This window comes from Mauremys reevesii, linkage group 9, assembly GCF_016161935.1.
Source record: "Mauremys reevesii isolate NIE-2019 linkage group 9, ASM1616193v1, whole genome shotgun sequence".
In the NCBI taxonomy this organism is placed as follows: Eukaryota; Metazoa; Chordata; order Testudines; family Geoemydidae; genus Mauremys; species Mauremys reevesii.
Window position 1 is genome coordinate 25,964,235 of NC_052631.1, and position 278,337 is coordinate 26,242,571.

The 278,337-nt window shown below is 42.9% G+C and overlaps 3 protein-coding genes across 17 annotated transcripts; all 3 read right to left on the bottom strand.

The window, feature by feature from the left end:
* Positions 1–8,028: 8,028 nt before the first annotated feature.
* Positions 8,029–13,221, bottom strand: LOC120372149 (succinate receptor 1-like). Its single transcript, XM_039488960.1, has 2 exons — positions 13,039–13,221; positions 8,029–10,194 (listed from the first exon to the last, which is right to left on the bottom strand). Exons 1-2 carry the CDS (start codon positions 13,039–13,041, stop codon positions 9,256–9,258), a joined length of 942 nt encoding a protein of 313 aa, XP_039344894.1. The 5' UTR covers positions 13,042–13,221; the 3' UTR covers positions 8,029–9,255.
* A 30,229-nt stretch (positions 13,222–43,450) lies between these two features.
* On the bottom strand, positions 43,451–48,569 carry SUCNR1 (succinate receptor 1). The gene is made up of 2 exons (XM_039488958.1): positions 48,479–48,569; positions 43,451–45,630 (listed from the first exon to the last, which is right to left on the bottom strand). Exons 1-2 carry the CDS (start codon positions 48,479–48,481, stop codon positions 44,644–44,646), a joined length of 990 nt encoding a protein of 329 aa, XP_039344892.1. The 5' UTR covers positions 48,482–48,569; the 3' UTR covers positions 43,451–44,643.
* Positions 48,570–98,942: 50,373 nt separating this feature from the next.
* Positions 98,943–223,714, bottom strand: LOC120372577 (arylacetamide deacetylase-like). 15 transcript variants are annotated; one of them, XM_039489792.1, is made up of 9 exons: positions 223,265–223,714; positions 220,059–220,212; positions 195,218–195,273; positions 114,883–114,957; positions 109,853–109,956; positions 109,265–109,487; positions 107,068–107,137; positions 102,294–102,465; positions 98,943–101,015 (listed from the first exon to the last, which is right to left on the bottom strand). In XM_039489792.1, exons 4-9 carry the CDS (start codon positions 114,947–114,949, stop codon positions 100,407–100,409), a joined length of 1,245 nt encoding a protein of 414 aa, XP_039345726.1. In that variant the 5' UTR covers positions 114,950–114,957; positions 195,218–195,273; positions 220,059–220,212; positions 223,265–223,714; the 3' UTR covers positions 98,943–100,406. The 15 variants fall into 15 exon arrangements, with proteins under 15 accessions (XP_039345726.1, XP_039345729.1, XP_039345732.1 ...); XM_039489795.1 differs by lacking the exon at positions 114,883–114,957 and adding an exon at positions 186,896–187,115 and having other exon boundaries at positions 109,853–110,058; positions 223,265–223,713; XM_039489798.1 differs by lacking the exon at positions 114,883–114,957 and having other exon boundaries at positions 223,265–223,713.
* Positions 223,715–278,337: the final 54,623 nt, after the last annotated feature.

Sequence of the window (278,337 nt, forward strand, 5' to 3'; positions counted from 1 at the left end):
TCTACGAGGCACTGCATGCCATTTTCGGTGGGTCTGCCACCACTGCCCCACCAGTGACCGTGGACTCTGAGGATGGGATAGTGTCGACGGGCAGTTCCTCGGCGATGTTCGCGGATGGGGAAGATGAGGAAGGGTTTGTGGAGGACGAGGCAGGCGACAGCGCTTACAATACTGCTTTCCCTGACAGCCAGGATCTCTTCATCAGCCTCACAGAGATCCCCTACCAACCCTCCCCGGCCGTTAACCCGTACTCTGAATCAGGGGAAGGATCAGTCGGTAAGTGCTATAAACATGTAAATATTTATTTTTTAAAAAACAGGAATAAAAACTATATGAAAAGAAGGTCAATACATATAGGGATAGAACAGAAATCCTCTTGGGACAGTTCCATGAAGCTCTCATACAGGTACTCGAAAAGCCTCCGCAGGAGGTTCCTGGGGAGAGGTGCCTTATTGGGTGCTCTGTGGAAGCACACTCTTCCGTGCCAGGCCATCCTGAGGTACAGTGGGAGCATTGCCTCGACCAGCATGGCAGCATAGGGCCCTGGTCTGTGCAGGGATTCACGCAGCATGCGCTCTCTGTCTCTCCTAGTGACCCGCCTCAGGGTGATCTCGCTCGGCGACTGCTGCATCTAATTAGGGGAATTACTGTAATGTTACTATTGTGAATGCTTGACTTTTCCTTTGCATAACAATGACCATCATTTAACAGCCACGTGGTGGAGGCTGCAGAGGGAAAGCATACAGGGATCTTTCCCGGGGACAGCCGCGAGGGGCTGGAACAGGGTCAGACTTTATGCTTTCCAGATTGCCTGCAGCAGGAGGGCACTGCTATCCATTAACTGTTAAGCAGCCTAAAGTTTACAGCTTACCAGGCCTGGCTGCTACACGGAGTCTGCTGTCCTGACCCGCTTGTCTGATCTCCAGTGCAAGACCCCAGGCAATGAAAGCGAATGCCGAAAATTCGAACTTGTCCTGAGAGCACATGAGATAGGTGCACTGTATGGTCTTGTTCACAGAAACTGAGTAGACTGTGTTCAGTGTTCGCAAACATGTATCTTTGCAAGGAAATCACTTCCTTTTTCCCATCACACAGCTGCGGCTCTTTCCCGAACTGCCCCGGCATCCCCCTCACAGAGGCTGGCGCAGATTAGGCGGCGAAAGAAAAAGACTCGGGACGAGATGTTCACTGAACTGATGGCCTGCTCCAGAGCCGAGGCGGCCCAGCAGAGCCAGTGGAGGGAGACCCTCTCTCAGCAGCAGCGCTCACACAGCGAACGGGAGGACAGGTGGCGGCAGGAAGACCAGCAGGCGACTCAAACGCTGCTTGGACTAATGAGGGAGCAAACGGACACGCTCCGGCGCCTTGTGGATGTTCTGCAGGACCGCAGGCAGGAGCAGAGAGCCCCCCTGAACTGTATCTGCAACCGCCCTCCCCCGCCACAAAGTCCTGTCCCCCCCCTCACCCAAAATCACAAGAAGGAGGGGCGCTAGGGGCCGTGAAAACTGTCACTCCACCCCAGCAGAGCGCTCATGTACCAAACAGCTCTCATTCCCTAAAGTATGAGAATTGCTTCCCTTCCTGGCTCACCCAATCCAAAATCCCAGTTTCATCCCCCAACTGTGTAGTTGAGTATTAAAAATAGTTTGCTGTTCATTACTGTTTCTGTCATGTTTCTTTGCAGAAGATTTTTTGTGAAGGGGAGATAGGGGTTTGTTAATTGCATAGGACGGCCACCATTACCAGGGTACAGACATGGGGGCAGGATCAACAGCAGGTCACACACAGAGTGCAGTCACTAGGCACCCGGGTCACTCTGGGAGGTGTCTGCTGCCCCAGGTCAGTCTGGGAGTGTCTGCTGCCCCAGGGTCTGAGCGCCTGGCATCCACAAATGGCAAGGCAGGCTGCCCTTACCATGCCCTGAGCCCAGCCAGAGCCATCATCCCCCTACACCTACTCACCCTTCCCACACACCCCTCACCCCTTCCTGCAAACCCACCCCTTCCTGCACACCCTCCTGTAACCGTCCTCCCCCCAGAGACCGCTGTAGGAGCAGGTGCCTGTCAGTCCTCGAGTGTAGAAAAGGTCTGTACATCACTGCACACCGTACCCACCACAGTCTGCGTCCCTGTTTGAACCCTTTAACGCGAATTCGTTAGTAAAGAAAACTTTGTGAATTAAAAATGTTCCAATAACTTTATTTTTAAACGTCTGTTGGAAGGGGGGAAACCTGGTGAACGGGATATGTAACCGCTGAAAAAAGTCAATAGTATCTGAAACAGGGGCAGGTTCAGCTTCTCTGTAAAGAGACTGGACAGTCATAGGTTACCCTGCTCTCTGAGGAACCTAGCTTTCAAAGCCTCCCGGATGCACAGCGCTTCCCGCTGGGCTCTTCTAATCGCACGGGTGTCTGGCTGAGCGTAATCAGCAGCCAGGTGATTTGCCTCAACCTCCCATCCCGCCATAAAGGTCTCCCCCTTGCTCTCACAGAGATTGTGGACAGTATCAGAGGGGTAGCCGTGTTAGTCTGGTTCTGTAGAAGCAGCAAAGAATCCTGTGGCACCTTATAGACTAACAAATGTTTTGCAGCATGAGCTTTCGTGGGTGAATACCCACTTCTTCGGATGCAAGCAGTGGAAATTTCCAGGGGCAGGTGTGTATATATAAGCAAGCAAGAAGCAAGCTAGAGATAACGAGGTTAGATCAATCAGGGAGGATGGGGCCCTGTTCCAGCAGCTGAGGTGTGAAAACCAAGGGAGGAGAAACTGGTTCTGTAATTGGCAAGCCATTCACAGTCTTTGTTTAGTCCTAAACTGATGGTGTTAAATTTGCAGATGAACTGGAGCTCAGCAGTTTCTCTTTGGAGTCTGGTCCTAAAGTTTTTTTGCTGTAGGATGGCCACCTTAAAATCTGCTATTGTGTGGCCAGGGAGGTTGAAGTGTTCTCCTACAGGTTTTTGTATATTGCCATTCCTAATGTCTGATTTGTGTCCATTTATCCTTTTCCTTAGAGACTGTCCAGTTTGGCCAATGTACATAGCAGAGGGGCATTGCTGGCATATGATGGCATATATTACATTGGTGGACGTGCAGGTGAATGAACCGGTGATGGTGTGGCTGATCTGGTTAGGTCCTGTGATGGTGTTGCTGGTGTAGATATGTGGGCAGAGTTGGCATCGAGGTTTGTTGCATGGGTTGGTTCCTGAGCTAGAGTTACTATGGTGCAGTGTGCAGTTGCTGGTGAGAATATGCTTCAGGTTGGCAGGTTGTCTGTGGGCGAGGACTGGCCTGCCACCCAAGGCCTGTGAAAGTGTGGGATCATTGTCCAGGATGGGTTGTAGATCCCTGATGATGGTTGGAGGGGTTTGAGCTGGGGACTGTATGTGATGGCCAGTGGAGTCCTGTTGGTTTCTTTCTTGGGCTTGTCTTGCAGTAGGAGGCTTCTGGGTACACATCTGGCTCTGTTGATCTGTTTCCTTATTTCCTCGTGTGGGTACTGTAGTCTTGAGAATGCTTGGTGGAGATTTTCTAGGTGTTGGTCTCTGTCTGCGGGGTTAGAGCAGATACGGTTGTACCTCAGTGCTTGGCTGTAGACAATGGATCTTGTGGTGTGCCCGGGATGGAAGCTGGAGGCATGAAGGTAGGCATAGCGGTCGGTAGGTTTTCGGTATAGGGTGGTGTTAATGTGACCACCACTTATTTGCACCGTGGTGTCTAGGAAGTGGACCTCTCGTGTAGATAGGTCCAGGCTGAGGTTGATGGAGGGGTGGAAGCTGTTGAAATCATGGTGGAATTTTTCCAGAGTCTCCTTCCCATGGGTCCAGATGATGAAGATGTCATCAATGTAGCGTAGGTAGAGAAGGGGCATGAGTGGACGGGAGCTGAGGAAGCGTTGTTCCAGGTCAGCCATAAAAATATTGGCATATTGTGGGGCCATGCGGGTGCCCATAGTGGTGCCACTGATCTGGAGATCTATATTGTCATTAAATTTGAAATAGTTGTGTGTGAGGATAAAGGCACAGAGCTCAGCAACCAGTTGTGCTGTGGCATCATCAGGGATACTGTTCCTGACAGAGATTGTGGAGCACACAGCAAGCTGCAATAACAATGGGGATATTGGTTTCGCTGAGATCCGAGCGAGTGAGTAAGCTCCTCCATCTCCCCTTGAGACGTCCGAAAGCACACTCCACCACCATTCTGCACTTGCTCAGCCAGTAGTTGAAGAGCTCCTTGTCACTGTCCAGGGCGCCTGTATAGGGCTTCATGAGCCAGGGCATTAGTGGGTAGGCTGGGTCCCCGAGGATCACTGTAGGCATCTCCACATCCCCAACACTTATTTTGTGGTCCGGGAAGAAACTACCTTCCTGCAGGCGTCTAAACAGACAAGAGTTCCTGAAAACACGCGCATCATGAACCTTGCCCGGCCACCCGACGTAGATGTTGGTAAAACGTCCCCTATGGTCCACCAGTGCTTGCAGCACCATTGAAAAGTAGCCCTTTCGGTTAATATACTGGCTGGCCTGGTGGGCCGGTCCCAGGATAGGGATGTGAGTGCCATCTATAGCCCCACCGCGGTTTGGGAATCCCATCGCGGCGAAGCCATCTATGACGACCTGGACATTTCCCAGGGTCACTACCTTCGAGAGCAGTAGGTCAACGATTGCGTGGGCTACTTGCATCACAGCAACCCCCATGGTAGATTTGCCCACGCCAAAGTGGTTCGCTACTGACCAGTAGCTGTCTGGCGTGGCAAGTTTCCAGAGGGCTATGGCCACTCGCTTCTGCACAGTCAGGGCTGCTCACATCCAGGTGTCCTGGCGCTTCAGGGCAGGGGACAGCAAGTCACACAGTTCAAGGAAAGTGCCCTTACGCATCCTGAAGTTTCGCAGCCACTATGATTCATCCCAGACCTGCAGCACTATGCGGTCCCACCAGTCCGTGCTTGTTTCCCGGGCCCAGAATCGCCGTCCCATAGCATGAACTTGACCCATTGCCACCATGATCTCCGCAGCGCGGGATCCCGTGCTTTGTGAGAGGTCTGTGCCACTCTGACACTTCATGTCCTCACCGTGCTGCCGGAGCCTCCTCGCCCGATTTCTCAGCAGCTGACTGTGGAAGAGGTGGATGATAAGGTGCGAGGAGTTGACAACGGCCATAAGTGCAGCGATGATCGCAGCAGGCTCCATGCTCGCAGTGCTGTGGCGTCCGCGCTGTCACTGACCAGAAAAGTGCGCAAACAGATTTCCCGCCGGCGCTTTCAGGGAGGGAGTGCGGGAGTGACGGTTGAATGACGACAGTTACCCAAAACCACCCTCGACACATTTTTCCCCCAGCAGGCATTGGGGGCTCTACCCAGCATTCCAATGGGAAGCGGGGACTGCGGGAACTGTGGGATAGCTGCCCAGAATGCACCGCTTCCAATGTCGACGCTTGCCCCGTTAGTGTGGACTCACAAAGTCGAATTAGTGTCCTTAGTGTGGATACACAAATTTGACTTCATAAGGTTGAATCCACAAATTCGACCTAAGTTAAATCGAACTACTCTTGTAGTGTAGACATACCCTAAGATGCCACAAGTACTCCTGTTATTTTGGCGGATACAGACTAACACGGCTGCTACTCTGAAACAAGAGTGTCCATGCAAGGGTTTGCACTGGTTTAACTAAACCAAGGCAAGTTTATGTGTGGACAAACCTTTAGAACCTAGTCCTGTGGGTTACTTATTGCCTCAGTAACAGCTAAGTGCATTCAACTCCCACGGAAAGAGATGATTTTTGGGAAATTTGGAGGAATAGCGTTGAGAGCACTCAGCCGCTTGCAGGAGAACATCTCAGAACAAACCATCTTTTGCAAGACATATGAAAGTGCAGATTAAATTAAAGTCTCATGAGAAGTTGTACACGTGGTGTGCTTAGATTTTCTTGCTGGACTAGTCAGGAGGAGAAGTATAAAAACCTTTATTTAAACTAAGTGTCTTTCCTAACTGAAGCTAATACCTTTGTTATATTAAAACACAGGGCCGCCCAGAGGGGGGCGGTGGGCAAGTGGGGCAATTTGCCCCAGGCCCTGGGCTCTGCAGGGGCCCCCCATGAGCGTTTTTGGGGGCCCTGGAGCGGGGTCCTTCACTCTCTCTGGGGGCCCCGGAAAACTCTCATGGTGCCCGGGGCCCCAGAGCTTTCTTCTGCTCTGGGTCTTTGGCGGCGGGGGAGGGTGGGGGTCCTTCCAGCCTGGGGCAGAAGGACCCCCCGCCGCCGAATTACTGCTGAAGCGGGACCTGCCAATGAAGTGCCAGGTCTTCGGCGGTAATTCAGCGGTGGGGGGGGCCCTGCTGTGGGTCTTTGGGGCACTTCGGCGGTGGGTCCCGGAGTGGAAGGACCCCCCGCCGCCGAATTACCACCGAAGCAGGGGTCCCTTACCGCCGAACACCCCAGGCCTTCTGAATCCTCTGGGTGGCCCTAATATCTGAGTGTTTTCCTTCTGTGAAAGCCCCTTTTTAAAAGGATAAATACTTATTTTAAAATGTAACATTTAACCATTGTATTGGCTATTTTGCATATAAACCCTTGTCCTTTGGTCTGAACATGTTTTATGTCAAGTTCCAGACTCAAGTGAATAATGGCTGCTTAGTTTTAAGTACTGTGGTCTTTAAAAAACACAGGAAACATTGATAACGCAAGCAGGCTTATCTGTATCAAGGCTAGCAGGCAGTGCTGCCATAGTTCGTATGATGGATCTTTTTCCTCACTGACAAAGTGATATGCGATTTATGCAGATTTGTTACAAACCCAATGGGTGTCAACATTGAAGTTTTATGCACAAAACAAACCTAGTGTAGAAATGGAGGTTTGATGCACATTATGCTTTTCCAGTCAAAACCTGTTTGGATTAAAGTGCAAATATTGTAAGATAATGCAGTGAACAATTAGTATTCAGTTTACAGGGGCTATACTAAAAATATGTATTTTGCTTTTGTTTTAATGAACTCTTTCAAATATGGCAAACACACCTGTCACCTATAAAAACATTCATACCTAGAATGGGAAGGAAGGATCGGTGATACACTCTAGAAAACTTACTGTGGGGGGAAAAGCTCCTGCCCTGGCTGGAGCTGGACTAAATTTCATCTTTAATATCTATGCTCCTTGTTATTGGTCTCATTCTGATGTAGAAGCCAATTTTCTTTTGATGATATTGAAAATGCTACTACATTAGCAGATTGCAGAATGCAGATTACTATCTCACTTGCAAGGGAGTATCAACTTCAGCTAGAGTTTGATATGAATGAGGTCTGTGCAAAATTCAAGTTATTTTTGCACAGTGTGCTTTGCAGATAACAATTGTGAAAGAATTTCCTTCTTACCAGCCTTTCCTCTTCTCTTTGCCTACTACTACTGCAGATTCACAAAGTGTTTTTTTGTGGCATCTAGTAAAATGGGTTATCTATAAACAGGAATGATTATCTACCTCACAGGCCTGTTGCAAGGCTAAAATCATGCTTCTAAATGAGTTGAAATTGTTAGATGAAGTTTACTTTGTAACTTTTCTGCAAAAGAAACTAGTTGTTCAAGAACACCATTTAAATGAAAGGTTTCAGAGTAGCAGCCGTGTTAGTCTGTATCCGCAAAAAGAACAGGAGTACTTGTGGCTCCTTAAAGACTAACAAATTTATTTTAGCATGAGCTTTCGTGAGCTGTAGCTCACTTCTTCGGATGCATAGAATGGAACACACAGACAGGAGATATTTATACATACAGAGAACATGAAAAGGTGGAAGTATGCATAATGAATGTGAATGAATAAAGCATGGAGTTTTTGTCCAGCGATCTCTACTACCACCCTTTCCCCCCAAAATTATACTCTATGGCAGGTGCTGGTGGAGAATGGGTGAAAATAGTTTCATGGTCCCGCTGAACTTCAAACCAAATAGCTCAGTTCAATGTACAGGGTAGATGGTTGAACAATTTGTTGCTCTCATACTTAACAGGGCATTGAGAGTGAGATCCTGTGCTGGTATAAATTAGCATTTAGACCCGTTGAAACTCTGGTCTGAAATGTGTCAAACAGGTGACAAAGGTAGAAATCTTAGCTAATATTGTTCAAATGTACTTTATATTCAATACATTTCAATTTTCATGCTGAGTTATTCAGTTTACAGGATTGTACTGTGTACTGAGAAATGCAGAAGTCATGAAGCTGTGGGAACGTGCATATTAAAAGCAAAACACTGAACAGGTTTTTTTAACTTTATCTACTGAATGTTTTATTATCAGGCTATTATGAAACAAATTTAAAAAATACAAGAACTATATCAGATGGCAAAATTTCCATCCTAAATCAGGCCATTTAGTTCCCATCATGAACCATCTTTTTACGTACAGTACTTCATGATCCTGTGGAGAGCACTGAAGTGAAGTCTGGCTTGAGATTTGAACTTCTCTAGCCCAAGTCAGGTATCAGATAATCCATGGGCTCCTAAAGCAAGGTTCACCATTTTTCAGTTATTCAACAAATACCAACACACACAAATGATAATTTATTATAAAACTATTGAGCCCATCCTGGGATGCACCAACTCCTTCCTCCCCACCACCAGTTCAACCAAGAATTGAACGTGGCTCAGTCACTTACTGTAAAGGTGAATGGTCTCCAGCCACACAGAAACAGTGTGAAACAAGAACAAAGAAAGGGCCATGGGGTGAATGTTGAGTGTGGGGTCTAGTGCTACCAACTTGTCTTTAATGTCCTGGGACCGACACATCTACACCACCTCCGCATATAATCTCTGCCCTCTGACAGACACCATCAGGACATTAGATTTCCATTAAGTTAAAACTAAGGTGACCAGATGTCCCATTTTTAAAGGGACAGTCCCGTTTTTGGGGACTTTTTCTTATATAGGCACCTATTACCTCCCACATCCTGTTCCATTTTTTCACTGTTGCTATCTGGTAACCCTAGTTAAAACAGACAAGTGCATAAATATTACATTCTTCTATCATATAGAAATACTTAGTCCAGTCCTGTGACTCTTATAACCAGCTATTGAAGCCAGTGAGAGTTTTGCCTGAATAAAGATAGTAAGATCAGGTCTATTATGCAGTTGCTTAGTAATGGCTTCATTGTGTATGTGCAAACCAAGCCTAAATGAAGCTAGCTACATAAGGCTTGATATACAGCAGTAAAAGTTGTCCCATCAACCAGGGTCCTTTATTCCTCAGTGTGTTCCCTGTCAGAGGGCTTTCTCGACACCTCATTTTCACCTTTTTAAGAGTTGTCTTACTTTAGTCATCAGCATCTCCCTGAAGCGATCACCCATTAGGAAATAAAAGACAGGGTTAATTACGCTATTTAAAAATGCAATAGGCTTTGTGATAATATAAATGGCATTTATGATGCTCTGTGTGCACAGGGAAAGCTTCCAGGATTTCATTCGGGAGGCAATCCTCACACTGCGCATTATGTGAAATGGAGTAAAGAACAGTGAAAAGAAAACCAGTGCAATGATGACAAAAGAAAGAGGTTTCTCAAGGTTCTGCGCAGCTGGGAGCCGCTCACTACGTTTCTTAAGAAAGATAACCATCTTCACGTAAAAGAAGCACATAACACAAAGAGGGATTACAAACCCCAGAAGAGTCAGGCATATGCTATAGATCAGGCTTTTTGCTGGATCTCCAGAACTTGCATAATCTATACATTGGTTATCACTGATATCACTGGTATTTCTAGCTCCTATGAAGATGATTATTGGCACCAGTTCAAGTATAACAAGGATCCATATGGCAACAGAGAAAACAACAGCTATCTTCCTCTTCTGTAGAAAATGGTCTCTGAAAGGATATTGCATGAGCATATAACGATCAATGCTGATAAAGGTAAGGAAAAGGATGCTTGTGTATAGGTTCACATGCAGCATGAACCTGTTGCTTTGGCACAACATGTGCCCATATGTCCACTTTTCTTTGGAGTAGCTTGTCACCAACATTGGAAGTGTGCACAGAAATACAAAGTCTGATAGTGATAAGTTAAACAAGTAAATATTGCCACTTTTCCAAACTTTCAGGCAGAATACGTATCCAAAGACAACGATGCTGTTTCCAATGATGCCAAGAACGAACTCAATGGTATAGATGGTAGAAAGGTAATATTTTTGCAGGGTGTTATCCATCTCCTTGCAGTCGACTGTCTTATTCATATCCTGGGAAGTTAAAAAAGTAAAATCAATAGTAAGAATAAAATGACAATTACAGCGCTATTCTGTTTTTTGGTATCACAACTCAGATATTTCCAGCTCTGCAAAAAATGTGTCTTATAAAGACTTAAACTTTCTGTTTCAAGGTCTTGGTATCAAAGCGATGTAAAAACACAATGATAAAAACATTCGGCTGAAATCCAGTAAGAATTCTGCCTCAGTAAGAAATTGAATGAGGACTTTGGGATTTTGCGTGGCAACATTTATTTTCCTGAGAGTCTCCCATAAGACAGAGCACAAAGGTGATTTTGATTCTTAGCGTTCATTATGCTATGAATGTAAACTGAAAGCATTGTGTTATACTTACCCAGCACTGGGCTGGAGGGAGTGTGATCGGAGGGGAAGAGAAAAAATACAAACAAGCAAAATCTGTCTCATAAGAGCATTTTTTGGAAATCCTCTGCTTTTGTGCCTGTGGAGCTTTACTCCCACATCTCACTCACTGCTTACTAAGGCAGAAATCCCATCATTTCCAATGGGACCTTTGCCCAAGTAAGGAATGAAGTAGTAGCACAGGATTGAGCCATTGATATGACTATGCTCTGAAGAAGTTTCTATTAGTCATGGTGGTTAAAAAAAGAGGGAAACAAACTTGTTTGTTAACCAATAGGAATATTTGCTATTTATATATTCCCAGTAATAAACTAATAATAATCTTTTTATCAGAATTACATGGAAACAGTCTTATAGAGGAGATAATGTAGCTACAGCATGCACTGCAGTTTACATCTGTGTCTCAAATATTCTGAGAAAATATTGAAGAAATGGAGATCTCAAGTACTTGCAGTTTAATAGACCATAATATTATTTGTCTATTTTTCCCAAAACAAGCCAAATTAAATCCAAAGTTCACAAATGTTGGCAGACTCAGAGGCAGCTCCAAATCCCACTGAAGTCAAGGAAAAGACATTAGCTAATTTCAAATTCAGAATAAAATTAGTGAAATTTCAGTGGTGTAATCTGTAAACTTTCATCAATTCACAATTTTTGTAGCAAATATTTTACAAGTAAACCCCAGAGATCTATTCAGCTCTCTGTATGGTGTATTATTATAATTATAATTAATTATTTTGTATGACAGAGTGCCCATGGTCCCATTTTGTCGAGTGCGGTGAAGCTGAGAGACAGTCCCTGTCCTGGAGAACTTTCAGCGAAGTATGTTTTCTGTATTTTAGCTAACATGTAACTATTCAATTGCTGCGTGCTAAGGGAAATGCTTTATTAAGGGAATATAAGCACACAATTTTGCTTGTTCACTCACTTTGCAAAGCTGTAAAAATACATTGTTCAGCATCCCTTTTCAGTGTAGGCCTATCTATAAATAATGACATTTACTATTTTAATTCCTTGATAATATAAATAACTCTAATAAGGCAAATTACCCAGGATAATTGAGAATAACATCTACAGTTTATTGCACCTTCTCTTTGATTATTTAAATCAACTGTTTTATTATTCTCCTTTTTGATTTCAGAATAAAATATATCATGATGGGCTAAAGAGCCTTTGTTAAAATTCCAGAGAGGACTGGGATACTTTGTCTCTGAAGCAGTTCACCCACCTCTCCCCAACAATATGCAAATTATCCCTTGGGCTCAAAAACATTGCTTTGCCTTTAAATGCAGTAGATTGCACCCGGTATCAACAAATCTGGGGGAAGGATGCTTTTATTTTTCTCAAATGACACAGGTTGATTATTGTGCTGTATCTTCGATGTACTCAATATATTTTTCAGAAACAAGTATAAACATTTCTACTAGAGTGTACTTAGTGACAGTTTGTTTGCCAAGCAGTTTTGCTTTCTTCATAGGTTACAGTTATGAGAAATTCTTTCTATTTATATGGGGAAGTACATTAATAGATTCTCTAGTTCTTTACCCTTCCCTCCCTGCACGTCAACAAACACACACACCTGGTTTGTGGGGCTTATTACAGGCTAAGGAGGGAATTTTTGTAGGAGCCCATTATTAAAATATTGGCAGCACATCACTGACAACATATGGTGGGAAAATGAAACACAAGAAAAATAGAAATTAGATTACAATTTAAGTTCAATGAAGTCTTAATTAATGCTTCCGAAAAAGGGAAATTACATTGTCTCAAAATCTGCTATACATAAGCTCCTTAAGATAGTTACATGCTCCTTCTCTGACATTCCTATTATAAATGTTTTGTATATTTATTGTTTGTATTGTCTAAAATATATAAAATCCGTCACTGAATTATATACTCTATTGATACTCTATTGTGGCAAGAAACACTTCTTTTAAAGCTATGGGATAAAATAGTCATATGAAACAAAAATGTATACACAGATATCGTGTACTAATAGATTCTTGTAAAAATATTGATAGAATCCCCAAGAGTTTTTGACTTTGATCAAAGCAACCCCAGGTACTGCCTTTAGCTAGCCCTTGCAATTCAAACAATTAGGAACAAACTCAAACCTTTTGTTTAAAAATAAAAATGTTTAAGCAACCAGATCACTGCACACTACATAAACATTCACATTTTGAATGGAAAAAAACCTTTAAAATATTGAAAGCCCCATTGTCCCATGTACATCCTGTAAATAGACTTATTGATCACCTTCAAAGCAATAGTCAGGGTACATGTAACACAAAGGCAGAATGAAGTACACTCTTCATTTAGTTGTTTTTATATGGTTAGCCACATCTTTAAATTTTGTTAACAAAGGGACATATTTTAACATTTTGTCGTAAGCTTTAAAGAGTTTAACACTGTAACAGTTTAATATGAAAGTCTAACTCACTAAAGATTACAACTTACCATTTTGTGGAATGAGTACTATCTTAGTAGACACTCCTTTAACCATGACCAGATGAAAGCTTCTGGCTTACTGGAGTGCAATTGAACACTGTTGTCTCAGCTTATTTTGCATATCACGCAAAGGTGGTTAATTATTCAAGAGTACAGGGAAAGTTGTCGGAGCTTGCTGTGTGGGAAGGTTCACTGAAATGGAAAGTATTGCAAAACTTATTCTGAGTCAACTAGAAAACTAATGAAATAATTCTTCTTTGCAGAGAGCTATTCAAATCTGACTATATATGTGCTACAGTAAGTAGCCAGAAATGTTCAGTTGTGCATATTTATTTGTAAATGGCTGGAGAATGCTGAAAGATTTTGAATTCAGTAAACAGATGTTTAAAACTACTATTTCCTAATACTAATGAAATATTCATAACAGGAGGATATGTACAGCCTTGTGGCTGAATTGCAGGACTAGGAATCAGGAGCTCTGGGTTATAATGACATTTCTTTCCTTCATTCACTAACCTTGGGTAAATCAAACAACTTCCGTGCCTCAGTTTCCCATCAAAATAAGCAGAACGACTCTTTCCTACCTCCTCAAGGTGTTATGAGAATTAATTCCCTAATGTTTGTAATGTAAACAGGGTATCTGCACATGCTGATTTACATGACAAAATGTTTTGCATGAAAAAAAACTCAGATATGTATCTTCAAGTTTGATTTTCATATGCATATTGGATTGCTGCACTCCATTCATTTTATTTTCACACAAATTCAGTTTGCAAGCAAAAGTTTGAACGTTTTTGCATGTGCAAAAATGTGGTCATTATAGCTTGCACAAAAATTAAGGCAGATTAAAGTATACCAATAGTTTTACAGGTCAGCTTGGCACCACTCAAACTTTTGGCCCTGTGTCGTGAACAGGAATATCCAAACTTGGTTAGGGAAAGATCAACTTTCACTGAAAACTAAAAGCAAACTATTTTTAAACATACCCCCAAAAAATTTTGACTTAATTTTTCAAAATGAAAGAGCAATTGAGTACTTTGTGGGGGGGCCACTGACAACATCAAAATTTCTGAAGCAAGGCATTTTCTAGCCTGCCAAACCTATTGTGAGATCCATGAAGTAACTTAGGATACACCTATCCTACAAAAAAAGACCCAGATGGCAGTGAGTCTCAGAGCCTGGGGCAACTGACCGGCTCTAAAACCCAGCAAGGGGGTGGGTTCCAGAACTCAGGCTCCAGCTCAAGTGGGAACATGACACTTCATTTTATAGCCCCACAACCCGAGCCCGAGTCAGATGACATGGGCCAGCCGTAAGTGTTTTATTGCAGTGGAGGCATACCCTGGATCTCCCACATAGTTGCCCTAACCACTGGACTAAAGAGTCGTTCTCATATTTATCCACAGTGGAACAATCACTGGGCCAGAGCCAGCGATTGAAAGTGACTCTGTAGTCTAGCAGTTAGGGCACCCACTTGGGAGGTGGAAGACCCAGGGCCCTGCTCCAGTCACTCATTATTTACCCACAGTGGAATGGCTTCAACTGGAAGGACTGAGGAAGCCTCACATAGGAATATATGAGACCTCAGTGGTTAGAGCAACCTCCTGAGACGTGGGAGACCCCACCCCTATTCAAATCCTCTCCCTCCCTCTGGCAGAGGTGTGGGAATTGAACCTGGGGCTTTAACATCCTAGGTGAGTACACCAGGCTAAGAGTCATAAGATGGGCAGCACCACCTCCTCCTCCGGCCATTTTGTGTGGAGTGAAGCAGGTGCCTAAATCAATTCCCACAAGAGGCAACTAAGGTGCTTTAGCTCCCTGACTCCAGGTGGTGAGTTCCATTTGTGAATGACCAGGTGAAATAGGTACCCACGTCCAGGTTACCTTTGTGAGCGGGGTTGGGCTTATTACAAATTCCTCTCATCAGCATCTTGTTCTAATTAGCTTAGGCAGCTCCACGCCTAATATGCTGGCTTTTATGGATCACGTTCTAACACACTTATCTCTCCCTATTCATTGTATAGGGAGTCTAGGCACTTAACTTGGGCCTTGTGGATCTTACTGTTGTTCCTGTGAGTTTCTAGCTGCCTAAAAGTTAGGTGCAGTGGTGCTCAGCATTGCAATGCCTCAGGCCTTTCATGGATCCCACCCACAGTAACCATCTTAGCAAGTCAGATCCGCAGTCCATCTAACCCAGCATCCTGTCTCTGACCATGGCCAGTATCAGATACTTTAGAAAAGCAAGAAAAAAAAAAGGCTTTAACCCACTTTATTTTGGTTTACATTGCATCAGTAAATTTACAGCTGCAAGGTAAATCAACAGAACATGTTTTCAGCTGACAAGTGTGTCTAGAAAAGGGTTTGGATTGGTTTAATTAAATTGAATTTTAAACGGGTTTTCTGCACTGCGTGTGGAGAAGTTGGCTATGCTGTGAAGCACGAGAGCTTATATATATTCCAGAACGTAACAAATGTTTGTTTTGATTACATACCTATATACATGTAAAGTTTGTGCGAGAGAGAGAGAGAGAGAGATGTTAAGAAGCCAAAATTTCTGTTGTATAACAGGTTGATGCTCAGTGTGGTATATGGAAAGGTTTAGACAGAAGGCCCAATCCTATAGACCTCTCTCACCAAACAAGTACCATTCATTTCAGATTATATTGTATATGAAGGGTTCAGGCCCAGGCTCACATTTATTTATTTTTAAACAGGATTTTTTTGTGAAGAAGCTCATTAGGTCTCAATTTCATGTAAACAAAGAAGAATTACTTTTTTTTGCCCAGATAATGGCAGCCTCCTGAGAATTACTGACTGGCCTTAAAACAATAATACTCCACAGTGGCCCAAAATTTATGAATTGAGATGGGGAGGGCAGTATGAGATCAAGAAAATAATTCTGATTGTCCCTCAGGGAATACTGTAGCACTTTCAGAGTATTTGTGCAATAAATTCCTACAGGTCAGTAAAATAGGTACATTTACAGAGCACTAATTGCTTGTAACTAAGGCTAAACTTTAAATAATCAAAATCTGATTCCAACATAAACAGGATATTCATTGCAATATTTCTTAGACTGATGGTATCTAATATTTGGGTAGCATTATTAGTGAACATGACACTGCACTACATGTACTGTGTCAAAAAAAATAATAGGTCCATGATGCAAGGAGCATGCATTCTAAAGCCAGAGAGAGAGTCATGTGTGATATCCTCACCAGTGGCCTGGGCACATTCTCTCTTCCTTCTCTGCAGACAAAAATCAACTGAGTTTCTGACAGCCTCACTGGCACTAAAGAAAATGCACCACACCTCTCTTCTTTACAGTTTGTCCCTGTAACTTCAAATGAGTCCCTGAAAGTACTAGGGAAAGTCCTTCCTCGTGTGAAGATGCTCACCTATAGAGCCCCATGGACTTCAGTTCAAGCATACATCCTATTCATGTAAGACTGTTAGGCTCTGGTGTCATTAGCAGGACAATGATTCCAGCTCTAACTCCCTTTGTCTCCCAACAAAGAAAAGGCTACTGCTCAATTGTCTGATGAAAACTGGAAAGAAAGCAAGCTTAAACCAGGAAAGATTAAAAGGGATGTTGTTAGGAAGAGGAAAGTATTATGAAGAAATGGGAATGCTACAACCACATCCACCATCAGGGCTCTTGCCTGAGGTGGCAAGACTGCAGTCTTGTGGTCTTAGATTCTTTACTATTCCTGGAGATAGACACACACACACACACATACACAGCCAGAAGACTAGGCCCTTTTGTCTTCATCGTTGACTGTGCAAGTGTTCCATGCTATATCACCAAATCCTGGAGTTCCTACTAGGTACAACTACCATTGCACTGCTGTAAGTATTTCTGTATTCCTTCTACTGATTTCTAGGTTTCTTGAAAAGTACGGACTTCAGGATCCAACCAGGAATTTTAAACTGTGAGCAGAGGTTGTGGAGTCTGTGCCCCAAAAACTAGCAGGCTAGTGCCTGAAGATGACAACTTTTGGAGGGGAACCCCTCCACAATGACGTATGAAAAAGTGACTTACAGTTCTCTTCCCATCCTCCTCAAACACACAATCCTGCATGATAAGATGATATTGCAGTAAGACAAATAAACAAATAATGGACAATCTATTACTTATTTTTGGACTGGGTTGGTTAGAAGGGCAGTGATTCAACACTGAAGTTATGAAAAGGAAGAAAACAGATTTTGAAAAAGGTGCAAGGAGGAGCAGGGAAAAAATGAAAAAAAGATAAGAAAATAAAAAGCACCACAGGATCACCAAAGTTTCCACTTAAAAAAAGAAAAGTGATCTGGGCGTATCAAACAGAAGCTGCAGTAGTTCCTTTCTATGTCATGCACTCATCTCATCCTGGAAACAGGGCATGTCATGGCTTTTTATCTTCAGTATCTACAGTATCTTCTTTGTGGTTAGTGCCAATGAAGCAAACAAAAGAGCAGTTTTGCTCATGGTGCATTTAGCGACAATACTAAGAGTTATGAAGTTGCCATGATGGTGATTAAGAAGATTAAACAAAATGAAAGTCACGAACAGCAGATGTACATGAGAAGATGACCACTTAGATAACACACTGTATGGTTTCTTCTTTTCATCCAGATGCAGTATTAGAGATTGGGAGCAGGAGGAAGTAGTTTTAACCATGGTTAATTAACAAAGACATAAATCCATAAGAGAGACCGAGGGTGAAATTTTTCAAAAGTTTATCTCCTAGTAAAATCAATGGGAGTTTTACTGCCAGAGTTACACCAACAATGAGTGCTTTGGAAACCCCATAATAAATCACTGAGAGAAAACTGGACAGAAGAATGATCCCCAGAGAAAGTGTTCATACATGAACAATGCTAACAGAGAGAGTAGTAGTGGGAGGACACCAAGTGTTCAGGAGACCCCAGACACTTGCATCATCACCAAACAACTTGCACTTGGTGAATTCAAACTCATAAGAACATAAGAATGAACCTACTGGGTCAGACCAAAGGTCCTTCTAGCCCAGTATCCTGTCTTCCAACAGTGGCCAGTGCCTGGTGCCCCAGAGGGAATGGTAATCATCAAGCGATCCATCTCCTGTCGCTCATTTCCAGCTTCTAGCAAACAGAGGCTAGGGACACCCTTCCTGCCAATCCTGGCTAATAGCCATTGATGGACCTACCCTCCATAAATATAGCTAGTTCTTTTTAGAACCCTGTTATGGACTTGGCGTTGGTCTTGTTCCTTAGAGCACAAGTTGACTGTGTGTTGTGTGAAGAAATACTCATTTTTATCTTCACTATCTACAACCTTCCTTGTGGTTAGTGCCAATGAAGCAAACAAAAGAGCAGTCATGTTCACGGCACATTTAGTGACAGTACTCACTCAATTTCAGTTCAATGGAAGAATTCTTGCACTTTGTATGAGGCATTTTTTAATAAACTTTTCTAAATTTGTTTCTTGAGGTGATGTGCTTTTCACCCAAAGCTGTAATCTACTCAAAGTGAAAGTCAAGGATACCAGGATTGGGCTCGAAGTCTTTGTCTCTGCTTTATCTCTGTATTTTTTCCCTGGTTATGAAGACAGCCCTGTTTACTGAGCTGACTTTGGAGAGAAGTTGTGGTTTTAATACCTTGCCTGCTTGTGGATGTTACTGTGCATTTGTTGGACAGGTTAGCAGCCACAATCAAGAAAGATCTGTTAGATACCTTACGGTATCAGAAGATTACCAGCCATATCCTTCCTTCACATATACACATGCAATACTAAAGGTATTTGGTAATTAAGGGAAAGATGTGGTCTTACACATTTCATATACCATATCTTTCTATCCTGTTTTTAATATTAGAGATATCAGGTACGGGCTTAAATGTGAGAGACTTGAGCAAACACCCAGTGTAAAGAAAATTAAGGGTCACACCTGGAGATGCATGTGACTGTTGGTCCATAATTACTTATTTTTGGAGGCTCACCTTGAAAACTATAGCCAGGCTGTGATGGGTGAGTGAAGTATAAAGTAGATATTGAGAAAAATAAAATAATATCTGCAAGGAAAGGAGGGTGGAAGTCACAGATACAGGAGAAACACCACTCCACGCTTCAGGAGGCACGGACGTAGCGCCAACTATTTTATTCAACATTTTTCAGCTGTGTCACGATCCCCTCAGAAAATTCACTCTAAGGGTGTTTTCTGATGAAGGTAGCAATCTGTTCAAAATGTATCTATGGCTAAGTCTAGATAGAGAGCCCAAAATGTGATCCTTATGTAGCTATTACCTAGGCAGACCTCCCACTGACATGAGTGAGAGGTCTAGATGAGTAAGAGCAGCAATACTGGGAGCCAGGTCAGCTGTAGACAGCCTCAATGTCAAAAGGAATAGTATGTAAATAAATGGCCACTGTAGTTGCCTAACAAATAAGAATCAAGAACAATTTTGAATAGGAAAATAGTGGCTCAAGACCAGAGGAAGTCACATAATAAAATACAATCAATACAAATTGAGAGATGGCAATAACCAGATTAAATATACCCCCAAATCATAGAATCATAGAATCTCAGGGTTGGAAGGGACCTCAGGAGGTCATCTAGTCCATTCATTGGGTTGAGATAACGTAACGTTCCTTCTAAAAATATATGAACACTTTTGTGTTTAATGGTTCAAAGCCATCTTCCACTGATGGTCTGTTTCTCTTATGAGGAAAAAATGGAGCCAGTTACAAATAGAAATGACTGTTTGTGAGACAAATTACTCTTGTAACACAAGCAATCCTTTTTTAGGATGTAATTATGGTAATGAAAGGTAGCCTCTGGTGGCCTTGAATCACTTTATTTTTCTGTTTCAGAGAGAGACAGGTCGTAGATATCTCTGATTTGACCCTGATTGGTCAAAATTTCCTCTCTGGGCGGTCCTTTTGGGAATGTAACCCTTCCTGATTAGTAGAGGGTGGTGGGAGGAGTTCTTAGAGGGGTCATATGAGAACACCTTTCTTCCGGTGGCCACCTTGAGCCCAGAAGTAATACCCCCATAGGGTGGGACTTCCAGTGACAGGTGGGAGGGACTAAAGGGGTCAAGGGTGGGGTTAGGGTTTGATTGATGGTAGGGCCCTTATACTACTGTCAGGTGCCAGAGATGTGGCTGGGGCCAGGAGCAGAGCTGCAGCTGGGGGCCAGGGCCAGGGACAAAGTGGGGCTGGGTGACAATCCCTCGCCACCCCCCAAGGAGGGTGGCCCAGGTCCCACTGTGCCCCCCCAAATGATTCTTCATGCCCCTCAGGGGGGCATGCCCCACAGTTTGATGACAACTGGTCTAAGGTTCCTGAGCTCCCATGTACAGCACTCATTCCACATTTTCCTCAATTTAAGTCTTTTCAATGAAAAATGCTTCTTAATAAGTATGTTCAGATTTTGTTATGAATATTGCATATTGTTTAGCTATGGACATTGCATATGTAGGCTGCTCTTTTGCTGAAATGTAGGTGGTTTTAATCATTTAGGTGCCTTATGCTGCGAGTTCCTTAGAGCACAGACTGTTTTTAATGAGGCCTTGGAAAACACCCAGTGCACAGCAAGCAAACTGTAAGCAAGACCATTCCTAGGATTTATGGGGCCCTATGCAGTATAATTAATGCTGGTGCATTCAGCTATGTGAATACTGGTGCCCCTATACGGCTCCTATACTGGTGCCCTTATGCCGGCGCAACTGGTGCCTCTATACCGGAACATTTGGCTTTGTGAATACAGCTCCTGCTACCACCTTAAAAAAATCCTCAAAATCTGTCTCATTCCAGTTCTTTCCACTCAGGAAAAAAACCAAAAACAAATAAAGCCTTTCTTTCCTTTCCTTCAATTCCACCATTCTTGGGCCTATATTTAACAAGGTCACGATCAAGAGAGTTGCTTGTCAACAGTTACTCCACCTTTCCCCTATACTTAGGGCAGGAAACAATAATACATGTTTGTAGGAGCAGGGCCTTACTATGCTGTGTGTAAGGGCATGATCCTGCAACTTTTATTCATAAAAATTGTCCCACTGATGTAAGGGCTATGGGACCATGACCTAAGAGCAGATTCGCATAATGGCAGGTGCTCTACGCTATACGTACCATATCTGTTGGCAGTTAGGGACTGCTAAATAGAAAGAGATTTAAAGTCAGTGGAAATTAACAAGTCCTACAAATACTGTTTCCAACACTATTTATTCAACATTCACTGTGTCAAGATATAACGTGCTTCTTAGCTCCCAGCATGTATGGGTTTACAGGGAGAGTCCTGATTCTCTTTCTATCACATGGGGGATCTGGATGCTGCTGCTGTAAACAGGGCCAGCTCTACAGTTTTCGCCGCCCCAAGCAGCACACCGAATTGCCGCTGGGGGCGGCGGAGGCAGTCCGTGTGCCCTTAGAGCAGCAGGTGCGTTTCCGCGGTGGTGGCAATTTGGTGGCAGCTTCTATGTTTAGCTGAAGCCACCGCGGACAGCTAAACATAGAAGCTGCTGCCGAATTGCCGCCACCGCGGAAACGCGCCTGCCGCCCTAAGGGCACACGGACTGGGGGGCAAAACAACAGGGACTGCCGCCACTTGCAGAACACCGCCCCAAACTGCTGCAGTGGAGGCTACTTAGGGTGAAGGCTGTGTCCTCTCCCCTCCCAGCATGCTGACAGCTTGAAAGGCCTCTGCTATTTGTTACCAAAGGCCATATCCTCAAAAGTATTTAGGTATCTGACTCCCAGTGAAATCAACGGATGTTAAGTGCCTAAATACCATTGAGGATCTGAGCCCAAATGTTCTGGGCTGTGTTCTTGTTTTTGAATCTTCTTTGTGTTAAAGCCAAACCTGAGGAAAGGCACTTCTGAACTGTATTTTGGGGCTTCATTTTACCTTCCCCAGTTGGCGTATCTGTCCCTGGCTTTCATGCATCAACAATGCATTCAGTGCTGTACAACATAAAGTTTAAGTCAGCCCCTACATTTAGCAGCTTATAATCTAAACAAGAGGCACCAGTAGTGTAAACAAGATCCCTGGCACGAACACATGATATAGTACAAAACTTAACATATGAACCATGGTAGGAATCACCAAGGGAAAACTGAGCTATTACGTACATTTGCATCAGTTTCGTCACAGCAAATTTATGGCTGTTTGGGGATTTTAGTAGCTCACTTTACTATTTGTCAACTTTGTTTGGAAATATTTTTATTACAAATGCAAAGTACGCCAGGGAGAAAGAGAAAACACAGAGGGAAGAAAAGTTATTGACATCTGCATGTTCGGCAAGCTAATTATTCCTACAGTGCAGCTGCTTTCTTGAATTTAACCCAGGATTTGCATGCCTCATCTTTAAAACATGAGTTTAAAGAGAATGAAGTCATATAATGAAATTGCTGTTATGTAGATAGCTGTAAAATATTTAGCATGAATAAAGCTAAAACAAGCAAAATCAACAGAATTAAATGACACATTAACTTCCAACACTTCTGAAGTTTTCAAAACAAGCAGTACACAAATGTATTCAGTGGTACCTCACCTTGCTGAATTATGCAAACGAAGTCTCTAAAAACTTATCAGTTATAAGGAAATTAAAGAGGAAAAAAATCAGGATACAAACAACTGTTGAAACTGCTTATTGGTCTGTTCTGATGATTTATATAGAACAGCTGTCTTTATTTATTTTTATTTTTTTTAAACCAGAGCATATAGAAGCTAATCTCATATTTCTCCTAGCATGGTAAGGACAGGAAGGAATGGAAAACAGAACCAGGGCAGCGTAAGTGGTTTCAGCTTTCTCAAGGTTTGTTGTCTTTGCTGTATGATTTGCAGTACTTGTCCGACAAAAGAATAGCTGTATATGAATACATATGAAGAGAAATTGGAAACCAGCAAAGATTGAGACCATGCTGAAAATAAGTGTGAAAGCTATGTCTGTCTCTTGAACTATTATATAGCCTTTGAAACATTTTTGCCAGAGGAGTTTTTAACTCAAGGCCATGACCAAGAAAAATACAGGTATGACTAATAGCAGAAAGATCCAGAACTTTGTATAATGACAGCATGCAACTTCTTCAAAACGCTCTGCTGATTTCACTGGGTAACTAAGAAGAATATAATGGCCTCTCTCACACAACTAGGAAACAGAATCAATGTACACACATTGTAGTATGGAAATAGTATCTGGCCAACTTAAATATAGACAATCTCTCCAAAGTACCGGATGTCATGACTTGTGCAATATAAAAGCAGCAATGGAACCGTGATAACAAAGCAAATGTGTCAAAAGCAAATTGACTATGAAAATTTCATTGTAAATGAATTAATGACTGAAGTCACAGGATTTACAAGTCAGCTTAGCGAATATCTGGTGCCATGCAATAGAGTTTAATCCTCATGTACAAAAGTCTGTTTTGATTGAGTTGTCGTTATTCAATATGAGAACTAGTTTTGATTCACAGAGGTTAGACAATAAAAAGGCTTAAGATATATTTTCCTTAAATGACTAGATCTAGCAGCAATATAAAAAAAGACAGCATATTATACATAACCATCATTTTACACAGCTACTTTGATTAATTTCAACTTCATAAAGGAGAGCAAGTAAATGAACTAATCTGAAATCTACACAACTTTGGTACAACTGAATTGTAAAATTCAGCATAAAATGTATTCATGGATCCTGCAAGAAATTGACCCTATCATAGTGATGGGTGCAAATTAAACATTTTGCAGCCTGTGTGCACATTAACACTTCCTACACAGTCCATTTCCAGTTGACAGCCAGAATTATACTGGACTGATAATGTTATATGACTTACCTGTTCATAATGGGATCTGTGAAGCTATTTACCCCTCACTCCTTTGTCACCTTGTGTGTTTGTTTTAAAAGAGAGGTGTTTTACTAACAAAGCAACATGGCCCATTTGGTGGCAGGACTTGTACTGGCAGTCTGAGTCTGGAGTACCTCCCCCATAAATGGCAGTCAAAAAGCTTCTTGCTCCAAAGCTGCTCCAAGACCTGGTATTATCACTTATGTCGAACAGCTTGTTGGGATTACAAGATGTTGGCAGAGTTAAAATGTTTTGACTAGGCTCTCCACATTCACATTTGGAGTCATTTCTCAGATTCCACTTGGTCACATTGTCACCAATCTTTCCCATCCCAGCTCTGACTCAAATTAGACTATACCAGTGTTTTCATTTGAGGTCAGTGGCCAAGAGGTGTTGTTCTGAAGGAACCACTCTCTAAGATTATTGGCATTTCCCACTATTTTGTTGCTTTGGAGCCTTTTCATAGTGATATTTTGAAGGAAGGGATTTTCAGAGGAAAAGCTATTTCTGGACTTTGGCTTCCTGGGTAGTGGAATGTGATCTACTGGATCATTCACCTGTTCCCCCACCTCCTTTTTACTGAACACATCCCACCTCACTGAGGGTCAGTTTCAAAGTCCCTGAGATGATCCTACAGGATTGACTGAGTTCAGTATCAGTCTGCGTACATGGCTCAAGCGTGACCCTACTGAGGTACAGTACACTACAGTTGAGAAACAAAGGGCAAGACAGGTTGCTTGAAGTGTTTTGGGCTCAGCTTCCCATTTTGTATTGGCCAGTTTCTAGACTACACCATTCCTGGAGTTCACTTTCTTTTTCAGCTTCTTGACAGAAGTCTGTATGGTTGCCCAGACCACTTCCTGGGGCACCCTCCAGAGTTAAATAGTGAGCATGGCCAATCAGAAGGCCACATGGTGCTGACACTCAGATTGCTGGGGGCAATACTTCCTGTGTTGCCTAATCTCCACAGTGCTCCTTGGATATAGCACTGCATGGCCTGCCAGTGATGATGTGGGAATGTCCATTGTCCCAGGCTCTGTGGCCCTAATTACTAAAGTCTCACCTATACTCTTCTATTTACTGTTATTAACATGATAAATGGTATTAACCTATTTCCTAGAAACCTGTTGTGATAGTAGCTCTTCTGCTGCATAGTGTGGAGGGGAGCAAACACTCTAACCATAGTTGCATGTGACCAGATGGCACAGAGGGCAGGAAACAGACTTCACATACATTGGCAGGCTCTAGCACTACTCCTGTCTGGTTATCCACATCCTTGACTTTCACCACCATTCATAAGTTTCATGCAGCCATAGATGTTGCTTTTGATGTTTTCAGCAATATACAGTCCAGATTTTTAAAAGCGTAATTAATGGAACAGAACTTAACAAGGGGGAAAGAACATTCATGTCCTTTTCCCCTACACATACAGCAGCTGGGGCTTTCCCAGGTCAATATATGTGAAGCTGTGGTTCTCCTTACTGTTCTCCAAGGTGACGTAGTTGGGGAAGGGAGGTGGCCCCTGGTGCCACGTGGAATGTTGAGGGGAGATGGAGGGAGGTGCTGTAATGGAGTTCTCCATGGGCTGCAAAGTGAGGTGGGCCACTGATCGTTTCACCTGTCCATAAGGCCCACAAGAACCTGCAGAATCTGTATTTGCTGCTGGAGAAGGCCCATTATGTACTGGTGCATCTCCCTCTCCTTTTCCTGCTGGAACTCCTGGGCCTTTCCCCTGTCTGCTCTTTCCCTCTCCAGGCTGTCTGCAATGCTCACCCTTTGCTCAAAGTCTGATGCAGTACTGGCTTGCAGGATCTCATTGAACTTGTGTCTCAGATGCACAGGATCAGTGCTACGTGCCCAGCTTTGGAACAGTCTGTAGGAGGAACTCCTTAAGAGACCCCCTATGAGACTCACTCTTCCTGAAGGGTAAGCCATGTGGCTTCACCACCTCCTTAGACTAGACCTTTGGGCCTTCAGCACTCCTGCTTCACACTGTGTGCGCCATTCAGCGAGTCCAACTGAAGTTGACTCCTGTTGGAAACTTGTACACTCCTCAGAGATTAATGCACTTCACCAAGCATTTGCAGTGACATCATTGGCAAAACAGTTGGGTTTGTTCGTTCACAGGAACACAGCATAGGAAGTCCTTTTGGGTAGCTTAGAAAACTGAAGTTTAAAACATAGCCCAAGTCCATTCTGGTTAGCCCAGAGCCCAGCCAAGCTGAGGTGAACTTTTTAGTTCAAACTCCATCTTTCCCTCCATCGTCAGATTCCAGGTGAGAGCCCTGACACCTTCCAGCAGTCAACTCTTATTCCCCCACTTCATACCTCTCCAGTCCCTTGTTCCTGAGCTGGGGATGTTGTTCAGCTTCCCTAAGGAGAGGCGGGGATGCCCATATCCCTCTAGGTCACTGGTTGCTAGGTGTCAGGGTCCAAGCAATTGGATTTGCAAATGCTTCGTTGATATAGGAACCGTGACAAAGTTCCTTCTCTGCCTTGGTGGGTCCTGTGCTTATAGGTGGATTTGCTCACCTCAGAGATTCACGGCAGCCCTCAGTTTGGCCACTTTTGCTAGTGGCTCAAACCTGCCATTCATTCAGCTAACCTCATCACTGGCTTGCATGGGGGAAACGGAGAACAATCCCCACAGTCTTTGTGTCCCACCTAGTGGGTCGGGGACAGGCCAGATCCCTTTCCAATTTAGACCTTCCCTTCTGGTGTTTCTCACAGACCAGATCAACTCCTCCTGTGTCTGATCAGGAGTTGGGGGGATGGGGGAAACCCAGGCCCACCCTCTACACTGGGTTCCAGCCCAGGGCCCTGTGATAGCAGCTGACTACAATGTTCCCTGTATCAGCTGAATGACAGCTACAACTCCCTGGGCTACTTCCCCATGGCCTTCCCCAGCACCTTCTTTATCCTCAGTGCAGGATCTTCCTCCTGAAGCCTGATCACGCTTGAAGTCTTCACTCCTCCAGCAGCTCACCATTCTCGCTCCTTGCTCCTTGTACACCCCCCCTACTAACTGATGGGAGGTCCTTTTTAAACCAGGTGTCCTGATTAGTCTGCCTGCCATAATTGATTCTAGAAAATTCTTAATTGGCTCCAGGTGTCTTGATTAGCTGGCCTGTCTTAATTGGTTCCAGCAGGTTCCTGATTGCTCTAGGGCAGCCCTGCTGTGGTCACTCAGGAAACAGAAAATTGTTCATCCAGTGGCCAGTACATTTGCCTTCTACCCGACTCCTGTACCCCACTGGTCTGGGTCTGTCACAGAACCTAGCCCCAGACAGCTAGGCTGCCCTGAGAGCAAACAGTCTATTTCCACCCCATCCCGCCCCCTGGATAACAATACAGTATATAGGGGAAACTGAGGCACAAACAGGACTCAGAAATGTTACCAAAATATTCCCACTTCATCACATGTCATCCCAAGTCCTCTTCTTTCTCCTCCTTATCTGTCTCAGGTGTTCTGCAGGTGTGGAGTGGGAACCCTTCAAGGCCGCAGCGGCATCAGCTACAGATAATGCACAGAGGTACCATTGTCAGTATAGTCACAACAGAAAGTGAAAGTTAAGATTTAGAACTCCCTTCCCTTGCTCCCCTAAAGTGTTAAACAAGACATGCTTATTGACACTTCTGCTTCAGAGTGTTTGTGCACGGCACCACCCAGAGCACCAGCCCTGGCGATTCTGACCCTCCAGGAAATGACAAGGGAATGGCTCCGTTGCATGAACCTATAACTTCAGGGCAATGGCAATGAAAACTAGCACCTTTTTCCAGAGGCGGTGGTCATTCTAGACGATATCTCACTCCTAAGGGTAACAGAAGCAGAGAGAGCATCCCTACTGCTGGCATCCCGAAGCCCTCTAGGCCCATCTACCACTAGCCTGTTCACTGCAATGATGCCTGACGAAGGGAAAGTGTCCTACCATGGAGGAAGAAATAAGGCGGCCATCCCTAGAAACCTTTGGGAGAGGATTGCCAAGTAATGAAAGTTTCATCGAGATCTCTCACGAGGATGCCACGGAGATCCCTGTGCACATAAACAAAATGCTCCACATGGCCTCCCTTACCTAATTCTACAGAGGAATGAAAAGCAGATAACTCCACCTCTCTTTGTTGTACTGCTATCTCATTTAGTACAAGTAAAATAACAGGACACGGTCAATGGTTGTGTCCTGTTAAGTTGGGGGTGCCATCAGTACATACATAATTGAATCGGGAAATACAATTACATACTTACCCAAGTTTCCTTCCTCTGCATTGGGCTCACCTGTGCTCAATTGCCCGGACTGACTGGATTGTGGTGGAGTCTCAAAAAGGTCCTGGCTCATGGCATAGCTGGACCTCCATCCTCCTCCTGTTTCTCCTCCAACTCCTCCTCCTTCTGGCTCAGGCTTCTCAGAGGAATCCAGGGTGGTTTGCGGGCAGGGGTGCAGTCTCTGGCAAATAGTGCATGCAGCTTTTTGTAAAAGCAGCAGGTCTGTGACTCAGCACTAGATTGACTGTTCACCTCCCTGGCCTTCTGATGGCTTCCACAGTTCCTGCACTTTCATGCAGCACTGCTGCTGGTCCCTGCCATACCCCTTCTCCTTACCCCTACCCCCAGTGCAATCTACTTGTAGATGTCCATGTTTCTACGGCTGGTCCATAGCTGTACCTGCTCAGCGTCTTCCCCCACAGGCCCAGGAGATCCAATATCTCCTGTCTACTCCAAGCCATGTTTGGAACATGGAGCCAGCTCTATCAGCTGAGCAGCTGCACACAAGAATGGAGAGCTGCTAGCTGTGCTCTCCAAGCTGGACAATCAGAAAAAGGGATTTCAAACATTTGCAGGGCTTTAAAGGGAGAGAGGGCCTTCCGTTCTCCATAACCCCTGAGCAATGGAGTTTGCAATTGTGACCAGACTGGTCTGTGTCAGGCATTGTCAGATAGCTGCTGGAGGACTGTTAGGGTCAACGTAAGTAACAGTGTCTACACTCGACCATGGCTCAATGCCGCTTGGGGATGTACTGTTACTGCATCACTGTAACAGGACACTTGCATTAGTGGAAGACAAATTTAAGCATAAACACATATGCAACTACGTTGATGCAAGGTGGCTTATGTAAATCTAGCTTTGTGGTGCACACCAGGCCTTAGATTGGTTTGTGGCATGAGATTATTTTTAGCAATATAATCTTTCATAGTGTACTAGTTCTTTTCTTAAAATCTTTTCCATATGCCACTGTGGTCAAGGAAGCGAAAGGCATAGCAATGACATTCTGCAGTCATTTTTGCATATTATTCTGTGTTTTTAGAAAATATGATTAAATCCTACTCAGAATACCGTGTTCTGTTATTTAATTAATGGTACCTTGGATTTGAGAATCCACAAAATAAGAATGGAGCTATGTATATTTATTGTTGCAGAATAAATCTTATGCCACATAAACCTGCTTGGCATTTTTGGTAAATTTCCATTTACTAGCAAGAGGCGCAAACATCAGATAAGGCAGAAAATGCAAAGGGATGGAAGTGCCAGGGGCAGCTCCAGGCACCAGCGCACAAAGCGCGTGCCCGGGGCGACAAGCCGCGGAGGGGCAGCGTCCCGGTCGCTGTGAGGGCAGCAGTCAGGCTGCCTTCGGTGGCATGCCTGCGAGAAGTCTGCCAGTCCTGCAGCTTCAGCAGCAATTCGGTGGCAGATATGCCAAAGGCATGGGACCAGTGGCCCTCCCGCAGGCATGCTGCCGAATCCGCGTTACCAGCGGACCTCCCGCAGGTGCGCTGCCGAAAGCCGTTTGACTGCCGTGCTTGGGGCAGCAAAATACATAGAGCCGCCCCTGGGAAGTGCAAATGATCATTATAAGCTCTCACTTATTCTCTCCAAGTACTAGCTCACCCTAGCCTTCAGTCTTTGAAATGATCTAGAAAGAGAAGATTGGCAATATCTTGAAACCTCCTGGTTTTACCTTTGCATTTAGTACATCTTAGAGAGGGAATAACAAGCACTTACGAAGAAACCTTAGCGTCACTGTGCCTTTTTTACCTTTGAAAGAGTATTTTTTTAAATGTACCTTCCTTTGATTTGATGATATACAGTTGTTATAATGTCACGTGGAAGCTATCTTCTGAACTTGCTAGAATTCAGCACCTTACAAAACTGGGACAGAATTTCTTGTGCTAATCCTCTGGTTTGCTTTGTGAGTTGCCATTTTGGGGGAATTTCCACCCCCTACGTTCCACAGCATAGCAGCTGGTTTCTCATTATGTGGTGAATAAATAAAATCACATTTCATTAAAAGGAAAGCCCCTGTCTCTAGAGCTATTATTTCATTAATTGCACCCAAAATTTAGTGCAGATTTTCAAAAGCAGTTAGTGATTTGGGGGTCTCAATATGGTACACCTTAAAGTGGACTGTTATTCAGAAAGTACATCTAAGAAAGGACTTAGTCTAAGACTTGGCATTACTCAGATGATGAAAATATACAGCTTGCTAAAGGAGAAATATTTTTTTCTTACTTAGTGAAGATTTGTCATGGTAAGAGATGATTCAGAAATGGACAGCTGCAGCAATATTAAAGATAGATAGATATACACAAACATATACACAGCACAGTTTGGAGGCAAGAATTTTTTATTTCATACTCATGCTATAGAAGGAGAAAGAGAGAACACCTGTTTGTTGTGAGAAAGAAAGAAAGAAAGAATTCTTGCCTCGAAACTGTATTTTGCCAGTAAACTTGTTTAATTACCTAGATTTCAACAAATATTTGTGATATTACTACACTCTTGTTTCATTTGCTTTGGCTACAAAACTGTATTCCAAACAAACATGCTGCAGTGCTGCTTTTTAGCCACATGAGAGCATAAAGATCACATTTCTTGGATGTGAGTTTTATAAGATTAACTGCAACCACTAGGACCAAGTACCGCCTGCAGCCTGTCTCCGAGATAATGTCCTTTTTCAAACCACTGCAAAGCTCTGAACCCTGCTGATCACTGAAAGGGTTCTTGCTATGTTACTCTGGGTGTTTTCATATATTCAGGTTTCAGAGTAGCCGTGTTAGTCTGTATCCACAAAAAGAACAGGAGTCCTTGTGGCACCTTAGAGACTAACAGATTTATTTGAGCATAAGCTTTCATGGGCTACAGCCAACTTCTTCGGAAGCATGGAATGGAACATATAGTGAGGAGATCTATATACACATACAGAGAGCATGAAAAGGTGGGAGTCATCTTACCAACTCTGAGAGGCCAATTAAGTAAGAAAAAAAAACTTTTGAAGTGATAATCAAGATAGCCCAGTACAGACAGTTTGATAAGAAGTGTGAGAAACTCCCTCTGTAAGTATTCTCACACTTCTTGTCAAACTGTCAATAATATTCAGTAATATTCCTTTTTTGTTTTCGCTGAACATTCATATGTGCAATTGACTTTGTTCACAAAGTTGTATAAATGTAAGCAAAATGCAAAAATCTCAAACATTAATGGAAATATGTATTTGTGTGAAGATTGATGCTGTCTAAAATCCATAGAAAAAGCAGCTAAGAAATCAGAAAGCCTGACATACTGGAATCCTTGACTTAACTATAGAAAGAGGGTGGGGTTCTTTGCTTATTTTTTAGGCAAAAAGGCAAGAATGAAACAGATCTGTGATGAAGTGGTAATTGCCTTCAGCTACAAAAATGGTTGACTCTTCTTCACCACCATGGAAAAAGTTAATGACTTCCTGAAAGCAAATCCTGAGCTAGAGGAACCCGCAGTCTCATAGTCCCTGTCAAGATGACAGAAAACAGCAAGGCCAGGCTTTTTGATCCCATTGCATTTTAATGCGTTGTCTCAAAAATTGCATGAGATGTGGCCCAATACTTCAATTTTTTGCTACCCATTTTGTTCTGAGCTTTATCCTCTCAGCTGAACATCAAATCATCGCAGTCAATCCAATCTGCCTAAGCCATATAAGTTTAAAATCATGTCAGAATACCTTGACAGTCTGGATGACAGACCACAGTTCAGGAGAGTTAGAGATATTATGTATTGTGCATACATACAAGTTAGCAAATTCTAACATTTATTCTGACTCTTTGCACCTGACCATCAGGTCAGCGATAGCCTGCAGTCTCCCATTAAAGCCGCAGAAAACTCCTTGCTAGCCTGTAAAACACAAACTTTTCCACTAATTAGGGGCTGGAGACCAGGGCAACCCCCACTCTTATACTATTGGCCCAGAAGCTTTATCATATATTGTCCTTCACCCCTAGCCTATAAGAGCGTCTCTTTCTATTCACCACTGCCCTAAAAGCTAGATACTCCACTAGAAGATCACCTTCACTAGATCACATGCTCTATTCAAAAGCCAGAGATCAGATGTTTCATTGTCTGCCCTGTATATACTGATCAGATGTACTTTGAGACCGTACATTTGCTTATTGAGATAATAGAATACCTTATGGCTAGAAAGGTAGATGATAGCATCCTCTAATGCAGGGGTGGGCAAACTTTTTGGCCCAAGATCCATATCTGGGTGGGGAAATTGTAGGAAGGGCCATGAATGTAGGGCTGGGGCAGAGGGTTGGGGTATGGGAGGGGGTGCGGTGTGCAGGAAGGGGCTCAGGGCAAGGGGCTGGGGTGCAGGAGGGGATGCAGTGTGTGGGAGTGGGCTCAGAGCAGGGGATTCAGGTGCAGGAGGGGTGTGGCAGGGAGCTCAGGGAATGGGGTTGGGGTACAGGGTGCAGGAGGGGTTCAGGGTGCAGGCTTTGGCTTGGCGTCGCTTGCCTTGAGTGGCTCTGGGGTGGCAACGGCACTTGGCGGGGCTAAGGCAGGCTCCCTGCCTGCCCTGGCCCCACGCCACTCCCGGAAGTGGCCAGCATGTCCAGCAGTCGCTCCTGGGGGTGGAATGGGGCAGGCGGCTCCGCTGCACTCCGGCCTTGCCTGTAGGTACCACCCTCAAAGCTCCCATTGGCCGCAGTTCCCCATTCCAGGCCAATGGGAGCCTTGTGGGGCAATGCCTGCAGGCAAAGGGCAGCACGCAGAGTCCGCTACCCGCACTTCCTCCCTGGGGCCTCAGGGATGTGGTACCGGCCGCTTCCGGGAGCAGCACGGGGCCAGGGCAGACAGGGAGGCAGCCTTAACCCCGCTGTGCCACAGGGTTGACAATCCAGCAGGCCGGATTGAAAGCCCTGATGGGCCGGATCCAGCCTGCGGGCTGTAGTTTGCCCTCCCCTGCTCTAATGCCTAGAGCACTGGTGAGTGTACCTTTGTAAATATAAAACATGGTTTTAAAGCAAGAGTTTTTTAATGATTTATTTGCCCTGAGGACTTGGGATGCATTCGCGGCCAGTACAGCTACTGGAAAAGTCTGTTAACGTGTCTGGAGATGGAGCGGAATCCTCCAGGGACATCTCCATGAAGCTCTCCTGGAGGTACTCCAAAAGCCTTTGCAGAAGGTTTCTGGGGAGAGCAGCCTTATTCCATCCTCCATGGTAGGACACTTGACCACGCCATGCTAGTAGCATGTAATCTGGTATCATTGCATCACAAAGCCTGGCAACAAATGGTCCCGGAGTTTTCTGGCATTCAAGCAACAGCCGTTCCTTATCTCACTGTGTTATCCTCAGGAGAGTGATATAGTTCATGGTAACCTGATTGAAATACAGGATTTTAATTAAGGGGACATTCATAGGTGGCCATTCCTACTGGGCTGTTTGCCTGTGGCTGAAAAGAAATCCTCCCCGCAGTTAGCCAAGTGGTGGGGGTGAGGGGGCATTGGCGCTGAGCTGTTCGCTTTTAGCTAGCAGGGAATCTTCCCTGATACCAGCCATGCGATGGGGGGAGGGGTAAAGCGATCATCCCAGAGAATTGGATGAGGGGGTGGGGTTAGTTTGGTTTCTGCTGCTGCACGTTAACACAAAAACCGCAGCACTCAACGGGCTTTGCTTGGTATGGGAAAGGAGGGCGCTGCTTTTATGAAGGTTGCAGAAACCAAAACATAATGGCTTACCATGGCCACATGCAAGCCGAATTCTGTTGCCTGGCCCTGCGTCTGTGATCTCTAACACCAAAGCCACAGGCACTCTGTATTAACATGCAAAATGCGACATTGTACCAAAATCACACCGGCTATGTAATGTGAATAGTGTTGTTCACCGTGAAAGAGTATACCCATTGTTCTGTAAAATGCAACTTTTTAAATACTTCTCTCCCTTTTTTCCCTCCCACAGCTCCAAATTTTTCAAGCCTCCCTCCTCCGTCCCAAAGGCTATCTCAGATAAGGTGGTGAAAAAAACGCACATGAGATGAAATGTTCTCTGAGATCATGCAGTCAACCCGCAATGAAAGAGCTCATCTGAATGAGTGGAAGGACACAGTATCACAGTACAGGAAAGTGGCCAGTGAACATGAGGACAGGAGGGACGCTTAAGATGAGAGGTGGTAGCAGGAAGATCAGAGGAGGCAGGATGCAACACTGGGGCTACTGCAGGATCAAACGGATGTGCTCCGGCATCTGGTGAATCTTCAGGAATGGCAGCAGGATCACAGAGTGCCACTGCAGCCCCTGTTTAACTGCCCTCCCCAAGTTCCATAGCCTCCTCACCCAGAAGCCCAAGAATGCCGGGAGGGGGGAGGCTCCATGCACCCTGCCACTCCATCGCAGTGGACAGCCCAAGCAACAGACGGCGGTCATTCAACAAGTTTTGTAGTGGCCTTTTCCTTTCCTCCTCCCCTCCTCCCACATCCCACCCGGGCTACCTTGTCAGTTCTCTCCCTATTTTTATAATCAATTAATAAAGAATACATGGTTTTTAAATGATAGTGACTTTATTTCCTTTGCAAGCAAGCTGTGATCGAAGGGTGAGTGACTTACAGGGAATGAGTCTATCAAGGGAGCAGGTTTTCATCAAGGAGAAACAAACAGAACTGTCACACTGTAGCCTGGCCAGTCATGAAACTGGTTTTCAAAGCTTCTCTGATTGCACAGGGCACCCAGCTGTGCTCTTCTAATCACCCTGGTGTCTGGCTGTGTGTAATCAGTGGCCAGGCAATTTGCCTCAACCTCCCACCCCACCATAAACGTCTCCCCCTTACTCTCACAGAGATTGTGGAGCGCACAGCAAGCAGTAATAACAATGGGAATATTGGTTTGGCTGAGGTCTGAGTGAGTCAGTAAAGTGCGCCAGCAATCCTTTAAATGTCCAAATGCACATTCTACCACCATTGTACACTAGCCCAGCCTATAGTTGAACAGCTCCTGACTACTGTCCAGGCTGCCTGTGTATGGCTTCATGAGCCATGGCATTAAGGGGTAGGCTGGGTCCCCAAGGATAACTATAGGCATGTCAACATCCCCAACAGTTATTTTCTGGTCTGGGAAGTAAATCCCTTGCTGCAGCCGTTTAAACAGAGTAGTGTTTCTGAAGACGCAAGTGTCATGAACCCTTCTCAACCATCCCACACTGATGTTGGTGAAACGTCCCTTGTGATCCACCAGTGCTTGCAGCACCATTGAAAAGTACCCCTTGTGGTTTATGTACTGGCTGCCCTGGTGGTCCGGTGCCAAGATAGGGATATGGGTTCCATCTATCGCCGCACCACAGTTAGGGAATCCCATTGCAGCAAAGCCATCCACTATGACCTGCACATTTCCCAGAGTCACTACCTTTGGTGGCAGCAGCTGAGTGATTGCTTTGTCTACTTGCATCACAGCAGCCCCCAGAGTAGACTTACCCACTCCAAATTGATTCCCGACTGAACGGTAGCTGTCTGGTGTTGCAAGCTTCCACCAGACTATCACCACTCGCTTCTCAACTGTGAGGGCTGCTCTTGTCTTGGTATTCTGGCACTTCAGGGCAGGGGAAAGCAAGTCACAAAGTTCCATGAAAGTGCCCTTATGCATGCGAAAGTTTCACAGCCACTGGGAATCGTCCCACACCTGCAACACTATGGGGTCCCACCAGTCTGCGCTTGTTTCCCAGGCCCAGAATCGGCATTCCACGGCATGAACCTGCCCCATTAACACCATGATCTCCAAAGTGCCCGGGCCCGCGGTTTGAGAGAATTCTGTGTCCACGTCCTCATCACTCTCATCGCCCCGCTGCCATCGCCTCCTCCTTGCCTGGTTTTCCAGGTTCTGGTTCAGCATAAATTGCATGATAATGCACGAGGTGTTTACAATGTTCATGACCGCTGTGTTGAGCTGAACGGGCTCCATAGTTGCCGTGGTTTGGCGTCTGCACTGAAAAAAGGCGCAAAACAATTGTCTGTCGGTGCTCTGAGGGAGGGAAGGGTGACTGACGACCTGACTTACAGGGAATTAAAATCCAAAAAGGCGGAGTCTTTGCATCAAGGAGAAACACAAACAACTGTCTCACAGAATGGGCCCCTCAAGAATTGAACTGAAAAGTCTGGGTTTAGCAGGCTGTTGATTTTACAGAGGGAGGGGGGAGCAAATGAATACAAAACAAATCTGGTCCATTTCTTGTTTTGATCAACTCCATCTATCTTTTACATCTTAGGCTGGCAGCAGACGGTGCAGTATGACTGCTAGCCATCGTCATCCCCTGGCTGCTCACCAGAAGATGCTGCATTATGACTGCTAGCCCTCATCATCTCCTGGGTGCTCAACAGAAAATGGGAAATGGCCTGGCTGAGTCACTCCCATCTCTGTATGATGATGATGATGGCTTTCAGTCCTAATGCACCATCTGCTGCCAAAAGGCAATGAGCTGCTGCTGTATAGCAATGCAGTCCCATGTCTGCCAGCACCCAGGAGCTGTACGGTGACGGTGAGCTGAGCGGGCTCCATGCTTGCCATAGTATGGCATCTGCACAGGTAACCCAGGAAAAAAGGTGCAAAACGGTTGTCTGCCGTTGCTTTCACAGTGAGAGGGAGGGAGGGAGAAGGGGATCTGATGACATGTACCAGAACCACCCGCGACAATGTTTTTTGCCCCATCAGGCATTGGGATCTCAACCCAGAATTCCAATGGGCAGGGGAGACTGTAGGAACTATGAGCTTGCTATGGGATAGCTACCCACAGTGCAACACTCTGGAAGTCAACGCTAGCCTGGGTACACCGCCGAATTAATGTGCTTAGTGTGGCTGCATTCACTCGACTTTATACAATCTGTTGCCAAAAATCGAATTCTGTTAAATAGGAGTAATCCCGTAGTGTAGACATACCCTAAACCTGCTGTGGGGAAGGCAAAAAACCCCATCTTGCTTTGGCTAATCTGATAGCAAGGGAAAAATTCCTTCCCAGACTTCCTAGAAAGGAGAGACTAGCAGAACATCTACAGTAGAGCATGACAAAAACCTGCTATTTAACTATCTCCATGGGTGGGAGTGTTGCTACTGCTTTGCTGGGCCAGGTAAAAGAGATTTATTCTGCACTGGCATGGACATAAATAGTTCCCCCTTTTTTTCTGGTCACCGGGAGTTGGGGGGAGGAGGGTCAGCATCCCCAGGCTGACCAGGTATGAAGCTGCCACAGCAAGTCATTTTTCTGGCTCTTAACAGGGTACACACATATTTTCCAACAAGCCAGAGAACATGCCCCACCCCCATGCCCCACTTAATGTGTAGTGAGGTCATTCTCCTACCCTTTGTTTGTCTATTTAAATTGAAAGCTCTTAGGGGCAGGGATTATTTCTTACCAGGTGTTTGTAGAGTGCCTAGACTAATAGGGGTCATTAAGTACTATTGGAAACATTAATAAGCAGGTACAGATTCTGTCATCCTGTGAAAGTTCGTATGTACAACAGAGAAGACTTACATTCCTTGCACATGGCTAGCACTGTCATGCCATTTCATGTGGAAAAGTGAAGGTAAGCAGTCAGCGTTAGGATTGATATAGGAATCAACTATTTCCAGGATGTTACTTAGGTTTAGTTTTTAAACTACTGGTAAAAACAGTCCAACACCTTGGCTTCCACAACAACGTAGTGGCAAAGTAACCAGTTATTTATATTTGTTTCATTCTTTTGGATTTAGAGGAGATTGAATCAGCATGACTCTGGTTGCAGAACCCCTGAAACCTGAGTCAGGATTACATTTTAAATAACCCCAAAAATAACATTTTTGATTATGGCATGCACAATCCTCAAGTGAAAATTGTTTAGTTATGGGGTAGAAATAAAATCTTACCTTTGAATTGTATTATGGCCCTGCATCAACAGGTGCAAGGCAACATTACATGAGCTGTATAGATAGTTCAGAGTACATTTACTGCTGTTGAACATTGTATTCCTTAATACTGTGTAAACACCTGAAGTCCACATCCTGCTTTAAAAACCATCTGAATACATCAGATTATAGTATATACCAGCACCTTTCCTAGGGTTTGGTTTTTATTGGTAATTCATACTAGCAACAATAACAAAAATCTTAAATGTTACCTAAGCCTTCTGGCAAAGCTTGGCCATTCCTAGGATTTCTCTGCAGGACTCCTCAGATTCAGCCTCCAATTCCCCATCTCCGAAGAAACAGTCCACTCTTAATTATAGATTTTCTTAGCTCCAGTCAAGTTAAATACCAATATGAGTTAATAGTAATTATTCTATATCTTTATGCAGCGGTTGAGCAAATAAGATTAGGGAGGCTCAGTGGAGGAGCTCTGCAAACTCCTATCAATTACCTCTCTAATACAATAGGAGTCCTTGTGGCACCTTAGAAACTAACAAATTTATTTGGGCATAAACTTTCGTGGGCCAGAACCCACTCCATTGGATGCATGAGGTGAAAAATACATAAGCAGGTATAAATACATGAAAGGATGGGGGTTGCTTTACCAAATGTGAGGCCAGTCTTTATTCAGGCCTAATCTGCTGGTATCCAGTTTGCAAATTAATTCCAGTTCTGCCGCTTCATGTTGGAGTCTGTCTATGAAGTTTTTTTGTTGAAGAATTGCCACTTTTAGGTCTGTTATTGAGTGACCAGAGGGATTGAAGTGTTATCCTACTGGTTTTTGAATGTTATGATTCCCAATGTCAGATTTGTGTCCATTAATTTGCAAACTGGAAACCATCAGATTAGGTCTGAATAAGGACTGGGAGTGGTTGGGTCATTACAAAACCTAAACTTAATTTCCCCATTACTAATTCTCTCTACTATTACTCTCTACTATTACAGGCTACTTCCCTCAGATCCCACTGAGGAATACACTAAGAAACTGCACCATATACTCAGGACACTCCCTACACTAACACCAGAACAAATCAACATACCCTTAGAACCCCGACCAGGGTTATTCTATCTACTACCCAAGATCCACAAACCCAGAAATCCTGGACGCCCCATCATCTCGGGCATTGGAACTCTCACTGAAGGACTGTCTGGATATGTGGACTTTCTGCTCAGAGCCTATGTTACCAGCACTCCCAGCTATCTCCGTGACACCACTGATTTCCTGAGGAAACTACAATGCATTGGTGACCTTCCAGAAAACACCATCCTAGCCACCATGGATGTAGAGGCTCTCTACACAAACATCCCACACACTGATGGAATACAAGCTGTCAGGAACAGTATCCCTGATGATGCCACAGCACAACTGGTTGCTGAGCTCTGTGCCTTTATCCTCACACACAACTATTTCAAATTTAATGACAATATATATCTCCAGATCAGTGGCACCGCTATGGGCACCCGCATGGCCCCACAATATGCCAATATTTTTATGGCCGACCTGGAACAACGCTTCCTCAGCTCCCGTCCACTCATGCCCCTTCTCTACCTACGCTACATTGATGACATCTTCATCATCTGGACCCATGGGAAGGAGACTCTGGAAAAATTCCACCATGATTTCAACAGCTTCCACCCCTCAATCAACCTCAGCCTGGACCTATCTACATGGGAGGTCCACTTCCTAGACACCACGGTGCAAATAAGTGGTGGTCACATTAACACCACCCTATACCGAAAACCTACCGACCGCTATGCCTACCTTCATGCCTCCAGCTTCCATCCCGGGCACACCACAAGATCCATTGTCTACAGCCAAGCACTGAGGTACAACCGTATCTGCTCTAACCCCACAGACAGAGACCAACACCTAGAAAATCTCCACCAAGCATTCTCAAGACTATAGTACCCGCACGAGGAAATAAGGAAACAGATCAACAGAGCCAGATGTGTACCCAGAATCCTCCTACTACAAGACAAACCCAAGAAAGAAACCAACAGGACTCCACTGGCCATCACATACAGTCCCCAGCTCAAACCCCTCCAACGCATTATCAGGGATCTACAACCCATCCTGGACAATGATCCCACACTTTCACAGGCCTTGGGTGGCAGGCCAGTCCTCGCCCACAGACAACCTGCCAACCTGAAGCATATTCTCACCAGCAACTGCACACCGCACCATAGTAATTCTAGCTCAGGAACCAACAACTCTGCCCACATATCTACACCAGCAACACCATCACAGGACCTAACTAGATCAGCCTCACCATCACCAGTTCATTCACCTGCACGTCCACCAATGTAATATATGCCATCATATGCCAGCAATGCCCCTCTGCTATGTACATCGGCCAAACTGGACAGTCTCTAAGGAAAAGGATAAATGGACACAAATCAGATATTAGGAATGGCAATATACAAAAACCTGTAGGAGAACACTTCAACCTCCCTGGCCACACAATAGCAGATTTTAAGGTGGCCATCCTACAGCAAAAAAACTTTAGGATCAGACTTCAAAGAGAAACTGCTGAGCTCCAGTTCATCTGCAAATTTAACACCATCAGCTCAGGACTAAACAAAGACTGTGAATGGCTTGCCAATTACAGAACCAGTTTCTCCTCCCTTGGTTTTCATACCTCAGCTGCTGGAACAGGGCCTCATCCTCCCTGATTGATCTAACCTCGTTATCTCTAGCTTGCTTCTTGCTTGCTTATATATACACCTGCCCCTGGAAATTTCCACTGCTTGCATCCGAAGAAGTGGGTATTCACCCACGAAAGCTCATGCTGCAAAACATCTGTTAGTCTATAAGGTGCCACAGGATTCTTTGCTGCTTCTACAGAACCAGACTAACACGGCTACCCCTCTGATACTATTACTCACACATTCTTGTCAACTGTCTGTAATGGGCCTCTCTCTTACCTCTTCAAAAGTTATTTTTCCTCCCTTTGTATCCTGCTGTTAATTGATTTAATCTCATTAGACTGGCCTCACACTTGATAAAGCAACCAAGAGGCTGTGTGGGCACTCCTCATTTAATTTAAACCAGAGCTAATTCTCTTTAGGAATCTCTTCAAGATGAACTGAAATAAGAGTAAAAAAGAACAGAAGTACTTGTGGCACCTGAGAGACTAACAAATTAATTTGAGCATAAGCTTTTCCACTTCATCGGATGCATGCTTATGCTCAAATAAATTTGTTAGTCTCTAAGATGCCACAACTACTCCTGTTGTTTTTGCGGATACAGACTAACACGGCTGCTACTCTGAAACAAGAGTTTCCATGCAAGGGTTTGCACTGGTTTAACTAAACCAAGGCAAGTTTATGTGTGGACAAACCTTTAGGACCTAGTCCTGTGGGTTGGGTTACTTATTGCCTCAGTAACAGCTAAGTGCATTCATCTCCCACGGAAAGAGATGATTTTTGGGAAAGTTGGAGGAATAGCGTTGTGAGCACTCAGCCGCTTGCAGGAGAACATCTCAGAACAAACCATCTTTTGCAAGACATGTGAAAGCCCAGATTAAATTAAAGTCTCATAAGTTGTACATGTGGTGTGCTTAGATTTTATTGCTGGACTAGTCAGGAGGAGAAGTGTAAAAACCTTTATTTAAACTAAGTGTCTTTCCTAACTGATGCTAATACCTTTGTTATATTAAAACAAGTGACATCTAGGCCTGAACCTAACATCTGAGTGGTTTCCTTCTGTGAAAGCCCCTTTTAAAATGGATAAATACCTATTTTAAAATGTAACATTTAACCATTGTATTGGCTATTTTGCATATAAACCCTTGTCCTTTGGTCTGAACATGTTTTATGTCAAGTTCCAGACTCAAGTGAATAATGGCTGCTTAGTTTTAAGTACTGTGGTCTTTAAAAACACAGGAAACATTGATACCACAAGCAGGCTTATCTGTATCAAGGCTAGCAGGCAGTGCTGCCATAGTTCGTATGATGGATCTTTTTCCTCACTGACAAAGTGATATGCGATTTATGCAGATTTGTTACAAATCCAATGGGTGTCAACATTGAAGTTTCATGCATAAAACAAACCTAGTGTAGAAATGGAGGTTTGATGCACATTATGCATTTCCAATCAAAACCTGTTTGGATTAGGGTGCAAATATTGTAGGATAATGCAATGAACACTTAGTATTCAGTTTACAGGGGCTATGATAAAAATATGTATTTTGCTTTTGTTTTAATGAACTCTTTCAAATATGGCAAACACACCTGTCACCTATAAAAACATTCATACCTAGAATGGGAAGGAAGGATCGGTCATACACCCTAGAAAACTTACTGTAGGGGGAAAAGCTCTGCCCTGGCTGGAGCTGGACTAAATTTCATCTTTAATATTTATGCTCCTTGTTATTGGTCTCATTCTGATGTAGAAGCCAATTTTCTTTTGATGATATTGAACAAGCTACTACATTAGCAGATTGCAGAATGCAGATTACTATCTCATTTGCAAGGGAGTATCAACTTCAGCTAGAGTTTGATATGAATGTGGTCTGTGCAAAATTCAAGTTATTTTTGCACAGTGTGCTTTGCAGATAACAATTGTGAAAGAATTTCCTTCTTACCAGCCTTTCCTCTTCTCTTTGCCTGTCTACCACAGATTATCAAAGTGTGTTTTTGTGGCATCTAGTATCTATAAACAGGAATGATTATCTACCTCACAGGCCTGTTGCAAGGCTAAAATCATGCTTCTAAATGAGTTGAAATTGTTAGATGAAGTTTACTTTGTAACTTTTCTGCAAAAGAAACTAGTTGTTCAAGAACACCATTTAAATGAATGTTAATGAATAAAGCATGGAGTTTTTGTCCAGAGATCTCTACTACCACCCTTTCCCCCCAAAATTATACTCTATGGCAGGTGCTGGTGTAGGATGGGAGAAAATATTTTCATGGTCCCGTTGAACTTCAAACCAAATAGCTCAGTTCAATGTACAGGGTAGATGGCTGGACAATTTGCTGCTCTCATACTTAATAGGGCAGTGAGGGTGAGATCCTGTGCAGGTGTAAATTAGCATTTAGACCCATTGAAAATCTGGTCTGAAATATTCAAATGTGTCAAATAGGTGACAAAGGCAGAGATCTCATCTAATATTGTTCAAATGTACTTCATATTCAATACATTTCAATTTTCATGATGAGTTATTCAGTTTACAGGATTGTACTGTGTAGTGAGAAATGCAGAAGTCATGAAGCTGTGGGCAGGGACAGCTCCAGCCCCCAGCACGCCAAGCGCGTGCTTGGGGCGGCAGGCATGCCTGCGGGAGGTCCGCCGAAGTTGCAGGACCAGTGGACCCACCGCAGGCAAGCTGCAGAAGGCAGCCTGCCTGCCGTGCATGGGGCAGCAAAATGCCTAGTGCCGCCCCTGGCTGTGGGAATGTGCATATTAAAAGCAAAACACTGAACAGGTTTTTGAACTTTTTGTACTGAATGTTTTATCATCAGGCAGTTATGAAACAAATTTAAAAAAATACATGAACTATATCAGATGACAAAATAAAACAAACTTTGGGCCATATCTTGACATGCTTACTTATTGGAGTGTCACCCGAGGAATAATACAATAAGGATTTAACTCGTCTTGCATAACAACTATTAGAGCCCCAGTGCTTTATGGGTCCACAACTATCAACAGCTAGATGCCGTATCCTAAATCAGGCCATTTGGTTCTCAACATGACCCATCTTTTTACGTACAGTACTTCATCATCCTGTGGAGAGCATTGAAGTGAAGTCTGGCTTGAGATTTGGACTTCTCTAGCCCAAGTCAGGTATCAGATAATCCCTGGGCTCCTAAAGCAAGGTTCACCATTTTTCAGTTATTCAACAAATACCAACACACACAAATGATAATTTATTATAAAAACTATTGAGCCCATCCTGGGATGCACCAACTCCCTCCTTCCCACCACCAGTTCAACCAAGAATTGAAAGTGGCTCAGCCACTTACTGTAAAAGGTGAATGGTCTCCAGCCACACAGAAACAGTGTGAAACAAGAACAAAGAAAGGGCCATGGGATGAATGCTGAGTGGGGGGTCTAGTGCTGCTACACATGTCACAGGTGCCTAAGGTCAGCCCTCTGTCAGTATGTGGAATGTGTCTGCCAGGCCAGCTGAAAAGACAGTCTCTGTCCTCACCCACCTTGTCTTTAATGTCCTGGGACCGACACATCTACAACACCTCTGCATATAATCTTTGCCCTCTGAGAGACACCATCAGGACATTAGATTTCCATTAAGTTAAAACTAAGGTGACCAGATGTCCCATTTTTAAAGGGATGATCCCGTTTTTGGGGACTTTTTCTTATATAGGCACCTATTACCTCCCACCCCCTGTCCCATTTTTTCACTGTTGCTATCTGGTAACCCTTGTTAAAACAGACAAGTGCATAAATATTATATTCTTCTATCATATAGCAATACTTAGTCCAGTCCTGTGACTCTTATAACCAGCTATTGAAGCCAGTGAGAGTTTTGCCTGAATAAAGATAGTAAGATCAGGTCTATTATGCAGTTGCTTAGTAATGGCTTCATTGTGTATGTACTAACCAAGCATAAATGAAGCTAGCTACATAAGCCTTGATATACAGTAGTAAAAGCTGTCCCATCAACCAGAGTCCTTTATTCCTCAGTGTGTTCCTGTGTCAGAGTGCTTTGTCGACACCTCATTTGCTGTGGGTGTAAACCTTTTTAAGAGTTGTCTTACTTTAGTCATCAGCATCTCCCTGAAGTGATCACCCATTAGGAAATAAAAGACGGGGTTAATTACGCTATTTAAAAATGCAATAGGCCTTGTGATAATATAAATGGTGTTGATGATGTTCTGTGTGCACATGGATAGCTTCCAGGATTCCATTTGGGAGGCAATTCTCACATTGCGCATTATGTGATATGGAGTAAAGAATAGTGAAAAGATAACCAGTGCTATGATGACTAAAGAAAGAGGTTTCTCAAGGTGCTGCGCAGCTCTGAGCTGCTCACTACGTTTCTTAAGAAAAATAACCATCTTCACGTAAAAGAAGCACATAACACAAAGAGGGATTACAAACCCCAGAAGAGTCAGGCAAATGCTATAGATCAGGTTTTTTGCTGGATCTCCAGAACTTGCATAATCTATACATTGGTTATCACTGGCAGTATTTCTAGATCCTATGAAGGTGATTATTGGCACCAGTTCAAGTATAACAAGGATCCATATGGCAACAGAGAAAACAACAGCTATCTTCGTCTTCTGTAGAAAATGGTCTCTGAAAGGATATTGCATGAGCATATAACGATCAATGCTGATAAAGGTAAGGAAAAGGATGCTTGTGTATAGGTTCACATGCAGCATGAACCTGTTGCTTTGGCACAACATGTTCCCATATGTCCACTTTCCTTTGGAGTAGCTTGTCACCAACATTGGAAGTGTGCACAGAAATACAAAGTCTGATAGTGATAAGTTAAACAAGTAAATATTGCCACTTTTCCAAACTTTCAGGCAGAATAAGTATCCAAAGACAACAATGCTGTTTCCAATGATGCCAAAAATGAACTCAATGGTATACATGGTAGAAAGGTAATATTTTTGCAGGGTGTTATCCATCTGCAGGCAGTCGACTGTCTTATTCACATCCTGGGAAGTTAAAAAAGTAAAATCAATAGTAAGAATACAATGACAATTACAGCGCTATTCTATTTTTTGTTATCACAACTCAGATATTTCCAGCTCTGCAAAAAATGTGTCTTATAAAGACTTAAACTATTTGTATCAAGGTCTTGGTATCAAAGCAATGTAAAAACACAATGATAAAAACATTCGGCTGAAATCCAGTAAGAATTCTGCCTCAGTAAGAAATTGAATGAGGACTTTGGGATTTTGTGTGACAACATTTATTTTCCTGAAAGTCTCCCATAAAGCAGAGCACAAAGGTGATTTTGATTCTTAGCATCCATTATGCTATGAATGTAAACTGAAAGCATTGTGTTATACTTACCCAGCACTGGGCTGGAGGGAGTGTGATCGGAGGGGAAGAGAAAAAATACAAACAAGCAAAATCTGTCTCATAAGAGCATTTTTTTGAAATCCTCTGCTTTTGTGCCTGTGGAGCTTTACTCCCACATCTTACTCACTGCTTACTAAGGCAGAAATCCCATCATTTCCAATGGGACCTTTGCCCAAGTAAGGAATGAAGTAGTAGCACAGGATTGAGCCATTCGTATGACTATGCTCTGAAGAAGTTTCTATTAGTCATGGTGGTTAAAAAAAAAGGGAAACAAACTTGTTTGTTAACCAATAGGAATATTTGCTATTTATGTATTCCCAGTAATAAACTAATAATAATCTTTTTATCAGAATTACATGGAAACAGTCTTATAGAGGAGATAATGTAGCTACAGCATGCTCTACAGTTTACATCTGTGTCTCAGAAATTCTGAGGCAATATTGAAGAAATGAAGATCTCAGTACTTGCAGTTTAATAGACCATAATATTATTTGTCTATTTTTCCCAAAACAAGCCAATGCTCAACAAATTAAATCCAAAGTTCACATATGTTGGCAGACTCAGAGCCAGCTCCAAATCCCACTGACGTCAATGAAAAGACATTAGCTAATTTCAAATTCAGAATAAAATTAGTGAAATTTCAGTGGTGTAATCTGTAAACTTTCATGAATTCACAATTTTTGTAGCAAACATTTTACAAGTAAACCCCAGAGATCTATTCAGCTCTCTGTATGGTGTATTATTATAATTGTAATTAATTATTTGTATGACAGAGTGCCGAGGGTCCCATTTTGTCGAGTGCGGTGAAGCTGAGAGACAGTCCCTGTCCTGGAGAACTTTCAGCGAAGTATGTTTTCTGTATTTTAGCTAACATGTAACTATTCAATTGCTGCATGCTAAGGGAAATGCTTTATTAAGGGAATATAAGCACACAATTTCGCTTATTCACTCACTTTGCAAAGCTGTAAAAATACATTGTTCAGCATCCCTTTTCAGTGTAGGCCTATCTATAAATAATGACATTTACTATTTTAATTCCTTGATAATATAAATAACTCTAATAAGGCAAATTACCTAGGATAATTGAGAATAACATCTACAGTTTATTGCACCTTCTCTTTGGTTATTTAAATCAACTGTTTTATTATTCTCCTTTTTGATTTCAGAATAAAATATATCATGATGGGCTAAAGAGCCTTTGTTAAAATTCCAGAGAGGACTGGGATACTTTGTCTCTGAAGCAGTTCACCCACCTCTCCCCAACAATATGCAAATTATCCCTTGGGCTCAAAAACATTGCTTTGCCTTTAAATGCAGTAGATTGCACCCGATATCAACAAATCTGGGGGAAGGATGCTTTTATTTTCCCCAAATGACACAGGCTGATTTTTGTGCTGTATCTTCACTGTACTCAATATATTTTTCAGAAACAAGTATAAACATTTCTACTAGAATGTACTTAGTGACAGTTTGCCAAACAGTTTTGCTTTCTTCATAGGTTACAGTTATGAGAAATTCTGTCTATTTATATGGGGAAGTACATTAATAGATTCTCTAGTTCTTTACCCTTCCCTCCCTGCATGTCAACAAACACACACACCTGGTTTGTGGGGCTTATTACAGGCTAAGGAGGGAATTTTTGTAGGAGCCCATTATTAAAATATTGGCAGCACATCACTGACAACATATGGTGGGAAAATGAAACATAAGAAAAATAGAAATTAGATTACAATTTAAGCTCAATTAACACTTCCTAAAAAGGGAAATTACATTGTCTCAAAATCTGCTATACATAAGCTCCTTAAGATAGTTACATGCTCTTTCTCTGACATTCCTATTTTAAATGTTTTGTATATTTATTGTTTGTATTGTCTAAAATACATAAAATCCATCACTGAATTATATGGGTAGCTGATAGCAAGATACTCTATTGTGGCAAGAAACACTTCATTTAAAGCTATGGGATAAAATAGTTATATGAAACAAAAATGTGTACACAGATATCGTGTACTAATAGATTCTTGTAAAAATATTGATAGAATCCCCAAGAGTTTTTGACTTTGATCAAAGCAACCCCAGATACTGCTTTTAGCTAGCCCTTGCAATTCAAACAATTAGGAACAAACTCAAACCTTTTGTTTAAAAATAAAAACGTTTAAGCAACCAAATCATTGCACACTACATAAGCATTCACATTTTGAATGAAAAAAAATGTTAAAATATTGAAAGCCCCATTGTTCCATGCACATCCTGTAAATAGACTTATTGATCACCTTCAGAACAATATTCAGGGTACAGGTAACACAAAGGCAGAATGAAATACACTCTTCATTTAGTTGTTTTTATATGGTTAGCCACATCTTTAAATTTTGTTAACAAAGGGACATATTTTAACATTTTGTCGTAAGCTTTAAAGAGTTTAACACTGTAACAGTTTAATATGAAAGTCTAACTCACTCACTAAAGATTACAACTCACCATTTTGTGGAATGAGTACTATCTTAGTAGACACTCCTTTAACCATGACCAGATGAAAGCTTCTGGCTTACTAGAGTGCAACTGCACACAGTTGTCTCAGCTTATTTTGCATATCATGCAAAGGTGGTTAATTATTCAAGAGTACAGGGAAAATTGTCGGAGCTTGCTGTGTGGGAAGTTTCACTGAAGTGGAAAGTATTGCAAAACTTATTCTGAGTCAACTAGAAAACTAATGAAATAATAATTCTTTGCAGAGAGCTATTCAAATCTGACTATATGTGCTACACTAAGTAGCCAAAAATGTTCTGTTGTGCATATTTATTTGTAAATGGCTGGAGAATGCTGAAAGATTTTGAATTCAGTAAACAGATGTTTAAAACTACTATTTCCTAATACTAATGAAATATTCGTAACAGGAGGATATGTACAGCCTTGTGGCTGAATCGCAGGACAAGGAATCAGGAGATCTGGGTTATAATGACATTTCTTTCATTCGTTCACTGACCTTGGGTAAATCAAACAACTTCCGTGCCTCAGTTTCCCATCAAAATAAGCAGAACGACTCTTTCCTACCTCCTCAAGGTGTTATGAGAATTAATTCACTGTTTGTAATGTGCTTTGAGATCCTCAGATGGAAGGAAAGTTTAAACCATTGTATGTTTTACAGCCAGATTAATTTCAGTTTTCTAAGGACCAAGGAAACATTCAGCATGTTGACAATTAATAATAAATGCAACACAAAGACTAATATAAATCTATCATTAGTGATTTTTTTTTAATTGGAGATATACCAATCTCCTAGAACTGGAGAAAGGACCTCAAAAGGTCATTGAGTCCAGCTCCCTGCCTTCACTAGCAGGACTAATTTTTGGCCCAGCTCTCTAAGTGGCCTCCTCAAGGATTAAACTCACAACCCTGGGTTTAGCAAGCCAATGCTCAAACCACTGAGCTACCCCTCCCCATGATCAACTTGCCCCCCATATTAAATGTTTGTCTTTGTTATTACAATTTACACTATTAGAGCAGAAAACTTTCAATACTTCCAAAGCTTTTTATTTTGCACTTCAGTGCTGTAGAAGAGGGTTGGGTGTATTTCTGAATCAGGGACAAATACTCTGCTGCTGTAGACTGGCACAGCATCACTGAAGCTAATAAACCTGAGCTAATTTACACCAGTGAACAATTTACCCCTCAGTTTCAAAATATGCAGGCTCATTTTTCACTCCAGGATATCTGCACATGCTGAATTAAATGACAAATTGTTTTGCATGAAAAAACAACAACAGATATTTAGCTTCAAGCTTGATTTTCATATGCATATTGAATTGCTGCACTCCGTTCATTTTATTTTCACACAAATTCAGTTTGCAAGCAAAAGTTTGAATGTTTTTGCATGTGCAAAAAATTTGGTCATGATAGGCAGATTAAAGTATACCGATAGTTTTACAGGTCAGCTTGGCACCACTCAAACTTTTGGCCCTCTATAGTGAATCAGGAATATCCAAACTTGGTTAGGTAAAGATCAGCTTTCACTGAAAACTAACAGCAAACTATTTTTAAACATACCCCCCAAAAAGTTTGACTTAATAATTTTTCAAAATGTAAAAGCAATTGAACACTTTGTGGGAGGGCCACAGGGAACACCAAAATTCCTGAAGAAAGGCATTTCTGGCCCTGCCAAACCCATTGTGAGATCCACGAAGTAACTTAGGATACACCTATCCTACAAAAAAAGACCCAGATGGCAGTGAGTCTCAGAGCCTGGGGCAACTGACAGGCTCTAAAACCCAGCAAGGGGGTGGGTTGCAGAACCCAGGCTCCAGCCCAAGTGGGAACATGACACTTCATTTTATAGCCCCACAACCCAAGCTCGAGTCAGATGACATGGGCCAGCTGTAAGTGTTTTATTGCGGTGTAGGCATATCCTAGATCTCCCACATAGGACCACTGGACTAGAGTCGTTCTCATATTTATCCACAGTGGAACAATCACTGGGCCAGAGCCAGCGATTGAAAGTGACTCTGTAGTCTAGCAGTTAGGGCACCCACTTGGGAGGTGGAAGACCCAGGGTCCTGACCCCCTGCTCCAGTCACTCATTATTTACACACAGTGGAATGGCTTCAACTGGAAGGAGTGAGGAAGCCTCACATAGGAATATATGAGACCTCAGTGGTTAGAGCAACCTCCTGAGAGTGGGAGACCCCACCCCTATTCAAATCCTCTCCCATCCCCCCCAGCAGAGATGTGGGAATTGAAGCTGGGTCTTTACATCCTAAGTGAGTGCACCAGGCTAAGAGTCATAAGATGGGCAGCACCACCTCTTCCTCCGGCCATTTTGTGTAGAGTGAAGCAGGTGCCTAAATCAATTCCCACAAGTGGCAACTAAGGTGCTTTAGCTCCCTGACTCCAGGTGGTGAGTTCCATTTGTGAATTACCAGGTGAAATAGGTACCCAAGTCCAGGTTACCTCTGTGAGCGGGGTTGGGCTTAGCACAAATTCCTCTCATCAGCATCTTGTTCTAATTAGCTTCGGCAGCTCCACGCCTAATATGCTGGTTTTTCTGGATCACGTTCTAAGGCACTTATCTCTCCCTATTCACTGTATAGGGAGTCTAGGCACTTAACTTGGGCCTTGTGGATCTTACTGTTGTTCCTGTGAGTTTCTAGCTGCGTAAAAGTTAGGTGCAGTGGTGCTCAGCATTGCAATGCCTCAGGCCTTTCATGGATCCCACCCACAGTAACCATCTTAGCAAGTCAGATCAGCAGTCCATCTAACCCAGCATCCTGTCTCTGACCATGGCCAGTATCAGATACTTTAGAAAAGCAAGGGAAAAAAAGGCTTTAACCCACTTTATTTTGGTTTACATTGCATCAGTAAATTTACAGCTGCAAGGTAAATCAACAGAACATGTTTTCAGCTGACAAGTGTGTCTAGAAAAGGGTTTGGATTGGTTTAATTAAATTGATTTTTAAACTGGTTTTCTGCACTGCGTGTGGAGAAGTTGGCTATGCTGTGAAGCATGAGAGCTTATATATATATTCCAGAAAGTAACACATGTTTGTTTTGATTACATACCTATATACATGTAAAGTTTGTGCGAGAGAGAGAGAGACGTTAAAAAGCCAAAATTTCTGTTGTATAACAGGTTGATGCTCAGTGTGGTATATGGAAAGGTATTATAGTGTACATGACACTGCACTACATGTACTGTGTCAAAACAAATAATAGGTCTATGATGCAAGGAGCATGCATTCTAAAGCCAGAGAGAGTCGTGTGTGATATCCTCACCAGTGGCCTGGGCACATTCTCTCTTCCTTCTCTGCAGACAAAAATCAACTGAGTTTCTGACAGCCTCACTGGCACTAAAGAAAATGCACCACACCTCTCTTCTTTACAGTTTGTCCCTGTAACTTCAAATGAGTCCCTGAAAGTACTAGGGAAAGTCCTTCCTCGTGTGAAAATGCTCACCTATAGAGCCCCATGGACTTCAGTTCAAGCATACATCCTATTCATGTAAGACTGTTAGGCTCTGGTGTCATTAGCAGGAAAATGGTTCCAGCTCTAAATCTCTTTGTCTCCCAACAAAGAAAAGGCTACTGCTCAATTGTCTGATGAAAACTGGAAAGAAAGCAAGCTTAAACCAGGAAAGATTAAAAGGGATGTTGTTAGGAAGAGGAAAGCATTATGAAGAAATAATAATAATACACACACACACACACACACGCAGAGCCAGAAGACTAGGCCCTTTTGTTTTCAACATTGACTGTCCAAGTATTCCATGCTATATCACCAAATCCTGGAGTTCCTACTAGGTACAACTACCATTGCACTGCTGTAAGTATTTCTGTATTCCTTCTACTGATTTCTAGGTTTCTTGAAAAGTACGGACTTCAGGATCCAACCAGGAATTTTAAACTGTGAGCAGAGGTTGTGGAGTCTGTGCCCCAAAAACTAGCAGGCTAGTGCCTGAAGATGACAACTTTTGTAGGGGAACCCCTCCACAATGACATATAAAAAAGTGACTTACAGTTCTCTTCCCATCCCCCTCAAACACACAATCCTGCATGATAAGATGACATTGCAGTAAGACAAATAAACAAATAATGGACAATCTATTACTTATTTTTGGACTGGGTTGGTTAGAAGGGCAGTGATTCAACACTGAAGTTATGAAAAGGAAGAAAACAGATTTTGAAAAAGGTGCGAGGAGGAGCAGGGAAAAAATGAAAAAAAGATAAGAAAATAAAAAGCACCACAGGATCACCAAAGTTTCCACTTAAAAAAAGAAAAGTGATCTGGGCATATCAAACAGAAGCTGCAGTAGTTCCTTTCTACATCATGCACTCATCTCATCCTGGAAACAGGGCATGTCATGGCTTTTTATCTTCAGTATCTACAGTATCTTCCTTGTGGTTAGTGCCAATGAAGCAAACAAAAGAGCAGTTATGCTCATGTTGCATTTAGCAACAATACTAAGGCCTGGTCTACACTAGGACTTTAATTCGAATTTAGCAGCGTTAATTCGAACTAACCGCTCAACCGTCCACACCAGGAAGCCATTTAATTCGAACTAGAGGGCTTTTTAGTTCGAATTTGGTACTCCACCCCGGCAGGTGGAGTAACGCTAAATTCGACATGGCTAGCTCGAATTAGGCTAGGTGTGGATGCAAATCAAACTTAGTAGCTCCGGGAGCTATCCCACAGTGCACCACTCTGTTGACGCTCCGGACAGCAGTCCGAGCTTGGATTCTCTGACCAGCCACACAGGAAATGACCCGGGAAAATTTGAATTCATTTTCCTGTCTGGGCACTTTGAATCTGACGTCCTGGCTGGACATCGGGGCGAGCTCCGCAGCACCTGCAACGATGCAGAGCTCTCCAGCAGAGGAGTTCATGTGATCTGTGAATAGAAAGAGGGACCCAGCATAGACTGACTGGGAACTCTTCGATCTGATCGGTGTGTGGGGCGAGGAGTCTGTGCTTTTGGAGCTGCGCTCCAAAACAGGGAATGCGAAGACCTACAAGAAGGTCTCCAAAGCCATGAGAGACAGAGGATACAGGCGGGATGCAACGCAGCGCCGTGTGAAAATCAAGGACCCCAGACAAGGCTACCAAAAAATCAAAGCGGCAAACGGATGCTACGGAGCCTGCCACCACTGCCCCACCAGTGACCGTGGACTCTGATGATGGGGCAGTGTCGACGGACAGTTCCTCGATGATGTTCACGGACGGGGAAGATGAGGAAGGGTTTGTGGAGGACGAGGCAGGCGACAGCGCTTACAACGCTGGTTTCCCAGAGAGCCAGGATCTCTTCGTCACCGTCACGGAGATCCCCTACCAACCCTCCCCGGCCATGAACCCGGATCCTGAATCAGGGGAAGGAGCAGTCGGTAAGTGCTTTAACCATGTTAACTTTTATTATTAATGTAACAGGAATCTTAAGTGTGTGAAAAGGAGGTCTCTCTATATATGGGGATAGAACAGAAATCCTCCAGGGAGATCTCCACGAAGCTGTCCTGGGGTTACTCGAAAAGCATCAGCAGGAGGTTCCTGGGGAGAGCTGCCTTATTGGGTGCTCCGTGGTAGCACACTTTTCCGCGTGAGGCTTTCATTAATTACTCATGGAGCACTGCCTCCCCGAGCACGGCTGCATCGGGCCCTGGTTCGTGGTAGCTTTCACGCAGCATGCGCTCTCTATCTCCTTCAGTGACCGTCCTCAGGGTGATCTCGCTCGGAGACTCCTGCATCTATTTAGGGTAATTACTGTAATTTTACGCCTGGTCCAAAGTATGTTTAAAAAATCTCCAGACAGACGGCATAGCAGAGACTCAGCACGCAGCTGCGTGACGAGCGTAACGGAAAGCCAAAGAATATCATGGACGCTCATGGAGGGAGGGGGGAATGAGGACACAAGGTATCCCACAGTTCCTGCTGTCTCTGCTAAGCATTTGCATTCTTGGCTGAGCTCCAAATGCTTCTAGGGTCTAACACAGTGTCCGCGGTGGCTCAGGGCATAGCTCGGCAATTTACGCAACCCCCCCCACACCCAGAAGTGAAAGGGGAAACGGTCCTGTGTTGATTCTGTTAGATGTCACCATATCCGTAATGAATGCTGCAGATACATGCGATGCTGCAGCACTGAACAACGACATCCTCACTCCCCCCCCCCCCGCCATGGGTGGCTGACGGTGCAGTATGACTGATATCCATCGTCATCATCAGCCCATTGGCACATGGGGCAGTGCAAAAGGACTGGTAACCATGCGTACTAGCATCGGTCAGGTCGATCAAGGGCGCCTGGCCCTAATTTTTCATGGTAGATGGTGCAGTATGGCTGGTAACCGTCCTCATCATAGCAACAGGGGGCTGAGCTTAATCAGCCCCCACCCTTCATGTGTAAAGAAAAGATTCAATTGCCCCTGGACTAGCAGCAGGATGATGGTCTCCTTAATCCACAGTAATTAATGTCCTGCCTGGACTATCATTGCAGCTGGAGGCTTCCTTCCACTCATTTCTCACAAACAAGTCCCTGTGTCTTATTCCTGCACTCTTTATGACTTAATCACACAAGTGGTGGGACAATGGTATGGTAGCCCAGGAAGGCTGCGGGAAGGCCGGAATGAGCAGGTGGGGTTGTTTCAGGATCACCCACTGTGAATAGCATTCAGCTCAAAATTTATTTATTATCAGACACAGAGCAGCTGTGCTCTCTGGTTCTATGATACAGAGGTTCTCTAGTACACTTTCCCATATTCTAGGCAGGACTGATTCTATTTTTAGATACCAAAAAGGAGGGATTGACTCAGGGAGTCATTCCCAATTTTGGCTTTTGCGCCCCTGGCTGATCGGCCAGGGGCACTTATGACAGCACCACATGGTGCAGTGCAAAAGGACAGGTAACCATGAGCATCTTATTACCGTCTTCTTACCAATTCATGGTATGGTAGACGGTGCAGTATGCCTGGTAACCATCCCTGCTGTCATGCAAAAGCAAAAGCATGCTGCTGTGTAGCGCTGCTGGCCCGCCTCTGTCAGTGGCATCTAGTACACATACGGTGACATACACAAAAGGCAAAACAGGGTCCATGGTTGCCACGCTATGGCGTGTGCAAGGGCAATTCCGGGAAAAGGGGCTCGATAAGATTGTCTGCCGTTGCTTTCCCGGAGGAAGAATTGAATCGCGACATTTACCCAGAATTCATCGCGAAATGATTTGTGCCCCACCAGGCACAGGGGTCTCAACACAGAATTCACAGAGACAGCCTAGACTCAGTTATTTGTTCGCAAAAATGTATCTTTGCAAGGAATTCACTCTTTGTTTCCCATCTCACAGCTTCGACTGTCTCCAGACCTGCCACAGCATCCACCTCGCAGAGGCTGGCAAAGATTAGGTGGAGAAAGAAAAAGACAAGGGACAAGATAGTCGATGAACGTATGGGCTGCTACCTAGCCAAGGCGGACCAGCAGAGCCAGTGGAGGGAGACCGTCTCTCAGTACCAGCGCTCACACAGCGAACGGGAGGAGAGGTGACGTGAGGAACACAAGCAGGCGACTCAAACGCTGCTTGGACTAGTGAGGGAGCAAACGGACACGCTCCGGCGCCTTGTGGATCTTCAACCGCCCTCCCCCACCACAAAGTCACATACCCCCCTCACCCAAAAGAACCAGGAGGAGGGGCGTCCGGGGCCGTAAATACTGTCAGTGCACCCCAGCAGAGTGCTCAAGTACCCAAAAGCTCCCATACCCTACATTTTCAGAAGTCCTTCCCTTCCTGACTCACACAAGTCCCAATCCCAGTCCCATCACCTAACTGTCTACTTAAGTAATAAAAATACTTTGCTGTTAATTAATGTTTCTGATTTTTTTTTCACAGAAGACTGTGTTTCAATGGGGGGCGGGGGAAAGGGGGTTGTTAATTGCATAGGACAGGCACCTTTCACACGGTACAGACACGGGGGAAGGATCAGCAGTGGGTCACACACACAGTGCAGTCTGTAGGCACCATGGTCGGTATGGGAGGTGGTTTCCAGGTTCTGAGTGGGCGGTGGGGATGTGACTTTGTAGCGGGGGAGGGCGGTTACAGATCTTAGACAGCGGTCCTTGTCCTGGACCGCAGAGTCACGCAGCAGAGGAATCTGTATCCGTCCTCCTCCGCCACAAGGTCACATATCCCCCCGCACACAGAATTAGAAAAAGAGGGATGGCAGGCTCCGTTGAAAGAAGCATTCCGGCACTGCGGACCGCTCTAGGAGCAGGAGCCTGTCATTCCTTGAGTTTATAGGCGGTCTTTACATCAGCGCACACCCTACCCAACACAGTCTGCGTCCCAGTGTCAAGCCTTTAACGAAAAGTCATGAATAAAGAAACCTCTCTTAAGTAACAGTATGACATGTATTTTATTTTTACACGTGTGTTGGAAATGGGGGAAACGGGGTGAACGGGGTATATAACCGAAGAGGAGAGTCAACAGTAACTGGGTAAAGAAACAGGGGCACGTTCAGCTTCTCTGTAAAAAAACTGACCAGCCACAGGTCACGCTGTTCGCTGATCGCTGGGATTAGAAGAGTTCCTTGTCGCTGTCCCAGGCGCCTGTATAGGGCTTCATGAGCAAGTGCATTAGCGGGCAGGCTGGGTCACCTAGGATGACTATAGGCGTCTGCACATCCCCAACACTTATTTCGTGGTCCGGGAAGAAACTATCTTCCTGCAGGCGTATGCGCAGCCCACAGTTCCTGAGAACACACGCATGACGAACCTTGCCCGGCCACCCGACATTCATGTTGGTAAAACGTCCCCTATGGTCCCCCAGTGCTTGCAGCACCATTGAAAAGTAGCCCAATTGCTCAGCAGCTGACTGTGGAAGAGGTGGACGATAAAGTGCGAGGAGGAGAAAACGGCGATGATAGCAGCGGGCTCCATGCTTGCAGTGATGTGGCGTCCATGCTATCACTGACCAGAACAGTGCACGAAGAGATTGCCCGCAGGCGCTTTAAGGGAGGGAGGGAGGGATGGTGTGATTGACGGTTCAATGACGACAGTTACCCAAAACCACCCTCGACACATTTCTCCCCCCAGCAGGCATTGGGGGCTCTACCCAGCATTCCAATGGGCAGCGGGGACTGCGGGAACTGTGGGATAGCTTCCCACAGTGCACCGCTTCCAAAGTCGATGCTGGCCCCGTTAATGTGGACTCAGAAATTTGAATTACTGTATTTAGTGTGGATACACAAATTCGACTTCATAAGGTCGAATCCACAAATTCGACTTAAGTAGATTCGAAATAGTCTTGTAGTGTAGACAAGGCCTAAGAGTTATGAAGTTGCCATGATGGTGATTAAGAAGATTAAACAAAATGAAAGTCACGAATAGCAGATGTACATGAGAAGATGACCACTTAGATAACACACTGTATGGTTTCTTCTTTTCATCCAGATGCAGTATTAGAGATTGGGAGGAGGAGGAGGAGGAAGTGTTAATTAACCATGGTTAAAACTAAAGACAGAAATCCATAAGAGAGACCGAGGGTGAAATTTTTCAAAAGTTTATCTCCTAGTAAAATCAATGGGAGTTTTACTGCCAGAGTTACACCAACAATGAGTGCTTTGGAAACCCCATAATACATCACTGAGAGAAAACTGGACAGAAGAATGATTCCCAGAGAAAGTGTTCATACATGAACAATGCTAACAGAGAGAGTAGTAGTGGGAGGACACCAAGTGTTCAGGAGACCCCAGACACTTGCATCATCACCAAACAACTTGCACTTGGTGAATCCAAACTCATAAGAACATAAGAATGACCCTACTGGGTCAGACCAAAGGTCCATCTAGCCCAGTATCCTGTCTTCCGACAGTGGCCAATGCCTGGTGCCCCAGAGGGAATGGTAATCATCAAGTGATCCATCTCCTGTTGCTCATTTCCAGCTTCTAGCAAACAGAGGCTAGGGACACCCTTCCTGCCCATCCTGGCTAATAACCATTGATGGACCTATCCTCCATAAATATATCTAGTTCTTTTTAGAACCCTGTTATAGACTTGGCCTTGGCCTTGTTCCTTAGAGCACAGGTTGACTGTGTGTTGTGTGAAGAAATACTCATTTTTATCTTCACTATCTACAACCTTCTTTGTGGTTAGTGCCAATGAAGCAAACAAAAGATGTGTTAGTGGCACATTTAGTGACAGTACTCACTCGATTTCAGTTCAATGGAAGAATTCTTGCTCTTTGTATGAGGCATTTTTGATAAACTTTTCTAAATTTGTTTCTTGAGGTGATGTGCTTTTCACCCAAACCTGTAACCTACAAAAGTGAAAGTCAAGGATACCAGGATTGGGCTCGAAGTCTTTGTCTCTGCTTTATCTCTGTATATTTTCCCTGGTTATGAAGCCAGCCCTGTTTACTGAGAGAAGTTGTGGTTTTAATACATTGCCTGCTAGTGAATAAATGTGGATATTACTGTGCATTTGTTGGACAGGATGGCAGCCACAATCAAGAAAGATCTGTTAGCTACCGTATGGTATCAGAAGATTACCAGCCATATCCTTCCTTCACATATACACATGCAATACCAAAAGTATTTGGTAATTAAGAGAAGGATGTGGTCCTACACATTTCATATGCCATATCTCTAATATTAAAAACAGGATAGAAAGATATCAGGTACGGACTTAAATGAGAGAGACTTGAGCAAACACCCAGTGTAAAGAAAATTAAGGGTCACAGCTGGAGGTGCATGTGACCGTTGGTCCATAATTACTCATTTTTGGAGGCTCACCTTGAAAACTATAGCCAGGCTGTGATGGGTGAGTGAAGTATAAAGTAGATATTGAGAAAAATAAAATAATATCTGCAAGGAAAGGAGGGTGGAAGTGCACAGAAGAAACACCACCCCACGCTTCAGGAGGCACTGATGTAGCGCCAACTATTTTATTCAACATTTTTCAGCTGTGTCATGATCCCCTCAGAAAATTCACTCTAAGGGTGTTTTCTGATGAAGGTAGCAGTCTGTTCAAAATGTATCTATGGCTAAGTCTAGATAGAGAGCCCAAAATGTGATCCTTATGTAGCTATTACCTAGGCAGACCTCCCACTGACATGAGTGAGAGGTCTGCATGAGTAAGAGCAGCAATACGGGAGCCAAGTCAGCTGTAGACAGCCTCAATGTCAAAAGGAATAGTATGTAAATGAATGGCCACTGCAGTTGCCTAACAAATAAGAATCAAGAACAATTTTGAATAGGAAAATAGTGGCTCAAAGCCAGAGGAAGTCACATAATAAAATACAGTCAATACATACAAATTGAGAGATGGCAATAAATAGATTAAATATACCCCCAAAGCATTGAGTTAAGGTAATATTCCTTCTAAAAATATCTGAACACTTTTGTATTTAATGGCTCAAAGCCATCTTCCACTGATGGTCTGTTTCTCTTATGAGGAAAAAATTGAGCCAGTTACAAATAGAAATGACTGTCTGTGAGACAAATTAATCTTGTAACACAAGCAATCCTTTATTAGGATGTAGTTATGGTAATGAAAGGTAGCCTCTGGTGGCCTTAAATCATTTTATTTTTCTGTTCAGAGAGAGACAGGTCGTAGATATCTGTGATTTAGTAGTGACATAATGATGGGTTGTTCATCAGTCTTTGCAGATGAACAGAAATATAAAGGTTCCTACCCTGAGGCGTTTGCAATCTGAAGCTGACTTAAACTATAATGAAAAAGTGATGGACCATGGGGGGAGGGCAGCTGCGGAATACAAGGAAAATAACAAAAAAACAAGGGAAAAGAGAAAACTGCTCTTTCAGGACAACCTTATTTGTAAAGAACGAAGATCTGATGATACCTAGGCATCAGTTTCTCACTGCTCTTCTTTAGTTTAAGGCAGTGGCACGCAAACTTTTCCTATCACCCTCCCCCGCCAGTAATGGAATCTGTCCATGCCCCACATCAATTACCGCACATCTGGCTCAGCAGAGTAGCTTGGGCTGTAGGCAGAGCTGGGGGACAAACCTGTGGATGGGGGGAGGAGCTGGGGTGAGTGGCGGAGCTGGCCTGGAGGTGGAGACAGAATGAGAGCAGAGCTGGCCTGGGCACAGGGGCTGTGAGCCAGGGTCAGGGGCCAGAGACGTTGCTGGGGCCAGGAGCAGAGCCGCAGCTGGAGTCCAGGGCAAGGACCGGAGTGGAGCTGGGGACAGAGCAGAGCTGGGTGGCAATCCCTCACCATCCCCCACGGAGGATGGTCTCACCATGCCCCCCAAATGTTTCTCCATGCCCCCCAGGGGGGTGTGCCCCACAGTTTGGTGACAACTGGTCCTGAGCTCCCATATACAGCACTCATTCCACATTTTCCTCCATTTAAGTCTTTTCAGTGAAAATGCTTGTTAATAAATAGGTTCAGATTTTGTTATGAATATTGCATATTGTTTAGCTATGAACATTGCATATGTAGGATGCTCTTTTGCTGAAATGTAGGTGGTTTTAATCATTTAGGTGCCTTATGCTGCGAGTTCCTTAGAGCACAGACTGTTTTAATGAGGCCTTGGAAAACACCCAGTGCACAGCAAGCAAACTGTAAGCAGGACCATTCCTAGGATTTATGGGGCCCTATGCAGTATAACTAACGCTGGTGCATTCAGCTATGTGAATACTGGTGCCCCTATACGGCTCCTATACTGGTGCCCTTATGCCGGTGCAACTGGTGCCCCTATACCGGAACATTTGGCTTTGTGAATACAGCTCCTGCTACCACCTTAAAAAATCCTCAAAATCTGTCTCATTCCAGTTCTTTCCACTCAGGAAAAAACCCAAAACAATAAAGCCTTTCTTTCCTTTCCTTCAATTCCACCATTCTTGGGCCTATATTTAACAAGGTCACCATCAAGAGAGTTGCTTGTCAACAGTTACTCCACCTTTCCCCTATACTTAGGGCAGGAAACAATAATACATGTTTGTAGGAGCAGGGCCTTATTATGCTGTGCGTAAGGGCATGATCCTGCAACTTTTATTCATAAAATTTTTCCCACTGATGTAAGGGCTATGGGACCATGACCTAAGAGCAGATTTGCATAATGGAAGGTGCTCTACGCTATACGTACCGTATCTGTTGGCAGTTAGGGATTGCTAAAAAGAAAGAGATTTAAAGTCAGTGGAAATTAACAAGTCCTACAAATACTGTTTCCAACACTATTTATTCAGTATTCACTGTGTCAAGATATAATGTGCTTCTTAGCTCCCAGCATGTATGGGTTTACAGGGAGAGTCCTGATTCTCTTTCTATCACATGGGGGATCTGGATGCTGCTGCTGTAAAAAGCAGACAGGAAACTGCTGCAGTGGAGGCTACTTAGGGTGAAGACTGTGTCCTCTCCCCTCCCAGCATGCTGACAGCTGGAAACGCCTCTGCTATTTGTTACCAAAGCCCATAACTTCAAAAGTATTTAGGCATCTGACTCCCGGTGAAATCAACGGAAGTTAAGTGTCTAAATACCATTGAGGATCTGAGCCCAAATATTCTGGACTGCGTTCTTGTTTTTGAATCTTCTTTGTGTTAAAGCCAAACCTGAGGAAAGGCACTTCTGAACTGTATTTTGGGGCTTCATTTTACCTTCCCCAGCTGACGTATCTGTCCCTGGCTTACATGCATCAACAATGAATTCAATACTGTACAAGATAAAGTTTAAGTCAGCCCCTACATTTAGCAGCTTATAATCTAAACAAGAGGCACCAGTAGTGTAAACAAGATCCCTGGCACGAACACATGATATGGTACAAAACTTAACATATGAACCATGGTAGGAATCACCAAGGGAAAACTGAGCTATTTTGTACATTTGCATCAGTTTCATCACAGCAAATTTATGTCTGTTTGGGGATTTTAGTAGCTCACTTTACTATTTGTCAACTTTGTTTGGAAATATTTTTATTACAAATGCAAAGTACGCCAGGGAGAAAGAGAAAACACACAGGGAAGAAAAGTTATTGACATCTGCATGTTCGGCAAACTAATTATTCCTGCAGTGCAGCTGCATTCTTGAATTTAACCCAGGATTTGCATGCCTCATCTTTAAAACATGAGTTTAAAGAGAATGAAGTCATATAGTGAAATTGCTGTTTTGTAGGTAGCTGTAAAATATTTAGCATGAATAAAGCTAAAACAAGCAAAATCAACAGAATTAAATGACACATTAGCTTCCAACACTTCTGAAGTTTTCAAAACAAGCAATACACAAATGTATTCAGTGGTACCTCACCTTGCTGAATTATGCAAACGAAGTCTTTAAAAACTTATCGGCTATAAGGAAATTAAAGAGGAAAAAAATCAGGATACAAACAACGGTTGAAACTGCTTATTGGTCTGTTCTGATGATTTATATGGAACAGCTGTCTTTATTTATTTATTTATTTATTTTTTAAACCAGAGCGTATAGATGCTAATCTCATATTTCTCCTAGCATGGTAAGGACAGGAAGGAATGGAAAACAGAGCCAGGGCAGCATAAGTGGTTTCAGCTATCTCAAGGTTTGTTTCCTTTGCTGTATGATTTGCAGTACTTGTCCGACAAAAGAATAGCTGAATATGAATATGTTGCAACCCTATGCTCAAACATGGCGTCTGTATGGCCAATTGTCGGTCAAAGGGTCACAACAAAGGGTGTGCAACACTGTGGTGCCGTGTGCTACCCTAAGGTGCGGTGTGCAGCATTATAGTGCTGTGTGCCTATTCTCAAAGCTTCTGTCTGGTCAATTGTAGGTCACATTGGTACCATGTGCTACAATACCAGCGTGTCGTGTGTATAAACTTAGTGTGCCGGGTGCAGTACCTGTTGACGTAGAGGGCACCAGCTCGGAACCCGGTTGGTGTAGGAGCTGGGGATCAATCAGATGCTGACACGAGTAAGGGTTTTCGAATAAAACTATGTCCCGCGCCAAAAACTGCAGGAGTATCCGCGTGTTAGCTGAAAGGCCTGATCACCCTTTCAGCCAGGGTCTCCTCCGGATTTTGCCAGCTCGTGTCGTGTTGTTTTTGGATTAACCCCACCCCCCAATTCGTCATGCACTTGGTGTCTGTCCTGCTGGTCAGCTGCGCCTGGAGGGTGGTATGTGCGTTTTAATTTCTGTAAACATTCTGTTGGTTTAGCTTCTCTCCCTTTTTCCCTTTCCTTATTTGATGCAGAGTTGTGTACACAGTATATGAGAGCCATATTGCTGTATTAATTGCTATTGTAGTTAGTTGGTGTATTTTACAATATTCGGTTAATATGTGTACAGTTTACTCAGTTTGCGTGTCCATTCCGGATTTTAGTTAGCAGTTAATCACAGATTGTTTAGTTTCTTGTTGTTGGATGTAAAGAGACTGTTTCAAGTTGTGTATATTGCTGCTCTGGTGATATTTTTTGATTGGTGATTTGTTTTTCTCTTCATTCGAGTTGTTTGTGTATTCCTGTTCTGATAATATTGTTGGTTGGTAAAATCGCTCCTCCCCAGCCTAAGTTGCAATTTACTCGTTAGTAAACGGCCACATGGTTTGAAATTTCAATTTGTCATGTCTTGATTTTCCTCTCTCACTCAAATATTTCACTCGAACCTGCATTGGTCTCGGTCAGCATACATATAAAGTGAAATTGGAAACCAGCAAAGATTGAGACCATGCTGAAAATAAGTGTGAAAGCTATGTCTGTCTCTTGAACTATTATATAGCCTTTGAAACATTTTTGCCAAAGAAGTTTTTAACTCAAGGCCATGACCAAGAAAAATACAGGTATGACTAATAGCAGGATGATCCAGAACTTTGTATAATGACAGCATGCAATTTCTTCAAAATGCTCTGTTGATTTCACTGGGTAACTAAGAAGAATATAATGGCCCATCTTACACAACTAGGAAACAGAATCAATGTACACACATTGTAGTATGGAAATAGTATCTGGCCAACTTAAATATAGACAATCTCTCCAAAGTACCGGATGTCATGACTTGTGCAATATAAAAGCAGCAATGGAACCGTGATAACAAAGCAAATGTGTCAAAAGCAAATTGACTATGAAAATATCAGTTGACCGCCATTATTTCATTGTAAATGAATTAATGACTGAAGTCACAGGATTTACAAGTCAGCTTAGCGAATATCTGGTGCCATGCAACAGAGTTTAATCCTCATGTACAAAAGTCTGTTTTGATTGTTGTTATTCAATATGAGAACTAGTTTTGATTCAAAGAGGTTAGACAATGAAAAGGCTTAAAATATATTTTCCTTAAATGACTAGATCTAGTAGCAACATAAAAAAGACAGCAAGTAAATGAACTAATCTCAAATCTACATGTCTTTGGTACAACTGAATTGTAAAATTCAGCATAAAATGTCTTCATGGACCCTGCAAGACATTGAGCCAATCGTGGTGATGGGTGCAAATTAAGCATTTTTGCAGCATGTGTGCACATTAACACCTCCTACACAGTCCATTTCCAGTTGACAGCCAGAATTATACTGGACAGATAATGTTATATGTCTTACCTGTTCATAATGGGATCTGTGAAGCTATTTACCCCTCACTCCTTTGTCACTTTGTGTGTTTGTTTTAAAAGAGAGGTGTTTTACTAACAAAGCAACATGGCCCATTTGGTGGCAGGACTTGTACTGGCAGTCTGAGTCTGGAGTACCTCCCCCATAAATGGCAGTCAAAAAGCTTCTCACTCCAAAGCTGCTCCAAGACCTGGTATTATCACTTATGTCGAACAGCTTGTTGGGATTACAAGATGTTGGCAGAGTTAAAATGTTTTGACTAGGCTCTCCACATTCACATTTGGAGTCATTTCTCAGATTCCACTTGGTCACATTGTCACCAGTCTTTCCCATCCCAGCTCTGACTCAAATTAGACTATACCAGTGTTTTCATTTGAGGTCAGTGCCCGAGAGGTGTTGTTCTGAAGGAACCACTCTCTAAGATTATTGGCATTTCCCACTATTTTGTTGCTTTGGAGCCTTTTCATAGTGATATTTTGGGGGAAAGGATTTTCAGATGAAAAGCTATTTCTGGCCTTTGGCTTCTTGGGTTGTGGAATGTGATCTACTGGATCATTCACCTGTTCCCCCACCTCCTTTTTACTGAACACATCCCACCGCACTGAGGGTCAGTTTCAAAGTCCCTGAGATGATCCTTTGGGACTGACTGAGTTCAGTATCAGTCTGCGTGCATGGCTCGAGCGTGACCCTACTGAGGTACAGTACACTACAGTTGAGAAACAAAGGGCGAGACAGGTTGCTTGAAGTGTTTTGGGGTCAGCTCCCCATTTTGTATTGGCCAGTTTCTAGAGTACACCATTCCTGGAGTTCACTTTCTTTTTCAGCTTCTTGACATGATCTTTAAATGTCAGTGTTTGGTCTAATGTGACCCAAGGTATGTAGAGAGCTGGGATGGATAGGCAAGTGTCAGAGTCAGGCTGAGGTCAGAGCTAGAGATCAGAAATAGTTACTAGGATGGAATCAGGAGGTAAGAATCAGGCTGGATCAGAAAGAGAGAGGAGGTCTAAAGTCACAACAGGACAGAAGTCTGTATGGTTGCCTAGACCACTTCCTGGGGCACTCTCCAGAGTTAAATAGTGAGCATGGCCAATCAGAAGGCCACATGGTGCTGTCACTCGGATCGCTGGGGGGCAATACTTCCTGTGTTGCCTAATCTCCACAGTGCTCCTTGGATATAGCACTGCATGGCCTGCCAGTGATGATGTGGGAATGTCCATTTTGATGTTTGCAGCAATATACAGTCCAGATTTTTAAAAACGTAATTAATGGAGCAGAACTTAACAAGGGGGAAAAGAACATTCATGTCCTTTCCCCCTACAAATATATCTGCTGGGGCTTTCCCAGGTCAGTATATGTGAATCATAGAATTGCAGGTTTGGAAGGGACCTCAGGAGGTCATCTAGGCCAACCCCCTGCTCAAAGCAGGACCAAACCCAACTAAATCATCCCAGCCAGGGCTTTGTCAAGCCTGACCTTAAAAACCTCTAAGGAAGGAGATTCCACCACCTCCCTAGGTAACCCATTCCAGTTCTTCACCACCCTACTAGTGAAAAAGTTTTTCCTAATGTCCAACCTAAACCTCCCCCTCTGCAACTTGAGACCATTACTCCTTGTTCTGTCATCTTCTACCACTGAGAACAGTCTAGATCCATCCTCTTTGGAACCCCCTTTCAGGTAGTTGAAAGCAGCTATCAAATCCCCCCTCATTCTTCTCTTCTGCAGACTAAACAATCCCAGTTCCCTCAGCCTCTCCTCATAAGTCATGTGCTCCAGCCCCCTAATCATTTTTGTTGCCCTCTGCTGGACTCTCTCCAATTTATCCACATCCTTCTTGTAGTGTGGGGCCCAAAACTGGACACAGTACTCCAAATGAGGCCTCACCAGTGCTGAATAGAGGGGAATGATCACATCCCTCGATCTGCTGGAAATGCCCCAACTTATACAACCCAAAATGCCATTAGCCTTCTTGGCAACAAGGGCACACTGTTGACTCATATTCAGCTTTTCGTCCACCGTAACCCCTAAGTCCTTTTCTGCAGAACTGCTGCCCAGCCATTCGGTCCCTAGTCTGTAGCAGTGCATGGGATTCTTCCATCCTAAGTGCAGGACTCTGCACTTGTCCTTGTTGAAGCTGTGGTTCTCCTTACTGTTCTCCAAGAGGAAGAAATAGGGTAAGGGAGGTGGCCCCCTGGTGCCACATGGAATGTTGAGGGGAGTTGGAGGGAGGTGCTGTAATGGAGTTCTCCATGGGCTGCAAAGTAAGGTGGGCCACTGATCATTTCACCTGTCCATAAGGCCCACAAGAACCTGCAGAATCTGTATTTGCTGCGGGAGAAGCCCCATTATGCACTGGTGTATCTCCCTCTCCTTTTCCTGCTGGAACTCGTGGGCCTTTCCCCTGTCTGCTCTTTTCTTCTTCAGGCTGTCTGCAATGCTCACCCTCCAGGCCCTTTGCTCGAAGTCTGATGCAGTACTGGCTTGCAGGATGTCATTGAACTTGTGTCTCAGATGCACAGGATCGGTGCTACGTGCCCAGCTTTGGAACAGTCAGTAGGAGGAACCCCTTCAGAAACCTCCTATGAGTCTCACTCTTCCTGAAGGGTAAGCCATGTGGCTTCACCACCTCCTTAGACTAGACCTTTGGGCCTTCAGCACTCCTGCTTCACACTGTGAGCACCATTCAGCGAGTCCAACTGAGGTTGACTCCTGTTGGAAACTTGTACACTCCTCAGGGATTAATGCACTTCACCAAGCATTTGCAGTGACATCATTGGCAAAACAGTTGGGTTTGTTCGTTCACAGGAACACAGCATAGGAAGTCCTTTTGGGTAGCCTAGAAAACTGAAGTTTAAAACATAGCCCAAGTCCATTCTGGTTAGCCCAGAGCCCAGCCAAGCTAAGGTGAACTTTTTAGTTCAAACTCCATCTTTCCCTCCATCGTCAGATTCCAGGTGAGAGCCCTGACACCTTCCAGCAGTCAACTCTTATTCCCCCACTTCATACCTCTCCAGTCCCTTGTTCCTGAGCTGGGGTTGTTGTGCAGTTTCCTTAAGGAGAGGCGGGGATGTCCATATCCCTCTAGGTCACTGGTTGCTAGGTGTCAGGGTCCAAGCAATTGGATTTGCAAATGCTTCGTTGATATAGGAACCGTGACAAAGTTCCTTCTCTGCCTTGGTGGGTCCTGTGCTTATAGGTGGATTTGCTCACCTCAGAGATTCACGGCAGCCCTCAGTTTGGCCATTTTTGCTAGTGGCTCAAACCTGCCGTCCACTCAGCTAACCTCATCACTGGCCAGCATGGGGGAAATGGAGAACAATCCCCACAGTCTCTGTGTCCCACCTAGTGGGTCGGGGCCAGATCCCTTTCCAATTTAGACCTTCCCTGCTGATGTTTCTCACAGACCAGATCAACTCCTCCTGTGTCTGATCAGGAGTTGGGGGGATGGGGGAAACCCAGGCCCACCCTCTACACTGGGTTCCAGCCCAGGGCCCTGTGATAGCAGCTGACTACAATGTTCCCTGTATCAGCTGAGTGACAGCTACAACTCCCTGGGCTACTTCCCCATGGCCTCCCCTCAGCACCTTCTTTATCCTCACTACAGGATCTTCCTCCTGAAGCCTGACCACGCTTGAACTCTTCATTCCTCCAGCAGCACATCTTCTCGCTCCTTGCTCCTTGCACACACATCCTACTAACTGATGGGAGGTCCTTTTTAAACCAGGTGTCCTGATTAGTCTGCCTGCCATAAATGATTCTAGAAAATTCTTAATTGGCTCCAGGTGTCTTGATTAGCTGGCCTGTCTTAATTGGTTCCAGCAGGTTCCTGATTGCTCTAGGGCAGCCCTGCTCTGGTCACTCAGGGAACAGAAAATTGTTCATCCAGTGGCCAGTATATTTGCCTTCTACCAGACTCCTGTACCCCACTGGTCTGGGTCTGGGTCTGGGTCTGTCACAGAACCTAGCCCCAGACAGCTAGGCTGCCCCCACATCTACATCTCCTAGCCTGCCTTGAGAGCAAACAGTCCATTTCCACCCCATCCCGCCCCCTGGATAACAATACAGTATATAGGGGAAACTGAGGCACAAACAGGACTCAGAAATGTTACCAAAATATTCCCACTTCATCACATGTCATCCCAAGTCCTCTTCTTTCTCCTCCTTATCTGTCTCAGGTGTTCTGCAGTGTGGAGTGGGAACCCTTCAAGGCTGCAGCCGCAGCAGCTACAGATAAAACACAGAGGTACCATTGTCAGTATAGTCACAACAGAAAGTGAAAGTTAAGATTTAGAACTCCCTTCCCTTGCTCCCCTAAAGTGTTAAACAAGACATGCTTATTGACACTTCTGCACAGCACCACCCAGAGCACCAGCCCTGACGATTATTACCCTCCAGGAAATGACAAGAGAATTGCTCAGTTGCATGAACCTATGAGTTCAAGGCAAGGGCAATGGCAATGAAACCTAGCACTTTTTTCCAGAGGCAGTGGTGATTTTAGCCGATATCTCACTCCTAAGGGTAACAGAAGCAGAGAGAGCACGGCTACTGCTGGCAATGCCGCTTGGGGATGTACCGTTACTGCATCACTGTAACAGAACACTTGCATTAGTGGAAGACAAATTTAAGCATAAACACATATGCATCTATGTTGACGCAAGGTGGTTTATGTAAATCTAGCTTTGTGGTGCAGATCAGGCCTTAGATTGGTTTGTGGCATGAGATTATTTTTATCAATATAATCTTTCATAGTGTACTAGTTCTTTTCTTAAAATCTTTTCCATATGCCACTGTGGTCAAAGAATGAAAGGCATAGCAATGACGTTCTGCAGTCATTTTTGAATATTATTCTGTGTTTTTAGAAAGTATGATTAAATCCTACTCAGAATACCATGTTCTGTTATTTAATTCACTGTAACTTGGATTTGAGAATCCACAGAATAAGAATGGAGTTATGTATATTTATTGTTGCAGAACAAATCTTATGCCACATAAACCTGCTTGGCATTTTTGGTAAATTTCCATTTACTAGCAAGAGGCACAAACATCAGATAAGGCAGAAAATGCAAAAGGATAGAAGTGCCAGGGGCAGCTCCAGGCACCAGCACACAAAGCGTGTGCCTGGGGCGACAAGCTGCGGGGGGCGGCCTCCCGGTCGCTGTGAGGGCAGCAGTCAGGCTGCCTTCGGTGGCATGCCTGCGGGATGTCCACCAGTCCCGCGGCTTCGGTGACAATTCAGCGGCAGGTACGCTGAAGGCATGGGACCGGTGGACCTCCTGCAGGCATGCCGCCCAATCCGTGTTACCAGCAGACCTCCCGCAGGCGCGCTGCCGAAAGCTGTTTGATTGCCGTGCTTGGGGCAGCAAAATACATAGAGCCGCCCCTGGGAAGTGCAAATGATCATTATAAGCTCTCACTTATTCTCTCCAAGTACTAGCTCACCCTAGCCTTCAGTCTTTGAAATGATCTAGAAAGAGAAGATTGGCAATATCTTGAATCCTCCTGTTTTTACCTTTGCATTTAGTACATCTTAGAGAGGGAATAACAAGCACTTACGCAGAAACCTTAGCATCACTGTGCCTTTTTAACCTTTGAAAGAGTATTTTTAAAAATATATCTTCCTTTGATTTGATGATATACAGTTGTTATAATGTCATGTGGAAGCTATCTCTCTGAACTTGCTAGAAGCCTGTCCACGTAAATTATATTCAGTGTTCATTTGCCTTGATTCTGTGGCCATTAAATTTGCCAGAGAGTCTTCATCACTGTAATGTCTGAGCACCTCCCAAGTGTTAATAAAATTAACCTGACAATATCCCTGTGCAATGAAGCAGCACTATTATCACCATTTTGCACCTGGGGAATTAAAGCACAAAGATACATCATGCCTTGCCCACGTTCACACATTAATCTTTAGCAAATCTTGCCAATAGCAAAATATGAGCTAAAATTAGTTATGGTACTATGCCTACCCAGGAGCCACATGCCGTTTTCTGTGGTTTTATAGCCACATCATTTTAGTTTTAAAAACATGTTTTCCTGACATGTTGTGTGTGAGAGAGCAACACAAACTAGAGGGGAAGCTGAGAAATTACCTATACACCCAGGGTTTTCAAATAGAAAGTGAACAAACAGAAAGATGTTTTCCCAGTTCTCTCTTATAGTCTGCTGTGCCAAAGCACTACAGAATTGAAGTGCAGCTTGACACAAAAGCCATACGCTCAGAGCCTGATCTGACAATATAACCTTTCTTACTTGATGTTGCCGTTACTGGTTATCTATTCTAGATGAAGCTTTTGGGGGTGCAGTTGTGTGAAGTAGCAGAGAAGTTTTGGGAATCCACAGAATAAGTGAAATACAGTGTGGCCTAAGAACAACCTAACACTGTATTACCATCCATGAAACTGACAGTAAAACGCAGAGTAAGCTAAACCCTTCCTCTATTTTATACACAGCGGAGAGTCTAACACTTTGAAAGGACAGAGTTGTAAAGAAAATACATACAAGATACTAGCAGCATACAGAAGATCCTTGTGTCACAGTGACAACAATCTACTTAGGGCTTGTCTACACTACCGTGTGGGGTCGATCTAGGATACACAACTTCAGCTACATGAATAGCATAGTGGAAGTCGACGTACTTGGATCTACTTACCTCGGTGTCTTCACTGCAGTAAGTCGACAGCTGATGCTCTTCTGTCGACTCGGCTTGTGCTCCTCATTCTGGTGGAGTACTGGAGTTGATGGGAGAGCGCTCAGCAATTGATTTATCGCACCTATACTAGACATGATAAATTGACTCCCACTGGATCGATCATAGACTGCCGATCCGGCGAGTAGTGTAGACAAGCCCTTAGAGTCCTGACTGAAGAGTTAGTTTAGAAGTAGGAAAATCCAGCATTCACACTTGGCTCTAAATGGAGGATAAGCCTGTTCAGACTAGCAGTCAAAGATCAGGCTAACATTACTTACAAAATTTCCTAGTGTCACGTTACCTTTTCCACATATCAGCTTAACTAAAATCAGACTTTTCTTTGCACAGCTTTGATAGCTGTGTACAGCAATTCTCACCAGAGTAGTTGGAGGGCTCCACTCTGGAGACCAAATCCTGCTAACCTGGAGACCACTCAAGCTAAACTACCACTGAAACAAATGTGTTTTGACTGAGACACACATTAATACACAGCTGTTAATTTTACAGGATTTCTTCCTATTTCTTCTTCTAAGGCTTCAAGCTATTATAGTAGTTTGCATCTAGATATACAGTTGAAAGTGGACTAATCTGTCATTAAATACACTTTAGACAATTTCTATTAGACTTTAGTCTATTATTTGAATAATACATTTCAATTAGATTTCTTGTGACTTATGAACTGCTTGAGTCATTCAGTCTCAACTATAGTGAAATGTGTTGCTATTTCCAAAGACCTTTTCTAAATGACAGTACCATATCCAGCTCTTTGGGTTTATCCCAATGGGGACAAACAAAGAGCATGTAAAGCTCATTACATCTGAAAGTAAAACCAAGGGGAAGAACCTTGCTGTCTTCTTAAGTGACATGTGGAAGTGAAGTAGTTATTGCACATGAATGGCCAAGTAACGCACACTGCTTCTGTAGCCTCACTTCAGTGTGTAGTAGGGTTTGGAAATAGTGTATGTACAAACCCTGTTATCACAGAACATTACAGCCAGCTCTTTTTTCTAGCTTAGTTGCAAAGAAAGGACTGAGTGAAATGTTTATTTTTGGCTTATTTATGTTAGTCCATAAAATGTGCCTTGTTCTTCTTCCTGTTTACCTTCAGTCTCTAGGTCAAAGTCATCCCTTCCCAAGTATGCTCACATGCTCATTTGTCAGCTGCCTGTGAGCAGAGTTCCCCCACCCCCGAGTAGCACTAATTCTACTGTCTACCTTCTTGTCATCATCATTTTTAACATGCACAATCTCAAGCTGTCTCCTCCAGAAAACGTCTTTAGAGATATACAAGTGTCTTTACTAAATTTATAGCACTGCTGTATGACAGAACTGCAGAACTGTTTATCTGTGACAGGTTATAAAAATCCCTCAGAGAATGGCAAAGAAAAGGATGGCATGAACGACAGAGTATGATTTATCACAATACCATGACATAGTTTGCATTTTACATTTCCTTCCATTCAAGGATCAGGGCACTTTACAAACACACCACTCCACGAGATACTTAGTAAAGAGGGAGTGCTGTCCAGTATTTTAGCTACTTGACAATGCTTCTTTTTTACTAAGTAAAACATTTCTTATGTTGTAAATGACATATACGTATTTAATGGTCGACAAAACAAATTTTCTATTTGTATCTCTTATAAACTAGAAGCAGCAAAGAGTCCTGTGGCACCTTATAGACTAACAGACGTTTTGCAGCATGAGCTTTCGTGGGTGAACACCCACTTCTTCGGATGCAAGCAGTGGAAATTTCCAGGGGCAGGTGTGTATATATAAGCAAGCAAGAAGCAAGCTAGAGATAACGAGGTTAGATCAATCAGGGAGGATGGGGCCCTGTTCCAGCAGCTGAGGTGTGAAAACCAAGGGAGGAGAAACTGGTTCTGTAATTGGCAAGCCATTCACAGTCTTTGTTTAGTCCTAAACTGATGGTGTTAAATTTGCAGATGAACTGGAGCTCAGCAGTTTCTCTCTGGAGTCTGGTCCTAAAGTTTTTTTGCTGTAAGATGGCCACCTTAAAATCTGCTCTTGTGTGGCCAGGGAGGTTGAAGTGTTCTCCTACAGGTTTTTGTATATTGCCATTCCTAATGTCTGATTTGTGTCCATTTATCCTTTTCCTTAGAGACTGTCCAGTTTGGCCGATGTACATAGCAGAGGGGCATTGCTGGCATATGATGGCATATATTACATTGGTGGACGTGCAGGTGAATGAACCGGTGATGGTGTGGCTGATCTGGTTAGGTCCTGTGATGGTGTTGCTGGTGTAGATATGTGGGCAGAGTTGGCATCGAGGTTTGTTGCATGGGTTAATTCTTGTAATATATGTAATATATGCCATCATATGCCATGGGGATTGGATGTGATGGGGGATTGATGATAAGATGCACTATGGAGGCCTTTGTTTCTGCATCCCCTGTTCAAACCTGCCCCAAGTTGGTCGTGACTGATAGTTGGCCTTTGTGAAAAGACCTACCTGACGGTGTGTAAACAGCTCCTTGCGGACTGCTGTCTGTGTCACAAAAATTGGCAGCACTGCAGCCAGCATCAAGAACTGAATGTATTTGGAAAAGATACTTTGCAACTCAGAATTTTATTGAGGCACATTGGTGGGGAAATTTCCCCATGCTGCACCTTTTCTGAAGACAAATGAAGGATTTTGGTTTTCAGGACTGCTCATTTGCCATCTTATATCAGCAATAAATCCCTTACAAATAATTTTTTTTAAATCTCCCCCTTGCCCCTGACTGTTGTGTATTTTGTACTCTTACCACCCAGAGCAGATGCTGAGCCATCATAAACAGAGGCAAGGAACAGCAATGTAAGGGTACACAATTTTCATTTAGAAAAAAAACCTGTCTTTTCTCACCCTCCACCCCATACATCCTTGTTATCATCCAAGTGCCATTTTCAGCACTTAGCATCAAATTCATGCTCTCAGAGAATATTTCAGAAGGACAGCTGTACTTATTTTCTAATTTCTCCACTCTGACTGGTCTGCTTGTATCAGAGGGGTAGCTGTGTTAGTCTGGATCTGTAAAAGCAACAAAGAATCCTGTGGCACCTTATAGACTAACAGACGTTTTGCAGCATGAGCTTTCGTGGGTGAATACCCACTTCTTCAGATGCAAGTGGTGGAAATTTCCAGGGGCAGATTTATATATGCAAGCAAGAAGCAAGCTAGAGATAACGAGGTTAGTTCAATCAGGGAGGATGAGGCCCTGTTCTAGCAGTTGAGGTGTGAAAACCAAGGGAGGAGAAACTGGTTCTGTAATTGGCAAGCCATTCACAGTCTTTGTTTAATCCTGAGCTGATGGTGTCAAATTTGCAGATGAACTGGAGCTCAGCAGTTTCTCTTTGAAGTCTGGTCCTGAAGTTTTTTTGCTGCAGGATGGCCACCTTAAGATCTGCTATTGTGTGGCCAGGGAGGTTGAAGTGTTCTCCTACAGGTTTTTGCATATTGCCATTCCTAATATCTGATTTGTGTCCATTTATCCTTTTCCTTAGAGACTGTCCAGTTTGGCCGATGTACATAGCAGAGGGGCATTGCTGGCATATGATGGCATATATTACATTGGTGGACGTGCAGGTGAATGAACCGGTGATGGTGTGGCTGATCTGGTTAGGTCCTGTGATGGTGTCGCTGGTGTAGATATGTGGGCAGAGTTGGCATCGAGGTTTGTTGCATGGGTTGGTTCCTGAGCTAGAGTTACTATGGTGCGGTGTGCAGTTACTGGTGAGAATATGCTTCAGGTTGGCAGGTTGTCTGTGGGCGAGGACTGGCCTGCCACCCAAGGCCTGTGAAAGTGTGGGATCATTCTCCAGGATGGGTTGTAGATCCCTGATGATGCGCTGGAGGGTTTTAGCTGGGGACTGTATGTGATGGCCAGTGGAGTCCTGTTGGTTTCTTTCTTGGGTTTGTCTTGCAGTAGGAGGCTTCTGGGTACACGTCTGGCTCTGTTGATCTGTCTCCTTATTTCCTCGTCGGGTACTGTAGTTTTGAGAATGCTTGGTGGAGATTTTGTAGGTGTTGGTCTCTGTCTGTGGGGTTAGAGCAGATGCGGTTGTACCTCAGTGCTTGGCTGTAGACAATGGATCTTGTGGTGTGCCCGGGATGGAAGCTGGAGGCATGAAGGTAGGCATAGCGGTCGGTAGGTTTTCGTAGAGGGGGGTGTTAATGTGTCCATCAATTATTTGCACCGTAGTGTCTAGGAAGTGGACCTCCCGTGTAGATTGGTCCAGGCTGAGGTTGATGGTGGGGTGGAAGCTGTTGAAATCGTGGTGGAATTTTTCCAGAGTCTCTTTCCCATGGGTCCAGATGATGAAGATGTCATCAATGTAGCGTAGGTAGAGAAGAGGCGTGAGTGGATGGGAGCTGAGGAAGCGTTGTTCCAGGTCAGCCATAAAAATATTGGCATATTGTGGGGCCATGCGGGTGCCCATAGCGGTGCCACTGATCTGGAGATATATATTGTCATCAAATTTGAAATAGTTGTGTCTGAGGATAAAGGCACAGAGCTCAGCAACCAGTTGTGCTGTGGCATCATCAGGGATACTGTTCCTGACAGCTTGTATTCCGTCAGCGTGTGGGATGTTGGTGTAGAGAGCCTCTACATCCATGGTGGCCAGGATGGTGTTTTCTGGAAGGTCACCCATGCATTGTAGTTTTCTCAGGAAATCAGTGGTGTCACGGAGATAGCTGGGAGTGCTGGTGGCATAGGGTCTGAGTAGAAAGTCCACATATCCAGACAGTCCTTCAGTGAGAGTTCCAATGCCCGAGATGATGGGGCGTCCAGGATTTCCAGGTTTGTGGATTTTGGGCAGTAGATAGAATAGCCCTGGTCGGGGCTCTAAGGGTATGTTGATTTGTTCCGGTGTTAGTGTAGGGAGTGTCCTGAGTAGATGGTTCAGTTCCTTAGTGTATTCCTCAGTGGGATCTGAGGGCAGTGGCCTGTAGAATTTGGTGTTGGAGAGTTGTCTGGCGGCCTCCTTTTGGTAGTCAGACCTGTTCATGATGACAACAGCACCTCCTTTATCAGCCTCTTTGATTATAATACGGAATACAAGCTGGCTAGTTTAAGGTTTGTCCCTGAGACAAATGGGAAAAATCCACCAACTTTTGGTTAGTATGTACTAATTAGGTCTAGGAAATCTGGGAAATTTTCAAAGCTAAATATGGGGGCAGGGGTAGTTTTTTTTAAATTCAGCCTTCTCTGTGCTCCAACCTGTCTTGAGGCCCTGCCTCCAGCTGTGTGCGCAGCGCTTTGGATTTTCTGAAAGTAGAGACTTTGGTAAGATTTTCAGAGGCCATGGTATCTAATTGCTGCTGTGCCTGTTTTTTGCTAGAGAGACTCAGGTACCACAGGGATGGGCACAGAGTCAAACCCTATGTAGATTAGGTTCTCTACATTGTTTTGGGGCCCCAGCAGGCAGCAGAAAGCCACTATGAGTTTGTATGACCTATGGACCCCCAGGACCCACACAAGATATCACAAAAGGCAAGATGCTTGTGTGTACGCCTATTTGTATTAACCGTAGGAGAAATGTGTCAGGAAAGGAATGTGCATCAGAGAAAGGGCCACCGCAGCATTTGTGATGCCTTTCTTATTTTTTAAAAAAGCATTGCCACGTCAGAACCAACCTTTGCTAGCTGACCCTCAGCATACTGGCCAGAGGACACACCAGTCACCCCAGCATCGCAAGTTACACTCTGTGATCTGCTAATGGGAGATGGGGATGAGGCAGGGAAGGGAATGCTGTACAGTTTGTGAAATGGACAGATACTGAGGGTATGCTTCCCTTACTGTAGGCTCACAGAGACAAAAGGAAAATAACAAAGGGCGAAAGCTATAGAGAACCATCCTTTTGATGATCACAAGAAACAACTTTTTTTCCCTTAAAGATAGTTGATTTGTATATTAGTTACTCATCTTCCTTTGTTCTGACTCATCCAGTCTTATGGTTATTTGGCCACAATTTCATAACTTACAGGATACTGTGAAGAGCTTCTGGGATAATGAGAGTGACTTTAAGTGTTTGAAAGCAGCGTCCAGATTTAGTAATTGTAGGCTGGTTAGATGTTTCATTGTTGTGGTTTGACGAGCTCCCATATATCTAGCCTGGGCACTTCTCAGCAGACCAAGCCTGGTCAGTCCCCAAAAGAACACAGCGTTTGGGGGACATATGATAGTTGGGAATAGAGACTTCATTCTGATCAAATTTAACCATGGCTCTACACTTGGGTCACTCCATTGGCTTCAGCTGAGTTATTCCTGATTTATGCTGGTGAATAAATACCAGCCCCCGGGTTTTTAATTTCAGGCCTTTAATGAAAAGTTGCCACATTTCTGTCCTTTTTGTACACTTGCTCCCTTCTATCTGAAGTATCAGAGAGGTAGCCGTGTTAGTCTGGTTCTGTAAAAGCAGCAAAGAATCCTGTGGCACCTTATAGACTAACAGACGTTTTGCAGCATGAGCTTTCGTGGGTGAATGCCCACTTCGTCGGATGCAAGAGTGGAAATTTCCAGGGGCAGGTAAATATAAGCAAGCAAGAAGCAAGCTAGAGATAACGAGGTTAGATCAATCAGGGAGGATGAGGCCCTGTTCTAGCAGTTGAGGTGTGAAAACCAAGGGATGAGAAACTGGTTCTGTAGTTGGCAAGCCATTCACAGTATTCGTTTAATCCTAAACTGATGGTGTCAAATTTGCAAATGAACTGAAGCTCAGCAGTTTCTCTTAGAAGTCTGGTCCTAAAGTTTTTTTGCTGGAGGATGACCACCTTAAGATCTGCTATTGTGTGGCCAGGGAGGTTGAAGTGTTCTCCTACAGGTTTTTGTATATTGCCATTCCTAATATCTGATTTGTGTCCATTTATCCAACCAATCTATCCAACCACACACTCAGCCCAGAAGAACAGTCTGTCCTATCTCGGGGACTCTCCTTCTGCCCTGCCACCCCCACCAACATGATACAGTTCTGAGGCGATCTGGAAACCTACTTTCGCCGTCTCCGACTCAAAGAATACTTTCAGGACAACACTGAACAGCGCACTGATACACAGTTAGCCTCCCACCAACAGCACAAGAATAAGAACTCCACATGGACTCCTCCTGAGGGTCGAAATGACAGCCTGGACCTATACGTTGATTGCTTCCGCTGACGTGCACAGGCAGAAATTGTGGAAAAACAACATTGCTTGCCTCACAACCTAAGTCGTGCAGAACGCAATGCCATCCACAGCCTCAGAAACCATCCTGACATTATAATCAAAGAGGCTGATAAAGGAGGTGCTGTTGTCATCATGAACAGGTCTGACTACCAGAAGGAGGCCGCCAGACAACTCTCCAATACCAAATTTTACAGGCTATTTCCCTCAGATCCCACTGAGGAATACACTAAGTAACTGCACCATCTACTCAGGACACTCCCTACACTAACACCAGAACAAATCAACATACCCTTAGAGCCCCGACCAGGGTTATTCTATCTACTACCCAAGATCCACAAACCCGGAAATCCTGGACGCCCCATCATCTCGGGCATTGGAACTCTCACTGAAGGACTGTCTGGATATGTGGACTCTCTGCTCAGACCCTACGCCACCAGCACTCCCAGCTATCTCCATGACACTACTGATTTCCTGAGGAAACTACAATGCATTGGTGACCTTCCAGAAAACACCATCCTAGCCACCATGGATGTAGAGGCTCTCTACACAAACATCCCACACACTGATGGAATACAAGCTGTCAGGAACAGTATCCCTGATGATGCCACAGCACAACTGGTTGCTGAGCTCTGTGCCTTTATCCTCACACACAACTATTTCAAATTTGATGACAATATATATCTCCAGATCAGTGGCACCACTATGGGCACCCGCATGGCCCCACAATATGCCAATATTTTTATGGCCGACCTGGAACAACGCTTCCTCAGCTCCCGTCCACTCACACCCCTTCTCTACCTACGCTACATTGATGACATCTTCATCATCTGGACCCATGGGAAGGAGACTCTGGAAAAATTCCACCACGATTTCAACAGCTTCCACCCCTCCATCAACCTCAGCCTGGACCAGTTTATTTTTGATAATTCCTCTAGCTATGCTGATATGATCTACAATAAATTATGTCTATTTCTAGTGCTAGAGAAAGCTTTTCTTAGTATATAGATTCCAAACAAAGAACACACTATATCATCATCAACTTCACTGCTTGGAATGTGAAAAAAATTCTTAAACTCTAATAAAACTTTGTTGATCTAAGCAGATTATCAGTAGCTATCTGTGCAGAGTGATAAAATTTAGATGAAATGTCCCCATTCATCCCCAGCATATCCTCCATTTACACTGGGCATTCCATTCAATTACACAGAAAGATCATGCATTATGCCTCTCTTGTGTAATTTTACAGGGCATCTGTAAGTTCCAAACACTTTGATGAACAATGGGGAACTTGTCTGGTACATCATGGGGTTTGCAGACTGAAAAGAGGGACAGAGGCATACAAGCACCAGGAGCAATCAGCATGAAAGCACAAAGAACATAGATTCACGAAGATTAAATGTAACCACTTTGTTGCTGCCCAGAAAGATCCAGATGATCAGAATGGCAGTTTCATGTAACGTAGCTAAAACATATTCACAACAGCCTAACTCTTGGAGAAATTATTTCATACCTCTCATCTTGTTGCAGGCTTTGCAATGTATATAGTATGTACAAACAAGCTGTCCTTCAAAACTAGGCAAATCTTATGTCATCTCACAACAAGTAATGAAATACTTATTACCGTCTAGGTTATATTCTCCGCAGGACAAGACCTGCCTTGATATTTGTGTTTTGCAAAGCATCAATTACATGGAGGGCCTTTAAATAATAGACAGAATCTCTTCCATTTTATGTATACAATATCCATATATATTTTTATATTTCTGGAGGGAAGCCAAAGCTCTTTACAAACTTAAACGGATACATCAAGTATATAACTTTTTCCACTACTGCCACATGTGGGATGGAACACTGCAACCCTTTAATAGTGAATAGAAATACGACAAAATCAGGAGGTGACGAATACTGCCCAACATGGAAATTGCAAGTGGAGGTTATATTGTGCATAGTGCACCTTTCCAGAGGGCTGATGCATGCAGCTCTGCCACTGCAAGTTTGCACAATACCTGCCTCCATTATGCATGATATGAGCCATTGCTGATTAGCTCTTTCCCTTCATGAGCTACAAATTCTCTCTCAAGTTTGCTTTTAAAATCTCAACATTTAAAACCAAACAACAAGAAATCAATCTCCCAGAGGGCAAATACCTATTGTTCAGGCAGGGTTACAGCGAACAATTCATTATCAGTTGTCTAACATTCTCTCTAATGCGTGAGTAAAAAAATAGCTAGAGTGGGGCTTGAAGAGAAAGGGTGAGAGATCACTATAGCTCATTATAGTCCCAACTGTGCAACCGCATGTGTGGCCTTTGAGACAGTTTATCTTTTGATAAATATGGCGCAAGTCATCCCCTGTGAGGGGGGTTTCATATGTCAGCACAACACTGGAAACCTATTCTCATATCATAATTGAGCTGGACTCCAACCAAACGTTAGCCCGGCAAATGTTACAATGGTAAATCCTGTAAATAGGACACTTGACTGGGAGGCAGAAGACCTGGATCTTCTATTCCTGGCTTTACTGTTGACCTTGGGCAAGTTACCTATGCTATCAGTTCCTCAGTTTTCCTTTCTTAGAATGAGGCTAACACATGTACTAACCTCTGTAAAATGCTTTCAGGTCACCTCCTGAAAACTCCTATATAAAGACTAAGAAATGCTGGTAAGTAGTACACAGACTTCATATTGTAACATGAATAAGCCTATGAACATTCCCCTATGTTTAAATGGCCTTAAGAAGTGATTTTTTTCATAATCTTTTTCATGTCCATGTGAAAAAGGGAGCCTCAAGCATGGCCAAAGGGTTTAGGAACAGGACACCGTACAGAGCCTTTCATCTCTAGGCCACGCACTCAAATTCAGTTCAAGTTGCTAGTGACCAAAAGTGATCTCAGCCCTCTTCCACACCATAACGTACTATTACTGCCATTCCTGGCAGACTCAACAGAGATGTAAGGGACTGAGTAGGCTTAATGTCTGAACTAGGGTACGTCTTCACTACCCGCCGTATTGGCGGGTAGCAATCGATTTCTTGGGGATCAATATATCGCGTCTCATCTAGACGCGATATATCGATCCCCGAATGAGCTCCTGTCGACTTCGGAACTCCACCAACCCGAACGGCGATAGCGGAGTCGACATGGGGAGCCGCGGACATCGATCCTGCGCAGTGAGGACGGTAGGTAATTCGATTTAAGATACTTCGACTTCAGCTACGTTATTCACGTAGCTGAAGTTGCGTATCTTAGATCAATTTCCCCCCGTAGTGTAGACCGGCCCCTACTCTCACTCTTGGAGGTGGTCTCTGTCGGTCAGGGCTAAGGCACATTTGGAAACAGAGAGGAACACGTGAATGGTTATCATCATACTGAACCTGTTCCAAGGGCAAATAAAACATTTCAGGCTGAAGTGCTGTCAATCTCTCCTAAGAACTAAATTCGATTTAAAACATAATTAGCTCAAATTGTAATATTTGCCTAGACTGAGTGGTCAGGCAGATAAGTGAATTTTGGAGAAGACAAAGAGGAAGTGACTAAATCAAAGGAACTTGTTACGCCTTAGAGGCCTTTTGCTAAAAGAACAGTGAGAAATCCTAGTCACTAATCGAGGCCTGTGACTATGATACATCACCAGCTGCAGCACAGAAAATGCAATACCTTGTGATGCTGATGTAAATAAATTCAGTATTGTCATAGTGATATCAAGCAAGTACCAGAATGACAAGAACCAAAAAGACTGAAAATTTTCCACCCCTTCAAAACATTTATGCTTAGTGCTCACAAAAAGTGCTGGATTGAAAGCCCTGAGACCCCCTTTATCTGCAAAACAGGTGTAGCCCAGAAGTGCAAGGGACATTTCCCCTACACTTCTTCTGAGAAGGGGAATCTATATCCTGGGGACGAAGAATACAGTAAACAACCTTCCATGTCCTTTCAGGATTTATCCTCTCTAGACAGAGACCTCACACATTTTTTAAAAGGGTAGCAAACACCTACACAATAGTAATGAATTTTGGTCACTAGTGACCCTGGACTGACTTTAAAGTAGTAGAGAGGAGAGGCTTTATTTCCTATTATCCATCACCTAAGCCATCATATCTCCCATGGGAAACCTCTTGATCGCCAAGATATACATATATGTTTAAGCTCAACCCTGAATGCCAGATATGTTGCAATTTGGACCCCTGCATCCCATGCATAAAAGGGATGAGACCTCTATGTCAGGACTGTAATGGGCAGTACACAAGATGTGAAAGTGGGTGTACTAGTGGCACAGCCAGTGGCTATGTTAATAAAAAATCACCAGAATCAAAACACGCATAGCAATGGAACAGAAGGCCATATCAACCTCTCCCACCCATGTACAGCATTAGCTAGACGGAATTTGCCTACACAGATTTTCCTGAGCCTTCCATCCTGTGATATCTCCTTCCCTCAGATCCCTCCCAGTTCCTTACAAAGAAGACATTTTTGCCAGGCTTTGCTCACTTGTTCAAGATTGAGACATTGGTACAATGTTGCTAAAACATTTGTTAAAAGACTCACTTGTAATTTATCATTTTCAGGATCATTTTTCTCCCCCTTACAACAACAGCTTAGAAGTTTGAAATTTAGGTCTGCTTTCTCCTGCACTGTGTGAGCATAATGATCTGTTACTTAGGGTTTTCTATTGAGCACCTGACCATGAGCACTGATCTGCAGGTATCAGATCCTATTGCCAATCACCTCAGCTCCAGCCCCTTTTCAGTGTACGTGGAATAAAGAGCACTGAACATTTGAAAATAATTATATGGACTTTGCATATTATAAAGAGAAAGTAAGTCCAACTGGGGCCTTTCAGCAACATCTCTGTAAATGTGATATAATTTAACATGTAATTTTTCTTGATATTAGAGCATTAAGACGAACATTTAACAGTAATTGAGTCATACAATGTAACTAATATGAAACATGTTTTTAAAATGTTTGGAATCTAGCAGAGTCTCCTTTTTCATTTATAAGGTGTGTCTCTATGGCAGGAATTAGACTGCCTACTCCGGGTTCTAAACTGACCTGGATGTCTCACTCGATATCAGAGAAGGATTCTACTCTGCAGGACTCATATTCCTCCTGAGGGTCATGGCTAGGCCCTACAAAATTCACGGCCATGGACTGTGAAATCTGGTCTCCCCCCATGAAATCTGGTCTTTTGTGTGCTTTCACCTTGTACTACACAGATTTCACAGGGAAGACCAGTGTTTCTCATATTAGGGGTTCTGGCCTAACAGGGAGTTGCAGAGGGTCACAAGGTTATTTTGGAGTGGGGGGGATGCAGTATTGCCACCCTTATTTCTGTGCTGCCTTCAGTGCTGGGGGGCTGGAGAGCAGCAGCTGTTGGCCAGGCACCCAGCTCTGAAGGCAGCGCCCTGCCAGCAGCAGCGCAGAAGGGTACCAATATCATACCATGACACCCTTACTTCTGCGCTGCTGCCTTCAGAGCTGGGCAGCCAGAGAGTGGTGGCTGCTTACCAAGGGCCCAGCTCTACACGCAGCAACGCAGAAGTAATGGTGGCAATACTATACTATGCCATCCTTACTTCTGCACTGCTGCTGGCAGTGGCTCTGCCTTCAGAGCTGGGCTCCCGGCCAGCAGCCCCCGCTTTCCAGCTGCCCAGCTCTTAAGGCAGTGCCACCAGCAGCAGCAGCACAGAAGTAAGGGTCGCAGTATTGTAACCCCCACTACAGTAACCTTGCACCACCCACCCACACCCACACACTCCTTTTTGGATCAGGACTTCTACAATTACACCACCATGAAATTTCAGATTTAAATAGCTGATATCATGAAATTTATTATTTTTAAAATCCTATGACCATGAAATTTACCAAAATGGACTGTGAATTTGGTAGAGCCCTACTCAGGGCACAAGGTTACAAGAGTTGTTAGTGTTCCAGCATCCACTAGGTGGCAGAAACAACATGTAATTCCAGCTACAAAATGAATACAGGTAGCCCTAGAAATGAACACTTCTTTCATCATCAAATCCCATTGACATATAAGGCTTTGAGAGCCCTCTGTAAAGAAAAACACTGCATAATATCAATTAAAATGATATCCAAATGAGGATAGCAGTGAGACATTAATTTTCAGCCAAACTGGGTGTGAGACACTACACAGAATCTGTTGAAACTTATTTTGACTACTACTTACAATTTTCTTACATAAATTGCAGACAATAAAACTCCCATATTATGACACATTTTGCAAATTAAGCCAAAAAGCCAGGAAGATACTATATAATGTGTGCAAAGGTCCAACTTTTTATCAGCTTTAGATAAGGCAGTCTCCACACACAGTCCATCTCCTATTTAAAATAAAACTAAAAATACCATGGTGCGGACTGGCTCATTTGCCTAATGACAATGCTGTGCTTTCTCCTACCGCACCAATGACTTACATTCGTCTTTGGTCTTGGGCTCTTGGTATGTATCTGGGTCATAGCTGGGAGTTCTCTTAATGTAGTGCCTTATGTCATTCAACAGCAAGTCCTCTAAATAAAGAATGATAGTGACTGGTCCCAAGGAGCAGCAGTACGTCTTAATGGAAAGGATGGTGAATGAAGCATGGGGCCTTGAAAGTAGAAGAAACATAAAGCAGGAACACTTGGAGTGGCTGTTAAAAGAAAGATAAAAAACGTATACATAATTACATGCCCACACAAGCCATGTCTAAATATCACCACCGCAGGAATGAGAGAAATAAAACTTATTTTATTACTCCCAATTTGTGGATTGTGACTATTGCTCTCAGTTAGCATGAACAGGTTCAAAAGTGGCTTTTTAATTTTGCTTTCAAGTCACATCTCCTTTTAAGTGATTTTCATTTAAGTTATTGGCAGATAAGATAAAATATACTTTTATACCCCACAGAGCTAACCTTTCTCTGGAGAGACAAGCCACATTACCTCAGCTAATATTTAAAAGCAATATGCTTTTGAAAAGTTACCTACACATCTGTTAAATAGTTTCTTAATTCGTTTAGAAAGATGAATGGATGTATGTAAACTATACAAAAGTATTCACATATAATCATGATTTGATAGCATTTCTTTTGTAAGGTTAAGTCTGGCTTTTTGATTACTGCTATTGCAGACAAACTATAAAGGATACTCCCATTATACTACCTAGTCACTCACATACTAAACAGCTGCTAAATATTTTGCTGCTTCAGGCAACCAAGTAGAGTGAGGCCTGAATAAACCAGTGGGTTTCTTCCATGTAGTAATAATGTTCAGACACTCTTTTCTTAACCCATATACTAGATAATTTTTTTAACATTAGCTTCAATAAAATGTTTATATCTTCAAGACAAAGAAATGACAACATAACAACATCCGTTTCAGAAATGAACCTGTTTGAAAATGCACATACGTCTATTAAAATGTGACTTTGCATATGCATGTGCACATCATTGGCATGTACACATCAGGCAAAGTTTTGGTGTTGCTGGGTAGGTTTGTTTATTTCTTAATTAGGGTAAAGACAAGGTGAAGAAAAATGACAGGAAAGGGGGACTGAGTAAGAGCAAGGGAAAAGGTAAAAATGGAAGGGGAAAGGGGGAAATTGTACCTCATCAGCTGTCTAGCCATGATCAGCAGGTAGTGTTTATAGGCACAAATAAGCCTTAAGGAGCTTAAGGGCATGACAGAAAAGATTTTTTCAGGGAGTCTTCACCATGCATACAAGGTGGTTCAGGAGAAAGTGCCGAGCCATTTGAGGGAGAAGCTTACTGGTAGATAACAACAGCTAGGAACGGTGACTGAGTGAAGGTGTGGGTTGCCATTGTGATAAATTAGTACAGCCACTATGTAGGTCAGGGCTAAGTATTGCTTAGTCATCACTCTCTCAGAAAGCTGAAAGTAATTGTTCTATTTTGATTTTGTATCTTCAAGCTGGCTGTTGGTATGTAAAGTCATTTTGTCCATTTCCTTTAACAAAGGTCAGTTCTCCTTTATGCTTTGAATGGAACTAAAATGAAGCAGATTTAAAAAAGAAAAGAAAAGAGGAATTTTACTTATTTGCAGCTTTTCTGTGCCAAAATGTCTTTGTTTGTTCACCAGCATCTTTGGCTGATATCTGAATAGCTAACAGAGTTTGTCAATTAATTGGAGACACAAAAACAGCAGGATGGGACAAAACGCTGGGCTGGATGTATTATGCCTGCTATGAGGTCCACACCAGGGACATATTTGTCTATTGCATTTTTTGTTTTATTTTTATTTTATTTTTATTCACAGCTAAGGTTAGGGGCCTTCTTATCGTTATTGTTTTACTTTCAATGGTTATAAGCCAGAGGAGTTTCTCCTTCCATTTTTATCGTCGTCAGTTTTTGAGCCTCCAGTCCAGACTTTCCTCCTATGAACTGCATAAGAGCCCACTACACATGAGAACATGCAACAGCGTGGTGGTGCTCTGATGCAAAGAGGCCACAGTCTGACCAATCACCCCTTACTCTTGTGTCAAAGTGGCACCTGTCAACAAAAGTATAATATGATGACAAAAGGTTTATTGACTGAAGCTGCCCTCCTTGGGCCCACTTAGCCAAAATGGCTCCTTAAACCATTTGTTCTTAACAGAATCAAACAGAGACATTTCTATTGGTCACGTCTCAGAAGCTGATTTTGTATTCTTCCTTCATGAAAAAATGAAAGGCATCCCTTCTGCAAAGCTCACCCAGGATTCCTTTCCCTCAGGGTGGATTCTGAGGGTCTCCTTCATGCTCCTTATGACAAATGCCTGACTCTCACTTTACTCCTTCAGCAAAAATAGCCCACTGTCCCATCCCTGAAACATTCCATTTGGCTGGTTCCCAACCGAAGGGAGTCAGCCAGCCATCAAAACAGCTCCCCAACTGGTTCCCAGCCAGCCATCCAAACAGCTCCCCAACCACATTAAGTCCTAAATGTCAGTCCTTTCCTGGAGGAAAGTAATGGCCCTTTCCAAGAACCATGATGATGGAACCATTACCTGGAACCACTACCTCCAAATCAGTAAGAGAGAGACACATTTGACACTCATGGTGTTTCCTGACAGGCTGAAACCACTCAGCAGATCTTGTCTCACTGAGTTAAAGTTTAAATTTGTGGGGGGACAGTTTTTAAGCCGCCCCTGGGGTTTTATCATTATGGTAACCAAATGCCTTCAGACTGCTTCAGAAAGAGTTGCTTTGATGTGATGCTCAAGTCAGTGAGGAACAAAACCTCCATTACAGTGTGCTGGCCCAGCCCCAGGCACTGCATTACTGCAAGACAAATTCATATGAGCAGCTTTAGTGGTACAAGATCAGTAGCAATGTCAGGAGGAGGATGCAGACCAACATGTTCAGAGTGAATCTATGATCCAAAATGATATTTTCCCCAAAGCAGTCAGAAAAATGTTTATCTAGTCTGAAACTTTTCCCCCTCTGGGACTCATTTGTATTTCAGCATTTATAAATCACCAACCAGTTTTCAAAGAACTTGTTTCAGAGACCTGCGAGGATATCGTATTTCTTTCTTTTGAAAGGCAGAGCCCTATTTACAAAGATAATAGGCTGATGAGCTTGAGGTTTATGGATTTTCCATTACCAGAAGTATTTCGAAGTCAGTGATTCTGGTGGCTGTAAAATAATTTCTGACTCGAGATAGGCAAATACTGCAAAACAAAACAGTACAGCCCCCACCCCCAACCCCTACCCTGCAAATATTTGAGTTTTTAAATGAATTCCCTTCATGTTTGTTTCCCTTTGCATTCACTTTCCACAGATATTCTAGCAGACAAATTATTTGAAAAATGTTTCCCAACTCAGTGTGTTTTCAGCAAATATTGGAGAATATCTGTGGAAAACAAATATTGAACCAATAAATGCTGGTATTGGCACCAGAAAACAGATTATAAAAATGTCAAATTGGAACAAAATAACATTCTGACATTCTCCCAAACGCCAACCACAACTCAGACTCATGAGACCAAAATAAGGTAACAACTTAATTGTGCAGAACTTCATAACACCAGAACACCTTTACCTTGTGTGCTGTAATCAGCAATGAAATAGTTCATTTGGACATTTGGATAGCCAGCATTAGGCTTCAGCATAAACACTCATCCAGCATAAAAAGGGGCAGAACTCACACTACTTTAGGGGCTTAATTGCCTTAACCCCCCTGAAATTAAACTAAAGCAAAGTAAAGCCACTTTGTTTGTGAATAAAAATTAGGATTTAATGAGCTTTAACTTCACACTTTTACTTCATTGGTCTTAACTTTTCTGAGTCTTCCACTGTATATATGCCCTAGATCTATTGTTTTCAACTGTTGGCCAACATTGCCACATTGATTCATATACTGGTTGCTTTTTGATTTTGATTTATTTTTGTATCCAAAATAACTAAAAACTTTTTTTGTTAAAAAGGAAATCTCAGACTCCAGAGTGCAAAATTCAGCCACCAAAGAAAGGTACCAGCTGGTTGAATGCACAGAAGCCGGTTCAGTTTTACCTACGTCTAAGGAGTTTTCTAATCCAGTCAGGGAATAGTAATATACCATATTGCCCAATCAAAAATGACCATAGCTTAAATTTCAGCTATAATCAACCTTTTTCCAAACCAAAAATTTTTTGCACAATTCCATGACACTCTAGAATATTGTGAGTTACTTTTAGTTTGTATCAAAATTTAAAAATCTTTCTAAAATCCTTAAGCAAGTCACTTCCCTTCTCCATGCTTTTTTTGCCTCCCACCATTTATCTGTCTTGTCTATTTAAATAGTGAGCTCTTTGAGGTAGAGACTGTCTGTTACTATCTGTTTGTGCAGCATCTAGCACAATAAGGCCCTAACCTCAGTAGGAGCTTCCAGGCCATCCCATTATACAAATAAAACAATAGCTGCTACTGTACAGTGTTAGCAAATTTAGTAACAGTACCTGTAATTCTTTCATTGCCTTCTTTTGTGATCTTCATGGGCAGAAAATACAAATACAATGTGGTCCATACACACTATTAAATGAAAAAAAAATATTCCCCATCTCCCACAGTGTCCTTACCCTGTGGAATTCAGAGTTGCAGGACACTGCTGAGAGAAATGGAAGAACAGCATCGGCTAGTTCAGTGGCTGGGGCTCTCAACCTTTCCAGACTACTGTATTCCTTTCAGGAGTCTGCTTTGTCTTCTGTACCCTCAAGTTACACCTCACTTAAAAAATGCTTGCCTATAAAATCAGACACAGAAATACAAAAGTGACACAGCACGCTATGACTGACCAATTGCTGACTTGCTCATTCTTACCATATCATTATAAATCAATTGGAACAGAAATATTGTACTTACACTTCAGTGTATTGAGCAATATCAAGTCATTGTCTGTATGAAATTTTAGTTTGTACTGACTTTGCTAATGCTTTTTATGTAGCCTGTTGTAAAACTAGACAAATATCTAGATGAATTGATGTAACCCCTGGATGACCCCTGCATACTCCCAAATGTATGAGTACTCCTGGTTGAGAACCACTGGTCTAGTTGATAGGGCAGTAGTTTAAACTCAGGAGACATGGATCTAGTTCCACTCTGCAACTGATTTGCTGTGTGTGATGTGGGGCAACTCAGTTCGCCTCGTTTCCTTTCCCACCCTTTTGTCTGTCTTGTGCAGTTAGGGTTCGAGCCTGTAAGGACATTTCAGCTAGGAACCTAGCAGCTTACAGGATCGAGCCCTTGGACTGTAAGTTCCCTGGGACAGTTACTGCTTCTTACAAGTTTGTAAGCGTTAGTGTTTGTACAGCACAGCAGCAATTGGGGCCTGCCGGTGCTATCATAATACAAATAATGCTGAGGATAACCACCTCCAAAGCTTATCTGCACATTTCCAAAATTCTCTAGAATTGGTTTGAAAACTGGAGTTCTCGTGAACACCGGGCTGCCTTGGAAGATTTCTAAGCATTCATCATTTCTGACTGATCAGAAATGCCACGAGAAAGGAACAGCTGCTACTTCACTTCTTACTGCAGCACATACCAACATGTGTGCACAGACGCACAAAAACAAGTTAACTAAACACCTAAAAATGACTAGGCTGAATTCAAATCCTGTGTGAAGCTGTCCGTGCTACAGCACCAAGCACAATGGGATGTTTGTCTGCGGCTAAGGCTTCTACGCCCTAATACAAATAATACATAACAGCTGAACGGATGTTTCCCAAACCATAATTATTGTTAGGCAAATTCTTTAGCAAATCTGTGTAAAAAAAAAAAAAAGAAATAATGTCTGTAATGACGCTAACTTCTGTAGATTTGAGTGTCACAAAGGATATTGGTCCTTATATGAGGTTTCGCCAGATGCACACAGCCTTTCTCTGAAATGTCACATGAAAGCCACTGCTACAAGCAGATATACTAAGCCTGATGGGCCGACAGTCTGGTCTTATATGACTATTCCTATGTGTAAAGCATTCTGAGACATTTTGCTCTCATTACTAGTGCACTATGCATGTTTACCCACAACAACTTTGTGATTTGTAGTTTTGGTGTTATATACATGGAAATTTCCCCAAACTGTTTATGGCTACAGTGGCCTATTTTACCATGAATTTCTATAGCATTTTTGTTATTAAGGTTGGTGCAAGTCCTGGCCCCAGTTTTAGACTAATATATAATCTTCAATTTTCTCCAGGCCACCAATGTATTAATTTCCTCTCCTTTTCAGGAAAACATTTCATGTTATAATACTCATGTATTCTAGCAGACAAACAAATTTAATGTATCACAGCAATACTGTTCATTTGTCATATACTTTTGTGGTATACTGTCCTCTACTGGCTGTTCTTTCAGCACTAGGTTTATGTCTAAAGTTATTGAAAATACATCTTGAATGGTTAGTTCTCACTTTGAATGACATCTTGGTTGTCTTTATAATAAACCCCAATCCTGCAAACTCTTAGTACTGGCATAATGTTTACAGCTGCAAGTAGTCCCACAGAACTCAATGTGCAGTAAACACACCATCTGGTAGTAAGCGTTAGCATGCAGAAAGTCTCAAAGCTGTAAGGTTCTCCTTTTCCAAACACTGTATATACCCAACTTTCAGAACACTTGATGAAAGCGCACATGTTGAAATTTATGCATACTTCTTATATACTTAGGTAAACGCTGCAGGGACCGTCTTGCCACTCTATGTCTGTTCAGTGCCTAGAACAATGGTCCTGATAGGACCTTTAGTTACTACAAGAATAAATAACATCAGTAAATCAGAGATTTGCTGATTTACACCACCTGAGAATCCTACCTAAGGTTGAGTAAGAAAGACTGAGCTAAACACAGACATGCAAATAACATGTGGCAGGGAACAAAGTCGTCATACCAAAGCAAACTGGAGAGATGATGCTCATCACCACCGTGTGATTACTACGCTGGTACTCAAAAGATTAGGCAATAAACGGTAATTTCTAACTGGATATTAACAGCTGCATTAACAGTTCCAAGAATAAACACACACAGAAATTTCCCATGGACATTTTTTAATCCATATACAAACTTGTATGGACTATGGCCACTCTATTTTTTCATGTCAATGAGGCCTCACGCCTTTCTCCATTATTAAATGCAGTAACTGTGTGGCTTTTGAGTTAAAAGTTCTAATTTCCTGAGCCAGTCAAGCTCCAGTGCTTATGCTTAAATTTGATGTACACTAATGAACATTTTTCTGAAGCCTTAATGTTACACATAGTTCATTTGACTGGCCGTCTCTCTGAACACGTAAAAAATTGCTTCCACAGATGCATACTCTGTCAATGGGTTTTAGTGCTATATTTACTGTATGTACAGTGCTTAGGCAGTACATTAAGTAGTATAACAGCAGTTTTATAATTAAAGAAAAAGAATTTGAGGGGATATTTTATTTCCCCCCTCCACCCCTTCCCATTTGCAAGTACAAACTAGTTTGCTTTCCTCCACATACAACCATCATTGTATAAATAATGCTTTGATGAAAGGATTGGACATTAAATATAGCACTGCGCTCAGTAACTTCCACTTGAAGCAAGGTCAGTTCTGAGCTGATGGTTGTACAGTATCATTAAAACACGTCTGACGGTAAGAAAATCTGCCTTCTGTTTTTAAAACTCCTTCTTCAAAGGAAGCACAAGATGCCCTGTAATATGGAGGATTGGAAGGTCACAGAACATTCCTTTTGACTCCCTGCCAACTGCTAATTAGAATTTCACTTTTTCTTTATGTAAATTTAATAGCAGTTTTTCCCAGTCAGAAAAATGAGACCTTTGTTGGAGATGGCACATCTCCAACAGTTAAGTCAGAAGTTAGCATTGTCTCTGCTAGCTTGACTGTGTCAGATGTGTTCATTTATGATACATCTGGAACAATTCCCTTAGCCAGCTAAGCTACTAGGCCACAGTAGAGGCTTCCTTTTTTGTATAGGGTTTTCAAAAGCATCCAAATGCCTTAGCAGTACAAATCTCCTTGACTTTTAGTAGCTGGGAAGGTCCCAGGTTCAAATCCTGTTAACTGAGGCATGTCCTAATGTAGACAAGCACGTAGAGTTAAGGTTCATGGTCCACATTAGTACTAGCATTTTCTAATTTTTGAGTGATTGACTGTGCAACCTGAATGTTCTTCCATGGGGGATTTTTAAGTGTAACATAAGAATTCCTGGGGTGTGAGCTTCTGATTTAGCACCTACTGGGGCCTGGGATGCATCAATGCATTAGCTAGTGAGCTACAAATCCTTTCACCTCTATGCCAGTTTGAATCCAGCTCACTCGAGTGAAGATTGTTCCCATCTAAAGGATGCTTGGGAGCTCTTATGTGAGATGAGTTTGGTGGGTCTCAGTGTGAGCTCCTACATCACAATTGGCCCCAATTGCCTGACAGTTGCTTAGAGAGGCCAAGAATTGCCTGGATTAAGCAGACTGAACTGTGTGGGCGGGAAGCTTGCCCTGCAGATACATGGCAGGATCCAGGCACCAGCCCTGATGCTGCACAGTTTTGCATGGGATGAAGTTTATGGCTATATGCAAATTGTGACTATGCAAATCAGCTCATTCTGTAATTTACATAATACCACACTTGGAGCTGCCTCAGGCTTGACAGCTCTGCCCACTCCCTCCAAGCCTCCCTCCTGTTCTGCCCTGCCTCGTTCCTAAACCCCTTGCAGCCACACCATCACTCTGCCCAGGGGCGGCTCTAGCCACCAGCGCGCCAAGCAGGCGCTTGGGGCGGCCGTTTCCCGGGGGGCGGCATTTGGCTCCGGTGGAGCTCCCGCCGGCATGCCTGCGGCAGGTCCACCGGAGCCCGGGACGAGCGGACCTGCCGCAGGCATGACTGCGGCGGGTCCCGTCTTCCCGCGGCTCCGGTTGAGCTCCCGCAGGCATGAAAGCGGCAGGTCCGCGGGTACCGGGCTCCGGTGGACCTGCCGCAGGCATGCCGGCAGGAGCTCAACCGGAGCCGCGGGAAGAGGGGACCCGCCGCGGGACCCGGGGAAGGGCGGCGCAGCGCTCCGCGCTGCTTGGGGCAGCCCGATTTCTAGAGCCGCCCCTGACTCTGCCTGCCCTGCACTCATGGTTCTGTGGGGGGGTGTCAGCTGTGGCCCCAGCAAGCAGTCTGCACAGCAGGGGAATAGACCGGCCTCTAGTGGCAGGTGGCCACACTTGCAGCATCTGCTTCCTGCTCTGGCCATCAGCTCATCAGCTGACTCACAGGGAGTGCCGGAGCGGTGTCAGCAGGAACAACCTCAGGCTTTTCCTCCCTCCTGCCTACACACAGGATGCAAGCGTTCCCCTCAGGGCTGGCTTCCACCCTACAGGATGTGACTGGCTGTCACTACTCATGCACCCTGGGACAGTACAGCAGGCAAATCTCATTTTTAGCCCCATTAGGTGGGGTGTTAGTTTCAGTGCTTGTGCCCTCCTCATTGCAGCGGCTACTGTGCATTGAGACCCTTCCAGAACATGACTGACAGTGATGATTGCTAGAAGAGTTTCCACAAACGTGTCAGGCTAGAGATGTGACTGTTTCACTGCTCAAGCTTACCAAGTATCTCCAATCTGGAAACCTCCTTTAGGATTCTAGTCAAGAAAATATTTATAAACTTACAATTTGACTAAACTTTTAATACATATATAGCTTAGTGCTGGTGGTTATACTAATTGTACTTATTCATTTTCATCAGCTGGTGGTTGGGGTTCTGTAGTTTCTGCATCAGAGTGTTGCTCTTTTAAGACTTCTGAAAGCATGCTCCACACCTCGTCCCTCTCCAATTTTGAAAGGCATTTCAGATTCTTAAACTTGGGTTGAGTGCTGTAGCTATCTTTAGAGATGTCACATCGGTACCTTCTTTGCATTTTGTTAAATCTGCAGTGAAAGTGTTCTTAAAATGAACAACATGCTGGGGTATCATCCAAGACAGCTATAACATGAAATATATGGCAGAATGCAGGTAAAACACAGAGCAGGAGGCATACAATTCTCCCCCAAGGAGTTCAGTCACAAATTTAATTAAGGCATTATTTTTTTTAAACGAGTGGCATCAGCATGGAAGCATGTCCTCTGGAATGGTGGCCAAAGCATGAAGGGCCATACAAATGTTTAATATATCCGGCATGTAAATACTTTGCAGTGCTGGCTACAAAAGTGTCATGTGAATGTCTGGTCTCACTTTCTGGTGACATTGTAAATAAGAAGCAGACAGCAATATCTCCCATAAATGTAAACAAAATACTTTGTCTTAGCAATTGGCTGAACAAGAAATAGGACTGAGTGGACTTGTAGGCTCTAAAGTTTTTTGTTGTTTTGTTTTTGAGTGCAGTTATGTAAAAAAAGAAATCTACATTGTAAGTTGCACTTTCACAATAAAGAGATTGCACTAAGATACTTGTATGAGGTGAATTGAAAAATACAATTTCTGTTGTCATTTTTACAGGGCAAATATTTATAATAAAAATAATATAAAGTGAACACTGTATATGTTGTATTCTGTGTTGTAATTGAAGTCAATATACTTGAAAATGTAGAAAAACATCCAAAATATTTAATAAATTTCAATTGGTATTCTATTGTTTAACAGTTGGATTAAAACTGTGATTAATCATGATTAATTTTTTAGTCACAATTCATTTTTTTTAGTTAATTGCGTGAGTTAACTGCGATCGACAGCCCTAATATATACACACGTACTTATAGTCTTTCCCTTACCTTGTAGCTACAGCAAAACAAACAAACATACTAACGGGGGAGAGTCAAACCTGGCCATCTTCAAGACACACTATTGTTCATAAAAGGGATCACCACACCTCCTACAGCAAGGGGTCACTTACAATTAAAGGGGACAAATAAAGTGCCTTAATATGCAAAATCTTTTCTTTTTATAGGGCAGGGAACATCATAATAGCTGCCTTGCTTAGCAGGGAAACTGCCAGGTTCACAATTCTCTCTTCAGCATGGTCCAAATAAACAGAGCTAGTTTTCCTTTGTAATGGTGGGTTCTCTTTTAGCAGGGTCTAAAAACAGTATAGTTCTGAGCCTCCTTTTTGGTAGGAAAAATAAGCATAAAAAGCACCCTTCTGAGCAGGGTGGAATAAAAAAATCCAGATCTTCCTTTACAGAAGGATGGGGGAGACAAAAGGAGAGACGAGTGACAACCCAAGAGTCTTATACTTTTGGCTACAGAACACAAGAGTCCTACATCCTCTCTCCTCAGGGCTGAATGAACTTCAGCACCTGAGCAAACAAGCCCACATACCCACAACCTCGTCCCTCTTTACAGATGATTCAGTACAAAGCTATACCAAGGCCCTTTTCCCAGGAAGGAGCAGAGCAGGATCTCCTTTCATGCCCTCCTACCCACTTCCTCTTCTCCCAGACAACATCCTCACTGCCCTACCACCTCTCTCAGGCCCTCTGGCCACAAATCTGATCTAACCACCTACTGAAGCCATCCTTCAATAGCTCTGCCCTTACCACTTCCCTATGCTCCTCCCTCACGCCTCTATCGCCCCTTCCCACCCCATGTTACCAACCCATTGCCCACCTATACAACGCTTCCTGCTACCTTCCATGCACTTTTAGTAGCTAAGAAAAGCCGCACAAACCCATTTACGTTGTAGTTAGATTATGCAACTCCTAACCAAACATAGTATGTCAATTAAAAAAAAAACCACTAAAAACTATGGAAGTCACCTTCTAAGGTTAACTATACAATCCTGACCAATTCAGTGACACAAATCCATAGATTAGAAATGTCGGTAAGGCCAACCCTCTGTCTAATTCCAGTCTTTCCCTCTTTGTTGCTTTCACACTGAAGGGCTAACACTAGATACCTTTACACAGTGAAGGGACAAATGAGTTCTAATAGCAATGCCCTGAATTAGTATTGTGTTGGAAAGTTTGTTTTTTCTCTCCAAATCCAACAAAATATTTAAGGCTTAAAATTAATTAACGTGTGTTTTCCAGCTGAAGCCACATTCTATATTTTCCAGACTCTGAAGAATCAAAAAGCAAAGACAATGCAGTCTTTTTCTATCTAGGTCAGAGTTGATCACATGTGCAAAACCAGCTGTGCTTTAAGACATTAGCACCTTGTAAGTCAGTATGTACCCAAATCTCAGTCCCTGCGGGGGGGGAACAACCACTCTTCTGTTTGTTATTTGATTTCTTCTAACAGACTGAATGAGGAGTGACCTTTTCTAAACATTTTCCATCAGAATAATGTCATTGTATCAGCAGTGCCTTGGTGCTTGTGTGGGTGAAAACAATTAAAAACAATAAGTAACAATGGCAATAAAATTCAGTGTCTGACTGCTGATCTCCATGTTTGTGGTTAGTTGTGCACCTCCTCCCTTTTTCCTGAGCTAATATCCATAAAAATCTATATCTATAGCCTCACTCTGAAACCAGCTTTTTCTCTTGCTGAAACTAGAGGAAAGGCCAATTTCTGTTGTGTACCATTTTGAGCAAGGATAATAAATAGGGATAAAATATGACCTATTCAGAGCATGCCTTAGTATTTTTAGATGTGCCTATGACAATATTCTACCCCAAAACCAAAGTATAGGCAACTCCACTACACATGATTATATCACAATAAAAAAGGTCAGCCTGAAGATGTAGGTGAGCATTAGCAAGATAATTCTTTGGAAAAACAGCCAAACTTAACAGACTAATTTCCAATGACAGAGAGCAAGAGAGAATTCTTCAGTTCCATCCAGCCTTCTGCTGTTGGAGAAGAGGAATCCTGCTTCTTGTGCTTGCGGCTATGTCTGGTTGTCAACATTGTACAAAGCTTTGTAAGGAACATTTTTCCAAATATATGGAGGGTTCCAGCTCTGAACCTATATAATTCATATGTAATTCCAGGCTCCCAGCACTTATTTTGTTGATAAAAATAAATCTTTTCAACCCCTTTCCTTTCAGAAGTGACAAGAGTCCTCAAGAGTCATGGTGGTTAAGAGGTGCTGAGCACCCACAACTCCACTGAAATCAATGCTGTAGGTCCATCATCTAATAGGATTTGGCCCAAACTGATTATATTGATTATTTTTATATATGCAAAGTGAGCTTCTTTATCATCTCCTGTAAATGCAAAGTCTGAAAGACGTACAGTACATTGCGGTAGAATCAAAGGCAAGTTTAATTTTGACAATAATAATGAAAAATTAAGGAAAAATATGATAATCATTGCGCACACATTCTGTTTTTATACATAGCTGTAAAAATGTTGACTTCTTGAAGATTGTGTGTTTTTCTTAGGGAGAAGGTACTAGCACATCAAAATCAATAAATATTCAAATAGATGCCACGTGTACAAACAAACAACAAACAAAAACTCAGGGCTGTGACTTTTCATGATTCCAAAACCTTTAGGACACATTTTTAATGTACAAAACATTTACATTTGTGTTAAAGCATATTCATGAATATAGACTGACTTAGATTTGTGTCTTGTTTGAGTCCATATCATGTCTAAGCCTAGATTTTAAAATGTGTTGTATGCAAGTGTTATACTAATGGAATAAATACAGCTAACTTAAAATCATAAGGCTTACCATATGAGTAGTAAGAGAAACACAAGCCACAAAATGGTGTTATTGCAAGGTTGTAATCTTCAGCGTTTTATTTGTTTTGATGTTACAGTATCCAATGTTGTTAAATTACACTTTGTTTTTTGCAGTAAACAAAAAAGTTAACGAATGTGATTAGACAAAGTCTAATAATGGCACCAAATCCTAATTACATATTTATAAGAGCTGTCATATTCACAGCCATTCAAATTCAGTTATGTTTTCAACTGCTTCCTTGCATTCTGCCAAGAAGAGAAACATACCCACACAAGTGCCAGCCACAAAGGCTTCTCAGGCTTACACAAAATTGTCCTTACCTCCAGGGCTGACGAGAGGGGGAGGAAGCCGGTACAAATTACCAGGGCCCGGCGGTCTGGAAGGGGGCCCGGGGCCCGGCTTCCCCAGCCCTGTTTAGCCAGTCCACCCTTACTGGGGGGGCCTGAAAAAAATTTTCACCGGGGCCCGAACCCACTCTCAGTGGCCCTGCTTACCTCAGCCATGGAATTTGGTCCCTGACCTTCCCTTAGGGTGACCAGACATCCCGATAAAATCGGGACCGTCCTGATATTTAGGTGTTTGTCCTACGTCCCGACTGATCTTTGGTCAGGACGCGATATTTCGTTCCGCCGGCAGCACTCACCCTTTTTATTTATTTGTTTGTTTATTTTTTGCAGCTCCACCGGCAGCACTCGACTTTTTCCTTTCTTTCTTTCTTTTTTTTTGCTGCTCCGCCGGCAGCACTCGGCTTTTCCCCCTCCCCCTTGCTACTCTGCCGGCGGGCCCCCCCCATGTGTCCTGATCCCCCACACACGTGTCCTGATATTTTCTCCCTCTCATCTGGTCACCCTACCTGCCCTTCATCTCCACCCTCCCTTGTACTCCAGACTCCTTTCTCACTGATGACTATGGGAACTGACCACCACTGATGATATTAAATGGGCTACCTCAAACATTTTATGGTTAAGTGATCCCACTGATATCCATTCAAGGGTGGGGAGAAGGACACTAAGATGGATCAGCACACATACAGGCTTATGAGGCATGGATTGTAATAGAGAAGTCCTGAAAGATAAAGACTCTTTGGGAAGTGTGATTTGCTGTGATAGGTCAGCAGCAGGACCCACAGAATAAACAGAGGAAGGAAGTGGGCAGAGTGGGTAGGGGTAATGAGGTGTAAAAGGATCTGCTGCAGGGGAAGTTGTATTCTTGTGTAGAGAAATTCAAGGCTAGTAACTGATGGTAGTAAGGGCGATTGTACTTGGATTTTGTATCCCAGTGATGAAAGAGCACTTAGATTAGAGACAGCCTAAGTCACCTGCCAGAGTAGGCAAGAAGCCAACCTGAACCCAAACATTGTAGAGAAATGTATAGTTTCAGTATGGCATTTCACTTCCACAATTTTCAGCAGGGATCCTTTTCTCTCCAAATATAGTGTTTCACCCAGACCCAGTGAATAAGAGCCAAATACATTAAATATCCCTTTTCACTTTATAAGTTTACATTTAACCACTCAATATATTTATTTGCTACTCTATGTCCTAGAGCTAAATCAGTTGGACTTGTAATAAACATTAGAACCCCATGAATTGCATCCTCAATGTGGTCATGTATTACTTCAATTCCTACTTCCCTAAGTCGTGAGACATACATGATTCCATCATCCCTCAAGACATCATGTTGACACGTGAGGACATATGTCACAGGTAAGCCAAGTAACTTGGTATCATCAACCAAGAGTGGTGCTGCTCTTGGATCCAGAAATCCTGGATATTTTTTTCCAAGCATGGAACTTCCATAAATGGGGCTGGCATAAACATGATCCTTTTTAAACTTTTCAGGCAGTAAATTGCTCCAGTTTACAAACCTAAACAAATGGCTTGATTCTGCAGGGACATGTCTATTGGAAGCCAGAGCTTCTTGAAGAGAGACGTCAGTAGTAAAGTATTCACTCCAGAATCTGACCATCAATGACTTGGGCAGAATTGGCTTGTTCTCATTATCTTTATAGGAGGGCAAATCCAGATCAAGGGTCTGAAGAGCAGGATAAAGTAAAGCTTGGATCTTAAGTTTAACTTTAACTTCAAGGTCATCTAGCAGCTGTAAAAATTAAAATGTTTACACAATCAATTAAAGGTTTCAGTTCCCTGACAATGACTGAAGATCCTACAAGAAATGGAATGTGTTTATTTTACAGCATAAGCAAAATAAAACAAAATAAAACAGATTAATAAAAAATATAAATTCATAGGAAGGTCACCCAAGACTACATTGTTGTACAAAAGCTCTGAGCATATCTTGAATGATACTAACGGTTTTCCCATGTAAAGCGCTAATTAAAGAAATAGTTCCATATTATTTCTTGTGCTGAATGAAAATAATACGTCTGAAAATGTTCTTCTTTAAAGGGCATTAATTAGAAGTCACTGGTGCATTTCTAACTAGTAAAAAATGCTATTTTGTAATATCCATGATTTATGAAGCACAGACTTTTGAGACTTCATTAACTATTTTGCACCACATCAGCTTTATCCACTCTGTCTTACTAAATCTGAGGAGAGATTTAGGGCTCTAATAATTGAGCTTTCATGCATCCTTAACACGTGGAGAACAAAATGAGAGTATATTAAATGAATTCAACACCATGGTTGCTTAAATGTCATCCTAGCCTTCTCCTGGCTGTACTGATCACCATGAACTTGGAACATTTCCAAAGCAGCAACTTTACAAAATACAAATAATTTCTTCTAGGGCAGTAACATCTTCACTTCAGTACAGAATACCTTAACTGAACACAACAACCCGCTTACAAGGCTGTACTACACTGAACAGTTGCTAACATTTAAGCACCTTTTGCAGTAGCATTTAATCAAAATGGACCAAATTCTGCAATTATTTTTAAAAATTCCCCATTACACGGGGTTTCACCTGAATAATGGCTTCATGATTTGACAGTAATTATTATAGTATTAAGTAGAGCTTTTTTCTGCAGGGGTATCCAGATTTGGGAGGTGGATCCCCACCGCATGTTGTGACATCAGGTGCGGCATTTATCAATAACTGCTACAGTGTTATTAAGTGGCAGCATTAGTAAGAGCAACTAAAGTAAATAGTGCCGAGGCAGTTTGTTCAATCTGAGATACAAAAAACACATTCACCAACCTGAGAACTGATATTTGTTATCTACCCACTTATGTCTGATTCAGCTCTCACTGACACCAGCATAAATAGAGATGAAAAATGACTGGGAGGCAGATTTTTTTTTCAATGAACTGAGATATTTAAGATATTTAAATTTAAAAGATATTTTGCTAAATCACCCTGGTAAGAAAAATGAGCAGAACAAATCTCTAGACCTGTAAAATATAAACAACATACCTGCTGTGCCACTGCTGCAGCTAAGTTACCTCCTGCACTATCTCCTGAAATACAGATCCGATTTGGGTCCACCCCATATTGCGCAAGAACACTGTTTTGTAGGAAGAACTTCACTACAGTGTACACATCTTCAAACTGAACTGGAAAATGATACATCGGAGCTAATCTGTACCTTTGGGGAAGAAAAACAAATGTGTTAGTTGGAGCTGCCTGGCAAAGCAAATACATTTTAAAGATGCTAATTTTAATGAAAATTCACACATTATTCCAGTAGCAAAATTTTACCATTTCCACTCCCCTCCTCCCCCGAACCTGACAGTAAAAGGGTTGAAATTTTTTTCATGGGGTCATTTGTCAATTTTCATCAGAGGTAGTTAAAATGGCAATATTTTGCCAGTGGGCCTTTTCTCTCCTTCCGTTCCACTGAAGATATAAACAAATCATGGTCCTGGTAATTATTGCCCTAACATATTCAAAATTAGCAGAGAACTTCCATTGTTCTGCAATTACCCGCTGACTACAATACATACACTGATTTGTTTCACTTCTATCATGCTCTCTCTGTTCCAGCGGTTGTGATAAGCAGTACTACTACATGTGACTGGTTTGGTGTTATTGTGATTAAAGAAATTCCCCCCGCATATTTTGAGAACATCTGAATGCTATGTAAATGTATTCATTGCATTGTCACTGTTCTACAGATCTGTGTAATAAAAATAATTGCATATCAGCATATATCACTGTTATAATAATTGTGCTGCTAGAGAAAACATGGAGAAAAATCCCATCACCTCTGGATGGTTACTGATTTAAAAAAAGTTCATGAATGATGAAGCCACTACTGGGAGCTGAAGCACAACTCTGTCCCAAGTAGACAACTAGCCAAACGCATAAAATACTATGAAACACTCTACTCGTCCATCACTGAAGACACCAGTACAGGCTAGGTCCTGGACAGGGTGCATTATATTCTAGTGGTTGGGTGGGGAGATTGTATTTATTTCCAGACTGGGGCCCAGAGGGCAAAAAATAAATCAGTAAAAAAATTATTTCAGTCACTAAAGTTGACAAATGGGGCTCTGAACATACACTCAGGGAATAGATTGTGGAGTAAGAAGGCACCATTTTCCATAGTCACTGTTTAAAGTGTTTTACATTTTTAAAGAAGTTTTAGAAACTGGGCGGGTGGGGGGAGCGCAGAGATGAATGATGCTTGTGCCATGGTGAGTCCCTGAGACAGCCTATTGATCAGATGGCTCAAAAAAGCCCTGGTGGAATGGGCTGTGTACTGAGTCTTAGTCCAGATCTAAAAAAAGGCAGTCAACACAAACAATTTTGTGAGTGCCTGCAGCATATGTGCAGTGGAAACAGTAACGTAATCGCCTCAAGCTGCCAGGCTGTGGCCCTTGGGGTGACAGATCACTGGCGGAAACATTTCTTCCTATTGCTTCCTCTAATCCTGCTCACCTGCATGCAGAAGTGTGCAAAAAGCAAAGAGCCTCCTTGCATCCTTTCCCTGGAGTGCATCCAGGAACACAGGGTAAAATGTTGTCCTATCAGAGCAGTACTGTTGCTCTCCCTACTCCTGCTCTCTTTCAAATTTAATGTCCCAGCCCTTCATTTCTTATCTAGCATATATTAAAATAAAAATAGGGTATTTGCGGAGGAAAACTTAATCCCTTGGTTGATGAACAGCCATATCACCATGGCTGACAGTTAGGGTTGGTGCATGGGAAACCTTGATTCACAGTATAAGGCAATTAAAATGAGTTTTAACAATCTAATGGAGTGCCTGTTAATTTAATGTTAGTTTTACAAGACAATGTAATTACTACAGTGGAGTCTGGTGTGCCAAGCCAATTTCCTATTGCAAAGAGGCAGTTACGGAAACAATGGCAATCCTAGAAGTAGTCTTCAATTGATTATATTACTGTGTTCCTAATACCCACTACTGCAGTTTTTTTCTATAATTAGGCCACCCATGGTCATCAGTGGTTTGCTCCGCATTGCAAATGACTCTTTGATAGTGACATTTGAATGGTGAACTGAAAATAAAATCCATGTTTGACATTTAATAATGAACTTCCTATGGGCAATGCTTTTTAAAAAGATACACAGGCCTTGGGTTCTGTGGATGCATTTGTATTGTATAGCTACATAACTATCTTGAGTAATTATACATGACAGCCTAAGTCCAAAGCAGATTGTGAAGAGTTACAAATGGATCCCACAAAACTGGGTGACTGGGAAACAAAATGGCAGATGAAATTAAATGTTGATAAATGCAAAGTAAGGCACATTGGAAAATATAATCCCCACTATACATATAATATGATGGAGTCTTAATTAGCTGTTACCACTCAGGAAAGATCTTGGAGTCATTGTGGAAAATTCTCTGAAAACATCTGTTCAATGTGCAGAGGCAGTCAAAAAAGTGAACAGAATGTTTGGAACCATTAGGACAGGGATTGATAATAAGACAGAAAATATCATAAGGCTATTATACAAAGCCATGATACACCCACACATTGACTACTGAATGCAGTACTGGTAACTCCAGCTCAACAAAGATATATTAGAATTGGAAAGAGTACAGAGAAGGGCAACAAAAATGATTAGGGGTATGGAACAGCTTCCATATGAGGAGAGTTTTAAAAGGCTGTGACTTTTCAGCTTGGACAAAGAGGACTAAGTAGGGATATGACTGAGGTTTATAAAGTCATGAATGGTGTGGAGAAAGTGAAAGTGTTATTTACCCCTTCACATCACACAAGAACCAGGAGTCATTCAATGAAATTAATAGGCACCAGGTTTAAAACAAAAGGAAGTACTACTTCACACAACTGACAGTCAACCTGTGGAACTCATTGCCAGGGGATGTTGTGAAGGTCAGAAGTATAACTGGGTTCAAAAAATAATTAGATGAGTTCATGGAGGATAGGTCCATCGATGGCTATCAGCCAAAATGGTCAGGGATGGAAACCCAAGCTCTGGGTGTCTCTAAGCTTCGGACTGTCAGATGCTGGGACTGGACAACAGTGATCACGTGATAATGCTGTTCTGTTCATTCCCTCTGAAGCGTCTGGCACTGGCCACTGTCTGAAGACAGGATAATGAGCTAGATGGATTATTGAACTAATCTGGTATGTCCATTCTTATGCTTTACTTACACCATTAAATATAACGGATGTGCACTGCCAGAGAGCAGGGCTGGGGTACCGCCGGGGTCAGAGCTATTACAGAGGCACAGATAGCACTGGCCACTTGCAGATTTCTAAAGATTCACATGAATACATGGAGGTTTAATCAAGTTTGGGGTGGCCACTGCAGTCTTTTCTTGGGGAGGGAAATACCATGTTCCACTCCCTTACACCAGTCTGGCCAGTGTGGTGGGGAGAGACTCAGTAAAGAGAACATGGAAACTTCCTTCCTCTGCAATCCTTCCCATGGACTTTTCTGCAGGAAGGAGTGATCTGCTGTAGGCTTTTCTACTATGCCCAACACCCTAGTAATGGAGAGCCTGTGATAAATCTCTTGCTTCAAGGATGTACAATTCAACTATAAAAACCTATTTCTGGCGTGAACTTGATTAAAATGAAGAGTCGTAATTTTCTAAATAAAATCAAACTTTATATTTCAAAGTTACAAAAATGTAAAAGCTGAGATATGGGAAAAGGAGAAACAGGGCAGCTTCAAATGCCTTTTAAAAGGTGCAAAAAATGGCTTCCAAACTTAAGCTGATTTTTATCCATATTGTATATGTCTGTCGAACATGGACCCATTCTTTTTAATAGACAAAGACACAACTAAATAAAACACTGAGCTAATTGAAACTCAGCTTATCTCATCACCACCCTAGGATGGCCAGGTGCCCAGTTTTCAGCCAGAACGTCCAGTTGAAAAGGGAACCTGACAGTATCCGGTTAGTTTCACTGACCAGACACCCAAAGTCCAGTTACTGTGAGAGAGGGAAGTGGGGAGGCACTGGGTCATCACCCGCGCCAGCCCCTACTCAGCCAGGGCAGCTCTCAGCCCCGGCTCCGCAGGGGAGTCTCTCCTGACTCAGGTGGGGAGGGAAGGGTGTGTGTAGGAGGGGGAAAGCAGCGAGCGACGAGGGGGAAGGGGAAAGAGGAGTGGATGGGGGCGGGGCCTGGGGTGGAAGAGGCGGGGCCGGGTCAGTTCCAGCCCTCCTGCTTGAGTGTCCAGTTTTTAAATATTACGAGGTGGCAACCCTCCCTCCCTCCTGCACATACCAATAGAATTTAATTTCATTTTGTAATGGCATTATAAAGGTGTGGATTCCATGCAAGTCTTTCCAGCTATTTGAATGAGCTGCTTTGGATCAGGCCCTCTGGAAGGAGAAGGGAAAGCAGTCAGGAAGGATGCTGCTCTTTTCCTCCCTAACCTATTCCATGGAAAGGGATCTGCGGGTCTTGGCTCTTGTCTGATCACTTTTCTGCAGGGAAGTATGGGGCCCACTGTAAGTGAAAAATCTGACATAAAGGGGAGTGCTAACAATTAGAAAATGCCTATAACGATGGGCTGGGCACATCTGGAGAAGTAGGCAGAGCAGAAGGTTAGCTACCCACTCCCCTCACAAAAGAATACCCAGCACCACCACTGGGACAGTGTTCACTATTAAAATCTTTGAAGTTTTTGTTTGCAAGTAATTATTGTTAACCACATAAAACACGTACCCCAACACAAATATATAGCAAACAAAGGATCATTTATCCCAACACCTAGTTCAGTCTAGAAACAGAATCTCTCTTACTCGACTGATACGACAACAGCATTTAGCTTGTTTGCAGTCCATCTTGACAGGAGGTCATAGGGTTCCATGGCTGAAATGAAATAAGTCACTTAAAGCATATTTGATTGCACTTATAAACAAATACGTAAACAGCTCCACATTTCTCTTGGCAGAAGTCCTCTGGTCCCTTTCCAAAATCTCCACAGTTCAGTGCCTTCACAGCAATGCAATTCAACTGTTGTACATACAACTTTATCGAGAAGCACAAAGTAAACAAATGATTCAACTGGTGCTTGAACACTATCCAAGAAGACATCCATGAATGAGCTGTACATTATTTAAACTCATGAAAGCTTGGATTTCATGACAGACGAAAAAGGAATGAAAACCACAACGAGGAGGAGAAAATTTATCTCTCGGTTACATGTGTGCAACCATGCTGAAATTAAAGGGGTTGCGTGTGTGTGAGAGAAGAGAAATTTGTCTCAGTCTCCGGCAGACTAGCAACCACCTTCCCTAGTATATAGGGAGCAATGCAATGTGAGCTATTTAGTGATCATTAGGAATTTAAGCCATAGATGCTTTTGTTTGGCTGCTCATCCTAAAATGGTAATTTATAATCATTTATTACAGTCATTAAAGTACATTAAGAAGAAGCAGAGAATGTTTGTGATGAGGGAAAACATGACTGGGGGTGAGTGTGAGGGACAAGAGAAATCATTCCAGTTAAATAACACTAGCAAAAGCATAGCACAAAAAACCAAAACATTTTAAAATGCCTTGTTGGAAGTAATGTGGAAGAAGACTAAACAAAAACAAGCAGGGAGATGGTCTCTAATAGCAAACTGAAACAAAAGAGATTTGCTTTTCCTTCTTCCAGGAGAATGCACAGCATCAGAAATGACAACCTGATAGGAAAAGCTTTCTCCAAATGGAAGAGACCCTTTTAAATTACACATGTGGTTTGGATTTATTTATACAACATAGCACCCTAGGGGAACCACGTCATACATGGAGAAATATAAGTAATGCAGTGGTACCTGAAGAAGCAAGTTCAGTTACAACTTCTTTTCTTTCTTTTTTTTTTGTAACACATTTTCCCTGCCAGTGAAAACACAAGGCAGACAGGGCTCTTGCTCTAATTTCTGAAAATGATTTCCTAATTCAGGCTTTTCCTACAGGCACAGTACTAAAATCACCCTCAGTGGTGAAAGAAATGTAACATATAAGTTAATGCATAATTCTGCCTTCTCAAGAGGAAAAAAGGGGACCCTCCACTATATACACTACACCTTGACTTGTTTGGAATGCTTCCGACTTCTGGCATTCTGAATACGTACCTTCTAACAGAAGATATAGAGTAACCATAAGAAGGGCCTAACAACCTCTGCATTGCACCATTTAATTTCTTCCCATTTTCTCTCTATGGTCATTCTTAAAAGGCATGGGGAATCTAAGGATCTGGGCCAATCAAAATACACTTTAGGTGGCAAAAGATACCAGGCTGCCCTCTAGATTGTCAGAGAGAGACTGGTGGTTGCCTTCCCTCTCCTCCTGTGGAGGCAGCAGACTCGTGTGGAGAAGCATCTGGTAGCCAGAGCTCCTCTCTACCTCCCATTCATTTCCCCTGGGTTGTCTCTGCACTTTCCCCTGTGAGATGCTGATGACTCCAGGACACTTCTCTCCCCTGCACTCAGCCCATTCTCATAAACACCCAACCATCACTCACACTTAACCCAAGAGAAACTCAGTTCCCCTCTTGTGATGGACACTTCTCCCTCCCCATGAGGCTCCACCATGAGCACTGTCCTATCTGTGGGTCAGCCTTTCACAGGGATTTCCTCTTCTGGAAGGCACCTGACTTCCCCATTTAGATGCTCTTCTCCCTTATGAGGGGCCTGGCCATTCCCGTTCTTGCTCCTTTCTCCTGTTTTTGTTAGTGTAACAAATCCATGTACTGCAGATAACATTTACGTGATCACATGCACAGGAACGTCGAACTAGAACATTTATTCTTCTCCTCAAAAGACACTGACCTGTGTCACCTGAGCTACAACAGAGCTTTCACAACTGTGATTAGTAGCAGGTCCCTTATCGTTTTTGTGGGCCAGTGACTAGAAATCAATATTGTATACAAAAAAACTAACACCTTACAACAGTAGGTGAGACCTTGTGTACAAGACGTTAGTTAGTGAAAAGAAGAGGCCCTTGTATTTACCTGAGCCTCCTACACACCAGCCTCCACCATGAATGTAAATCATTGCCCTTTTCAGCCCACTGGATTGCTTCCTGGGTATGTACAAACGGGCTGGAACATTGTTAAATTTTGTGTCAGTGACGGTCACATTTTCATCTGATATTGGTGCAGTGTACTCAATACTTGTGATCATCATCAGAACTTCCATGTAGTGCATCAGACCCAGCCACTCAGCAAACTCAGCCTAAGGTCAAAGGAAATGAACACAAAGTAAGTTTTAACATCGGTACATCAATTATAGACTGAATCCTACCTGTACAGTACATACTATGTACAATAAGGGCTGTCCTTTGCTTTATTTAAGTTTTGCCATTAATCCTCTCCCACTGAGCTCATTCTGTAAACTAGTGATTGCCAACTTTTCTGGGCAACTGTATCAGTTTGCCATACTAGGAGCCAAGGTGTACCATCCACTGCCCACTATTTCCCCCATCTCTTTTGTGCGTTCTCATCTGTAATGGAACTTAGGCTCTTCCAAAACCCAGCCTCATAACTGAATCGAAGGTGGGCAGAGGGAGAACTCCAGCACCCAGCGCACAAGCATATTACCATTAAGATAGAGAGCAGGAGCTGGACTTCTAGGGTGAAGGTGGTGTGGCTGGAATGCTGATGTGCTCCCGGCAGCCTGGTCTGCAGGAACAGCCTGTTTGGTGCTGTTGCAGACCCGAAACAAAGCAACAATTTGAGTTGACCTAGGAACTGGACTGATGTCTGGTATTCATTTGTGCCCTTTTGAGTCCCCCAGGATCAGAAACCTACTCCCAAAACATGGAAGAACAAGTACTGTTAGGCACTGGCTGGAAATCACTGTCCTAAGAATTAGATAATTAAAACAAAACAAACAAACAAAAAACAAACACACATCCACCTACCAAAGCTGCCTCTCTATTTTGAAATATTGATTTTAATGGTTTGTCTTTTCATGGTGTCTTGTAATAGCAAAAATGATGTACAATAAACTGACCCCAGATCTTTCATCTGAATCTTAATTAACGTGGGACGTTCTACACCATCAGTTATTAAGGCGAACTCTTTACTGATTTCATTGTAGTTCTGCTTAAAAACTGATGGTCCTGCATATTTATTTTATTTTGTCTACATGTATTACATGTTTTATACCTTCATTTCTGTAGAAATACATGGAAACAAACACAAACATACCACATGAATCAATCAATACAAAGACAAACAAATTACAAGTGAGATAGGCCTTATATGCCAACAGGATAAGAGGGAAGATGTGGCCAGTAGAACTCTTTGATCCTTCCTGAGGTAGCAGCAGGAAATTTATAGGGAGACTTTTGGTGGCTCTCCTCTCCACACCAAAAAGAAACAGGAATTTCAAATGAAGCCACATCTTCTCTGACAGGAGAAGAAATTCCCTCTGGGTTGGAGAGACAATGAGGATAGTTCACTCAATCTCTTCATCAAAAGTATCCCTTCCTTATTAATACATACAGTATTCTGCAGCAATAGTCATAAGGGATCTGCTGCCTTTGGATCTTACCTGTGTGGGAACACTACATGCTCTGTAGATTCATATTAGGGGAGGGGAAACTCTACCACTGTTATTAGGGATGCAGATGAACAAAAACAGAAGATCCAGTAGATAACCTTTCACTACCAGCATTCCACAGTGCCTGAAACATATAAGCCCACAGTCTTTCTCCCTCCAAACATCCTGTAAATAGATTTTAACGAGCTCCTGGAAGCTTATCTGTTAGGACAGTTTCAATCCCCAGGAGTGTTTAAAATGAAATTCCCCACTATAAATCTCTCTGACATACTTAACTGCCCAGAACCAGCACTGTCTGTTTTATTACATACAAACACAAAAACTTTATAGACAATGACACAGCAAAAGAGTAACTTAACAATATAAACCAAACAGAACTGGCATTGGACATAAAAATATCCAGAGCTTCCAGATATCTCAGAGCAGGCAACATACAGTATGCTATTATGGTCTTGTTTTTTTGTGGGGGGGGAGGGTTGGGATTCTGTTGTTGTTTTAATGGTACAGCTGACAGCGGCCAGCAATTGACTTCATCTTCCGCTTGCTTAAAGTCAAACTGCTAAATAATGGAATCTGTGCCACGGGAGCCCTCAGGAGTAATGGGAGTACTAACTACTCTTGCTGCAGGGGGCTGCCCCTGAGGTTCCATTGCAGGAGCAAGTAGAAGACCGGGATATATTGCAGTACTAAACTAGTTGATCTCAATAGTCTTAAAATCTACTACGCTTTTTGGTTAAATGGTTAACAACAAATCAATAAGTATCAGATGTTTGAAATAGTCTCTGTTCCCGACAACTGGAGGAAATTAAGAATGAAGAACTTCATGATGGTGATATGCCTCTGGTTTGGTGGGTACCAACATGTGCCCAATGGGAGGGCATATTGTTTGTGACTGGGAAAAGCAGGGAGGCAGGATGCTCCAGTGCTTAGGGCACTACCCTAGGACTCAGGAGTCCCAAGTTTCACTTCTTGCTCCACCAGTCTTCTTGTGATGCTTAGCATCTCTGTGCCTCAGTTCCCAGTGTGTGAAAAGAGGAATAAAGAAGTTCCCTACCTCCCCAGGGTATTGTGAGGATAAATACATTAGACTGTGAGGAGTTCAGATATTAAAGTATTGGGAGCCATGTAATTATGCTCCCCTTGTTACCAGACACCACTGAAGCTTCTCTGTATAGATGTTCTCCTACACAGGTGGAGGTAGGGAGAGCGGCAACATGCTAGAAGAGACACTTGGGGTCTTGTAGGAATGTCTTGTTAAAATTCTGCCACCAGTTCAAGGGAAAGTCGGGCTAATTTCACTGCTTCTGCTGTAGTTCACCCCCTCTCTGGGGGGTCCCACAAACTGTCTGTAGCACAATCACTTCCTGTGAGTTTGGGTGGCTTTCCAGTTGGAACACATCTACTGAGAATATACAGAGCTATTCCTCATGGCCTTGGAAACGCAGATACAACGGACTAAAGTTTACTCCTAGCTAGGAAAACAAGGATTTCATTGCATGAAAAATTGGGAGGTTTCTTTTGTTTTTGTTTTGGTGCAGAACAAAACTGTCTGTGTGAGACACGTACATTCAAGTCCTTGCTCCAAATGAGGCAGAACAGGGACTTGACCCTGTCTCTTCCACATTTCATGTGAACACCCTTACCACTGGGTTATTGGGTATCTAAGGATCACTTGCTCTCCTTCCTGTTTTGATCAGAAATTACATCCTGGATCTGAGCAACCTTCCCAAGTTTTTTTTTCTTTTTTTTGCGGGGGGTGGAGTTCAAAATCTTTCCATTTCCACAAAAAGTTTTGGTTTTCACAAATTGGCATTTGTCGATAAAATGTTTGATCTGAAAACACTCGCTTCATTTTGGTGCAAGGATAGTTAAACCCAGTAGGTGAACTATATGCTCCAGCCTTTTCAGCATACACCACCTTTCTCATTGCTTTGAAGATCTGTGGGTATCTAGTTATGAGACTGGTGTATGTCCTCTCTCAATCTTTGACAAATTATTTCTACCACATTCAGCTAAATGGCTTCAAAAGCCAGGAGGATTTTGGAAACCGAACCTTTGAGGGAGAACAACCCTCAGAAAAGTGTACACAGTGCTACGCATGCCCTTGCTGTTCTTTAGATGTTATATAGAATCTTCTGAAAGAGGTGATTGAATCCAGCTATGAAATGCAAATTTAGGTCACAGCATTCTTGCTGCTAGTTTGAAGAGTTAAAGTATGTGTATAGTAATGTTTCTAGAACATTTGAAAAGTCTTTAGAAGTTGATTTTAGGAATATATATATATTGTTAGTACTGCAAAGAATTACATGATTCTTCACTGTTTCCCTATGTAACTCCTGTAAGGTAACCAACAACATATTTCAGTTTCTCATAGTGTTCTGCCCACACCAATATTAAGCATAACTACTTTTTAAAACCTGCCTTTTAGAACTCTAAATAGCCCAGTTCAGCATGTAGGCTTATCTACTTTTGTATTCATTTATAATTTCAGTTGCATGCTAGCCAGCTGATCTTAGGCAAGCACTAAAATAGCGGAGTAATGATATATACATAACAAACAACATTGATAATAAATAAATAAATAATAATAATTGGAGATATACCAATCTCCTAGAACTGGAAGGGACCTCGAAAGGTCATCGAGTCCAGCCCCCTGCCTTCACTAGCAGGACCAATTTTTGCCCCCGATCCCTAAGTGGCCCCCGGTAGGGTAGGGTAGGGTGGCTCGGTGGTTTGAGCATTGGCCTGCTAAACCCAGGGTTGTGCATTCAATCCTTCATATTTTATGAAATACCTTTACTTAGCTTATTTAAGTTGTTCTGAGGAGGCAAAAACTGGTTTCCATGTCAGAGGGTCAATGTATTTGAATATGGCAGAATGGCCTTATTACAGTGGAAGGCATATTATAAATGAATCCACTGGTCTGCACATGGAGAGATCAAACAATCTCATTAGCTTTTCAGTCTAGAGTTTTGCAGGGCCTGTGACCATTAGCTGTTCCAAGCAGTAGCTGGAAAAACATTAACATTTTCCAAATAATCCCTGATTATTTCAGAGATTGTCACCATTTAGGGGCAGTTGTCTGTGTGATGATTTAATATATGATACTCAAAATCAAAATAGCAGAAGAGTTAGGAACCCAGGAATTGCCATATTGGATCAGATTCAAGGTCCATCTAGTCCAATATCCTGTCTCTGACCATAGCCAGCACTCAGATGCTTCAGAAGTTGCAAGAAAACCTCACATTAGGTAGAGGTGGGATAATGAGAGACCACATTGCGGTCCTCTTAATCCTTTACAGTTAGAAAAGGACTTAAACCCTGAAGCATAAAGTTTTATACCTCTTCCAAAATTTAGGCTACTATTTACTACTATAGCACTGGATATGCTTGTTATTGGTATACACATCCTACCTTTATTTGAATCTTCCTAAGGTTTTGCCCTCAGTGACATCTGCTGGCGATAAGTTCGACAGTCTAATTTCATGTAGTGTGAAAAGATTGGTTTTGAACTCTTTAGCTTCCTTGAATTTCACCTTATTTTAATGTTGCGAGAGAGGGAGAACAAAAGCTACCAATGCATCTTCTCAAGACCATTAGAGACTTTTATTAGGTCCGTTCTTGTTTGTTCGTTTCATTTCTAAGTTAAACGATCCCAATCTTTTCCATTTCCATAGGAGAGTTTTTCCCATGCCCATAATCATTTTTGTTGCCCTTTTCTGAATCCCCTCTATTCTGCAATCTCCTTTTTGAGATGGGTGACCAGTACTGCATGCCATATTCTGGATGAAGCCACACTGTTGATGTATAGATTTACTTTTCTAGAACTGTTTACTTATGTAGATATTGGGTAAAAACTCTGGCATAACTCCATTGACCCCTACTGAATGTCACCCACTGTCTCCTTTGAAATCATATACAGAGGTTTGGGCCAACTTTTTTCTTCTTTTTGTTTTGCAGATTGCTAAGAACCGTTGTTATTGCTATCAGTATATAGGCTGCCTGCAAAATGATGCACCTCTGTGGATTATAATTCTTTGCTCCTGAGGGAAGGCTATGTTACCTTCCACTTCTCCTTTCCATCTGCAGCAACAGTCTTCCACAGCTCTAGTTACACTCACATTGTGCATGGAGCTGACTGTAAAAGCAAAAGGGAAAAGGACAGGAGTTTGGGTCAAATTCTGTTGCAACCAACTGATCTTTTTTAAAGCTTTGAATAATGAAGCTACTCTTTCCTGTTTTGTTTGCCTGAACTGAGCATTAAAAACAATTTTCATCTGTACATAAACCAAATAATGAAGAGATTATATGCCAGGGCATGTATGTCACGAGGCTGTCTCGTGACAGCCAAGCTCTGTTTCAGCATCCTACTTCTGCCTCACCAGTCATGAGTTACACACATGAATTTTTCTCCCCAGTCCTGCAGAGAACCACTGCCTGAACTCTACCTGTGGTGCTGATTCAATGTTGCCTATAGTGTAATTCTCTCTGTGCCTGATTTAAGTAGTCTGCTAACCACAGGACAGGAATAATAAGAGCTGAAACATCTCTAATGTAACATTAGTGCCCCTGTGTGCCCTTTCCCCATTATTTTTTTACTTTTCCAATTCTGTCTGGGATAATGAATGCACCAACTACTTAGTATTCTATTCCTTTCCTCAGAAGGGTATGATAATTTCCTTTCCATTTTTATAAGCCAGTTCAGTAGATTTTGATAGAAATACCTAGACACCGGGGTTATTCCTTATTCTGCTGAAAAGTGCCAGCAGAACTGCCATCCCAGGTGGACAGAGGGATTGAAATTTACCCAGCTCGTCGAAATCTTGGGATTGATAAGGGTGTAACAGCGCTGCTGTAACCGTTGGGGAAAGGCCATGGTCATGCTGTTTTCCTTTCTCTGCCATATGACCTGAATATCAATGTAAACATTCGGAATTTTCTGTAGTAGCTCAGTTATGTCACACATCTTTTGAAAAAACAAACAGGTTTCTCCAGCTGAAGTGGTAAGTGGTAAGCACAGGCTAGTTCACATTCTTTGCTCACCACCAGTCTAACATCTCAGTTCAGAAGCCAGGGATTTCACAAATAATAATTGTCAAAGTATTTATGTCAGTCACAGCAGTAGCATTCCTATTTACTCTTCATTGTGTTTGCCACACACATCCTACAGCTAATCTCTGCAAAATCAAACATTCAGGTAAAGTCGATGTGAAGTTTCCTCAGTGCTGTTTCTGAATATATCAGTGTAAACAGAGAGGATATAAGCTTCAAAAGAAATCTGTCTTGTGTTTTCTCTGGCTTGTTTCTTCTTCCACTTGCTTTTCTCCCCTACCCCCGTTCCAGTGGAACTCTGGGTTTTAAAAAATATTGAAACCTAGTTCTTATGTTGCTTTAAAATGTTTAGCAAGAACATGATGAGATTATGATACATGAGCAATGGAATAACAGAGCAATGCCACAGTGGCCGGCAAGCAAATCAAGGCTTCAGCTTCTGAAATTAAAATCAGACTCTTAGAATTAGACACTATTTAACTGTTATCATACAAGGCTTATCACAAGTGATTATGGTGGGGGGCTGAGGGAGAAACATTGGGCCAGATTCTGATGTCACTTATGTGGAGTGATTATTATGCTGTCTCCATATCATGTGCCTGCTCCCTGAAATTGTAGCACATTTTGGCAATGCGTTATTGGTATTTTCTTTTAGCTGAAGGACCAAATATTGTCTGGACCATAAAGTGAGTATTATTATATAATAATAATTATATTATATTTATATACAATATAAATGGGCATTACAGTGTAGTTTTAATTGCCACTGAGACAGCTAGCAATAACTTTGTTGTAATCGTGGTCTGGCACATGCCAGTAGCAGAATTTGCAGTTTATTGTGAAAGTTTAATATATGATCTGGAAAGCAGAACTCATGCTAAGAATTATATATTGGTCCCCTTCCTCCATCTCATTTTCATTGACCCAGGGGTGGTAGCCATGGAGCTGTGTGAACAGAAGTGCAGTTTGCCGGTACTTTTCTTTATTCTCTTTCACTTTGTTCTCTCCTTCCCCTTATTGGATTTATATTTTAATAACTGACTTTCCTTTTGTATAAGGTAGCACCCCTCTACTTTATCATTTAGTCTATGTAATCTGGATCAGATTTCCCATATTATGAGAAACACCCACAAAAAAGGGCTGGAGAAGAGACGAGACTCCAAGAGTTTCCTACTGCAAATGTTATTTGCATCATCATCATCATCATCTTAGGTGGGTAGGTGGGCTACAATTTTGGAGACCATGAACCCTCCTGGCCCTCTGCATCTCCTGAAAAAGGAATTGCCTCCCATGAGCTGTTCCACAGGAATTCTAGTGCTTCATAGACCTTGGCCCCAAAGGAAGTTTGGTATCAACAACATCAGCATAGTCCTAGTATTAGTAAAACTAGACACCAATTACTGATACCTGAGCAACCTGCGAGTAGGTAACAGGCCACATTCAGAAATGACATACGGAAGTTGGGGGTAAGCAGTAAAATAGTGTCATTTATACTACTAAAATGAGTAACTTACATGCAAAGGGGACTGAAGAGGAGTGTCACAGAAAAAGCATCCCTGTCCCGATGTTGTTATACCTTCAGGTAGTTACTTTTCCTGCTACACAGCAACTTCCACATCCTCAATATGTAAGTTACTCATTTTACACATGTACAAAATGCCAGATGTTTGCAAGTGACACGTTTGCCATTTACACATTTTACAATCAATTTACACCACACATGCAACTTTTGCACCACTACTTAACACACTGCTGAATTTAGCCCAGCAAGCCAGAGTTTGATCTCAATTACACCAACATAAATCCATGCAGCTTCACTGATGTTTGTGGAGCTATTTTAGATTCACATTTTAATGTTACTAAATAGACCCAAGGATCTGCCATCATGTATTTTGATTTAATAGTAAGATATAGTTTTCAATAATTGGATGGGTTTAATCCAAATCATTTAACAAAGCTCAAGAGAATGTATTGAAGAAAGCAAGACTGTGTTGGCAGATGGATTGAATAAGATCACATAACAGGTCTTTTCTGTCTTTAATTTCTAGCAGTCTGGAATAGCCAGCTTCACAGTGCAGTTGCCATGTGCTTCTCCAAAGGCAGGACAGCTCTCATTCTCGTGTCTTTGCACCACCCATGAATGTGGTTTTCCTCATGCGAAAGTTCTGCAGCCTCTGCTTGTCATCCCAGACATGCACCGCAATGTGATCCCACCACTCAGTGCTTGTTTCCTGAGCCCATAAACAGTGTTCCACTGTGGTCAGCGCCTCCGTGAATGCCACAAGCAATCTAGTGTCGTAGCTACTATGTGTGGCAAGATCAATATCGCACTCCTCTTGCCTTTGTAGTTTAAGGAATAACTCCACTGCCACTCGTGACATGTTGGTCAGAGAGAGGAGCAGTTTAGGATCACAGAGCACACAGGAAGGGGACTTTCAAATTTGAGGCTAATGGCCCCGCACACAATTCAAATGGCCCTGCACACTTCCATCAACACAACTCCAACCGTCAACTTTCCACGGAGACAGCATGGAGCAAACAGGAAGGGGACTTTCAAATTTGCAAAGGAATGTCGGGGTGGGGATGATGGTTGGTCACTTGAGGGCAGGGCAGTAGAGTTCAAACCGATGGCCAGAGAGGCGATAACAGGCATTGTGGGACACCTCCCGGAGGCCAATCGCAGCGCTTCTAATCACCATGGTATCTACACTGGCACCACAGTGCTGTAGCCCCAGCGCAGAAAGCTGTACATCTTTCGTCGGAGTGGTATTTTTAGAGTGCTACAACTGTGCAGTTTCTGAGCACTATATGGCTTGGCAGTGTGTACACCTTGGGAGTTACAGCACAGAAAGCTGCTTTACTGTGCAGAAACTTGCCAGTGTAGACAAGGCCTTAGTAACTACAGCAGCTATTTAGCTAGTCAACCACAAACTCTTGCAAAATTATGATGTAACTTCTTCTGTTACCTTTTTCCTATTTTGTATACTTTATGCCTGTAAATTAGTAACAGAGTAGATCACATTATTATATTTGTTACAGTATCACAAGGTATAATCCTGAAAAATGACAATTAAGATTTAAAAAACTGTATCAAAAGATTAAAGCTATCAAAGTATTCTTAATAGACCTCTTCAGTTTTGAGGACGCTGCATTTCAGTTTGTGGCCTAGGCAACCATAGAAGGACTGCAAGCAGTCTAGACCATGCGTCAATTTTAAATAGAAATGTGATCTATACCTATATAAAAACAAATCTTTAATGATAATGTCTAATGAGGTATTTATTTTGCATGAAAGAAACTGAGACATTCAAATGGCATGTTTGAGAAGCCAATGTGAGGTGTAAATCTTTGAGCTGAATCACCAGAAGTTTTATAAGCCCTAATCAACCATATGTCTGGCACATATGCAGACTAGGATCATTTCATAGGCAGGACTCCCTCACCTTGCCACTGCAGTTCAGGGACTGTAGTGGTGCAGAATTGTGTACAGCTGATTTTTATGATTTCTTTCATGGTTCTTTCCTTTTAGGGATTGACCAAGCACAACACCTAGCACAACACTTCCTGGTCCATAATTAGCAGTCCTAGCACTACAGTAACACAAATAAAAATGGGTCAAATGACTTTCTATTGGTTTGGGATGAGCTACTAAACAAGGACAACACCATCAAGGAGTGTGATGAGACTTTACATAAAGATTCTATTCGAAGTTCAAAAGTGGTGATGGAAAGAGTATGGAGTCATACAAATTTGGCCAAAGGATCACACTGCAAATGGGCCCACGGAAAGTAACTTGTAGGAGAGAATTATTGACTGCAGCTAAGCAAGCAGGTATTCAGCATATGGTTCAACATGTCTTACAAAAACTGCTATGGCATGAGATGTTTTGCACGAAGACACTGGATTTTTCCAGGCAAAGTTGCAAGAAGCCATAAAGAAGAGTCGGAGACACCCTGTTTTCTCACTGGATGATGAGAAAGGACACCTCAGATTCTGGCTGGACATTTCAAATCTTTATCAGAACTATGGGTCAGTTTCTTTGCCAAAAAGAGAACCCAGGCTATGCCATCCAGAAGAAAAATGTACAAAATACTGTGTTGTTCAATACATCGTGCCCTGAAGCCAAAACATCTGGACGAGAGAGTTTGAACAGATGTTATTGCCTGGCCAGTGAGAGTGACCCTTCTGTTAACAACTAGTCTTGTTATGGTCTAGAAGACATGCTAAATCAAAAGTAACTGAGCATTGAAGCAGGGGAAACTCATTACACTAATTAAATCCAGTACTATTTAGAAGAGAAAGTAGCAAGAGCTACTGCAAGCAACCTTGAGTCTTTCATAGCTCTGTGGGATTTTGAGGTTGATTTTGGTCAAAAGAACTAACAGCTTCTTAGACAAAGAGGGGAGGGAGCTTTAAATTGGCTTGCAAGCTAGATATTTATCACTATTTGAAACTTTGGGGTAAAGTGGTATAAGAGCGTATGAAATACGTTCTAGATAATTTTGATGCTATTCTACTTTATTACCTCCATATTTTGTTTTTGTTTTTGTTTAATGTGTGATAGTCTTGTATATGTACAAGAGACAAAGCTTGGCTGCAAGTATCCCCTTGGCAAGGTAATTTTGAACTGAATTAACATTCTTTGATAAGTAAGTAGCTTGTTTAAAGTTCTAGATTCTATGGTAGAACTGTTTGGTTGAACTGACATGAGCTATGCCACCATTCCATTGCCAAATAAACTTGATTGGAATTAAGAAAGGATCCATAGTTCCATGTTAGTATCAACAAATCACCTGCCCAGACTAGTACTGAAGTAACACAAAAGTTTGCCTTTGTAAGAAGATTGTGGTAAGAGGCTGAATGAATTAAACTGATTTATTATCTCTGAAAAGATGCAACATCCCATGTTGAGTTCAGTTTTTGACACTAAACTATTATCTAACCATTCTTATTTAGCTGTAGGTAATTTCTTATTTGCTTTAAAAGCTATTCTGTCTAATCAAATAGAAATAATAATGATCCTGCCTATACTTTACTTTAGCTAAAAAGAGCCAAAGAATAATGAGAAACCTTGTAGAGGTAACTGGTTAATTAAAATTATTTAACCAATGTGTGTTTTCTCTCACACTCCCTGTACTTCCTGTTTCTGTTCCCCAGACTATCCATTTAACTCCATATTATTTAACATTTGTATTCCAGTCATATCCCAATGCCCCATCAGCACTAGGGCCATATAGTGCTAGGTGTTGTACATACATAGTAGGAAATGGTCCCTGTCCCAACAAGCTTGGAATGTAAATGGACAGTAATTGACAAATTCCTGGTCTATCAGACAACCTGCTCTGCCACAGCTAAACCTAGGTGCCTAAGTTCATGCACCCAAGTTTGAAAGTCTGCCCTAAATTCAAGAAGGCACAATAAGCTTTAGCATCTATAAGATTTTTGATTGTTAAAAAAGCATCATGCATTGTCTGCTAAATCCTTTACATTGAGTTTACCTTTAAACCTAATAGGTTTATTTAAACTGGTTCTGCATTAGATACCTAAGCAACCTCTTGTTTCTGAAAATGTGTTTAATACTTTAATGAATTTACAACCAAACATAATTACTAACTTCCATTTAATTCCTAGAAATAATCGTATAACTCAACATAAGCCCTGAAAGGGTGTTAAATTACTACAAGCTAGTTTTATTAAAGATGATTAGGTGCTTTTGAAAATTCAGCTAGGCGGCTGAACACCTAACTCTAGGAGTTAGATGCTTTTGAAAGTCTCCCTGGGTGCATATATGCATCTTTCGGTGCCTGAAGGCCTTTACAAATCAGGCCCTGCATCTAAATGCACATATAGTGAAATTGTCCAAAGAATGCTAAAACACATTCTGTGGAAAATGTCAACACAGTTAACAGTGGGAAACCCACAGCAAAACCCTGCACAGTGATTTGCCAAAGGCATGTGAATGGGAACATAAAGATATATTTGATTAAGTCGAATGGTAGAAGTATGTATACAAAGTTCATTTATTAGTGTTTGAATAACGGTGGCATCATAGCAAAATTTTCGGAAGCATTCTCAATCCCTCGCTAACTTCATGGGAGAAATGTTCAGTCTGAAAATTTAAAGCTGACTTCTCTCTGCTGCTCCAAATGTGAAAGAAACATTCTCCTGGCATGCATGTCATGTTAATGGGAAGAACTTGTGTGTCACAATGGAAAAATATCTCCCCCACCTTTAAACATTCAGCAGCACTTTTAGCTTAAAATGTACATGCTTCCCTTCTTACCTCTGACACTTGTCCATTTAGTGGAGGTGGTGAGAGGGAAGTGAATATAAGCATTCACAGATCAATAGATTTGGAACGCCAAAAGGGACTATGATGATCATCTAGTCTGATCTCCTGCACAACGCAGGCCAGAGAACCTCACCCACTAAGTTCTGCATCAGGCCCATAACTTCTGAGCTATAGCATGTCATTTTAGTCAGATAGCCAATACTGATTTAAAGACTTTGTGATGGTCCCTACGTAAGTTGTTCCAATGGTTAAGAATTCTTCAAAATTGTGCTGTTTTACTAGTCTGAATTTCTCTAGCTTCAGCTTCCAACCAGAGACCTAGAGGTGCCCACTTCGGGGTTTTTTGTTTTTTTCTTCAGCTTGTCAAATACTTTATTATAGTAACAATAATGTTGAGCACTTCTATAGCATTTTCCATCAAAGAGCTTGGCAGATGAATCACCACATCACCCCCTCAAGATAGGCAAGTACCATACTAAACTGAGGAAGAAATGATCATGAAAGTCAATCTGGAGTGTAGTAATACCCACGCTCCCAATCTGGTGCTCAGAACATCCTCCCCAAAACACAAAACAACTTAAGATCTGAAAATCTGTTTCAGAAACAAAGATCTAAATACTTCATATCCAAACTACCCAAACAATAGGAGGTAGCTGAGAATAAGAGAATGCATCTGTGACTGCTGTTGCAAGTGGTTGTGGGTATATGCAGAACAATTTATATTTTTTATCTTGTGTATTTCTACGTAAGCTGAATGTATATTGGGGCTGTCAAGTGATTAAAAAAATTAATTGTGATTAATCATGCAATTAAAATTAATCACACAGTTAAACAATAATAGAATACCATTTATTTAAATATTTTTGGATGTTTTCTACATTTTCAAATATATTGATTTCAATTACAATGCAGAATACAAAGTGTACAGTGCTCACTTTATATTTACTTTTTATTACAAGTATTTGCTCTGTAAACAAAATCAATAGTATATTCCAATTTACCTAATACAAGTACTGTAGTGCAATCTCTTCATTATGAAAATTGAACTTATAAATGTAGAATTATGTACAAAAAATAACTGCATTCAAAAATAAAACAATGTAAAACTTGAGAACTCAGTCTTACTTCAGCCAATCGCTCAGACAAACAAGTTTGGGTTACAATTTGCAGGAGATATTGCTGCCTGCTTCTTGCTTACAATGTCACCTGAAAGTGAGAACAGGCATTTGCATGGAACTGTTGTAGCTGGCGTTGCAAGATATTTACGTGCCAGATGTGCTAAAGATTCATATGTCCCTTCATGCTTCAACCACCATTCCAGAGGACACGCTTTCATGCTGATGATGGGTTCTGCTTGATAACGATCTAAAGCAGAGTGGACCGACACATGTTCATTATCATCTGAGTCAGATGCCACTAACAGAAGGTTGATTTTCTTTTTTGGTGGTTCGGGTTCTGTAGTAGTTTCCGCATCCGAGCGTTGCTCTTTTAAGACATCTGAAAGCATGCTCCGCACCTCGTTCCTCTCAAATTTTGGAAGGCATGTCAGATTCTTAAACCTTGGGTCAAGTGCTGTATCTATCCTTAGAAATCTCACATTGGTACCTTCTTTGTGTTTTGTCAAATCTGCAGTGAAAGTGTTCTTAAAATGAACATGTCCTGGATCATCATTTGAGACTGCTATAACATGAAATAGATGTTAGAATGTGGGTAAAACACAGAGCAGGAGACAATTCTCCCCCAAGGAGTTCAGTCACAAATTTAATTAACACTATTTTTTAAATGAGTGTCATGAGCATGGAAGCATGTCCTCTGGAATAGTGGCCAAAGCATGAAGGGGCATATGAATGTTTAGCATATCTGGCACATAAATGTCTTTCAATGCCGGCTACAAAAAAGCCATGCAAATGCCTGTTCTCACTTTCTGGGGACACTGTAAATAAGAAGCAGTCAGCAGTATCTCCTGTAAATATAAACAAATTTGTTTGTCTTAGCAATTGGCTGAACAAGTAGGACTGAGTGGACTTGTAGGTTCTAAAGTTTTACATTGTTTTGTTTTTGAGTTCAGTTATGTAACAAAAAAAATCTACACATTAAAGTTACACTTTCACAATAAAGAGATTGCACTACAGTACTTGTATTGAAAAATAGTATTTATTTTGCTTATCATTTTTACAGTGCAAATATTTGTAATAAAAATAATATAATATAAGATGAGTACTTTGTATTCTGTCTTGTAATAGAAATCAATATATTTGAAAATGTAGAAAAACATCCAAAAGCATTTAATAACTGTCAATTGGCATTCTATTGTTTAACAGCGTGATTAATCATGATACATTTTTTTAATCACAGTTAATCGCGTGAGTTAACGGCGATTAATCGACAGCCCTAATGTATATATACATAGAATACAAGGCTGGCTCCAGGCACCAGCCAAGGAAGCAGGTGCTTGGGGCGGCCAATGGAAAGGGGCGGCATGTCTAGGTCTTCGGCGGCAAGTCCCTCAGTCCCTCTTGGAGCGAAGGACCCACCGCGGAATTGCCGCCAAAGAATGAAGCGGCACGGCAGAGCTGCTGCCAAACTGCTGCCGATCGCGGCTTTATCTTTTTTTTTTTCTTCTTTCCCTTAGCCACTTGAGGCGGCAAAAAAGCTGGAGCCGGCCCTGATAGAATCTCACCCACCCGTATATTGTATAGTCATACACATTAAACAGTTTATATCAACACTCCACCCTTTTATTACTCTCCCTAAAAGTAAATACAGTTGGCCAAATTGATCACTGGTGCAACTCTATTAATGTACTAAAAATCTGGCCTATCATATGTTCTTGAGAATTTTTCTTAGGTTCAGGGCTGTGAACTTTCTGTTCCTTGTTGATGTTTTTTAAATCCCAAGAAGTGTTCAGTCTTTTTACAGAATTTTAATTGTCAATCCACTTCTTCAGGTTTCAAGGGATATCAGTTAAAAATGTCACTTCTATCCCTACTACTATTGTAACACCAGAGATTTCTATAACTGGCAGATAAGAAAACATTTCCTCCATTTTTGCAGTTTCTTTACTTTGTGCATTTGAAAGCACTTTGTGTATAGTAACTTTCACAATCTGCCATGAATAGTAAATTGATTTTCCTTTTTTGGTGTGGGAACAGCAATAGGGAAGGGAAAAATATTTTTAAAAGTAGGGAACTCTGATTATAAAGCCCCTAAAATTGCCATGTGCACTGCCTAAAAGAGCTGTTAATTGTTCTGGTTCTCTCTCACTGAAAAAGATTTCAAGTTCAAGGTGTCCCTTTAAGATGAAATCCACGTAGCTGAATAAGCAGTGAATTTACCAAAACGACTGAAGAGAACTCAGCATAGGGGACATTCTAATCCAGAGTCCTGAAGGCAAGAAAAATGTTTGACAAAATGTAGATTACTCAGGCAACAAAGGCTTATACACATTGACTTAACTCTTGTACACAATTACTTAATTACACGGAGAGAAAACACACACAGAGCCCTGTGTAGCCATACACCACACCCAATCTTTCCAGTGTGTTCCCAGAGATCAGACCCCAGCTCTGCTATCAAATGGCTTGGAGATGGAAGACTATTCTTGGTATTAACATATAAATGAGCAAACTAAGGTCCACCATCTTGTAATCCTCACCACACAGTTGGAAACCTGTGACCAAAGAGAGCCCCACTGAAATCAGTGGGACTCTGGACAGACATGTGCCTGCTAGTTTGGATCCAATCACAAGATGGAGGTGTAAACCTCCCACTTTACTTCAGAATTCTTGTATCCATTGCAGCATGCTTTTCATGCTCAAAGTAGGGGAGAGCAGAACTCAGCGGTGTTGGTTTTAAAACTCAACAGCATGCCATATCAACATTTCCAGGTAAAAGTAAGCTGAGTATATATTGCATCCACACTCAGGAATAGACTTCAGTGGAGCAATGCTAATTTACATCCTCTGAGGATCTGGCCCTTGAAATCTGAAACCAGGAAAATCTTTGCACAATGTGGGCTTGGAAAGCATAGGCTACACTCCCCATGATATTTGTAAGGAAGAGAGAAAACACTTAAGTTGGCTGTTTCACAGCTTCATTCACTCTTTTATCTTGGTATTTGATGCAATTTGTGTTTGTTTGTTTGTTTGTTTTTAAATCAAAACAAGAGATTGGAAGGCTCAAAACACATGTAGACTTTTAAATTAGATCACCTCTTCACATTCAGACCCATGATTAAGTGACCATAAATCAGTGCCATCTGGTCACATGGCAGTTCAGCAGCACATGTTAAGTGAGCTTGGTGGGGATCTGTGGTATTAACCCTAAAGGAAAAACAGGAATACATAAAAAAGACTTTTCTATGGATTGCCTCTTTATTCAGAATGGCTAGAATATGGCATTCCTTCTAGTACAAAGCATCCGTTCCTACTGTTAGTAATCTCTAGAGAACCAAAACACAACAGTGCTAAAGACTGCTTTTGACACCAAGCATAGAATATTGTTCATCAGAGCAAGTGGTTACTCTCGAGTTCATAGTAGATGGGAGGCCTAATCACAAAAAACACCATCACAAGTGGAACCCTTGCTGAGAGTCTGATCAATAAAGCCAAGGATTGAGTATAATAACTTACCATCTTGCTTCCAGTGTTCCCCATCCAGAACAGGTTTAAGACATTTTGGACCAGTTTCAGATCTAATTTATACTGGTGTAAATCCAGAGAAACTATCAGAGGGCTTGGCTACACTTGCAAGTTGCAGCGCTGGTAGAGGCTTTTCAGCGCTGCAATTAGTAACCGTCCACACCTGCAAGGCACATCCAGCGCTGCAACTCCCTGGCTGCAGCGCTGGCTGAACACCTGGTCAGGTTGGGGTGTAGCGATTTCAGCGCTGGTGATCCAGCGCTGCTCATCAAGTGTGGACACACACCAGCGCTTTTATTGGCCTCCAGGGAATAAGGAGATATCCCAGAAAGCTTTTAACTAAATTACTCTCTTCGTTTTGTTATGCAGCCTCTTTTTGTTTTGTTGTGAACTCCGATCGATCGGAGCTCCGTTGAACTGCTTATCTAAAAAAACAAACACTGATCACAGCAAACAGGAGCTATCTGTACCTGGCTGTGAACGATCAAATGAGAGGCAGGGAGTGAATGTTTGCTTGACAGAGAAACAGCGTTGGATGCAGGCTGTTTGCAATTAAGACTAAGGGTTCACGAACATTTTGTGATTTTTCAATCCAGGAAGCTAACACACAGTGTTGGCTCCAAAAATCCACTCTCTCTCTCTTCCCTGCTCCCTGTCACAGTACACCACAAACATTTTGTGATTTTTCAATCCAGGAAGCTAACACACAGTGTTGGCTCCAAAAATCCACTCTCTCTATCTTCCCCGCTCCCTGTCACAGTACACCACCCTCCACCCCCCTCTTCTGAAAAGCACGTTGTTGCCACTTGAATGCTGGGATAGCTGCCCATAATGCAGCACTCCCAACAGCGCTGCAAATGCTGCCACACACCAGCGCTGGTAGCTGTGAGTGTGGCCACACACCAGCACTGCTCCTACACAGCTGGATGACCAGCGCTGCAAACTACCAGCGCTGCAAACTGTAAGTGTAGCCATACCCAGAGTCAAAGGCGACCCTCCAGCTTTGCACTCCTGTTTGTGAGATCATAATCTGGCCAACTGATGTGAGGAAATTTGCACTATTGGTGCCAGAACTGTACCAGTTCTATGGAGAAAGGACATCAGTCTCAAGTGCAATTAATGTAACATCCTTCAGAAGTACCAATTCCACTTTAAAAATAAAAAGAAGACACTGCTGTAGTTGTAACAATGCATATTGTCTCCGATTCCTAAGGGCTTGACCCTGTTAGGAGAGTTCAATGGAAGCAGGATCATGCACTGGATGCAGACAACTCCCACGAAGATTAATAAGAGTTACGCATGTGCATGGATTTCTTGCATACTAGACCCAGTAATGCTGTCTAACGCCGTACTTGCCCCAAAAATGAGAATGTATTACCAGAGTTTGTACAGACAATGCTGCCAACACTACAGCTGCAGGGGGTCCTTGGTGTCCCACTTAGACAGGTTCAAGTACTAGTGTGACGTTTGATAGCTGTGTTATAGCAATGCACACTGTGTTGTATGCACCATTTCACTGTGACAAAACTCTGTCATAATAATAACTTGAGCCTATTTTAAAGAGCTCTCCCGTTTATCATTTCCCAGGCTGGGATATATTGCAGGCTTCTCCTCTTCTAGTTTAACATTAAACCTTTACCAACAACTCCTTCAATTCCCCCCCAAGCCACATACACATCTGTACTAGACACATTACTTATGGCCCATCACCACAAGCTATAGAAGTTTGGGATAGGTTAGGGGTGAATGATGTAACTCAAGGAATTTTGCCCATGCAATCCAATGAATTTGCAAGCGGACCATGACTTGCTTCAGCTGCAACATATGTGTAACTATGCACTAACATCTTGAATTATATACATTTCCTTTGTCCCCGCTGAGGTCTCATGTGTTATAAACTTTTAAAACAGTTCCCGTTTCTCACCCTATTTTTCCCATCACATCTGACAGAAATGACTAGACAAAGAATAATTAGGCTATGTATTGTGTCAGAGATGGTAGAGAAATCAATTAGTTTATGAGAGAAAATGTTTCCATTTGAAAAAGCCATGGTATGTTTTTCTGTTACAACATTATAAACATCTCTACATTTTAAGTACTGTTCAAACTAACTGTTTAATCCACAGTGCCCCTGAGAGGCAGATAGGATGCCTATTGTACAGATGGGGGAACTGAAGCATAGAGAGATTAACCCATGATTTGCCCAAGGCTACCTAGTGAGTCAGCAGCAGAGCCAGGATTAAAACTCGGGCTCTCCAGACTCTCAGAACTCTAGACCATGCTGCTTTCTTCATTTTATTATGCATTATTCATTCACATTCAGGGCCCATGCAGAGTTGTTGAAATCATCCATGTCACATTGTGTAATCATCATCTTTACAAAGTGCTCTGTGCAGAGTTTTAGAGCACACCCATAGAACATTCTACTGGAAAGAATTTCTTTTTAAATATTGAGTGAATACATTACTTATAAAAGCAAAGAGCCAAACATACTTGCAAACACTATTTGAACTTCACCATAAAGCTCAGTTAATGCCCATCTGCCCTGACTTTCACTACCTGACATTCTGCTATTGGGCATCTTGAACTCAGACAATCAAGCATGTCAGTGTCTCCCCCTGGAAACAAACTCAGGGTATGGTTACACTTGAGAGTTGCAGCGCTGGTGGAGGCTTTCCAGCGCTGCAATTAGTAACTGTCCACACCTGCAGGGCACATCCAGTGCTGCAACTCCCTGGCTGCAGCGCTGGCTGTACACCTGTGTCTGCTTGGGGTATAACGAGTGCAGCGCTGATGATGCAGCGCTGCTCGTAAAGTGTGGCCACACACCAGCGCTGTTATTGGCCTCCAGGGTATTAGGAGATATCCCAGAATGCTTTTAACTAAATTACTCTCTTTGTTTTGTTATGCTGTCTCTCTTTGTTTTGTTGTGAACTCGGGGCTCCGGGAGTTGCTTATCTAAAAAACAAACACAACTCTTGTTTGCTGTGATCAATCTGTAACTGACTGTGAACAATCAAATGAGATAACCCACTACCTTGCTGTGAATGAGGCAGGCAGGGGGATGAGTGTTTGCTTGAGGATAGAAACAGCGGGGGCAGGGCGGAGAAAGGGAATCCGATGGAGCAGCTGCTATCTGGTCTGCAGGCTGTTTGCAGTTAAGAGTAAGGGGTCAGGAAAAATTTCTGATTTTGCAAGGCAGGGAGCTGATACACAGTGTCGGCTCCAAAAATCCACTCTCTCTCTCTCCCCCGGTCCCTGTCACACTCCACTCCACCCCACCCCCCTCTTTTGAAAAGCACGTTGCTGCCACTTGAATGCTGGGATAGCTGCCCATAATGCATCACTCCCAACAGCGCTGCAAATGTGGCCACACTGCAGTGCTGGTAGCTGTGAGTGTGGCCACACACCAGCGCTTTTCCTACACAGCTGTACGACCAGCGCTGTAACTCCCAGTGCTGCAACTCTCAAGTGTAGCCAAACCCTCATACTGTAATGTGTTTCTGCCCACAAACTTTGTCACACATACACACAGTGATGAGCTGCCAAAATATTAACAACAGGTTCCCTCCTCGTCACCCCACAAGGGGGTTGTGGCCGCCCCCCCCAAGCCTCCTACCCAATCCAACCCCCTGCATTCTTTGATGCCCCCCTGAAACCCCTGCCCCATCCACCCCCCTTCCCTGACCCCTGACTACCTCCTGCTGCCCCATCCAACCCCTCCTCTCATTCCTGATTGCCCCCCGAGACCCCTGCCCCATCCAACCACCCCTTCTCCCTGTCCCTGACTGCCCCCTGCCACCCCATCCAACCCCTGCTCCTTCCTGACCGCCTCCCCAGGACCCTTGCCCCCATTCAATTCCCCTGTTCCCTGCCCTCTGACCGCCCCACCCCTATCCATCCCCCCCATGACCCCCCCAAACTCCCCTGCCCTCTTCCAACATCCCCTCCCTGCTCTCTTACAGCGCTGCCTGGAGCCACTCCGCCGGGACCAGCACCAGCACCGTGGGGCTCGAACCGGGCTGGGCCGGAGCTGCGGTGCCAGGACCAGCACTGGCGCCACGGGGCCCAAGCCGGGCCGGAGCCGCAACCACAGGGGCCAGGACCAGCACTGGCGCCACGGGGCCAGAGCCGCAACCGCGGGGCCGGGCCCAGCACCGGCGCCCGGGACCGGCCGGGCCAGAGCCAGCACTGGTGCCAGCACCGTGGGGGCCGGGCTGGAGCCGCAACCGCGGGGGCCGGGCTGGAGCTGTGGAGCCGAAGCTGGGGGTGCTCGGTGGGGGCCAGGACCGGGCTGGGGCTGGGGGTGCTCGGCCAGGGGGTGCCAGGCTGGAGGGAGCCGTGCTCCGGGACCAGGAGCTGTGCTGGAGGGAGCTGCTGAGCTAGCCGCACCTCCCCTCCCCCGCGCCCTAGCTTACCTGCCTGCTGCTTGTTTCAGGCTTCCCGTGAACATCTGATTCGTGGGAAGCAGGGGAGGGGGAGGTGAAGGGGGGCGGAGCAGGAGAGGAGTGGGAAGTGAGCTTGGGCCGGAGCTTTTTGTTAAATAAAGCCCTTATAGAACCGGTTGTCCTGGAACAACCGGTTCTAAAAGGGCTGCTAAATTTAACAACCGGTTCATGCAAACCCGCTCAAGCTCACCACTGCATACACACACACACCCTGGACACAACTGTCTCCCCTGTGATATTACTAATCTTACCCATTTGGGTAAGGACCAGCTCCCTCAGACACAGAATCAGAGGGTTGAAAGGGACCTCAGAAGGTCATCTAGTCCAACCCCCTACTCAAAGGAGGACCAATCCCCAGACAGATTTTTACCCCAGTTCCCTAAATGGTCTCCTCAAGGCTTGAACTCATAACCCTGGGTTTAGCAGGCCAATGTTCAAACCACTGAGCTAGCCCTCCCCGCACATCCTATGCATCTTACTTCATGTAACAGACAGTACAGTATGTCCATTCTGTGTCTTAAAGGACACAATTAGACCCTTAGTCATAGCTTTTCACAATGGGCCCTGTTAAGTAGCCTCTCAGTTTTTTATCTCCTTGGACACAAAGAATACCTTTAATAGTATGTCTGGGGACTGAATGTTAGTTTTCCTCTCTCTTTCTTAGCCCTCACCAATCAGACCTCCAAACTCATCTGGCACATGACAAACAAACCCAGGGTATTCAGACATCCCAATATTTGGGGTTTTGTCTTATATAGGCAACTATAGCCCATCCCATCCCCTGTGGGGGAAAAGTGTCCCAATTTTACACACTTGCTATCTTGTCACCCCAAACAAAACCCATAATGAAATTATACCATAGCAACTACTTTAAAAGTTGTAGTAATGCAGCCCTCCTAGTCAGTCCCTCTAGCATGGGGGATAACTTGAAATCTGCTCACACTGGTGATTTTACTCCCCGGCGGAGGGGTGGGAGGCTCTCTAATGAAGGTTTTCAGGCTTGCAAAGTCAGTAAGGCAAACGAGTTATCCTGCAAACGGGTGAGATTTGGAACAGATCAGACAAGCTAGTGCAGGATGAATGAGATACAGAGACCAAATCAAAACAAAAGCCCATCAAAGAGCAGGATCCAGTTTATTTATAAATTAGCTAAATGACTGTTTCCCCCCTCCTAGATCCCACAACTCGCTTCCCAACTGACACCGGTAAGAGATCGCCCACCACCCCAAAAAACTTACTCTCCCAGGCCAAAGTGCTCAGAATTGGACAATGATTTTGGGTGACCAAATCCAGACACGATGCAGGGCTTAGTTTTCAGAGATAAGCACGGTCAACTCCTACCGAAGTCAGTGAAAGATGCGCGGCGCTTTTGGCAAATCATACCCAAGCTTCTCAAGCTGGGCACCAAAGGGGTAAGACAACGAGCTCCACCCCACACACACACACAAATAAGAGAGCAAGTCTGAAACTTGAGCCCTGATATTTACAGCCTCAGCCAGGCAACCTTTCAGTTTCACCCTTTCAAGCTATGTTCGTAACCTCCCACTCTCGGTGTTTACCTAGTACTGTGTGTATTCCTAACAGAGCGAAGCAAAAAGCCATCTACAGAGCAACACATAGGCTTACACCTCCCCTTTCCCCCGGCAACAACCGCAAACCTTCATAGCTAGCTAACAAAAGATCAAAATTGCTGCAGCCTCTGCTGATTCGCAAATGCAGGCTGCGTTTTAGGCAAGGGGGAGGGGGGCTTGAGTAGATCAGAAGTTATCACACAGGATTACAATTAGATCTTGCATCAGTAACCAGGGAAAGTGATTAGAAAGTCTCAGAGCTTTATACGTGATTGATTACATTAGCACTTCTATAATTAGCTGGTTTTTATTCAAAACCTCAGCCATGCGCGCATGGACTATGTAAATCCCCAATGATGTACCATATTTAAATACACCTCTCACTTTCCTTCCTCCGACGTCTGGCACAGTATTTCTAGTTAGGCTCAAGAGGGAAGAAAAAACCAAACATCAACAATTTAGCTATACAGGATTGTAGAGTAAATTGCAAATCAACTACAAGTTTGCACCTCCTCATCTGCTTTGAAATTAATATATTTCTATTATTGTATATACTTATGTTCATAGATTTCATTTTTCTCTAATAGTTTATTTCGTGTCAGGGTTACAGTTCCTTGCTTGGTTTCAGGTATTCTTAGATATAATTTTGGATATTACTTAACCAGACACTGGTATTATTCTTTGATCTGTATTTTTCTTTTCTCCACATTAATACATTACTTGAACTCAATTTCATACATAAGTACCTGGAGTAAATAAAATTCTAAACTTACCACATGTGATACAGTTCTAAAGCCAGCATTTATGAGCATCAGTTTCCAGCGTTCCTCAATATTCTCTGGAATGGGTGTGTAAACATAATATGCTACCAGAACAGACGCCAAAAGAAGGCACAGGGATTTAGTTCCCATGTTCTGCTAGCCACTTCTTTCAAGACTGATCAGATTAAACGTTCTCACTGACTCTTAACAGTTGCAAATCAGCACACGCTGATAGGGCAAAGTTAATCCGTCGTTATGTTTGGATCACGCCCAGGAGGTGAGTTCTCATCCGATCACCCTGAACAGAGGTCACACAGAGGGGAAACGTGTGTTTAAGTGGAAAGCATTCAGCTACAATATTTAAATGCAAAGATTAAACATCAAAGTAAATACATGGATATCATGCAGGGGCTCTTTTAGCAAGAACCACAGCTCTGAAAGACTGGAGAGGAAAATGCAGTTACAAAAATAAGTACAGAGTGCAGCATATGAATTAAGAGCTGCAGCAAAAGTGATGGATCATAGACTAAAAAAGCCAGTGAAAGGTCCACCTGTCTGATAAGTTTGTTCTTCATCACTATGCAGGGAGCTTGAATTAATTGCAAACACTTGTCCCACTGATAGAAACATAGAATTTATCGTAATAGATCAGACCATACATCCTTCTAGTCTAGTATCGCCTTTCTGACAGTGGTCAATACCTTAGACTTCACGTTTCAGAGTGGTAGTCGTCAGGGGCGGCTCTAGGAATTGCGCCACCCCAAGCAGGGCGGCACTCCGCGGGGGGCGCTCTGGCAGTCGCCGGTCCCGCAGCTCCTGTGGACCTCCTGCAGACGTGCCTGCGGAGGGTCCGCCTGCGGATACTCCACCGGAGCCGCGGGACCAGCGGACCCTCCGCAGGCACGTCTGCAGGAGTCCACAGGAGCTGCCTGCCGCCCTCCCGCGGGACGCCGCCCAAAAACAACAAGGAGTCTTTGTGGCACCTTAGAGACTAACAAATTTATTTAGGCATAAGCTTTCGTGGGCTAGAACCCACTTCATCAGATGCATGGAGTGGAAAATACAGTAGCAGGTATAAATACACAGTACATGAAAGGATGGGAGTTGCATTACCAAATGGGAGGTCAGTCTAATGAGACAATTCAATTAACAGTAGGATACCAAGGGAGGAAAAAGATCACTTTTGTAGTGGTAATGAGAGTTGTCCATTTCAAACAGTTGAGAAGAAGGTGTGAGTAACAGTAGGGGAAAATTAGTATGGGGGAAATTAGGCTTAGGTTTTGCATGGCTACAGATATTACTTATAAAAATTATATTACTTATAAAAATATTCAGCTATTATAAATATCCATGATATTCAACTTAATAGATTCTTGTTGCAATGAACTCATGTGGACACTATTGGGAAATATAAACTTTTGTCTGCTCATGATCAAAAGAGCTTCTGAAATGAAAATGTGTGTTCCAAATGAAACCCCTTCTGTGAAATTCACCTCTGTGCAGAGGAACAGCATAGGATTCTACATACCACTTAGCACCTTTGAAATCAGAGCTCAGATCTAGATCAGGAGTGGAGTATAGGATTGACAACCAGGTTTACTAGCAGGAAGCTAAAGAAGCTTGCATACCAGCTGCGTCATCTCTCCACAGGGGAAGAAAATCTGTAGAGCTACAGTGACAGATCCACAGTTGGATTCACCACTCAGCATCCTGCCATAGAATCATAGAAGATTAGGGTTGGAAGAGACCTCAGGAGGTCATCTAGTCCAACCCCCTGCTCAAAGCAGGACCAACACCAACTAAATCATCCCAGCCAGGGCTTTGTCAAGCCAGGCCTTAAAAACCTCAAAGGATGGAGATTCCATCACCTCCCTAGGTAACCCATTCCAGTGCTTCACCACCCTCCTAGTGAAATAGTGTTTCCTAATATCTAACCTAGACCTCCCACACTGCAACTTGAGACCATTGCTCCTTGTTCTGTCATCTGCCACCACTGAGAACAGCCGAGCTCCATCCCTTTTGAAAACCCCCTTCAGGTAGTTGAATGCTGCTATCAAATCCTCCCTCTCTCTTCTCTTCTGCAGACTACACAAGCCCAGTTCCCTCAGCCTCTCCTCGTAAGTCAAGTGCCCCAGCCCCCTGATCATTTTCATTGCCCTCGCTGGACTCTTTCCACTTTGCCCACATCCTTTCTGTAGTGGGGGCTCCAAAACTGGATGCAATACTCCAGATGTGGCCTCACCAGTGCCGAATAGCGGGGAATAATCACTTCCCTCAATCTGCTGGCAATGTTCCTACTAATGCAGCCCAATATGCCATGAGCCTTCCTAGCAAAAAGGGCACACTGCTGACTCATCCCCAGGTGCTTTTTTGCAGAACTGCTGCTTAACCAGTCGTTGAGTAGGGGAAAATTATCGGGGAAAGAAGAGCAGGAGTTGTCCTTTACACAAATGGGATGTCGCTCTTAAGATAGCTCTAAACAGCTTTTACTTCTTTTCTAGTCCTGGGCAAAATAAATTACAGAATGTCATACATTGGTTTTAAGCTAAACTAACTCTTAAATCTCAAAGCAGTGTGTGTTCATGTGGGAACTTGGCAGATAAGTATGTGAGAGCTGAAGTGTTTAGACTTCAAGGTCGAGGCTAGTTTTTATCTGCTGGTAGGCAGTAAATAGGATGATAAGTCAAACAGGTGTTGATGATATATTTACCCTATGGGGTTACAGCTGCTGTAATTTGTGTTTTTATTAACAACTGCTTGCTTGCCTTGCTTTCAAGAGTAAAAAGATGTATGTGAGAGAAATAAATGACTTTGACTGCAAATCAACTGAACTGAAGAGCTTTTTCATATTATATATATGCGATGCATGTTCAGGTCATATAGTTAGATTTTTTTTAATTTTTTTTTTTGTCTGAGCCAGTTGAGTGAGACCTTGTACATTCTGTAAATATTAATGTGAGTATCCTAGATATCTATATCAGTATAGTCCAAGGGTTGTGTTTGAATCTGTTGATAGATACCACCTCATTATATGCAGCTAATTATATTGAGTATAGATTACTCCGGCTCAGTGGGTGGATATTTATTTTTCCATTTCTTCACAGAACCATTTTGCCATGGTCAGTTCCCTAGTTAACCACCTACCATATTTCTGTTAAGACGGAATGATCAACTAAGGGGGACGCAGTTTTGTGACTCCCATGTGGGCCTCGGTATTAAAGCATCTCTCCCCAAATTTCTGGATCTCTTCACAACTACATAAACATAAGACGGAAACATATTGCAATAAGCCTGCTGACTCATTACTCAGCACCGTTTAACTCCCTCCTCATTCGATTTCAACATCCACCTCCATAAACCCAGAGTACAAGAAAGTGAAGTATAGCCTAGTTCAGGCACAGGAAAAATACGGCTGTGTAAGGGCAGAGGAAGCAGGCTAGAGGAAGCAGCCTGGTAGCTGACTGTTGACAGAAGGGCTGATTGTAGGTAGCTAGGAAGGCCAAGAGCTGGACAGAGACACACCTTGTTGCTCTCAGGGGGCTGGCAATAGCTGCAGCAGGAGCATGCAGGCAGCAGACTGCACGCAAGCAGGACAGTATGTAGAGATTACCAGAAGACACAATGATCCTTATACCCCTCTACTGGAATGCCCATAGACCAGGGATTGGCAACCTTTCAGAAGTGCTGTGCCGAATCTTCATTTATTCACTCTAATTTAAGGTTTCGCGTGCCAGTCATACATTTTAACGTTTTTAGAAGGTCTTTTCTAGAAGTCTATAATATATAACTAAACTATTGTTGCATGTAAAGTAAATAAGGCTTTTTAAATGTTTAAGTAGCTTCATTTAAAATTAAATTAAAATGCAGAGCCCCCCAGACCGGTGGCAAGGACCCAAGCAGTGTGAGTGCCACTGAAAATCAGCTTGCATGCCGCCTTCGGCACCCATGCCATAGTCTGCCTACCCCTGCCATAGAGGCTGGTTAGGATCTGTTATTGTGATCTTCATTCTACTGTAACAAAGTCACTGCACTTAGGGCATGCAGTTTGTAGATTTTAATTCTGGCAGTACTAGTAAAGAAATCCTCTTATTTGAGGCATAGGGATGTTTATGCACATCCAGCTTTGTATGGCTGCATGTGTGAAGTTTAATGCAAATTATTTAAGGAGATATTTGCATACTCTCAAATATATTATTGTGCCATCCTCCACGGGGGCCGGATCCTCCCTTTTAAGGAGCTGCCTTCCTAGAGTACGTCCATACTACCCGCCCGGATCGGCGGGTAGCAATCAACTTCTCGGAGTTCGATATATCGCGTCTCATCTAGACGCGATATATCGAACTCCGAACGCGCTCCCGTCGACTCCGGAACTCCTCTACCGCCGTCGATGGGGGAGCCGCGGACGTCGATCCCGCGCCATGAGGATGGGTAAGTAGTTTGAACTAAGGTAGTTCGACTTCAGCTACACTATTCGCGTAGCTGAAGTTGCGTACCTTAGTTAGACCCTCCCCCTCCCCCAGTGTAGACCAGGCCCTAGGTGCAACAGGCCTTACAGGTGAATCTGACAGGTGGGGTTGATTGTGCCCAGATGAGGGCCTTCACCATTCCAGACCAAGGTGGGAACCTGCCCCACCAATTTTACTATGCTCATGTGTATCCATCATTCTATTTGTTCAAGTTATTCTGAATTTCATTCTCTGCTTCCTTTGTATTAACAGTTCTCCTGCAGTGTTATGACATCAACTGCTTTCTTCATCTTACAGCAGTGTCACTCTTACAGGTCACTAATGCATGAACTTAACAAAATTGTTTGTCACATTGACTCCAGCAGCACTCCATTAGTCACCTTGCTTACTCCATGCCAAATTGCTTCCATTAAACAATACCTTCGCTCCTTAATATATTGCTTCTGCTCCACTAGTTCCTCATTACATAAGTAGAGATCTTGCAGATTGGTCTTTTATACATCTAGTGGTGTACACTGGTCATGTATACATAAGACCTATTGAAATGTTGTGAATCTATACAGTAGTATCTGAAATAGTGTAGGCCTTCCCAATATACTATGGATAAAAATTGTGGTATCTCAGGTATCACTATGAGTGAACTATTAGCCCAAGTATACTATATTCCCATCTTCTCTCATGAACCCCTTTAATTTCCTCTGAACAGTCTCTGACGACTAGACACACTAGTCCTTGTGTGTCCATATGTACTATTCCTAATAAAATCAAAATTAGCAAGAAAATATCTAATTTTCTTAGCATCTCAGAATTACACTGTAGTTCAGGTTTTTTCCCTCTGAAAGCAGAGTTATGCCATAAATTTGAGTTGGGGCCAAATCTAAGCTGGATGTAACCAGGTCCAATTAAGTTAATGAGTGGAACCTGCTTACTGCAGGCCTGCTTTGGAATCTAGCTTTTAAAGGGGCCTTAAAATCTTCTGTCTTGAGGTAGTATTAGCTTTTCTACACAGCCAGAGCCAAACTCTCCTCAAATGTTTCAAATAGCACCTATCACCGTCAGTTAGTTTGCAGAATCATCCACCATATTAATGAACTATAAAAAGCTCCCCTAGATGAACTACATAATTTGCCAGTTTACTTTAGGGCTTGTTTGGAATGTTTAGTAGACTGTATCTAATGACTGTTTGATCAAGTGGAAAAGTCAACTGTGGCTGACTGTTTACTAACTGTATTTGGTGTTGAATACCCAGAATGTCCAGAATTGTCAATAAAGTACTAACAGATGAGTTCAAATTAAATTTCAATTTGACAACAGAGCACAATAGTACTCAGATTTACCTACCTGCTATGAAACAAATCTAGAGACATCTTAATTTAAAAGCAGTCTTTGTTTTATTGCATCAATCATCTGGTGTCCATTTGGCACAAGTGACAGGCCACATGGATTCGTTGCTGGGAAAGAAGTTTGCTGACTTCATACAATCCATCTAAATTGAGTTTCCTTAGCAAAGCCATAGATAGCCTGTAAATGGTACATTTATCAAAAGGCTGCCCTCATCCTATTAAATTCTTTTAGGAACAGATTGCACTGGATTTTTTCTGAGTTATTGTGAGCCCAAAATAATAGCGGTGATGAGGATATTGAGCATACAAAAAACATATGCCACCAAGCTGGCCACTGAAATGCAAAAATGTAACTTGACATGAAGCATATCCAAAGATTTGTTGATTTTGCTCTTTCATAAGAGAAGTCCCTCGGTTAGTTACATATTATTATTAAGTGTTATAAACAGAAGATGAATTTAACCTGCCAGTTCCACACTGTTGTGGGTCTTCTGGGAGATCAAATATACTGGGAATCAGGGTGTTCAGTAAAGAGAGGAAGGGAGGAATCGGAGAAATACTTTGAGTCAAGGAATTAGGAAATAACAGTAATGGAAGCAGGTAGCAGAGCCTCAAGCACTGTGAATTTTATATTAACTGAACCTTAACCTGCCTCGCTATGATAAACAAGAACAAAATCTTAAGTGATGCAACAACAATCTTACAAGAGCCCCTTACTGCATCACAAGATAAATCAAGCATATTATTAGTTAGGTAATAGAACAGGAAGGTAGCATTAAAACTAGATAATAGAACTGTGAGCCTGAGACTATTCTGGCATGGTCTTGGGCAAATCACTTGACCTTTTTGTATGTCTGATTCCTCTCCCCCACACCAGTACCAGGATTATAATGCTTACTTACCTGTTATTCAATATTGTTAGTAGAGATCTGGAAGAAAATATAAAATTACTGGTAAAATTTGAAGATACAAAAAAAAACAGTGGAGTAGTAAAAGAAAGTCAGGACAGGTCAGTTATACAGAGTGAAATGAATCACTTGATAACATGGGCTTATTTAAGCATCATGAATTTTAATCCAGCCAAATGCAAGAAAGAACAAATACATGTTTGAACAACAATACATGTAAGAACGAGTGTAAAGAGTAACAAGATGAGACATAGTATCCTGCAATGCAGCTATTGAAAAGAATTTAGGCATCATGGTTGATCAGCACTTGATCATGAGTTCCTAGTGTGGTGCTCTTCCTAAAAGGGTGAACACAATCCTTGGATACATAAACAGGGGAATATCAAGTAGATGTAGGGAAAGTTGTGTCACTTCTGTTTATGGCATTAGTGAGACCATTATGGGAATACTGTGTCCAGTTCTGGTGCCAAAACCTGAAAGTCCCATATAAGAACCAGATATTATTATTATAAAGGATGTTGAAAAATTGGAAATGGTTCAGAAAAGAGCTACAAGAATGATTTGAGGTCTGACAAACATGCATAAGAAGCTCAGTCTAATTAGTTTATCCAAGAGAAGTTTAAAAGGTGATCATGGTCTGCGTATGTAAGGGTGAGGTTACTGATAGTAGACAGCACTTTCATATACAATATACCCTTACTATAATGCCCTTCATAATACCTTTGGATATAATGAACCTGGTCCCTGGATCCCACCTCTCAAGCCCCCCGCTTCCCTCATGGCAGGTCTCTTTTGCTATAACAAACCCCTGGCTTGGATGCTGAGGGGTTTGTTGTAGCAGGGGTGTACTGTATAGCAGAAAAAGGGATAACAAGGTGGAATGGTTGGAAGTTGAAACTAGACAAATTCAGACATTTTTAATTAATAGTAATTAAATCAGCATTGTTCCAATGGTAATTAACCATTTGGGCAACTTGCCTAGAAATGAAGTGGATTCTCCATAACTTACTAAGTCAAGACTGAATATCTTTCTAAAAATGATATCACAATAGTTCAAACATGAGTTCAGAGCTTTCTGCAGAAACTGGATGAGGTGCTTTGGCCTGTGGTATGCAGGTCGTCAGATTGGATGAACGTAATGGTTCCTTCTGGGTGTTAACAAAAAGAAAATAAAAATAAAAAAATCTATGAATCTGCCTACACCAGAAGGGTAATGGTAAATTAGTTGAAAATTAGCTGTAAAGTGTTATAAACGTTGAGTGTTTCATTACTGCATAAGGATAATACATATAACAGATTACATTCAAATGGCATTTAATTATTGATTACAAAGTGGAATGGGAATTACTTCACAGCAGCAGATTTAATATTTGCAGATGTTTTTCTGGCAGCAGCAAAAGTCCTCAAGCAATTTGTCTTTAGAATGATACAAAGGACTATGGATTTATAAGGAGAAAGAGGTAACTAGCTGTGTACCAATATCTTCATCACTTTTACAAAATTTATCAGTTTTGTAAAAGTATGCCTTGTGGGGTATCATTTGAAAACTCATAATTCACTGATCATTATTGTCCTGGTAAAGTATGTGTGGCAACATTGTATGTAAAGTTATGACCAGTGCTCAATTTGTAATGAAAAGGTGCTGGGACTCAAGCAATTGCTTTAGCTTCATAACGGACGCATCAAGCCCAGAGGTGCAGGGCTATGAACTGCCAAGTCCAGAGGTGCCAGAGCACAGAGCACTGGTTATAACATTTTATCGTATGACATTGATGAGATGTGCTTTAAGTTTAGAAAAGCATCCCAGATCAGTTCCTCAGAGACAAAAGATTAGCTAGCACCTTGGTGTGGTGTCAACATAATCAAGTGGATTATTACTGAGTTAAGTGGCCACACTTTGGCAGGAAGAAGGCTGTAAATAGGAAAATTAGATATGGGCAAAGAAACAGCTGGGGGTTCCTGTCCCAAACAGATTTGCTGTCACCTGAACCCCAGCTGGAGATAATTCTGAAAGAGGAGGAAACTACATATTTTTAAAATGAGGAATAGAGGCCCCAAATCACCTTTCTCTTCCCTTTCTCTCTGTGCACAGCATCAGCAATGTTTGAAAGACAAAGGAAGCACCACTGAACTGGGGGAGTGGTCCTGACTGAAGGAATTTAGCAGTAAAAGCATGTGATGAGAAAAGCATTTGCTTTGAATTCACTTAGCTTGTTAAGTTAGGTATTGGTTTGTGTTTTACCTATAATTTCTTTGTAACCAATTCTGACTTTTATGCCTCATTTCTTGTAATCACTTAACATCTATCTTTCTGTAGTTACTAAACTTATTTTATTATTTATCTAAGCCACTGTGTTTGGATTGAAGTGTTTGGGAAGCTCCAAGATTTGTGCATAGCTTGTATTGTCTAGAAAGAAAGATGCACATTTCTGGGGACAAGTCTGAGAGCGGGAATCTGCTGGTGTCACTCTGCAATATAATACAGGAGTGGCTGGCTAGCAGCACTCATTTAGCTGGGAGTTATTTCGCATGCTAGAGGTGGTGTGTTAACAGCAAAGCAGGTTGGTGGATTGAGAGGACACAGATGTTCACTATCCAGATTGTACCCTGGGGAACATCACACTAGCACCTTGTGAAATTCTCTGAGTCACTAGACAAGATATCATTAGGGAGGCACCAGTTAAGTGCAAAACTCAGCTCAGCCATAGCAGGGATTAAAATTCCTTTGTTATGAATAAAATGTAGTATATCCTTCCCAAAATCAGAGTACTTACTCTGAGTATAGGATGTACTTTGGGGGAATTAAAACTAGTTAAAGGATTTACTTGTAAACATTAAAAATAATTTTAAAGCAAGTCCTTTAAAAAAATTTAGCACCTTGAGCCAGATCTTTTTTTGTCCATTACTAATGGAATAATGGAGACTCTTCAAACTCCCATATACTTAAAGCCCACTGAAATCTTGTGTAGGCTTTAAAAAAAATTGGTCCCTTCGACAGTTATTCTTCCTAACTAAAGGTTTCTGCTTCAGCAGAGACTGAAGAATGTCCTATTTCAAAGAATTCCATGAAGAATTGCCTTCTTTCAAAATGTCTGCCATCTCCTAATGTTCTCAATGGGTCTGAGGTCACAGGCTGCCCTTAGTAAAGATGTCAATTGCTATTATTAACCTGCTTGTCAGTGTTTCTCTCCTTGTGACAGTGAGGGGTCAATCCCAGAGGGCAGCTTGGCTTTACTTCATGGAAGATTTTTATAAGGGCATCTTCACTGAAGGCAGCCTGTGAAATCCCAACATGCTGAAGTATGGAAATATACAAGTAGGGGACCCCAAAAACCTTAGCTCTGCTCTGTAGTGAAACCATGCAGGGTAAAATAACCCAAACGTGTCTTTAAAAAAAATCGGCTTAATCTAACCTGGAACCACTAACCCTAAACGGCTTTATCATAATCATATACTTATTGTATGATGTCACTGCAGGCAGGGGCGGCTCTATGTATTTTGCTGCCCCAAGCACGGCACTCAGGCAGCCTTTGGTGGCAAACCTGCGGGAGGACCGCTGGTAACGTGGATTCGGCGGCATGCCCGCGGGAGGTCTGCCAGTCCCACGCCTTTGGCGTACCCACCACTGAATTGCCGCCGAAGCTGCAGGACCGGCGGACTTCCCACAGGCGCACTGCCGAAGGCTGCCTGACTACTGCCCTCACGGCAACCGACAGGCCGCCCACCATGGCTTGCTGCCCCAGGCACGCTCTTGGTGCGCTGGTGCCTGGAGCCGCCCCTGACTGCAGGAGAGTTAAGGTTGTTTGCGTGCCCAAACCATATATTTCCATGCTTGAACATATTTGGATTTTTTAAATTTACCCATAACTCAGAATTTCCTGGGTTAGTCAGGGTTGGTTTAGGGATCATTAGAACATTCCTATAGTTTACTTTACTGTACCCTAAATTACAGATATGTGCTCTGAGTCTTACACTCTGTTTTAACACAGAGTGTGTTTGGGATCATAAGCTAGGGTCCTTGTTTTTACACAGGGCTGGATCATCCCCTCAGCTGGTAAAACCCTTGGGAGAAGAGTGATTCCCCACATCATCCCATTGGGAATGGGGATCTAGTCCCTCACAGAATGGGCTGCAGAACCTGTCAGCGTCAAGGTAACTGCACCTATGTCTCTCCCTCCGTGGTCCCTTGACAGCACCCACTTAAAGGCTTCTGGCTCCCATTTATTACCTCTCCTGGGAAGAGACCTTCAGTTCATTCCCTTCTGAGCAGGGGTTTTAAGGCAGCACAGCTCTCTGCCTCCCACCGATATCCTCAGCAAGCCAAGCTACCTATAAAAGGCCAGCCCTGGTGCTTTGCTTTCTCTCTGAGAGCTATGAGCAGTGTATCGCCAGCAGTTACAAGTTATCCAACAGCTCCTTCTAAGCAAGCACAGTTATTCTTCAGGTAGAAGACTTAGAGAACACATATTAAACACAATAAAAAACCTCCACGCATGCTAGAAAGCTTACCGGAGTTCACCCCCAACTCCAGCCTAGGGCTCTGGTAGGCGTCAGTCCTTCAAACCCCGCAACAGGGTTTTCCCTGCAGTTACAAGTGCACGTCACTCTTTAGAACAGGAACCAGAACAAAGGCCCTACAACCACTTAAGTGTGCACTATTTATCCAAAAGTCATTTCTTTATTTGTTGGTCTCTGGAGAACCCAGTTTGAACCACAGTCTGCAAGCTCTCCAGGAAGGGTACCTCTCCTGAGGTGTTACAACTTGAGTGATTCCATCTTAATCATCCCCCACTCCTGTTTTCCTTCCCACAGAAGATGCCGTAACCATCCCTCCATGGAGTTCAGAGTCCTTGGCCCACAATGTACATACACCATTCATACACTTAACACAATATGGTCTCCAGTCACAAGGATATTGCCCTATTTGTCACAGGACTTATCTCCCAAATCTGGCAGGGAGAACAACAAAAGAGGAGGCAGAGGTGCCATCTGGCTGACTGTCATGCAACACCTGCGGGCTGGGCAGATTCACTACAGGGCAATCCCAGTTGGATGGCAGGCAGGTATGTCAAATGTTGTATCTTCCGCAACAAGTCAATAGTCTGATTTGGAAGCCTGTAAATATCAACATTAGTTGCTCTAGTTTTCCAGTTTCCAATGGAGTTTCCAACATACATGTTTATGATTCCCACACCTCTTTTGCCTCTGAGAAAATGCTGAGGGGCAGCTGGTTGGTCTGTGAACTGTTAGTCTTCTTGGAGAAAGGTTTGTTTCTAGCACTTGCCCTCCTCCCTTTAGAATACTGAGGCACATGCAATATGGAGCACATCTACTACATGTTACACTTAAGCCCACTGCTCCTAACTAATTGCAGCTACAGTTCTATTTTATTTTTTCCTATTGCTATTTTACTCCATCCCTAAACTGCACTGAGTGAATTCATTTGCCCTCTCATTATCTTTAAAATAACCTGCACCTTCTATTTGTTATTTCATCACAGATTCTGCCTAAATGAACCTAAGTTTTTGCATAGGTAGGTTGAGAAAATCAGAGAACCAAGTTGTATTACCACATTTTGCTATTTGGGAGCAAAGGGGTACAATGAGTTTGAAGAGGTATTAAGTATGTAAATCCTTCATACACGAAGCTCCATCTTTATAAAAAGACCTTTTATCTTTAGTGAGTGAAGGCAGCAAGCATACAGCTTTATTGTATTGACTGTCTGCAGCAGGCTGGTAGCAGACAGGCAAATAGAAAAATATCATGCCATTGAGTCAGTGGGAACAGGGTTCCCAGGGGCGCAACAAATCTGAGATCCTCATTGCCAGCATGCACCATTATAAATCAGATGCAGAGAGAAGAGCTAGAACAACAAGCTGTCTACTTAATGCTCCAACCTTCTGCTCAGCCGACCTTTAAAGTGTTTGCTAATGTACCTTCAAATCAAAAGTCCTACTGTTACATCACCAAGCCACCTACAGGACCATGTAAACACACGTCAAAGCATACATTTCCTCAGTTCTTTCTGATTTGCCATGAACTGTACCAAGCTGTGAAAAGCTCACGTACACCACCTACTGTAGGGTGACTCAACTAACTTTACATTTGCTGGAAATAGCCAGTTTTGCTGCATCAGTCTTATTTCCTGTAAAAGGATTAAAATGGAAAACTAGCAATGGAAAGCTTTGTGTTTCTTACCAGTAAGATTTATGGTATTTTTAATTAGCAAAATTTAGGTTAGTTTAACATGATTTCCAAAATAGTATCACATTTCCCCTCTTCAATCTATTTTATAGGAACCTGGTTCTCATTAAAGTGAGACCAATACTATAGGCACCTCCAGTGGGGATGAACAGAAAAGGCATGTTCTCTTCACCTTAGCTTTTACTGGCCTGCTTATTTCTCCCTCATTATGGCTTCTGGTCGCATGCATTTTCACAGCTGTTCCCACCACTTCAGCTGTTTGTCTGTGGCTCAACCTCTGATCATATCATAAGCTAGAGCTAGCTATAGCACAGGAAGATGCTTTATAGGCAGAGGCAATGTGTGTGGGGGCAGGCAGGGTCACATCCCCTCACCCCCAATATCTGCAAGCACTGAGCTGCCCTTGCAGGGTTTGCTCTGCTCAGCCTACCAGCAGGGGTGGGGGTTCTGTCCTTCTGCTGAGCCTCCCACTCCCAGCACATTTGAAGCTTGCTCAGCCAATCTACCTTGGCAGCTGAGCGCTGGACCAGGAGTGGAGGGCTTGGGACGGAGCCACTTCTCATGCCAGGTGAGAGTGGCCATTCTGAGTCACTGCCTCTGTGGGGAGGTGGTGGCAGCCCACCCCCTCCACTCCCTGCCTGGGCCCAGCTGCTGGGGAAGGGGGCCCAATGAGCCAGAAATGTGCAGGGGGGGGGTTTCAGGCTTGCTGTTGTGCTGAGAGTCTCCCCAGGCCATCCCAAGCCCGGCCCAGAGGCACACGCTCACAACTCCTGTGGCCACCCGCCCCACCTGAGGCAGGGGCACCAGAGCAGGGGGGGCAAGGTGGCGACGCAGAGGGGTCCCACAGTTTGGGTACCTGTGGCCCTCCCCCAGTTGCAGGGTGCTTCTGCCGCTTCTGCCCCCAGGAGCTGGCAGGATTGGCTGCCCTGGCTCAGGGAGATGGGGCTGGAAGGTTCCTCCCAGAGGCAACACATGGGACAGTCACATGCCCCTCCCCCCCAACTTTACATTGTGCCCTCCCAGTATCATCAGGTATAAGTTTTGTTTCCCACACAGCTTTGCCAATGCACCTCAATTCCAATTTAAATCTATTCTTGCTATTTAATTTCAGAGTCTCTCCTGAGCAGAGATTGTCAATTGTGCTGAAATATACCAAACTGATATTGCTTTAGTGAAGATGGACTAGAATAAAACTACCAGCTCATTTTTTCTTGTGCCCTAAGCAGAATTTGGTTCCCAAAATGAAGGATTGAGAGCTAAAATCTGTTTTTTTTAAAGCTTCCAATATGATAGGATTTCTCCTGGCCCTGAGTGTCATAATACCTCAGTTCCTTGGAGATGTGCTGAGAGGGAAAAATATTAATTCCAGTGACAGATAATTGTTATACAAGAGCCAGAAAGACAAAGAAATGTATGAGTTAGATGTTAAAAGTTCAAATGACATTGTTGCCATCAGCCTCCTACAGTAGCTTCTTATCTGGGACTGTCCTACTGGGACCTTTCACTCAGGAGAAAAAAAGTCAAAGGAAAACCATATGGAGAGAACCCCAAACATAAGAAGACCAGGATCTCTCAGGACAACAAAGGCCTGGGATCCCAAGAGATGGTGGGAGTGGCAGCTGTGGTGGTGAAGCTCACTTCAGTGGTCAGTTATTTTCCCTAAAGTCTTTAAGGACCCCAAAATGAAGTAATGGGTGGAACAGCCCACTCCATCATTATTTTGTTCACCAATTTTAGTTCTTTGATTTCTGATACCACACTTGTCTTACCAGGCATGATCTTCACACAGTGTGAATTATATCAGTAGGCCTATTTTTGTGTGGACTAATTCATTTTTTCCCGTCTTCCCTTTGTACCTTTTCCCATCAAGATGTATTCTTATAAATTTTGACCTAAGCTGTCACTTTTTACCTTTGCACTCCTAATTAGGGTAAATTTGTAGGCCCAATTATTACACCACCACCTTCGTGGAATTGCAGGAAGTCTTGTCCCTTAAAAAGATACACTGACTCCTTTTGAAGTATACTTGTGCCCTCTGTGTCCAGTCAACTCAAATGACTGGTGGTTGCATGAAGGGGAGCAGCATGGTCCCTCCACTCACTACCCTATTTTGAGGCATTAGAGCAGTGCATAATGTGAATAGCTCTGGTTTGTAGTAATGTCTCTGCTGTAAATAAAATTAAATTTGCACTAAAAAGGACACTTGATTTTGGTATGAGCCCGTTTCTTTACGGTCTTCTTATATTAAGTGAATTTATCATTGTCCTTGTAAGATGTGCTAGATTGACAGCTGTGGAGAATAAGATTCTCTGTCTACAGAACGGGCCACGGTAGCCACCACGTGAGCTTCTCCACATTTCCCTGCCAATGTACTTGTGCTGTTATGGGTGGACCAACTTTAGATACGACAGGCATTTCAGTTTCCATGCTGATTCGACCATTAATCTCTCTGACCCCAGGGCAGATTCTGTTCCCATTGAAGTCAATAGGACTTTTTCCACTGACTCCTGTGGAAGGAGTCAGTGGAAAGGAATCAGGGGCAAGCCAAAGAGTGTCAGTTAATACCAGGTTCGAAAGGTGATTTTTTTTGTGATAGCAGCACTGGCAAACACCACATTTGACATAGGTTGTGAAACAGCAAAATAGCTAGTGTAAGGGCAACATGTTCATTAGTGTTCAAGGAACAGAAAGGGAATAAGCTAGTAATTAACATGCTTAGAACTGCAAAAGTACCTGGCAAAAAGCATTCCTAAAATCTGTGTGTGTCTGTCTGTCGGTCTGTCTGTGGGTGAGAGAGATAGATGAACCCACATATAACTAATGGAGTAAGAAAATCTTCCTTCTGAGCAGGTTGTTCCAGAGCTGCCTCTTGCCGGATTCTGAAGCATCTGCCAACTGTCCAAGACAGACCACTGGTCTGGTCCAGTATGGTTATTCTTATGTCCCTATATTTCAGAGGGAACTGATTTGACTGTGTCCAAGTCCCAGGCTGTTAAGACCTGGCAGTGAGCTCTATATTTCTGGGGTCTGAGAGTTGTTTCCTAACACATTGGGCCTGATCTTGCTCCCAATCACACAAGTAACACAAGTGCCATTGCCTTCAGTGGACGCAGAATTGGGCATATTGTTCCCACCAGCCCTGGATAAACTGAAAGCAGTGAAGAGGACATTGATTGGGTGGAAGGAAGAGAATTCTAACTTATGGTGAGAGTAAAGGACTAAAATGTGCTTATTCTCAATGAGTCATGGACTGGCTAGGGAAATAAACTGTAAAGAAATAGGCAAAATATAACTGATTGAACAGAGGCAAAACATGGGTGTGTGAACTGCTGCTCATGGCAAACATTTTAATAGGCCAGTCTCTTAGGCTTTCATGTTGGAACAATAATTTTATATGGAATGTCTTAGCACCTCAATTAATGTTACAAAATAATACACCAGATTAAGTTAATGTAAAATAATAATAATGGCATTGCTTTAAGAATGTTGCTGTCCTTAATTTGTTGTCTGTCACACCCATCTACCCTTTATAATTATAGGGGATAAAGTCAGGATCTGAGATCCTACCAATTTAGGTAAGAACACTTAGCTCTTTTACTACTGACATGCACCTAAAGCTACTAGCTGGAATCAAAGTTTTAATGCAAGACTTGGCAAATGGAAGAAATACTTAAACAAATGTTACCTTATATAGAAGATACTGTAGTCTAATAATATGATGAGGCTTCATAGCCAATCAGAATAAAACATGGAGGGAATCATGTATATATTTTATATAAATTAATTCAAACCAGAATTCAATCATATTCTAGATTAAATATAAGCCATCCATCAACCAGCAAGCCTCCAAATTATGCTGGCCTGACTTTCTAAATGCAGAACTCCTAAAGGCTAGAAACTGGAACAACAGTTGTTACAGGTATACAGCACTTACTGGATTGGAATCACTGTTTGATTCAAGACAATTCACAGGCACAATGTCTATGTAAAATATGACAAAGAAACCTGACATCTCCAGAGTCAAATCTCAGTAAATTGAGTATTTAGCTACCAGTGTGATAGTCCCATCATCTGACTTATTTGGCCAACAAACAATTAAAACATCAGAATTGAATGTTCCCTTCAGTATGTGCTATGTAACAAGTTTGATTCATAGTTAAAGTTATTATATTATAAGAAATAACTTAACAAGCCACCAAGAGGCAGTACAGTATCATAAAAGCCCAAACCGCTCCTCTTCATTGAAATCCATGTTTCAGAGTTCTCAAAAGCTGCCAAGAAATGTTTGTTATAGTGATACCGTTGTCTCAAAAGTTCCAAGAAAAGCAAGGATCAGACATTTAGTTAAAAATCAATAGTTAAAGAGCCAGGCAGAAGTGAAAAAGGACTAACACAGCTTGTACAGTTTGACTTAGTCAAATCAGTCAGACTGACTGCGTGAGTAAGATATGCAGCATCAGGCTCTTAAAAGACAAGTAGTAAGAAGTCTGCAAATAGATCAGCCACAGGACAAGTGTAAATAGAATACTATGGAGCCTGAAAGAAGATGACATCTATCTTTCATAGCTAGTTCTTGGTACAATATGTATAGTGTGCAGCAGATATTCTAACTAGTTGACTAGAAGGCATCTTTTGAACGCAAAATAAGACAAGAGGTTGGGTTTATTTATTTCACTGACTCATATAAATGACTATAACAGTTATTTGAAGAGTTTTTGCTTTTGTCCTTCATTGGCCTTTATTATAACTGTATCATCATTACTTTTGAACAGATGCTGCTACAACTTCTGACTACTACTGCTTCTTTCGGCATATTTTTATGACAGACAGATCATAAGATCTTGTCTATAACAAAGGAGATCTGAATTTCATTCTTCCATCTGTTTATCAGTGAATTATAACTTGTGTAAATGGAAACAAATGTCTTACTCAACAATACTTTCACACTTGATCATCTAAACAAGCAGCAATTCACTAAAGTGAAAAAGGTGAAATTTTGCACTAATTTCTGAATGTAAACTTGATCAAGTTATGTAAGAAAGTACAGTACATTCCAGAAGAACTCATGCATTATATAAGAATGCATGGTCACCATGAAGACTGTGTGGGGATAGTTAATCAAGCAACCAATGATACAGTCAAGCTTCTTTGAGGTATTCGTATGACAACTTGCCTGTCCATGAATGTTTTCATGCATGTGGCAGTAAAATAGTCTGCCTTGTGAATATAAAGAATGAACTTGCTGTGTCATTACTCAAGTAAAGACACAGTAGGAGAGGAATTATAGCACAATATACGCTTCATAAAATATCTACTTCACTAAAAAAACAAAAACAACCACTTGATCAATCTAACACCCTTTGCAATAGTAAGATCTTAGTTTGTGTCAGTGTTTGAGAATACTGAGTAAAGAACACAATGTTGATGTTAGGCAAATGAAAGAACTGCAGCAAAACTATTCTGAGGGCAGTCTTCTTTCCAAGTGTCACAAATGGAAAATCTGTAAAAGCTTTGGCTTCCATCACCTGCCCCACTCCCTGGGCAGAACCCAGGTGGGAGGCCTACATTAAGGGAAATCTCCTTGAGACTCCTCTCACTGATCTTCCCCTTGTTGTTCCATGGGGGTTGTGAGAAGGGCAGAATTTGCAGATTCCTGCCCACAAATGCGAAAGATCATCCATAATCCATATGGATGAATAGTAAATGCAGACCACGCACACAGTCTCTCTGCCTCTATGTCAGTTGTAACCCCTGCCTCTTTCCTGCTCTCTGTTAGCTGTCTCAAGGAACCGCCTGCAAGGAGTTTGTAGAGTCATGAAAAATAGTACAGCCCCCTCCGCTGTATTACCTTACTAACCTGAGTTCTACTTGATGCTGTCTGCCACTGCCCCTCTTCTGCACACCTGTACAAATCCTTGAACTCACAGAGTGCTCCCTGTAAAGGAAGCATGCTGGCACGGAGACCATTTACCTAGGTCTTTGACTATTAGTGGTAAATATACCCAATGGCCTCTGATGGGACACTAAATAGGGTGGGATCTGAGTTACTACAGAGAATTTTTTCCTGGGTGTCTGGCTGGTGAGGCTTGCCCACATGCTCAGGGTTTAGCTGATCACCATATTTGAGTTTGGGAAGGAATTTTCCTCCAGGGCAGATTGGCAGAGGCCCTGGGGTTTTTTTGCCTTCCTCTGCAGCATGGAGCACGTGTCACTTGCTGGAGGATTCTCTGCACTTTGAAGTCATTAAACCACAAGTTGAGGACTTCAATAGCTCAGACATAGGTCAGGGGTTTGTTACATGAGTGGATGGGTGAGATTCTGTGGCCTGTGTTGTGCAGGAGGTCAGACTAGAAGATCACAATGGTTCCTTCTGACCTTAAAGTCTATGAGTCTATGAGAACCCGCAGTTCCCCGATCCCTGTCCTCCGGCGTGGCTGCTGCTGTACAAATGGAGGAGATGCAGCATCGTGGAAGGGCAGGGGGAGGGCTGGGAGTGGTAGAGCCATGTCAGAGGAGCTGCTGATGTGTGGCTGCTCCTTTCCCTGCTGCAGTTCGGAAATCTCTGGTGTAGCAGGAGGAGGACAGAGCCTCTTCACCCCCACAGATAATGTGGGATGGATCATGGGGAGGGAAGAGCATGGGGGCCCCAGGCTGGGAGGAGTCACATGGAGGGTCACGTGGGGTCATCACGTGCCCCCTCCCCACCCTTAGCTGGTGCTCCCCGCCCTCTCAGGTAAGAAATGAATTCTACTTGCACAACTGACTATAGTAGCTTTTATAGGGCTGTGTAGTGGGAAGTCTGAAATACCATCTAACAGACCAAGTCTGTGCAGTGGTTTTATGGCATACATTCCTGCTGAAGGAGCAGGCAATAAGCTGAAGAAGTTGGCATGGGGTTTCAAGGGAGGACATGCCCTGTCTTTGACCCACATACAGAACTCCCACTGATGTCAATAGTTCTACCTAAATATCAAGATTGGACTAAATCCTAGAAGACACTGAGATCATGCAACACTGACTGTGCCAATGAGAGCTGCTTATGCTCAGCACTTCCCTGATGGCCAGATTCTGTCTGATCCCATGTGGGCATGCAGTGGGAATGAAGGCGTGGGAGGATGTAACACGTCTTTCCCCAACTTGCATGGCCTGTGTAAGGCCCAAGCAGAGTTTCAGTCCCTGCACACTGGGAGAGCAGGGAGAGATTCTGGCCTTTTCCTCCAGGAGCAGAGCATAGGAATTAACTCACAGAAGTCCTGTGGGTTGTGTTATACAACACTTGATGCTGCATGGAATATGTGGGATACTTTATGATATCATTAACGCCAATATTATAAAATTGCAAGGAATCTGAACAGATAAGCCATGTGCGGTGTCTGCAAGAATGTTATTTGCCAAGTATGATAATAATCTTTATATATTTGTATCACAACTCATAGATATGTATGGTGTATCTGTATTTCAAACTTGTGTTGTGCATCTGGATGACATCCCCAGACAGATTGGCATCAGCACTGCCTACGCTGATTGCTGGCCCATCAAGGGACATCAGCTGTACAATAAACCCATTGAAAGACCAGGGACTACACCTATGACTCAGCAAGCCGTGTAGGGGCATGCCTATGGAAAGACCTTAAGGTTTTCCATGCCATGTGCTGTGAAGCTTGTGTCTGGGACACAGGAAGTACAGGAGGGACTTACATGCCAGCAAACTTACCAATACTGCTAAGAACCTGATACATGGACTTTTAAGCCTCTGTAAGTACTTGCCTGCTTTACCATTTAACAACTCTCTTCTTGTTCTCTCTTTTTTCTTTATAATAAACCTTTAGTTTTAGTTACTAAAGGATTGGCTGGCAGCATGGTATATTGGGTAAGATCAACCAAATATTGACCTGGCAATGTGGCTGGCCCTTTGGGGTTCAGAAGAACATTTTGTATAGTGAGCAGAGTTTTAAAAGAACTTCTCTGAACCTAGGTGCTGATTGGGAGCCAGAGAACTGGAATGCAAAAAAGGGGACTGTGTGATTCCTTTTTCTGTGTGTATGTGCTTCTTGATAACCAGTGTGGGGATCATAAGCACAGTTTGTGACTGATTGGGGAGTTTAATTTCCGTATTGCCCACCAGTCTTGGGAATATCTGCTCTCTTGTTTGCAGCCTGCCCTGACCTTGCGGGGAGGGATAGCTCAGTGGTTTGAGCATTGGCCTACTAAACCCAAAGTTGTGAGCTCAATCCTTGAGGAGGCCGTTTTAGGATCTGGGGCAAAAAATCTGGCTGGGGATTGGTCGTGCTTTGAGCAGGGGGTTGGACTAGATACCTCCTGGGGGCCCTGCCACCCTGCTATTCTATGATTTCTAGTGAGGGCTACCCCGGCTCCCACAAGAGGTCAGACTAGATGGTCCCTTCTATCTTTATATAATCTGAAGGAGGGAAGAAGGCCCACAACTCCATCCCTCCTCACTGCTCTGGTCAGCAGAGCTGCCCAGCTACAAGGTAATAGTAAACTGCATCCCACAAGAAGATGTCATCACAGGTAGGCCCAGTTCTGATATCCCCTGCTGACAATGAGTAGTATTTACTCATGAATCAAGGCAAACAATCCCATAGTAAGTAATACTTTCATGAATAAATATGGTTAGAACTGGGCCTTGTGTGTTTTCTCTTTGCAATCTAGAGGCATCCTTTTCAGATTGAGTTCATATCTATTTTTCCTTTTACATCAGAGAAGGGCCCAGGATAAAATATACAGAATGCATTCAGAACTGAGGTATGGTTTAGGCATCTCTTAAATGTATGGAGATAGGTAAATTTAGAGTGATTTTAGTTTAGTTTTTGTTGTAGCAGAACATACAGTAGTTTGTCGTGTTCTGATTTTGGGAAAGAAAAAAAAAGGGAGGGAGTTTTGGTTTTTAGTTCCTGGCTAATAGAAAGGGAAATTATTCTGCAAAAGGATGGCTATAGGGGAAATGAAGACTCTCAGAAGTTCACTTCTCAAAAACCACCACCACAACTGGCACCCTCCCAGTCTTAGCAGAGAGACAAATGACTAAATGAACAGGAAGAACATGAACTATGCTCTCATTCTTTCAGATTTAAGGTACTTTAGCTGGCTAAGGTAGGGAAATGTTTATAAATATTTCCTACACACAGAGGACTTCAGTGTTCAAAGCTGGCAGCTTTCAACAGGACTAAATTCATTTTTTAAAAATTGTAATTGTCAATATTTACTAAAGGCCTGAATCCCTGAGTGAAAGAGGAGCGTGCCGGCCCCTGGACAATGGGTTTGTTGAAGGAACAAGAGCCTGAGCCAAGGCCTGGGAACAAACTGTAGTGGATAAGGCTTGTGAAGAGGAGGTGATCAGCTGAGCCTAACTAGACTGAACACTGGATTTTTGGTTATATTTGTTAGACGTTGGTAAAGGACTCTGGTGTCCCAAAAGGGCAGAAATCTGTAAAGTGATCTGGCCAGAACATTTCTCCAGCTGAGGTAGGCCAAAAGACAGTGGGGGAAACTGAGGCAAAAGTTGCTGCAGTACCAAAGCAAGTCAGGAGGGGGCATATTGGGGCAGCAACTTTGTTCAACTCAACATCTCTATACTTTAGAATTTGCTTTATTAAGTGCAATTTTTACACTGTGAATTTCCTTGTCTTTCAGCAGTTTGTATATTTTCAGTCCATTACATTCTTCCAATTTACAAACTCCAGAACAACAACTTTTTTTGTCCAGGAATAGTTTGCCTCACATTTCTCAATTTCTCTGGTGTGTAGCTGTTAAGGAAGCCAATCAGCTTAGGTGCCGCAAGCCCGGGAGGCGAGAGAAGTGAAGCAGCCACGGTGTGCGTGGGGAGGAGGCGGGGCAAGGGTGAGCTGGGGTGAGGAGTTCCTCTGCGTGCTGCCTCCCCCCAACCCTTACTTGCTGCAGGCGGCCCTCCCCGCGCTTCCCTGCCCCAGCTCCCTCCGCCTAAATGCCGGCGGCAACCGGGGTGGCCAAAGATCTGGCCGCCGTGGTCGCTGTGGAAGAAAATGCTGCCCCCCCAAATCCTAGCGCCCTAGGTGACCACCTAGGTCGCCTAAATGGTTGCATCGGCCATGAGGTGCCCGAGGACTCTTTGTTGCTTTTTACAGATCCAGACTAACACAGCTACCCCTCTGATACTTGCTGTAACCAAAGACTGGAACAACTACAGCAGAGCTGTGAATGTCCTCTATTCATCATTATGGGGTGTTAATTTCAAAGCTTACTTGTGACCACTTAAACACTAACACTTTTACACACAGTCAAAACAAATACTCAGCTCAGTCACTGAAAGGTAATTACAAGGGACAGCTGGGTCTGGACTCCGAGGGCACATGCAATTCAAGATAAATACTAAGTTATCCATTTCAGAAGTGAAGACTCAAGGGTGGGAAGGGGAAGTGTATACATGACACTGGAACAGCTGACACTAATCTTTTACATAAGCATAAATCATTTTAACAGCTACACACCAGAGAAATTGAGAAATGTGAGACAAACTATACCTGGATAAAAAAAGTTGAGTTGAACAAAGTTGCTGCCCCAACATGCCCCTCCTGACTTGCTTTGGGACTGCAGCAACTTTTGCCTCAGTTTCCCCCACTGTCTTTTGGCCTACCTCAGCTGGAGGAATGTTCTGGCCAGATCACTTTACAGATTTCTGCCCTTTTGGGACACCAGAGTCCTTTACCAACGTCTAACAAATATAACCAAAAATCCAGTGTTCAGTCTAGTTAGGCTCAGCTGATCACCTCCTCTTCACAAGCCTTATCCACTACAGTTTGTTCCCATGCCTTGGCTCAGGCTCTTGTTCCTTCACAACAAACCCATTGTCCAGGGGCCGGCACGCTCCTCTTTCACTCAGGGATTCAGGCCTTTAGTAAATACTGACAATTACAATTTTTTAAAAATGAATTTAGTCCTGTTGAAAGCTGCCAGCTTTGAACACTGAAGTCCTCTGTGTGTAGGAAATATTTATAAACATTTCCCTACCTTAGCCAGCTAAAGTACCTTAAATCTGAAAGAATGAGAGCATAGTTCATGTTCTTCCTGTTCATTTAGTCATTTGTCTCTCTGCTAAGACTGGGAGGGTGCCAGTTGTGGTGGTGGTTTTTGAGAAGTGAACTTCTGAGAGTCTTCATTTCCCCTATAGCCATCCTTTTGCAGAATAATTTCCCTTTCTATTAGCCAGGAACTAAAAACCAAAACTCCCTCCCTTTTTTTTTCTTTCCCAAAATCAGAACACGACATACTACTGTATGTTCTGCTACAACAAAAACTAAACTAAAATCACTCTAAATTTACCTATCTCCATACATTTAAGAGATGCCTAAACCATACCTCAGTTCTGAATGCATTCTGTATATTTTATCCTGGGCCCTTCTCTGATGTAAAAGGAAAAATAGATATGAACTCAATCTGAAAAGGATGCCTCTAGGTTGCAAAGAGAAAACATACAGCATCATGTGTTGTATAACACAACCCACAGGACTTCTGTGAGTTAATTCCTAGGCTCTGCTCCTGAAGGAAAAGGCCAGAATCTCTCCCTGCTCCCCCAGTGTGCAGGGACTGAAACTCTGCTTGGGCCTTACACAGGCCATGCAAGTTGGGGAAAGGCATGTTACATCCTCCCACGCCTTCATTCCCACTGCATGCCCACATGGGATCAGACAGAATCTGGCCATCAGGGAAGTGCTGAGCATAAGCAGCTCTCACTGGCACAGTCAGTGTTGCATGATCTCAGTGTCTTCTAGGATTTAGTCCAATCTTGATATTTAGGTAGAACTATTGACATCAGTGGGAGTTCTGTATGTGGGTCAAAGACAGGGCATGTCCTCCCTTGAAACCCCATGCCAACTTCTTCAGCTTATTGCCTGCTCCTTCAGCAGGAATGTATGCCATAAAACCACTGCACAGACTTGGTCTGTTAGATGGTATTTCAGACTTCCCACTACACAGCCCTATAAAAGCTACTATAGTCACTTGTGCAAGTAGAATTCATTTCTTACCTGAGGGGGCGGGGAGCACCAGCTAAGGGGGGGGCACGTGATGACCCCACGTGACCCTCCATGTGACTCCTCCCAGCCTGGGGCCCCCATGCTTTCCCCTCCCCATGATCCATCCCACATTATCTGTGGGGGTGAAGAGGCTCTGTCCTCCTCCTGCTACACCAGAGACTTCAGAACTGCAGCAGGAAAAGGAGCAGCCCCACATCAGCAGCTCCTCTGACGTGGCTCTACCACCCCTAGCCCTCCCCCTGCCCTTCCACGATGCTGCGTCTCCTCCATTTGTACAGCAGCAGCCACGCCGGAGGACAGGGATGGGGGAACTGGGGGTTCTCAGTCTCATAGACTTTAAGGTCAGAAGGGACCATTATGATCTTCTAGTCTGACCTCCTGCACAACACAGGCCACAGAATCTCACACACCCACTCATGTAACAAACCCCTGACCTATGTCTGAGCTACTGAAGTCCTCAACTTGTGGTTTAATGACTTCAAGGTGCAGAGAATCCTCCAGCAAGTGACCCGTGCCCCATGCTGCAGAGGAAGGCGAAAAACCCCCAGGGCCTCTGACAATCTGCCCTGGAGGAAAATTCCTTCCCAAACACAAATATGGTGATCAGCCAAACCCTGAGTATGTGGGCAAGACTTACCAGCCAGACACTCAGGAAAGAATTCTCTGTAGTAACTCAGATCCCACCCTATCTAGTGTCCCATCACAGGCCATTGGGCATATTTACTGCTAATAGTCAAAGATCAATTAATTGCCAAAATTAGGCTATCCCATCATACAATCCCTTCCCTGCTGGGAGGGGCAGTGGGAAAAGGAGCAGAATGCCGGCAGCTCCATCAGCGACTGTACTACCACCAGCCCCGCCCTCCCAGCTCTGTCCTCCAGCAGGGCTGCTGCTGTACAGATGGAGGAGACGCAGCTCCGTGGAAGGGCAGGGGACAGGGCTGGGAGTGGTACAGTCACACCAGAGGAGCTCAGCTCCTCCTGTGTCTTTCCAGTACACCATACCGGCTATAAGTATCTTGCTGGTACGGCGTACGGGCTATAAATATCTTGCTGGTATGGTGTACCAGACCAGACCACTGCTGACTGTAGTGCAACAAATTGGTTTAAAAAATAAATATAAAATGTCGAATTAAATCTTATTCATCACGTCTCTTTCATCTGCAGTTGAAATTACAATACAATACTGCTGGTATGATTCTGCACTGTCTCCCCATCCCTTAAATTCCCCTGCAAATCAATTGGAAAAATATACAGACTTTCTTTTTCACTATCATCCTCATCTCATCTTCTAATTCCACCATCCCAACCAGTTCCTGGTTTTAGTATTCACTACTTTAAAAAAAGGAAATAAATACTTCCTTTGTTAAGTTTCGTTAGCATCTGTGTTCTTGTCTCCTATCAGCCATTTACTCCCATCTTCCAGATAAGCACTTTCAGCATGACCAAAGCAAAATAACTAACACAATCATGATAAAGTTAAAATAACAAGGAACTGTTCCATCAGTGTCATCTCTAATTCTCTTTTAGCACTGCCCTGGTTGTAATGACAGTCTCAGACCTCTATCAACCCGTTTCCTGTTCCTGGATTCAGGAATTATTTTTTTTAAAGTTGTAAGTAATTAGAGAGTAATTAAATAAATGAACTGTGTGAATGCTGTAGGGTGGAAGCCCTGAAATAGGTGGAAATGAAGAGGTGTGGGGGAAAGTGAATGTTGATGTTTGTTGGTTTTTTAAATGATTTGTTTCAAACTTTGAATGTAACAATCAAGGCTGGGTGGAATTAAGCATGTCAGGGGAGAGAGGAAGACTTGGGAATAAGCCTGAACACAAAAGTGACCCAAAAATGTACGGATCATAGAATCATATGTATTTATATTGCAAATTAAGGGCCTACAGAACATGTATGGTTAGAGAGTTTGCTTTCTTGACTTATCTCCAAATCAAAGCAGTGACCATCTCCATTCTGCTTTCACCTAGGTAGATGGTCTCCATGCCAGCATGCTTCCTTTAGGTGCCACAAACCTGGGAGGCGGCAGAAGTGAAGCAGTGATGGCGTGCTCGAGGTGGAGGCGGAGCAGGGGTGAGCTGGGGCAGGGAGGAGTGCCTCAGGGCAGAGGGTGGGGAGCTGCTGCGGGTGGGGGCACCTCAGGGCGGAGGCTCGGGGATGGCGCAAGGTGGAAGTTTCGCCTAGGGCGCGAAATATCCTTGCACCGGCCCTGGGGCACCGCATGTCGTCTGACGAACTGGGTATTCACCCACGAAAGCTCATGCTCCAATAAATCTGTTAGTCTATAAGGTGCCCCAGGACTCTTTGTTGCTGGTTACAGCAGACTCTAGTGTGCTGATTTCATGGTGACACCAAGGGGAGTAGACATTTCAGGGTGTTTGGTTTTTTTAAACTTAGTTTTTAAAGAAATCTACAAGATGATCCTTAAAAGTAAAACCTATATTTATAACTGGGCTTTGTCACTTAACATCCTTTTACCAGCAATAGTGAGTGATCTGTTTGAGAGACAAGCTCTCTCTCCTGCCGACAAAGAACAGCTTACACTGGCACTACTATACTGGCACAGCTGAGCTGCTGTAAAATGAGCAGTGTAGACATAGCCTGAGGCTTTGTCTACACTGGCAAGTTTCTGTGCAGTAAAGCAGCTTTCTGCGCTGTAATTCTCAAGGTGTACACACTGCCAAGTCACTTAGTGTGCAGAAACGACACAGTTGCAGCACTGTTAAAAAAACACCCCGATAAGAGGCATACAGCTTTCTGCACCAGGACTACAGCGCTGTGGTGCCAGTGTAGACACCCTGGCTGCAATTGGCCTCTGGGATGTGTCCCACAATGTCTGTTCTTGCTTCTTTGGTCATTGGTTTGAACTCTACTGTTCTGCCCTCACATGACCAACTTTCATCCCCACCCCATACATTCATTTGGAATTTTGAAAGTCCCCTTCCTGTTTGCTCAGTGATGCATGCAATGATCTCAGCGCATCTTTCGAGGTGGCCAGGCCTGCTCCACGCACCAGGCGATACCCCGCTTGGAGTAATGATGAGCGGGTGGACCTCATCAGAATTTGGGGAGAGGAGGCTGTCCAGTCCCAGCTGTGCTCCAGCCGTAGGAATAATGATACCTATGGACAGATTTCATGATGCATGACAGAAAGGGGCCATGACCGGGACACATTGAAGTGCAGGGTCAACGTGAAGGAGCTGCAGAGAGCCTACCACCAGGCGCAGGAGCCAAACTGCCACTTCGGTGCCACGCCCACAGGCTGCAGGTTCTACAAAGAGCAGGACACAATACTCGGCAGCAACCCCACCTTCACTGCGAAGGCCACTGTGGATACTTCAGTGGTTCGCATGCCAGTCGAGAGTGGACCGAGCCAGGGGGAGGAAATCTTGGACAAGGATGTGGAGGGGGACCCAAAGGCAGAGGACGACTCAGGTCAGAGATGCATGCAGCCTGGAAGAGGCTACCCAGTCACAGTTGTTGGAACTTAGCAAAGCACAAACAGGAGCAGAGGCCCCTGGTAAGTGGCTTTGATTTTGGGAATTGCTGGAGTGAGTTGTTGGGGGCAGAAGGGCTGCAGAAAGCAGGCTTGTCTCTGTATGATGTGCGTACCACCACATGCCTAGTCTGAGGGTATGGCTACACTTACAAATCTGCAGCACTGGTAGTTGCAGCGCTGGTCGTCCAGCTGTGCAGGGCCAGCTCTGGTGTGTGGCCACACTCACAGCTACCAGCGCTGCAGTGTGGCCACATTTGCAGCGCTGTTGGGAGTGATGAATTATGGGCAGCTATCCCAGCGTTCAAGTGGCAGCAACGTGCTTTTCAAAAGAGGGGGGTGTGGGGCAGTGTGACGGGGGGGAAGAAAGAGTGGATTTTTGGAACTGACACTGTGCAAAAATCAGAAAATTTTCCCACCCCCTTACTGTTAACTGCAAACAGCCTGCATCCAACATACTCTCTTCCCCCCCTCTGCCCCCTCCCCCCGTTTCTCTCAAGCAAAGCAAACACTCAACCCCTCTGAATGACTGCATTTTGCTTGACCAGCAGCGAGAAAAGGAAACACTCAACCCCTGTGAATCACGCAGGGAGGAGGATCTCATTTGATTGTTCACAGATTGATCACAGCAAACAGGAGCTGATAAGCAGCTCCGGTAGAGCAGCTCCGGTAACAATGGAGGTCCGGAGGTTCACAACAAAACAAAGAGAGGCTGCATAACAAAACAAAGGGAGTAATTTAGTTAAAAGCATTCTGGGATACACCCTTATACCCTGGAGGCCAATAACAGCGCTGGTGTGTGGCCACACGTGATGACCAGCGCTGGAATCCTTATTCCCCAAGCTGAGTGAGGTGTACGGCCAGCGCTGCAGCCAGGGAGTTGCAGCGCTGGAAGTGCCCTGCAGGTGTGGCCACTTACTAATTGCAGCGCTGGAAAGCCTCCACCAGCGCTGCAACTCGCCAGTGTAGCCATACCCTGAGCGGCGGAACAGGCTGTTGATTGACTCCCTCACCTCACGGGAATCTGCCTCAGATATCTCCAGGAAACTCTCATAGAGATACTGGGCAATCCAATTCCACAGCTTCCTTGGCAGAGATGCTTTGTTTCTTGCCCTATTAACGGTAACTTTCACATGCCACTGTATAATGGAAAGTCTTACAAAAAGACATCAACCTTATTAAAACAGGCTGCACTACAAATTAATGAGTAGTTCTTATTGCAACGGGAAGCCTTGGTTTCTTCACTGAGGTACACGTAACCTCTGAAATGTAATATTAAAAAAAAACAACAGATTATGCAATGTCCTTTGAATGGTCTGAGAACATTGCCTCCAAGGTCTGGCCATCTGACTCCATCAGAGAGTCAAAAGACCTTACTGGAGAAGGGGGAAAGGGGGTAGAATTAGACCCAGCCAAGCTGATCTTCTGTCAGAGGGTTTCATAAACCTCATCTTCCAACCAGCTGCACTGGGAGACTGACTATTCCCTAATTTCAGCCCGACATTACATTAATAGTGTAGCCGTCTTACAGCTAGAGAATCTGCCCAAAATACTGTAAGTGGAGAATCCACCCCAAATTTTTTTGCTCAGTGGAATAATATAACCTCAGCTAGGCTATATTCCAGCAATTCCTTCAAAAAGGCTCATAGTGTTTTCATTTCAGCACTCCCATTGCTCAGTGTAATTGCACGTATTGTATGATTGGTTCCTATGTACAGCAAGAAATAAAGCCTGTACCAAAGCCTAACTTGGTATTCCCAGTATAGAAAAGAGAAGCCATTGTTAGTACAACAGATTCTGCCCTTTGATACACATAAGACTGTGTACAAAATTTAGCCCTAAGTATAGGATATTATATATTATATTTTTCCACACGGATATTTCAGTATTCATATTTTCAGAGTAAGTAAGTGCACATGCTATTGACCTGCTCACATGCCCGTGCATCTGAGTCTTCATTGAAATGTTCATGTGTCTTGGCTGTTGGCTAAAAAATACACGTTTCCGCTTAGCTACATATATCCTTTAAAAACAGTCCATAGTCTATATGCAGTCCTCAATTCTAGTGTTTTTCCTCCTATGTTTAAAGCTGTTAAACCTTGCCTCACAAAACTTGATCATCTTGCGAAAGTGAGAAGAAAGGAAAACAATCTACTAAAACCACTAACACAAGAGACTTTGGAGACATTTGTTTATGCAACAGAAATTTTAGCCTCACTGCTGCAAATAATTTACAGTTGATTTCTAACAGAAAGGTTAGAGTAAGTTTAAAAATTGCTGGGCTACCAATTATCTCATCATTGGAAGAAATCATAGGAACATCAGTTATTTACCAATAGAGAATCTACCCCAAACCCTTTGTTATGCTCAGGGAATATTATAGGAATCCCTCCTGAAAGCCTACACTGTCCTCACTGATTGCTCTGAAGCTTTTTCAATACTTTCATGAGGTGTATTTAGTTTGCTGAAACAGCAACTTTGTCTTAAGACCTGATAGAATCACTGCATTTAAAAAACAAAGCAACCAAACCTCTCCACCCCTGCCCCCCACTCCCCCAAAAGCACCTATGAGAAAACATTACCACAGCCAGATCACCTAAACTTCAGAGAGCAACTGGTCCAGTCACTGGCTTTTGGATCATTTCTTAACAGCAACTTTAATGTTCTGGAGTATCACATTCATCTTGATACTAATCAATCAGAATGGAGTTAAAAAGCTGCTTAGGAGTATAAACAAACAGTAACATATACTGTTTATCAGGGTAATGTGAAATAGTCTTTACCAATCTAGACTGTTTCTGAGGCCTTCAAGAGTTAAAGAACACCCTTTTGACTCTGATTGTGACCTCACTCTTCAGGGCCTAAGACAGGCCAGACTCAAGTCAGGCACAAAAGTCAATAGAATTTGAAATAGTTCCTCACACACCCCTGGGCAGGAGTTCCCTGCAACAGTCCCATTAGATGGTCCACAGGCTGTCCCAATAATCTTTTTTATAGTAAAAGAGTCCCCAAACCAAACTTAATAGCCTTGTGGTACGCTTAACTTCCCAGGGAGGGCTTTGGTAGTCAACAGTCTCTGCAGAGGTCTGTTCTCTCTGGTCAGACCACTACTGAGCTGTCCTCTTCCCTTTTTAATTGCCCCTTCATTACCTCACAGCAAGTACAGGTGTAGCAGGTAGGGGCTGAGGGGCCCACAGCAGCTCATTGTTGGCTCTGTGTGGGGTTGGTATATCTCATCATAAGGATGTTCAAAATAATCCACTCCTGAAGTAAGAGATTGTGACTTTATTGACATAAACTGTGACTATATAGATCATTGTTGCAACCAGGGTCCTATGGTTGCATCAGGTCTTGTACAGAGGAGTCAAGTGGGGTGTCTATGGAAAGGCTGTAGTTTGCTGGTTATGATTATGCTGTCTGTATGTGTGCATCATTTTTGTATTTGAAGTTACGAATAATGGCTATGTACTTGTATCTCAAGTAGCCATACCCTCAGTGTGTTTGATTCTAAGCAGCCTCAGTGAAGCATTTGATCAGCTTCTTGAGAAAGGACTAATCTCAGTAAGTGCCCAATCAAGAAACACTTAACTGACAATGGACTTTGGGAGACGCCAATCCACATCTGAGCTTTCCTGGGAACAGTCAAACTAACATGTAAACTATGGCGTCAGGCTGCAAAAAGCTGAATCATTCATGGACATGTGACTTGCCCAGGTGGCTACATACTCCATCTTGTTGCTGTGATTTTGCACAGAAGAACAAAGGGGTTTCCGCCCATGAGAGAGAATATAAAATGCCTTGGAAACCCCTCCATTTGGTCTTCAGCTGGCTTAAGAGATGGCCTCTCCACCCCAAAGAGCTGCCTGAAAGAGACCGGGACAAAGGACAGTAACCATGGGAGTGTGAGTGATTGCTGGACCCAGACTAGGAAAGAGTGCAGTCTTTGACAGAACCTTATTGGAACATCTCTGGGGGTGAGATTTAATCTGTAATCAGTTTCTTAATGTATTAGACTTAGACTTTCGTGTTTTGTTTTATTTTGCTTGGTAACTTACTTTGTTCTGTCTGTTATTACTTGGAACCACTTAAATCCTACTTTTTATACTTAATAAAATCAATTTTGCTTATTAATTAGCCCAGAGTAAGTAATTAATACCTGGGGGAGCAAACAGCTGTGCATCTCTCTCTATCAGTGTTACAGAGGGTGGACAATTTATGAGTTTACCCTGTATAAGCTTTATACAGAGTAAAACAGATTCATTTGGGGTTTGGACCCCATTGGGAGCTGGGTATCTGGGTGCTGGAGACAGGAGCACTTCTTAAGCTGTTTTCAATTAAGTCTGCAGCCTTGGGACACGTGGTTCAGAGCCTGGGTCTGTGTTGCAGCGGAGTACAGTGTCTGGCTCAACAAGGCAGAGTTCTGAAGGACCAAACTGGCAGAGAAAATGGGCTCAGAAGTAGTCTCAGCACATCAGGTGACAGTCCCAAGGGGGTCTCTGTGACTGAACCCCTCATAGGGATAACTATGTGCAATGAACCTGCGCTATAGGAAACTCCCATGGATAAATCCATCACATTAAACCAGTGACCCCAAGGTGTCTCAAATTTTATTCCATTTCTTGTGAAAAGTCATCACTATGAAGATTCCAATTTTTCCTCACCCAGTCATGTGATCTCTTAAGGCAGGTTGTATTTCATGTTCTAAAAAGTTGAGAGACTAAAACGGAGATGAGAGAACTGGTTCAGAAAGAGAGGGAATCACATGTATGTTCAAAACTAGAACCAAAACTATTCAAAAGAGTTTAGGTACATATTTTTATTTTCTTTTAACTTATTTTCACGTGCATCTGAACTTCTGGTCTTGGCTAGGTACAAACATATTGAAAGAATGTTCTCACAGCTTCTATAGTTAAGTCTGAACCAGAAAGCATTGGAAAGCTAGTGAAATTCTAGGCCATAAAAAATTTGGATGTTTATCCAAAACCAAAAAATTCTGTGGTTTGTCCCATCACTAGGAAGTGTATAATAAAAATACTACATTAGAGGAATCCCAGTTTTTCAGAACTTACTTTCCTCTTTAAATTTAGCATAGCTGCTTACTCACTTACCAAAGCCATGTGCTTAAAGGCGCCAATCCTGCAAAACACTGTATAACTAAGCAGGTGAGTGCTACCACTGACATCAATGGGTTTGCTATCTGAATTTTGACTGGCTGCAGAGCTAAGCCAATAGAAATCAGTAATGAGTAAGTTTCAAGTGGCTGAGAGGTACAAGTTTGAAAGAGCAAAAATTTCAGTATTTATTTGAACTCCTTCATCCAGACCATCTACCATAGGTCAAGATCATGACAAATCATATTGTTCTAAGCATGAGGTGGACTGATATTTAAGTAAATGCAGAATAGGATACAAAATCACAATCATGGTTCCAGCAAGCACAGTATGTCCAGGCACAAGAAAAAGGTCCCTGCAATTATCCAGAATGTAAGTGATTACAATTCTATTTGAAACAGATGCATTTCTGCTTTATATTTCCACTTAGGTATATTATCCAAACTACGCTTATAACATTGTTTTAAGTCTTATGAGAGTATTTTTCCAGACACATCTAATTTTATCTCTAAAGAAGAGAGAAGGAGAATGTAATGTGGAGGTTAAGCATGAAATAATAAGGATACACTATCCAATCTTAACTTCAAGATCTCAGTGTCTTCCCCCATCATCACCAACACATTATTTGATTCATGATCCTTGTCTCTGTAGACCTGGCTTCACATAAACAGTTGGACGGGGGAGGATCCCATTTCTTGGGAGACAGGACAGGAAGGTAAATAGATGAGCAGGCTGAAAACAGAATGTCTGTGCTAATTAAGATTGATAAATGGGCCAGTAAGCTGAGTGACAGAATGTCTGAACTAGCTAAGATAAGGGGAGGGAACACTCAGGAAACTATTTACAAAGAACAAGATAACAATGGAGACAATAAGCTGGAAACATAAAGATAAGGTAAAGGGTAAATCATGGCTGGACAGAGCATGGCATACAGGCATTGATTTCTACAAAGTAGCCAAGCCAATTCCAAAATGTGTAAAAGCAGTGTATGGTAAATGCAATAAAATGTGTATATGTAAATAAGAGAAATGAGTTTCTCTGTAATTTTGGATTATTTTATGTATCCTCACTATGTCTGGCACTAATCCCTTGCTCCCTGGGTTACCAATAATGAAGCATCAGATACTTATAGATTGGGGTTAAGTCACCTCTTAACCTTCTCTTTGTTAAACTAACCAAGACTAGGTTCCTAAAGTATTTCACTATAAGGCATGTTTTCCCAATTCTTTAATCATTCTTCTGGCTCTTCTCTGAGCCCTCTCCACTTTATCAACATCCTTCTTGAATTATGGACACCAGAACTGGACACAATAGTTCAGTAGCAGTCAGTGTTTTCCCCAGGAATTGAAATTAGGGGGTGTGTTCGAATTTACAGGGGTGTGTGTGTAAGGGCTGATGAGTGGTGAGGGTGAAGGTGGGCTGTATGGCACCATAGTAAAAACTGAAAAATGTTTCATGACCATTTTATTAGTTTTAACTCATGTTTTAAAAATCACACAAATTAAAGTTGGCTACTCAAACCTTCTATGAAGCACTACATCTACATCCTTCTTGGTTTCTTGTTATAATTTTGCACATCTCTGTTAATCAACTTCTTGAATGCAATGCGTTCATCTTTGGTGGCTTCTCATATGTCCAGTACTTCCATTCCTTCAATTGATATGCTCATTAGTTCATTCACATGATCAGGCAGAAGACGACTTCTTTCAAAACACAAAATTCTATTCAATGATGAAAAAGAAAGCTGAATGGTAGCTGTTGTTACTGGGAGTAACAAGAGATGAATTCCTCCTCCTTTCATCGCAGGAAACAGCATAAAGATTGGGTTGAGCCACTAGTGATGATAAAAAAGAAGTTGAAGTCAAATCTTCATTCATTCGTCGTATGATATTCCACTCTGTGTTCAAATTCTCTATTCTGTCCTGAGCACATGGCAGCCCCATTGCTGGAAGTGCCTCACTCCACTCAACTGTCGGTATTTTATAGGACAGGGATCTGTAAAAGCTATGTAAAGGTTAAGTAGAATCTGAAAGTCAACTTCTGGACTGAAGTCTTGGCTTCTTCCAGTACATTTTCAATAGAAGCTCTCTGATTGATCCAAGTGTAGCTTCTATTGCTGGACAAAGATCTACTACTGTTGTTGCAGATGCCTGGATAGCATTGTTTAATGACCCAAGTAGTTTCAACAGTAGACTTACGAGAGAGAGAATGGCAATAATCTTCTCTGAACGTAGTAGCAAAATTAATCCACCAGCCTCACTACTTAGGGCTAGTCTACACTTACCAGCCGGGTCAACGCGGTGAGTTCGACTTCTCGGAGTTCGAACTATCACGTCTAATGTGGACGCGATAGTTTGAACTCCGGAAGCGCCGTGGTCAACTCCGGTATTCCACCACTGCAAACGGTGGTGGCGGAGTCGACCTTGGAGCCGCGGACTTCGATTCCGCGGTGTCTGGACGGGTGAGTAGTTCGAACTAGGGTACTTCGAATTCAGCTACGCTATTCATGTAGCTGAATTTGCGTACACTAGTTCGACCCCGCTTCTTAGTGTGGACCAGCCCTTAGATCTGTCCCATCTTAGTAGATACTTTCCAAAGCCAGTAATAACACCTGGAGTAATTTTAAGACATCATCCAAGGGTCGCTCATGAGAAAACCAAAGGGTTTTCCCAGGTTGGACTAATTTGAACTTCAGTCCCAGTGTATCTTCTATATTTTCCAAGATTCAGTCTTTTTGGACTCTTTCTGAAAAAAGAATATAATGAAGACATTAAATGTATAGCTTTTTTAATGTCTTTTGAAGAGTCTGCAGCTCATACTAGCGCTAGTTGGAGTAGATGGCCTCTGCAGTGTGTATAGGAGTGATTAAGGTTACACTTTTCTCTGAGCAAAGCTTGTACTCCACCATGAGTACAAGTTTGCAGCTCCATCAAATGCACAAGCAGCCATCTGTTTGGAGTCCAATTGATAAGCATTTAACTCTTCTAAGATGTGGGTTGTCAGAGATGCAGCCGATGTGTCTTTTATAACTTGAACATCTAGAAATGCATCTACTGGCCTACCACTGACATCAAGATAATGTACACAATGACTTAATACTTGACAGCCATTTGCATCGGTTCATTCATCAGCCATGTATGAAAATTTTTTGAATGTGGTGAGAAAGTTCTTCACTTTTTCAACTGTTGAGTCTTTCACTGTTGCACCACATGCTTCTAGCCAGTCAGTTGACAGAAAGATAGTGAGCATTTGCTGGTCTTGTTTGGAACCAGTGTTCAACTTCAGGAGGAACAAGTGACAATGCACATAACATTGGCCTCCAGTTTGTAGTGTGTGGTATCTCTTGCTTAAATAGAAAGTATGATGCCGCAGCCATGTTTGTTCGCATGAACTGTGTTGTGTCTCCAATATTCTTAACAGCCTCATTAACACTCACCGGTGTTGTCCTGGGTCAGTGGAGACTCAGAGTTCAGAGGTGCTTTCACATGAGTTCACCTCCCAGGTTGGGACAAGAAGGCACCGTGCTCGTTCCTCCAGCTGCTTACTGTTCGCTCTGACCACTGTTGTTCATTGTGCCACCGTTGCTCATTGTGCCACCATTCACTCCATTGCTCTGTTGCCAATGACCCTGCACCATCACCATCTGCTGCCACCTGCCACTGTGACCTCTGCGAGTTGGTCTCTTGAGGTTCCACCCAGCTCTCAGTGATTTCAGCTTGGGAACCTCACTGCTAGTGCAGTCTGGGCCATCTCTTCCACTGCCCCACAGCAGGTCTAAGCACTTAGACCTGATTATTAGTGATTTCAGCTGTAGTGGTCACTTAACAAAAGACTATCTATGGAGCCTAATCAGCTCTGTCTTTAAACAGTGGAGAGGGGCAGGTCAAATAGTACTTGTGACTCAGGCAGACCATCAAGCAAAACACCTGTCCCCACCCTCTCTCGATGCCCTCAATCAGCACAGGCTATGTACAGTTCTACTCATACAATAAGAACAATAACATTTCATTACCCCCCGCACCCTGCCCTCATTCAAGTGATTTGTAACCCAACCCCACACAAAATCTATCACTTGGGCAACACAGCTCTGTTTGCTGGATACCTAGGTAGATTAGGTGTGAATGTAAATACTATCTGGTCCTGAAGCCTTTTCCCCCCAACCCCCAGCTCATCACTGTCAGGAAGAGCTCATTTAGACTTTGCTTACAAATCATAATTTGAAATTATTAGGTTGGCCAACATCACCAAAATAAATGCACTGACATGGTCATAAAAAACGACAGCTGTATAATGAAGCTAGTCTATGGTCATACTTTTAAAATCTATTATACTTTTTCAGATACATGTATTTTATCATACACTTTATATGCTTTTAAAGTGTGTATTAATGTTTCAATTTCAATTCAAATTTCCAAACAATCACTAAATTGGCAACACTGCATGTAACTTGTTCACAAAACTGCGGGGCGGGGGGAAGTGGAAATTCGGGGGGGGGGGGTAGGGAAATCCCTGGTAGCAGTCAAACCAGTGCCAAATACAGAAGTAATATAATCTCTCCACTCCCACTCAAGATTCTCCTGCTTACCGTATACATCCAAGGGTTGCATTAGCCTTTTTATCCACAGTGTCACACGAGGAGCTCAGGTTCCGCTAATTATCCTACATGACCCTCAAGTCTTTCTCAGGGTCACTGCTTCCAAGGATAGGGTCCCCCATTCTGTAAGTGTGGCCTACACATTCTTTATTCCTAGGAGCCTGCATTTACATTTGTCTGTATGAAAATGCATAGGCTGCACCCAGCTTACCAATCAATCCAGTTCTCTTTACTGGTGACCTGTCCTTTTCATTATTTACTGCAAGAATGGGCAGCTTCGTACAGGGCTCAACTGTGACATTTACATACGGCTTGTGTTAAGGGGAGGCAGAGCTGTCCTACCCTGTGGCAGCATCAGCAAGCAACATGCCTCCTGGATCTCCGAGACATGCTGACTCAGGGCTGCCCCCTCTTTTATAGTGATGAGCTGCCAAAATCTTAACAATCGGTTCCCTATAAAAAATTCTGATTTAAGGGGGGGGAGGAAGCGGGGGAGAGGCTGGGACAGGGAGGAGACATACTCGTGGGGCCTGGGGAAAATTGCCTCCCGCCCCTCTCCGTGGCCCTGGGGCTTGCAGCCCCCCCCCCCTTACCTTGCCTGCAGCTCAAAGCAGCAGGACGACTCAGGAGCTCAGCTGAGTTGCCCAGCTGGTGCCGGCGGCTGGCCACGCTGCAGCTGGGGGGGAAACAGGGGAGGGGCCAGGGGAACCTCAGCCTCCCCAGCTGGGAATCCTGGGAGCAACAGGATGGTCCGGCCCACGGACTGGAGTTGTTTGCCCACCCCCTGGCCTTTTAACAACCGGTTCTCCACGGAGGTCTAATTTTAACAGTCGGTTCTTGGGAACCGGTGGGAACCGGCTCCAGCTCACCACTGGTTCAGCTTACTCCTCCCTCTGTTAGCAGCTGCATGGAAAGAGGTGGAGTCATAACCCTGCCTCCTTTCCACCCCTTTGGAATGTTGCACACTCCCACAGGAGCTCTGCAATTTACTCTGCTGCAGGCCACACAAGTGGTGTGGGCAGGCTTTTCAAATCCTTTAATCGAACACCACATAGCTATGCAAGGAGCTGCCGCTTAGAGTCTAAGTTATCAGTTCATGTTAGACAATGAAGTGATTCTGAGTTTTATGGAGAGTTCTACCCAAGTACTACTGGAGTGGAAAAGTGTTATGAGAATGCTGTATCTATATCCAAATAGTTAATAAACCAGGTGCCACTAGACGGCACCCAGAAACATGCAACATAGTTCCTTGGCTTTGTAGAATGACTAAAACTTGTTGTTGGGTACTGCAAATGGCTTCCTGTGTGTATCTCATACCAGAAAGTAGCTGTGATGATTTCTTGGCATTAGGTGTACCAAGTGGGGTCAGAAGAAGGAAAAAACCCACATCTGTCCTTTTTTCCTATTCAAGGGACTAATAATAGTGTTTATTTTCCTATTTTATAATGCAATATTTTGTTTTCGTAATGTAATTTAAAACAAGTTTCTCCTACATATCAACAAGATACTCAAGAGTTTTCTGTTACTGAGCCACTGATAATACACTGCTTATACCTCTTACTGCATTTTACCATTTGTGATCCCACCATTTTTGTATTAGTTACCAAAAGACAAATCACAGTATGATCTGGCAAGGTGGTATGTTTTTCGTTAATATAGTTCAGATTTATAAAACCTACCAGTACTGTATTTGCATTTGCAAGTACAATTTCCATATAATCCAACAGCTTTGTAGCTTGAGGTTTGAGTTAGTGACCTGTTTAAGACCTTAATAGTAATAATTTATTGCTTTAGCAGTGGGGCCAACTCATGATTTTGTCATGAGTCTCATGATAATTATTGTTTTCCTTAAAGCCCCAGCTCCTGGAGTCAAGTGGATAACGTGATGATTTCAGCCTTCATTCTTAAAGAAAAAGTAAGTTTCTAGCCTTCGTGGCTGTGAAGAAAGCTTCAAAATGTGAGCCCAAGCTAAAGGCTCAAAAAGCAGAAGGCAAATAAAAAGAACACCAAATCTATTATTTTTACATAACCTCATGATTTTTGGACATTTGGTGTTGGCAAGACTGCTTTAGAGATTAATGGGCCTGCAACAGACTCACTCACTGCTAGGAGCACCCTCTTGTGGCTGGGTCTAGGGATCAGCTCTCCTCCAATCTAGAATCACCTTCCATCCCTTGCTTGCCCCACAGCCTCTCTTGCTCTCTGTGACTCAGTCCTCCAGACAGGTCACTATATAGTTTTCTCCTTCCAGGGAAGGGAAGAGAAGTCTCACCTGACCATCTGCCAGCATTCCAAATCAGGTAGTTTTCTGTAATTCCTGGTCTGTGCCATTTTCCCTGTGGCTAGTAGGGGAACCTGGGCCTGCTCATTACTCTGGGTTCCAGCCCAGGGATCCTAGAATCAGCAGCCGAGAGCTACACAGTTTCAATTCTCACAGCTCTTTCCTGGGCTTCTTCCTATTCTACAACTCCTCAAAACCCTTCTATCAGGGACAGCATCCCAGAGCTGTGCCCAGAGAGCAACTGCAGACTTTCTCCCTATAGCCCCCTTCTGCTTTCAGCTACCTGGCGTTATACTAGCCTACCCTGTTCCTGCCCACCTGGGCTTCATCTTCGCTTAGTGCTTATCAATCAAGCCAGCTGTCCCGCAGGTGTGGACTATAAGGTTAACTGGCCATTTCTGAGCCCCCTTAACCCCTTCAGGGCAGGTGTGGTGTGAACACCCCATTACAAGGCCTAATTACGTAAAATGGTGACTCTTCATACAGCATTTGTTTTTTCTCAGGCAATTTCTAACTACAACTTCATGCAGACTAAACTTTAGCATATTCCCAAAGCACTTTCTTTCCATTAACATATTTTCGGGATTACAACAGTGGAAAAAACCCCTTAATACATTTTATGGGAATAGTAAATCTTTCATAAACATTTAAACATAGATTAAAAATACATAAATCCTAATACCCTGTTACAAATCCTTAATGGGAATTTTTGTTTAATTTATCCCCACTTCTATTTTGTTGCCAAATTTATTTACGGTATTGCAAAAGAGTTCCATCAGATGTATTGGATGACTCTTATGCAGCCAACCTGTTTTTCTGATTAACAGATTATTGCCATTGTACCTCGATTTTTCTGGGAAATGCTATCCATTCCTAGTACTGTGATAGTGTGCATCTAGGATTTGTGGTTCAGTATACACTGGAATTAATATTTGAGGAACTCTCGGATGTCAGGAAAATGTTGCAATATTGAATACCCCTAATGAGCATGCAGTCCATTTTACACTATTATCAATAACTAATTGGTAGCATTTACTTACTGAGGGCTTATTCAAGGGATCTGCTGAGCACATATAATCACCAGGTACCCAGTGTATTCTATTTCATGTTCTGCCACAGACTTCCCATGTGATCTTTGGCAGATCACTCAGGCCTTGTTCTTGTACCTATTGAAGTGAATGACAACATTTCTATAGACTTCAGTGTTATGGCATCAGGCTCATAATCTCTGTGTCTGGGTTACTTCAACTCAGAAGTTTGCTTTACAGTTGTCAATTAATTAAACCTCAAAATATTGCTTTTTAACTAGGTCTCAATATGATGACATTAGCCAATCCTCACCATATTCCTGTAAGAAGATGGGCAAGAACTCCATTTTACAGATGGGGAGGGGAAACTCAGATGGAGAGATAAGTTAGTAGTAAACATAGGCTTAAATCTCAGGCCTTCCCGAATCCCTGTCACATGTTCATTCCCCTAAACCAATCAGTTATGAAGTTAAGAAGAAATAGTGTTGTATAGTTTCTTAGTTTTGATACACCAGAAACATACTGCAATGGAATAGTCAGCATTTGCCAACCAGTACTACTCTCTTGTCACAGATCTCAACAAAGTATTAGGAAAATTGTGGAGCTCTCACTGCCTGTAACTGACAAATGATGAGTTGTGAATGGTGCTGACTCTGTATTACTAGAAGTTAGTAAAATGGCATTGAGAATTCCATGATATTCCCAATAGTAGCACACTAACAAATCCCAACCATAGACCTCCACTTCATTTTTATTTGGAGCTTAATATTATGTAGTAGGCTGTAAATCTATTTCAAATACTGCTCCCAAGGAGCAGCTAAAAAAAAATTGATCCTTTCTACTACATTTTTCTTTATGAAGCTTAATGTAACTATATGATCACATTGTGTTGGTTACTCAGCATAGCAAGTCATACTTCATTTAACTTAAAGTAAATTATATTTTCATACAAAAATATGATCTTCCTCTTTTATTCCTTATCTGCAGATATATTTTAAAACAAAATATTTTGAAGGCACTTTGGAGAGATGGGAAATGAAATGCAAATGTTGTACCATTCTAATAAAATAAACCTCTGTGTGCTAAAAATCAAACCATCTCAGGACAAATCTTTCAAAAGTGAAGTTAATTTGTTCCTTAAGTGAAGTATGTGTTTGCTCTTCAATTTTATTACTTAGTTCAGCAGTCCAGGCATTTTCTTGTTTATATTCTATAATGTGCTCCTCATTGATTTTTCTATAGAGGTTATTTACATCATAATTACTCCACATTCTAAACAGGAACATATAATATATAGCAATAGGCAAATTCCTTGACCCTTCTTTAGATGTTTTGAACATTTTTGGACACTATACTTTTTTCCAATTCCAAAAAATAAAAATTGAACACGACAGGTGAGAAAGTGATGGAATGCACTCTCCTTGGCTATTCTGCAGCCATTATTAGAGTTTCAGTAGCCCTTGTGGTTGCTGGGCATATCTTTTCCTCTTCTCTCCCTGTCTTCCCCGCCGTTTTGGCTGGTGGTTATGTGAAATAACTAGTTCCACTGCATTCACAGCCTTCAACAGTCTTTACCTGATCTCCAGGTAACTTGCTATTCACTCCTCAATTCAGGCATGCAAAGTCAATTTAAAAAAAAAAACACTATAAATATCCAGTGGCTTATTTTTATACAGCAATCTGTAGCCCACTAACCCCATCTTTTTGTCCAATGACTGAAGATGTCTTAATGGGCCACTCACCTTGAATGGTCCCTTAGAATACATGCTAACTACTTGTGCTAAACAATCTGTTCCACCTTGTATTTAGCTGTGACACTCTGAGTACCTCTCCCAGACCTGAAGAACTCTGTATTGCTGGAAAGTTTGTCTCTCTCACCAGCAGAAGTTAGCCCAATAAAAGATATCACCTCCCGCACCTTGTCTCACTCTAAACACCACTGACACATGGGAATTTTATGAAATCAGAGACTTGTGTTTTCTGCCATCTGGGAAAGACGTCTCCAAGGAAAGGAAGTATCAATTCCCATTTTCCCTCATCTGTAGAAATAGCCACACTTCTAAAATGCTTTTAAGGAGAATGATGAGGATATGCCTACACTGGCAGAGTTACAGCGTCGGCAGTTACAGCACCACTCAGAGAGCGCTGAAGGGAAACCGCTGTTGTGTGTTCACACTGTCAGCTGCCTGCACAACAGCATGTTCACACTTGCAGCGATATTCAGAGCAGTGCACTGTGGGCAGCTATCCCACAGAGCATCTCTTCCTTTTGTGCCGCTAAGAGTTGTGGGAAGGCAAAGAGGAGCGCTAACCAGTTTGAAGTGGGAAAGTCGACCATTGGACTCGTGTTGACAGAAGTCTGCAGGGCCATTAATCGCATCCTGCTCTGAAAAACCGTGACTCTGGGCAATGTGCATGACATTGTGGATGGCTTTGCACAAATGGGCTTTCTTAACTGCAGAGAGGCAATAGATGGCGCACATATTCCAATTCGGACACCAGACCACCTAGCCACCAAGTACATTAATCAGAAAGAGTTTTTCTCTATGGTTCTCCAGGCGCTTGTGGATCTCCATGGGCATTTCATGGACATTACCGCAGGCTAGTCCAGAAAGGTGCATGACGCAGCCATCTTTCGGAACACTGGCCTGTTCAGGAAGCTGAAAGGAGGGACTTCCTTCCCAGACCAGATGATCACCATGGGGAAGTTGAAATGCTCATTGTGATCCTGGGAGACCCTGCCTACCCCTTAATGCCGTGGCTTATACATGGAGCACCATGACAGCAGCAAGGAGAAGTTCAACAACAGGATGAGCAAGTGCAGAGTGAGTATTGAGTGTGCTTTTGGCCATTTAAAAGCCCACTGGCGCTGCCTCTATGGGAGGCTGGACCTGGCCGATGACAATATTCCTATGCTTATAGCCATGTGCTGTACACTCCATAAAATTTGTGAAGGGAAGGGAGAAAGCTTCACTCAGGGCTGGATCACTGAGGCTCAGCACCTGGAGGCTGAATTTGACCAGCCAGAGAGCAGGGCTATCAGAGGGGCGCAGCATGGGGTCATAAGGATCAGGGATGCCTTGAGGCAGCAATTTGAAGCTGAAAGCCACTAATATTTGTTGCTATGCTCGGGAGTGCAGTGCTTGTAATGCTAGGTGGTGATTGTGATTGGTGCAGACAATGCACTGTGAATGTGTAAGAAAAATGCCTGTTGCTTTGCAGTGCTCTGTTTGCTTTCAATTAATAGAATAAATATTGCTTTCAAACCAGCACAATTCTTTTATTAAAAAAACAACCACTGGAGGAGAGAGACAAACAAAAAAACACATCAGCACTGAGGGGGACAGGGTGGCGGGGAAGGGAGGGTCCCAGGAGGAGGTGGGTTCCTGGGATGCTTAAAGATTTGTGTATGTCCAGGTATCATATCCAACCTTCTCCTTTGGAGTACAGTGCAGCAGGTACTGTACTTCAGCAGGGCTAAACTGAAGAGGGATGGGTGTCGAGTGCAGTGGGTACTGGGAGTCTGCATTGCTGCACTGTGAGGAGGGAGGAGTGGAATGCAGTGGGCACAGACTGGAGCCAGGAAGTTGATAAGAGTGCATTGATGGCATCTCAGGGGCGCATGGGAAAGCTGCAGAGGAGGAGAGGTGCGGCGCTGCTCAGTTTGCAGTGCTAGTAGTGCCTGAAGCGTGTCTGCTTGGCACTCCATAACGTTCAAGAGCCGTTCCTTGGCTTTGTTCTGGTGCGCAGTGTTCTCCTTTCGGTCCCTTTTCTCGCTGTCCTGCCACTCCTTCAATTCCTGTTTTTCGCCCATGGAGTGCACCACGACCTCATGCAGAAAGTCCTCTTTAGTTCTTCGTGGCTGCTTTCTGATTCTGCACAGCCATTCGGAGATAACAAAGAGGGAGGCTGGGCTCCCAAGGTCATCTCAGCACAGAAACTTACCAGTGTGGACAAGGCCTGAGACTATCCCACCAACCTAAACATCTGCATGATGTGGTTTAAGGTGGAATTCCACCTTAAACATCAGGCTAGGCATACACACACACACACACACACACACACACACACACACACACACACACACACCATCTAGCATTTCAACATGTTATTGGTGGATTGCCTTAACTGGTAGGAATTGTAATTGAAAATCTTATTAAAGTGCTAGAACAGTTCACTAGAGATTTAAGTGCTGAATAAATATTTCATGACTAAATCAAATAGTTAATAGGGTATTGCTATGAATAATGTAGTGTTTTAAATAAATGAAAACATCTCCATAGTACACTACAGGTGATTCAGCGTGAGATATTTTGGATGCTCTATTGGCTCCTAAATTCAGGATCTCTTTCCCGCAAAGCACATAATAAAGAAGGCTGTATCACATTTGGCACAATATCTTTAGTTAACCAAAGATGCATTTTGGCATGATTGAGGGGAAATGTTTTGACTCCTCTTTAGATAAATCTGTTTTTCATAAATATGCTGCTGATTCTACAGTTTTACATTAAGCTCTCTGGATTCAGCTGGCTTTAATGGAAGAATACAACTGAATTTCTTCTGTGTCTTCTGTAGTAGCAGGAGAGATGAAGGGACAAAATAAAGATGATGGGTTTGACTTGATTCACGAACAGGCAAATATTGCAGAGACTCATAGGAAAGCTAAGTTCCAAAACACCAAAGAAAATTCTGAAAACTGTAGGGGGGGCAAAAGAATGCAGCCCATCAACTGGAGCATCTGTACAGCCCTGCCACAATTAAAAAAGCAAAGGCTTAGACTCCTGCCTACTTACATTTGCTGTGTATCACCAGCAAGAGGCAAGAACAGAAAACCAGAGCACATTAGCGTAGGTTTATTTCACTAGAAAGCAGTGCAAGAAGCAGTTCAGTCTGCTGTTTGCAGACTGCGCAGGAAAGGCGGTTCACACATGGGAACATAATGCTATAAGAACACACCTGAAAAGTAACCATGCACTAGCCTGAGAGAACATTTGTGAAGCTGACCAGTCCCATATTGAACCAGAGGTGTGACGATGGAGGAGGTAGTTATGGGACAGGTTCCCCCTACATACAAGCTGCATGTAGGACTGGTTCCACATCCAAAGCAGATTTTACTTTCATGCAGGCTCTGCTAGTTAGCAGAGAAAGTTAGAGATGGCATTAACTTTCAGACTGAGAAATGAAACAAGGCAAACAGTTGAGTTAAAAACCTAAAATTCAGCACAGAGTTATAGGAAAAAGGCTTGCCAAGGTTTGCAAACATTTTGGCAAGTCTGCACTAAGGTTTTAGCAAGCTCAGGGTAACTTATGGTTTGAGGTTAACCATGCAAAACTCCATGATTTTGACTTGAAATGAGGCAAAACTTAACAGGTTTTGCTAAGTTTCCATTGGGATTTTTTATTTATTTGCAACAAAAACCAAAGATTTGTGTGAACCCTCTGTTGATGGCAATTTCTCAGAGCAGTTGGGATATAAGGAGGATCAAACATGAATATCAGTAAATTTCCAGAAGACAATTCCAACTCTTGAAAGAACATTTAAAGAAACAAGCAAACCAATATACAATCTACTAAAGAACCCGTTTTTAGAGGAGCCAAGCACATGTAGGTCCCATTGAAGACCAGTGAAATAGTGGGTACTGAGCACTTCTGAGAGTCAGGCCCTAAACTGTAAATTGAGGGCAAAGTTGACAATAGATTTGCAGAAGCTTTTTCTTTGTACTGTGTTTTTCTGAGCTAATGAAATCAGTACCAGAATGTAAGCTAACTATTTCACCTGAAGTCTCTAGACTTGTCCAAAAATCCCAGGGTGCAAAGACTTAGAATTTGAATGTGTCAAAGATGAAAGATGCGCCTGGATAGAGCTATGTAGAGAATGGTAACTCTGTTTCATGGAGGAAATTCTGCTTGGCAGGCTGATGGAGAGATGGAGCTTGAAGCCCTGGCTCCTGACTCAGACTTCCAGGCTCCTCAATCCCCTTGAGCATGCCAGGCAGTCTGAAAGGGAGCCAGGAGCTTGGAAACCCTGGGAGTGAGTGCCAGCTGAGCTGGGAGCCTTGGAGCTTGGGAGCTAGCACTTCCAGGCTCTTAGCTTTCTGGTTTCTTCACAGTTCTCCCACCCTGCTCTTCAATGGCCTACCTGGCTAACTAATGAGGAGCCTCCCATCACATTTCTGTCTAAGTTCCATAAGACTTTCATCAGAGTTGTACCATCTCACAGAAAATATTTTGATGAATTGGCACTCTCCATTGGAAAACCATTCTGGGAATTTCCCACCAGCACAGCATCTGGAGATTACATGGACATACCATCTCACTTCTTAAATAATCCCAACTGACAACCAGTTTTCCCCTTCTCAGTCCAATACTAACCTGTGTACTTCAGCAAGCTACCCTTGCAACTGAATTTTATCATCTAAGGTCAAAATCTTACCCTGTGTGTTCCTTGAGTTATATTGCAAAGTCAGCAGTGTCCTTGGGCCATGCCCTGTATTCTTTCTGGAAAATATGTAGTCATTTTTCTTCTCTGGTGAAGCTCTACTGATGCCATTAGAGGTAGAAGTTTTATTTTACACAGGGGTATAAGGTGTTTTAACCACTGCTGCATCTCACCAGCAGCTAATCTTATTCTTTCTCTCATTATTTAGCTTTTTCCTTAAGATTATGCACATTTGTCCCAGTTCCATATCAGATTGCCGGATTAGCAAATTTGAATGTTTCCTCATTACATAAAGAGCACAAGTAACAGGCTGACTGCTTCTTAGGGGTCATTATACTTTGAGACCTGCACAAGACATAGCAACACAACTTCTGTTAAGTTCAGTGGAAGTAGTGTGGTTCAGTCTCCTGCAGCACTGAAAGTGTGAGGTCGCTTTAGTTTACCACAGCTGTAGAAGCAAAATTGCCTCTTCCTATACTACAGCCAGGTGGAACAGCTCAGAGAGTAACCCAAAGTCATTAATGACTTTGGAAGGCTATGGATGGGTGGCAGAGTTTGTATTTAAACACCCTGTGGCATTTATGGAAAAATGTATGGACCACATCATGAGACTTTTGGGGAGACCACACAAGCAGTGAGCCGCAGTAATGCTAGTCAGTTTCCAGCTGTAGAAAAAAATAGTTCATGAAAGATCCTGCTGAATGTGTCGATTTGGAGCTTGATCCAACTCCCATTGAAATAAATGGGAAGATTCCTTTTGTAGTACAATTAGGCTGTGGCAATAACCTTAGTAAAATGATAAAAGATATGCTAGTCTCCTTTCAAAACCTTGTAGCTGTGTGGCAATGCATCCAAATATAGAGCATTTACTGCAGGACATCAAAAGTGCCTCGTTTAAAAATTGTCTGCAGACTTAGCTATAATAAGCACAATTTTACAAGGAAATTTATTTTTAATTGTAAAATACATCATAAAATATCTAGATTCAATAACACGAAAAGGAAAATGGACTTAAAACAAACTTATTTTTAAACCACAAAGAGGCAAATATAAAATTATCACAGCCTGTGAATAAGTGGAAACTCTGAGTTCCTGAGAAACTTCATCCCATCTGCTTTCTTGCCATGTGGAAAAATTGAACAGGTTTTTTCCACAGAAAAATTTCTTTTTGGCTGCAAAAGGAAGATAGATTCTGGATTTTGTTACCTAACCAGGTTATATTTTAAAGGTAAGCATGAAGCCAGTGTTAACACAAAAAACTGCAAAGTACTTTACTGGCAACCACTTTCAGAAACAAATTAGCTGTTAACCACAACTGCCATGTTAAAGTACACGTGTCTGACTTCCCCTCGCATCATGGCTCTTCTTTGTATCACAGGAGGGGGAAAACAAGGAACTGGAAGCATCTGAACTCTTCCTGCTCTTTCTTTGAAAAGAGCTCAACCACAAGGTCACAGATAAATCCAAAGTTTTTGCAAGTTCCCAGGTGGAGCTTGTAGATGAACAAAATGGGCCTTAAGAGACAGCTTAGAGAAAAACATGAAAAGTAAGGAAAGCAATAAAAAGGCAGAACTGACAGTGACATAAGCCTTTTAAAAATAGAGCACATTAATGAGGACAACAGCTGTCCCATGTGTGAGAACACCATAGACTCAGATTCAAAACATATAGTGGGCTACATTCTGCCCTAACTGAAATCTGCCCCAGTTCCACTAAAGTTGATGAAGTTAAACAGAGTGTAAATCAGGGTGGCATTTGTAAATAATTAGTATAATCAAATAGTGAATGCATTTGATTAGGGGTGAACTGTCCCTTTAGCAACAGTTCAGATAAAAAGCTGCATGGTAGTCAAATATATTTAAGAACTTTTTTAAAGTGACAGGAACTTGTATCACTAGTGGTGACCAGGCCTACATGACACCATTCTTCTATTAAAGATGTTTAAACACTGTTGCTAGCAGAGTTTTCTGACTGAACATGGATTTTTTTTTCCCTAGAACTTCAGGATATCAAAGTCCTTTTTCTTAGGATTCTGTGCAGAACACCTACAAGAATGTTCCCCTCGGAGTGAAGACATGCATGGCATTCACCATCTGGAAGCTCATTATCCCCAGTGGCTTCCATTCAGTAGCTGATTGGGTGTGGCATTGGTGGATCAGCTAGTGAGGCTGCTGTCGTGGATTTGCATGGTTGGAGTTCCCAAATTTTATTGATGCTATTGATGGGACTGGCGTGCCTATTCTTTCACCCCACAGTGAGCCTCAGAATTCATCAACAAAAAGGGTATTTCTCCATGGTGTTGCAAGGCCAATTTGATCACTATGGAAGGTTCACCAACATTATGTGGTCTGGTCTGGAAAAGTCCATGATGCCAGGGTCTTTACAAACTCTGGCCTGTTCTGCAATGAGAAATGGACTTTTGCTCTGAGGACCACTATGAACATTAATGGTGCAATGGGCAAAATCTCCTTCAGATGATTGCTGCTTGCAGTGTTTTGCACAAGCTCTGTGAGAAAATGGGGGAGAGCCTTGCTGATGTGAGAGGAGGGAGGGAGAGGAGTCAGGCAGACATTTTGAACTGCCAGAGAAGCAGCTTCTCAAGATGACCCAAGGAGCAGTGGAGGGCACACAGACAGATCAATCCAGCTAAAGCAATGTGAGATAGCAGTGGGAGGACTGCCAGATGCAGAACAGTTGATCCAGGATAGGGATGCAACATTCATTGTCACCTACTTCGTTGTGTGAAAACTCAGTAACCCTGCTTCCCACGTGGGTTCATTAACATGGGTTGAGATGTAGGAAGATTCACAACAAAAACATGCGCTGACGCAAGACATGTTATGCTGAAAAGCTCAAGTTAACCCAAAACAGCATTCAAGTGTAGACAAGCCCTAACACACAGCTTAGATCAGCAAAATGTGGTGCTCAGTATTATACAGTATTTAAATTGCCAGTGTCTATTCAGTGAGTCAAAGAGGAGGAGATACAAAATGTGAATACAGTATTGCAGTGTAACTTCTAGCTGCCCAAGCATGTTCAGATCTCAGTTACTGTAACATTACCTGGGCACCAAACAACACACAATACCGATTTTCAAACCGTGGAGCGTGTGCCCTGGGGAGCATGATGAGGTTATCAGGGGGCACAAGTTGGAGTGCAGAGCTGTGGGTCTCCAGGACAACAGGGGGGAGAGCACACACAGGGAGTCCCCAGCAGTTGAGTATGGGGGGAGCACAGCACAGCCCCACCCCAGAAGCATCAGCAGCCTGCTGCCCTTCCCCTCCACCCCCACTCTGACAACCGGGTGAATCCCCTTCTGCTGACCTGCCCACACTGGCTGCAGCCCCATGTATTTTAAACTCTTCAGAGCCTCAGGGTGGGAGGCAAGAAGGAGAGGGGCAGAGAGGGCAAGGAGCCCTGGTCAGCTCTGCACCACACTGCAATGGGCTTCTCTATGGATGGAGCCAGACGGGTCCTGCTGCTGCTCATGCCCCTTAGTGGGACACTTTCTGCCCCGAATGGGTGAATTGGGAGGGGGGGTAGAGCCTGTTCTGTGACTCACATGTGCAGCAAAAACAAGTTTGGGGACTTGACATAGGACATAGAAAATAAAAAAGGGAAGAGATGGTGAAAAGTGAAGCTTTAGGGAATAAGAAGCCTAGTCATGTAGGTTAAAAATAAATAACCCATGGGCTCGGTCTTGGACTAAGGCAGTTAGCATGAGCTACCACGCATGCTGCAACAGCCACACTGCTATTTTTAGCATGCTAGCTCCAGCAGAGCTCCTGAGAGTCTGTCTACCCAGGCTGAGAGGCATGCGACCAGCTGCAATGTACCCTCAATGTCTTGCAAGAGTGGGCCCCTATGAGAAGTACCATGGAAATCAATAGGAATCTGCTTGGCAGAGTAATGGTTTTCTAGCCAGGGGCTTTATACTTCAGTGTATTGACGTTAAGGGCGTTAAAAAAATATCCATGCTTCCAAACCCCTGATAAGCGAGTGTCATTGCCCACTCCCACTCTCAAAGCTGTCTAAACCACTAGAATAAATTATTATAATTTTGATTTTATTTGATTTTCTGACTCCTCTTCTCTGGCTTCCCCAGCAATATAAATTAGAAAGAATAACCAACTAACTAGGACTAATGTTGGTCCTTCAGGAAATTAGTCCAGACATAGAACAATAGATACAGTAAAACCTGGATAAAACTGTTATGCAGATGATGTTTAAGGATTTAGTTTACTGTTTGGAATTAAAGCTCAGAAACAGAAATTAATAATAGTACTTAAAGATTTTGGTTCTGTACTTAAATCTAAAGCAGAAAAACAAATATACAGATGCCTCCCCAACTAAGTGCAATGGAGAAATTCAGGGGCTTTGTAGAGTAGTTCCTGTCTGGATGAGAAACTGGCAACATGGGAGTCAGGCTAATGCTTTGTGTATATTTCTGTAAACGAATGGATTGTACCAAGTCCTATTCCCCTGAACAACAGTCATACAGGCTTTCACAGAAACACACCCTAGATTCTCCAGCTATGTACCCAAGAAACAGTTACCCCCTGCTTCTCTATTTTCGGGGTCATACTGCAATTGGTTCTGCTCACTCACACAGCATGGAACAACATTCTAGTCCCAGCCTTTGGAATTTACACTTTACGCTCTCCCTCAACATGGGCTTCCGCTTCCCCGACCCCCTTCTCTTAGTGTCCAGCTGTTTTGCACTACAAAAAAGTCTCAGTTATGTCTACTGTTTGGCACAGAGCGCAGCTTAGCTCAGCCATTTTTCTGAATGTTATCTGTGATTGTCTTGCACCCAAGACCTCTGCTGGCAGCCCATTAGCACCTTTAAGTGTAACGCCAAAAATATTTAGGGCCAAACTATGCCTGGTCCTGCACAGGCACACTAGAGCACAGGGAGGGTGCACTGAGTTTCCTCTCACTTCTAGTGAACCTGGGCAGGAGGTCATCATAGTTCAGCTAGCTGCCTTGGTGGGGCTGAGGAGAGAGGGGCTGGCAGGCAGTGCCTGCAGTGGTAGTGGTAGTGGTCCTACAGGAGTTGTGCGAGATCCTAATACAGCAGGAGAGTAACAGAGGAAATATTGGCTATGCTTGTACACGAGTAACAATTCCACCACCCACAATGCTTGTCTTAGTGCTTCTGGAGGCATTATGCTTTACATACCCCTTCCAGGCAACAGGGAGTAATAAAGCAAAGTACTCCTGCTCTTAGCAATGCAGCTCTGCATCCGCAGGGGCATAATTAACCCCCTACACATATAAAGCTCCCCATGAACACACACACACACACACACACACACACACACACAGCCTGCTTAAAATACATTGTCATGCTACCAGTGCATAAAATAGCCCAATATATTCCAAACCAAATGAAGTATACCTGATGGATGGAGAAAGAAGGTCATTGCTTCTGTAATTGTCTTCAGCATCTTTTTACCTTACTTATAGAAACTGAGCAGATATCATATGGAAACCACTGAGATCCAATAGACTTGGAACGGCACAGGGCTTTTTTTGTTTTAAAACAGAGTCACTTTTCAGAGTAGAATCAGGCTTAAAGGGCGACACACAGAAACAGATGTGTTGTACAAAAGCAGCAACTGCAATCCAGGAAAGAAAACATCAATCAGGGAGAGGGCGGGAGTGACTTACCACTCACTCATTCATTTTTCACTTACAAAACGCACAAGATAAGTCATTGAGCTGATAAATTCTTGTTGAGGCAGTGCCCAGCAGTTGGATGGCAAAAGCCACACGGATAGACTCCACCCTGTTGTAATTCCACTGAAAGCAATGGATTAGAACTGGCTGTTTGCATATGGCTCAGTGTCTAAGATAAGACTCAGTGCAGTCAATGACCGTGGCCAGCTTTTGTTACATTGAATGTAATATTTCTGAATATGTCTGCTCTAAATTCAACATTCTCCCCGTTAGCACATTAGCATTTTCAGTAAATAGCAGAGTGGGTCTGAAAGTCATTAGTCAATGGCGTTACATCGGGGAAGAATTTGGCTCAATGTGCTTTTCCAGACCTGGCCATTCTTCACCTGGCCTCCAGACAATCTCCCCCACAAGCCATCTGTGTAGGCCCCGAATGACTGAATGTTTCAGCAAAATCAGCACTTTATTCTGCCAAATTTTCAAAAGAAATCACAAACAAGAACTGGATTTCAGTCTGTCACCAAAGCCAGGAAAACAACTCTCTGTCTTTGGAAATGAGCTAATCTGTTAGTAATGTCATTCAGCCTTCTTGGCCTGTGCCTGGGCTTGAAATAAATGCTATTTAATAAACTACAGCTGAAAACGCAAAGCAGTCTCATACACTGGATTATGCCAGGTGTCTGTGCAATTTTAGTACAACCTGGTTGTGTGAATGGAAAAAGATCCTTCTCCTTTTAACACACTTCCACCAAAGACTCAGGAGAAAGGCCTCATATACTATGTTTTCTTCCACACCAGCACACATCTCCCAGGGCACAGAAGGAAGCAGTTATCTATTCAAAGATCCCTAGGAACACCACAGTTAGTGGATGGGAGCTTAACTTTATTTCCCCAATGTTTAAAGGACAACTGTGTACAAAAGTATAACTTTAAGTGTTTGCTCTAATTGGTCAACACTAGTCCATCAAATGATTGCTCAGTCATATGACTGACCTCTGCAAAGTGCATGCGATTTAAGGTGTTGACCCTTGGACAGGGCAGACAAGAATTGTAAAGAAACAGAACTTTAATCTGTCTAGGACGATGACTAGCCTGACCTACTGCCTGATTTTGTATTGCAGCTTGATATCGAGAAGTAACTCTCCCCTAATTCAGGTTCAAAGTTGACCTTTGTTCTAGACTTTATTAGTACTTTGAGTTACATTCTGATCCTGCCCACTGGTGTAAAAATCAAGGGCAACTCCATTGATATACTGATGCACATAACATTTAAAACACAACAAATTTCTGAACCTCATAAATTGTCCAATTCAGTCAGTTCTAGTCAGGATCAAAAGCTGTGTGTGATCAATTCCTATTTTATCTCAGCTGCTTTGCACAATTAATATTTGTGAGTCCATTAAAGTATTTAGGGCCAGATTGTGCCTAGCCCTTACACAGACACGAGGATGGCTGAGGAAGGGTACCATGATCCTTTGATCTCCCTTGCATACTCCATTTCGTGATCAAGTATATTTGTAGTTCCTGAGCTCAGAGAGATGCTAATACTGCTCCTTTCTCTTTTTCCCTAGAGTCACATAGCAGAAGAGGACAGGAAGGAACTGGGGAGACAGAATTCCTCCTGAATGTCTAAATGTCATCAATGATCCTTTAAAACCTCCAAATAAGATCCAAATAATTCTATTCCAAATGGACTACAATCATGTTAGAAGCTTAGGGATATTTCCATTCATATCAGCAATTTCTCCTATTAGTCTGCACACAAAACTCCCATTAAGTTGATAGGTTTTCTGTTCCAGGACCAAAGGGAGAATGTATCCTATAATTTTGTTTAAATTAATGTTGCGTTGTAGTTAAACTGGAAAAAGATCAATTTTCCATCATAAATTCAAGATGTGTGCTAACATATGTCTTCTCTTTCTTTACTCTGGGAGAGTTTCCTGAATGGGGTTAGTAAACTGTGGCAAACTGAATCAGTCTGAGGAATATTTTGGCCAAGTCTCCAGATGCCCTATTAAAGTGGCAGCCATAACATGAGTGGATGTAGTTAAGAGTAAATTCTTTTGATATTCCCCCCATTTATAGAACCTTAAAATTGGTCACAGTGCTGGCTTTGAATCAATAAACATTGGGTTTTAAGACCTTATAATGGAATACAAAGAGATTTTAGCTGTTTGGGGTCTTTCAACTATTTTGTTTTGATGTCAACATCAAAGTTTTTATATTTCAGTCAGGTTGTGAATTTATGGCTCTGTATTTTCATTCCGAGGCCTCAGGCCTGATCTGCAAATGAGTCTGACCTTTGAGTCTGACCTAGATAGGAGTTTGTATATATTCAAGCTACTTTGTGCATGGATCTGAATGAATTCAAATTTGAAAATAATTCAGTTAGGAGAAACACTGTTGCACATCACTACTACTTATTGATTACCAGTAAAATTATGTCTCTTAAGGTGATTATCACAGTTGTACCTCTATATCACCTTTTATATAATTCCAATTTCCTTCAGAAAATTATTAAAAAATAAATTTCACACACATTGAAGCCGGCCCATATGTCTTATATATCGGCCCCAATCCTGAAGCCCTTACTTACATGAGTGATCCCAAAAGAGTCATTGGAATTACTCACATGAATAAAGGCTGCAGGTTTATGCCCATACTAATGAAATGTTCCTCGCACTGAATTTAATTGCAGTAATTGCTCTGACTTTTTTTCACTTTAATCACCTCAGCCCCTTCTCCAGACTACCATGAATAGCATAATTAGCTTGTATTATACTGTCAGTGGTCAGGGCTGAAGCGAACTGAGGTGCCAGACTTGGTGGGGAGGATGCATATGTATTCTCTGTGCTCTAGATGCACAGAGATGGTGGAGTGCTGTGCTGGAGGAAGGAGGGTACAAGAGACATAACAGGCAGGCAGGCGAAAAGGTGAGAGGAAAGAAACGGAAAGCAGCAGGAGCTGCAAGGAGAGAGAGGCGCAGCCTCTTATGTACCTCTCAATCAGTCCAGGCTTCTGGGAGTGCTAAACACCAGGTTCTCAGGGAGCTTCCTGTTTCCTGCTGCTTTCCTGAACCCACTTGAGAAGAACAGGCAGTCAGCTGAAGTAGTAGGAGTCAGTTAGGCCCTTAAGATGCTGATATCTTCTCTCACTCAGGCCCTGCTACCAGCCTGCTTATTTGTCCCCTTCAATTGAGTGTTGAGAGCCACTATAGCTGGCACAGAACAGCAGTCATGAGTGAAAGAAGAAAACGCCGCTCTGGGGCAGCATTCAGAAAAAGAAAGCCAGCAAAGGAAGCTTTTCTATCTAAGCAGGAAGGAACTCTCCTGAGATACATAGACACAAAATGTTCATGGTGAGCCTTCCGGCCCCAGTGAGGATGTGAATGGTGAGGAGATGCCAGATCTTCCCGTTAGTCAGAGTGCGGGTGACCTGGCAGCTACTGCAGCATCCATGTCCATCTCAAATGGATGTAACCATGCACATTCCTGAAGAAAAGCGTAGATCAGAGAAGAGTGTGGTGGAGGCGCAAGAAACAGCTGCTGCTGAATTTAGTTCCTTAAGTCTAGATCAGGGGTCGGCAACCTTTCAGAAGTGCTGTGCCGAGTCTTCATTTATTCACTCTGATTTAAGGTTTCATGTGCCAGTGATACATTTTAACGTTTTTAGAAGGTCTCTTTCTATAAGTCTATAATATATAACTAAACTATTGTTTTATGTAAAGTAAATAAGGTTTTTAAAATGTTTAAGAAGCTTCATTTAAAATTAAACTCAAATGCAGAGCCCCCCGGACTGGTGGCCAGGACCCGGACAGTGTGAGTGCCACTAAAAATCAGCTCGCGTGCCGCCTTCGGTACCCGTGCCATAGGTTGCCTACCCCTGGTTTAGATGATCCAGGACTGTGGACCCACTTGAGCAGTAGCCTGAAGGCTTCCTTGTACTGCATGGGCCACAGCAAGTGAAAAACTTCATGATCACCAAAGACAATGAAAATAGAAGTTTCCATCCAACACATTACTGGTGTGAAATCCCCAATGGTGACAAAGTGGAGAAGCCATGGCTTATGTACTCAAAACCCCAGAATGCTGCATACTGTTTTTGTTGCAAACTCTTCCAGTCTCATGTTCCAGCCACATTGGATTCTACAGGAACAAAAGACTGGAAAAATCTGGCTAGAAATCTGGTATGCCATGAGAAGGCAGCAAATCACCAGAGAGCATTCCATAGGTAAAAAGAGCTTGAGATGAGACTAAGGTTAAAAGGCATCATAGATGATCAGCATCAAGAGAAGATTGCATCAGTCTCTCTTTACTGGCAAAATGTTCTGAAAAGGCTCATTGCCATTGTGAGAATGCTTGCTACCCAAAACCTAGCACTGCATGGCACTTCAGTGTGCTGTATGTGCCAAACAATGGAAACTTCCTTAAAATTGTGGAGCTGATCGCTGAGTTTGATGCTGTACTCCAGGAGCATCTAAGAAGAGTCTCCACCCAAGAAATGTACACACACTGCTACCTTGGAAAAAACAATTCAAAATGAGATCACACAGTTACTGGCAACAAAAGTCAAACTGAAGATTGTAGCATATCTGAAGTCAGCAAGATATTACTCTGTTATTCTGGACCGCACACCTGATATCTGCCATGCGGAACAAATGACTTTAATGGTGCATTTTGTAACAACAACGGAACTTAGTGAAAATGTCCCTGCAATGGTGACTGTCGGAGAGCATTTTCTAGAATTTATTGACATGAATGATACTACAGGAACTGATATGACAAATGTGCTTCTTAAAGAGCTGGAAGATACGGGAATTGTGATAGCTGACATGAGAGGTTAGGGCTACGATAATGGTGCCAACATGAGAGGAAAGAACAGAGGACTGCAGACACGGATCCGAGAGTTATAACCTCAAGATTTTTTTGGCCCATGCAGTTCTCATTCATTGAACTTGGTGGTCAGTGATGTAACTTCAGCTTCTAGTGAGGCTGCTGATTTTTTTTTATGTAATTCAAAGCATCTATGTAATTTTTCTTTGCATCAACTCACTGATGGCAAATTTTGAAGCAACATCTGGGAACATCCTTTCTGACATTGAAACCACTGAGTGCCACACGATGGGAAAGTCGAGTGGAGGCGATAAAGCCTATCAAATACCAAATTGGGAAGATAGATGATGCCATAATTGCCATTATGGAGGATAATGTATGACAGGAACTGTTCATGGGAGAACAGTGGCAGAGGGAAATGGAATCACCAGAAACATGCATAACTTCAAATTTCTTTGTGGCTTAGTGTTGTGGCATGACATACTGTCTGAAATAAATGTTTTAAGCAAGAGACTCCAATGTGTTGACCTTGATATATCTGGAGCAATGGAACAACTGGACAAAGCAAAGTCATACCTACAGTCTTATTGGCCAGATGAGGAATTTCAAAATGTTCTGAAAGAATGCACAGGAAGTTGGCAGAGGAACTTCACACTGAAGCTATTTTCCCACCCATTCAAGAATACAAGAGTCACTGAAGAAGACAACTTTTTGATTATGAGGCACGAGATAATCCCATAAGAGACCCCAAACAACAATTCAAAGTTGAATTCTTTAACCAGGTGCTAGATTTGCAATACAGTCAGTTGAAGAATGTTTCATGCAGCTCAAGGAACACAGCAGTATATTTGGGATGTTGTATGATATTCCAAAACTCCTCACTATACCCGAAGAAGACCTACACCGGCAAAGACTTTAAATCCTTTATAACATGTTGTCTCGAGTACATGTACTGTAATACTGCCTTCTAGCCCCGTACAAGTTCATGCCTACTTTTAAGCATCTGAATGGCCCCATTGATTTCAAAAGGACTGCTTGTGTGCTTAAAGTTAGGCAGTACCTTCCTGAATTGGGGCCTTATTTCCAGACATGCTCAAATGTTTATTGGTTCCTGACTGTCTGCTCAAGTAGCTCATCAATTTAGAGCAATTCTGTTCCCCAAACCACTTATTATGGAATTAGTGATGACCATGTTCCCTGTGCATTTACATGGCCACATATCACTAAACTTTGTTTTGACTGCTATACCCCTGTTCATTAGTGCCAGCTAAATGGTTGCTCTTCTTGATACCACTAGCCACTCCACACTGAACATTTTTTCTGCTCCTTCGAAGAGACATTCCATCAAGTACCCATGCTGACACTTTGTAATCCACAGGAATTTAGTGTGTAACACATTTCATGCATTAGTCTCAGGATTTTCAGTGGCAATAATCCACCCATGATATCTTTGAAGTCAGCTCCCCTTAAGAGACATATTTTTATGCATTCTCTCAGGCCCCAGAGTGGTATGTAGCCATCTTTGTTTAATACTATGCACATTATTTTTCACTTTCCAAGATCCTCTCAGTCCAAAACAAAGTTTAAAACTAAATTTAAATTAATCAAAGCAATGATTGTCAGCTGCATAGATGAGATCTTTAACCACATGTTGCCTGTTACACACATCTGACTTAGAAAATGCTTCAGTTGTATTAAGTTTTTAAATTTCACACATAAACAAATCAAAGCAAAAGAGTATTGTTTAATAAAAAGCAAAAGAAAAGCTGACAATGAGCCCTGCTTCTGCAGATTTGGAGAAAGTTATTTTGGTGCATATAGTCCACAGAGTGTTTTGAGACATGGCTTGAAAATGAAGACTTTTCAGCAGTCTGGAGTCAAGAAAATAAAATGACGCCTAAGTCACCAACAAAACAAATTAAATTTTGTTTAGGATGGTGTGTGCTGTATTCAATGGCAAAGAAGCAAACTTGAGACTATAATATCCTGCTTGAGTATAACTGCCAAAAAGGTAGGGAAGAAGTTTGTAGACTATTCTGATGTGGCTAAACAGATATGAAAAAATATTTTTTCATAACCCCCAATAAAATAGTAGCTTATCCATCCAGTTACTTATGAGGATTGCAAACAAACAAAACAAGAAATAAAGAAAACAAACAAGGTCCCAGTTGAGCTAGATATTGCCTAATTTTAAGCACATGAGTAGTTCCTTTGAAGTCAAGGGGGCCATTCACAGCCTTAAAAGTAGGCATATACTTGTACCCTGCTGTATTGGGACCACACAAAAGCCAACACATTACAAGCAAAACATTAACAGTTATGCTTTCCAAGTCTGAGCAGAAAGACATTTAATTTTCATTTGATTTTTACTTTCCACTTGTAAAATTCAGACAATAGAATTTCCTTCACCAAACGATTCTCTACTTCTGAACACTTCTGCTTTTGAAAGAGTTTCCATACAATAAACATTACTGAAACATTGTGTCATGTGTCAAAACCTAAATGTGGTAATATACTTACTATGGCGCTGGGTGGTGGCGGCAGAGCCGTCCCTTGGGTATAGCGAATTGGGGCAACTGCCCCAGGTCCTGCCCTTCGGAGGACCCGAAGCTTCGATAAAACCATGAGGAGGTGGGCGGGCGAGCAGGGTGGAGGCAGCAAATGAGGAGGCGAGCGGCAGGCAGGTGGGGGTGTGAGAGGAGGATTCCCCCTACCAGAACCGCCCCTTCCCTGCAGTGCCTTCTGCCTGCCAGCAGACCCGCTGATCAGTGCCTCCCCCATCCCTCTCAGTGCCTATTGCCTGCCACAGATCAGATATTTCGTGGCATCAGGAGGCTCTGGCGGGGAGAGGAGAGGAGCGAGGGCTCAGCGCTCTCAGGGCAGGGAGTGGAACTGGACGGGGAAGGGGCAGGGGTGGAATGGGGGCGGAGTGGGAGTAAGGCCTTGGGGAAAGGGGTGGAGTGGGGGCAGGGCCTGGGAAGAGCATCCCCCTGGCAGATTAGAAACTCGGTACCTATGACCCAGGGCCTGCACCCCCCTAGGGGTGGCCCTGTGTAGCAGCCTGTGATACACAGAAATCAGACTAGATGATCTGGTGGTACCTTATGGCCTTAAATTCTATGGCTCTCTGAAGCAAAATTCTGCTAATTTTGAATGATAAAGACAAAAAAATAAGCAAACTTTTTATGGACTTTCCATCACATTCTCACCTTGTCTTCTTTTAGCCTCAGTCTTTGTTCGCTACAGAATGTCACAGAAGTTATATCTAGAATAGGAAAAAAAAAATTGCCATTCACTTTTTTGAAATGTCTGTGAGAACAGCTTGCAAAATCCTGATCTATTTTAGGAAGCAAATTGTCATATTACTGATGTGAGCAAGAAGTTCTGATTTAGTGAAGGTTCATGGTCATACGTTTGAAGGGCAATTAAAACAAAACATATATGCCCACCAGTGCACTGGCCAGTATTCAAGGCAAAGGAAACCTAGCTTTTGAGCTAGCTCAAGACTGAGCAAGAAGGTAGTGATGATACATTAAACAATTTAATTAGAGACTAGAGCCAGATCCTGGGTTACATCTAAGATGCACCAAGCATAAATCAGGGGTATGCAAGGAAGGTGGCCTAAAGCTCACCTTTGTATTTCTATTGCAGTCTGTGCAGTGCTGATCCCCCCATGCCATCTTACAGCAACCAGAGGGCTGCTCTAAAATATACTAAGTTTCAGTGGCCCCAAGGAGCTGAAGATGCAGCAAGGGTTGGTGTGTTGCAGGGACATCTTGGTCACATGCCCTTCCTCCAGTCATGCCCTATTTTGCCTGTTCTGCCAGTTGTAGGGAGGGAGAATTGGGTAGAGCTCCTTTTATTGGCTTTATGCTGCTGAATCACCCTCATACTGGGGTGATCCTCCTTGGACCAGTTAAACTTGGTTTAGGGCCAGAATATACCAGCAGTGTGGGAATATACCAGCAGTGCACCACACCAGGGAATCTGGCCTAAAATTGCCAACAGTTATGAATATAAGTAATTTCTCTTTCTTCCTGTCCATAGTGCTCAATACTAATCCCATAGGGTACTTTCCACTCATTTTGATAGGAGTTGAATCAGGGTCATAGTTTATAACAAGCTTCAGAAAGAAAGATGCTCCATTCATGTAAATGTATGTTATAAACTACTAGAGAAATCCAACATTTTTATTCAAAAGAACTACATTCAAAAATGCTAATCCATAATTAAAATATACACAATCTGTACACAAAGTTTAAAAAGAGGTGATCCACCTTCAACAACAAGTTATTAAGTCACCAGACAAAAAGGCACAGAAAGCCTGCATTCTTGCCAAAGATAAACTAAGCCATACCTTACAGCTCTCCCTAAAAAGCACAGAAAAATAAATGGACTTTCAGTGTCACAAACCAAAACTCCCTTTTCTACCATTAGCCTAATTTAACAAAACACACAAAACAAACCAAGGCAGCTGAGAATGAGAGGAGCTGGCCAAAAGTAACATTATCTCTTCTAAACATGTGCCGTTGATTTCAAAGTTCTAAATGAGTGGCTCCAGCCTATTTTCAAGGCAGTAAAGAAAACACACTTTCCTGGACACACACAAAATGCATGTTGTCAAGTGTAATTAATAGTCTGTCATTTCTTCTGAAGAAGATGACAGCATAAGAAACAAAACAAATAAAAAAACAATTACATGAGCTGTTGGATCAGGGTTACACAAACACTGCTGCTTATAGACAGCCCAAATCATTTTGGATTTTCTTGCTCTGTACAAATTCCTTATTTCCTCGTAGGATCTGATCAATTTCTTTCTGATTATGGAAGTCACTTATTGATAGAAATAGTGGGGCACACCAAACTACCCATAGTGAGAAAACAATCACATTGACTAATATTTAATTCCGTGTAATAAAATAATCACTTCATCTTTTTTTGTCATTCTCACACTGGACATAGGAAAACATGCCACACTCTACACTATTTGTTGCAAAATCTATTATGAGGCATAGGTTCAGTGATGGTGGGAATGCATTATTTCAAACTCGCCGAAGAGGATATTCAAATCTGGGAGGAGAAGACGGAGCTTGAATGATAAGCAACTCACTTCCTTGAAGTCACTCATTCAGGCGCCAAAAACTAGCTAAGGTGTACACCAAGAAAGAGAGGAGATGTCAAAGGGCTTTGGATCAGGCCCTTCAGAGCATTGGTCAAAGTCATGCACAGGGTTGGTGATATCAGCGATCTAGGATCAAAGCAGAAGCAATAACTGGTATGAGGAGGAAGTTTGGGCAAACAAAGAAGGTTAACGAGGAGAGAAGAAAGCAGGGTAGCAGTGAAAGAAGAGTTGAAATTATGCCAAAGACTACAAAGATAATCTTTACCCACTATAACTTGCATAAAGTGAGTAATCCCTCCCCACATTTTAAAGATTTAATAGCAGAGACAGCACAGAAGTGAGGTCTCACATTACTAAATGGTTTTGGTATAACATATATTTATGAAAAAGGCAACAAAGAGTCCTGTGGCACCTTATAGACTAACAGAAGTATTGGAGCATGAGCTTTCGTGGGTGAATCCCCACTTCGTCAGTCGCATGTATTTCTGGACATACACTGAAGTATTACCAGAAATTAAAAACAAAACTATGGCTCTCAAATTTCATTTTCAATCATAAATGAATGTGCTGCCCTAGCCTTGCTCTTTCATTTGATCAGTACACTCTAATTAGCAAAATCCAGGCCGGTAAAATCTGTCCTAAGAAAAACTGATTGCCTTATGTAGCCTCAATTGGTGCAAACTGGGGTAGCTCAGTGGATGTCAATGGAACTATGCTGGTTTACAACAGTGAAGCTCTTGCCTATTGCCTTCTAGTCAATGTAGAGCAGAATCGCACTTTTGAGAAAAGCTTGGGGAACTGGCCTAACAAAGCTAATATTCTGAGCAACTTTCACTGGGATTTACAGTGACCAGTGGGTCTTGCCCAGTCATTGTGAGTGCAAATTCTTAAGGTTCTACTATAGTATATTCAATTCAACTAAGGCATTTCTAAATGTAATTTCAAATTGCAACCTTTCAACGGACAACTCAGTTTGTTGTTTTTGCTGGACTCTGGCCAGTTTATAAGATCTCTCTATATTTTTTCCAGCCTGCACAACACATTACATATGCACAGGACACAAAGCATATTCTAATATGCACTCCATGTGCCAGATCATGTGAATACTTCCATGGTTATGTGGCTAAAAGCTTAAAGGGGTAAGAAAGACTAGTGTGTTAGATTAAGGAAAGAATTTCTCTCTCTACACTTTAATCCCTATTTTTAGATATTGGGAAGCTGATAGTAATTTAAAAATAATATAATTCAGAATGAATGTTTCCCATGAAATAGCTCCCCAGTTTATATGCCTGTAATTTCAAACATTTGTTGCAATAATTCACTACTGGGTTCTAATTGGTGTGATCCTTGCTTTTGGCTGAAGAGATTTAGGCAGACTGATTTCTGGTGGACTCCTCCCTCTGAATAGCTCCCTGGCCTCCTCTCTGCAGCCCTTTTGTAAAGATTCCTGGTAGCTGGTTCTTGCTTTGGGACAGTCCCTTTTGGGACTAGTAGTTGCTGCAGATGGTCAATCCAGCTTTTTAACCCCCACATGCCCTTCCTTCCTCTTGGGTTCTCTACCTTTCCTCCCAGGAATACAAAGCCAGAGACCTGGCAAATAGCCAAATACGTATTTTAAAAAAATAGAGGAAAAGAAAAATATCAACAAAAGTTTCAACAAAAGCAAATATATTCTTCCACGTCAGACTGAGGTTCATTATTCCCATCTGAGAGGTTGCTGCCTGACAATTTTTTTCTTTAGTGAGGCCAAGAGAAGGGAGGGGTCAGAGAGCGGACATGCTGAAGTACAGCAGGCCAGATAGATATTAGATAACTCTCACTCTGATTAAACTGCCTGGAGGGATGAAACAGCCCCATAGTACCAGCAGTGGAAATGGATCATTTTTCCTTCTGCTTGGTTCTGTTTTGTTTCCTCCAAAGGTGTCCATCCAAACAAAACTATAATCTAGGACAAATGAGTGTGGTGAGGGCAGAACTCAAGAGTGTGCTCAAGGATCTTTGAACTATACACCACTGTGCACAGTTCTACCCACAATCCACTCAAGGGACAGCATTCCTCCGCAGGCAGGGAAAAAAATCCATTGCAGTAGCTAAAAATGAGCCCAATATTGTGAGGCCCAGAGCACCTCAACTTCCATGCAATGGGAATCAAGGGTGCTTACCAACTTAAAGGATCAATCCCTTGGGTAACTTTCAACTGGATTTGTTTGACCTATAAGAACTTGTCTACCATTCTTACTGTACTTGTGTTCTCTTTGCTTTATTAGAATAGGGATTCTGAATCAATATGCTAGCGCTTCAGTTGGTAGTAGTAGAGTTTGCTCCACTGATTTGAACCATAGTTGTTCCTCCAGTAATTTTACTTATTTCTTTTGGCCCAGGACTTGAATTATTTTCCAAGAACTTTCATACACATACCTTTCCCATTATTTGGAATTTGAGTTTCTTTCCGCTGTTGCCCTGCTAAAAGGTTGTGTACGTCTGTGACCAGAGTCCATGGGAAGCCAACTGAGGTCACTCAATTAGGGTGAACTGCAAAGAACGAGGCAGGCAATCTGGTGGATATTCTGATACTTAGATTTACCAAGCCAGCACAAAACAGCTTTTGTATTGCCTCAAAATGGTTACCCAGCAGCCAACAACACAGTTCCTTTAAAGTAACCCAGCCTCAGGCCTCCACCCAGATACCCAAGTCAAATATGATGAGGATTACTGAAAATCTTATTCATCATATAAAAAAATTCTACCAACCCCAAAGGATTGGACACATTACCTCCCAGGTTAATGAATATTTCAGATCTTACCCAAATACATGCTTACAGCCAATTCTTATTAATGAAACTAAAATTTATTAAAATAAAAGAGAAGAGTATTGGTTAAAAGATCAGTATACATACAGACATGAATACAATCTTGAGATTCAGATTCATAGCAGAGATGGCGAGCTTTGTAGATGCAAAGAGTTAGGACTGGAATCTCAGTCCTTACGGCTTAGGCTTCCCCTGCATGAATCCTCAAGCAGATCTGAGATGACAGCATCAGGACCCAAGGGTCTTTTATACAGTTTTCTAGCAGCCACTTGATCGAACAGTCCTGAGTGAACAATAGGGTTTTGATGTAACCTTCTGGCAGCTAACTACATGGATTAACAAACTGTTTTATGGATAAATTGTCTTATCACAAACTTTAAAGAGACACGTAGACAATAACCTTATTGCACTCAAGATTTCTCTAAATGTTAATATTCCCTTTTGATCTTTGAATCAACAGCTACAGTGACAGACAGGAACTGTCGGTTTACATGGATAACATTTATGAGTACACACATACAATTAGTATCACCCCTAACTTCTAACAATATAGGTTTGCATTTCAAAGTTCTAGCCAATTTAGCATCGAGTGGCCTTAATTACCATTTGCATACTTTCTAACATGTCTTTAAAGGTTGGCTTTGGGTTAGTTAGCCTGCAAGCTGTTTAACCTTTTCTGGCCATGTGTTATACTCTGTATAAGATGCATTGTAATTATATAAAAGTGGTAGCAATAATGATTTGCATGATTATATTTTAATTAGACAATGTCACAATGTCAAGACACTTATAGAAAGTGACTATAATTGTGAACCACAAGAGCAGATTTTGCTACAGTTTGTCCTAATCAAGCTAGTTGGAGAGCAAATGACGCACACAATACCAAAACATATGTAACATGGAAGCAACAAACAATGTGCAATGCACAAACTAGACTGTTTAGAAGAATTAGTTTTTGCAAAATTAAAGTTCCCCTCATTATCATCCTAGATTCTTATAGTGGATTTTAGAATATCTGCAATTGCTTTACAAAAATACAAAGCACTTGTTCCTGCTCCTGCTGGAGTCAATGGGAGTCAATTGTAGGGAGGACACCTACAATTACAACACCATGAAATTTCAGATTTAAATAGCTGAAATCATGACATTTATAATTTTTAAAATCCTATGGCCATGAAATTGACCAAATGGACCATGAATATGGTAGGGCCCTACTCATTGGGTCATTTTATTTCCATTGGTGCATTAAAAGCTGTCTGCTTTGTCTACTGCTTGCATGAAGAGCAGCCCGTTGCAGCTAGCTGGTGGGGGCTTGTAATCAGGGTGGACTGGCAGCCTCCCTATCAGCTTCCCCCTCCCCTAAGTTCCCTGTGCTGCAGCTGCCCAGCAGGCTACTGATTGCAGACTATCAATTTCTGGCAGTTCAGCTGTCCCTCCCCGCACTGCCATGTGCTCTCCCTCCCTCTGCCTTGGAGCTGCTCCCAGAGACTCCTGCTTGCTGTACGGGGGTGGAAGGTGTTCCCCTCCCCCCTTCTCCTTGTTTACCCCTTCTCCATATAGACCAGGGTGGGGACACGGATGAAGAGAGACAGAGAGAGCTTGGGGCACCAGCTACTGTCTCAACTTCCAGATCCACTTAAAAAGACAATGCACTTAAAAGTGATCAACTTACTTAAAGGGGCAGTGTGCATCTCTCTCTCTCCCACACAAAAGGTGTGTCTGTCTCTGTCTGCTTGGCTGTGTCCCCTCCCTCGTGTTCATGCTGCCTTGTGTGAGAGGCTACATTAACAACAACATGTTAACCCTTGAGGGCTCAGCCGAGTGCTAGTTCATCATTTAGCAGCAAGGCATTCCCTGGGAAATATCCCTCCCTCTTCCACCCTCTAACTTCACCACCTCAACCAAGGTTCACAATCATCATAGCTTTGAACTGTCTTAAATTGTTTAAAACGTATACTGCGTGTATGTCTATATAATATAAATAAATAAATTAAGTAAAAAGCTGGCTAGATTGTCAGGCTCAACAGGTAGTGATCAATTGCTCCATGTCTAGTTAGCAGCTGGTATCAAGCAGAGTGCCCCAAGGGTCGGTCCTGGGGCCAGCTTTATTCAATATTTTCATTAATGATCTGGAGCAGGCGTTGGCAACCTTTCAGAAGTGGTGTGCCAAGTCTTCATTTATTCACTCTTATTTAAGGTTTCATGTGCCAGTAATACATTTTAACATTTTAGAAGGTCTCTTTCTATAAGTCTATAATATATAACTAAACTATTGTTGTATGTAAAGTATATAAGGTTTTTAAAATGTTTAAGAAGCTTTATTTAAAATTAAATTAAAATGCAGAGTCCCCGGACCGGTGGAGGGCCCAGGCAGTGTGAGTGCCACTGAAAATCAACTCACGTGCCGCCTTTGGCACGCGTGCCATAGGTTGCCTACCCCTGATCTGGAGGATGGTGTGGATTGCACCCTCAGCAAGTTTGCAGATGACACCAAACTGGGAGGAGTGGTGGATACACTGGAGGGTAGGGATAGGATACAGAGGGACCTAGACAAATTAGAGGATTAGGCCAACAGAAATCTGATGAGGTTCTACAAGGACAAGTGCAGAGTCCTGCACTTAGGACGGAAGAATCCCAATACACTGCTACAGACTAGGGACTGAGTGGCTAGGCAGCAGTTCTGCAGATAAGGACCTAGGGGTTACAGTGGACGAGAAGCTGGATATGAGTCAACAGTGTGCCCTTGTCACCAAGAAGGCTAATAGCATTTTAGGATGTGGAAAAACTGGAGAGAGTCCAGCGGAGGGCAACAAAAATGATTAGGGGGCTGGAGCACATGACTTATGAGGAGAGGCTGAGGGAACTGGGATTATTTAGTCTGCAGAAGAGAAGAATGAGGGGGGATTTGATAGCCGCTTTCACCTACCTGAAAGGGGGTTCCAAAAAGGATGATTGCTCTCAGTGGTAGCAGATGACAGAACAAGGAGTAATGGTCTCAAGTTGCAGTGGGGGAGGGTTAGGTTAGATATTAGGAAAAAACTTTTTCCACTAGGAGGGTGGTGAAGCACCGGAATGGGTTACCTAGGGAGGTGGTGGAATCTCCTTCCTTAGAGGTTTTTAAGGTCAGTCTTGACAAAGCCCTGACTGGGATGATTTAGTTGGGGATTGGTCCTGCTTTGAGCAGGGGGTTGGACTAGGTGACCTCCTGAGGTCCCTTCTAACCTTGATATTCTATGACATGATCCTATGATTCTGTGGAAACTGGCAAAGTTAAGAGATGCATAGAGCTATAAAAATGTTTGGAAAAAACTGTCTGAGTTTATTTTCACAAACAAACTTCAGTACTTCTTCAGGAATGGAATGTTTCTTAAGTCATCTTGAAAAAGCCTGAAGCTCACTACACAAATCTGTAGTATCAATGTCTCTTGAATTTTCATGAGTCAATGCCAACTCCAGTTTTATACAAAATTGTCTTATCTGTTTTGCAGTTTTCTTTTGCAAGCTGTGGATATCATATAGAAAGCCAAGTACTGACTCTAGCTGCTGCATCTATTGAAATCTTTCATGAACTGAGTGGATAGCATTATCAAGGACTGAAAAGTAGAAATTCACTTTGAACCTTTGTTTTGGGTTCTGAATGGGTGTCTCTCATCCTTCATACAAAAACTGCTGTTTCTTTTACCAAATGTGAACTGGCTCTGGTTCAAATTCTGTCGGAAACTCTATTTCTTCACTAAGCTAGAGAAAAATCTACCAGTGTTCTTTCAAACCTTTCATCACTTCTGAATTCCTCCAGAATATTTTTAGTTTGCTGCAGTTTTTGAATCGCAGAATGTATGTTCAGGTTCTTTTCCTGAAGCTGCTTACTAGTGAGGTTAATTTTGAAAAGGATATTATACCACAAAATGAGTGAAGTCATGAATTTGAACTTGGAAAGGCCATTTGCAAGAGCTTCTGCATCTGAACATGCTGTATTGCCAGATGATCCAGTAAAGGTAGTATCATCAGAAATTTAAATTAGGGCATCATAAATGTTTCCAAGTTCATAGTGAAGAGGCTTCAAAGCATCAGTGCAACTCTCCCATCTTGTCTGACTAAGTGGTTTCACAATTAGAGAATTCACATGGCAAGTCAGAATCTCCCAACGGCATGTTGAGCCCAAGAAAAACACAAACACGTTGCACCAGGTCAAAGAAAGTGCTTGCCTTCAAACAGCATCTAGCAGCATCATTGATAACAAAATTCAGAGAATGTGCACTGCAAGAAATGAAAAAGGCCCTAGGGTTGATTTCCATCCTTTTCCTTTGCACACCATTGTCTTTACCCTTCATATTACTCCCATTATCATAGCCTTGGCCAAATAAGTTTTCAACAGATAATGGCATTGTTTCAAGCTCTTGTAGAACACTTTCAGTCATAAATGTTCCAGTCATCTCCTTCAGCGGTACAAAACCCAAAAAATGTTCCTTTATGAGCACTTCAACATTATCTTCATCTGCAGACTTTTCCATATCCACAAAATGAATGGTCATAGTCATTTGTTCAACATGACTCACATCTGGTGTACAGTCCAGTATTATTGAAAAGTATTTTGCAGAATGGGCAGCTTCTACAATTTTCTTTTTAACGGCATTTGCTAGGATTTGAATCAGTTCATTCTGCGCATATTTTTTCCTGTAATGAACCTGTGTTTCATGATCAGTTATTTTACATAGATGCTCCTTCATGACTGGATCAAACCAAGTTTCTATTACCTGGAGTGTATAATTTTTCATTTCTGCCATGGCCACGGAATGCTAAATTTTGACCACTGGGAATTCTCACTAAAGCAATCAGACACTCTAATATTTGTCGCCAATATTCTTCTTTTTCCTTGATCACATGTAAATTTTCTTCATCGATAGTTTTTCCTTTTTTCAATCGTAATTCAAGTTCTTTCCAATTTTGAAACCAAATGTTCTGTACTTCTTTCATGTGAAGAGAGAATTGAAGATATATTTTTGGGTCCTTTGAATCATTTTCAGTAAGTGATGTACCAGTTGCTTGATTTCTAAACAACTTGCAGCAAAAGCAAAACACGGAGTCCTTCGACACTGAATATTATAACCAGTTTCGATGAATTTCTTCCCCATTAATGAGTTTCCTCTTGTAATGCTGAGCAGAGAATTTTCTTTTATTTCCATCCTTAGGGAAGGAAAATTCATGAACTTGTTTGGATCCATGTTCCATGAGAATTTGCCGCATGCTGTCATCACATCTGGGCCACGAAGCTGGGTCCCCATAACTGTAACTTCCTCATCCTTTCTTCCTTCTACTTCATTTACTTTAATTTCTGCATATGTCTCTGAAGGTGAATAAATTTTCTCCACTTCCATATCAGTCTGAGGCTGTGAGCTGCCTTCATCTCAAATATACCTTCATCATGATGTTCCAAACTGCTTCCATGAGGATGTGAGCTAACCTCCTCTCCAAGTAAAATTCCTTCATCTGGATGCTGTGAACTGCTTCCATCTTCAATTGGATTAAAGAAAATATATTTCAGGAAGGATTCCTGCTGTTTTGCTTGGCCCTTTTCCTTCTCAGCCTTTCATTTATGATACTCAGCTCCTGAGGGTTTTCTTTTTCCTCTTTCCGCCATGGGGCATTTGAATAGTGTTGTAGACTGTGCTCCCGACTGTAAGCATTATGGCATTAAGGATGGCTGATACACCCACCACATGGTTGGCGATTTAAACCACATTGCAGCCATCTCAACACGTCTTTTCACTGCTTAAAGGTTCAGTGATTAGTAACACACTCACTTACCTATTAAAACATGGAACATGGAAACAAAATGATCTTTTTCAATGTTATAACCTGACACCAGTTGTTTGGAAAATAATTCTCTTCCTCACAGTTACCCACTTGGAGTGTGACATCATCACTCTCATAGTCTAGTAAGCATTAACGCTGTTACTTTTCTTTTACGGACCTTATTTATTACATGTGAACCAATTATAAACAAAGAAAAGTTCATAATTATACAGCCCGATAACACCACTAAGGTTTAATAACGCTTAAAGATACTCACATTTTGGATTTATAATGCTGAAAGACGTTATTCTTTGGCACCAAGAAACACAGTTAGACACCATTAAATTAGGCTTGAATAAAGACTGGGAGTGGACAAGTCATTACACAGAGTAAAAACTATTTCCCCATGCTAATTTTTCCCCTACTGTTATTCACACCTTCTTGTCAACTGTTTGAAATGGGCCATCCTGATTATCACTATAAAAGTTTTTTTTTCTCCTGCTGATGATAGCCCACCTTAATTGATTAGTGTCATTAGAGTTGGTATGGCAACACCCATTTTTTCATGTTCTCTGTGTGTATATATATAGTCCTACTGTATTTTCCACTGTGTGCATCCGATGAAGAGAGTTTTAGTCCACAAAAGACTATGCCCAAATACATTTGTTAGGGCTGGTCCACACTAGCTCTTTAAATCGAATTTAGCAGCGTTAAATCAAATTAAGCGTGCACCCGTCCACACCAGGAAGCCATTTAATTCAACATAGAGGGCTCCTTAGTTCGACTTCGGTACTCCACCTCGACAAGGGGAGTAGCGCTAAATTCGACATGGCTATGTCGAATTAGGCTAGGTGTGGATGCTAATCGATCTTAGTAGCTCCAGGAGCTATCCCACAGTGCAACACTCTGTTGACGCTCTGGACGCCAGTCGGAGCTTGGATGCTCTGACCAGCCACACAGGAAATGCCCCGGGAAAATTTGAATTCCTTTTCCTGTCTGGACAGTTTGAATCCCATTTCCTGGTTGCTCATCGGGGCGAGCTCAGCAGCACCGGCAACGATGCAGAGCTCTCCAGCAGAGGAGTCCAGGCAATCTCAGACTAGAAAGAGGTCCCCAGCATGGACTGACCGGGAAGTCTCAGATCTGATTGCTGTGTGGGGCGATGTGTCTGTGCTTTCGGAGCTGCGCTCCAGCAAACGGAATGCAAAGACCTTCGAGAAGGTCTCCAAAGCCATGAGAGACAGAGGATACAGCCGGGATACAACGCAGTGCCGCGTGAAAGTCAAGGAGCTGAGACAAGGCTACCAGAAACTCAGAGCGGCAAACGGACTCTCCGGAGCCCAGCCCCAGACATGCCGCTTCTACGAGGCACTGCATGCCATTCTCGGTGGGTCTGCCACCACTGCCCCACCAGTGTGCATGGACTCTGAGGATGGGATAGTGTCGACGGACTGTTCCTCGGAGATGTTCGCGGACGGGGAAGATGAGGAGGACGAGGCAGTCGACGGCGCTTTCCCTGACAGCCAGGATCTCTTCCTCACCCTCACTGAGATCCCCTACCAAACCTCCCCAGCCGTTACCACGGACCCTGAATCAGGAGAAGGATCAGTCCGTAAGTGCTTTAAACAAGTTAACATTTATTTATTAAAAGCAGCTAAGACCAACGAGTTAACATTTTTTTAGTAACTAAACAGGGAGAGACATTAGGAGAACAGAAGGTCTACATACAGGGGGATGGAACTTTTATCTTCATAAGAGATCTCCAGGAAACTCTCCTGGAGGTAATCTGAAAGTCTATGCAGGAGGTTCCTTGGCAGAGCTAGCTTATCGTGTGCCCCGAGGTAGCACACTTTGCCGTGCCATGCTATAAGCTGGAACTCCGGGACCATTGCCCTCACGAGCATGGCAGAGTAGGCCCCTGGGTTGTGGTGGCTTTCTTCAAGCATGCGCGCTCTCTCTGCCCGTGAGACTCTCCTCAGGGTGATCTCTCTCGCACACTCCTGCATGAAATTAGAGTAATTGGGGTACTATTAGTAATGGGAGCGCTTAACTGTTCCTTTGCATAACAAGAAGCCTCACTTAACAGCCACGTGCTGCAGTCTACAGAGTGGCAGCATACAGGGATCTTTCCCAGTGAACAGCCGCGAGGGGGTGCAACAGGGGCCGAGTTTATGCTTTCAGGATTGCCTGCATCAAGAGGACAGAGCTGTACATTCACTTCTATGAATCCAAAAGTGTTTGGCTTACCATGCCTTGCTGCTACACGAATTCTTCTTTCCTGCAAAGGTTCTCTGATCTGCAGCCCAATACCCCAGGCAATGAAAGCGCATTCAGAGAACTCGAACTTTCCATTAGTGAGCGCGCATGAGACAGGTGCTGTGCATACTCTCGTTCACAGACACCGAGTAGACTATGTTTCTTTGTTTAAAAAATGTATCATTGTAAGAAATTCACTACCTTTTTGACATCACACAGGTGCAACTGTATCACGACCTGATCCACCATGCCCCTCACAGATGATGGCGCAAACTAGAAGGCGTAAGAAAAAGACAAGGGACGAGATGTTTGCTGAACTTATGGGCTGCACCAGAGCCGAGGCGGGCTCAGCAGCACCGCTCACTCTGCTAACGGGAGGACAGGTGGCATCAGGAGGACCAGCAGGCGACTCAAACGCTGCTTGGACTAATGAGGGAGAAAACGGACACGCTCAGGCGCCTTGTCGATGTTCTGCAGGACCACAGGCAGGAAGACAGAGCCCCCCTGCACTGTATCTGCAACCGCCCACCCCCACCTCAAACTCCAATCCCCCCCTCATCAAAAATAACAAGAAGGAGGGTCACCAGGGGCTGTGAAAACTGTCACTGCACCACAGGACAGTGTTAAATTACCCAAAAGCTATCAGTCACTACATTTTGAAAAGTCCTTCCCTTACTGTGTTGTTGATTAGTAAAAGTAGTTTTCTGTTACTTACTTTTTCCGTCATGGCTTTTTACACAACGCTGTGTTAGATGTCTTGGGTGGGTCGTTGGGTGGTTGAGGGGGTAGTGTAATGCATAGGACAGTCACCTTTAGCAGGGTACAGAGACGGGGGCTGGATCAGCAGCATGTCACACACACAGTGCAGTCAGTAGGCGGTTAGCTGGTATGGGAGGTGGTTTGCAGGTTTTCTGTCGTTGGGGGTGGTACGTGCATTTGTAGCGGGGGAGCGGGGTTACAGATGTCATGCAACGGTCCCTGTAATGGACCGCAGAGCCACGCAGCAGAGGAATCTGTATCCGTCCTCCCCCGCAACAAGGCCACATAGCCCCCACACACAGAGTCCAAAAAAGGAGGGATGGCAGGATCCGTTGAAACAACCAGTCCGGCACTCTGACCGGTCTGGGAGCGGGAGCATGTCAAACCTCGACTTTAGAGGCGGTCTTTACATGACCACACACCCTACCCAGCACAGTGTGCGTCCCAGTTTCAACCCTTTAACGCAAAGTCATCAATAAAGACACCGTTGTAAAGCTACAGTGGAGCACATACTTTAATTTTTAAATGTATGTTAGAAGTTGGGGAAGCGGGGTGGACGGGGTATGTAACTGCAGAGGCTAGTCAACAGTAACTTGGTAAAGAAACAGGGGCAGGATCAGCTTCTCTGTGAAGAAACTGAACAGTCACAGTTCACGCTGCTCGCTGGTACTTGAAGAGTTCCTTGTCGCTGTGCAAGGTGCCTGCATAGGGCGTGACGAGCCAGGGCATTAGCGGGTAGGCTGGGTCCCCTAAGATCAGTATGGGCATCTGCACATCCCAAGCGTTATTTTGTGGTCCGGGAAGAAACTACCTTCCTGCAGGTGTCTAAGCAGACCAGAGTTCCTGAAAACACGCGCGTCATGAACTTTGCCTGGCCACCCGACGTTGATGTTGGTAAAACGTCCCCCCATGGTCCACCACTGCTCGCAGCACCATTGAAAATTAGCCAAATTTCTCAGCAGCTGACTGCGGAAGAGGTGGACGATAAGTTGCGAGGAGCTGACAGCGGCCACAACTGCAGCGGGATCCGTGCTCGCAGTGCTGTGGCGCCCGCGCTGTCACTGAGAAGAAAAGTGCACGAACAGATTGCCAGCTGGTGCTTTCAGGGAGGGATGCTGGGCGTGATTGACGGTTCAATGATGACAGTTACCCAAAACCACCCTCCACACAATTCCCCCCCCCAGCATGCATTGGTGGGAAATCCCAGCATTCCAATGGGCGGCGGGGAGTGCGGGAACTGTGGGATAGCTTCCCACAGTGCACCGCTTCAAAAGTTGACGCTTCGCCCGTTACTGTGGACTCACACAGTCGAATTAGTGTATTTATTGTGGATACACAACTTCGACTTCATTAGGTCGATTCCAGAAATTCGAATTAAGATGAATCGAAATAGTCTTGTAGTGTAGACGTACCCTTAGTCTCTAAGGTGCCACAAGTACTCCTCATTCAATTTTCCACAGTATTCATTCAATTCTTAACCTGAGACATGTGTTAAAATGACTGTTTGACATGTATCAACTCGCGATATCTCCACTCTACATGAATTTCCAGCCTGGATGTATATTCGAGTCAGGTGTCACTAGCATTGCAGCTCTTGCTGATGGTGGATGTGTTTCATTGTGGCTGAGTTATTGCTTATCAAAATTGGGGATTGGTCATCTTGACCTTATGTCGCAAACTGAGAAAAACATTTTGCTAAAATATTTATTTTTGCAGTAAATAAAATATTTGACATTCATAAATTCTCAGAAATGTAGCAAAATGAATTATAATTCATATTCCCTCCATACGCGCGCCGGAATTGAAATGACGACATTTTATTTGTATTTTTTTTCCCATTTGATTTTTTCCCTTGAATTTGGTGCCCCATTTAACTTAACACTCCTCCTTCCTCCACTCAGCCTCTAATGCCTCTTCCCCACTCTGTATGTTTCATTCCAGGTCCCTATGACCACACACATTTAAAAGGGAGGATGTCAGGTCAAACTTGGTTCAAACTAGGGGATCATACAAAGGATTTACAAAGCCTACCGGAAAGAGAGACGTTTCTAAGCTTGTTTTAAACAAGTCCAATGAAAACTGACATTCCCTTACAGTGTTTGCCCTGTGCTGATGCTGGAGAACCTGGACAGTACTACATCTGTGTGCTTTCCTAGCAAAGACCATCACAGGATGAAGAAATTAGGGTGACCAGATGAGAGACGTGAAATATTGGGATGTGGGGGGGGCGGGTTGGTGCCGGCAGAGCAACAAAAAACAAACAAAAAAAACCCCAAGAGCTGGCGGCGGAGGGAAAAAAAACAAAAACAAAAACAAAAAGGGTAAACCAAGAGCCGCCGGAGCATAGGAAAAATTGGTGGGGGCTGAGCTCCCACCGGCAGCTCCACGCCCCGTCCCCCCGCACCAGCTCGACTTCACTCTGCCTCCACCCCCGAGCTGGCTGCTGCGTCCTGCTTCTCCCCGCTCCCTCCAGCGCTTGCACCGCCATACAGCTGATTAGCGCAAGCCTGGGAGGGAGGGGTGAGAAGGAGGAATGTGATGTGCTTGGGGAAGAGGTGGGGCCAGGGCGGGGATTTGGGGAGGGATCTAATAGGGCAGTAAGGGGGCGGGGCTGGGGGCAGGACCAGGGCAGGGATTTGGGGAGGGATCCAATGGGGGAGGAAGGGCAGAGTCGGGGCGAGGCCAGGGTGGAGTTGGGGCAGGGGGCACGAGTCCCCTCTGCCTGTGTGCCGGAGGGCTAAATATCAGGACAATTCATATCACGACCGAACATCGGTTGGGACGCGGGACAAAGAAGTAAATATTGGGACAGTCCTGATAAAATCAGGACATCTGGTCACCTTAGAAGAAACATATTGCTAACTGGATAGCAACTAGTTGAGCAAGATGCAGTTCAGTAGGAATGTATGAATACAGTGTCTGCCCTGGACATTTTGCTGGCCAGGGTGGGAAACATTTTGATTGTCTCCCACCCCTAGAGCAATTGAACAAAAAACAGTCCTGGTCACTCACGGCCCATGAAAGTTGGCACCCAACATGACTGCTCTGCTCACCCATCCCTAAAAATGGCCCTGTGTAAAATAGTGTGTTACAAAAATCCTCTTGTAGAGACATCAAAGGTAATCATGTGGTCATTTCGGGATATTATTAAATATATTCTGATGGTCATAATATCCCCCAATTTTGCCAAAATATTAATTTATGTTAGTGTAATAATTACACTCTATGCTGTGCAATTTTCCCATGTTGTCTATTGTATTGCAGCAACAGAACATGCACAATGGGAAATTTGCACAGCATATTTTAAAGTCATTACACCAATGTAAACTTAAGTAAAGAAACGTGGGAGCTGTCAGATCTAATCAAACATTTAATGTCTCTTCACTCCAGAGCTCAGCCAGACTTCAACATGCAACATTGCTAACAAGCCAGGAATGAAAAGACAGCCTTACTGTATCACTCCTAGTTATGCAAAACAATTTTCCAGTATCTAAGAATGTATTTGTTGGAATTCTGCTTTAATTACTCCCTGTAGTCAGGAGAATGGTATTTATAGAACAACTATGTAGTCCCAAAAGCAGACACACACTGAAGGGGTGGGGGAAAAGGAAAGCATATTTCCTGAAAAGTTAAAACCGAGGAGCCTGCAAGATTTATCAGAGTGGTTTATAAACTGTAATAAATGATTCTTTAAGATAGCCTAAGTCTTGTCTACATAAGAAAGTCACACTGGATTAGCTAGAGGTATGATGTTAAACTGGTGCAAAAGGCTGTGTGGTCTCTGTCATTCCAGTTTAAAAACAAGGTATTTCAATTTAGTTTTGATTAGGGTCTATAACCAACTTGAAGTAAACTGAAGTAAGTGTCCACACAAGGGCTCATGTCAGTTTAAAGCTTTTTTTTGCTTTTGTTTTTTGGTTAAACAGATGCAGCTCTCTCATGTACACCAGGCCTTAGATAATGAGATTGCTTTATATCTTGAAAGGAAATAGAGAAGCAATTGGGGGAGAGGGCGAAGGAAACACACCAAAACTTATAAGTGATCTCATAATTTGAGATTTTATTCTCATTTACTTAGGACACGATGCTCCCCTCTGCTGTAATTTTAGTTCGGGGGTGAAAGGGAGAGAATCAGTTCTGGTACATGATCCCCAGTTATACAAGGGGGCTCCAGAGATCCAGCTATATGGGTTTGGAGCAGAACAGCTGCTCTCTGCAGCATGCTCCCTGAAATATTTCTATGGCCCTCATCGCTGAAGATAAGTGCCTCTGAGGTATTTTAAGATAGATACCACCACCAACATACATCTGTCTTCCTTTTCAGCTTATAGAAGAAATGGCTTGATTAGCAGGGCTGTGTGTGGTTGAGAGAGTATATTATGTGTACATGAAGAACATACTGAGGGAAAGTCACATCAAAGCATTGTGTTTTTCCTTCTTTTGAAGGAATGAGTTCTTTAGGGTAGGTCCAACTCCTGTGAAAGTTCTGTCTCCAATGGTCACAGGTCTCTCCTTTTTGGTTGATAGTTTCCTTGTTCTAGTGGAACACAGCTGTTGTGGGATAGGTGATCTCTCACATAGCTAAGGCCAAACCCATAGAGAGCTTTGAATAGCAGGACTCAGACTTTGAACTGGAGTCTGTATTTATTGTGCGTACAGAGACCAAGGGGTCATATTCATCATTACCTGCACTGTTATGCAGCTGGATTGCTGTGTTTTGTACCAGCTGGAGCCTTTTCCGGGTGTATGGTTTCATTCCAAGATCATAAACATGTGGATTGCTGTGATGGCAAGGTGTGTCCAATACAATGGGCTAGGATCTTCTTGCCAGTCACAGGTGGAAGTGAGCAGGCACAATAGGAAATCACCTTGTTGCTCAGACAAACTCCCCATGCCTCCTTCTAGCTTAAATAGCATGGTTGGACCAAACAGTGGAGCTGGGCGATCCTCCAATCAGATCTCCAGGAGTGGAGCCTTGGCAGAACTATAGTCCTACTAGCGCCTCGGTCCCGCAGGTTTCAGCAGACACTGGGTGAAGGCCACCAACAGTCTGGGGTCAAGGCCTGAGACATCGTACAGATACCTTAAATAGTGGAAGATGGTACAGAGATGCAAGTTTTCTGGAGTGCTTTCCTCTTCCTACCATCAACTCCTCAATTTTGCCATGGTTAAGCTTTAGCCAGCTGCTATTCATCCAGGTAACAATTTTAGTTAAGCACTTAGAAATCTGGGAGACTGTGGAGCACAGCAGTGCAAGTAATGGATGACATGTTCTATAATAACTTGGTAGGTTCCCTTTCCGTGCTGGGGACATATCCCATACTGAGTGAGGTGCCAGGTGCAGTGTTGATTACGAGAACCTGAGAGCAAGAAGCCAGCAGCCAGTGGAAAAAGCCCTGACATAGGCCCTTGCCTTCAAAAAAGAATTAGGAGGAAACACCTCCAGTTCCAATTCTCAGGACTAATTAACATAAGGGGTGAAGGGATCCTTATGAAGTAAAGCAAATGAAATGGAATGATAGTGTTGGAGACCAGGAAAGTATTTTCTAAAGAAATTACCTAAATCTGGTTCTCCATAGCTGAAGTTTATGTTGAGGAAGAGAGGCCAGAGTCTAAACTGTGTGCAGTGGCATAGCTGATTTGTACTTTGAGTATTAATCTAGGAGTTCCCGCATAAAAAGCTCTTAGGAATTTAGTAGAAAAGTGATAAACATACTATAACTTTTTTTTTTTTTATAAAGGTAGCCTACAGAATTTAGGAGATAATTAAATCCTTGAGCTATAATTCTATAGCATGGATTGAAAGAAAGAAAGAAAGAAGCTTGTTCTTCATAAAATCTAATAGTTACACAGAAACTATTTGAAAATCCTATAAAATTTCTATATGGCCATGCAGCATCTTGACAGGTGAAAGGAAACATGACAAAGTCAGTCAGTGGAGCTTGACAGCAGTGTGGGAGAAGAGCCCAATGCACAAGCAGCAGACCCTCCTACAGTGGCTACAGGTCTACTCACCAGATATAGGGTTACCAGATAGCAACTGTGAAAAAATGGGACAGGAGGTGTGTGTTTGGGGGGGGGGGGGGGTAATAGGCGCCTATATAAGAAAAAGTCCCAAAAAATGGGACTGTCCCTTTAAAAGCGGGACATCTGGTCACCCTAACGTTAACAGTAGGTTCACCCCTGTCCCCAAGTTCCTTTGAATAATTCTTCTGTGATATCCATCCCCTAAATCCAGGCTACTCACAGAAACCCCAGATCCTCAGCCCCAAAGGAACAATGTCCCCCAGTTTACCAGTTTCACCTTAAATCACCACTCCTGCACACTGCACAGCGCTTGTGAGTATTTATAATAAAACAAAAGTAAGGCTTATTTAAGAAAGAATAGAGAGTTAGCTGGACATGAGAGAACAGTGGAAATAAATGTTTACAATACAAAATAAAAATCACAAAGCACAAACTTGGGTCTACCCTTACCAATAGGTACCTTTCCTATCTAAACACAGTAAATTCCCCCCCACACCCCAAGTTCAGTCTATTGCAAAGCTGGCTCATTTCCCAGAGAACCAGGATCTAAACCGTTATTGAAAGCCCTCCTGCTCCACAAAGTTTTCCTCAATGAATAGATCCAGAATGCCTTTCCCTATACTCTGTTATACTGCAACAGTCTATTGTCTTTATTCATAGCCTGGGTGATCTCCTGCTTGTGGAAATGTTCCTTTTCATCTCCAAGTGGTTTTGATCATTTGCTATTGTCTTTGATGGTTATCCATTGACTTTTCTGGGATGTGCCAGGGTTAGACAACAGAACTTCACAATACCTCACCAGCTGACTACGAATGGGTGGCAACTCCCTCTTGCTTGAATAGGTCACCACCAAGACTAATTTCTACTCCAAGTCCATAAAGCATACTTTCAGTATAGCTACATTATTCCTTAATTATTACCCATGCATACATATCAACAATTATAAATCTTGAAGGGTTATGAGCTTTCTGTAGATGTCTTACAGGATATTTATCCATAAAGAGTAACACGTAAGGTATCTGTTTGGTGTATCTGAAGAAGTGAGGTTTTTTACCCACGGAAGCTTATGCCCAAATAAATCTGTTAGTCTTTAAGGTGCCACCGGACTCCTTGTTGTTTGATGTACTAAGTTTGTCAAATCTGAGGTGAGGAGTTTGCAAAGAACAGGGAACCCTTTGCCAAGGGGGTTCCATGTCACACCCTCACAACCCCTGTAACCTTTTAATCAGTACAGCTTCATCAAGTAGACAATTAATTTAACTGACCATAGTAAAGGAGTTATGAAGCAATGATGGAGCAGATAGTGATCGATAGGGGAAAGCAAGGGACAAAACAGAACAGATTAGAGAGGTATTAAATGTAATGTTACCCCACAAAGTTATACTTGAACCTTCTACAACCACATATGGTCCAGTCTTATTTTCAAGATTGGGAAAAGTCATCGACATACCAAGAATTGTACATAGACACAATGCCCCTTCACATCTGATAGACAAACCAGTTAAATAGAGGGCCAAAAGGGTAAATGTTTTACAGATTCTGGCAGCATTTTTGCATTCTTGGTGAAAGACATACTCCACTATAACTTCCATAGATATTTGAAGGGTGAAAACAACAAGGAAATAAATTATATAGCGTAATACAATGGGCTATAACTAGAACTTGCAGGATGAAGTTCAGGGAGATCTAGTGTAGATATCAGGAAAATCCTCTCATAGCAAGATTGCAGTGTGGAATAGTGTCCCAAGGAAAATCATGGAAACCACCTTACTTGGTATATAACTAGCCCAGAAAGAGGGCTAGAATATATTCTTCAGGTAGCTACTCTTCATAGGCAAATGGATGGACTAAATAGAAATTACCCAGCAAGAAGAGATCTGATTAATCTTGTAGCAGAGTTTTCAGAGTGTATGGGAAGAGAAGTACACTTTATGTTAGTTGATGTTTTAGGACTGTATTCTGATAGGCTTGTGAGCAAGATGAGTTAGCAAACTTTTTTTTTTAAAATACTCAGCAAGGGATCGATCCACTCAAGTGTTCTGAGAGAATGTGCTAGTTTTGGTTTGGCTCGCTCCAGTTCCCTTTCTCCACTCCTATCAAAGATTCAAACCAACCACAACAAAAAAATGTTTCCACATGCTGAGTTAATATAGATAACAAAAGCAAGGGAAGAATCCCTGTTTAAAGGCTTTCCTAATAACCTCGAATTTGGCCTAGGCAGTCGAAGGATTGACTAATGTCAAGAATCTTTCAATGATTAGGCCAAGTTTCAGCTTACCCGCTCAGTCCCTGCCTTTGCTTTTTAATATGTTCTCAAAGACAAAGGAGATCACCTGGTATCCTTTATACAAACTTCTTACTTTCCATGTATACTTGGTGGCTGGCCATCTCCCACTACAAGCTCAGGCTCTTCCAAATGCTACAAAATGGGCCTGTTCTCCTCCCCTACTCTGCCCCAGCATCTTCAGTCTTTGGAAATGAGGGATATAAAGTAGGTTCCCCCCTTCCCCTCCCAAAAAATCCACATACCTAAATGTAAACATTTACATAGCCCCACTGGATAAAATCCTGGCTCTGTTGAAGTCAGTGGGAGTTTGCTGTTGACTTCAGTTTGGCCAGAATTTCACACACTGGAACTGCTCATGTGCTTAAATATCTTGCTGAAACAGGGCCTGAAAGATGCTCCAGAATCCAGTGCACTATTAGAGTCCAAAGCACAAAGAACAACTCATGGGATTGCAAATCACACATCAAGAATCAGAACCAAGAGAAAGGGTTCCAACTAAACCATGCATTCTAAATGAGCCAAAGGGCAGAAGGCTTGTTCCTCCCTCCCACTCTGTCCTGAAGTGCAATCTGGCTCATAAAGTGTGGCTTTTTTAATATTAATTTTTGCTCTTTGTAGCTATTGAGGGGTTTTGTTAAAAGCCTATTAATTTTACTGCATTTTTTGCCTGCAATTAGTTGCTGGCTCAAGGGGCACTTAGACATATAAATGCTTGTTTTGTGGGCGCACTAATGCAGTTAGACTCTCCAAAATTAATCTTGGCACCAGCAACCAGTTGTGGAGGAGACGGGGGGAAATTATGTGCAAAATTGGAAGCGGATTTTGCAAACTAGGTCCTTAAGTATCCAGTAAATATTTGAAAATTGATCATGACAGTTTTAATGCAGTTTAATTTTTGGACTGAAACTTGACAATGCCCTCAGAATAAAAATAAGCGTTTTAACTATGTCACAAAAGAGAAGTAAAACTAAGCCTCTAGCCATTCTTCCTGAGGGATAGAAGGGGTTAAGTAATTTCAATTATCCCTGCACCTGGCCTCAGAAGGTGCTCAGAAAGGCTTATAAAATTTTAATAGAGCTTTTGAATTATGAAATATACTGGATGATTTGTAATGGTTGTAGTCATTTCAATTTAGATTTATTGCAAATTGAAGTGATGATTTTCCACCCACGTCTCTTTTTCACTGTAATCCAGAGATAGACAATTTGAACTATTCCTCAGTGACTTTATTCCAGCTTTCAGGCCTGCTTGTCATGGAGATCCATAAATCATAAACCTACTTCACCCGTAGGTTACTAGTTCTAGAAACCCGGTCCTTTTATTTCTCTGCTGCTCACAAAGCCCTTTCCCCAGCTTTAAAAATCTTTTAAGTGAAGCTGGGGATTTTTCATCAAAATATGTGAACTTTGGAATTTGTTTGGTTTTGACTAACCCAAATATGCCCATCCATTTTGGCTGATTTGTTTTGAGATTTGTTTGAATTTGAAACACAGAACAAAAGTCTCACTAATGTTGAATTTAACTGACTCAAAAACCAGATATTTGCATGCATACCACTGCACCCGTTCTGCTGAGTTTCAGTACAATTTAGTGGTGTCCTCAAAAAACAAATCAGATGGAATATCCTCTTTTCCCACTAAGGTTTTTTTACGCAAAATGTTCCACACTTTGTTTTATAATCTGCAACTAGTTTACCTCCAACTTTATTGCAAAGCATAGTCTGTTCTTTACAGTTGTAAACTGCCAGTGATCTTGAAAATTTGTGTTTTAAATTTCCCATTTATGTCTTAAAAGTTTCCCCCTCAATCTGTTGATTTTAGTTTCAAATGTTAGCTTGTCTGTAAGTAATTTACTGACTAATAGGTCTACTGGGAACTTGCTCTGCAGAGCTCCCTTCCCGCAATTAAAGTTCACTTTGAAGTTTTCAGACACAGACCCTTATTCCATGTGTACCTGTTTAGCGAAGTCAATAAACCAGGTCATTTCAACCTTGCTGTTAGGCAACTGTTTTCCATGGTGATTTATTAGAACCAAAAAAGGGAACATTATTTGCTTCTCCTCACTCCTATCTTTACATTTTCATTACTACCAATCTGATTTGCATAGATAAGCCAAACACTGGAAGGGGTGAGTGTGTCTGTCTGACTTTTTCCTTCATTTTCTTAATGTCATGGAGCCTTATAGTTGCATTTGTGCAAGAGCCTCCTAGAAATTGGTTTTAATATTTTTCCATAAATCAGGCATATGACTTAATGGTGCTTTGAGATTTCAGAAGTTATCATGTTATGTTTGTTACAAAACCAAAAGTAATGCCCAAGCCAAGTGTTTCTGTGTGCAGTGGCAGCATGGAAGTATTCCCCTTTTGTACACAGAATGATTTCTTAACATTTAACCTTGTCTTCCTCTACTTACAAATTATCTGCCAACTGCTTGCAAGCTGATTGCAAAACATCAAGTAAGTTAACTAGTAGTTTGAGAAAAAAGTTTTAGCAGTTATTTGTTCTGACCACTCACAAGGAATATCACTATTTGTTATTTACCATTAAAGCACCAGTACTCTACTTTCTGTCCTCCCCATACTCTCACTTCCTCTGGATTCACTTCTCCCATCAATGAGATTAGTCATTTAAGTTAAATGGCATGTTTGTGTTCCCTAATGTGATGGCACTAGCTGGGACGTTGTTCCCTGAGCCTGGTCTAAGAGTTGGGGTGGAATTATGTATTTTCTCCCTCTCACAACAGCCAAGGGCATGAGGCCAAACACATGACAAGATGCATTCAGCAGAGACCAGAAGAGGAACAGACATTCGAGCAGGCCTGTAATCATGACAGTTACATAGGGTTTTCATTGCAATGAATGAAAAAGGACTTCATTTGGGCCTAAATCTGGAAATTATCCAAAGACAGGCTTCCAGTGATCGGACTAGCTGCCCCACTGTTCCCTTTCCAATCTCTTCAAGAGCACCCACATCAGGACTTGGGCTTCTTTGCCTTACTTGTCTCAGAGTAGAGTCTCACAGTTCTTCCACTCTTGGACCTGGGTACAGTACTCCTGTGTATTCCAATTGCTTATCAGCCTGCTGGCCCCGCTGGGTTTCAAACACCTGTGTCTCTTCTCTTCAGGAAACTGTGACCAGGAGACTGTTCCAACTGCCAAATAAAAACACTTCATTTAAAAAAAAATTTCAATAAATGCTTTGACCAACATCTTTCTTAAAACGAACAGCCAACTTGCACATTTAGTGACAGCTAATCTTATGCTTCACTACAAGATAAGTTAAGCCACCTTTCCTCTTAAGCTACAGAAGCAGAATAGAAAAAGCTTACATTCTCACAGATCCTCCCAGGAGACTCTCCAGTCTGGTTCTCTGACCCTACTGTGTTCAAACTGGTTTCAGAACTCCCCAAAGGTGAGCAGACAAGATCCATTAAGGCTACTCACTCTGAGTTTGTCAAGGGAGATATGTGTACTTTAGAATTAAACACCGCTGACTAGCCTGTGTCAGCTGACTTGGCCTCATGGGCTTGGGTTTCAGGGCTGTAAAATTGTGATGTAGGTGTTCAGGCTTGGGCTACAACTTGAGCTCTGTAACCCTCCCACCTCACAGTACAACTACGCTGCATAGTGTGTCAGTTTCCATTAAGGAAACAGGAAGGAGGGCAAAGAGGGAGAAAAAACATATTAAAAAAGGAAAAGAGGTATTTGACATGTGGCCTTTTATCTCTTGAAAGTAGAAAATCTGCTCATTTCAAACCCACACTATTGCTGATAACTGACAGGCGCTACTGAAGGGTCAGCTCAGCGTACAAGATATGGCACCTTAGTGTTACCGTCATTCATGTAGCAACTCAACAGTCAGACTTTTGTACAGTCCTCTGTAATGTTAGAAAAATTTCCTGCTTGAAAGCTCCTATGCCCAGCTGCACCTTCTGCCTAGTTCTTTGAAGTTAACGGCAAAGGGACAATTAAGTTGTGCCTCGTCAGTTTGCCTCCAGAAAGCAAGCCAGGCTCTTTGATCTGCTACCATGCTTTTGCAAGCTCAAAAATCTATACAGTATATGCTGAATGACAGGCACTTTGGAGACCGGCTATTTTCCCCAGAGTCAGCTACAGAGGGGGCTTCTCAGTGCCCACTACACAAAAAGATCTTTAGATGTCTTGACCTTTCATTGCACTGGTATATTTCAGTTTCTAAAGGCTGATACAACTCTTCCTCAGTGTTGCAAAAAGAAGGAAAAAGACATGCTATTAATGTATATTTTTTCCTGATCCCACAAACTGCCCTTATTTTAAGTATGAAAGAGTAATAACTTACAGTTCTGCTTCTCAGTACTCAAGTAAATTCAAATATCCCTGCACTTGTATTTTGTTGCAAGGTCTTTGGTGCAAGAACTGTCTCCAACTATTTGTATTAGGTACTGTATGATGACTTCCCTGATCTTGGCTAGGACCTGTAGACACCACTAAATACATTTTAACTGGCTTTTTTTTTCTTGCCTCAAAAAGGCATTTATGCAGCAGAAATAATGTGGGAATTGGAAATACAGCGAGATCACCTGCCAGATGCTATGCCAGCTTCATCAGTGACTTTCCAAGAGCCAGGTTACATGGCCCAAGTAAGGGCCATGAGAGACCATGAATAGTTCTGTTATGAGGTAATAAGATGTACCCCATGCAGCCAACAGAACACAGTTGTGTGAGTGCCCTAGAACAGAGGGGTCTTGACTCAGTTTATAGGGATCTGCCAGCCAACACTATAGTACCACTCCTTGCCTTGGGAGACTATTCCACACTGTGTTTACATCTTCCAAATACTCCTCTCCCTCCTATACACAGGTTAATGGTTTTTTTAATTATTTCAATTTAAAAAGTCAATTTTTTTAGCACTAGAATAAAGTGACTTGACAATAATTCTCCTGCTAACTTCTCAGATCTCATGGAAATTGAAGGGAGGCTTCATTGGAGATCAGAACTTGGGCCATATTATGTACAGTACCTGCTATTGATAAGTAAGGCTACATGGCTAGTATGTCATGGAAGTCAAAGAATCCATTATTTCCAGAGACCTCCCTGACTTCTGCTTCAGCCCCTGGGGCTGTGGGACTGGAGCTGGCAGCCAGAAGGGCCCCGTCAGGGCTCTAGCAACAGGCGATAGCTTCCTTGGGTGCCCTCCTCAGGGCTCCAGTGACAGGCAACAGCCTCCTCAGGGGGAGGGGACCCCCAGCTCCCAGCCACCATGGTGACAGGAGAAATCATGGAGCTGCAGCAGCAAAAGTCACAGACAGGTCACAGATTCCATGAATTTTTGTTTATTGCCCATGACCAGTCCATGACTTTTACTAAAAATATCCATGACAAAATCTTAGCCTTCTTGATAAGGAAAGCTAAGCAGACTGTATACAACCAGCCAATTATTTACTATATGTATTTCCTGGGGAATAGTCTATAGAAACAGAGAATGAACTCTGGATATAATTTTAGATTACTTTAGCCAACATTTGTTTTGCAGGGAACTAGAAAAGTGAACATTAGCAAAGGCCATCTGCAAAGCAGCATTTGATAGACTGGAGGCTCATGTGGAAGTAGATGACTGTGCAGGTTTCAGATATATGGATATGGTAATAGTCTTTCAGTGACAGGGAAGTATTAAGAGACCACAACATTTTAATATTGTATTCAAAAACATCTACATTATAAAGCTTTGCTCTGGCTGTGTATTTGGGCTGGTTGACTTCGCTCTGAGATGATGTAGCAGAAATGTGTAGATAGGGGATAATACACCTCTAATGCCAGAGTACCTGCTGCAGAGCGGAAGGATTCCAGCCCCATTTTCTCACTATACAGACCACCCTTAAAAAAAAGCAAACCTATGAATATTACCCTAAAACCAATGAATATTATGCATTATAGAGCATGAGAACAGTTTGTAAAGTATACTAGAAATTGGCATACTTCACAATGATTACATGAAGGCCTACCACAACACCCTATAATTCAGTGTGGCAGCGGCTGCTGCTGTCTATTGATGCATGAATGATGCTGGCAGTTGGCATTATGCATGTACGTGTACTTTACCATCAGAGGCAGCTTGAGACTGTCCACCTGCCAGATGCAGGTACTCACAGCTTGTCCTTTATAATTCAACTCTGACAAATACACAGTGCAGTGCATCCGTGGCATAGCATCACGGGGTCCACTCACCAATAGCAGTGCCTCTCGCTGGCCATCCTGGGAATTGGCTCCACCAGGCTTGTGTGCTCCCCCTGGGGGTGTCTTCCCCCAGTGCTGTCTTACTCTGTGGCCCCGTTCACCCTAGGAGCTGCAGTCTCCTCTTCGTGGCGTGGCCTTCCAGCCAGGTCACTATGAATTTCCTGGAAGGGGAAACCTAAGTCCTCCCAGACCTGCTGTCTGCCTGGTGTCTCCAACACTTTTGCCACTGAGAAGTGGCTGGTAAGGGGACCCAGGCCTGCTCTCTACACTGGGTTCCAGTCTAGGGATCCTATAACAAGCAGCCCCTTTTCTGAACAGTCTGACCCCTTTCTGCTGCTGCTGTTGCTTCCCTGGGCTTCTTCCTACTCATCTGACTTCCCCCTTCCCTGGGCTTGCCAGCATTCCACCCTTCCCCAGGAGTAACTGCAGCCTCCTGGTGACTTACTGCTCCTTGGCTTTATCCTGGCCCCACCTGCTCCTGCACAGGTGAGCCTACTTCTAATTAGCGGCATGCTCCCTAACTCCTGCTCCAGGTGCACCTGGTGGAGTTAATTGGCCTTCCTGGCCACCTTAACCCTTTTTAATCCTGTGTAATGTGGACACCCCATCACACACAGCAAAAATAGAAAGAAAATTCTGTAGCAAGTGGTTGACTATGCTAGAAGAGCTGAAAGAGTTGTGTGGTAGTAGTGTTATCTGTCAAGTGTCAAAGAGATTTAATATTACTAAATTATTCTCTTCAAATAATGACTCTAAACATTTTCCATTTTTATCCTTTTCTTTTCTCCCCCCACAGACTCTTGTGACTATTCAGATCACCACAGATAATGAACAGAAAAGTGACATGTGCAATTCTTTCACATCCACAACCTTCCTGCATGACTTATAGACATTATAGAGCAGGGGTAGGCAACCTATGGCACAGGTGCTGAAGGCGGCACGTGAGCTGATTTTCAGTGGCACTCACACTGCCTGGGTCCTGGCCACCAGTCCGGGGGGCTCTGCATTTTAATTTAATTTTAAATGAGGCTTCTTAAACATTTAAAAATCTTATTTACTTTACATACAACAATGGTTTAGTTAATATACTATAAATGTTTATAGAAAGAGACCTTCTAAAAACGTTAAAATGTATTACTGGCACGGGGAACCTTAAATTAGAGTGAATAAATGAAGACTCGGCACAGCACTTCTGAAAGGTTGCCAACCCCTGTCATAAAGTCTTAGAGATGCAAAATTGTTGTGTATCAGTATCTCAATGGCATTATACTTTATATTTAGCTTTTTAACCTCATTTTTCCTAGCTGTAAAAGAGGTAATGGTACCTTCCTCACAGAGCTTCTGAGAGGATGTAGTGAGTTAATATTTGCACACCACTTTGGAAAAAGTAAAATGTTGTAAGTGCTAAGTACCATTTGTCAAACAATACTATATGTATTCGTACATTCTCCTTCAAATGCACCTATAAAATAATAAAATTATAAATAAATAATAAGCAGAACATTAGGTAAAATAATCATTAATGTTGCTTTTAAAAACATATGTTACAATTATATCTTGCTGTGAAAAATATCATCTCACATGTAATTCGTACTTCTAGTCTCACGAAATGGTTACAAACTTAAGAGAAAATTGTACAAGATGCTTTAACTTTAAAATCCAAATTTTCAAGGGCTAAATTTAAGGTTTTCTTGGAATGAGTTTGGCATTTATAGATTTGTTTTTTCAAGTGCTTTGAACACAAACAAGTCTTTTAAAAATATGTTTAAACTTCAGCCAGAGACAAATGTTTCAGTTCATAAATTAATATTGACTTTAGGCTAAAAATGTAGTTAAATATTGCAAAGCAGCACATGTGACTTTTTTTCTGAAGTCCAGTTTATGGCAGTGAATCCAAGGCTCATAACTGAGTATTGTACATTTCCATATTATTTCAGATTATAGAAGGTGACACTTGGAAGTGCAAGTTTACTCATGTTACCAGTGCAACACTCAGCCCAAAGACAGCATTGAGTGAAAAGGCAGTTTCTCTTCATACCACGAAGAAAGAAGCCTTCAAAATCAAAATTGGAGAATAGCTGTATGGAAACAAATTAAGTATTATTCTCTGGGCTTTTGTACATACTTGCAGAATTTGTGGTTTAAAAAATTCTGGAAGAATTAAGAGCATTATCCTCATTTGATTCACTATTTTTCTGCATATAAAATATTAAGCTTACTGTTGTGGAAAGTTACTAGCCTTTAGCAGAAAACATTCTTGCAGTGTTTACATTGGAATGTATTCTTAGCTGAGAAAGGTATTAAAATAGTTAGTATTGGTCCAACTATTTACAGATATAAAAGAGTTGCCAGTTAATTACACTCTTTGAAAAACAGAGTTGTAGCCAAGCCCTGAGGTAACCAGCACACTTACAGTGGTGATGTGTTACCTTCAGAGATCCCCTCATGGCCAATTCCAGCTGCCACTTCTGCTTGTCTTCCTTTCCTTGGAAAACAGTAGTTAGCCGTTACCACAGCTCACTATGACATGGCATGCAAAATTCCATGTCATGATGGGTTGATTGGACACATTACCAATGCACATTTCTTGTAACCACCACCCAGTCAGTCACGTCTCAAATGTTGATAATGTCTTAATCACACAACTAGATCTCCAAATACAGCACCAAGTTAGATATTAGCACACTACTTTTGATCACTAAGTATGTAAAAGTCTACCTCCAGCCTGGACAGTATTCTTGGAAAACATTGCACAAAAAGGAACCAGGAATTGCAGTAGCCACCTAGAGATCAATGAAGTATCTGAGGACTGAAAAGTTCACTATGTGGCAATTAGGTTACGTTGGAGAGAAAGCAGCTAAATCCAAGATGTAGCAGAAGAGCACAACCAGCCAATGAAGAAAGGCTTCATGTGCATGGCAGCACAGTCAGCCAGCAGAATGAGAGGTGGGCAGAGCTGCTGAGACAGAGCTGGCTGAAAACCAAGAATTTCATTTTGTGCAAATAAAAATGGGTTTTGCATCTAGTTCCATTTTGCAACAGGATGAAACTGAGACTGTTTGACGTTTTTCTTGAGGAAAATGGAGTGACCAACCAACCCAGTAATTCGGGCACTCAGCTGGGATGTATGCCTGATTCAGAGCAGGGACTTGATCCGTCTCTCCTGCATCCCAGGTGAGAGCCCTAACCACTGGGCTGTTGGCTATTCTGGGGACTCTCTGACACCAGAAATTTATCCTGGCCCTGAGAACTCTTCCCAGCAAAGCTTTAGTCAAAACTAAGGTTTCTACAGAAAGTGGCAAATTTTGAGGAATTGGCATTTGCTGACAAAAGACATTTTGTCAAAAAATTCCTGAGCAGCTCTGTCCTTAGATTCACTAATTCAGGAGCAAGCTTGTAAAATCTCTTGGCCAGTTTCAAAACAGCTGTAAGAGTTAAACTCCACTGCAGTCAATGGAGCACTCACACTGGGTCTGACTTTAATCCATTTGTTTAAAACACTAACGATTAGAAGTAACCATACTGTAAGCCTCCCCTCCCTGTTTATCAGATGGCCTCAGTGGCAAGAGAAACCTTGTGTTATCTGAAGGTTCAGGCTATAGCTACACTACAGAGCTTGCAGCAGCGCCGCTAATGCAGATGCTCTAAGCTGTTGACTTCATTTCTCCAGCCCGTTAGCAGTGGTAGCTATGTCGGCGGGACAAGCTGTCCACACCAGCGCTTAGGTCAGTGTAACTTACGTTGCTATTGGGGGGGTGGTTTATTCACACCCCTGAGCAATATTACAGCTTAGGTCAGTATAAAAGTTGTGTGTACATAGCCTCAGATAATCAATGGAATTAACTCTGTAGGCTTGGAATATCCTGAGGAAAGACTTCAAAAGCCTGCCGATCACCTCCCCTAATTATAGACAACAGGCCAACGCTCCCAGGACTGTCCAAACCCATCAACCCAAGGACTGGCCAAGGCAGCAGAAAAAGCCAGCAGTTGTTCTCTCTAGGACATAGGCACATACTGTATGATTAATACTTCTTGAGTCTGCACTGAGTAACCAGTGCATAAGGACTTGTGCTAAACAGTAGACATATCGATCCCTCAGATAACGAATAAACCATTTCTGAGTACAGACCCATAACCTACATTTGTCAGCCAGCTCAAAAGAAATAGAGCACCCAGACAAATTGCCAGACTCAGCAGCTTAGTCAGAGGAAGTAAAATACTGGCACAATATTGTGAAATCAGGAAATTCTCTCTATACAGATATGAAGAACTGTAGGAGGAAGAGAGTGGTCCAGGGCGACAAAGAGATAACTGCCCTGGAGCACTTCAGTTAAGTTTGTAAACCCATATAAGAGGATTGGTTAAGGGGCTTCAGAAAGGTAATTACTAGGAGAGGAAACTTGTCTGAAGGATTGGATAAGACCAGTAGGTTGGAATGATATGTTAGACAGATGCAGTCAAGTCTTTTTTGCCTTGCACAAGTACTGTCCCCTTTCTGCCCTCATGCAGCCAGTTTATAATTCTTCCCCTGAGCATTTGTGAGAGAGGATGGGGAAGATGAACTGAAGTTAACCTCCTTGTTCACTGAGGACTGGAGTGTCCCTGCACGCACCATAGTAACACAGAATTCTAAAAAAGGACAATGTGTCAAATTAACATTGTCAACACAGACAGTGGCTCTCAACCTTTCCAGACTACTGTGTCCCTTTCAGGAGTCTGACCTGTCTTGTGTACCCCCAAATTTCACCTCACTTAAAAACTATTTGCTTACAAAATCAGACATGAAAATACAAGTGTCTTAGCACACAATAACTGAACAATTGCTGACTTTCTCATTTTACCATATAATTATAAAATAAATCAATTGGAATATAAATATCGTACTTACTTTTCAGTGTATAGTATATAGAGCTATATACACAAATCATTGTCTGTATGAAATTTTAGTTTGTACTGACTTCGCTAGTGCTTTTTACGTAGCCTGTTGTAAAACTAGGCAAATGTCTAGATGAGCTGATGTACCCCCTGGAAGACATTTGCGTATCTCCAGGGGTACACATACCCCTGGTTCAGAACCACTGGACACAGACACTTGGAACCGTAACAGACTTACACAGACTCCAAGGACTACTTTACTTTAACGTTTTGCCATATTAAAAATGAAACCTCAGTTTTTACCACAAATTTTCAAATGACAAGAGAAGGTTTGTAAGTTATCCACAATACATTTGTTGAGTTCTGACGGCTCATTGTACACTTATGGTGAGCATCCCACAGCCTCAGCCTCTGTCCTGTACATGTGCATCATAAGGAGGAGTGATTTTATATTTAAGCGAAGGAAGAACAAATTACAGGCACTTGAACAGAATGAGAGTAATGTCAGCAGCAGGTTATAATTTCCCAAGCTGCAGAAAGGGCAGGAAGAGAAGGGCAGCAATAAAATGCTCCTACAGCTGTCAGTAAGTTACAGAGTCCTAGGCCCAGATGTAAGAGAAAACAGGACAGTTTGGTATCTGTGGAGGTATAAAGGTACTTACTGATATGGTTTTGCAAACTTCTGTCTCATCTACATATTCTGCCTGTATGTCTAGCCTTTTGATAACATTTGGCATTTTCAAAAACTTTCAGAGCTGGCATAGCCCTGTTCCTTTTAAGGAGTTTTGCAGCTGTTTCCATGGGAGCAAAGTTAGACCAATGCTGAGCTGTTTTTTTTTAAATCCTAGGGTGCCTCTAACCTGTGTTCTGGTCTCTGAGCTCAAACCCCCACCTACCCACAGTGCTAGGCCTTGTGCCTTTAGCTTTTCTGGGATACTTACCGAGGGGCATACTCACTTCTATTTTTAGTGAGCTAACACAGGTATGTCTACATGAACTCCAGTTCATAATACTCTCAGGCAAGAGTTCTAAAACTTTTCCTTTCTGAGCATGCCCCCCCCTCAACATGATATAACAACTCCACAGCCCATCAATGCCCCAGTAACTGTTTTCCTGCATATAAAAGCCAAGGCTGGTGTTAGAGAGTAGCAAGCCAGGCAATTGCCTGGGGCCCCATGCCACAGGAGACCCCACAAAGCCAGTTGCTGCTTCAGCCTCAGGCTTGTAGGGTGGTCGGGCCCTCTCAGCCCTGCTCAGTGGCGCTTTGGCTTTCTGCCATGGGCCCCAGTGAGTCTAATATTGGTCCCAGATCCCTGGCTGAGAACTGCTGCTCTAAAGCAGCATTTCTCAAACTGTGCATTGGGCCCATAGCGTCACTTTTAAAATCTGTATTTCATGACCCTTCCATCTTCTTTCTGCCACATCTTCCAGTTCTGATCTTTGCATTTAACAAAATATTGGCAAATCAGAGTTAAGCAGAAACAGTTACACTCCGCACTTCCTCTAGGACTGCTAAAGCATATAAAGAAATTGATCATTAGACAGCTGTGGTTAATCTTGGGGAATGCGTTCTTTTGGGGAACAAGCCTATATCAAAGACAACAGAGATATTCCTACACCAAAGTCCTTCATTTAGGAGAAGAATGTTAAGAGGTTCATCCCTGCTCCAATGAATGTTAATGGGGACTTGCCATAGTTTCAGTTGAAGCGGTATTGGATCCATGTATATATTTTTGCATAGATAAACTTATTTTTTTAAATCCCTACTGATGCAACAACAGAAGAGCAGGATTAGAAAGCTAATTAAGTTGATTTAAAGTATTGAGAGGCTCCATTTTAAAATCTGGACAACATTTGACTTTGTTGTTGCTATGTCTTAAGTAATCAGTTCTGTCAAAGATGTAAAATGGCCCCCTGGCTGGTGGCAGTATTAAAACTCGGAGAGAAGAGTACTTTCCAACAAGAGGCTGTTTATGGATATCCCCATCCTTGTTGGCCATGGAACTGCTGGAAGAAGATTAATCAACTCTCCTCCTAACTTGCCACTGGTCTTTAGAACAAAAACAAGTCAGTGGTTTGGCTGAGGACGACGGTCTCATTGTAGAGGAGGCAAACCTTGGAACAGTCTAGACCCTGGGATGGAATAATCCAGACAAGAGGGAGCCAAGCTGAGTAACATCAGTCTCAGCGGTTCTGGAAAAATTAATCAGATAGCTGGCTACATATGGCAGTCTGCCGTTATTGGGGGCACTTTGTAGTTCTGTTTCCACCTAATATACGAGTGGAACTTTTGCCTGAGTACAGTATAGATGACAGGATCAGACCAGCCTCACATTTGTTATCCAGTTTGACAGAGAATACCAAGTTTGTTATTCCAATCAGTTCAGAATACATTACATTGCGCCAACTCCTTGGCTGAGGAGGGGCACTGTCTACTTTTGTAGTGGTACTTTGGTGATCTAGAATAGGTGTGAAAAGTACTCTGAGTTAGCCTCTTTTTTGTATTCTAAGCTACACTTAGGGGTTGTGTATCTAGATAATTAGTATGTGGCAAGCTGGGGTCACAATAGCCTACTGCACACTAACTGGCCACGTGGACCCTGCTCCCATGCACTATAAGTTCTGTACCCCATTTTGAAATAGTAGTAGGTCAAAGCAAACTACGGAACTTTTAGTGTGTGGCAGCAGGATACACAGACAGTTAGTGCACAGCAGGCTAGTGAAAAGTAGATTTACTCCCAGCTTGCCATGAACTAACTGTTCATATAGACAAGCCCTTATATATCAGTCTTCATCCATAAAGCTCAAAGCATTTTACAAAGGTGGGTAAGCAAGTTTGCTATTTATTGGACGGAACTTTTCTTACATTTATGAACTAACTTGAATGGCCTCATATATTTAGAAGTATTACTCTATATAGTGACCAAAGTAAATGAATAAAGCTGGAAAAAAAGTGTTATATGCCCAGTGCAGTGTATTCTTCATACCAGAGAGGAGAGGGTGACAGTCTCTGAAATTACATGGAAAATGATGAAGCTAGAAATGTTTCAAAACAAAAAGATGGTGCTTCCCCTATTCCAGAGTTTATGGGACAGTCCAAATTTCCATTATTTGCATGTCCTGTGAACCCAGCTTGCAGAACTATTGAGAATCACCAGTTTGCTTTGATTGCTGCTGCTGCATCACACTTCTACATTAATACATGATAAAGCATCATTATGTGAAAACAAACCATCACTGACAGGAGTGGTTGTATTTTAAGGTTTTCCCCAAAACTAGCTTTATGGGAGACCCCACCCCCCACCCCCAACCTGGTTCTAATGCAGGATCATGAGTATCTCTGCGTTGTGGGGACTTTTCTAACTTTGTAACTCAGGGTTACTGTTAGTCCCTTTAAAGAGCTTAAGGTTTCTCTCCTGGATCTCACTGACTGTGTTTCTTCAGCGACAGAGACAGTTTTTAGCCTTACTGCTATAAAGCAAGAAGGATATGGTTGGTGGAGGAAGAAGTGGCTGAGTGGAGGGTCCACTCAGCTAGCCTGTCTGCACAGGAGAGAATAGGTTAGGGATAAGGTCCCCATGTACTACTTCTTACTTCTGCTCCAAACAATGTCCTCAGTTCTACCTGAGAGCTAATGGGATTGCACAGGAGTAACTGATGACTTTATTTGGAAATAATGGGCCTGATTTACCACTGAATTAACTCCTCCTTTCCACTGAAATAATTCACATCTTTATTAGTAAGGACTGATTAATAATATTGCTTGTTACTTTGACACTCAGGTCACAGGTGGTGTGTGCATGACTGGCTGTTGAAAAGAGCCATTTTAAAAATGAAGAGTAAGGAAATTTGAAACTGAACCAGTGAGACACAAACCCTGTCACTGTAGTCACTTTTCAGACTAATTCTATTTGGTGGTGGCTCAACTATCTCCTTGGGCCAAGCACTCCATTGCTCAGTAGTTTTTTAATCTGTAAACTACACTCATTTTTTAATTTTGTGTACAGCCATTATTCCTTGTTATGGCACTATAAACCCTGAGAAAATACTCGGGTGTATAAGTAAACTATGTATCAAGTATTTTTATACTATCATAGCCTTCCATCCCCTTTCCCCCAGACTGTATCTATGGAGTTAATTTAATCTCTCTTTTCAAGTCATCTAATCTACGAATAGCTTTGTCACACTTCTTTAGAATCTCCTTAGTTGACCTTTTTTATTATTCTAGGTCTAGGTAGAACTGTGTGGGCACCTTAGCAGTGAAACCCCAAACCCTTGCAAAATTTGGCCAGTTTTTAGGATCAGTTGTGAACCCAAAAAACAAAAGCAGTTTTGGACAAAATGTCTCTGTATCTCCTTTAAAGTGCTAAATGAAATAAGCACAGATGGTCAGTCTTTCCTACCCCTTCTTATGTGGCATGGTACTGGATGGGTCAGATATTCCCACTGATTTCAGTGGAACTATTTACCAAGTAAAGAGTGTTATTCCCATAAGTAAGGCTGGTAGAATCTGACTTGAACTTTAAGGTTATATTTCATTATTATATTTTGGTTACTGTATTCACTGCCTCAGTGTCCACCAGAGAAGGAACTACTAGTTTCCAGCACTGTTGGGTTGCTGAGGTGACTAAGCCCTGCAGCTGAGTCACAAAAGCCTACCCCTTTCAGAATTAAAGTCCAAAAAGAAGCACAAAATTCAATCTTCCACTCCAGATTCTTGCCACGCACAGTGCTTCCTCTTAGTGTCTGCCTCATTCCTCAACAGTCTTTAGCTCATCTTGAGCTCCACTTCCAGCCTTGCTGAGCTCCTCTCTAGTCCTTTCTCCTTGTTGACAGAGATGTCTACACTCCTCACCGTGATAGGGCAACATAGGGGGAACCCACACTCAACCTCTACTACGGGTCCCTAGCATTTGAACTCTAAACCATTGGGCCACCTACCCCATAACCCAAGCTGCCCTGTTTTTCCTTCCCTGGACCTTTTCCGATGAATTCAGGCTAAGCCTTCTCACACACTTTGCCTGCCTTTCCAGCCCCCAGCCTTTTTAAAAAGGCCCTCTATCCTCCAAGGCCTGTTCTCCCGGGACTCTCACCCGTGACTGGACACACGCTGCCCTTATATCTCCCAGCAGGCCAGTTCTTAGTGCTCCCCATCACATTACCCTCGTACTCTCATTCATGGGCAGTGGGTGAGGCTTCCCCTGAGGAAGGCTAGCTCCCTGTCCTGCCTCTTCTGCCCAGGGCCCCACCCACACTCCGCTCCCTCTTTGCACCAGGCCCTGATCCCTCCCCTGCTTGGCCCCCTCCCTGCTCAGCCCCAGCAAGTGGCAGGGGTGAGGAGGGACAGGGCGAGCGGGGGGGTCTTGCGAGGGGTGGGGGTGGAGGAGAGGATGGATGTGGCAAGCAGGGGGCAGGGAAATCTCACTGGGATGGGGGGTGAGGAGGGACAGGGTGAGCGGGAGGTCTTGCGGGGGGTGGTGGAGGAGGAGAGGGTGGATGCAGTGAGCAGCAGGTGCGGGGATCTCACAGGGATGGAGGGTGAGGAGGGACACAGCGCGTGGCAGGTGTCTCATGGGGAAAGGGGTTGGAGGAGAGGAGGGATGGGGGAACGGCAGGTGGGGGCCTCTCGTGGGGGCGGAGGAGAGGAGAAATGCAGTGAGTGGGGGGGAGGGCCTTGCAGGGATGGGCGATGGAGGAGTGAAGGGACACGGCGAGCAGCGGGGACTGCCAGAGATGGGGTGGGTGGAGGAGAGGAGGGACTCACCAGGCAGCGGCAGGGGTGGGTGCCTCAGGGAAGAGGCGCAGGCAGGGCCACCACAGCCCAGGCATCTAGCAGCAGGTCAGCAGCAGTTGCACCAGGGAAGGCTTAGCTTAGCCTTCCCTGGCCTATTATACCCACTGCCCATGCTCTCATTTCCTCCACCTTTCAAGGTGGGCTAAATCTGGCATAGGAGAGGGCTGAGCCTTAAACCACCCCCCATCCCTCCCTTAAAGGGCTAGCTCACCCCATGAGTCACAACAAAGGTCTTCTGTTCTGGGTTGAACAAACCCTTAAGAACTCTTATGGAACCACACACAATGTACAGCTTAACAAAACATCCTGGTTTAGTTTTCAGTTTTGCTTTCACCATAGTAGATTTCAATAACTCTAACCTGAAATGTAAAGAGAAACTTAAGAAACTACATAAATCAGAAGAATTAGTCAAAACCTATTGACTAGAAACAGGCAAGTTTTACACACTTCTATTAAGGAAGTGCTTCAAATTATATGGCACACACCAAATGCAGAGGCATCAATGCTGCAAAAGGGAGACGTGGGAGGTGGGGGAGGGAGAGGCGGTGAAGGCTCACATGACCCTCCCCAATCACCTGTGTGGGGTAAGGGCCCAGCAGCACCCAGGAGTCAGAGCTTGAGTGTGGAATATGATGAGGTCTGTGCTGCTAAAACTTCTGCCCTTGGTGTAGGGAGTTTGTTTATAAACTGGGGCAGAGTGATTAAGATAACAAAAGGCTGGTCATTAAATTAAATTAAGGACCATTAGATGATTCTGAAAGCATTCCCCAGCACTCCAGATAAAGACAGGAAAAAGAGAGCAGGAATAATGGTCCACTTTTGGAATGGAGATAAGTAAATAGAGGTGTCCCCAGGGGTCTGTACTGATCTAGGATCAGTGCTGTTCAACATATTCATACATGATCTGCAAAAAAGGGGTAAATAGTGAGGTGGCAAAGTTTGCAGATGCTACAAAATTACTCAAAAAGAACAGGAGTACTTGTGGCACCTTAGGGTCAGGGGCGGCTCTAGAATTTCCGCTGCCCCAAGCACGGCAGCACACCGCGGGGGGCGCTCTAGCGGTCGCCGGTCCCGCGGCTCCGGCGGACCTCCCGCAGATGTGCCTGTGGAGGGTCTGCTGGCCCCGCGGCTCCGGTGGACCTCCCGCAGGCATGTCTGCGGATGCTCCACCGGAGCCGCGGGACCAGCGGCCCCTCTGCAGGCATGTCTGCGGATGCTCCACCAGAGCCGCGGGACCAGCGGCCCCTCTGCAGGCATGTCTGCGGATGCTCCACCGGAGCCGCGGGACCAGCGGCCCCTCTGCAGGCATGTCTGCGGATGCTCCACCGGAGCCGCGGGACCAGCGGCCCCTCTGCAGGCAGGTCCACCTCCCGCTGGGACGCCTCCCCAAGCGCGCGCTTGGCACGCTGGGGTCTGGAGCCGGCTCTGCTTAGGGTACATCCGTACTACCCACCTGGATCGGCGGGTAGCAAATCGACTTCTCGGAGTTCGATATATCGCGTCTCATCTAGACGCAATATATCGAACTCCGAATGCGCTCCCGTCGACTCCGGAACTCCACCACTGCGAACAGCGGTGGCGGAGTCGACGGGGGAGCCGTGGACGTTGATCCCGCACTGTGAGGATGGGTGAGTAGTTTGAACTAAGGTAGTTCGACTTCAGCTGAAGTTGCATACCTTAGTTCGACACCCCCCCCAGTGTAGACCAGGCCTTAGAGACTAACAAATTTATTTGAGCATAAGCTTTCCTGGGCTTCATCTTCGGATGAAGAAGTGGGCTGTAGTCCACGAAAGTTTATGCTCAAATAAATTTGTTAGTCTCTAAGGTGCCACAAGTACTCCTGTTCTTTTTGTGGATACAGACTAACACGGCTGCTACTCTGAAACCTGTCAAAATTACTCAAGATAGTTAAGTCCAAAACAGACTGCAAAGAGTTACAAAGGGATCTCACAAAATTGGGTGATTTGGCAACAAAATGGCGGATGAAATTCAATGTTAAATGCAAAGTAATGCACATGGCAAAATATAATCCCAACTATACAAACAAAATGATGGTGCCTAAATTAGCTGTTACTCATCAAGAAAGAGATTTTGGACTCATTTCCAGCACTCTGGAAGCACTATGTTTCCAGAGTACTGCAAACGTATAAGAATCCTTCTTACTGTACCTGTATCATCCTGAACTCACTCTCCAGCTTCAGAAGACTTAAAAATTATCTCCGGTCATCAACGGGACAGATGCAACTGAATAACATAGCTGTCCTTAATGTGCAGGCCACGTGGGAGCATGTGCCCCCCCCAGCTGGTGTCCCCCTTTGTGTCCCTCCAACGTGTTGCCCCTCTAGAATAACATCCCTCTTTTGTTTTGCATTTTGCTCACAAACGCTTAATATTACTAAGCTCATGCCATACTGTAGATTAAATAAAGAAAAAAACTAATGGATATGTGCAGAATGTGTTTTTTAATTGTAAGCTACATGGTGAACAAACCTATGATGTCTTAAAGTGAAGTATTATACTGCCTGTTTGGAACTTGTCCTAAATTTTAGTATGTTACATCTTATGCTAATAAATAAAAGTTAACCGACCGGCAGACTTGTTGAATTTTTGCGGTGTTGGCAAAGACAAGCTTGTGGTCGAGTGCTTGCAAAAACAGAGAAATCAGTTCTGAGAGCTTAAATACCAGGCTCCCGGCTCACCAGCTTTAGCTTAGCGAACACATGCTTCACTTATTTCAGTTTTACTAGAGCTTGTCGGATTCATGTAGCAGGAATAAAACAAAAGTCAATTAAGATTTAGTTGTTTAAAATTAAATGTGCTTTTGATGCCTTAAGCGCCTACGTATATTTAGATTACTTAGATTAATGCACAAAACTAAATACATGTATTTCCTCGTTGTTTTTTCCTGGTGCAGTAGAAAGCTAAAATCACCAGGTTTTTGTTTTCATATTTGAACTTTGTTCAGTTAAAGAATTCAGTAACATTCACAATTTTAAATTTAGTATAAGACTCCTATCTGTTACCATTGAATGTCTGAGTTCTTCAGGCTAAGAAAGAAAAAGAATTTTAGTAGCTGCCAAACTGTTTCCAAACTCCCAACTCTATTCCACATCCCTAATAGAAACATAAAGAATAAAAACAAATTACGAACACTTACATAATCTTGAAACCCTCTGCATGTGCTTCGTTGCAACTCCTTTTGCACATGTATTGTGTAATTGCAGTACAAAATACTTCACCTGCATAAATACCTTGTATAAACACCTCGCCTGCAGCAGGGTGAGAACAGTGTTTATGTGGAAATGTAGGCGTACATGGTCTTACATGTTTTTGTGTTTGGACCTCCACCTCCACTTTTTTGAAAATTTGGCCCATTACAACCAAAAGACAAAATGAGTCTTAGCTCTAGTAGAGAAAGCAAAATGGTGCTGCTGGCATGGAGAGTCTGAGTCATCTTGCTAATGTACTATGAATCGGGAACACCAGCTATCTGGATTTGCTCTACAGGCCTCTGCCCCTCGCTGTGGTCGATAGCATGTACTTCTCTCTGGAGCAGCAGTAAGATTTGCTATGAACTGTTTCTCAGCTAGGAGAGAAGCGGGGGCGGGGGCGGGGGGGGGCTGAAAAATGTCCTTAGCTATACATTTTACTATTGCTCCAAAACAAAGTAGCATATCCTCTTCTTAGAACATGCTACTTAATCACAACATATGCCCAGGGAGCCTGGTCAGTAGATCTTATTCTCTTGAGGTCATCAGGTGAAATTGCTGCTCCCACAATTAACACTCAAAGGAATACCAGACTGAAGTCCTGACTAGTTGCTGCATGGGGGAGGGCCATTGGGAGAAAAAGAATTCTGAATCCTCTTATCAAGGCTCCCAGAGCACTTGTACAACAGCCCCTTTGCTTTAAATTGTACATATGAAGTTATTGATCTATTAGAATAGCTGTTGTAAAACCTGGGAAGTCTTTTAATATGTGGGAGGTACTAGAACTACACAGTACCTCTTCTATGGCAATGTTACATAGTGGTTAGGGTGGGGTCTGCCAGTCAAGAGAGTTGGGTTTTACTTCCCCCTCTTCCACACTGACTAGCCAAGGGGTTTTGCAGTCTGTGCCTCAGGTTCCATATCTGTAAAAAGGAGATGATAAGAACATAAGAACATAAGAAAGGCCGTACTGGGTCAGCCCAAAGGTCCATCTAGCCTATCTGTCTGTACAGTGGACAGTGGCCAGGGCCCCCCTGGAGAGAGGAGGGGAACCTAACAGATCAAGATCTCTCTCTCTGCCATCCCATCTCCATCCTCTCCTAACAGAACAGAGGGACACCATTCATTCCTCATCCTGGCTAATAGCATTTATTTATTTAGCCCACCACATGAATTTATCCAGTCCCCTTTAAACATTGTTATAGTCCTAGCCCTCTCCTTCCTCTCCTCAGGTAAGTGAGTTGACTGAAGTTGAAACTGCGAAAAGAAGAAGAAGAACTTATTTTTTTTTTTTTTTAACCTGCTTTTTTTATTTTCCTTTTGACCCCCTGTAAATTTTGAATTAATGGAATAAGTAAATAACTTTCCTTATCCACTTTCTCAACATCACTTTATATTTTATATACCTCCCTCCATGTCTTTCCTTTTCCTCCTTTCTTTCCTCCTCTTCTTTCCTCTTCCTCTTCCTCTCTCCTCTCCTCTAAACCCCTAATCATTTTTCTTTTCTTTTTTTTTTCTTTTTTTAGATTAGCTTTTCTTTTTTTGAGGGAGAGGAGACCACATATACAGACAGTATGACAATGTGGGGTGTATTGTGGTGTTAATATAATAAATATATATCTCTTCTTATTCTCTATCCCCCTTTAATTATTCCTATTCCTATTTGCCTTTTTTTTTTTTGACACACTGCACACTGCACAGAGAACTCCATCTTCATACACTCCAACATCTTTTTTTCTGACTGTCATGTTGCTAAATTAGCCCCCATCATATTTATATGTATTTTTTTTATTATTTTTTTTGTGTGTTTACATACATTTATCCACATTAAATGTCATTTGCCATTTTTGCTTGATCACTTGTTTTTTCATTGTCTTTTTTTTTCTTCACTCTCTGCTTTCTCTTTTACTATCTTGAGTCTTTTGTAGTTTAGTGTCATCTTTGCCCTCACAAATTTTACTACCTTTTCTCCAGATCATTTATGAATAAATTGAATAGGATTGGTCCTAGGACTGACCCTATTGAACACCTCCCCTCCCATTCTCTCCATTCATTACCTTCCATTAATTCCTACCTCACACTTCCTGTCCTTTAACCAGTCTTCAATCCATGAAACCTCTTTCCTTTTAATTTTTTACATCTTTTTTTTTTACAGCTTGTCAAGGAGGGACCTTTGGACAAAATTTCTCTATGAGGCTTGATCTACTTAATAATTACTTACCTTGTTAAAGTGCTCTGAGACCTATGAGTGAGTAGTGTATTTAATTGACCATCACAGAGTCCCATACTTTTTCAGAAAGGATGGGGATTTGCATTTGTTAAAGGCATATGCCAATAGCAACAGGGAAAGGAGAAAATGAAGAAAGGTGTGAAGTCAATAAACCTATTTTTTATTAAATTTATTTTATATTTATTTTTGCTGGGAAATCATCACATTTCCTGATTATATTTTTTTACTTGCATTTCAACAGCGCAGTTTGGATCATGCTCTGAAATATTTTTTGTTGTGAGAAAGTTATTCTCCTAATTAGTTTATAATATTAATGCCTGCAGCGTATAATATATTCACTCACAGAAAGGTCATTCAGATTGCCGTATGGTGCTGGCACAAACTAACAGAAACACAGAAATGCACAGTTAAGTGTGAAATGCAGAACGTGTCCTCAAGTGCTATCAAAGCATAATAAGGTTCACCAAGAAAGCCATTAATATTGTGCTCCAGAGTGTCCAGTCACTCGTGGGCATGTGATATGTTTCACATTTAACAGAGGTTCTCTCTGTTAGTGGTTTGTCCCCACCTAGAGCTGGGCTGGAAATCCTTTTCACGTCCCACAAATATTTTCAAGAATTCAACATTTTTCCCCCATCTCTAATCGGAATGAAAAGTAGAAATGTCAAAAATATTTGTGAATAAAAAAAAATGCTGTTTTTTTTCATTTTGGCTTAATCAAACCATTTTGATTCAGTCTATTCGCTTAAATTTCTAAACCAAAAGTAGTTTCATACCTGAAAACAGTAAGTTTTCATTTTGAAAATGTCAAAACATCTCATTTAGACAATTTTGAATTTTTTTTCTCAACTTTTTTTTGAGTTGGGAAATTGGGCAAATCCAACTGAACATTTAGGTTTTGACAAATCAGCATTTTTTGATTAAAGAACAATTCATTGAAAAATTCCTAACCAGCCCTAGTCCCACCTTAATTTGCTTTTACTGTTCTATGTGTAAGCTACATGGTTTTTGTCATCTTTTAAAAGTCAATTTAATGATCTTGAAAGGTGCCAGTCTGACAGCTCTGACAACCTATGTCTTCTGTTAATCCAATGAATAAGTACAGTTCAGTCAGTGGTAATGCACGCTTCATAACAACATCAATCTCCCAACATGTTTCAGCCCTGTCCTGAAAGAATCACCTCAATGCAAAGTTATTTCAGTCTCTATGCCCAGCTAATCCTGGTCCTTTCTAATGACATTACCAACAACGAAGTCAATTAATGCCACTGTCTGCTAGGAAACTGACCAAAGCAGTAAAGTATTACACATAAGCAACCCAACAGCCCCTACCTGGTAGAAAGAATTTTTAAAATTCTATACAAGAATTGTGATTTTTAAAAAAAATAATAATTTTTACTTTTTTTGACAGAGCAAAGGTTATTCTAAAACCAGTTACATATGTAAATAAATTAAATTAAAAAAACATATGCTTTGAATTGTGATTGATCAACTCATCCAGAATTAGTCTATTCACAGTAGAAGTCTATGGTAAATAAGGATGCACTAGAACACACTAATTCATTCTAGTTACTGCCAACAAATCAAGGATATCTGGTTTCATTCCTTCCCTTACATAATGCTTCAGCAGGATACCAATTAGTTATGCTAATACATCCAGATACACTTACAACAATATCATCTTAATGAAACTCTCTGAGAAAGCTCTAGAACTATTAACCTTGTAGTTTTGCAATTTCCAATTCATCCCAGTAACCAAGGATCTCAAAACTTAATCTACAAGGATCTATAACAGCTTAATCTAGTTAAAGTTCACCTTTTCTTCCTCTATGCAGTGGTGTTGTAGCCATATTCGTCCCAGAATAGTAGAGAGACAAGGTGAGTGAGGTAATATTTTTTATTGGACCAACTTCTGTTGGTGAGAGAGACAAGCAATTGAGCTTACATAGAACAAGAGCTCTGTACAGCTTGAAAGCTTGTCTCTGCCATCAACAGAAGCTGGTTCAGTAAAAGCTGTTACCTCACACCTGTTCTTCCTGTAATTTAAATCCATATTAAGCTAACATCAGCTTTTATTACCTTTCCCATGGGTCTCTCTGAGGAACCATTTCATAGGGATCTGGGGGCACAGGTATCAGTGAAAGAAATCCTGACAGCACAGTTCCCATAGATACTTAGCAGCAGAGGGCCCCAAAGCTTCCTCATGGATGGTCTAAGCTTATCTATCAGGAACTGTGCATATCTCAAGGTAAAGTAAAAGCAACAGGACACAACTTTATTAATTGAGGGATCACTGAGGAGGAAAGCTTTGCAATTCCCTATGTGAAGGGTGGTAGCCTATAGCAGTAATTCTAGCCCTGTCCACCCCTTTTCCTTGCAGATACCTTGAGATATGGTTAAGATTTCCTTAACATAACAATGACATTTTCTATAAACATTGTTTTATGATTCTTCATTTCTGAGCTAAATAATTTACAGTGACAAAAATAAGATAACTGTAATGCATTTGGAAGATGTACTTCTGAAGAGTTTCAAAATTGAAAATATTGAAAAATATTCAAAATATTGAAAAAATATGGTTTGTATAGAAAATATAATTGGAAGAAAGACACTAAACCACACAGGTATAATTACAAAGAAAAACTGTCCTTTTTGGTTTTGGATATGGAATTGAAAAAAATGCAATATTTTAAAATAGGCTTTGTTCTTGAAATATAATCAACAGTAAAGACCATTTTAAATTGTTTTTTGTTTTTATTAAATCTCCACTGTTTTTAGCATTGAGAAGAAAATCCAATAGTCTGTATTCAATTTAAGTGAAACAATAAGTGATATAAGCACAAGATGTTGAGCTCTTCACAGGATTCTTTTGGATAAATTATGTTTTAAAATGAAGAAATGCATGAAGAAATCTTCACTTTTGCCTGGATGATTCCATTTATATCTTGTAAAAATATGGCTGCTGTTGAAGTAACACTGCAGGAAGTCACAGGAATTTCTTTTTGGCTCCTGTATTGTCATAGATCATTTTACAGAAGTAGAAACAATGGTTTTCAAATTGTAAAATAAAATCAAACCAGTTGTTTTGTCTTACCACAACATTTTCTGTGAAGTTAATGCATTTAAATCCTTATTTAATTCAGATGTACCAATGACCTATTTCTTTTCTTTCTGAAGTCGTCCCTGGATCTTTCAGTTGTATACCAAATAATCATAGATAATCTGACTTCCATGTTACACAAAAGAATCAAAACCTGGGGCCAAATTCATTCCTGGTGTTCCAATTCATAGTTAATATCCAAAAGAAATAGCCTTTCTAATTTTTGTTCCATTTCTTTATCTTCTATAATAAATACTATGTTTACCCTTGGAAACAAACATATTTTATGCCACTGAATAGACATGTGGCCCCTTCATAATGCAATTTTTCTGTTTGATGGTGTTTTGTGGATAAATCTTTTATTAAACTAAAGGCGTAAAGTGCATAACTACATTGCTGATGCCATTGCAGAATAGGGAAAAGGGTTTCTACCCTAATCATTTTCTTGTGGATTATATTTAGGCTTTGGCATGTTAAGAAATTCTCAAAATATTACATCTTAGGCCAAAACTTTAGAAGTCTCTTTTTGTCAAATAAATGTTTAACTTAAAAGACAATTGTCTCAGCTTTATTCAGCTATTTCTGATCCACAGGTTAAGCCAATGGCTTGCATGTCCATCCAACACTCTATTTTAATGAGCCAGATACTAAATCCTCAGTAAGGACTGTGTCTATTCCAAATTCCAAGTTTCAGACCTATTCTTATTGCAGCAGGTTTGAAAACATTACAGTTACAATTTGAAAACTATTGGAAAAGTGCCTTTTCCCCACTATGCCATTGTTTGTAACCAAGGTGCATGCATAGACATGTAAACGGGCATGTACATCTCACCACTACGTTCTTGACTAACAGAGAAGCCTCAATGCAGTACAAAGTTTGAACTCACCAGCTCTAGAATCCAGTGTAACAGTCTTGGGTGCAATCCAAACCAGTGAGGGTTGTGTCACTGCCTGCCCTGTAACCTTGGGAGTCTCAGAATGCTTTGTTGCTGTTGCTCCCACCCTGGGCTGCTCACAAGTGAGTGACTGTGTGTTAGACAGCCCGGGTGCAGCAGCTCTGACCCCACCAGCCTGTCGACAGCCCCACTCTGGCTTCCACCAGCTTTGGTTACTACTTGCAGGGTGACTGCAACACATTCCCAGTTCAGAATTTTCCTAAACTGGGTGTTCTATAACGTCCAGCCCTCCCCTGGATAATTCAGAGAAATAATATGGTTTGTTTGTTCTTCTAAAGACACAATAACATGACAGCTTATTAATTTCACTGGTGAATACACATTCCCCTTTAAACACTAAGTTCGTTTATAGTGAACATAAAACAAAATATAGTATAAGGAATGAAAACAGAGTTACAAGTAAAACAAAATAAAATAAGAACATAAGAATGGGCATACTGTGTTAGACCAATGGTCCATCTAAACCAGTACCCTGTCTTCTGACAGTGGTTGTTGCCAGATGCTTTAGAGGGAATGAATAGAACAGGGAAATTTATCAAGTGATCCATCCCATTATCCAGTTCCACCTTCTGGCAGTCCAAGGTTGGAGTTTACTTGTATTTTGTCTGAATTAGTTCTACTACGTTTGTTGCCAACTAACTTTCTCTTCCTATAAAGACAATCTTCTTATAAAGATTAGATTCCATCTTTGTGGAAAGATCTTCAAAATGTACCATTTTCTCACTTGTTCCAGTAAGCGATTTTGAAACTGCCATGTGGCTCAAACTGTGATATGGGCAATGGTGTGTCTGGTTCTCCAAAGGCTTGAATCAGCAAAGCACGTGCTTAACTTTAAGGGCTCATTCAGTGGGACTACTTGCAAGCTTAAATGCTTTGCTAGGTATGGGCCAGAGTGCTCAGAACCTTGCAGGACTGAGTCCTACAGAACTAACCCCATCATTTTGTCCTGCTACATGTATACAAGTTGAGCCACATAGCAATTTCAGAACTACTTAGAACTGAACCCTAAATGACCAGCAGTGAAAAGAAAGGCAAAAGACACCAGACAAAGCCAACAAATATGTATGTTGCATTAAAACAGAAAAAAAACCATCCTTTTACAAAACTAGAAGAGTCTGGATATCTGGTCACCTTATCTTATCATGCCCAAGATCAGGAAATGCATTGTTAGTTTGAATCCTCACTGGGAATTGAATTCGTAACACCAGACAACACAGGTTCTATTCACAAACCTGTCATAAGATGTTGTTTTGTACCACTTGGCTGGAATCTCAGTAAATGTGTGTAATGTGTCCCTGAACAACTAGTCATTTAGAAACCGTTTAATCAATCTACCGATATATGATTTACAGTAGATTTAACAGAAACTCCTGCTTTGCCACAATGGCTGTGTAACCATTTATCATCACTAGAAAATATAGAAAATACTCTAGTCATCAAGTCCAAGGTTCTCAATCTTTTTCTTTCTGAGTCCCCTGCTCCCCCCACAACATGCTATACAAGCTGTTTTTCTGCATATCCATTAGATTCAAAGCTGTATTAAATTGACAGATATACACACAAGGAAATGATAATATAGGTAAAAAAAAATTTTAAATGAAGCATGAAACTTGTTGCTGGTGCTGATCAACAATTCTGTCTAGCCATGGGAGTATCTTCGACAAGCGCCTGTGTATGTTATGCTCAATGTACATCTTGACTCAGTACTTTGTTTTCACTGATGTCATGGCTGACCTGCACAGCCCCAGCCCCAGCCCCTCCATTGGCCAGCTGACAACCTGCACAGCCCTAACCACTCCACCAACCTGCACTAACACAGCCCCGCCATCGGCCAGCTAGCCAACCAACTACACAGCACAGCAGGGCTGGAGCTTGGGCTTGGGCTCCTTCAACCCTGCATGGAGGATTTGGGCTTCAGCTTTCTGCCCTGGGCCTCAACAAGTCTAACACCAGCCCTACTTGACTGACCCCCTGAAACCTGCTTGCGGCCCTTTATAGAGCCACAGAACCCTGGCTGAGAACTGCTGATCTAGTCAACTTTTACTTTAATATATCCTTCCCATAAAGTAATTCTGCAATTGTTTTAACAGTTAGTGCATTTTTGAGCTGGTATCTGTCAATGTTAGTTTTGCTGAAAGACAAATAAGAAATGTCAAATTGTTTAGAAGAAAAATACAATACATGGTGATATCACAGCTATATTCATTTAAACAAGTTAAACAAGCAGGTTCAGTACTATCGTGGAATAAAAGTGTTATATTTTTAAACTGATGAAATAAATAATTATGATTAAAATGTTTGAAATTATAATTAGTTTTCAGTAAAAGCCCTCTGCATGGCAAAGTTCATCACTAGGCTATAGAAATATACCAAACTAAGCTTAGGAAAGAATAAAATGTGTGGCTTTCTTCCCAGTCAGCTTAATTGATAAATAAATTAGACATGAAATTTTCAAAAGTGCTCAGCATCGGTCTAACTCTGCTTCAATTGACTTCAATGGGAATTGTACTGTTAACTTCAGTGGGAACACAGTTAGTCCAATGAGGAGCACATTTGAAAATCCCACTTTATACTTATAGGTATGATCAAGGCTACTTGTCCTGCAGATGTTTGTATAACCTTCATATAAATCCTTGCATGGTATCAAGTATCAGGAGGTAGCCACGTTAGTCTGTATCCACAAAAACAACAAGGAGTCCGGTGGCACCTTAAAGACTAACAGATTTATTTGGGCATAAGCTTTCATGGGTAAAAAACCTCACTTCTTCAGATGCATGGAGTGAAAATTACAGATACAGGTCTGTGAGAGGGAGGCTTACAGACAACCCCCCAACCTGAAGCAAATACTCACCAGCAACTACACACCACACCACAGAAACACCAACCCAGGAACCAATCCCTGCAGCAAACCTTGTTGCCTACTCTGTCCCCATACCTACTCTAGCGACACCATCAGAGGACCCAACCACATCAGCCACACCATCAAGGGCTCATTCACCTGCATGTCTACTAATGTTATATATGCCATTATATGCCAGCAATGTCCCTCTGCCATGTACATTGGCCAAACCAGACTGTCCCTAGGTAAAAGAATAAATGGACACAAATCAGACATCAGGAATGGTAACATACAAAAGCCAGTAGGTGAACACTTCAATCTCCCTGGACATTCTATAACAGATTTAAAAGTAACTATTCTTGAACAAAAACATTTCAGAAACAGACTTCAAAGAGAAACAGCAGAACTAAAATTCATTTGCAAATTTAACACCATTTATTTGGGCTTGAATAGGGACTGGGAGTGGCTGACTCATTACAAAAGCAGCTTTGCCTCTCCTGAAATTGACACCCCTTATCTATTATTGGGAGTGGACTACATTCACCTTGATCGAATTGGCCCTGTCAACATTGGTTCTCCACTTGTGAGGTAACTCCCTTCTCTTCATGTGTCACTATATAATGCCTGCATCTGTAATTTTCACTCCATGCATCTGAAGAAGTGAGGGGTTTTTGTTTGTTTGTTTGCTTGTTTGTTTTTTTTTAACACTCATGGAAGCTTATGCCCAAATACATCTGTTAGTCTTTAAGGTGCCACCGGACTCCTTGTTGTTTTCATATAAATGTTTACTTCGGCTGACAAGAGATTTTGAATCATGCTTGTATCGGTGACGGGTTGGATCACAGAAATCCCATTGCCATCTGATGTGCTGAGACTACCCGGGCCCACCCCTGAGCCCGTTTTCCCTGGCAGCTTAGGACTTCAGAACCCTGCCTGGTTGTGCCAGACACACTAGCCTGCTACAAACACAGACCCAGGTCTGAACTACATCCCCCAAAAGCTGCAGGCTTAACTGAAAACAGCTTAAGAAGTGTTCCTGTCTCCAACACCCAGATGCCCAGTTCCCAATGGGGTCCAAACCCCAAATAAATCCATTTTACCCTGTATAAAGCTTATATGGGGTAAACTCAAATTGTTTGCCCTCTATAACACTGATAGAGAGATATGCACAGCTGTTTGCTCCCCCAGGTATTAATACATACTCTGGGTTAATTAATAAGTAAAAAGTGATTTTATTAAATACCAAAAGTAGGATTTAAGTGGTTCCAAGTAATAACAAACGGAACAAAGTAAATTACCAAGCAAAATAAAATAAAACACGCAAGTCTAAGCCTAATACCGTAAGAAAGTGATTACAGATGAAATCTCACCCTCAGAGATGATCCAGTAAGCTTCTTTGACAGACTAGTCTCCTTCTAGTCTGGATCCAGCAATCACTCACACCCCTGTGGTTACCGTCCTTTGTTTCAGCTTCTTTCAGGTATTCTTTGGGGGTGGAGAGGCTATCTCTTGAGCCAGCTGAAGCCCAAATGGAGGGGTTTCCAGGGGCTTAAATAGACTCTCTCTTGTGGGTGGATACCCCTCCCTCCCCCTATGTAGAATCCCAGCTACAAGATGTAGTTTTGGAGTCACATGTCCATGAATGACTCAGAACTTTACAGGCAGCAGCCATTGTTCACATGATACCTTGAATGTCCCCAGGTAGACTTCTTATGTGGATTGGAGTCTTCCAAGGTCTATTGTCCGTTAAGTGTTGCTTGATTGGGCACTTAACTTGCAGCTTCTAAAGAAGCTGAACAAATGCCTTACTAAGGCTACTTGAAATCAAACAAGTACACAGCCAATATTCATAACTTCGAATACAGAAATGATACATGCATACAAATAGGATGAATATATTCAGTAGGTCGTAACCTTTGCAGAGATATGTTACATGGCATATGCAGCATAAAACATATTCCAGTTATGTCATATTTACATTCATAAGCATATTTCCATAAAGCGTTTACAGGGTAAAACATCACAGTATCATCTTTACAATGAAAAAAGCTTGTAGTTTTTATTGTAAATGTTATATGCATCACTTATACAGCCCCTTTTCATTCAAACACTAGAAATACAGTTTTTACTGGGGCTGTTTTATCTTTCAGGATGACTATAAGAGCAGAGAGATTGCACAATATTACTTAATGCTAGAACTTAATATACAACATGTGGACTATGCTGAAAAATATAGAGATCTCAGTGTATAAATCATGTAAGTTGATATTAAGGACAGACTTGTTTTAAAATGTTTCTTTATAGAGAAGGCTAAGCTAATAAACTAGGAACAATCCAACCTTTTAAATACTGTTAACTTTGTGACACATACACTCAGTCAAAATCTAAGGAGTTCAATGTTAATATTGACTATTATTGCTAATGTTAATATTAACATGGGCACACAGCTGTTGCAGCAGACTCAGAAAAACACTGTTGAACACTGTATCTCCTGCAATAATATGAACCTTTGATTTGTTTTCAAAGGCCCAGCTAGCACAGGCTACAAAAAGAATCAGAAAAGAAATAACTTATTTGATTTGTTACAAATCCATTTATGGGTTATGAGACGGTCTTCAAATAAAAGAGTTTTGAACTTTATGAACCTTGCATCTTTACATTAGCAGGCATTGGGACAGATCCCCAGATCTGGCTGAACTATGCTCCCTGCAGGGCCCTGGGTGGGAGGTGCAAGTGGTGACCTTAAGAAACCTTCCTGCTCCCTGATCCTCTACCCAACATGTCAATCAAAATAACATCTTAGGGCCTGTCTTGCACCACCAGAATTAAGCCCAGGGGCAAGTTAAGGCTCACAGGATATTTCTGTTTTAACAAGCATATGTATTGTATTCAGGATGAAAAAATACTCATAAGAATGGCTTTGCTGGGTCAGACAAATGATCCATCTAGCCCAGTATCCTATCTTCTGACAGTGGCTGGTGCCCGATGCTTCAGAGACAATGAGCAGAACAGGGCAACTTATCGAGGGACCCATTCCCTTTCATCTAGTCCCAGCGTCTAGAAACTTAGAGACATTTAGAGTGTGGAGTTGCATCCCTGACCATTTTGGCTCATAGCCATTGATGGATCTATCCTCCAGTTTTAGAACCCAGTTATACTTTTGGTCCTCACAACATCCCCTGGCAATGAGTTCCACGGGTTGACTGTGCACTTGTGAAGAACTTCCTTACATTTGTTTTAAATCTGCTGCCTATTAATTTCACTGGGTGTCCCCCCATTTCCTTATTCACTTTATCCACACCATCCATGATTTTTATCTATTATATCTCTTTTTAATCACACCTCATATGGAAGCTGTTCTATACTCTTAATAATTTTGGTTGCCCTTATCTGCATGTCTCAGACTATTCTAAGTTTTAATTGCACAGAGTGAAACTTGAGGGTTCCCTTTCCTCCCCCTGCCCCCCCCCATCAGTACCTATCAGTGGTGGTATTCTTACTTGAAACAAATGAATAATGCTTTTATTGACCTAGCAGTGTTAGGCAAAAACTACCCTCGAAAAGGTTTGCCAGGTACACCAGCAAACCCTCCTAGTGCAGACACATCTTACACTGGCAAAAAAGTGTTTTTGCCAACATAGCTTATACTGGTTCAGTGAGCTAAATAATCTGCACTGTTAGAAGCACTTGTATGCCAATGTAACTGCATCTAGGGCTTTTTCCAATACAGAAATGTCACCAAAAAACACCCCACACTCCAACAGGCAAAAGTTTCTAGTATAGATCTTCCCTTAGAAAGAACTTTGTATACAAGAAAAGTTTACATTGGAAAGATTTTCACCATACATACTCCTCCTGTCTTCAGCCATATGCCTACAAGCTATTGTACTGAGTGACTCATGTACAGAACAGCCTAAGACCCTAATTCAGCAAGGGACTTAAGTGTGTGCCTAACTTTAAGCATGTGAGTAGGCCCAGTGGATGCACACACAAACTCTGCCATGGTTTAAGAACATAATGGACAGGAGTTTCCTCTGGCTAACTGTAGATATGGTTAAATTGGGAGGTGCTGGCTATTGGGTCATAAGCCAGCAGAATTTAAGTTCAATGGCAGGGGCAGGAAACCTATGGCATGTGTGCCAAAGGCAGCACATGCGCTGATTTTCAGTGGCATTCGAACTGCCTGGGTCCTGGCCACTAGTCCGGGGGGCTCTGCATTTTAATTTAATTTATAATGAAGCTTCTTAAACATTTTTAAAACCTTATTTACTTTACATACAACAATAGTTTAGTTATATATTATAGACTTATAGAAAGAGACCTTCTAAAAAAGTTAAAATGTATTACTGGCACGCAAAGCCTTAAATTAGAGTGAATAAATGAAGACTTGGCACACCACTTCTGAAAGGTTGCCAACCCCTGTTCTACGGGATAAAAAGGCTTCGTTTTATAACTGAGATGCTACTGCATATGTTTTTGAAACTATGCTCCACTTTTATAATAAAAAGCAAAAATAAAGCAGTACAATTAGAATAAAAACATGGGATTCTCTCATCTGTGTAACTGAACTAAATAAATGTGCTATGTTTGTTTTGCTTTTTAGTATTTAAAGGGTTAAACATTGCTATAGACTCACACTCCTTGAGAGACCACCTGTTCCACATCTATCCTGTCACAGCTGTTGAGGTCGGTAGGACCATATTCACTGAGAGCCCTTGACTCTGGAATTCTCTTCCCTTCACTAGACACAAAAATTGATGGGTGGCATCCATCAGACTCAAAGGCTTAAGAATATTGTTGTTCCCTTTTCCTTTTGCCTATGTGGTCTGAGTATGCTGTTTGCATTATTCGTGCTAGTGGGTTGTTGGGGTGTTTGTTCTCTTTGATGGATTCAGTGGTTTATTTGGGACACAATTCTCTTTTGATTCTAGTTATTTTTTGTTAAGATTCCCAGATAACTTAGGGCACTGGATACTGAAAAATGTAATATTTTAATATTACTATTTATTATTAAAACACATTGTTAAATAGTTAAGTATGATACCAGCTATTATTCCTAAAACTTAATATGATATAACTTTAATTGATGTTAAATTATATTTAACATAATGCATTATCTACCACTGTACATTTACATGGCACTTTATAAACAGTGTGCGATGTACAGCTATATAACCTAATGGTGTGCTGAGATGGGCGGTGAGTCACAGCATTACCAAAAGCACACCTAAAGTCAAATGACATTTCATGCTTGTTTTTAAAATGCACTTCAGTATCTTGTGAAACAGCAATGTGACTATTGAATGCCTCCCAGGTGCTGACACCACCTAGTGGGTAAGCACCCTTCATGCATACTCAGCAACTCAGCACCTCATTCACCAACTTCCAGGACTGGCCCTTTAGAGCCTGAGCCAAAGTCAATGGAAATCTCTCCACTGACTTCAGCAGGGTTTGGATTAGATTCTTAGTGAAGACAGCAGGGGCTTTGCTTGTGAAAAAAACTGCAGAAAGGAACCATATCCAGGAAAAATAATGGGTTTGCCCTGTGGGTTGCTGTGCCCCCTCAATTCCCATTAAACTGGATGGGAGTTGGGGGCCCTAAACACCCCACAGGTTCAAGCCCTACAGACAGTCTTTCAGGGCATACTATCCCCAAAAGGCCAGCTATATAGGCAAGAGAGAGTCAGGCAACTCAGGAGATCAGCATTGAGGTGACCCAGGGGACAAACAAACAAACAAAAATAATGGGTTCTAAGGATTTGCAGATACGCTCAAGGGGCAGAGAATGTTTCTTGGACATTGCAAGATGTGCATAATTCCACAATTACATGTCTTTTATCTCATAATCCGCATGTAGCGGCCAGTTTGCTTTTCAGGCAGTTAAATATTGATTTAAGAGCGCTGATAATTTGTTGACATAACCAAGAATGTATTTTAAACTAAAACAAGAAAAATAAAATGAAAGGTTTCAAATGAAACCAAAGCAAAGCAATTTGGTGTGTGAAAGGGGAAAATATGTGTTTTACAAAATTGGTTCAAAAGCTTCCAACATATTAATCTAAGCTACCCTAATGATAGAAATAAAATTAGCATGGTGAGGGTAAGGTACAGCTATAGCACTGCGTGCACCAACTACTTGTATCCATATAACAAGGGTGGTTAAATCCCTGGCTGAAAGGCATCTGGATGTAATTTTCTGCAGATACATGAATGGAAAAGCTTCTACATGCTCCTAAGGTTTCTTTGAGTTTTTACTGCTGCTTCAGGAATCTCCTTTCCCTAGTATTTTCTTTGCTTCAGATCAAACAATGTGAATTCATGGTAGAAACCACACAAATAGCCTCTGTCAGTGCCAGAGATGAAACAAAAACTGATCATAAATGAGTTCCTGACCCATATGAGTACTTTGTGCATTTCAATTTTTTTAAAGATAAAATTAACATTAAAACAATATACATGTGTAAGCAGAGTCAGGATGAGCCCTACCCTGACATCTGGTGGTACATTATGAGGAGTGGGCAAAGGAATTTTAGGAATGTGCATTTGCATTGGTAAACCCACTCCACTTAGCATAACACACAGCAGCATGGGAAGGTTATTTTCACACTGTGGAATCCCCAATTTCTTTGTTATTGGGGCAGGAAGGAAAAAAAGGGGCTGTTACCTTAATTATGTGAATGAGGAACTATGAGACTGCTTTATGACAGAAATGACTCAACCTACATTAAATAGTACTTGCCAGACAAGGGACAGGGGTTCCAAAACCCAGTGAAGGGAGAGAGGCTGGGGACTGGTGTGTGTACCTGATGGTATGGGCCCCTTTTGAGGGCCTGGAACACCAATTGCACTTCCTCCTCTCTCCACTGTTAAAGAGCAGAGCTAATTTTGAATCCTTTAGGAGTCCATCTAGAGGCTGCTGACCTGAATTCACGTTGGGCCATGTGGCAGTGGGGCTCTCCTACTACAAGTTGAAATCACTAAAAGAGCTAAGCTTACTAAGCTAAGATCACTGAGTGCTGTGTTAAGTGGTAGGAGAGCCTGAAGATCTATCACCAAGCAGCTGGCAGAGCGGAGCAGTTTGCAGCACGTTGGAGCAGCCCATGGAACAGTGAGCAGTGTGGAGCGGTTTGTGGGGGACGGCTGACGTGGTTCACGGGTCTGCTGGAGGAGCGGCACAGCTGGTGGAGTGGAGCCAGTCGTGGTGAAGGCTGCAGCAGAACTCCACGGAGAAGCGGGCAGTCGGCCCTGGCCCACGTAAGGTGTCCCTAGCACCCTGTGTGCCCCCATTTCCACCCAGGCTGGGGTAAAACTCTGCAGATAAACTTTTGAACTCTGGGGTGGCACTGACCGGAGACTGAGACTTTTGGGTTGTTGGACTTTGGGGTGATTGGACTTAAGACCCTAAGGACAGTGCCAAATGTACTTGGAGGGGGGTTTTGCTTATGGTTTGTGTATAGTCCTGTTTGTGGTGTCTCTCCAACGTGATGCCACATTGTTTCCCTCCTTTATTAAAAGGATTTTGCTACACTCAGACTTCGTGCTTGCGAGTGGGGAAGTATTGCCTCCTAGAGGCGCCCGGGGGGGTGGTAGGTAATTGTCCCAGGTCACTGGGTGGGGGCTCGAGCCGGTTTTGCATTGTGTTATTGAAACGGAACCCCTGGATACTGAACCCGGCCCTTGTTGCTGCCAACTCAGAGGGGCAGAAGGGTTACATTTTTGGGGGCTCGTCCGGGATCCCTGGGTCAGTACCCCTCGCAAGCACCTGTTGAGTGTTCCACTGTATTGGGAAACAATTGTCTTTATATTTTGAGGGAATTACTGTTTGTATAATGGCTAATATGTCGGATTTGTTGGGCCCCAGTCCTGCAGCCCCTAGCTCAGGGGCGGCAGCCTCAGCCAATGATTGGGCACAAGCACTGGGGCATATATTGGAAAAGATTGTGTTGGCCTATGCTACGTCAAACTCTTGTCGTAAGTTAAGGTTATTTGCTGGGGAAGAGGAGTTTGAACCCTGGTTGGAGCATACCACTGAAATGCTGCGGGAGTGGGCCGTACCTGATGTAGAAAAGCGAAGGTGTCTAATAGAGAGCCTTAGTGGCCCAGCATTAGATGTGCTTCGCACCCTGAAGCTCATTGACCCTAAGGTCAGTGTGAAGGACTGCCTAGAGGCCCTTGATAATACCTTTGGGAGCGTAGAGCCCTGAAGACAGTTACTGTAAATTCCTTGATTCCCGACAGGAAAGGGGTGAGAAAATTTCAGCCTATATACAGAGGCTGGAGAGACTGCTTCAGAGAGCTGTTATGAGGGGAGCAGTGACTGCTGAGCAGATGGATCAGACCAGACTGGCTCAAGTTGTAAGAGGGACTCGGTATCAGAACCCGATCCTACTTCATCTCCGACTAAGAGAACGGCAGGATCATCCCCCAAGTTACTCCCAGCTGATAAAGGAGGTCAGGGAAGAGGAAGAAAGGCAGGCTGCCAGCGAGTGTTGGGAAGCCCAAACATTGGAACCAGCCAGCACAACGCCACTGCAAATGGCCAGTGTACTGATGGTGAGCACTACAGAGGAACTTGCCCAACAAATGCAGGTCCTGACAGAACGGATAGCTGAGCTGCAAAGCACCGTTGACCGAGCTAAGATTTCCAGGAATAAGGAGCCTCAGACTGTGACAATGGAGAAGTCAGTATCTAGAGCCACTGTCCCACCCCGGCGAAGGGGAAAGGGCAATTCTTTTGCTATCGGTGTGGCCAGGATGGGCACAGTGCTACTAACTGCCATAAGGAAGAGAACCCCTCCTTAGTGTACGAAAAGCTGAGGAGCAGTTGGGAGAGACCCAGTAGCGGCCGGAAGGTCTGGGGACAGAGACCACCTAGACCTACAGGATTTGAAGATTCCCCCAAAAGAGACCGTCCAGCTGGGATCCCTGCAGGACTGATAGGGCCGCGAGTAGAGGTCATGGTGAGGATTGAAGGGGTGGAGTGTAAAGCCGTGCTTGACACTGGATCTCAAGTGACTATTATATTTCAGTCATTCTACCAACAGATGCTTAGGCACCTGCCTATACAGCCACTGACTGGCATTGGTCTGTGTGGCCTCAGCATGGATGAATACCCTACCAAGGGTATGTCATAGTGCACCTGGAATTCCCAGAGGAGGTTGCTGGGGTAACGGAAGAGGTAGACACAGCTGCCTTAATATGCCCTGACCCTAAAGGGACCTCTGATGTGTCTGTGCTGATAGGGACCAACTCCAGTCTCTTCAAGGTGCTCGATTACTGCAGACGACGGGCTGTGGACCAGTACCTGAGTACCCTGATGATCCATACGCTTTGTGCTGAAGCCTATAGGAAGATTGAGAGTGCTAAACGGAGACATCTGAGCTACCGATTGGGGCACTGAGGTACATGGGCACAACCCCTTAGTAGTGCCCGCAAGGACAGAGCAAGAGGTGCTTGTCATGAGTACCAGGCTGAAAGGCAGTAAAGGGACATTAGCAATGATAGAGCAGCCAGTTGAAGGAGAGCTCCCGGAAGGAGTGCTGGTCCCCAGTGGAGTCATAACCCTACCTGCTGAAGCCCAGGAAAAGGTGACTATACTGATTGCTAATGAAACAAGTCGAGATGTTGTTGTGAAGCAAGGACAAAAGATAGCAGACCTCTTCGAGCCTGAATCAATTGTGAAACCCCAGTGTGAGACTCAAGTTCCGACAATAGACCCAGCAAAGTTTGACTTTGGAGATTCACCATTGTCGGAGGAGTGGAAAGATCGTCTGAGGAGGAAACTTTGTGAAAGACCCAAGGTGTTCTCACTGCATGAGTGGGATGTGGGATGTGCAAAAGGAGTAGAGCACAACATCAGACTACATGACTCCCGACCTTTCCGAGAGAGATCTAGGAGGCTTGCTCTCCGAGATGGAAGATGTGCGACAACATCTTCAAGAGCTGGCTGCAAATGGCATCATTACAGAGTCCCGCAGCTCATACGCCTCACCCATTGTGGTGGTCCGTAAAAGAATGGGAAAATCCGGATGTGTATTGACTACCGCACCCTGAACCGCCGTACAGTGGTTGATCAGTACACAATGCCTCGAGTCCAAGATGCTTTAGACTGTTTACTGGGAAGCCAGTGGTTCTCTGTGTTGGATCTTCGGAGTGGATACTACCAGATCCCTCTGGGTGAAGAAGATAAGGAGAAGACAGCCTTCATCTGCCCATTAGGGTTTTATCAGTTCGAACGCATGCCCCAAGGGATTTCTGGAGCACCTGCCACATTTCAACGTCTTATGGAGAAAGTTGTGGGAGACATGAATTTACTGCAAGTGTTAGTTTATTTGGATGACCTGATTGTGTTTGGAAGAACTTTGGAAGAGCATGAAGAAAGACTTCTTAAAGTGCTTGATAGGTTGGAGGATTATGGTTTGAAGCTTTCAATTGACAAATGCCAGTTCTGCAGGACCTCAGTGAAGTATGTGGGCCACATCGTGTCCCAAGAGGGTGTGAGTACTGATCCTGATAAAATAGAAGCACTCACTACATGGCCACGTCCAAGCAACTACAGAGAACTCAAGACTTTCCTTGGGTTTAGTGGCTACTACCGCAGATTTGTAAAAAACTATGCTACAATTGTAAAACCCTCAATGATCTTACCAGGGGATATCAGTCCAGCAAGAACAAATCTAAGACCAGGAATAAAAGGCCTTCCGTGCAGAGACACTATGGCCCCTTCGAACCCTTTGGGCCACGGTGGAATGAGAGATGTGAAAAGGCTTTTCGAGAAATCATTACTTGCCTAACTCATGCCCCTGTCCTAGTCTTTGCTGACCCAAGCAAACCATTTATCCTGCATACAGATGCCAGTTTGGAGGGTCTGGGAGCAGTACTGTACCAGGAGGCGGAAGGCACGCGTAAACCTGTAGCCTTTGCCAGCCGAGGACTGTCTGATAGTGAAACACGCTATCCCACCCACAAGCTGGAGTTCTTGGCCTTGAAATGGGCCATCACTGAGAAATTTCGAGACTACTTGTATGGTGCTCAGTTCCAGGTGTGGACAGACAACAACCCACTGACTTATGTGTTAACAAGTGCTAAACTGGATGCTACAGGGCAAAGATGGGTGGCCGCTTTGGCTAGCTATGACTTCAGCATTCAATACCGATCAGGAGAAGCAATATAGATGCAGATGCATTGTCCAGGCGTCCACAAGCACCAGGAGTTGCTGTGATACCCACGGATGGAGTGAGAGCTATTTGCAGTGTGAGTCGCCGAGAGCCAGAGGCCCATGAGAGCCTTCATGGATGCGTTGCTGAAGCTTTGGGACTGCCCCCTGAATGCGTGCCTTCTGCTTCAGTGAACTATATTGCTTTGGACCAATCTCCCTTGCCCGTGCTCAATGCGGCTGACTGGCAGGAAGCCCAGCTGCAAGATATTGACATTCGTGATACGCTACTTGCCAAAAGGAAGGCGAGGCCCAGCTGCGGTTGTCCCACCTACCCCAGAGGGCAAACTACTATTGAGAGAATGGACCAAGCTAAAACTGATTCAGGAGTGCTACACCGTGTGACCACAGACCCTCTACAAAGGCAACGGAACCAACTAGTGCTGCCAAAAGAGTACAGAGGCCTGGCCATGAGGGCCCTGCATGATGATTTTGGACATTTAGGGATGGAGAGGACCCTGGAACTTATCCAAGTAGGTTCTATTGGCCCCGGATGGCTGAAGATGTTCGCAGGAAATGTGAGACCTGCGCCGATGTGTTCAAAGGAAAACTCTGCCCACGAGGGCTGCATATCTGAAGAACATTACCAGCAACAAACCTCTGGAGCTGGTTTGCATTGATTTCTTGTCTTTAGAAGTGGACAAGAGGAATATTGGGAACATTCTGGTCGTGACCGACCATTATACGCGATATGCGCAGGCATATCCCACACGTGATCAGAGGGCCACCACTGTCGCCGGGTACTTTGGGAAAAATATTTCTCAGTTTATGGATTCCCAGCCCGGATACACTCGGATCAGGGACGAGACTTTGAGAGTCACCTTCTGAAGGAGGTGCTGAGGATAGCAGGAATTAAAAGTCGAGGACAACGCCTTATCACCCGCAGGGTGACCCTCAGCCAGAGAGGTTCAACCGAACCCTGTTGGATATGTTAGGGACTTTGCGGCCAGAGCAGAAGGCAACCTGGAGCCAACATGTTGCATTTCTGGTGCACGCCTACAACGCCACCAAGAATGATGCTACGGAGTCACCCCATATCTCTTGATGTTTGGGCGAGAACCAAGATTACCCATAGACCTGTGCTTTGGTGTATCAGAGGATGGCGATAGCTATGAAACCCATCAGCAATATGTATCCCGACTACGAGAAAAGCTGCGGGATGCTTACCACTTAGCTGCATCTGCAGCTCAGAAGAATGCAGATCGTAACAAACATCGATATGATGCTAGAGTACGTCCGCAGAGCTCCAGCCAGGGACAGAGTCCTGCTGCGAAATTTGGGTATTGCTGGCAAACACAAGATAGCTGACAGATGGAAGGCAATACCTTACTTGGTGATGGAAAAGCTAGGAGACCTGCCGGTCTACAAGATCAAACCTGAAGAGGGTCCAGGGCAGACAAAGACTGTGCATAGAAACCTTTTGCTCCCGGTGGGGGAATTGGTAGGCAGCCCTTATGAGATGGGCCACAACAGGGCAATTGGGCAGAACGAAGGTGCTGTACCAAAGCCACTTCCCAACGTGGACAGCCAGCCTCCTGCAGCTAACCTACCCCTACTCAGCACATCTGAGAGTGAATCTGAGGAGGAAGACACAACCATGGTGTATCCTAGGATGAAGACAAGATTGCAGTCTCGATCAGCTGAATCAAAAGAGACTACCTCCTCTTCCGCCCTAAACCCTATGGCAGAAGTATTTAGGCCCATTCCTGACACTCCTGAGCCACTGGTGGAACCCCCATGTAATGACTTACACAGATTATTGGACAGTGGCGACATACAGATGGAAGATGTCCCAAGCACCTTCGATCCTCCACGGTTAGAACTAGAAATGCAGGGGCCTATGCCAGTATCTGAGGGGAACTCACAGGAAACCTCCCCATCCGTCACTCAAGAGGATGTCCCCCCTACCACAGCAACAGAGTTTCTTCATAGGCGAGACAGAGTAATAAGACCAGTGAAACGGCTAACTTACGATGCACCTGGGGTGATTAGTGAGGAGCCAATACCTTTAGCACACAGGTTTGTGAAAGCTAAAGTGGGCTATCTGAGGCCCTTTGGAGGGGACCAGTAAGTTGGTATAGTAGGGAAAGTGATTTGTCGGGACGACAAATTCTCGGCTGGGGGGAGGATGTAAGCAGAGTCAGGATGAGCCCTACCCTGACATCTGGTGGTACATTATGAGGAGTGGGCAAAGGAATTTTAGGAATGTGCATTTGCATTGGTAAACCCACTCCACTTAGCATAACACACAGCAGCATGGGAAGGTTATTTTCACACTGTGGAATCCCCAATTTCTTTGTTATTGGGGCAGGAAGGAAAAAAAGGGGCTGTTACCTTAATTATGTGAATGAGGAACTATGAGACTGCTTTATGACAGAAATGACTCAACCTACATTAAATAGTACTTGCCAGACAAGGGACAGGGGTTCCAAAACCCAGTGAAGGGAGAGAGGCTGGGGACTGGTGTGTGTACCTGATGGTATGGGCCCTTTTGAGGGCCTGGAACACCAATTGCACTTCCTCCTCTCTCCACTGTTAAAGAGCAGAGCTAATTTTGAATCCTTTAGGAGTCCATCTAGAGGCTGCTGACCTGAATTCACGTTGGGCCATGTGGCAGTGGGGCTCTCCTACTACAAGTTGAAATCACTAAAAGAGCTAAGCTTACTAAGCTAAGATCACTGAGTGCTGTGTTAAGTGGTAGGAGAGCCTGAAGATCTATCACCAAGCAGCTGGCAGAGCGGAGCAGTTTGCAGCACGTTGGAGCAGCCCATGGAACAGTGAGCAGTGTGGAGCGGTTTGTGGGGGACGGCTGACGTGGTTCACGGGTCTGCTGGAGGAGCGGCACAGCTGGTGGAGTGGAGCCAGTCGTGGTGAAGGCTGCAGCAGAACTCCACGGAGAAGCGGGCAGTCGGCCCTGGCCCACGAAGGTGTCCCTAGCACCCTGTGTGTGCCCCCCCCCATTTCCACCCAGGCTGGGGGGGGGTAAAACTCTGCAGATAAACTTTTGAACTCTGGGGTGGCACTGACCGGAGACTGAGACTTTTGGGTTGTTGGACTTTGGGGTGATTGGACTTAAGACCCTAAGGACAGTGCCAAATGTACTTGGAGGGGGGTTTTGCTTATGGTTTGTGTATAGTCCTGTTTGTGGTGTCTCTCCAACGTGATGCCACATTGTTTCCCTCCTTTATTAAAAGGATTTTGCTACACTCAGACTTCGGAAGTATTGCCTCCTAGAGGCGCCCGGGGGGGTGGTAGGTAATTGTCCCAGGTCACTGGGTGGGGGCTCGAGCCGGTTTTGCATTGTGTTATTGAAACGGAACCCCTGGATACTGAACCCGGCCCTTGTTGCTGCCAACTCAGAGGGGCAGAAGGGTTACACATGTTTATTTCTGGGGAGGGAGGGAAGGGAGAAGTTCATTTAGATCATGATAAAAGCCAGAGCTATGGAAACTTGGGACAAAGCATCCACAAGGAAGACAAGTTCTCCAAGTTCAAGCTAAAAAGTTTAATTATTATAGTCAGTAAAGAAAAACAACATTTACAAGGCCCATCCAAGAGATTACAAAACTGTGCTTAGATCAACAAATGCAATATTTAATTATTCCTGGGTGTGGAGTTAATTTTGTGAACATTTTATAGCTCTGTGCATGTTCCTCCAACACCTTAATTCTCCTCTTCCTTTCACCGTGTCAGCCAAAGCCCAACATTGCAGGCAAATGAAAATTTGTCTTGGCTACCACCAGCCTCTTTGCAGAAAGTACACCAAAAAAAGCAAAATGCAAAACCTGAGGGGGGGCAGGGGCAGAGGCCTGCAGGAAGTGGGGGAAGTCAAGGAACATCCTCCACATGTGAAATATTCCCCTCGGAGAATCATTACTCTGGGAAATTATACACTATAAATTCCACATGGTCTGACACAATAAGTATCTTTTATATAGTTTGTGAAGTCTGCTGGATGGCAACACGTGAGCACACACAATAAAGCCTCATCTACTTGCTCATGTTAGTTGCATCAAATGAGGTCCCTCTGTACAAGTCCTCTCCCTCCAAAGTGCTCTGTTCAATGTGAGTGCATATCCTCTCTCACATCACATGCTGACATGTCTTCCTTTATGACATCCCACCACTTCTTCTTGGGTCAGCCTCTCTCTCTTTTTCCTTCAATCTTGCTCTGTTGGACTCTCTTACCCACATAGTTGGCAGGACTGCACTTTATGTGACCAAACCAGCTGAGCCTGCACTCCCTCATTTTTTTTGTTTGTGGGAGTTACTCTGAGCATGTCTCTAACATACACATTCCTCAAGCAATCGTTCTTGCTTTTGCCATTCATCCATCTCAACATTTGCATACCTGTGAAACAGATAATTCATTCATGTTTCTTCTTTTTGCCCAACGCTGAGTGCCATACATTAAAACTGGATGGATGACCATTTTATAGTCTTTCCCTTTTATGCTTCCTGGTATCTTCCTGTCACATAATGCACTACTTATCTCTCTCCATCGGAGCCCAGGCATTTATTATCCTCACTCTAATTTCATCCTCCATTTCCTCAGGTTCTGGAACCCAAAGTAAAGGAGGAAAAAAGAGTAGCATGCAGGAGACAATCATGCTGACAGTATTTGTGGGTGGTGAGAGGAGCATCATGTTCCTGACACTATACATACAACCACCAGGGCACACATAGTTTGGACTAGACTTTCTCATAGATCCTCAGCCTCCATGACTACAATAGTCCAACCCTTGCTATTTCCAAAATGCCATTGGCTGCACTTCACACTGTACATGGGGCAGAAGCTCATGTGAAAAAACCCATAGATTTAGTGCAAATTTCTTCTTCCATTCATGTTTTTGTAGGACAAAAAGTACGATTCTAAGTGCAGAATCAGAGGAGGAAGGATGTCTCAAGCATCAGGAAGCAGGATACCTGATGTGATTCCTTATTCACTAAAGAAATACCTACATTCCTATGCAATTATTTTGTGAATCTGTTACTGATCCTTATGCTAGACTTGCACATCAAAGAGAATTTTTCCACAATGTACATGACCATTTTACTATGGCTGTTTGTAACATGACAAAACAGTAAACCTGTCTTCTTGTATCATTGTGTGAGAACACATACCACCTACAATGAATTTTGAGAAGCAATATCATACTAGACTAAGTATTCTCCTAGTTTATCTGCAGTGAGAGAGATATAAATGTTCCAGAAATCTGACTCTAATACTCCTATTGAGATGAATACTATCAAAATACTAGCCTGCTTTTACTTGGGACTAATATTCACAACATCAAATCTGCACCTGTGAAATAGTTTTAACAGGAACATCTGTGTTTTATCTCAGCTGCTTGAGTACGTTTGCAGGCTAGCAATAAAGTCCTTGCTTCTGAGGTCATCTGAAAGGAGATTAATGCATTTAAAGCATATGAACTATTGATAGTACTTGTCACAGTACAATGCATGTTTAATTGATCAGGTACACATATATTCCTGTAATGATGATAGCAGATCTACTTCTCAAGTGCAAGAAACAATAAATCATCTTTTCTCCCAAATAAAATGAGCTCTTTCTTCTGCCCATGTCTGTGTCCAGATAAATGTTAAAGATACTATGGCATATTCACAGAAGAGTATTAGATAAACCTAGTGTCCTGGCCAACTGCTCCTCTTTCAATAAAAGCAATTATCATCACCATATCTATGTGAACTGTCAACTGTTACTGCATAGTGGTTGCTCTGTTAGCTTCCACAGTTACTGATCTACCAGAATCCATGTCATTTGAGAGGCCTTGAGAATGAAAGTTACAGCTAGTTGGAATCCCACACTGCACCACTCCAATGGAGCCAGGATCATCCACTAATGGAGAGATTTAGTTCAGAGGCCCAGAATCCCAATGGATGACCTGGCCTCCTTGGAATCCCTTTCCCGCCTCTTAACAGGATGATGTGGGGGGATCTCCATGTTTGGATCCTTCTGGAGATTTTCTCCCCTTCTCCTTTTGTCACAGGAAAGGACAAGGAAGGAAATGGAGGTGGCAGCATTATTAAAAAAAATAGGCTTATTCCAGTTTCTCAGATTTGAATTTTGTGATTCAACAACATTATCAAGACTCCAAACACAATGTCATGGTTCAGTTTAATTTTGTAGTTAAAGCATAGGCTTGGTCTACACTAAGAGTTTAGGTCGAATTTAGCAGTGTTAGATCAATTTTATCCTGCACCCGTCCACACAACACAGCCATTTCTGTTGACTTAAAGGGCTCTTAAAATTGATTTCAGTTCTCCTATCCGATGAGGGGATTAGTGCTGAAATCGACCTTGCTGGGTTGAATTTGGGGTAGTGTGGATGCAATTTGATGGTATTGGCCTCCGGGAGTCATCCCAGAGTGCTCAATTGTGACCGCTCTGGACACTCTCAACTCCAATGCACTGGCCAGGGAGACAGGAAAAGCCCTGCAAACTTTTGAATTTCATTTCCTGTTTGCCCAGCGAGGAGAGCTGATCAGCACAGGTGACCATGGAGTCCCAGAATCGCAAAAGAGCTCCAGCATGGACCGAACGGGAGGTACTGGATCTGATCACTGTATGGGGAGATGAGTCCATGCTATCCGAACTCCGTTCCAAAAGATGAAATGCCGGAATATTTGAAAAAATCTCAAAGGGCATGGACAGAGGCCATAACAGGGACCCGCAGCAGTGCCGCATGAAACTTAAGGAGCAGAGTTTTTTACCAAAAAAAACAGAGAGGCAAACAGCCACTCCGGAGCAGAGCCCCAGACATGCTGCTTCTATGATGAGCTGCATGCCATTCTAGGGGGTGCCCCTACAATTACCCCACCCCTGTGCTTTGACTCCATCAATGGACTCTCATGCAACAGGGATGCAGATTTAGGGAATGAGGAAGAGGAGGGGGAGGAGGATGACGTTGAAGTCAGTGCACAGCAAGGAAGTGGAGAAAATGTTTTCCCTGACAGCCAGGAACTGTTTTTCACCCTGGAGCCAGTACCCTCCCAATCCATCCAAGGTGGGCTCATGGACCTTGAAGGCAGCGAAGGCACCTCTGGTGAGTGTACCTTTGTAAATATTGTACATGGTTTAAAAGCAAGCATGTTTAATGATTAATTTGCCCTTAAGACTTGGGATGCATTCGCGGCCAATAGAGCAACTGGAAAAGTCTGTTAACGTGTATGGGGATGGAGCGGAAATCCTCCAGGGACATTTCAGTGAAGCTCTCCTGGATGTACTTCCAAAGCCTTTGCAAAAGGTTTCTGGGGAGGGCAGCCTTATTCCGTCCTCCATTACCATGCCAGGCCAGTAGCACATAGTCTCGAATCATTGCATAACAAAGCATGGCAACGTATGGTTCCAGTGTTTGCTGGCATTCAAGCAACATCCGTTCTTTATCTCTCTGTGTTATCCTCAGGAGAGTGATATTCATGGTCACCTGGTTGAAATAGGGGAATTTTATTAAGGGGACATTCAGAGGTGGCCGTTCCTGCTGGGCTGTTTGCCTGTGGCTGAGCAGAAATCATCCCCAATGTTAGCCACGCGGTGCAAGGAGGGATGAAGTGATCACTCCAGAGATTAGGGTGTGGTGGAGGGCTTTAGTTGGGTTTGTGCTTCATGTTAACCTGAAAACCGAAGCCCCTCCATTTAAATGGCCACCCATTTTAAATGGCCAACCCAACGGATGCTTGGTATGGGACATGAGGGCGCTGCTGCTTGAAACCATTCCCACATGTTATGAAGGTTAAAGAAGCCAAAAGACTGTGGCTTACCATGGCTGCAAGCCGAATTCTGTTGCCCACTGGCCCCGTGTGTGTGATCTCTCACACCAAACCGGCAGGCCCTCAATATAAGAGTCAAAATGCGACCTTGTAAAGAAAGCACACGAACTATGTAATGTTAACAGCTTAGTTCACCATGAAAGAGTGTACCCATTGTTCTCTAAAATGCGTCTTTTTAAATACTACTCTCCCTTTTTTTCATCCCGCAGCTGCAAATGTTTCAACGCTCCCCTATCATCTCCATCCCAGAGGCTAGCAAAGATTAGAAGGTGAAAAAAACGCACTCACAATGACATGTTCTCTGAGCTCATGCAGTCCTCCTACACTGAAAGAGCTCAGCAGAATTCGTGGAGGCAGACAATGTCAGCGTGCAGGAAAGCACAAAATGAATGCGAGGACAGGAGGGACGCGCGAGAGGAGATGTGGCGTCAGCGTGATGAAAGGAGGCATAAAGCAATGCTCAGGCTACTCGAGGATCAAACTCATATTCTCTGATGTATCGTTGAGCAGGACAGGGAGCAGGAAGAACACAGACCGCCGCTGCAGCCCCTGTGTGACCAACCACCCTCCTCCCCAGGTTCCATAGCCTCCTCACCCAGATGCCCACGAACACGGGGTGGGGGAGCCTCTGGCCACCCAACCACTCCACCCCAGAGGACTGCCCAAGCAACAGAAAGCTGGCATTCAATACGTTTTGAAGTGCACTGTGGCCTTGTCCTTCCCTCCTCCCCAACCCCTCCCAGGCTACCTTGGCAGTTATCCCCCCATTTGTATCTTGAACAACACTGACTATATTGCCTCTGCAAGCAGTGATCAAAGGGGGGAGAGGAGGGCAGTTTATTTACAGGAAAGTGGAGTGAACCAAAGGGGCATGTTTTTATCAAGAAGAAAGAAACAGAACTTTCACACCGTAGCCCCCTGACCAGCACTTTGGGTTCCATCAAATTCTAACACTGACTCCAATATTCCTAATGATAAACCCCAAATCTCCTTGACACGTTGCACTCGATATGTTTATGGAAATAAGCTTATGAGTGTAAATATAATGTAACTGGAATATGCTTTATGCAAAAGGTCTCTTGTGAGATATCATTTCAAATCTGATAATCTACTGAGTGTGTTCATCCTATTTGTATGAATGTATCATTCTTGTATCTGAAGCTAGAAATATGAAGTATTACTCTGAAGTCGTACTGTAACTATGCAAAGTGTGGACCATTAATGGTGTTTTGGAATCTTGATGGCTCCCATTAACCAGGAAAATTGGTTGTAAATGGCTCTGTTTACTTGTAAGCCTTCCTGTGTTCATGTGAGTCAGGCCAGAAAGAATGGAGGCTTGGGGTCTCACAGGACATGTGATCATGTCACCTGGTACTGGAATCCATCTGAAACCTGGTGCTTTTCCATTTAGAAGGAGGGGTGAGGACCCAGAGCGACAAAAGATTCCCGCCTTGCACCACAACTATAAAAGGGGGTGGAACAGAACAAAGGGGTCTGCCGTCATGGGAACACACCTAGTTACCACCTGAGCTGGTAACCAGAGGAAAGGATTGCACCCAGAGTAGGAAGGAGTGTAGTCTGTGAAAGAAGCTTATTGGAACATCTCTGAGGGTGAAATTTACTTGTATTTAGTTTCTTAAATATATTAGGCTTAGACTTGCATGTTTTGTTTTATTTTGCTTGGTAATTTACTTTGTTCTGTCTGTTATTTCTTGAAACCACTTAATAAAAATCACTGTTTATTATTAAACCCAGAATAAGTGATTAATACCTGGGGGAGCAAACAGCTGTGCATCTCTCTACCAGTGTTTTAGAGGGAGGACAATTTATGAGTTCACCCTTATAAACTTTATACAGAGTAAAACGGATTTATTTGGGATTTGGATCTCATTGGGAGCTAGGTGTCTGGGTGCTGGAGATAGGAAACCTGCTGAGCAGTTTTGGTTAAAGCCTGCAGCTTTGGGGGCATGGACCAGACCTGGGTCTGTGTTGCAGCGGAGTACAGTGTCTGGCTCAACAAGACAGGGTTCTGGAGTCCCAAACTGGCAGGGAAAATGGGCTCAGAGGTAGTTCCAGCACATCAGGTGACAGTCCCAAGGGATCTCTGTGACTGAAACCATCACACTCCTGGCTTCCAATCCTGTGCATTTATCTCAAGAAGATCTTTTGAAGCCAGGTTTGGAAACTAAGAATAATCCTTAGCATGTATCTAGAGCTTTCCATATTCAAAATAATTTACAAAGCATAACAACTAACTAATCCACACATTACCCCCTTTCAATACATTGTATAGAAGAGATACTAATAGTTGAGGCTGATTTTCACAAGTCCACACAGAAGTTCCCTGGCCAAGATGAGACTAGAACCCAGAAGTTTTGTCTACCAGGCCCATGGCCAGACCACTATGCCAGAGAAATGTCACCAGAACTTTGTCTTGAACTATAGTTCAAGTAAATGAAACATAAATCAAGATCTGATATGCAAAGTCACCAACAAGCATATGGTCAATGACAAGGTGGCATCTACTAGTGAGAAGAGTAAGGATCAGACTACAACTGCTAAAGAAAGATGTTCATTAAATAAAATCCTATATTCAGGCCAAATTTCCATACAGATCATCTCCCCAAAACACTTTGCAGTGCTACATAATACAGTTATAGTGTTAAATAATAAATTATATAGCACAGAAAGAGGAAGCAAGAGTTCTAGACGAGCAAAGAACACAAGGTTTTCACCTGCAATTTAAAACTAGTTCAAGAGGTAGTGAGGGTAACTCACTAAAACATTTTTCACTGAAAAATACAGATTCAGGTTGACAAACATTTCACAGATTCATGTCAAATTTGCTGAATTGTTTTGGTTGTAAAAAGCTCTCAAAATGTTTCCTTTTTACATTTTCTGAACAAAATAGTTTGATTTGAAACAATTTTATTTTGAAAGTAGTTCAATTTTATTTAAAAAATAAACATTTTAAAAAGCTCAAAAACTAAATAAAACAATTTGACCCAAAACAATTTTATTTTTTTTAATTCTCAGCTCACCAAAAATGTTTTTAAAACTGTTTGGTATTGACCCAAAACACCTGGATTTTTTCCTGTTTTTAGAACAGCCATGGGCTTGGTATACAAACCCCATACTGGGCAAAGGGGGTTAAAGAACTGCTCTGGGCTCAGCCCGCCCCACTCTGCCACACCTGCAAGAGACATACAAGCTAGAGAAGGAATTAAAAGGGAGCAGAAGAGTTCACTTGTGGGCAGGCTGGGAAGAGAAAAGACCTCCACTTTGCAGCGCCTGAGGAAAGGACTAAGGGAAGGCAGGCCCTTGCCCATCAACAGCTGCCTGAGGGAAGGGAGGACCTGCCTCTGGCTGACCCTGAGAGGAAGTTCATAACCTCAGCTCACCTACTAACCCAGTTTATTTGTGGCGATTCACTATGTTTTGTTTATGGACAACCCTGGAAGGGGAGAGGCTGGGCCAAGGCACAAGAGGAGGCAGCTGCTGCCCCAAGAGAGAGGGAGCTGGAGAGATGCCAAGCAGTGAGCTGATCCCCTGCACAGCCTTCTTGTTACACAATGTGAAGTTTGGACAATAGTGGGGTGGTAGGAAGTGGCCCAGGGAGGGCAGCCTTAAGGTTCTCCTGGCAGTCAGACCCTTGTGTTGCCCTCACAGATTGGTTTTCTGTGATTAAAAAGTTGGCAACCCTACACCCTTGCCCCACCTTCTGCCCCACTCCTTCTCTGAGGCCCCACCCACACCCAATCCATCCCCTCTCCCTCCATTGCTCGTTCTCCCCCACCCTGACTCACTTGCTCATTTACACCAGGCTGGGGCAGAGGGTTGGTATGGGAGGGGGTGAGGGCTCTTGGGTGGGGCCAGAAATGAGGGGTTCAGGGTGCAGGAGGGGGCTCCAGGCTGGGGAAGGGGTGCAGGAGTGGGCGAGGAGGTGGAGAAGGGGCAGGGGGAAGGACAAGGGTGTTTGTTTTCTGTGATTAGAAAGTTGGCAACCCTATCTGTGAGGGTAACACAAGGGTCTGACTGCCAGGAGCATCTTATGACTGGGGGTGCGGGCTCTGGGGTGGGGCCAGAGATGAGGGATTAGGGGTACAGGAGTGAGTTCTGGGCTGGGGCTGAGGGCTTTTGAGTGTGGGATGGGGCTCCGGGCTGGGGCAGGGTGGGTCAGGGCGCTGGAGGGGGCTCCGGGCTGGGGCAGGGTGGGTCGGAGCACAGGAGGGGGCTCCAAGCTGGGGCAGGGTGGGTCGGAGCACAGGAGGGGAAAAGGGTGCAGGGTCTGGGTGGTGCTTACCTCAGGCGGATCCCAGAAGCAGCGGCATGTCCCTCCAGCTCCTAGGCCAATGGAAGCTGTGGAGCTGGCGCTCAGAGGTGGGGTGGGGGGCAGCATTCAGAGCCCCCGTGGCTGCCCCTATGCCCAGAAGCCAGAGGTATATGGGAGCCACACAGAGCTGGGGCAGGGAGCCTACCAGCCCTGCTCCAACTGGATTTTTAATGGCCCGGACAGCCATGCTGTCCAGAGCCACCAGGGTCCCTTTTTGTCCGGGCGTTCTAGTAAAAAACTGGACACCTGGCAACCCTACTCACAGGGCTCTGGGCCAGAGCCTAGTAGAATGGGAGGGTTTGGGATCCCCTAGCAATGCCCCCACTCCCCACCCCCCCGCGCATGCTGAAGGTCCTAAGCCCTGCCCACTAGGCAACTCTCCCCACAAGCACAAGCCAGAAAAATGGAAAAATCACTTATTTGCACAACTCTAACACAGATACACCTCCAGAGGAGAAGACAAAGAGCTTGATTCTCAGTTACTCCATGCTTGTGTGTGGGGTAGGGATGGTGGGGGCAGGTTTACATGGCTTTATCCCTTTTTTTGTTCCCCGTACTCTGGGGCCATCTAGGGCCCTGCCCAGCCCTTGGTGTAAGTTAGAGCAGTTTTAGGGCTGCCCTCATTAACATTCTTATAACCTTTGGGAAGGAGAGAATGGCCATAGTGTCACGCCCTCCCATCACACCCCTAATTCATCCCATAGCCCTACTTCCAGGCACCAGCCTAAGAGCCCTTAGGCCAGCTCTACACCAGACAAAGAGAATACTTCCTGCCCAAGGAGGATACTTGGGCCATTTCCACCCACTTTAAAGATGCATTTAAAAAGCAATGTAAAGGAGCCTTAGTGTAATTGAGAATTGGGCCCAAGCTCTGTGGGGTCAGCTGGAGTAAGTCTATAAAGAGATTTTAACTACATAGAGGGCAGGTTTGATCTCTGGCCTGACATAAATGGAGTGAGTGAATATGCCTGCACATGGGAGTCCCGAGATCCTTGACTACTTGTGAGAGCAGCTGCATTCTGTAAATGGTGCAGTCTGCGGACCTAGATCTCCAGTAGTCCATAGAGAAGGGAGCTTGACAGTTAAGAGGAGATGAAAACCTGACTAAGGATTTCAGGCAAGCAGTGTACAAAGGGCAGTGCTGTGAAGGTGGTAACAGACACACACACTGAGAACAAATTTTTTATGCATCAATGGCTTGGTAGAGCTGTAATATATGATTGGGGATATATGAAAGAGGCTAGGACTCTTCAGCTTGGAAAAGAGGAGACTAAGGGGGGATATGATAGAGGTATATAAAATCATGAGTGATGTTGAGAAAGTGGATAAGGAAAAGTTATTCACTTATTCCCATAATACAAGAACTAGGGGTCACCAAATGAAATTAATAGGCAGCAGGTTTAAAATAAATAAAAGGAAGTTCTTCTTCATGCAGCGCACAGTCAACTTGTGGAACTCCTTACCTGAGGAGGTTGTGAAGGCTAGGACTATAACAATGTTTAAAAGGGAACTGGACAAATTCATGGTGGCTAAGTCCATAAATGGCTATTAGCCAGGATGGGTAAGAATGGTGTCCCTAGCCTCTGTTCGTCAGAGGATGGAGATGGATGGCAGGAGAGAGATCACTTGATCATTGCCTGTTAGGTTCACTCCCTCAGGGGCACCTGGCATTGGCCACTGTCGGTAGACAGATACTGGGCTAGATGGACCTTTGGTCTGACCCAGTACGGCCATTCTTATGTTCTTATGGGATACCCCAGCCAGGGGCAGCTCCAGGCCCCAGCACGCCAAGCGCGTGCTTGGGGCGGCAAGCTGCGGGGGGCGCTCTGCCTGATCTGACTGTTATATATTTCTTCCACAAAGTCCAATAGAGATGTGTATCTCTCTTTACTGTTCAATGTGATGAAGTCTAACATGAGAATCCTATTTTTGCCATCTAATCGAAGTTTAGTAACCCAGTAAATTATACAGATAGTATATTAACTTTAAATTAAGACCTTCAGATATGCAAACCTAGAATAAGTCAAGAAGAGAATCCAGCTAAAACAATATCATGTTTGTATTATCAATCAACCATTACATACATATACAAACACACTTATAGGACCTCATCCTGCACTATTAAAGTCAACAGGAATTTTGCCATTTACTTCATTGTGAGCAGAACTGGGGAGCAATAAAGAGTTCAACATGTATTACACAGCTAGCAGTTTCACATTCCCCAAGGAGGATGGAATTAAAGTATGATATGCATCCGTAACTACTTCAGTGTGGAAGATATCCAGTATTCCTGCAAGAAAAACTCTCTGAAAGCAAAGTTGTAACTTTGGCCAATGCTGTTTGTGTTATGCCACAGCAGTAACCATATTGGTAATGAAGAACAGCAATTTCCCCAGTGTCTTCGTCACAATGTATCATTTTCACGTAAACATTATTTCAAAACCACATTCTCCAACCCATCTTTAAGCCCAAATATCCTACTGAGAGACAAGTTATTTTTCCCAGCAGAAGACACAAATCAAACTGTACTAATGGATGATACCTTTTGTTTTCTTCTTCCTCCGTCTTCCTTCTCCATTCATCTACTTATTTCTTACCATAGATAGCAATACAGACAAAAGGGCACAGCACTTGACAGTGGCAGGGCACTTGGTATCCTGCAACTGATGGTTATTACACTCATTCTGATAATCTCACTGTTACTTTGTGCTCCTCCTGTCTCCTGGCTGCAGTCTAACAGTGTATACTTAGTCTGTTAGTTCTTCATCTTGCCACGGTACAAGTGCACAATTCCCACAATAGGGGATTCAAATCCAGGCACCCCTGCAATACATATAAATAATCATTATTTATTATCTGACTGAGTCAGGAAGGGATTCAAGTGTATTCTGGATGATTTTTAAGGGCTTTTTGTATTTTTTATCTCCTTCTTCTGAAGCATCAGAGATGGCCACAGCTGTAGATGGGGCATTGGACAGGGAGGGCCAGGGTTTTGAGGTGGCACAGAGCATTCCTTCACTCAGGATCTTGGCTGGCTGGTTCTTGCTCACATGCTCAGGGTCGAACTGATTGTCATATATGAGACTGGGAAGGAATTTTCCCCAGATCAGATTGGCAGTGACCTTGGGGTTTTTTCACCTTCCTCTGCAGCATATGGGTGCAGGTAGCTTGCCAGGATTATCTGCACATCTTTCACTTAATCATCTCCCTGCCGTTGCAAGGGCCTTGGGCATTGGTGCACCTTGGTCCCCCAGCCCCCAATTCTCTCCTTGTGTAATATAATAGTTTAGTCTTCTGTGGGTTGTAATCCTTTGGTCTAATTTCAATTGTTGGGTTTAGTGTGTGCACGCTGCTGGTGGCCTGTGGGAGACAGAATGGATGACCCGGTGGTCTCTTCTGGCCTTAAACTTTATAACAAAAACAGAACCAGTATTAAGGCTTTTCCATCTACTTACCAAATTGTTTTCTTTTTTTGCCTAAACAATTCTCTGCCTTTTATTTAGGTCTTTCTGTCCCCAATGTTGTTCATCCAGCACTGTATTTATTGTCTGCCTATACATTTTGCCAATGTCTCAAAACGTTATCGCTTGTTTAAGAGGGGTTCTTAAAACATATATAGTTTGATTCTACCAGCCTCACTCAGGTTGAGTGGTACTGACTCATTTCAGTTCATGGGAGAGTTTCCAACAGCACGTGCTGCTCAATGACAGAATCAGACTCTTAACAATAAATAACCTAGATGACTCAGAAAATGAGAAGGATTTAGGTTAAATCCACAAGGGCAAGGAAATTCAAATGCAAGACTGAAATGTACCATATGTCCTCTAATACTTAAGCATAAAAGGAGGCATTGTTAGAAAGTAGCTAAGGTCATGCTCGATTATGATTAAGTATGAAAAAAAACCCACATATGGTCCATGTCAGCTTTACCTTTGAATTTCTTTGCTTTTGTAGTTTTAAATTAGATCCTTAATCATTACAGTGATGTCATTTGGGGTTTAGTTTTTTTATATTTTTATGCACATTTGAACAACAATTTAAAGGAAACTTAAGAAAAGAAAAGAAACCCTCCGAAATGTGACCAAAATACTTTGTTTTAGTTCTTCCACTGGCAGTGCTGTGCAATATAAAAGGTATCATTGCGAGCTTATGAAACTATGGGCTTGATTCTTACTTACAATAAGGGACTCTTTTATACTAAATGTAGTTTACAACCACTCCAAGTCTACTTTCCACTGCCTGATGGTGTAAAGGGACCTTAGCATAACTATAAGCAAGGCTGGTCTGTACTACTGAGGTCTTGAAATCTTTGATTAAAAAACTCTAATACATACTGGTTCTTCAACTGGAGTTGCAATGGAAGTGAACGAGACAGATTGTTTTGCTTTGTTCAGTCACATCAATCATTAAATAGTTAATGCCCAATGGTCCTCTTTCATGTCAGGTTTTAAACTGGAGTTGCATATACTAACATTTTGTGAAAGATACTTGCTGTGTAATGACCACCTTTACAGCATCTGTATCTTGGATACACTGACCACATTTTGTTGAAACTATTAAAATATCATATTAAAGGCAAAATCATGACTATATTATTTGGCTAGGAGAGAAAAAAAGACAGCTGAAACTAATAAAAGTGCATATCCTTTTGATCCTTCTCTGCCGCCTCAACAAATGATGACAAATTGATTTTTTTAAAACAATTTTTTGACATCATCTATATTATGGTCCAGTTTCAATCTGCAAAGGATTTTTTTTCATTTTAATTATACATCTCTGAAAATAATTGCAATCACCATGGCAGATGCTTGATCTCAGATACATAGGAATATTAAAAAGATATTGTAATACATTAATAATTTCAACCACCTCCCCTTTTATTACAGCATAATCTTCATTGTGTTCTTGTAAATAAAATCATGCATTTTGCTCACATTTGATTAAACTGGTGTTGCATAGGCTGAAATCTATTTTTGTTTATAAAGGAAGAAATGTTTCTACTATGAATTTACATAAACACACAATCCCACTAATTCTTTTTTGTGTTGTGTTTATTGATCTGGGTTGAAATCGAGTTGTTTCCACCAGCAAACAACATAAAAAAGACAGCAAAAAAGTCAGCATTTTCGCCCTTTCTGTCCATCAATGGCAGAAGTAATTGTGGGTGGGAAAAGAGTTTTCAAAAATAAAAGTAAAAAGGAAAGTAGATATGGAATTTTGTTTTGCTGTTTGGTATTTGATTCAAGTTTGCCAGGATGACAGTATGAAACTGACTATATACTGTACTATTATAACAATGGCAATTAGACCATTTCTGGGGAGAGTTGCTTGTCATGTTTCACCATTTGAATTTCTTTACATCATTTACATTAGGTGAATTTAAGAAAAGTTAACTTAAATTAATACATACAGGAATTTAGGGTCAAATTTTCAAGCGTGCTCAGCTCTCATTGTGACTTTTAAGGACAGATTTTTAGAAAGGCTCAGTATTCAATGAGTGCTTTTGAAAATCTGCCCATTTATTTTGGGGCTAAATAGGAACAAAATTATTTTGAAAATGAGGCTCGGACATGGGTACTAATGACTTTAGACAGTGTGGGTCACAGAGCTTGCTTGCTTCTCTCCTTCCTCTTCACTGCAAATTGTACAGCTTTTGGAAAAAGAGGAAATAGGCTTTATACAAATTCCTGGAACTTATCACCCTAAACTTTGTGGAAGCTTGGGTCTAGATCCAGATCTGCATTTCCTGAATGCCTACTATACATTGAGTCAAAAATCTGAACCATACACCCCAAAACTACTGGAAATTCAGATATGGATTCTGATTCAAATGCATGCCCCAATCCTACAGTTAGCCCCACACAATGAAGAAATTCATTTATGCTATGTTGACAAATTACAAATGTTATACTATTGAAGGCAAAAAAATTATATTTGACAATGAAAACTTTTAGAAATTTTCCTATTTTTAGCTCTTTTCATAATTCACGTTTGACATTGATCTGAAAAATATGCTATCTTTTGTGCAACGTCTAATTTGTAAGGGATAAGGAAAATGGATTTTAAACTCTAGTACACAGTTGCTGAGCTCTTCAGGTTAGCTTGGAAGTGCATTCTGAAGCCACAAAGGAATCCTTTAGATTCTTTCACTATTCCTGCTGATAAAAACATAACATCTGCAACATACTCAGAAGGACCATGGTCCATGCTGCCCACTATCCTGTGGCTGACAGTGGCCCATACCAGAGCTTCACAACATTATGGAGTTATTCACCCTTATCTTCCACTCCTGTCTCCTGGTAGTCAGAGGTTTAGGATCGCCCAGAGAATAGGGTTGTGTCCCTGACCATCTTGGTTAACAGCCATTGATGGTCCTGTCCTCCATGAACTTATCCAGTTCTTTTTGGAACCCACTTATACTTTTGGCCATTACAACACCCAATGGCAAGGAGTTCCTCAGGTTAGTTGAGTGAAATAGTACTTCCTCTTATTTGTATTAAACCTGATGCCTATTAATTTAATCAGGTGATCCCTATTTTTTGTATTGTATGAAAGGTTAAACAACACTTACCTATTCACTTTTTTCCACACCATTCATGATTTTGTAGACTATCATATCCCCCCTTAATCATCTCCTTTCTAAACTGAACAGCCCTAATCTTTTTAGTCGTTCCTCATATGGAAGCCATTCCATACCCTTGATCATCTTTGCTGTCCTTCTCTAAACTTTTACCAGTTCCATTATATCCTTTTTGTGATGTGGTGACCAGAACTGGACATAGTATTCAAGGGCATACCATGGCGCACTATAGGGACATTCTGATATTTTATTTTCTTTCTTATTTTCTATCCTTCTCCTAATAGTTTCTAACATACCATTATAGCCTTTTGACCACTACTGCATATTGAGCAGAAGTTTTCAGTCAGCACTATCCATGGTGACTCCAAGATTTCTTTCTCAGGTGGGAACAGCTAATTTAGAACCCATAATTCATAATAGTTGGGATTATTTTTTCCAATGTGCATTACTTTCCACATATCCACATTTACTTTCATCTGCCACTTTGTTGCCCAGTACCCCAGTTTTGTGAGATCTCTCTGTAACCCCACACAGTCCGATTAGGACTTAACTATCTTGAATAATTTTGTATCACCTGCAGACTTTGCTACTTCACTGTTTACTCTCTTTTCCAGATCATTAATGAATATGTTGATCAGAACTGGTCCCAGACCAGATGCTTGGAGAATCTTGCTGCTCACCTCTCTCCATTGTGAAAACTGATTGTTTATTCCTACTCTTTGTCTTCTATCTTTCAACCAGCTACTGATACACAAAAGGACCTTTCCTCTTATCCCATGGCTGACTATTTTGCTTAAGAGCCTTTGGTGACGGACCTTGTCAAAGGCTTTATGAAAATCCAAGTATACTGTATCTACTGAATCACCCGTATCCACATACTTGGATTCCCTTAAAGAATTCTAATGGTTGGTGAGGCACAACTTCCATTCACAAAAGTCATGTTGACTCTCCTGCAACAAAACATGTTTATCTATGTGTCTTATAATTCTGGTCTTTACTATAGTTTCTACCAATTTGCCTAGTACTGAAATTAGGCTCTCTGGTTGGTAATTGCCAGGATCAATTCTGGAGCCCCTTTTAAAAATAGGCATTACATTAGCTATCTGACAGTCATCTGGTACAGAGGCTGATTTCCACGACAGCTTATATAGTACAATTAGTAGTTCCACAATTTCATAGCTGAATTCCTTCAGAACTCTTGAGTGAATATCATCTTGTCCTGGTGTCTTAGATCAGGGGTGAGCAAACTTCTTGGCCCAAGGGCCACATTGGGGTTGCAAAACTGTATGGAGGGCCGGTAGGGAAGGCTGTGCCTCCCCAAACAGCCTGGCCCCTACCCCCATCCAACCCCTCCCACTTCCCACCCCCGACTGCCCCCCTCCGAACCTCTGGCCCATCCAACCCCTCCTGCTCCTTGTCCACTGACTGCCCCAACCCCTATCCACACCCCCACCCCTGACAAGCCCCTGGGACTCCCATGCTTATCTAACCCCCCCCCCCAGAACCTCTGCCCCATCCGAAACCCCGCTCACAGTCCCCTGATTGCCCCCCAGGTCTCCCGTGCCTTATCCAACCCCCCAGCCCTGGCCCCCTTACCATGCCGCTCAGAGCAGCATGTCTGGCAGCTGCGCCGCCCGGAGCCAGACACGCTGCCATGCTGCCCTGCAGGAGCTCGCAGCCCCGCCACCCAGAGTGCTGCCCATGTGGTGGTGTGGCTGCGGGGGAGTGGGGACAGCGGGGGAGGGGCCAGGGGCTAGCCTCCCTGGCCGGGAGCTGAAGGGCCGGGCAGGATGGTCCCGCGGGCCATAGTTTGCCCACCTCTGGTTTAGATGATCAGTTTGTTCTAAAACCTAATAATGAGTTAAAACAGATGGCTTTGTATGATGGCATGAGAACATAACCAATAGCAGTATCACTAGAAAAGCACCAAAATATACCATTTAGAATTTTTTTAACTATAATTTAGTCGTAAAAAACACAGAGAAGTTTTTCAGGAAAATTACATTAAAGAATTTGGTAACAACACTAATCATTTATGGGTCTACTTCTCCCCTCACACCAGTTATACAGTGTAATTCCATAGACTTAATGGAATTACTCTGACCTTAAGCTAGTGCGAGAGAATGATCAGGCCTCATGTTTC

Bases quoted from the DNA above. Each gene is read 5' to 3' on its own strand.
- LOC120372577 (XM_039489792.1), bottom strand. From the start codon at position 114,949: ATGCACAATGTGAGTGTAACTAGAGCTGTGGAAGACTGTTGCTGCAGA. The intron at 102,466-107,067 runs GTAAGAGAGATT...TCTTCCCCAAAG, and splicing joins GCTGTTGTCGTATCAGTCGA to GTACAGATTAGCTCCGATGT. The intron at 101,016-102,293 runs GTATGTTGTTTA...TAATTTTTACAG, and splicing joins CTGCAGCAGTGGCACAGCAG to CTGCTAGATGACCTTGAAGT.